This window comes from Lithobates pipiens, unplaced genomic scaffold (assembly GCF_037356315.1).
Source record: "Lithobates pipiens isolate NorthernLeopardFrog02 unplaced genomic scaffold, aLitPip1_a1.2 Scaffold_1, whole genome shotgun sequence".
Classification (NCBI taxonomy): domain Eukaryota; kingdom Metazoa; phylum Chordata; class Amphibia; order Anura; family Ranidae; genus Lithobates; species Lithobates pipiens.
The window spans coordinates 122,971,679-123,226,112 of record NW_027507685.1 but is presented as its reverse complement, the minus strand read 5'-3'; the positions used below and the strand labels follow the sequence as shown (position 1 = coordinate 123,226,112).

The 254,434-nt window shown below is 42.9% G+C and overlaps 2 protein-coding genes across 10 annotated transcripts in view; one reads left to right on the top strand and one right to left on the bottom strand.

Annotated features, from left to right (window-relative positions):
* Positions 1-11,035: 11,035 nt before the first annotated feature.
* Positions 11,036-157,816, bottom strand: GRIN1 (glutamate ionotropic receptor NMDA type subunit 1). 9 transcript variants are annotated; one of them, XM_077475690.1, is made up of 21 exons: positions 157,022-157,816; positions 140,032-140,166; positions 118,642-118,818; positions 98,853-98,915; positions 97,915-98,015; positions 82,466-82,587; positions 71,665-71,839; positions 68,946-69,090; positions 64,591-64,674; positions 63,096-63,231; positions 62,267-62,394; positions 57,578-57,742; positions 56,494-56,612; positions 50,794-50,906; positions 47,832-47,980; positions 46,217-46,374; positions 41,043-41,204; positions 32,891-33,000; positions 29,282-29,427; positions 22,390-22,500; positions 11,036-14,467 (listed from the first exon to the last, which is right to left on the bottom strand). In XM_077475690.1, the coding sequence occupies exons 1-21, from the start codon at positions 157,277-157,279 to the stop codon at positions 14,399-14,401; spliced, it is 2,826 nt and encodes a 941-aa protein (XP_077331816.1). In that variant the 5' UTR covers positions 157,280-157,816; the 3' UTR covers positions 11,036-14,398. The 9 variants fall into 9 exon arrangements, with proteins under 9 accessions (XP_077331816.1, XP_077331889.1, XP_077331838.1 ...); XM_077475701.1 differs by lacking the exon at positions 11,036-14,467 and adding an exon at positions 14,470-14,568; XM_077475763.1 differs by lacking the exon at positions 22,390-22,500 and having other exon boundaries at positions 29,247-29,427; positions 157,022-157,815.
* Positions 157,817-250,591: 92,775 nt separating this feature from the next.
* LOC143974379 (cholesterol 7-desaturase nvd-like) overlaps positions 250,592-254,434 on the top strand; it is a 55,255-nt gene continuing 51,412 nt past the window's right edge. The window contains exon 1 of the mRNA XM_077475679.1: positions 250,592-251,015. Coding sequence (XP_077331805.1) covers positions 250,622-251,015 — 394 coding nt within the window. The 5' untranslated portion in view covers positions 250,592-250,621. The remainder of the gene's footprint in view (positions 251,016-254,434) is intronic.

Here is a 254,434-nt window from a genome sequence, read left to right as displayed (position 1 = left end):
CTGGGAGACACACCAAACATGTGGAAGAAGGTGCTCTGGTCAGATGAAACCAAAATCGAACTTTTTGCCCACAATGCAAAACGATATGTTTGGCGTAAAAGCAACACAGCTCATCACCCTCAACACACCATCCCCACTGTCAAACATGGTGGTGGCAGCATCATGGTTTGGGCCTGCTTTTCTTCAGCAGGGACAGGGAAGATGGTTAAAATTGAGGGGAAGATGGATGCAGCCAAATACAGGACCATTCTGGATGAAAACCTGTTGGAGTCTGCAAAAGACCTGAAACTGGGATGGAAATGTATCTTCCAACAAGACAATGATCCCAAACATACAGCAAAATCTACAAAGGAATGGTTGACAAATAAACGTATCCAGGTGTTAGAATGGCCAAGTCAAAGTCCAGACCTGAATCCAATCGAGAATCTGTGGAAAGAGCTGAAAACTGCTGTTCACAACGCTCTCCATCCAACCTCACTGAGCTCGAGCTGTTTTGCAAGGAAGAATGGGCAAGAATTTCAGTCTCTCGATGTGCAAAACTGATAGAAACATACCCCAAGCGACTTGCAGCTGTAAATCATAAAAATTATATAGTATATAGCTCTCGTAAATCTATTGTCCAATATATACCATATTGACAGCGCTAAAACAACAAAACAATCAATCTTAAGAGGGTGATAGTCCCATGGTTATAAAAAGCACCACAGTAATGTCCTTAAAAAGTCCCACGCATCTAAGGATGGGATTTCAGTTGAAACAATCAAATGATGAGAAACAGAAAGAAAAGTCCATCGCCAAGATAAGATAACCAGTGCAAAAAGAGCTTGACAGCCGGTGACACCCCTTATGGTAACACACTCACCAGAACCCAAAGGGTTAACAGGCACTTCGTTATGAGTAATCTTTCTCTGGTGTTCCTCTGTAACAAATTCCTGTGTCCTCAACGATCAAAGAAGGTTCTCAACCTCAGATTCTTTAATATCGCATCAATAACAGGTATTTCAGGATTTTTTATACTTCACTCCTGTAAAAAAATGTAGAGTCCAGGAAAAGTGTTCTATTCTGAATGCATTCTTTCTTCAAGGAGACAATTTTCCCTTCGGGCATTAAGTTGTTGCTCTGGCCCATGTGTTTGCTCAAGCCATAGGTACCAGCATGCAGTTTGGCATTCTTCCAGTCCTTTGATATGGAGGCTTTATTTGTTTTCACTTTTAGGGCTCTCGAGCTTATTTTAATCTGAATACTTTTATCTTCACTTAAAGGTTAAAGCAGGCTTATCAATTCCAATTTAGAATGCCTCAATCACAGCAATGCTGCCTAAAAGGATTGGGAATTCCTCTGAACATGCAGTGCAGGCTTAGCTGACTCCATTGCAGTCTGTCCTCATGGAAAGGATGCAGTCTGTCCTCATGGAAAGGATAAAAGAGTTTTATCCTTTCCATGAGGACAGACTGCAATGGAGTCAGCTAAGCCTGCACTGCATGTTCAGAGGAATTCCCAATCCTTTTAGGCAGCATTGCTGTGATTGAGGCATTCTAAATTGGAATTGATAAGCCTGCTTTAACCTTTAAGTGAAGATAAAAGTATTCAGATTAAAATAAGCTCCAGAGCCCTAAAAGTGAAAACAAATAAAGCCTCCATATCAAAGGACTGGAAGAATGCCAAGCTGCATGCTGGTACCTATGGCTTGAGCAAACACATGGGCCAGAGCAACAACTTAATGCCCGAAGGGAAAATTGTCTCCTTGAAGAAAGAATGCATTCAGAATAGAACACTTTTCCTGGACTCTACATTTTTTTACAGGAGTGAAGTATAAAAAATCCTGAAATACCTGTTATTGATGCGATATTAAAGAATCTGAGGTTGAGAACCTTCTTTGATCGTTGAGGACACAGGAATTTGTTACAGAGGAACACCAGAGAAAGATTACTCATAACGAAGTGCCTGTTAACCCTTTGGGTTCTGGTGAGTGTGTTACCATAAGGGGTGTCACCGGCTGTCAAGCTCTTTTTGCACTGGTTATCTTATCTTGGCGATGGACTTTTCTTTCTGTTTCTCATCATTTGATTGTTTCAACTGAAATCCCATCCTTAGATGCGTGGGACTTTTTAAGGACATTACTGTGGTGCTTTTTATAACCATGGGACTATCACCCTCTTAAGATTGATTGTTTTGTTGTTTTAGCGCTGTCAATATGGTATATATTGGACAATAGATTTACGAGAGCTATATACTATATAATTTTTATGATTTATTTATCTTTTGTATGATAGCAGCTTGCAAATTATATCATCCTTGACTCTGTGGGCGCTGGGATCAGTGGGGAATATTCTTAACATTTTATGTTCAGGTTGTTTGCCAGTGATATTAGTACTTGTGACTTGCAGCTGTAATCGCAGCAAAAGGTGGCTCTACAAAGTATTAACGCAAGGGGGCCGAATAATTTTGCACGCCCCACTTTTCATTTTTTTATTAGTTAAAAAAGTTTAAAAAATCCAATAGATTTTGTTCCACTTCACAATTGTGTCCCACTTGTTGGTGATTCTTCACAAAAAATAAAATTTTTATATCTTTATGTTTGAAGCCTGAAATGTGGCAAAAGGTTGTAAAGTTCAAGGGGGCCGAATACTTTCGCAAGGCACTGTAGGTGAAGGCAGAGCTCTGGGAAGGGGCGGGGGTAGTAATGATATCAATGACCAAAATATGGCTATATTACATACTTGGGGATTCCTGACCAAGTATGCCAATGTGCCAGTGATAGCGGTCGTTGGTAGGGAGGCAGCGGGCACCTGCTTCTATATATGTTGCTCAACTGGGGGGGGGGGGGATGTGCCAAAAGTTTGAGTGTTTGAACACACAAACAGCCAAAGTTTGGTCTGAACCTAGACAACCATCAGCTTATCCCTACTCATAAGCAGGAAATTACATTTCCGAGGCTGTTCTGTGAACCAGGGGAGCACAGAATGCCAATAGGTTGCCATAGTTTACAGAAAATATCAGCAGTTGCAGAAGAAAAAGAAAAGCTATTTTTTTATAACTTTAAACTACAACATGGCTTGTGTAGCAGCAATTGTATATGCTACGTTGTTTTTATTTTTTACTTGCTTCTTTTTTCCACAAAAGTGGTGTTAACCTTTAAAGTTTGTAACAAAACGCAAAGTCCATTTATTAAGGTGTATGTAAACTCTAACATTGAACTGAAATATACAGTTAGAAGTGTTTTATGCCCACTTGATAAGTTAAAACAAATACCTGTTGATCTTGATCCAGAAATCTTGTGTGCTGATAACTTCCTGTGCTCTCTGCTTGTTCTGTTATTAGTTACTGTCCTCAGTTATCTAAAGACTACAGAACCATTCCCTTCTGTATTATAGAGAAAAAGAGATAGGCAGAGTTTTCTAGTCCTGTTTTGTTTCTGTTGTCTTTTTTTCCCCTGGTTTAATATTTTTTTAATGAATATTTCAATAAGGAATATAAGTGTTTTTTTTTTCTGCCAAAACGCTACTGCCCGGAGGAAAGGAGTCTTTCAGAAACGTATGAATTTTATGTTCTGTAGTAATATAAACAGATTAAAAGCCAGATAAGCACCCAGTCCACCCCCCTTTTGTATATTTTTTTTGTTTTTTACTTTTATTTTGTTTTTGCAACAATAATTGTCAGTGGATGCAATAATAACCCTCTGCATTGGCGTCAAGAGCAGCAAAAAAATAAAAAAAAAACCTGCACTGCTGCCAGTTTTTACAATAACAAACCCCATCACTGGTAACAATTTCTGTAACAATAACCCATACATCATTGTTGCCAATTTTTCACAGTAATAACTCCCATTGGTACTAGGTTACACAGAAATAACCCCCAGCATTGGTACCAGTGTATTCAATAATAACCCCAACATTAATGCTAGTGTACACAATAATAAACCATATTATTTGTGCCAGTTTATGCAGTAAAACCACGTAAACCTGGGCTAAACAAACACTTAAGTTGAAGGGCAATATATGTATAGTTCCCTTACCTGGGCAAAAAGTGTTATGATATTAATTTGGTTTTGGGGGCTGCTCGATGTAAAGGTGATTGATACCTTTGATTGTGAAAATTATTAAAAAACTGCGCACTACTAATAAGTGAAAACATATATCAGCATACAATTTTGTGCAATATCATAATCGACCACTAGATGTCTCTGATTGATTACAGTGAGGTAATTACCATAACTATACATGCACTCTAGTGCAATCTCATCAAGATTGTATACTCTAAAGTGCATACAAATACATATAACTGCCCCATGATACCTCTAGTGAGTTTCAAACTTTTAAAAGTGCCTAAAAGTGTCCAAAAAATCATATCAATTATATAAAAGTGCAATGTTCAAAAAATTTTGATTTCCGTAGTGTTGATCCAGCAATAGGATCTAGATGTTCCTCCACCAACACCTGTCACACAGCCTACTCACCAGATCTACATGACTCCCATTACAGGAGTCACATACAGCAGATGATCTCCCCATGGTCATTTGTAATGATTCAGCAAAGGAAGCTCCAACATCCACCTGGATCAAGTCACCAGATCTCCATTCGCAGGTGCGGCATTGAAAGAAACAGCCTCCCATAGTGAAATCCATATAGTTTATTTGTAAAATGCTGATATGTATTTTCACTTATTAGTAGGGAGCGCTGTTTATTATAATTTTGCTACTAATGCAACTTTGTACAAATAAATTATTACCCCTTAGGGTTTGCTAGCTAGTAATGAAAGGGGTTAATAATCACTGGCACTGGCCATTTAATATTGTCACTGGTCATTGAAGTATAAGTGGCCAGTGCCAGTATTTATTAACCCCCTTGCATTACTAGCTAGCAAACCCCAAGGGGTAATCATTTATTTGTACAAAGTTGCATTAGTGGCAATTGTAATTGCCATTAACCCCTTGCATTAATGGATAGTGACTATCTTAATTAAAGTGTTACTAAATCCAGCAGCCTGCATTCATTATAGCCGGTGTCCCACAGTACACAGAACATGGAAATGCAATAAGTTTAGTAAAAAAAAATTGCTAAATACCTTTTCACATCAGCAGTTAGAGCAGTCTTGTGACTTTTATTAGTGTCCAGTTAAAGCTTGTAGGAGTTTTCATTCCCCCCTGATAGTCCCATGAGGCTGTGGTACCCTTGACCCTCTGTCTGGACAGTGCTGATTGGCCCTGTGCTGATCACATGCACTCTCCCAAGAAAAAAAGAAAACTCTCTAGCAATACACACCAAACTAAGCTTGTGCAGTATGCCCCCAAGGCTTTTTTCTATCAGCAGATAGATTTGGGGCAGTGGAAGAAGGGGAGGATCAGAGAAGGCAGGATCAAACAGCCTTTTTACACAATGCAAAGGGTTAATCCATTGGGTTCAATGGGGAGTATAATAAGCATGCTTTACTGCATATACAGACTGATTTTACTGTTGTAGGTTTAGTAACACTTTAAGCCTATCGCTCCCCTCAAAAGGTTAATCATTTCTTTCTATTAAGCCCATGCTATCTTCAGCTACTGCAATCACACTTGTGTTAACTCCATGCTGCTTGGTACTCGCTCACTTCCTGCCCTGGATATGACATCATGTAAGGAGGACTAACTTTTCCCTGTCAGGCAGAGATAACTCCACCTGACAGTAGAGCTGTTTTTTTGTGCCAAGTGCAGGAGCAGAGAGAGGGCTCCAGTGATCGGCACTCTGCTGCCACTCTGCAAGGTGTCCCGATGTGACAGTCCTGATGTAAGAGATGCAGTGACAGGTGTGTGAAGCTGGAGAGGAGAGGGAGCACTGCACACCTCCTGCCTTTCTCCTGCCCTCCTGATTTGGCTTCTCTCATCCAGCGCTAAGCTGATAGGAGTAGTGATGCCACTGACACTACTCCTGTCAGCTTGTAATGGCAGAAACTATTCTCCCAGCACCCCTCCCACTTCACAAGTTACTGACACCCAGGGTAGCTTTCCCTTCTGCATCCCCCTTGTCTCGGCCCTGAGAACACTATAACTGTCTTCGTGCTCCAATTCCCATTCTGTTTTATTTCTTGTCATTTTTTTATTTATTCATAAATATTATTTGACTAATATTCTGTAAGCCCCAGTACCCGCATATGCATAATGTAAAAAAAATATATAAATAAACCTTTTTGCAAAAAAGTGTATATGACTGGACCATTTTCTTCCAAAAAAATGCATTTATTGATTTAAAAAAAATCTTTATTATGAAATGTTTTAAAATGTACGCTACATTTATGTGTCATTTACAGGAACCATCACTAGGAAACAGTAAAAACTGCACTCAAGGTTATAATTTTATACAAATTTGTAAAAACATAATAACAATATATATATTATTCTATATTTATATATGATATATACAATATAATAACTTAGTTCTCCTTTCCTAATAGAGATTCTGAGCTGGTATATTTGCCAGCTGTAGAGACGCCTAGTAGTTGCTAGAGTTTTGAACTTCCAGCATGCGTTGTTAACCACATTAGCAATGCATGCTGGGAATTCTAGCTTCTGAACATGTAGAAAATGTCAGCAAGCTAATGTAGTGACCATTCTTTTTAAACAAAGAGGACACTTTTCCTTTATTTTCAGACGTATATGTGTAAAATATTAACCAGATAGTTACTTTATAGCAATTAATAAAGAGTTGGCACTTTATCATGCAAAGAATAATATTTCCCTTAATTAATTTCCTATATGTAATAATCCATTTCTGTAAGATTGTTTATAGAATATATATAAAATTAAGCTACTGCAGATGAATTCAAACCATAAGCTTTCAATGAGCTATTAAACAAAACAGATAAAAAGGTCAGTCAGTAAAACCTAAGGGTCTGCTATGGGTGGAAGTTTGCTTGTTGAGTCACTTGCTGAATTCCTACAGAGGGTCTCCAGCAACACAATTCACCTGCAATTGCTCCTGAATCCAAATTCATACCCATAGTTAATATGAGAATAAAACGGGCTTGCACCGAGATCTATTTATTTCATATTGGTAGAGATGCCCTACATTGGCAGACAAAATATTTGGTCAACGATAAGGTATACGCAACCATGTGAGGGTCAGAGAATAACAACTACCAAGACTATGTACGATATGGAGCAGGAGTGTATATAACCAAGGCCCCTAGGACAGGCCAAGATTCCTAGTCTTATAGAAAATGATGTGACCACCTTGTAACATATTCCGAAATGGTGGCAGGGGAATTTTGCCACTGGAGGCTCAGAGAAATCAAAGGAGATGGTGGATAACTCAACTCACTAGCATCCATAGAAAAGTGAAAAATAAGCTTTGGATGGACCCACCCTTTAAAAATCTATCAACACAGGATACAACATAGAATAAATAGGATATATATATAATGTAATATAACAGTGTATCAACCATAGTAAATAACACACTTTAAATGATTAAAAGAAAGTAAAAGATTAATTTCTGCCAGTAATAGCTTAAATAAGGCATACAATGACCTATACAAAAATAGATCATTCTCGAAATTTATCTTTATAAACAGTGAGACAGAAAGTGATGTGACATATATATTAACTACAGTGATAGGTCTGTTAAAGCGGAGGTCCACCCTAAAATGGACCTCCGCTCATCTGATCCCTCCCCCCCTCCGGCGCCACAATCGGCACCTTTCAGGGGGGAGGGGGGTGCAGTTACCTGGATAATCCAGGTAACTGCACCCACTTCCGGGCTAGCTGTCTGCGGAACGAGCGTAGGTTACGCCCCCGTTCCGCAATGCCCCGCCCCCTTCAGCAAGTGCCCCGCTGCCTGCTGGGAAACACACAGCTCCCAGAGGCAGCGGGGACCGTCCGGATTGCGCCGCGCGGCTCGCGCATGCGCAGTAGGGAACCGGGAAATGAAGCCGAAAGGCTCCATTTCCTGATTCCCATACCCAAGATGGCGGCGGGACCCGGCAGCCGAGCGAGCGATCGGCTTCGGGTGCCGACATCGCGGGCGCGCTGGACAGGTAAGTGTCACTATTTAAAAGTCAGCAGCTGCAGTATTTGTAGCTGCTGGCTTTTAAAAAAAAAAAAAAAAAACGCGGAGTCCCGGTGGACTCCCGCTTTAACCTCTCTGGCGATATGATTATTTCTGATTTTAGGTGCTATAAGCGGTACAATTATTTTGCATGGAAATTTGGCGTTTTATATTGTAGGCCTGCAATTCTTAGGAATAACTCTCTTAAATCTGTTCAAACAAGAGTCTAGTAGACATCCCGGGTATGCTAAAGTTTATAATATAATAAATAATGATAATAAATAATAATAGAAATTATTCAATAATGTAATCAAATACAAAAACACAGAAATTTGCTCATTTGCAGAATTGTCGCTGTCATTAGATTTAGTGTTTGATGACGAATTTCCCCACAAATCGCTATCGCTCAATTCTGCAAGTGATTATAATTTATTATCGTTGTTTTCTAGTTGGTCTAAAATCACTTTTGACATAAAGGGACAGTTTTTGGTTGCTATGGGCAATCTCCAAATTCCAGGCAGAAAAAACAGTATTTATAATATAAAAGTGCGTACAGGGCACTGGACAGACCCCTAGGGACAAAGGGGATGTGTCATTTTTTTTATACAGTACTGTAATCTGTAAGGTGTGTGTTTTTACTTTTTTGAATTTGGTGCCGATCTCCGCTCTCGTGCGCCGTAATGTCGCAGGGAACGGAGCTCGGTGGCACTCGGGCACTGTGTGAATCAAGCGGAGGACAGCTCGATCACACAGCGTGGAGGACATCGCTGGATCCAGGGGACAAGGTAAGTAAGTCTCCCTGTATCCAGCGATGCGATCCCGAGTCTGGCTTGGGGTTACCGCTTATGGTACTGAAATCCCAGCCCGAGCCAGACTCGGGATTACCGCCAGGGAGGTTAAGGACGAAATGGAAGATAATGAGGTGTGTCAAATTGCAATGTTGACAGATTTTGATCTGCCTAGATGAGAAACTAAAATCTATGTCCAGCCAATTTCTGTCAAATGACTTAAAAACGGTATGCCTATGTGAGTGCTACAACCTAAATTGATTGTATTGTCCCTTTGACACGAAGCTTTGCTGATATGTACATAAAAATAAATGGTTGGAACTTTATGTTGTGTATGGAGGTGCTCTTTTTATTGTCTATGTTTTTGCATAGCAATAAAGAATATTATGGAAAAAAAATGGTTGGCGAGTTTAAATGTACATGTTTATACCACAATCACACTACAAAATGACCTTGTGTTGGTCAAATTCTAAAGGAGCACATAGAAAGTAGATGACAGTTTCCTGTTCCAACTGTCTTTGGCCTCATGACCATACATTAATGAGAAAACAATTGGACAACTTGGAAGGCCTTGCCCAATCCCTGTTGTTTCAACAGTGTGAAGCCAACATAATAACTGTTTTCAGCAAGTGTGGGTGCTCCATTTTTCGTAGATCAGGACCACCCAGGCAACCCCAGCACGTCTGTTTAATTATTCATGTAAATTAAATAGAGAGCAATATGCTTCCAGTAGTTATGCGCTACATTATATAAATGAGCTACATAAAACAGACAGATAGATAGATAGATAGATAGATAGATAGATAGATAGATAGATAGATAGATAGATAGATAGACTGGGGTTCATTTACTAAAGGTAAATAGACTGTGCTCTTTGCAAAGTGCAGTTGCGCTCCGCAAGTGCAGTCGCTCCAAAACTTAAGTAAATAAATAAGCAGAAGCTCTGCTGACTTCCATTCTCCTATCACGTGCAAGCAAAAATGCTGTGTTTTAAATTTTCCTTGCATGTGATTGGGTACTCTTTGCAAAGTGCAGCTTTACCTCATTTACTAAGCTCTGGAGGGCAACTGCACAGTCTATTTGCTGTTAGAAAATTTACCCCACTGACTCACTGTAGAGTAACATATTAAAGATTTCAGATATTTTAAAATATTTTTTTTTCTCAAAAGTGTTATATTTCCTGACAATTTATACAGTATATACCAAAATATTTATTTGCAGTGAAATAGTACAGCCACAGTATTGTATTTGAAACTGGTTGCTGTTTCTGGCTTATCGCCTTCACAGGAGACATAATATACTGTGATTTACATGTAGTTGTGTGAGCTCTATATCACAGCACTGTAAAGAAACACTTATGCAAGTTGTATTGGGGGGGCTAAAACGTAAATATGTATAAATCAAAATAACTTGTAAACTCTTAGTTTTGCTACTTGGAAAAAAAGACCACTTAGAACCTAAATAAGAATAATAATCATAAGATTCAGGTGTAGATGGCATAAACTTGGAAATGTGAGCTGCACACTACTAGCAAGGCACTGCTAAAAGATGTAACCTTCTCTATTCTATAGGAGAACTGCTGCCCTTTACTTTACATGGTTGTTCTAAGCGCAGCCATGATCAGACAAACCTTAGGGCAAGCTAGCACTGCAGATGGCTCAATCTCATTTGAGATGACTCAAGTTATTTAATTAGGGTACATTAAGGGCAATTGAGGCAGGTCTTCAAATCTGCTTGATTACTAGCTTTCCACCCAACCAACACCATCTTTGGGTATCTACAGATATAAGAGCATCAACTGATCAAGCCAATTGTCTTTCATGTATTTTAATACTTTACTATGGTGATGTGTAAAAGTGACTAACCTAAAATCAGATTTTACCAGGACACCCCAGCCCTCCAGAGAAATCTCCTTCAAGCAGTACACCTCTCTTGGGTATATTTTAAGCATTGCAAAGAAAATAAGAAGCAGCTTGTCTGAAATTTAGAGGCCAATAAAAACTGTAGGTATTAAAAAATCAGCTCCATCCAGCTGTATTGAAAAAGAAAATGATTCTGTAACTCTGCAGGCATATCCCATATAAGAATAAATAATCAAAGCTTGGCTCTAAATTATATAGGTTATATAAAGTGGGTGAGGGTGTGGTTTCAGTAGATCAGAGGAGATCTATGGTATAACATGGTCCACAAAGTCTATGTTCTTCAAAATATTGATAACTATGTTCTAAGTGAAATCAAAACACCTTTACATATTTTTTAATTATGATAAAAAGGACAAATTGCAAATACATAAAATATTTTACATTACTGTATCCAATAATCTATAAACTTTTTTTTATCAATTATTTCCAAACTGGTTGCAACCTGAGAGGAATACCTTAATGAAATAAGAATAAATGCATGTTAACAATTCATAAAAACAATTAATATAGTCTTATAGTGCAATTAAGAAGTATATTAAAATGGAAATCTACCCAAGTGGATCTCTCTTTTTCTGTGCTGCGGAACAATCCCTATGTCTTAAATGCTATCTGGAACCTTGTTGGAGAGAACTGCCCTCAATCCCAGCACAGCCGCGACAGGCTTGGAAATTTAGCTAGGTTACTTTTGCCAGGGGCCTAACTACTCCATATACTCCTAAGGAGGATCCACTAGACACTGCCGAACTAGGAACTCAGTAGCATCTGTTTTAATACACCACACTGTTGAGCCAATCTTCTCAGCCTCTGAACTTTGCCTAGGTTCTCTATATACTCCTATTACAAATTCACTAGAGAGCTCAAGTACAGTGCATGCTGTATCTAGTACTCCATAGTGGAACCTTCATAGAAATACAGGAAGAAGCCTGTTGTTTGCAGTAGCTCAGTTGAAATGCCAAGCTTGGCCTGTCACAATCATTCTGGGGATGAGGCAAGTTCTCTCCAAAAGACTCAATGTGGTCTCAAGTCTTTCCCAATCCACACATAAAAGAGAAATCCATTTGTGAACTTGCTCTTTATTTAAATCTAGGGTGTCTTAACCCTGAAGAGCAATAAAAAGTACATCTCTCAGGGTATACTGGAGTCGTTAAGTATTCCAGATTTAGCAGCAAGATAAAATTTTGGCTTTATTCCAGCATTTAAAAGTAATCCACACCAACAACTTTTCTCAGTGGCTGGTGTGTGTAGTTTTTAAAATACTGGAACAAAATGTTTAACCTATCTGCCCCCATGGTGAACCTGGCTGCTTACTGGCTTAAAGCCAAACACCCACCACATATTTTTTCATTGTTTTTGGATAAAATTGGGTTAGAGTTAGAACTACCTAGCTGTAAAAAAAAGGTGTAAAGTTGTGTACATATTTTAAAATCTGAAAGATGGACAAACCTAAAAAAGAGCATGCCATCAGTTCTGGTTTTATTCCTGGACATTCACAGATAAAACACTCCCATCATTAAGGCTACAATAACAAATTTTTCTGAGAACATTTTCTAAAGTTTTAAAAAAACAACAAATCAAAAAGTATAAAGTGGTATCTTAATAAACCTCAATTAAAAATTAAAAATAAAATAAATTTTAAGAGACCAAAAAGAAATCCACACATGTAAGAACATTAAGAAATGGAATGAAATAAAGTGCACTCAATGAAGAATTAAATGCATTAAATAATATACGGGGCCTGTTTGAAATACAGATTAAGGCTTACCTGTAGGTCTAAGAAATATCTCCTAAACCTACATGGTTTAGGAGATATTTGCCAAAAGACAGGCATCGCTGTCTGTGGCGCGCAGGCGCACTGAGCGCGCCACGGTCAATGGCGATATGCCACGAGTGGCGGCTCCTGTGCACATGTGTGGGAGTGAAGTCATCGCGGCTTCGCCGAATGACAGCGGCGGAGCAGCGAGACCCACCGAGAAGATGGATGCGCCGGACTACAGGGGACAGCGGTGACTTCGCTGGCTCCTGTGTCAGGTAAGTGACACATAATGGACTACTATGCGATGCATAGTAGTCCATTATGCTTTACCTTTGCAGGGAATGAAAGAGGAAGTAAACTCATCAGGGTTTTCATCCTCTTTAAAAGTTGATAGAGACAAATAAAAGATAAGAAAAGGCTACCTATGTGATAAAACAGCATAATGGGTTGAACATGAAAACAGGAAAGCAGAGCCTGGACAGTGACAAAGAAAAAGGGAAAACATTGAATAACTGGTACTGGCAACAGAACAGTGAACCTTAAAAGACCATGCCTGAGACCAAAATCATAAAGTGTTATATGATAAAGAACTAAACAGAGGATATATGACAAAAAGGTAGCAGGGGGCAAAATATGGGGTTGGTAGCTTAGCAGTATGGATATATTTTATTTGTCAATATGCAAATTAGAAACCAAACTGAAAGCATGATGCTCAATAACCAGTCCATCTTTCATATTTGGAATTAGTGTGAGTTCAGCTTCAAATCTTTTACGCTTTCATTCCAGTAGGACAAAATACTGCCCTTTCATATAGAATGATAAAGCATTCTTTACACCTCAAAGGATTTCTTCCTACCTATTGCCCTTTGGTTCTAAGTCTAGCATCATCCACATGTCAACATACATTTTTTTTTATTGCTGTTTGCGTCCCTACTGTATCTGTGCCTTCGTAAGTCAGAGGGCATTCATTCTAAGTAAATACAAACAGCAATTAACCCCCTTTTTGGAGACTATAGGAGGGTTAGAATTTAAGTCAGATTTGTATTGCTTTCTGGGTCTCCATTAACAAGATTTTCCTTTTTTTCCCAGTCCCACTGTCATACTCTGAGTCAGGAATAACACCAGGACAGGAAGAGAGGCTAAAATCTTCCCCATGGGGACACAGAGAGCAATATATATATATATATATATATATATATATATATATATATATATAAACCTGAAATGCTATACAGAACTTAAAAAAAAACAGCAAACATTTATGCTTTAAGCACACTTTAAGTGATTGCTACAAAAACATGTTCCGTCTAAGGCATGAGATGCACTAAAAGGAATATAAATTGATACACAATAAAAATAATAAAATAATGAAATGAAAACTCATTTGAGCATTACAGCTGAACCTCAGCTGACCCAAAGAGCTGTGCTGATGTAGAAATAAAAATAAGTGATTAAACAAGAGCAAAGTGTACAACAATGGCTCTTCAATAGCAGCAAAATCCACTAATCCATAATCCTTAATATACCAAATATTCAAATGTTGTTCTCTTTGTAAAAAAAAAAAAAAAAAAAATGTCAGGTTTCGAAATAAATAAATAAATAATAAATAAATATAAAATATAAATAAAAAAATGAAATTAAATTAGGTTAATATGGTGACGGCAAAGGCAAATTTCTTAAGTGGGAACAAAATTCCAGTACTTTCTCAAGCAAAATGTTGAAGGGTAAAATCCATTAATTCAGCTTGGTTTGGTGAGCAGAGGGAGAGGTTAAGTGGAAATAATACATGCAGTCCCAGAGTTCTTTATGTTTCTGACCTCCTCCTTACCAGTCCCGTAAATGTGAAACGCGCTGCCCTTAGGTCCATTTTATACCATCCACCAAGCCACAACAGTCCCATTGTCTCTCTTCTCTGCATTACACCACAGTGCTAACAGAAGGGTCGGATAGATTAAGCTGACCAGTGATGTCAGTGGGATGGTATTGCTGTAAAATACAAAATACACAGAGAGGAAAGGTGAGGATCGACTGGAGCCAAGGCTGGACTCTGCCTCTGCAGCTTCTGTTCATTCAGCAGATTTTAAAGTCTGGAAAAATGACAATACGTTGGGCCAGTTATATAGGCAGCTGGGTTACTGGCTGCTGTTTACTGTGAACATTTGGTACATTGATAACAATATACAGGACACACATTGGATCACACTGTGAGCCAACTAGAATATCTTCAACGACTTGAGACATATGTGTTGTGTGTCCTGCTCTATAGGCTGAGGAGTTTCAAACATTTGTTGGTGGTGTACCACCATGTGTCACCTGTATTTCACATCAACATTTCAGAGTTTTTGTAGGCTATAACACCTAAAAAGATGATGAGAGCTATATTTTTAAAACTGTACCTGTTACTACTTCAAACTAAACCTCTGTACAATCTTTCCTTCCTCACGTACACCTACCCTTTAAAAATCAGTTATAGATGTAGCCAAGGCACTGCATTCACCAAAATGAACAATGAAACAATCTAATCCATAGCTGATTCTCCCCACCTATCTAGTAGAAGGTATCTGGCAGTAAAGTGGACATGCAAAGAAAATAACTAGTGAGGTAGCTCCCATATAGTAGATGATGCACAAGTTTTTATTTTATGGATTTGGATATGCATAAATGTCCTCCTCTATAGGCTGCCTCCAGCCTACTTGGTGTCATTAATTCCTTTCAGTGCCAGGTAATTTTGGGTCACTCCCATAGAACCTCTTCTCTTTTATCTGATAGCCATTAAGTTTTTAATCAAGTAATTTAGAAGATTTTACCTTATTGCCTACTGTCCATAACTCTTCAACTAAGTTACTAATACAGTTTTAATCTATTTTTAAGTGAAAGTCATTACCAGCATGTATAAGTTTTACCATATCTTTCAGTTATTCTAAAAGAGCCCTGTAGCACTTCCCAGCTCTACCTACCTGCAGCAATTACAAGAGGGTTTCATTTCCCCACTGTTTTATTTGTTTTGGGAGATCTAATAGGCTGGAAGTGGCCAATTCAACTTTACACTAAGCATCGATCAATCAAAAATCCTTTCTGGCCCAACTGGACCTTATCTTCTGAAAAAAGTATGATGATAATGCTGGGGATGAAATTTACTGGTGAATTCATACTATAGAACTCCATAATGTCCTAATAAAGGCATATGTGATTGTGATGCTGCTGCACATATTCACCTATCTTTTGCTTCTTTTTGCTGCTCTATTTGGATGCCAGAAGGGAAGAGAGGACTCACTCTCATTCCCATGTGACAGCATGACTGAGCGGCCAAATCCAAGCACCAATGCTGTCACAAGGAAGAAAGATAAATGGATCATATGCTCTTCATATCTGGAAGTAATGGCGAGTACACACGACCAGACTTTTCGACGGACTAGGTCCGACAGTCTTCCCGACGGACTTTCGGCAGAGTTTCTTTCTGAATGAACGGACTTGGACACACACAATTGCACCAAAGTCCGACGGATTCTAACGTGATGACGTACAACCATACTAGAATAAGGAAGTTCATAGCCAGAAGCCAATAGCTGCCCTAGCGTGGGTTTTTGTCCGTCGGACTAGCATACACACGAACAGATTTCTTGGTCTGGCGGAGTTCCGGTGGAAAAATTTATTTCTAAAGTCCACTGGATTTTTGGCAAGCAAAGGTCTGATGCAGCGCACACACCATCAAATTGTGCGACGGACTCGTTCCGTCTGACCTTTGCTGTCAAAAAGTCTGGTCGTGTGTACACGGCATTACAGGTATTACAGGCAAATGGAGCCTTGGGGCAGGAAGGGAAGGTAGATGTGTGCTGCCGATGGGGCCACAATTAAAGTGACACTGTTGCCCAACATGAACAAACCACAGATTCACTTTAATGTCATCAATAAAATAAGAAGCACCCCATTGGCCCATTCACTTACTGACATTGAGGTCCTCTTGAGAAAAGGGTTTCTATACCCCAAAATGTCAGTTTCTATGGTCTAATTTGTCTGCCTGAATACTGTGCCCTTAATTTTACAATCGTGTTATGCTATTTATGTACTCTATTTTATCTGTTCACATGGATTGGACATATTAAATGCCGTTACATGTGTGTTGTACCTTACATGTATGATATGAGGTAAGTCATATCTAATGTAATTTTATGTTGACTTTTACTACATTTCAAATATAATCTACTTGTGCATCATGTTGTGGTGGGCGTGCTCACTTTTTATACAAAACATGTATCCGTGTCTTGTAGGGGAGGTGGAATGGCCCCCTGAGTTTAGTCGAGCACCTCTGTGCTTCTTACATACTACCTATATTTTTCCATAAAGGTGTGCACAATACAATTTTTAATTTGCTATTCACTGCAATGTCTTTATTATAATAGGCAACATCTTATTGGCCCATTCACTCCCTGATATGCAGGTAACAAGGGTGGGAAGTGGGTGGGGATTCTGTTGCATGTTCTGCAATAAGAAATGAGTAGGTAATGGTTCAAGGGGTTCCCTACATCAGCACATCAGTGCCCATGAACACAATAGATTTGCAGTCCAGGTAGAAAATACACTATATCACTGCGGGTTGCACAAATTGCTGAGGAACCAAGATTTGGGTATTTGTTCATCAATGCAATGATGCTGAAAAATGTTTAACAAAATAGGTGCTTAACTTTATTTTTTTATTTTACTTAGATTACACTATACTGTCAAAAGTATTGGGACATCTGACTTTACATACACATGAATTTAATGGCATCCCAGTCTTCATTTGTAAGGTTCAATACTTAGTTGGCCCAACCCTTTGCAGCTATGACAGCTTCAACTCTGGGAAGGCTGTCCACAAGGTATAGGAGTGTGTCTATGGGAATGTTTGACCATTCTTCCAGAAGCGCATTTGTGAGGTCAGGCACTGATGTTGGATGAGAAAGCCTGGCTTGCAGTCTCTGCTCTAATTCATCCCAAAGGTTTTCTATCGAGTTGAGGCCAGTCAAGCTCCTCCAGCCTAAACTTGCTCATCCATGCCTTTATGAACCTTGCGTTGTGCACTGGTCCAAATCATTTGGTGGAGGGGGGATTATGGTGTGGGGGTTGTTTTTCAGGTTTGGACTTGGCCCCTTAGTTCCAGTCAAGGGATTTTTTAAAGTATCAGCATAACAAGACATTTTGGACAATTTCATACTCCCAACTTTGTGGGAGCAGTTTGAAGACGGCTCCTTCCTGCTCCAACGTGAATGTGCACCAGTGCAAAAAGCAAGGTCTATAAAGACATGGATGAGCTAGTTTGGGGTGGAGGAACTTGACTGGCCTGCACAGAGTCCTGGCCTCAAGCTGATAGAACACCTTTGGGATGAATTAGAGCAGAGACCGTGAGCCAGACCTTTTCCTCCAACATCAGTGCCTGATCTCACAAATGCACTTCTGGAAGAATGGTCAAACATCCCCATAGATACAATCCTAAACCTTGTGGACAGCCTTCCCAGAAGAGTTGAAGCTGGTATAACTGCAAAGGGTGGGCCAACTTAATGTAGAACCCTACAAACTATGACTGGGATGCCATTAAAGTTCATGTGTTTGTAAAGGCAGGCCTCCCAATACTTTTGATAATATAGTGTATATTGGATGGGTGATAATAGGCTCCACTAACTGTATCAACTAAGCTCCATCTCCCAAGTCATTAATGCTTAGTTTAAGAATGTCAGATGTATTAAGGTTGGACTGTGAATCTATGACTCTTGACACAGCACTGTTTTGAGATAATAAATAGCAGGGGAGCCCACACCCCAGCCTGGTCTGCAAACTCACACCAAGACTCAGGTAGCTATTGTAGGCCTTCAGATGATAGTTCCATAATGCACTAAAATCTTTAGCTAATAGCAAATAGAGGGACCAAGTACTGCACTGAAATCTGGGTACAGGAGACCCCAAAGGATTAAACAAGTTGGTCAGTGATTCAACTTATCGGTATTAACCGAAAAGCAAAAATGACTGTTAGGAGAAGCCGTGCTTCCTTTAGTTATTCAAAGCTGCTATCTTTGTCTAGCGCTTTTGTCAGCTTTATAATGCAGCCGGTGTGCTGCTGAAGTGCCTACACGCTGGTATTTGGCACAGAGTTACAAGACAGAGAAAAAGGCAACATCCGTGGCAGCTTTCTTCTGGGAAGAGGTCACAGTGGGGAATTCTCTTCGCATAAAGGAACGAGAAATATCAGTGAGCTGAGAATAAAGGTTCATTGTCAGGGTCTCTGAACTCTGCATTTATAGTGTTGTCTGCTGTGTGTGAAACACAGCTCTGATATATGGAGGATGTTTAAAGAGGAAGTAAACCCTTCCAAACAACTTGGACCTACAGGTAAGCCTAGATTAAGGCTTACCTGTAGGTCCAAGCAATATCTCCTAAACCTATATGGTTTAGGAGATATTTGCCCGAAAATGGGCACCGCTGTCTACGGCGCATGCGCCGTAGACAGCGGCGTGCAGGCGCACTAAATGCGGCAAATCCATGAATGGATTTGCCTAATTTGTCGACTCCCGTGCGCATGCGCGGGAGTGACGGCTTCGCCGAGTGGCAGCGGCGGAGCTGCGAGACGCGACTCCCGTGCGCATGCGCGGGAGTGACGTCATCGCGGCTTCGCCGCTGTGATTCGTCGGAGCTGCGAGACGCCACCAGCAACATGGATGCGGCGGACTACAGGGATCAGCGGCGACTTCGCTGGCTCCTGTGTCAGGTAAGTGACACATAATGAGCTACTATGCGATGCATAGTAGTCCATTATGCTTTACCTTTGCAGGGAAAAAAAGAGGAAGTAAACCCATCAGGGTTTACTTCCTCTTTAAAGATGTATTTGCTGCTGTGTAACCAAACTACCCCACAGTTACTTTTAAGAGTATCCGAGCAAGATAGTCTAATTATTGAGTGTTCAATGAATTTGACTGTTCAGAACCATAAAATTCAGGTGACCTTTAATCCCTGATACTCAAGCTATGGTGTCAACTAGACATGTGCAATTAGTTTAGTTTCCAAATCCGTTTAACAAATTTAGACAAATCTGTTAATTCGGAAAAATCCAAATGAAAGAAAACCCATTTACCAAATTTTTTATGAATATTTGTTAATTAGAATATTTGAAAATTCGTAAATCTGCAAATTCATAAATTTGTAAATTCTAAAAAGATTGTAAATCTGTAAACCTGAAATTTTGAAAATTTGAAATAATAATTAACTAACTAATAATAACCTAACTAGTATTAACTATTAAATTATAGGTACTGGAATTTCCTTTCAAATTTAGTTGAATTAGTGAATGTAATGAATATGAATTTATCTGAAGTTAAGAATTATCTGAAATAACAAATGCCGTATATAAACGAATAGAACGTAACAAATTAATAATAATAAATAATAATGATAAAAAAGAATTATTATTAATATTTATTATTACTTTGTTCCATTCCATTTGTTTAGATGTAGCAGTCATTATTTTGGATAAATCGTAACTTTGGATAAATTCATTGCAATTTCAATTCATATTCATTACATTCACTAACAGCCAAATTTAAAAGGAAATTTCAATACCTATAATTTAATAGTTAGTTATTATTTGTTAATTAGTTATTCTTTCAGATTTCTTATTTTGGGATTTTCGAATTTACGGATTATGAAAATGAAAAAAAAACAAAAAAAAGCAAACCAAAATGAATACTTTTTTTGCGGCAGTGCACACGTCCAGGTGCATCAAAGCACATGTTGTGCAAAGACATTTAGTTTTCTTTCAAAAAGCTGTTTCAGCCTGGGTAGACCTCTGCAAATAGATCACTGCTTCCCCATGCAGCATGTTGGCAAAGGACATGCTGAAATGAAAACTGAACATTTAATGGGGATTTTAAGACTGAGTTACCTTATACTTGTGTAAAGTCCAGTCATAAGTGGCTTTCTTTAAAGGGATGCCATCAGTATTCCTGTTTAACTTCATTGTTTATATTTATATGTATCATATTTTTGGGGAAGATATGGGTGAATTCATATATCACAAAAGAATCCTGTATTAGCCTTCTCAGGTCAGTACTGTTACCATTGGTGAGCGCAGCCTATTGCATTCGGGTGTGCACCCCAGAGCGCAAACACACATTTGTGCATATCAGCAGAACAGTGGACAGTGTCAGTAGAGCAAAGATTGGTGTCAGTAGGGCAGTGAATGTAGGTTTTTTTATTTTTATTATTTTTAAATAATTTTTTACAATATTTTTGTTTTAATTTTGTATAAGCCCCATTATGCAATATCAAGGGTCTAAACAGATCCCAGATGTCTCAATTTTGAGACAGAGAAAGAAACTAAGGACAGAGATTCCCCAGTCCCTTTCTCTGCAGCCAAAAGTAAGCATAGTTTGCTATGCTTCAGTTAAGAATAAAGACACGAGTGATCGGTATAGATCACTCACTGTGTTCATTCAGAAAAGGAAGGCCGATTAATTAAATATTTACCAACCCCTTCCCCACTCCTGAGAGCAGGGGAGGGAAGCTGGTAGCACTGCAGGGGGCAGGCGGGAAGCAGGGGGAATCACCACCGCATGGGGTGATTAGGGTGTGCCCAGGCACACCTGGCACACCCTGTGCGCACGCCTATGACTGTTACACTAAGAGTGCTTTGATATAATATTTAGCTAATTATTTTAAAACAGGAAGAAATCTACATAACTTTTCAAAAATGATGCAGAACAGAGAACTAGCCAGTGTATGTCAATTTCACATATGTAAATTAAGATTTAAGCAACTATGCATTCAAACTATCAAGCTGCAATAACACTTCGGACAAGGTAAAGTGGCCTCTCAAGCAATATTATCACATGTGATAATACAAGCAGACACTTTTGTACTCCTTAAGGGCTATCATGATAGATTAGGACCATGGTCTTCATAAACTGGATAAAGTACAGCCTATGTCCATCCTCTGGGTAACCTGCTTATTTTGTGTCTAGCTCTGTTTTCTGATCATATAGATGTATGTGTGTTTATACATTACATTGTGACAGTATACAAACCTAGAACATGGTACATCCACATATATTTTTTCCACAGTTGTTCTAGAAACAAATCTAACCTTAACAAACTCACACATTGAAAAACAACAGTGGGAATCACTAACAAACAGTTTGACAGTCGATAATCATAGCTCTATATTGGTATTAGCATGTTTAAAAAATATTTTTTGTCAGGATATCAATAAAGCAAATTGTTGCATTTGGAATTGATGGAACATATCTTGTAGGGGTTGAGAGTTACGGGGAAATTGTGAGGGTGGGGAATGGGGGGTGGGGGTTCTCCTTAGCAAAATGCTGTCATCACAAACAAAAAAGTACACATACTTGTGACACAAACATGACTCTCAGTGATGTGGATCTTTGCCAAAATAAAATATAGTGTATCCAGAAGGCATACAACAACAAACAGGAAAAACACTCAAAAAAAACACAAAAAAAGTCTTCTCGTTAAAGATTGGCACCAATAAACGGTATTGAAAAAAAAGAAAGGATAACTTAATTTAGTGGCATCAGTTCTAACAAAAATAATTTAGAGATTGGCTCCGTGTTTGAGGCTGGAGTTCAGAAAGTTCAATTTGTTTACATTTGATGACTGACTGTTGACGAAACATGGGGCTGGGATGCACTGCATGTACAATGTTCAGCTTCTGAATGGGCGTTTGGCAACCAATGGAATGGCAGAAGAAAGTAGACTAAATAGAGGTAGAGAATGTAAGAAAAAGGGAAAGAAATAGCCAAGGGTGTAGAGGAGAAGAAAATGAGAGTAAGCAATAAAGAGAAAGAGCAAGCAAGAGAGAGACGGAGGAAAAGAGAAAGAAAGAGAGAGATAGAGAGAGAGAAAGCTCAATTCTTCTTCCTTACCGTGTCTTTGCAGGACCTACGTCTCTTGAAGCTGGAGGCCAGGGTGGAGGTGATGGACCTAAAAGAGGCTTTCTTTTTAGGGTCAGGTTCTGCTCTACCACTTTTTCTATCCTAAAATGAATATGTATAAGCAATTAGATACCTAATGTGCCTCTCCTTCAACTACTTCTAAACTGAATATAGTCCATAGTGACACGTGGTTTTGGTGGCGATATCTAATGAGGCTTCATCTAAGGATGGGTTATTGGGTTGGCTACAGGATAGGTAATGAGCCATACTAGTCACTCAGACCTTAATGAAGTGCTTCCATCTGTAGCCTCTCTTCTTGACATTTTGGTAGGGCCAAGTTGGGAATGGTCACCACAAGTTCAAAAATAATTCCACTTTATAGCTAGTTTCTAAAGACTTAAAAAATAAACTAAATATATCCATTCTAGAACTTGGGCACCTGCAAATCTAACTATACTATATTTACTAATTTGGGAAAACTACTGTTACTTTGTTTTCCCATAACAAATTGACAACTTGGTGAAGATCCTTTAATCTTAAATGTCATTGTTTTCGTTAGTCTTTAGAATGTGGTGACCTTTTAAGGCCAGAGTCAACTCTGGCCATTGCAAACAGGTGTATGTTTAGCCTATCTACTGGGCTTGAAAGGGCTATGTGGTCAGCTAGGGTCTGTAAGCTGGAGTCTATGTCACAAGAAAGATAGAAGACTGCATTAGAAAGCGGCCATTGTATGAATTTTCTGTAAAAAATGTATTCAAAAATTTTAATGGTGCATTGGCGCAAAGCGTATATTTTTTCAAAAGCAAAAAAAAAAAATATATATAAAATAAAAATAATTTAAAAAATAAACAGCAAATAAAATAAGAGAAGCATCTGCGTTTTTTGATATTGCATAAGAAAATGTTGTGAACTCATAAAAGGTGGGAGAAAAAAGAAAAGATGAGGATCGCTCTGTTATACCCAGTTAAGGATATAACAAAAATTTATTCCACTGGTGACGGGGCACCATAGATGGGATAAATTTTGGGATCTGTCATTTTCCTTATAAGTAGGCATGCACAAATGGGGGAGAAAGCGGGATGGATCAGCGTGGAATGTCTAGATTTTTGCTCCATGTATTATCCCAAATCCAAATTTTGCTTGAACAAATAGGTCTTTTCAACTTGCCTTCCTTCTAGTACCGAGACAGACTTTTGCCCTCTGTTGTTCCCACCTGTAGAGAGGTCTCAGATTGTAAGAGTGTTTTTCACAATAGAGTCGGCACAGAGTGATAGGCACACGTTACAAGTATGGAATGGTCCCTCTACATTAACACGGGGAGCAGGGGCTTTCTAGAAGGTTGGCAAGTGAAAATTGTGGTGCTCCCGAAGGTCTAGTGCTACTTGCCAGCAGACTTCTTTCCTTACTGAAGGAGAGAATTTACAAGAGACCAGACAATATTAACTAATTTTTGGATTTATTCTGTTACTTGCAGCAAAAGCCAAAATAATTTTTCTGGCCGAGGCTTATATCTGGATGTATTTCCCAATAACTTTTCCTTTTTTCCTTTATACAACATACTGTCGTCCCAAGTATGTTCAAGAGCTTAAAGCTCTTGAGAGATGCAGGGCTTGGTTTTTACTTATTAAGATAAGTACAGGCACAAATATTTAAAAATCGAGTTATGGAAAAATTTGGTAAAATCTAGGTCACCCATTATTATAGATGTCTTATTTAAAGATGGAGCTATTGTTCTGGCTGACCCTAAAAGTCCTAGAATAAATATTTAGCCATGCTGTTTTGTTAAAGAAAATGCATTTATAATTGTATTATTTTTATTGTGAAGTAGTATTCTTTTTCCTAATTGGCCTACGAAAACGTATGTAGACTTATTAAGAAATTAAGTAGGTTTTAGATTCCATGTAGGGGTTGTGTAATTTCAGCATGCTCCTTTGGTACTGCCTTTTATAGAGCTGTTAAACTTAAAACATGTACTCATCTATACATAAGAATTACCAAAAACATTTAAAGTACAACTAAACACAAAACTTTTTTTTTTATTTGGATAGAGTGGTAGAGGTTAGAACCTTTGTTGAATAGGATGGAAAAGGTCAGAACCTCTGTTACGTTTTTTTATTTGCTGTCTGTGTTTCCATTAGGGAGTAGACACTGTCATGATCACCATTGTCACAGAGAATGAACATAAATCCAAATTTTTGATAAATCCAAAATTTTGAGTTAACACCAAAACAGGAATAGATGGTAAATCTTCCAATGAAGGCAATTGTTTCTGTGACAACTTACATTGGAAATATATCCTCTCGATAGGAAATGAAGGGAAAAATCCCTAATGAGTCACAGATAAAAAAAAAAAACTGATAGAGGTTTTAACCCTCCTCTACTCTATTAAAAAAAAAAAAAAAAAACTTTTGTATTTAGATACACTTTAAATATAGATAGGTGAATGATCCTTAAGGACAAGCTAGGAGCTAGCAAAGCTTCAATCTGGTCAAATACTTTGGTGACCAAAGAGACATACATAGAATGAAAGGTCATTTCAATGGCCCTTACAACATATCTGACAGGTGCAATGGGTTGGGTTCCCACTTCCAGTTATTACACTCTCTTTCAGCCATCATTGGTAAAAACAATAGCTTTTACCCAAATGAACATTGAAAAACAAGTCAATTGACTCAAGTTCACAGTGTGAACGTACAAACCCATTAATGCTTTTAAAGAATGCTTTTCCAAGACAATTTGTGTTTTTTGAAAAAGGTGCCAATAAATCCTTTCACCTAGATCCAACGGTATGCAACTGTCTCGGTCTCCCAGGTCTGCAGGAACTCATAGAAGAGCACATGCACCACAATATTTGGGAATTATTCTTGATTATGTAGATTGTAACTGCACTTTTTTGTTTTGTTTTGTTTTTTTGTACAAACCTGAATTTTTATTTCAAAATTGCAACTGTTAGATAGTGAACATCTTTTTTTTCTGTTTTCAAACAATTAACTAATAGCAAAATGGCAACTAGTTACTGAAATTTTCCTCTACAGGAAAAACATGGGTTCGTTAGCCATTTGTCACCAAAATAACTGGAGCTACTCAGTTTATTTTACCACGATGACCTGTCCAGTTGTACACAGAGCCCTTATATCTTGGTGACGGAGAGATACATGGATGGAATGTCAGCCATGGTGAGGGGGCTGTATTTCAGTGTGGTACATGGATGTTGTATGGACATATGAAGTTGTATGACACGGTAAGGAACCCATGTGGATGCTGTAGACCCTCTGGAAAGTGCAGTCCAATGTTACATCTATGAAATGGATTCACTTGGTCACGACTCTGTGCTGCCCCGGCTGTAAAGGAAGGGTTAGTTTCACCATCACATTCAACAGAATATGAACTGCTGTATAAACACATTGATAAATATTATCACCTGAATGTACAAATGAGTAAAACTGCAGCATTACTAGACAACATAAAAAGCTAAATTTGTTTATCTAAGACATTGGGTCAAACATAGCAGTGTTACACACAATGACTATATGGAACACAGGAACCACAGTGCTGTTTTATTCCGCTTGACTTTCCAAATAAAGCTTTGGACATTTTGAAAAAAGCTATTGTGCCCCCTAAACAAATACAATGCCTACTGGTTTAATTTGAACTAAGGATATAAGTAAAATCTGGTCTCTAGTTCACTGGCTCATTTTTGAATATCAGTAAGAGAAAGAAATCGCAAGCCCGATATTCTGGATTAAATTTTTTGTCCAGGTTTAAAAATGACAGCTAGCTATGGCTCCAAGGAAACTGACCGGCTGCTTTCTTTGCGATCTCATGGTCTCTTTGTCATTCTCTTGGCTCCGTAGCCAAAAACATAGGTCTTGACTACAAAACGTGTGCAAAAACATATTTTGTAGGCTTGTAGACAGTGGGGGAGATTTATTAAAACTGGAGAATGCAAAATCTGTATAGCTCTAAATAGAAACGAATCAGCTTCCAGGTTTTATCGTCAAAGCTTTATTGAGCTTTATTTATCATCAGAGCTTTACTGAACAAGCTGAAGCTAAAAGGTAAATGGCTACCATGCACAGCCACACCATATTTTGAGTGCTCCAGTATTTGTAAATCCATATAAAAGAAGTATTCATTAGTGCGTATATGTGTGTATATATATATATATATATATATATATATATATATATATATATATATATATATATATAAATATATATATATATATATATATATATATATATATATATATATAAAACGTGCATGCCACGAGTGCCCCAGAATGCTTTTTCTGCTGGCATGAGATATAAGAATTTCTCCCATATGCAGAGTGGTGAAGGTAAGCATTGGTCAGACACAGCTTCATACATAGTACCTGCTCCTGTACTCTGCCCTGCATACTACTGACTCCTGTACTCTGTTCTACATACTATTAACCCTTGTTCTCTGCCCTACATACTACTACCTGTACTTGACTCTATAAACTACTAACCACTGTACTTTGCTCTACTTACTACTAACCCCTGCACTTTGCCCTACTTACTACTAACCCCTATGCTCTGCCCTCCACACTACTAAGTTCTGTACTCTGCCCTACACAGTACTGACCCCTGTACTCTACATACTACTAACTCCTGTACTCTACCAACATATTACTAAACCCTGTAAAATGCATTCATTACTCCTGACTCCTGCTCTCTGCAATAATTTCTCCCCACCCTTGAACTCTACATTACTTACTTCCAACCTCTGCAGTCTGCATTACTTAGTCTTGGGCCCTGTACTCTGCATTTTGCTTCCACTGATACCAGAGTAATTTCCCCGTAACATTGCACTATTTCTTTCCTCCCCCTGATCAATATCACCAGACATTTTCTCCTACTGACCAATGACACTGAGCATTTTTCACCCACTGAGCTATGACACAGGGCATTTTTCCCACTGACCAACAGCAGGCATTTTCCTCCCACTGACCACCAATAGTGGATCATTTCATTTTTGTTCCACTCATCTATGAAGTTGGGCATTTTTTCTCCCACTGGCCACCAACAGAGGGGCAATTTTTTTCTTCCACAAACCACCCTTGCTAGGGCATTTAACCAGCATTGTAAAGGGGAACTTCTACATAATTTTAACTGCTGCAATTTGTATGTTGTGTTGTATATTACATACTCCCAACCAAGGTGTATTTTGTTTCAATACAATAGTTTCTGGTTATTTAGTAACCTGGTAGTAGTACACAGACTACAGCAAACAGGTAAAGCGTCTAGTGTGAGTAGACTCTATTTAACTGTTCCCCTTTTAACAATGCCCAATATTCAGCCCTATAAGGCCACACAACATTATCCCTTAGCTAAGTTATCCCTCTATATGAAAGTCTAAAGTTGGGAGGTATGTTATTGTAATCACTGACAACAATGTCAGAGGTTATTATTGAATTCACTGACACCAACACTGGGGATTAATACTGCAACCACTGCCACCAATATTGAGAGTTATTATTATAAAATCTAAGTTTGTAGCACCACAATTTACTTCCTAAATATTCATTTTCTTGACTGAAAATGTGAAGCAGACATTTTGTTTTTTTTATATCTGGCACTCTCATTTACTTATAAACATTTTCAGCACACTACCCTCAAAAGGTTGTTTAAAGTGATATTAAAGTCTTGTGCTTAAAAATAACAAATATATTATACTTACCTGCTCCTTGCAGTGGTTTTACACAGAGCGGCCCAGATCCTCCTCCTCTCGGGACCCTCCCTCCTACCGAGTGCCCCCGCAGCAAGCAGCATGCTATGGCGGCACTCAAGAAGACGAGCCAGTGCTCTGTGAGTCCATTCAGACACACAGAGCCGTGGCTCTGACCCGTCCCCTTTCTCTACTCTACTCACTGGCTCACTGACTTTGATTGACAACAGCGAGTGCCTGTGTCAGCCAACCAGGAGGGAGAGTCCCGGGCAGCCAAGGTTCTCGTGCAACATCGCTGGATCAAGATGGAGCTCAGGTAAGTATTAAGGGGGGTGCTGCACACAGAAGGTTTTTCATCTTAATGCATAGAATGTATTAAAATAAAAATAAAAGTCTGCCTTTAGAATCACTTTAAACATGTACTAGAGGCACACCTAAAATCCATTTATGTAAAATAACATTTTTATTATTGTGTTGTACTGTAACTCTTCTAATAGTAATTGCTTTATAATTACATATGCAACACACATTTCAGCTGCAAGCTATAAGTTAACCTATATACAATTTTTTAAGAGCCAATAACAACGTGCAGCAGAGCAATTCCCAAGGAACAAATATCATCACCAAGGTCATCAATGAGGAACGCAAAGAAACCAATAATTTTTCAGCCCAGACAAATATCTGAAAGAGCCTCTGAATTCAATGACTGATGGGGCCCTAGATGAGAGCAACATCTTAATAGCCACTCTGATATAATAAGCTTGTGACATTAATGAGCTGTTTAGTTCAGGTACAAAATGCCCGCACTTCATTTTGAGACTAAAGTGTCCACTTTTGTGTTAGATGTTTACCCTTTTTGTATAATAATACTGCAGTTTTAGCTGCAATGTTGCACAGTGGTCAACAGATGTAATACTTCAGAATAACAATGAAATGAGATACACGAATGACCTCTTTATTGTCAGGATGGACAGACATTGCCCATCTTTTGACAAAAGCCAGGTCACAACAACACTGAAGTCAAAGGATGACAAAAACACAAAAAAGGGCCATTACACAATTACACTGGAGAATCACAATGAAATGGAGAAGACCACAATGGAGGTTGGACACAGACTCAGTCATGGCTGTTCTCAGACAGAAGAACAGGGACGCACCTGTTGTTTAAGTTCTCTAAAACGTTTTGTCATACCTGCAGGTTTTTCCTCCATACATTAACGGCGGCAAAGGCCAGCTGCATCTGTTTCCTGCGGGCATCTTTGTGCCGCTTGTATGCAATCTCAATAAATATCAGGAAGATTCCAGCAACAATACCACCAGCCACCAGCATGAAGACACCTAAAGGGAAACACATATGAGTCTTGTGGCAAGAAACCGATGATTTGCTATGCAAAGCCTGCACCATCAATTTAACACAATTACAATGTAGAATAAGGGCACCTTTGGGAAAATAATCAATATTAACAGTTACATTGCACCTCATAAAAAGGTTGAACAAAGGTCGGCATCCCTTATCATTCTTTATACACAGTACATACTTGCAAAGTAAACAATCTACAATATGGTATATGCTTGTAGGGGTGGAGAGGCAGACAAGAAAGGTTTTTCTGTGGTATATGAACAGGGATATTTATATATGATCTCTGGTAATAGTAAGCCAGCCATGAATATCTAAAAAAATGCTGGAATATATTCTTTGACTCTATACGCAGGGAGCCCTATGTCTGCAGATGATTTTATCACAAAGGGATTTTGTCTAAGAAGAGACCTCAAGTACTCAGGTACTCAAGTACAGCAAAGTTGGTAAACGTGCTTGTTTTGAATATAAAAAATTAGAGGATCTTTAAAAGGGTAATTGTTTAAAGTGATTGGGGAACTGCAACAAAGAAAATACCCATGTGAGCAGTGGTGGCTAGTGCTCAATAATTTGCTGGGACGGCCACCCCCCCCCCCCCCACGGATGACAGACGGGAAGGCGGCGATTCCCCCCCATGTGGGAGATGGATGGGAAGGCGGCAACCCCCCCTCACGGGAGGTGGACGGGAAGGCAGCAACCCCCCCCCCCCCGCAGAGACAGACGCAAAGGCAGCAATCAGAGGCAGATGGTGGGGCTGCTGCTACTTGAACCCGGGCCATTGCTTTTCCTCCCGGCCAAACAGGAAGTGGGTCCTAAGACCCGATTGGCTGGGAGACTTAAGACTCCATGGCCAATCGAGTCTCAGGACCCACTTCCTGATTGGCCGGGAGGAGAATCAGGAAGACAATAGCAAATATTAATTTGCTATTGTCACACAACTGGGTGGGCTTAGGGCGCAGTGCTCCGAGCCCAGAGGCCACCATTATTAGGGGGGGCGGTGGCCTGTATGGACGGGCCACCACTGCGTGTAAGAGTGACATTTTTGTATTTCACCTTTACAGAATCTGAGCTAGTATGCAGCTTAGGAGTCAGAGAATATCAGCATTCATCTGAGGCTTTTACACATGGGTATTTTGATTCCCATAATATTGCAAACTGGTGTAGCACCAACTCTCAGCATGAGGTCAGATCTCAGTAAATACAGTTCTGATTGCTTGTGGCAATCAGATTTCTGCATTTAATCATACGTTATTAGCCAGAAAACCATCTTCTGTGTGCCCCTCTCTATGCCCATTTCAGTGGTTACCTCCCTCTCCAACAAGGACACCCTTGAGCCAGCCACCAAGGTATACTAATTAGACAGATTTATGGCAACTGGCAGTCAAAAAAGTCAGGCTTCAGTAAGAAAAGTAAAGTGAACATCAAATGGATATAGAGAGAAGAGTTTTCTGTTTACTAAAGGTAATAGTGGATATACTGTAGTGGACATATGCAGTGCCTGCTCCTATACAGGGCAACAGGACTTTTGAAAGGTAAAACTGGATGAAGTAAAAGAAAATGTGTGGTTCATACTCTGAAAACATACACTTAGGGGTCTATTTATTAATGTTTTCTTACAACATTTACACAACTTTCTCCAAAGATCCATACATTTTTCTCTTTCAATACATTTTTATTGAAAAGATGTCACAGTGTGTGACTGTAATCGAATGTATAGGCAGAAGCATAGTATCGATGACTTACAAGTCAATAGCAGTCGTACATAAAATAGAGAAATTATAGCAAATGGCAAAATGCGATGTGTAACTGGCTGTTGGTGTGTAAGGCTGAACATGTTGGATCCATGGGGTCCATATTTTAAGTAATTTCTTGTGCATATTTAAAAGAATACTGGAGAGCTTCTCATTAATCAAAAAGAAATCGAAGCAATGGCAGACTTCTGTAAAGGGTATAAACTGTTTTAAAGCTCTCATATTGTTTGTTTTGCTGCCAGTAGTACATAGGTAAGGATTCAAACATTTTTCAAATTAAATAATGGGAAAATCAATGGTGGAGAAGGATCTTTATGTTCCGGCAGATCATAAACCTAATAATAGCATGCAATGCCAAGCAGTGGTTTCCAAAGCGGGCAAATCCTTTCTTGTATTAAGAGAGGTATGGACTCCAGAGACAGATATCATTTTACCCCTATACAAATCATTAGTAAGACCTCACCTGGAATATGCAGTTCAGTTTTGGGCACTAGTTCACAAAAAGGATATTGGAGAACTGGAGAAAGTGCAGAGGAGGGCAATCAAACTGATAAGAGACATGGAGGAGCTCAGCAATGAGGAAAGATTAGAGGGAATTAATTTATTCTCTCTTGAGAAGAGGAGATTTAAAATGGGATCTGATCATCATGTATAAATACATAAGTGGTCCTTATAGTGAACTTGGAGTTATTCACTTTAAGGTCATCACAGAGGACAAGGGGGCACTCTTTATGTCTAGAGGAAAAGAGATTTATTCTCCAAATATGGAAAGGTTTCTTCACAGTAAGAGCTGCGAAAATGTGGAACAGACACCCTCAAGAGGTGGCTCTGGCCAGCTCAAATTGCTTTAAAAGAGGACTGGATTCTTTCCTAAATGTACATAATATAACTGGATATTAACATTTATAGGTAAAGTTGGTCCAGGGAATATCCAATTGCCTCTTGGGATCAGTTTTTTTGTTTTTTGGAATGGTTAGAACTAATGTCATATTTTTGCTGCCTTCTGTGTCCCCACCAAGGACATTCACCCTCTCCATTTATTCCAGTGAGCATTGTCACTAGGAAGAAAGTTATTGTAAATCCAAAATTTTTCATCTGTCACAGGAACAGGAATATTGGAGAAATCTTCCAATAGGAACGAACTGTCTCACTTTAAAAACCTGAGGGGGTTTCTAAGGCCCCTTTCACACATGTGAACTGTTCGTTTGATCAGTTCAGGCACGTTTTTTCAAAGTAAGAACAGTTTATATCAGTTTTACATCTGTTTTTCATTGGTTTTTCATCCATGTTTTACATCTGCCAGCTAGAGTCCTCAATCACTTGAAGTCCTGGAGCCATTTTATCATACAAAAATTAACCATATGTCCATTTACATCTGTTTTTCGTCCAATTGTTTTTTTTTTCTTTATATGGACAAAAATAGGGATTTGATCCAAAAAACGTATGTTGACGGAAGCAGATGTAAACAGATGTAAATTGATGATCATCTATTTACATCTGTTTTTCCATAGAGATGCACTGATATCTGCTTTTCATTCGTCAATGGACGGATGAAAAACAGACAAACAGTCCAGATGTGTGAAAGGAGCCTAACACTTTCATCTTCTATTCAAAATGAAAGAAATGTTATGGTGAGTGATATACAAGAGTGATAACTGTAACTCTGGTGAACAGCCACAACCATAGTGCTCACCTGCCATATTCTCAAACGTAAGCGTAGCTGGGGCATTGCTGCGAGAATCACATTCCTGATATCTAACCCAGGTCTTATCAAGATCTTCCATGAATCCATTCTCATGGGATCTAGAGAATAAAAAATAAATAAATTCAAGGCATGTCAGATAGCATTACTGTAAAACCTTCAGGTCTTCATTCAGGCTGTACCATTCTAGAACATACATGAGATGAGATCAACTCTGTGAAAGAAATGTCAGCAAATAAACTTTTTGCAAATTTCCGATAACAGAAACATCCTAATAGGAAAAAATGTTTTAGGGATCAGACTATTAAACCATACTTCCTGATTAGGAAGAAAAGAACGGCGGCACACCACAGGAACGTTCCAACGGTTTTATTCTAAAAATAGCAATAAACAGCCAACAAAGACAGAATGGGGGTTATTTACTAAAGGAAAATCCACTTTGCGCTGAAAGTGCACTTGGAAGTAAAGTCGCTGTAGATCCGAGGGGGACATGCAAGGAAAATAAAATCAGCATTTTAGCTTCCACATGATTGGATGATAAAATCAGCAGAGCTTCCACTCATTTCACATCTACCCCTTAGATTTAGAGTGACTGCACTTCCAAGTGCATTTTCAGTGCAAAGTGGATTTTCCTTTCGTAAATAACCTCTAGTGTCCGAACCTAGGAGGTTTGTGCGTTTCACACTGATCTCGGTGCATTTTCAAACCTACAGTACAAATAAGACCCGGTTCACACTGAGGCGGCACGACTTGCAGCGCGACTGCCTCAGGCGCCCGGGACCCGACTTTAGCGGCGGCTTGCAAAATGACTTCTGTATAGAAGTCAATGCAAGTCGCCACAAAAGTCGTACAGGAACCTTTTTCTAAGTCAGAGCGACTTAAGTCCATTGCACAGAGCGGGGCGCGACTTGTCAGGCGGCTAAGTCGCCTGACAAGTCGCCCCTGTGTGAACCGGCTCTAAAGCACCTAGCATATAAAGGTTCCATCCCCCCACACCAGGTGCGGGATAATGCAATCAGCTGTGCCGAATGTCTGACAAAGCAATCCTAATACACCTGCATAACCATACCTCTGTGTTACCATATGACAACATGGCATAGCATGTAAACTTCATACAAAAAATATATATAATATTATAAAAAAATAATAACACCGCCAAAGATTGTTATAATAGTCATACAATATAAGTATAAATATGTCAGGGCCCCTATCACACAAGCGGACTGTTCAGATCTGCCTGTCAGTTTTTTCAGCAGGACCTGAATGGTCACTCCATATATCTCTATGGAGCGAACGGATGTCAGCGGTGACACGTCCCTATTTTCCATCCGCCTGGCAGATCGGATTGGGTGAAAACGGACAGGCAGTCCATAATCATCTAAACTACTATGTTAAAACCAATAAGACTAAAGGGCAAAATTTCCCTTGGCACATGACATGGTGACCTGGCCCCTACCTATAGCCATAGAAAAATACTCCACAAAAGACATCCCCTACGTACAAAACAAACAATGTCCAATGTGGGGGGACGGAGTCTTTATATGCTCTGTGCTTCAGTTGTGCTGTAGGTTTGAAGAAGCACTGAGGTCAGTTTGAAATGCACGCGTCACCTCCTGGGCTCGAACACTCTGGGGGTTATTTACTAAAGGAAAATCCACTTTGCACTGCGAGTACACTTGGAAGTAAAGTCGCTGTAGATCCGAGGGGGACATGCAAGGAAAATAAAAAACAGCATTTTAGCTTCCACATGACTGGATGATAAAATCAGCAGAGCTTCCCCTCATTTCAGATCTACCTCTTAGGCCGTGTACACACACGGGGACTGTTCGCTCAACTTTGTCCGCTGAACAGTGTTTCGGCGGACAGTCCGCTCGTGTGTGGGCTTTCAGCGGACAGTTTCAGCGGACAGTCTGACGAACAACGTTTTTCGGAAATTCCGAAAAACTGTCCGCTGAAACTTGGTTTGAGCGGACAGTCCGCCCGTGTGTAGGCTTGTTCGTCAAACTAAGTCTCGCGCATGCTCAGAAAGAATTTACACGCCGAAGGTTGCATTGCAGTGTATAGGACGTCGTTTTCTAGTCCCGTCGTACGTGCCGTTCACGTCATCGCGCACGGTTTCAGCGGACTGTTCGTTCGTCGTGTGTGGGCAAGTCCGTCCATGCTAATTTTGAGCGGACTGTCCGCTGAAACTGTTTGACGGACAAAGTTGAGCGAACAGTCCCCGCGTGTGTACGCGGCCTTAGATTTAGAGAGACTGCACTTCCAAGTGCACTTGCAGTGCAAAATGGATTTACCTTTTCATGAATAACCCCCTCTGTCTTTGTTCACTGTTTATTGCTATGTTTTTGGAATAAAATTGTTGGAACATTCCTGTGGTGTGCAGCCGTTCTTTTCTTCCTACTGATCATCAGTGGTGAGCCGTGGCCATGACTGATCACCTGGAGCGGCATCTTCCTTGTTTGATACTTCCTGATTAGTTAAAGCCTGACTAAAACATTGAATTTTGTTGTTGATAAATCATTGAAGGGTTCTAACCCTCTCTCAGATTCTAATGTTCGTTGGTGTCCTTGCTGGACAAATTCTGCCTCACTTCCTGCCAGTGACAACTACGCCCGTTTCTTGAAAGGGTGTCATACAGGTGTCACAGGGACAGGAAGCAGGAGAAAATCTCTCCAGGGGATCGCAGAAAAAAAAAAAAACACTGACAGAAATTGTAACTTCTCCTTTCTCCATCAAAAGCTAAAAACTGGAATTACTCTTAAAAACCTGATAGGGAAAACATGAACAAAGTAAGTTTCAATAGACAGTTTTACATTGACCACTTATGCACATATTCAAAATAGGTAGAGGACATCTCTGATTGGTTGCTACAAGGAAAACATTATCCAAGACAAGCCTCTGCTCACTCTGTGATATTTGAAGCTCATTGGTATTGCACAGACTAATATAATACAAATGTCTGTGTCATTCAGGGCCATTAGATTCATCTTTTCAAATACCAAGGACCAGTTAGGCCTCTTTCACGCGAACGATCTGTTCAGGTCCGCCTGTCAGTTTTTTTAAGGCGGACCCGAACGGATGCTCCATAGACCTCTATGGAGCATCGGATGTCAGCGGTGACATGTCCGCTGACATCCGATCCAAAAAAGTGTGACGGAGGAAAAACCTACTTTTCCATCCGTCTGCGTATCGGATCGGGTGATGGCAGACTCTGCGGTCCGTCGTCATCTGTTCTCCCATAGGGGAGAGCGGCGCTCTGACAGGTCCGTCCCTGCACAGTGTGCAGAGATGGACCTGTCATCTTCCTGCTCAGCGGGGATCGCTCCGTCGAGCAAGCGGATGTTCACGGGTTGGATCATCACGGCTCCGTCCCGTGTGAAAGAGGCCTTAGAATTTGATCTAAATCTGATTGGTTGATGTGGGCAAATGCCAACAGGTCTTAATTAATGGACCAGTGCATGGAAAGCCTTGAATAAGACCAAACATAGTGCACACCCAAAAGCAGCAAGCAGACCCTGCATATCTAATGAGTAAAATAGGACTTATAAATACAAACTATACCTAAAAGGCTTTTTTGAAACTTTAATATATATGGATCAGATGATTTTTATCAAGTTGATCCTTTTTAAAGCCGCGTACACACGGGCGGACTGTATGGCCTACTTAGTCCGTCGAAACACATTTCAGCGGACAGTCCGCTCATGTGTGGGCTTCAGCTGACTTTTTCAGCGTGCAGTCTGGCGTACTAAGTATTTCCGAATTTTCGAAATTCTGTCCGTCATACTTTGGTTTCAGCGGACAATCCGCTCGTCAGTAGGCTAGTTCGACGGACTAAGAATGGCGCATGCTCAGAAAGGATTTACACGGCGAAAGGTTGCATTGCTGTGTATTCGACTTCCTATTTCTAGTCCCGTCGTACGTGCTGTACACGTCATCGCGCAAGCTTTCGACGGACTGTTTGGTTATCCGTGTGTGGTCAAGTCCGTTCATTCGAAAGTAGGACGGACTGTCCGTCGGATTGTATGACGGACTAAGTAGGCCATACAGTCCGCCCCTGTGTACGCGGCTTTAGACTTTCCCCCCCAAAAAAAAAAATAGAAGATATTTTGGTATTTTGGCTGAAAGCTGGAAATGTATTTGAACATTATTTTTCACGTTTGCCCGGATGCCTGCTTTCTTGATTGTAGGTTTATTTCCAGTTTTGAAGAACAAACATAAGAGGCGCTCTAATACAACATAGCCAACAGTAATAAAGCTCTTTGGTTTATCTAAGAAACTGTGTATTACCAGTCAGTACCAATGACATTTTTTAATCATTAATCCAACTTCTATGGAGAGATAAAATCATCACATAGTTTCAATCTGCCTTTTACGTGACCTACAATACCTATTACATATGACACAGAATAACTGGAAATACAGAACATACAATTCCTTTGCACTACTTGAAGTTGAAATGTCATTGTTACATAATGCTATTGTATAGAAATGTGTAGCAGGAATGGAGTAGCTTTCATCGTTATTTTTACCCATTGTTTTCAGACGTTTAGCTCTGGGGCTTTTAGTTTTTCACAATACATCAGAAACTTGAAATTTGAAAATGTCTCAATGGTAAAAGTAAACCTGCTTTGTTAAATGGAGACAGCTATTTTGTCTTTTATACCTCAACACATGCGATAGTACCATCTTTTATACTTTCAATTGTATTTTAGCTATATACACTATATTACCAAAAGTATTGGGACACCTGCCTTTACACGCATGTGAACTTTAATGGCATCCCAGTCTTAGTCTGTAAGGTTCAATATTGGGTTGGCACACCCTTTGCAGCTATAACAGCTTCAACTCTACTGGGAAGGCTGTGCACAAGGTTTAGGAGTGTGTCTATGGGAATGTTTGACCATTCCTCCAGAAGCCCATTTGTGAGGTCAAACACTGATGCGGACCAGAAGGCCTGGCTCGCAGTCTACACTCTAATTCATCCCAAAAGGGGTTGAGGTCAGGACTCTCTGCAGACCAGTCAAGTTCCTCCACCCCAGACGTACTCATCCATGTATCTATGGACTTTAAACTAGGAAAAGTTATGGTCATTAAAATTAATTTGTGTGTAAAGGCAGGCATCCCAATACTTTTGGTAATATAGTGTATGTAAACAAGATAACCTTTATGTAAATCATTTTGTTATTTCTGTTTAAAAAAAAAAGCCAAAGGGGACAGCCAAATTTGATCAATACATACACAGGCTCCTCTTGGACAGATATCTGTTCACTTCCTGTCCTGTAGACTCAACAGGAAGTGAAAGAATATATTTCAACTGTGAGGGAAACAGTAGACAGTTTAAAGATTTCCCCTCCAGACCTTGCAAAAAAGATATGGGCCTGCTGGGTCGCCTTTAAGTATACACCTGCATATGCGGATATGGTATCCCAACCTGTGTAATGTGCTGTAGCCATGTTTTGTTTTGATGAGATATGACTATTCTGTTTTATTCTCTAATTATCAGTCTGGTGGTTGGGACCCCTCCCCTCCCCCCCCCCCCCGCTTTCTTCTTTCTATCTGAACTTTTCTTTTCTCTTTTTCCTCTTATAGTTAAAGCTGGAAGGAGTTATATGCACTTTTTGAGCTACTCATGTTGGAGTCCAAGTATTTCTCTGGGTTGTTGCTGCTGACTGTTTGTACCACTCCTCTGTTGTTTTGTCTGTGATGAGCTGTATGTGCTCCTTCTCTTTAATAAAAACTAATTAAAAAAAAAAAAAAAAAAAAGATTTCCCCTCCATTCCTATTCTGGTGGCCACTCAAAATTTTGGATTTACTCTCACTTTCATTCTGGTGACATGACAATCAGAGAAAGTGACTCTTAACTAATGTAGACCCAGGCAGCAATAAAAGCCTGACAGTGGTTCTATCTCCTCACCCAAATTTGAAACAAAAATACTTTAAACATTGCACTAATAGGTAAAAAAATATATATATTTTACCTTTTACCTTTGCAAAGCCTGCTATATATTTGTTATGTGTTCCCATTCACACAGCATACCTAACACAATTTTTAAAACTGAATGTAATTATCTCAATGAATGCAAGGTGCTCTCAGCCACCGCCTTGTCCGATGAGAGAACACTTTGCAGTCGCGAAGCAAAATGCAAAGCATTCAATGTGTCTGGCGACCCACGGTGTTCACTATGCAGCAGGGTATCTGCTCAACAAAGGACCCAGAAGACAATGACATTCACGGTAACGGGATCTGCCAGGTATTTCATATGTATACTTACACTGGTCCACGCAAGAGCAATGTAACTATGCAAAAAAATAAATAAATGCAATTCAGCTTAAAAAAATGTTTTTTTATCTTTCTAGTTGTTTCTTTCTTTTGAGCAAGCTTTTCAGCAGACTGCAAGCTACTCTGAACAATTTGAAAGTGAAAGTGGAGCAACGCTAGTGGCCAAGAAAGTGTTAAAAACCACCGCAAAGTATGCCGGTGTCCCAGCATATAAGGTCCCCCATCAGATAGCGTCCGCTGTGTACTGCGCATGCGCAGTACACAGCAACACAGATTCCGAAAATAGCCGAGGATGAACGGCGCCTGCGCCGTGAGTCCAGGTTCTAGCCCCACCATCCAAGTGGACATAGAGTAGGAATAAAAGAAAGCCGAGCGCAGCGAGGCCGAGCCCGAAGCGTGACGAGCGAAGCTCGCCCGCGAGGGGCCATCTAATTTTCTGGGCCCTATGTCCGCTTGGATGGTGGGGCTACCACCTCCACTCACGGCGCAGGCCGTTCAGCTTCGGAGATTTTCCGAAGCTTCTTCTGCCCCGTACTACACATGCGCAGTACGGGGCGGATGCTATATGATGGCAGGACACTATCTGCCAGAACACCGGCGGTATAGCCATGCTGCCCCATTGATTTCAATGGGTAGGAAGGGTGGAGTGGTGTATACACCGCTCCTTCACCACTCCAAAGATGCTGCTAGCAGGACTTTTTTGAGCGTCCTGCCAGTGCACTGCTCCAGTGTGAAAGCCCTCAGGGCTTTCACGTTGGAGAGACAGCAGCAGATATTTCAGGACACTTTGCAGGTGCTATTTTTAGCGCTGTAGCGACTGCAAAGCGCCCCAGTGTGAAAGGAGTCTAAATGTATGTTTTATCAATCTTTATATTAAAAAAAAACTCACTTTGCTCTCCCCAGCGAGCATGCTCACATCTTCAGTGTGGGCATCTAAAGCCCACTCGTTCCTCCTGCCGGGATACGGCGCTGCTGGCTACCCAGCATACACCTCCCGATCTCACGCATGCGCATATCGTGGAAAATGCCACAATCCTATAAAGGGGAGGATGCCCATTGACTCCTGGGATTAATGACACTCATATCCCAGGAGCCAATGCGCGGGCAGAAATGACGTACCTCGACGTGGCAAGGTACAGGAGAAGCAGAGAATTCATCTTCAAAATAAGGTACCTAGATTACAGGGAAAAAAACATGGGGATCACAAACACGGGGATGCAAAGTTTACAATGTGGGTGGAACTCCACATTATTATATGATGCAGAAACCAAGCTCTAAGATCTTTAACCCCTTGTTAAGCCAGATCTAATTTATAATTGATAATGATATCTGCCAGCACAGGATAGACAGGGTTAATTATCAAAATCATTAACTCCCCAGTTCCTTCCTTATCATTAAGATCCAACACCCCAATATACATTACATATGCACCTTTGTTGTGGTAAATCAATATTCAAACTGTGCAGGAAATTTCTGTAGTTTATAATTCAGTGGTCCCCAAACTAAGCTCTGGGGGGCCAAAGTGGCCCTTTATTTGCCTTTATCCGGCCCTTGGGGCACTATTCCTCGCACTAATACCAACAATTGGGCAGGGCATTTTCTACTCACACTAACCACAGTCTGGCCCTCTCAGAGTCTGAAGGGCAGTAAACTAGCCCTTTGTTTAGAGAGTTTGGAGACCCCTGTTCTATTTCATTTCTAATGATTGTAAATGGCTTACAGACAACAAGGATAGAGCAGTATTTCAGTAATGTCATAAACTTCCAGCAAACTGATTGGCTCAATAGTGCCACAAAATGGCTGCCTCCAAGACGTTTACATAATTTCTCCACTTTAAATGTAGAAATAGCAATGGCAACATACTTGAGAATGTTCAGTGACACATTTTGTTTCCACGGACTGTCCTTCCGCATACCAATGCCAAAACCAGAACGGAAAAATAATTCTCCTGTGGTAACCAAGTCACACTTCTGAGAGGCCTCAAATTCCAGCACTGCCGAGTCCCAGATGAACGCATGGAGTTTACTAAGATACAAAGAAAGGAGATCATTAATTATGCAATCACTGCAACGATCACAAAATTGACATTTATCTTCCTGGAATAGGTGTTCCCATGGAAGATTTCCCCCATTATTCCTGTTGCAGTGACACCTTTAAAAGTCTCATCACTTTCTGTCTTGGTGACAGTGGTCACAAGACAAACAAAATGGGAGAAGGCTTTTGCACGTTAACAGTAGACATACATTTTGTAAAACTTTTCCTTTTACGCTGAGCCATAAAACAGCCCATTGTGAGCAATATTTTTTTTTTACTGTTAAATTCAGACATTTGTTTTCATTGTGCATGCAGTGACACACATTCCAGTCACCTCAGTTCTTGCACTTTAATAACCCCACACAGCAATGCGGTTTGGTGACATACCAAAGCAGAGGATGGTTTGTTAGCCATGTCACGTTGTAATGGTAGGCTACATTTGCTGTGAGGGAAGACTGGGGCAGGGGTTAAAGATTCTGTAATCCATAGCAGCCATTTAACATGAACGTGATTTATACAAACTTCCTCATGGCTTAACAGGTCACTACACCCAAAACTGCTTTTTCGGTTTTCAGTAGATGCTGGAATGTTAAACAATCTGATAGCTTTTTCTATCTCTCAGGGACTCTATTATTGAGATCTATGTACTGTGTTCCCCACTCTACACATCTGCTGTGACCATTACAAGGGGTTCCCACCACCCCTGCTGGATTTTTATTGACTTTATATTATGAAATATGTAGCAAGAAGAGGCAAAACACACCGAGGTGGATGGGAATGCCCAAAACTTTGGGGAAAGGACCAGAGTTGGGAATTAAGGAAGGTGGATCTCACTATAGAATACCCAGGATACTGTATAAAACAAACAAATAATTAAAAAATTCATAAGGAAGGGCATAAACCATTATATATCTATAGCCTAATGAATTATATACCTTTATTTACAATGATAACATATAATAAAAAATCTTTGACATTTCATACATATATACACTATATCACCAAAAGTATTTGACACTATATATATATATATATATATATATATATATATATATATATATATATATATACACACACACACACACACAGTATCTCACAAAAGTGAGTACACCCCTCAAATTTTTGTAAATATTTTATAATTTTTTTATGTTTTATGTGACAACACTGAAGAAATTAGACTTTGCTACAATGTAAAGTAGTGAGTGTACAGCTTGTATAGCAGTGTACATTTGCTGTCCCCTCAAAACAACTCAACACACAGTCATTCATGTCTAAACTGCTGGCAACAAAAGTGATTACAAGTGAAAATGTCCAAATTGGGTCCAATTAGCCATTTTCCTTCCCCGCTGTCATGTAACTCGTTAGTGTTACAAGGTTTCAGGTGTGAATGGGGACCAGGTGTGTTACATTTGGTGTTATCGCTCTCACTCTCTCATACTGGTCACTGGAAGTTCAACATGGCACCTCATGACAAAGAACTCTCTGAGAATCTGAAAAAAAGAATTGTTGTTCTACATAAAGATGGCCTAGGCTAGAAGAAGATTGCCAAGACCCTGAAACTGAGCACAGTGGCCGAGACCATATAGCGGTTTAACAGGGCAGTTTCCACTCAGAATAGGCCTCACCATGGTCGACCAAAGAAGCACATGCTCAAGCGTCATATCCAGAGGTTGGGAAATAGACGCATGAATGCTGCCAGCATTGTTGCAGAGGTTAAAGGGGTGGGGTCCAGTCTGTCAGTGCTCAGACCATACGCCACACACTGCATCAAATTGGTCTGCATGGCTGTCATCCCAGAAGGAAGCATCTTCTAAAGATGATGCACAAGAAAGCCCGCAGTTTGCTGAAGACAAGCAGACTAAGGACATGCATTAATGGAGACATGTCCTGTGGTCTTATGAGACTAAGATAAACTTATTTGGTTCAGATGGTGTCAAATGTGTGTGGCGGCAACCAGGAGTACAAAGACAAGTATGCCTACAGTCAAGCATGGTGGTGGGAGTGTCATGGTCTGGGGCTGCATGAGTGCTGATGGAACCGGGGAGCTACAGTTCATTGAGGGAACCATGAATGCCAACGTGTACTGTGACATACTAAAGCAGTAGGTCAAAGTGTGTTGTAAGGGTTTACAACCACTTTAATGGCTGTGTGTTGAGTTATTTTGAGTGGAAAGCTGTACACTCACTACTTTACATTGTAGCAAAGTGTCATTTCTTCAGTGTTGTCACATGAAAAGATATAATAAAATATTTACAAAAATTGTGAGGGGTGTACTCACTTTTGTGAGATACTGTATATAGGGATAGGCCGAACGGACCCCTGTTCAGTTCGCACCAGAACTTTCAAACACCGCAGAAGTTTGGATCTGAATAACAAACCCTATTAAAGTCAATGGGACCCGAATGTCAAAAATGAAAAGTGCCAAGTTTGAAGGCTTATATGCAAGTAATTGGGCATACAATGGTTATAGGGGTCCGGGTCCTGCCCTGGGGGACATCAATATATATCAATAAAAAAAAGTTTGTGAAAAACTTCATTTTTAAATGAGCAGCAAGCTGCCTTTATTTTGCTCAGCAACAGCTGGGGAGCCAGCGTGTATGATGAGGCCACAATTTAGTGCACTGGGAACAAGATTAGAGATTTTTTGGATACATTCGGGTGTCACTTTAACTTTGTATAGAAGTAACAGGTGCAGATTGGTCTTTGGGTGTCGGTGGCGGCTTCCCACCATAACCCTAGGTAGGTGCTCTTGATGAAAGCAAAAATTGGCCTTGTGAATTGAACTTATGCTCGGGCCGAAGCGTTCGCCCATCACTAACTGCATATATAGTTACATGATTATGAATAAATTATATAATAAAGGTTAAATAGTTCACAATGCAAAGTTCATTTATGTGCCTATTAAGAAACTTTTATTTCAACCAGAAGTGTCAAAGCAAAACATCCCCAGGTGTTACCACCTAAAGGAAAGCAAGTCACCTTTTGTTGGACCCTAGCATTAAGGAAGGTCAAACAGCGCTCAGAGAATGACGCACCCTGGATCCGCTTCCACACATATTGAGGGATTGCTTTTATGTCTGATAGCAGTATACATACAGATATGGTTTTATTATGCTTTTTCTGCATTTGGATCTTATGAGTACATATCATTTTATTCAATAAAGAAAACATAGCAGTATTTCATTATTGTGAATTCATTTTATTCCTCTGGATGTACAGTATATGCAAGACTCTGGTCCACAAGACACGGTTTTGTCTCCAGTTGAGTTGTCTCTTATGGATGGATCATTTGAGCACTGTTTGACCTTCCTTAATCTAACAAAAGGGTGAGGCACTTCCCCTTTGATATACACATCAATGATCTTTTGGGACTTACCTTACCTTTGTTATACAATTTATTTACAATCATTTAACTATATATGCGTGAATTGTCAACGATTTTTATTATATGTAATCACTGTATTTTTATATAGAGGTATATCATCAGAATATAGATTTATAACGATTTAAGTGTTTCCTTATAAATTTTTGAATTGTCATTCGTTTGTGATTTTAAAAGCAGCACTTTTTTCTTTTCTTTACACACAACACATACAATTTGGATGCAGTGTAATATTAATAAATTAAAATATATAAAATATAATTTTAACTAAAATATCACTTTTGCATTAACTAATCCCTTAAAAAAGAACACTAATAAGAACTATTTACAGCTAAGTGGAACACATAATGTAATATCCTAATTGTAGAAACACATAATTGGACTCCTACTATTACCGCTATCAAACTTCACCCATATTTTAACAAAGCCACATTTTGTTTGATCATTTTAACCATCTGGGTTACTAAAACTGTGAATCCCCAGAAAAAGTATGTATGTGAATATTAATTGGTTGCCTTAAATTTGAACCAGTTGGCTGTAGACTAGGTATGTCAAACTCAAAAGAGTGTGCTGAACTCAATATAATTAATCTTTTACTAATCCACATTGTGTCAAACACGGGTCACACATAATTATAGAACAAAGATGATATCACTTTGGTACTTAGCTTTATAGCATCCTGTGCAAGGTTAAATATGTTTTCCCTGCAAAATGGGCCTTAACCCTATTACTAAAATCGATCTTCAAGATAATGTTCCCCCTGCTAAGAAGACAATAAATATTTACTCCTCCTGCTACTCACATCACTGATCCATGTAATAGTAAATTAAAGCACCCACTGAAGATATTGCAGAATCTGACACTTCTGCAAGTGGTAATCTCCTGGTTTGCCACCTAAGGATGTGGTAAGGATGTGATTTCTCCCACATTAATACAGGATACAGTTGTGTTGTAAAGGCAGCAGAACTACTGAGAACAGAAGGGGACATGGCATCCAGTACACCTGGACTGGTCAGATGCAGAAGATTTTTCAGACTGCATAGCTTTTTAATGAAAAACTAAAAGGGAAATGTATGCTTTTCTCCCATACCAGTTGGAGTTATTGGAGAGACTGTCTCCTGTTGAACATCTTGCAGAGTAGTTATTGCTATGCAATGCCCAAGTACTTGCATTTGAGTGCATTTCCTTTATTCCTTTACTGTTACCTATTCTTACAGTATTTTATACAACTACGCTTACCTAGCAGTGATTTCTCTCCTGCCTTTTTCCCTTTTTTACATGGTATTGGTGATTAAGTTTTCAGATCCTATTTGAATGAGAGACTGCTGATGCTGAAAAAGTGTAAATTCCTATACACATTCCTATAGGAACTCTGAATGCTCAACCTGGGCATTGAATGAAGGACTTTTTTTCCATTTGAGTTTTTAATTGTGATCCTCTATCTTTGACCTACTATACCAGGGATACTGGTTGTCTTTGCTTAGTAGGGTTCTATTTGGTGTATACTTTGTTTATTTTATATTCTGAAACCAACAAGGACCACAAAGAGGGATAGAAGGAACCACAAACGCTATTAAAACCACCATCTGGGCATGCCTAGTGTAGACAGTGAAAGGCTTACTTATCTCGCACCGCCTGAATGGCCTCAGCGGCACTCTCATAGTTGTGTTTCTCCATGTGCCGGTACATGGTGCTCAGCTCCACCTGTCTCCTGAAGTAGATGTCCACAGAACTCTGCTTGACTGTGGCGTAAATAAACTTGTCGCTGGGATTTCGCAGCTGTGGACACACGAAAATGGTCAGTAAGTTAGAAGTATAAAATACAATACAGCTATCACCCACCCTCAGCTACAGGGAAACCAACATTTTCAAGTTAGAGGAATTGCCGGTCTCCAAAGGTAACACTGAGCTATCAGACATCCGTTTGTTACCATGAGCCAATATTTGTTTGTGTCTAATGCTAGTATTTTTCTTAGGCTCTCACACAGCCTGGAAATAAACAGCTTGTTGTTGCATGGTTTTCACATGATGGGTCATTTACAGCAGTCATAAAAGTGATTGCAGGGTATCCCTGGCATGTTTAATCTGAATTACCCTTTCATTACATATAAACTGCTGGTATCTGGGTCCACCTCCTCTGGTAAGCGTACTCTCATTATCCATGGTGGTGGGATTGTCACGGTGACTGTAACTGTTTATAGATCATCACTTCAAGCACTCCTATGAAGTTTGATATCTCACATGCACATGATGGGTGGCCCTTAGTGGACATTCAGGTTATGGACTTTTCATTTTCACAACATTTTTGTGGCTTTTATAATTCTCTTGTATCGATTTTAGCATATGCATTTATGTATGGTCACTTAAAGAGGAAGTAAACCCTGATGGGTTTACTTCCTCTTTCATTCCCTGCAAAGGTAAAGCATAATGGACTACTATGCATCGCATAGTAGTCCATTATGTGTCACTTACCTGACACAGGAGCCAGCGAAGTCACCGCTGTCCCCTGTAGTCCAGCGCATCCATCTTCTCGGTGGGTCTCGCTGCTCCGCCACTGTCATTCAGCGAAGCCGCAATGACGTCACTCCCACGCATGCGCACGGGAGCCGCCACTCGCGGCATATCGCCGTTGACCGCGGCGCACTGAGTGCGCCTGCGCGCCGCTGTCTACGGCGCATGCACCGTAGACAGCAGTGCCTGTCTTTCGGCAAATATCTCCTAAACCGTGTAGGTTTAGGAGATATTTCTTGGACTTACAGGTAAGCCTTAATCTAGGCTTACCTGTAGGTCAAAGTTGGTTGTAAGGGTTTACAACCACTTTAATGTAGGATTGTTTAGCGCAGCACTTGATTTTTTAGGTTTACACAATATTTGTCAATTGTGGTGCTAGCAGCTTTTTACACACTATTAGCGATCTAATCCTCCCTCACCAATATCTTTCATATACTCTACTCTTCTTGCCCCCACCCATCATCTCAGTGACAAATAATGAGATCTTAGTTTACCTGTCTAAAATATAAAATGTGTATTATATTCTAAAGTGTGCAGCAGGAGTGAGATTTTATTTCGTGGAAAAAATCAGGCAAGAGCTTAGTTGTTAAAATTTAATCTAATGTAAAAGATATAATGACTTAGTGGGTCATTCAATATACCCCTGTTTGTCTTAACACTGAAATGTCAGGTTTCTGTAGAGTTACCTTTTAGGAAAAAGAAAATTCTATGGTCTTCATACTAACCCTGGGGTCATTGATTCCTGTTATCCTCTCCTCAGGCCTGTCCAACACCAGGAAGGCAGCCAGGTTGGCAGTGTAGGAAGCTACAATGATCATAGCGAATCCAGCCCAAACCATGCCAAGGATCCTAGCGGAAAAACTCCTTGGCGCCCCTGCAAAAGGTGAAGCAGTAAAATGTTAAGACTGTAAAAAAAAAAAAAATGTCCCTTCTTTTTTGTTTTTTTGTTTTTGATTCTTCTGGGTTTCACTTTTTGGGCCATCCTTTTGTCCACAGAAAACACTGTTTACCACAGTTTAGATGTTCTTGATGAACAGGTGGTAATGCATATTCATATTGATTTTATTTTTAGCTTAGTTTTGAAGTGCTACCATATTCTTGTTCTACTAATGTTATAATATATGGTATCATGTTGTCCCAGGCGTGTGTTTTCTGAATGTAACCTATGCAAAATAAGCAATACAATTTAATATAAAAAAAAAGACTGTGTAAAATAAGTTTTATGTATGCCACACTTGCCCACAGAAGCTCAGGGGCCCTTTGGTTTTCCCTAACCACTCTAAATGGAGCTTGCACTGTGCTTAGGAACAAGCCCTTCATGTAACACAGACCAGGCTGGCAACTGGCTGTTCAGGCGTGAAATGCTGCATCGTGGGAGGAGAATTCAGAGGGGGTGGTGGGCATTGAGCATTTAAATGAACCTGTTGTTATTCTGTGTGTGGGTAAAGCAAGATTTTATCCTAACAAAATTTCCCTGACCACTGACTTAACATAAAGCTTTACCAATGCCCTAACACTTAGCCAATCCTTATGCTCGCCTCTTCCTGCATTGGGAGCAGCTGTGCCAGATCCTCACCCTTGTGCTGACAGCTCAACACTTAAATTGCAACACCAAGAAGTAATTATCTGTCTTTCCAATACTTACAACTTTATCTGAAGTATCATCAATTACAATAACCCTCTAAACTTTTACATGTTTAAAACAAGTTTAAAATTTTTTTTTTTTACATATTTATGTTGGTAGCACTGTTGGGTGTAATCAAAGTTTCAATATGTGCTTTACGTAAGTAGGGCACCGAAAATTAAAAGCATATATAGACATTGCCAGCATTATGAAGAACACTGCTAGGTTTATTATTAATTCTGTGGCTTGCCATGCGCCTTGGGAAATTTAGCTTGACAGAAATTATTGTCTATTATAATGCCGTTGATTTTAAGGAGATTAAGGTAACGATCTTATATACACATGGCTAGAGATGCTTACTCTGCAATATTTTTTATTTTTTTCTACTGCAGTGGCTATACAATTAACCTTAGAGATCTTGGATAAGTCAGTTAGCAATGGATTTTTCAGCCACATGCTCCTAAAAGCAATACTGTTACAACAAAAAATGTAAAAAAGGACCCTGAAGTAGAAGCGTAGTATAATATGACCCACTGTCCATGCTTTAGATCTTCACTGTCTTGTAGAGCAAATTTTTCAGCATTCAGCACTCTAGGGTGTGTATCCTGTCACATGCTGTGAATGCAGGGAGGGGAATCCAAAGGACTGAATGCTGGCAATTCTTCACTTGACCATATCACTACAAGAGAGAGAAAATCCAAAGCATGGGCAGCAAGGCATGTATGTATTAGTACTTTTTTTGCAGGGTCCTTTTTGCTTACAATTGGTTTGGCAACAGGTTTACTTTAAAGGTAATAGTCACCCAAAACAGGTGTTTAAAATCTGCATGGTCGTGGACATCTAAAATTACATTTATGCTACTTATACCCTTTGGGTTTGCAATGGCAAGATATCCCCACCAGAATTCTCAGTTCTGCCCAAGTGCTTTTCATCACCAAGCACAATCATGAATTCACCTTCTTCTAATATAAATTCTACAACGTAGAAACAAATAATCAGGAAAGCCAGCTGTCACCGATCAACACATTTGTTATGTCTTTTGGGAAGGGGGGGACAGAACTCATTTGAAGGAAGCAAGGGGTCTAGATTGTCCGGACGCCAAAAGGTGGGACTATAATGCTATAGGGTTTGTATGTTATCCCATATTGTAATACCACTGGTTTAGTGAAAGCAACTAAAAGCTTGATCTCTAATGCCGCGTACACACGACCGGACTTTCTGGTAGACTAGGTCCGACGGTCTTTCCGACAGACTTTTGGCGGACTTCCGATGCACTTTCCGAACGAACGGACTTGGCCACACACAATCACACAAGTCCGATGGATTCGACCGTGATGACGTACGACCGGACTAGAATAAGGAAGTTCATAGCCAGTAGCCAATAGCTGCCCTAGCGTCTAAAGTCCATCTGATTTTTCGGCAGCAAAGGTCCGATGAAGCCCACACACGTTCGAATTGTCAGCTGGATTCGTTCCGTTGGACCTTTGCTGTCAAAAAGTCCAGCTGTGTGTACATGGCATAATTCTTTGAGTAGAGCTATAGATGGCATCACTTTACTGGGCAATTTTCTGACCACTAGAAGCAAGTGGCACTGGGTCTACAGCAACAGAGGTCAAGTTACTGAACTTCAAAATCATAAGGATGGACAAAAGTTCTGCAGCCAATTGTCTGTTCTTATGTAAGTCCTGTCAGAATATATACTGGATCTGGATGCTGTAGCTCCAGTGTGGCCACTTAATACATATCACAACTATGGAATCACAAAGTAATCAATATGAAGAGGCAACAAACCAATCCTGGTCCTTGTGCACCAAGTTCACTTGACAGATGCACAATTTGGTCTTCCAACATGGTAAGAGTTTCAGTTCCATATGTTTGCCATGGCATAACAATGTTTTGCAGCCACCTTGCTGTGCTTTAAAGGGTAGCTCCACTATGACATGCCTTGGTATGTAACATTTTATATGTGTGTCAGAGTGGGCCCTGTCCAATTAAAAAAAATACATGTTCATACATGATCTAAACTAACAAGGTATGGACAGTATAGGAACCATAGGTCTTACCTTCTCCAATACCAGAGTTCAGAAGGACACCCCAGGAGAACCACATGGCGGAAGAGAGCGTCAGCGCATCCTCCTCTTCTTCCTCTGTGTTCACTTTAAACCGGCCAAAAGGACTGCAAATACATGTTATATATATAGTGAAGCATGGTACAAAATCTTATGTAGAGTAATATAATCATGTATCATTTTAGATCTTATGCAATAAGGAGGAAGAATGTCTCACAATGCCCAAATCTCCTCTTGGTATTCGGGTGCAGCACGGGATCATTTGTTTTAAAGGTAACTTAATTAGTACAAATTGTACCATACAGAAAAGAACCTCTTCTACCTTTAGACACATCTCTTCTTTTTTTTACAGTAACCTTTGCTACAGAAGCCAAAAGATTTTACAATATTCAACGTGTTCCTATTACAAGCAAATTCCATAAATTAACATTAATTAGCAAAATAAAGTCGAGCTTGCACAGACTGGTATAGAGTGCATCTAAGGGTGATACACAGTCCTCCAGGTCTAAATTCCTGAATATACTGTTTAATTGGCTTAAAATGGTCCAGTGTTTTGCCCAGACATATGTATCTTGATGCATACACATGATTGAGGTCTATCTACCTGCCCCAGTGTGACAATTTATGATGCTTGAACAGTCAATCACCAAGCACTAGCACATTGGAGGAAAAGGCATGTGTAAATGCTCTGTATATATGGTAAGTAAATTTGATGCCATGGGTGAATGGAGCAGCGGGGAGTGAAGGGCAGGTAAGTATAACCAGCTGTTTTGCAATGCATGCATAAAGTATGGGTTCTCTTTAAAGGGAACCAATCATAACTGGGCTTACACAGCAGTCTGAATTAGTGATGGACGAACGTTTCGCCCGGCGGTCGTTTCGCGGCGAATTTCCGACTTTCGCCGTCCGCGGGTTCGAACGCCTTTTTCCGTCGTTCGCCCCGGCGGACTTACGTGTTTAATGTATACAAGAACTTTAACCTTTCGTGACACGTTTATCATGTGTTACAGGACAACCAATTGAGACATGACAGCTCATGGACACTTGGACATTCCCCCTAACCTATAAATACACCCGATCCGGTGGCCATTTTACATTCTTTCTTCTGTCACTGTAGGGAAAGGATCCTGTGTGGAGTAGGGACAGAGAAAACGCTAGCTATTTGGTACACAAAAGTTCTTTTCAGGACTGGTATAGGTGTTAGGTCAGCAGCCTGAGTTTCTTTTGTCAGTTTAGATAAAGGGACAGAGCGCTGTATGCTGCTATTTTAGGGACAGCTCAGCCAGATTAGTCTTTCTTCATCATCATCATCATCATCATCATTAGCTGTTACTATCAGGTCCACAAAAGAGCTGTTCCAGCTAATCGTTCCAGCCTACTCTTTTTTGCCAATTTGTATAGGGACAGGCAGGAAGCAGTGTGTCAGGCAGTGAGGATAATTTTAAAGACTTGCTGTTACTATTAGTTCCACAAAGGTTCTTTTCAGGACTGGTATCAGTGGTACGGTAATAGGCTTGTACACGTATAATATTCTTTCTTCCAAATATAGAAAGAATATTATACTTGACTGCTGCCCTTCTGCTGCAGTCTGCTAATCATTCACAACTCACTTGTTCCACAAAGCTCTTTATCAGGACTGGTAACTTGGTCTGTCTAGGGTGCTACGGTACATAGGCTTGGGTGCGGTACAGTCTGCTGTTCTGTAAGGACCGCTATCGGTCCACAATACATAGGGTTGCCGTGCACTACTGCTGACCGCTGCCCTATACTGCAGCAGTCCTTCAGCGGTATAGGGACTGACGCACAGTCTGCTAAACACTAATACACAACCTGCTTGGTCCACAAAAGTTCTTATAAGGACTGGTAACTTGGTATAGGGTGCTACGGTACATAGGCCTGAGTGCGTTACAGTCTGCTGTTCTGTAAGGACCGCTATCGGTCCACAATACATAGGGTTGACGTGCACCACTGCTGACCGCTGCCCTATACTGCAGCAGTCCTTCAGCGGTATAGGGACTGACGTACAGTCTGCTAAACACTAATACACAACCTGCTTGGTCCACAAAAGTTTTTATAAGGACTGGTAACTTGGTATAGGGTGCTACGGTACATAGGCCTGAGTGCAGTACAGTCTGCTGTTCTGTAAGGACTGCTATCGGTCCACAATACATAGGGTTGCCGTGCACTACTGCTGACCGCTGCCCTATACTGCAGCAGTCCTTCATTGGTATAGGGACTGACGTACAGTCTGCTAATCACTAACACACAACCTGCTTGGTCCACAAAAGTTCTTATAAGGACTGGTAACTTGGTATAGGGTGCTACGGTACATAGGCCTGAGTGCGTTACAGTCTGCTGTTCTGTAAGGACCGCTATCGGTCCACAATACATAGGGTTGCCGTGCACTACTGCTGACCGCTGCCCTATACTGCAGCAGTCCTTCAGCGGTATAGGGACTGACGCACAGTCTGCTAAACACTAACACACAACCTGCTTGGTCCACAAAAGTTTTTATAAGGACTGGTAACTTGGTATAGGGTGCTACGGTACATAGGCCTGAGTGCAGTACAGTCTGCTGTTCTGTAAGGACCGCTATCGGTCCACAATACATAGGGTTGACGTGCACTACTGCTGACCGCTGCCCTATACTGCAGCAGTCCTTCAGCGGTATAGGGACTAAGAGTTTTGTCACAGGGTGATTTAAAAAATGACAGGCAGAGGAAGAGGCAGGCCCTTCCGCAGGGGTGGTAGGGGTAGGGCAGGAGCAACAGCCTTGAGCCAAAGTGGGAAGTTGCAGAAGGTGCGTTCAATTACTTTAAAGGACGCACCAGACTTGGTTGAGTGGCTCACTCAGCCTTATTCTTCTGCACCCTCCTCATCCTCTCGATCTGCACCCTCTTCTTCACTCTCTGCTATGTGCACCCCCAAAGACACTACCACCAACAACACCACCACCACCACATACCTTCCGCTTGAGTGCAAATGGGGGCCTTCATGCTCCAGTGTTTTAATAGGGACCCCCGTATAAAAAGCATGAGGGTCAAGGACCAGTACTGGGTGGCAACGTACTTAGATCCCCGGTACAAACACAAAATGGCGGAAATGTTACCGCCGTCGCAGAGGGCTGTCAGAATGCAGCACTTCCAGGCCTTGCTTCGAGAAATGCTGCATTCTGCTTTTGCGTGCGCTGGCAGAGGAGCAATTCCCACTCCCAGAGAAGGATTTGCGGGTACCAATCCAACAGCGCCTGCAAGAAGAGGCCGGTTTGAAGATGTGTTGGTGACTTCGGATATGAGGTCATTCTTTCAGCCGACCCATCGACAGGTGTCATCCGGATCCAGCATCAGGGAACGCCTAGACCGTCAGGTGTCCGACTACATTGGGTTAACGGCCGATGTGGACGCTCTGAGGAGTGATGAACCCCTAGACTACTGGGTGGGCAGGCTTGACCTCTGGCCAGAGCTTGCCCAATTTGCAATCGAACTGTTGGCTTGCCCCTCATCCAGTGTCCTGTCCGAAAGGACGTTCAGCGCAGCAGGGGGGATTGTGACCGATAAGCGTACTCGCCTAGCTCACGACAGTGTTAACTACCTCACATTTCTAAAAATGAATGAGGCATGGATCTCGGAGGAATTCAACACATGTGATCAGTAGACCATGTATATGTCTATAAACAATTTTTGGAATCAAGCACACAGACCTTCTTAATTCATTTGGCTCACTTCCCTGACCCAAAAAAGCACACCGTACTATATGCCCCTACCCTCCTCTTTGAAGAGGTTGAGCGGTGTCATATTTCTACTGGGGCTGCTTATTATGAGGGGTTCCCACCATCCCTGTGCTGTGCTGACTTCCTCCTGGGTGTTCTTATTATGAGGGGCTCCCACCATCCCTGTGCTGTGCTGACTTCCTCCTGGGGGTTCTTATTATGAGGGGATCACACCATCCCTGTGCTGTGCTGACTTCCTCCTGGGGCTGCTTACGGTGCTGCTGTCAGCGCTGTATGTCACGGAGCTGCTGTCAGCGCTGTATGTCACGGAGCTGCTGTCAGCGCTGTATGTCACGGAGCTGCTGTCAGCGCTGTATGTCACGGAGCTGCTGTCAGCGCTGTATGTCACGGAGCTGCTGTCAGCGCTGTATGTCACGGAGCTGCTGTCAGCGCTGTATGTCACGGAGCTGCTGTCAGCGCTGTATGTCACGGAGCTGCTGTCAGCGCTGTATGTCACGGTGCTGCTGTCAGCGCTGTATGTCACGGAGCTGCTGTCAGCGCTGTATGTCACGGAGCTGCTGTCAGTGCTGTATGTCACGGAGCTGCTGTCAGCGCTGTATGTCACGGAGCTGCTGTCAGCGCTGTATGTCACGGAGCTGCTGTCAGCGCTGTATGTCACGGTGCTGCTGTCAGCGCTGTATGTCACGGAGCTGCTGTCAGCGCTGTATGTCACGGAGCTGCTGTCAGCGCTGTATGTCACGGAGCTGCTGTCAGCGCTGTATGTCACGGAGCTGCTGTCAGCGCTGTATGTCACGGAGCTGCTGTCAGCGCTGTATGTCACGGTGCTGATGTCAGTGCTCTGTATTACGGTGCTGCTGTCAGTGCTCTGTATCTCCTGCACCCTCTTGTTTGCCTACCCTGGTCCCTGACCTTCCCTCTCCTCCATTGCCTTCATTAGCTCCATAGTCCTGAATTGTCAGAACAATTTCCCAAATAAAAAAAAAATGCTTGTAGTTATCGATCCCAAATTCACCTCATACATGTATTATGCTATTGTCCAGGTGGTGGGACTACGTGCTACCCCCTAATAATTACCCCGTGGCCGCAAATTCGACCTAAAGGTTTGCGAAATTCGCCTCCCATTGAAGTCAATGGAGCCCGCGGCGAACGGTCGTTTTCGCGAACGTTTGTGTCCGTTCGCGTTTCGCGTTCGCGAAACGTCCCGTCGGAAGTTCGTCCATCACTAGTCTGAATATTCAGTCTTCGATTATTAAATTTCCCAAAATATACTATTGAAAACTGTATACTCCCTTCCCCCATAAGTTATGCTTGCTTTGCCAGAGCCTGGAGTGTCATTGAATAAAAGGTCACCTAAAGTCTGACCATTGCTGCCTTGTCAACTAAATGACCACACTGCACACTGAGAAGATGGGAGACAATTGTGTGTGGTATAGCCACCAAGGAGGGAGAAGAAAGAGACAGTTCAGAGAGACCTCTAAAATTGTATTATGTGTAGGGAGCTATTGCAACTGGACAAGGTCGTCAAACTATTCCAATTGATCTTACCCTTCTGGGATCAGTCGCTTGTGCTATAGATATAAGACAATGGTTCCAATTCAGCTCAAAACAGCCAGATTAAACCATTTCATGACAAAAGCCAGCTTTATCTATAGCTAATTTTTGCTTGAACCGTACAACTTTTACTGCATGTATAGTAAAGCTGTATCCTTCTCTGTCATGTGCTTGTGCTAGTTTTCCTCTGTAATTCACACCCCTTTACAACCAAATGGAGCTCTATATAGGTTATTAAAAAATGGTAATCATTTGTGTTATTATTTAGGGTTTTACTCTAACTCATTTTGGTTTGTTTCAGTTACTTAATAAATAAATGTACAAAACCAAATTTACTGTGACCATTGCTGATTTGGTGTATTTATGTATGTATGATATCTGATATACTGTATGTGTTTAGATTTTAAACTGACCTGAACCTGTCCAGTAGATACAACATTACCGCCACCACATGGACAGAGAGACCCACCAAGAGCCATAGGGTGCTCTGGAACGGTTGCATGAATGAATCCAAGGTGCTTCTAGGTATTTCCTATCAGCAAAGAGACAAAAGAACAGACAATACAGGAACACGATATACACAACTAATATGCCACGGATTAAGGTTCCACTAACAGAGCTGTATTTTTAGAGTCTGAAAAGGGCTGGACAATCTTGCTATACAAAGGAGAGATAAAATACTTTGGCAAATGTTAAAGTGTAAAACAAGCCAAAATAACTTTGTTTTCAAAGTGTTTAATGGGTTAGGTAAAGATTCAATCTTTTTCCTGGTTTTAATGGCTAGAAAGGTATAGCCTCAGTTCCTATCCTGCTAACAATGGTTTCACCAGACAAGAAGCAAGGAAAATCTGCACAGACAGCAAAAAAGAAAATGAGGCCTAACCTTCCTCTACTCTTAAAAGAAAAAAAAACATTTTTAATTCTTCCTGTGTTACTGTTGGAGAGTTTCTCTCATTTTCTGTCTGGTAGAACAAGGGTAGACCTATCTACCGGAGCTCAGGATAGCAGCAAAAAATGGTACAAGGATTCTAGCTCTCCCCACTCTACAGAAAACTACTAAAACAGTATGGCTGCCACAGTCTCCAGAAAGTGAGTCAGACTTCACAACTGAAAAACTCCCAACTGCTCCTAAATTGACATGAGGCCTTAAAAGTTTAGATTGGGATAGTGATAGACTCTGACTCTACTGGGGGGGGGTTTCATGTCCTGTGTAGTCACTGTGAAAGGACATGAGGGGAAATCCCTTAGATAAGAACTCAGATAGCAAGAAAAATACAGAAGGGTTACAACCTCTGTCAGGAATTGTTTGCTGTCTCTCTTTGGGAGATGTTGCTTTACTTTCACTGGCCAGAAAGAGAGCAGATATCCCCAACAATAAAAAGAGAGGTTCTCAGTCTTCCCCACTATAACCAAGGATTTGACTGGCGTCCCACCTTTATCCACCAGTTAAGAACATGGCATTTACCATATCATGGATGCACAATTCTCCACACAAACCTTTTTCACTAGGATGGTGAGCCCCTGATATTTAAATGGCTTTGAGAATTCAATATACTGAGCTCTTTCGTTGTTGATGGTCAGAGGTGCGACGATCATGTCCGCTTGTCCGCTCAGTAGCTCTCCCATCATTCCATTCCATTCCTTCTTATTGCTGTTATTAACCTGCAATGTCAGGATGGCTAGAGTTCAGGGTAGTTCAGTCGTTATGTATTTTACACTTTTATCAGATTAGGATAAGATGATTAAATGAGCAAGTTTGCAGCGTGGCTAACATCTGCAAAACCCGTTGCAAAGAGACACAGAAAGTTTATAAAGTATTATCCCAGATTAAAGCACCGGCAGCTGTCTGTAATCTGACAAGTGGATAGAAAATCTTCTTCTGTAGGCTTGCATGGATCAGTTATGTAAAAGCAAAAAAAGTAAGCCATAGCATATTTCCCAAGAGCTCTTATTGCAGAATGCACCTGATGGTATATTTCTTTTAAACAATCTAATTTTATTTTTTTGGCTGTGCCACATTGTTTTTCATATACAGATTTTTCTAAGCAACCTGTAGAGATCTTTATGTTACGAAACGTAATTAGTACCCTTGCCAAACAATTGCTATAAAATACTCAGCACATTCTCTAAGTGGGTATGTCCACTATTCTTCACTTCTTAGGGTTCATTCACATGGGTACATAGACCCCTACATCTTTGCAGAGGGCCGCTTTTATGTGACCAAGGAAGACAGCCTATAAAAATCAATGCAGCAGCTGTACAGATCTTCCTGAACATCCAAGAGTGTACATCTCTACAGAGAGGGATGCACAGCTCTGGGTGCAGATAGACTGCATTCAGAGTTTTGCATCTGTCCCTGTATGGATATACACATGGGGATGTGCAGCTGTCGTGTCTCTCAGCCTGTCATTGAGTTTTTAGTGGCTGATTGCCCTCTGCATGGATGTAGGGGGTCTATTGGCCTGTGTAAATTGTCTTTAACGTTGAATTCTAGTCAAATTCTAACTAAGCTTACATTTTCTCCCACCTCATTCTAAGATTCTACCTGTAAAATACTACTAGACCTCTCTGCAGCCTTTGATACTGTTGACCATCCCCTCCGTGTCAAAAAACGCCACTCTCTTGGCCCTCAAGAATTTGCTCTCTCCTGGTTCTCCTCCTACCTATCACAGTGTTTCAGTGTTACCTATAACTCTGTTTCCTCCTCTCCACTTCCTCTTTATGTAGGGGTACCCCAAGGTTCTGTCCTCGGACCTCTCCTCTTCTCCATTTATACCTCCTCCCTTGGTCAATTAATAAACTCTGATGGCTTCCAGTACCGTCCCTATGCTGATGACACACACACCTATCTCTCTACTCCTCACCTCAAGCCTTCCATCTCCTCTCACATTACTTACTTACTAATGGACATATCAGCATAGATGCAACACCACTTCCTCAAACTCAATCCTTCTAAAACTGAGCTCGTCATTTTTCCGACCCCCCCCCCCGACTTCTCCATCAAGATCAATAATACAACCATCCGTCCCACCCTTCATGCCAGGATGCTAGGTGTAATCCTGGACTCTGACCTGTCCTTTAAAGTGGAAGTAAACCCTTCTATTGTTTTCAGTCAAGGAAGCCGCCATCTTGGCCTATAATAATTCTTCAACTGCCATAAGGCTGCACATGTGATCAGTTATGACACCAGCCATTGGATGGTTTGAGAGCACAACCAATGTGAACGTTAGCAGTTCCGGCATGCCGGGAATGTAAGTGTTTTTTGAAACTGGGTTTACTCCCGCTTTAAGCCCCAAATCCAATCACTGTCCAAATCTTGCAGACTTTACCTCTGTAACATATGCCCCTTTCTAACCATTGACACCACTAAGCAACTTATTCCCTCCCTTGTTATCTCTCGCCTTGACTATTGTAACTCCCTCCTCATTGGCAAGCTATCCACTTTTCAGTCTATCACCAATGCCCCTGCCAGACTTATCCACCTGCCAATCCCTCGACTGGCTTCCCATTGCACAACGAATAAAATTCAAAACACTAACAATAACATAAAAAGCCATTTACAACTCTGTCCCAGGCTACATCACCAATCTTAGCTCCAACTATCACCCAAACCATCCTCTAATCCCAAGACCTCCTGCTCTCTATGTCCCTTGTCGCCTCCTCCCATGCTCATCTCTAGGACTTCTCCAGAGCCTCTCTGATCCTCTGAAACTTACTACACTAATCTGTCCTCTTGTCTTCTCGTATCTCTTCCGGAAGGCCTATCCTGTCTTTAGCTAATAACTGAATCTTCTACTTCCCTAATCAGTTCATCCCTCACAGGTGCTTTCTTTTTGTTTCACCAGCCTCTCCCTATTAGACTCTAGGCACACAGGAGCAGGGCCCTCCTAACCCCTTTGTATTGAATTGTATTGTTGCTATATTGTCTCCCTTTATATTGTAAAGCAATGCGTAAATCCTGTATTATAATAATACTAAAAGAAAAGATGTCTATACTTACCGTACCTATTCTGAACCCACTATGGGTCCCAGTGCCATTTTCAGTGTATAGGAGAAGCAGCGACAAGGGCTGCAGAGCATGGGTGAAGATGTCACCCATAGATTTACTATGGGGCAGCTGTTGTTGGCTGTCCCTCCTCTTTACTGAAGCTGGCTCTGAAACCCGATCATGTGACTGGACAGGAACAGCTTAGGATAAGTAAATATAGGCATCTTTTCTTTTACAGGGTAGATAAAATAGTATTAGAATGGGGTGGAAGTAGATTTAGACTTAGTTAAAACTTGACTGCAATTCCACTTTAAATCTGATCTCTGTGTAAAAAACGAAATACTTTGTAAACACGGCTTTACCTGCCAAGGAGTTTGTAATTGTGCAGCAGAAGCACTAGTAGTATGTGCACAACCACAGAGCCTGATTGGCTCCTTGTGCTGTCGCCACCTCTCTCAATCTGAGTTCTGCTGTATAGGGGGTCACAGGAAATGATCAATACATATTCAGGTACCTATGCCTCTAGCATTTAAAGCTGAACTCTGGAAACAAAAACTTTTATTCAAACATATTGCTCCAAAAGCCACAAATGATATAAATCTACTTTATGTGCACCAAATACATTTACCAATCTAGATAATACCTTGTAAATATAGCAATTACATCATCACTGTGCCGTGTATAGCTGTGCAGAGAGCAGAGTTGTGGGATGGACCCAGCAGGCCCCACCCACTACAGGCTGCCTGCAGAAAACTACAGGACTAGTCACCCTGCACAAGGAGAGAGAGCAGCAGTGACTGGTCTTTATTACAGGAAGCTCCTGCACAGAGATAAAGTTTCACACTGGATTACTGCATAGATCCCGAAGAAATGCACAAATCACACCACGATTCAAAAAGAGCACACGTGATTCTTGTATTTAGACAATATACACTATAGTTACAAAGTTGGGTTGAAAAAAGACACAAGCCCATCTAGTTCAACCAAAAAAAAATAAAAATAATAATAATACAATCCCATATAAACAAACCTATACCCACAGTACAGAGACAAAAGTATCAGGACGCCTGCCTTTACACGCACATGAACTTTAATAGCATCTCAGTCTGAGTCTGTTGGGTTCAATAAATATTACGTTGGCCCACCCTTTTCAGCTATAACAGCTTCAACTCTGCTGGGAAGGCAGTCCACAAGGTTTAGGAGTGTGACTATGGGAATGTTTGACCATTCTTTCAGAAGTGCATTTGTGAGGTCAGGCACTGATGTTGAATGAAAAGGCCTGGCTCGCAGTCTCCGCTCTAATTTATTCCAAAGGTGTTCTATCGGGTTGAGGTCAGGACTCTGTGGAGGCCAGTCAAGTTCCTCCACCCCAAACTTGCTCATCCATGTCTTTTCGGACCTTGCTTTTTGCACTGGTGTGCAGTCATGTTGAAACAGGAAGGAGCTAGCCCCAAACTGTTCCCACAAAATTGGGAGCATGAAATTGTCCAAAATGTCTTGGTATGTTGATGCCTAAAAATGTACTTTCATTGGAACTAAGGGGTCAAGCCCAACACCTGAAAAACAACCCACATCATAATGCCCCCCTCCACCAAATGATTTGGAGGGGTGGCCCAATACTTTTGGCAATATAGTGTGGGAGAGCGACTATGGGGTGGAGGAACTTGAGTGGCCTGCTCTGTGCAGGCCAATCAAGTTCCAGAAGTCCTGACCTCAACCCAATAGAACACCTTTGGGATGAATTTGAGCAGAGACTGCAAGCCAGGCCTCACAAATGCACTTCTGGAAGAAAGGTTAGACATTTCCATAGACATACTTATAAACCTTGTGGACAGGCTTGCCAGAATAGTTGAAGCTGTTATAGCTACAAAGGGTGGGCCAACTCAATATTGAAACCTACGGACTAAGACTGGGATACCATTAAAGTTCATGTGCGTGTAAAGGCAGGTGTCCCAGTACTTTTGGCTACATAGTGTATGTTTAGTCTGGAGTTCAGCTTTAAAAATAGTGTTTTTTGGAAATAATACTATATATGCCAAGAAAAAAATGTAGAAAATAGTTCCACCAGACAAAAAAACAAGACTTCATTGCACAAGTTGCAAAGATTTCCAAGCAGAAACCATAATTTTCTTTGGTGCAGTGGCAGATTAGTAGGAACCATGCACTTAATATTGGAGGAGAGTATGTAAATCACCTACCCGCTCCTGTGTACCAAACTTCCCATCAGCCACCAGGTGGAATTCATAGTTGAAATTCATTTCTTTGGCGAGTTTTAGCAACAGGTCAATGCAGAAGCCATAACAGCACTGGGGGATGGTGGGGCGACCTAGTGAGACACAGGGAGATGGAAAAATCTACAGTTGCAAATGAGATGATGGAAGTGTGGGAGATTGATGATATAAGATGGAACCAGGATAATTCCCCCATCTAAAATTAGAAGGACCTATAGTTTATATGGAGCTCAACAGAGGAGCTGTGCATTGGTCCCACCTATTCGTAGACTATGGCTTAAATGGCCTCTCTGGGCATCTGCAGAGAAAACCCCAACTGATGAGCCCCTGTACCAGCTGCTGCTGTACCAGTTCTCCTATTTTCTTTCTGCAAAGAAAGAGTTTCTCTGCTCTTCATGATAAAGCAGCTACGTTTGGGCATGCTAAGTGCATCAAAAAGAGAGTTCACCAAGAAGAAAGTTCATGGAAGTTGGGGCCCCATCTAAATTTTGCAATTGGGCTCTGTGATTTGTAGTCACGCCCCCAGTTAGAACCTTTTATTTTTACTGCCATCAATATTTCCTGTGGTGAGATTTCCCCTCACTTCCCATGTGGTCAGTGGAACAGGAAGTGTAGATAAATCTTCCCAAAAAGGGCACAGCAATTAAAGTTGGGCATAGATTCCAACCTTTCTTAACTCTGTCCAAAACGAAACAATCTATAACTTTAGCTGGAGCTCCACTTTATTAGAAAAGATGTATTATGTTTATATAATGCACAGCCTCTGAGTAGCCAAAAGTTACAACTCTGTACTTACCTGGGGTGGTCTCATTGGGCCCTTGGCATCGAACTTTTTTGATGAGCTCACCAGTTATACCATACTCTTCTTTACAAGAACCATCTGGTAATGCTGCCTTGACATAAACGAATGGTTCTTGGTGAATAGTCACTATCTGTGAATGAAATAGAAGATAACATACATTAAGCAAAGATTAAAGTGCAAGTACCCACAATCCAGGCTTATAGTACATTCTGCAAGCTTCTTTGTATTATATCTCAGACATGGCTGATAAAGCACAGAAGGAAGCTTACACAATAAAGAAATACTGTGGTTACACAGCAATAAGCCAATACATTTAATGTAGAAACCCCCTTTACTTTAGCAGAAAACTCCTTCAGAGCCCAACTTTAGTCAAAGCTTGACTTGTGAATTTTTATTTGCTGTCTGTGCCTCTGGGAGATTTCCCTTTTGTCAGTTGTCAGGCAGAAAAGGAAGCAAAATGAATTCTTACAACTTTCTCGCTATTTAATGGGTGTTAGAATCTTCCTACTTCCTGTTTATTTGGCTTATATCAGAAAGAATAGAAAATGAGAGGAAATTCCCATAACTTCCTACCTATTTAATAGGTGTCAGACAGAATCCCCTCACTTTCTATCCAACTGGTGTTTGACAGAAGTGAAACTGAGGGGAAATTCCCCTACAGGGACACAGACAGACATAAATGCACATTTTCTTGTACAGTGAGGGACATTTAGATCATTTGTCTTGATCGTGCTTTTAGTAGGGACTGGGTGCAAAAGAATGAAAGCACCGAAAGCACCAAAATGCTTTCACATCCCATCCCTACCTATCCATGAGCTATTGCAGTTGTGCCATACTCTTTCCATTTTCGGATGATGGATTGAACGGTGCTCTGAGAGATATTCAAAGCTCTGGATATTTTTTTATAACCTAACCCTGCTTTAAAATTCACCACAACTTTATCCCTGACCTATCTGGTGTGTTCCTTTGCCTTCATGATGTTGTTTGTTCACAAAGGTTCTCTAACAAACCTCTAAGGGCTTCTCAGAACAGCTGTATTTATACTCAGATTAACTTACACACAAGTGTATTTACTTAATGTATTTATTTATTTAATTTAAATAATTTTTTGTATTTATTTAAATGTATTTACTAGTTAGGTGACTTCTGAAGACAATTGGGTCCACTAGATTTTAATTAGAGGTATCAGAGTAAAGGGAGCTGAATACAAATGCATGCCACACTTTTCACATATTTATTTGTAAAAAAAATTGAAAACCATTTATCATTTTCCTTCCACTTCACAATTATGTGCTACTTTGTGTTGGTCTATCACAGAAAATCCCAATAAAATACATTTAAGTCTTTTGGTTGTAACATGACAAAATGTGGAAAATTTCAAGGGGTATGAATACTTTTTCAAGGCACTTTATGTCTACACATTTTATAGAGAATAGCATAATTCTGACACCGCAGGTGTGAAAAACACAAACTATAGTAAGGTTTATACCTTTAGATTGGTCGACATTTTGTACCCTTCAGGTTTTTCTGTTTCACCTCCTGGCCAAATAATCTTTCTGTCATTCTGTAAAATCTGCAAGATAAAAGAGCAATCAAAATAAAGGACTAATGACTAAAGTAAAGCTTTGTTTTGCTGACATAGTGTAAGTTACATATGTAGTGCTACCCCTGAAGGAGCTGCTGGTTGTATTACACTCTTCTGTTCTTGAGAGGATTCCTGTTCAACACAATACTGATGTAGTAGCTGCCCAGGCCACACATGTGGTACAGTGTGCTTGTTTCGTGGCTGTATACCATCTCTCCCCCCCCCCCCCCCCATGTGTCTCTGTCCTCCCTCTCTTTTTGAGACCCAAGAAGCACCACCTTCCTGGAAGTCCCTCCAACTGGGTTGGGAGGGCTATAAGAGCGCAGTGTACACCGATATTGTCTGTCGTAGGTACAATATCAACAGGGAGGCTTTTATGTCTCTCCCCAGTCATCTGCCATCAGGTAATTGACCTCCACAGTGCTTTCCTTATCTTTTGAGTGAGTGCATTTTGCAATTCACTTAATCTATTTTCTTTTTATTTCACAATTTTAAATGCCTGTCTCATTGGATTATTAAAATGTATTCATTCCTTTGCAAACTGCGAGTCTCATAATTCACAGCTGTGCATAGGTTTCTGCGGTGAAGAATTTAACAACATTTAGGTAATTATTATTTTTTGATAAATCTTTTTTGTGATACTGGTTTGCAATTGTCCTTATAAGGCCATTGTTTCAATTTGGCTTATTTCTATCCCTATAGGGGGCATACCAACTCTTTGTCCTCCTGTGGCCATATAGACCGGAGCTTTGGGGTGAAAAACTTTATTGATGCCTCCTCATCTTTGATGGTTATTATTATTATTTCAATCAAAATCCATATCAGAAATTTCTCGGCAACGTGGGTAAGATCCTGTATGGACTTCTAAAAAACCTTTTTTGCAATATACTTGTTTACCTAGCTAAAAAATATATATATATGAAATTGTATCTTTATTTGTTATGAAGTCTTATTCATATATTTCTATTGTTTCCAGCCTACCATACAATTTACCTAAACTCCTGAGGAAGCTCAGATGAGTGAAACATGTTGAGTGGTATATTGTGAGTGGTATCTTTTGCTTCAGTCAATTGTTTTGTCCTATACAAAATTTGATGTGGATAACTTTTTTTTATTGTATTGTATATTTCTTTGTAATAAAAACATTTTTATGGATATTTATCAAATATCTATCTATTTTGTTTCTGACACCTTAAAAGTCCTGGGGTTTGTTTACCTCACTGTCCTTTTCTCTGTTTTCATTCATTTGGGATGTGGTGTTTAGTTTGATGTTTCTGCCCTCATCATTGGAAGTTTCTTTCCGTTCTACCTTCTCTTGGTCATTCTTCAAATCTTTCTTCTTAAGTGTAGACAGACCTTTATCTTTTACTTGGGACATATTACAGTAGAGCTTGGTGACGCTAGCAGCAGTAACTCAAATGGATTCAGCCCCTGTCCCTCCTCTAATCTTGTGCTCAAGCCATTAACACAGGGCTTAAATCCCTTCAGACATCAGTCAGGTCCACTCTTCCTCAAAAGGTTCAATATTGTGCAGCCTTTTGGATGGGGTATCCGTTCTATAAAAATAGTCCCTCAACTTATCCACCACTGCTTATTTAAAGGCCAATAACTCTGAGATAGGATAGATCTTTATTAGCATGGATGAGGCACTGGTTCTTATATGTGATAGGTTGTAGATATCCATCATGTTCTTGATATAGCCACCCACCCAGTGCTTCTCTGCTGGCATCTGCATGGAGTTAGTAGGGCCGAGCTGGGCTAGCCGAGATATGCCAGTTCACGCTGGTAGGACTACTTGTCTTGTATTGGCTCTCAAGACATTCTGGCCCATTTTACTTGACAGGCCTGATCTGGCAGCTCTGAATTATCTTCTTCTTCATTTCTAAAGAAGCTTGCTGAAGAGAAGCATAGGGACTTCTAGACTCTCAGATGATCCCAGTCCTCTTTAACTCTGCCAGCTGTTCACTAAGGTTCTCTAATGCTGCGTACACACGTAGCAGACTATTCGGCGGACTTAGTCTGGCAGACTTTCCGCCGGACTGTCCGCCGGACTTTCCGAACGAGCTACTTGCCCACACACGGCACTTTTTCAGCGGACTAATACGGCGTACTAAGTCCTCCGGACTATCTGCCGTACTTTTGAAATGAACGGACTCGCCCACACACATGGAGGAAAGTCCGCTCATTTTGAGCGCGTCTCCAGGTAGCCGGGGCCAGCGAAGGAGGCGTCGCTGGCCCCGTCACCTGGTATGGACTTAAAGGGGAACCCCTATGCCGAAAAATCAGTGTAGGGGTCCCCCCTAGGTCCATATCAGACCCTTATCCGAGCACGCTACCCGGCCGGCCAGGATAGGGGGTGGGGACGAGCGAGCGGCCATCAATTTTAACTCAGATTCTTTTTCCCTATTCAGATCAGCTTCCAGTACAATTTAAGGACACAACTGTAGAACTTTCTCTGTCTTCTCCATCCTCTATAGCATTCAAACACTTTTTTTCTGGGCCTTCTGCTTTTGAACCAATTGTTGGTACCTCAACCGCTGCATGGAGAGCACATTCTCCAATGTAGAGTCTCTCTATGAGACAAGGGGCACAGGAGTTGCCTTACTAAGTCTGTATTCATCCCCATGATGACTAAGGAACTCTTGATGGACCCAGGGGGTCAAGGTCACTTGATGGAGAGCATGTCCAAGGTCCTTAGTTGTCTGATAACTAAGGGGTCCTACGCTAGCTTAACTGGGAGATATCCATCATATTGGAACTCAGTGTAACTTGTGCACCAAAACAAGGAAAACCTTCATGTTAGGTATATGCAATTTGTTTCATTACAAATCTAAATTTGGACAAATGTTTGGTTATTTGGAGATTCAGCTGTATCCCCCCCCCCCCCCCTTCCTGAACTGTACCAGGCCCTCAACATGTATAATTTCTGAGGCTGGTCCCCATAAAACAGACTTTCACCCTCTCTAACTACTTTAGTTAGTTTTACTCCTCCCCCCTTTAAAACAATTGGATATTCTAAATTTTTTCCCTTTTCTGTGAGCCCACTCTTCCAACTTTTCTCGCCAAGTGGAAATCCTTGTTTTAATGCTGCTTGACTCGTACTCAGAGGATTTCTAGTTGGCTTTCTTAGTTTGACTAAATGAGCTACAATGTTGTTGGTCAGTTGTAGGCTAACCCCCTGGAAACAGGCAAGAATGCCTCTCTTCCACTCCAACAAGGTGGATGTGGTCTGATCCATTCACTTGTCTAGAACGAACACTTGGCTGTCAGGTGCCAAGTCCACCACTGCCTGATAAATTTGCCCTTTCTCCCAGGAGGCCCCAGGAATGTTCATGATTACATTCAACACTAGTCTTCAAAGTTGCTCCTGGCCTTACTTGGGAGCAATGACACAGTTGACTCCCCTCCAAATACAGCCAACTGGTCCCAGGCTCACTGGAAGGTATAGACCCTCACTCTCTCCTGGAGCCTGTTAATGTAACAGCACAATTGAGAACAGCATATTCCTGGAATCACCGCAACACATATGCAGCAGTAATTCTTGTTCAACACAATACTTTTGCAGCAGCTAGCTGGGCCATAGCTGGGATAACACTACAAATGTAATAACTGTCATCACTGGAGTATTTTGTCTTCTTTCCTTCATGTATTGTAAGTATACAAAGTCACTGCTATGCTTACAAAAGCAAGCGATAGGAGGAAAAGGCAGCCATGATCGTTCAGCAGCTTTATCCTCCAGGGTAAGTGACTGTGGTGAAATGCATGAAAGCATGGTTGGACCAGTGATTTTTATGGACAAGTGACAGTTAAAGGGAACCTGTCAATAATGAGCTTTACAAATAACAGCACTGTTCATAAAAATGTAATTATATTAGTTGTACAAATAATTGCTTACTCCCTGACATCATTCTGCCACCCTACAGGATGCCATCTTTTCTGACCCTGTTGTGAGACTATTGTCGATTTTAACTGAGTTAGCCCAGAGTTCACTTACCATTTCTTGGAGCACTCTACCTCTCTCAGAAGAAACAGGGCTGTTACTCAAGATGGCATGGTACCATAGAGCAGCATGTGCAAAATGATCACAGAAAAGTAGCATAGATAATCATTATCAATATTTCCAACAATATCACTAGATGTAAACATCACTGGTGAAAGTTCTTATTTACACAGCTCTAGAGGTGCACTGGCCAGGTACAGTATGGGCAGAACAGTGGCAAACCTACTCAGTGCAAAGTCCAGATTGAACTGCTACTCACGTGGCTTCCATTGAATATCCCAACTTGGACGAGTTTTCGGTTTTGAAGGTTCATAATGCTGTAGTTGGCAAATTTTCTGTCTCCATCCTCATTGAATTCCACCCTTCCTGTGACACCTTCTGGGTATTTGGAGGACATTAGCACCCTGACATAACAGAACACAAATATGTACTTAAAGCAGAGTTCCACTCGTTTGCAAGTTTATTAAAAGTCAGCATCTGCAAAGAGTGTAGCTGCTGACTTTTAATAAACAGACACTCACCTGTCCCACGGTCCAGTAATGCAGTCGCCTGAAGCCTTGCTCTTCTCCCCCACCTCTCCGTGGTGCCAGCATTGCAAGTGGGGGCACCCGACTGTGACAGCTTGAGGCTTCACAGCCGGGTGCGCACTGCACATGTACAAGTTGCACTACGCTCTCTTGGTGGCCAGGCAATCTTCTATGACGTGCCCTAGAAGATTGTAGAGAGGGAGGGGGAGAGGAGGAGTCACCTAGAGGGAGAGGAGGAGTTATCCAGGCAGCAAGGCTATGTGGATATAAATCAATGATTTTTTTTAAAAAAATCTAAAAAATCAGATTTTTTTTATTTAATTCAAAAAAAATAATTTATATCGACTTTATTTTAATAAAATTATTTATTTTAATTAATGCTTTTGGAGTAAAAATCTATTTAAAGATAGTTTTATATTTAGGATACATTAATAATTTAGTTTATTCAGCATAAAATGGAACTTAGTTATGTAGCATGAGGCTGTATATTTGCCAATATTTGCATTTTTGGTAAACTCATTCAATGAGATAATATGCACTGCATTGATGCTTTCACACAATTTCACAGTAATCATGAGATAAAACAAAGTTCAGTAATATTCCTTTATCCACTTGTTTTGCAAATCTATGTACACTGCAAACTGTATGATTGAATCATAATGATTGAATTGATATTGGTGTTTTACTTACCTGACAGCTTATTGTTCTAAACAGGAAACCTTCATTTTGTTTATAAATATTAAACATTCTAACTACCAGCAAGAATAAGTCCTTACATTTAAAGAGCACCTGTCATTTTGGATCCATCATGGCAGCGCCTGTTACTGGGCATCCACTCACCTGCTGCCGCCACCTCCCTCACCTTGTTGTGTCACTGCCACATCACCAGCCGTGAATGGGACTGTCGGTGAGTCGACAGCGGGTCCGAGGAGGAGCCGCTGCAGACAGAGATGACAGTTGTTCTTTAAAAATTATGATTTAAATCAAGTTGATTTAAATAAAGCCTTTTTACTAGTGATTTAAATCCACTTGATTTAAATTAAATCCACCCTGAAGCAAGGTGACAAGAACAGGAAGTGGGAGCTGGGTACCTGTCAAAACTAGGTACCCACTCCCCCCCACAAAGACAAAATTACATGCCAAATGTGGCATGTAAGGGGGCAAGGAGTGCTTAAAGTAGAACGGTATCTATAAATTCGTGAAGCACTTCTGCAATGACGATGGTGATTATCAGACAGAGCTTAAAGTATTACTAAACCCAGGACCCTGAATTCAATATATCTGGTCTCCTACAGTACACAGAACATTGAAATGTTATAGTTTTAGTAAATATAATCTGCTAAATGCCCTTTCTCATCAGCCGTTAGAGCAGTCTTGTGACTTTCTATCAGTGTCTGGTTAAAGCTTGTAGGAGGAGTTTTCATTCTCCTCTGATTGTCCTATGAGGCTACAGGACCCCTGACCCTCTGTCTGGACAGTACTGATTGGTCCTGTGATGATCACATGCACTTTCCCAAGAAAAAAAAATCTCTCTAACAATACACACCAAACTGAGCATGTGCAGCTTACCCCCCAAGGCTCTGTTCTTTCAGGGGATGGTTTGGGGACAGTGGGAAAAGGGGGAATCAGAAAAGACAGGATCAAACAGCCTTTTTATACAATGCAGAGGATTAACCCCTCAGGGTCCATAGTGAGTATAACACGCGTGCTTTACTGCATATACAGACTCATTTTACTGTTATGAGTTTAGTCTCTTACAGGGAGATTTCCTCTCACTTCCTGTAGGGACAAGATATGAAGGCAAATCTGACCAACCGGGACAGAAAACAAAGTCTTTAGTTGAATGGGGAAGGGTTGGTACCAGTGACAATTGTTTGTACACATATTTTTTGGACAGGGGTCATACGAAAGAAAGTAAGAAAAGGTTTCCCAATGGAGTCACAGAAATAAATTCTGACAAAAATGTTAGCTTTTCTTCAATATAGCCTTAGGCCGGGTTCACGTATGTGCAGCTGCTGTTCCCAGCTTGGGGTCCGGTGTGTCCCTGTTCAACCATTCAGGTGTGAATTTTTGCTTGAATTTGCACCTGAACCAGACCCAAAGACCCTTTTGAAATGCAGACCAGACCTGTGTGAACCGGCTCCATTGAGAGCCGGGCACACTCGCATGTCATGCGAATTGGATGCGGGGAAACACACATCCTATTAGCACATATGTGAACCCAGCTTCAACTAAAACAAAAATTGGGCTGAAGAAAGGCTTTAGTGTATTACTCTTTAGGAGCCAGGAAAGATTTTTTTAGTTGGGCAAATTGGCAACACTTTATGCATCTGTTTTGCTTCTCTGCAGCTAAACTTGTTGAGTATATTATTTTAGAAGATGCCATGTGTGGTTGATGGAATGGTTGCTTCTGTTACTTTTAGGGTAACTACTATGCCAAGTTATAATAACCTTTTGAATAACGGCCCAGTTTTCCAGATGTTTGTATTTCCTACACACCCTCTTGGTGGGTCAGTAATGTTTTCTTTTTCAAAAAGATCATGAATTGCCTGAGCGGTAATAGCCACTGCATCACTGATGTGAGCGGATTCATTTTTTCCATTGATCAACTGGAGACCGATGACTCCTACAACAGAAAAATGTATAAATGATTATATCTGAGTATAGATAAGCAATTTTGAAAGCAGTAACATTATTTAAAGTGTAAGTGTAGGCAGTGGCAGACATCAAAAGACCCCTATTTAATCCAGTTAAATATTATCATGAAGCCTTGATTTTCTTGCACATCAGTAATTAGGCTAAAAGGGGGGGGGGGGGGGTTATGCGATTCTGCCACCTGTTATCACTCTCTCTGCATTCTTTGGGCGTCACCATTAATTACTCTTGTAAAATATTATTACTACTAATTATACACATATTCAATACCTTGTTCCCAGATATTTTGGTCTCAACAATTACAACACATCCCATTTTTGGTGATACTCTTCTATACTTTTGCATTTCCTTACTTTGCCCGATATCGCATCCATTTCCATGCTGCCTCAGTTCCCGTGGAGGGATTATGCTCCTGGCCCACCCTACGCCCACCGCCGCGCACTGCACTTGCCGTCCGGATTGGTGAGTGTGCTCTGGCTAACCATTTATATGCATTAAATCCTTATTAATTCATATTTTTGTCTATATGGTTAAGTATATTATACTTTTTACTCATATCCCATAGGAACTTTTTGGTCACATCAGCTCCTGATGAGTGGGGATACACCCACGAAACGCGTCGAGCTTTTGATTTGATGCCCCAGCTACATTTTATACAGATTGAAAAGAAAACACTGCGCTGTGATTTGTTATAAGTGAAGAATGGCCTCAACAGCCAGAAGAGCAGCCAACACCAAAAACAAACAAAGTTCGGCAAATAGGATAATAAAAACAGTGTAGCGCTTCAATGATAATAAACGTGATCAACATAAAAAATAATAATATGTCAAAAATCGCATAAATATAAATGCCTAGAGATGAAAGTCCAACATTGGGCGCTCATTCCACTATATAGCTGGCATGGGGGTGACCGAACCGTCACAGAGAAGGCAAGTAATACACTAGGCGAATGTGTTCATATGGATCTGCTTGACTGTAAACATCAGTAAAGAGTGGATAAATACTTCTTACCGGAACAGTTGGACTCACACAGTCATATGACGGTTGAGTCTAGAAGGCTTGAGGTCACAATCTGGGACCAAGGAGTATAAGGAGGGAGATCTGTTGAGCTGATGGTGGAGCTCCGGGCGGTTGTAGGCCCAATGGTGGATCCTTTCAGATGGAACGTCAAGATAGTCAAACTCAGACGCAGCCTGTTGTACCAATACTCCAATCTCCCCCGAATGGGGAGGGAAATGATGTGAAGGTTTAAACCAAAGAAACGGAAAAAAGAAAAAAGAAAAAAAGGCTCCACATGGTGCGGGTCAAACGGTATAAAAAATGTTGATTTATTGAAGTCAAAAGATAATTAATGACTTAGTGATCACATAAAAAATAAAATGAAATTAAAAGCAATGTGGGGTGCCAACAGCTCGAGCTATTGGTACAACAGGCTGCGTCTGAGTTTGACTATCTTGACGTTCCATCTGAAAGGATCCACCATTGGGCCTACAACCGCCCGGAGCTCCACCATCAGCTCAACAGATCTCCCTCCTTATACTCCTTGGTCCCAGATTGTGACCTCAAGCCTTCTAGACTCAACCGTCATATGACTGTGTGAGTCCAACTGTTCCGGTAAGAAGTATTTATCCACTCTTTACTGATGTTTACAGTCAAGCAGATCCATATGAACACATTCGCCTAGTGTATTACTTGCCTTCTCTGTGACGGTTCGGTCACCCCCATGCCAGCTATATAGTGGAATGAGCGCCCAATGTTGGACTTTCATCTCTAGGCATTTATATTTATGCGATTTTTGACATATTATTATTTTTTATGTTGATCACGTTTATTATCATTGAAGCGCTACACTGTTTTTATTATCACATTTTATACGGAACCATATTCATTTCATCATGAATTGATTTTTTAATTATATACAAAAAATTATTTTTGTTTTACATCTAGTGGATGCATACTTACCATGTGTGTATATCCGTCGATATTGGGTATGCTGTCATGGGCACCATTATTCTACAGTATTCCATTTTTTTTATTTTTTTATTATTACCATGTGCTGTTGTATGTATATATTATTTATCATGCTTCTACTGTATTGATGCCCTTACATATTCAGAATTTGATACTTTTTACGTTTTTTTACTTAATAATCAATAAACATTTCAACATGGTTAAAATCTACCTCCACTATCCAAGTGCTTCATTTTAAAGTCCCAAACTCCCTTCTATACACATCAGTAATTAGGCTGGGAGGGCACAGTGCTGCCAACCCAGCACAGGCAGCACAGTGGTGTAGTGGATAGCACTCGCACCTAGCATTAAAAAAAGTTGCTGGTTAGAATCCCAACCATGACACTATCTGCCTGGAGTGGGCATGTTCTCCCTGTGACCGCGTGGGTTTCCTCTGGGTACTCCGGTTTCCTCCCACACTCCAAAGACATGCTGGTAGGTTAATTGGGTTCTGTCCAAAAAAATGACTCTAGTATATGAATGTGTGCTGGGGACCTTTGATTTGATGTAAGTGTATGATGTGGCGCACTGCGTAAATTGACAGCGATACATGGGTACCTTAACTAAAATAATATAATAGATGAGCATCTTAATGAGACACAATGTACAGGGATAGGGACAATTGTAGACACTCACTCGGGTTGAACTGGATGGACTGGTGCCTTTATTCAACCTTACTTACTACTATCTATCCAACTAGGGAAAAACTCGCGTTTACTGGAAGCCTTTAATGGCATAATGTATCTAACGGAACCTGCTGATTGGAGGAGAGAGCACATGGATGACCATATCAGTCATATACTGCTCCTTCACTAATCATAGTCTTAAAGCGGTTGTAAAGGAATTATTATTTTTTTTTTAAATAACAAAAATGTTATACTTTCTTCCACTGTACAGCTCGTTTTGCACAGAGTGGCCCAGAACCTGCTCTTCTGGGGTCTCTCGGCGGCTGTCTCGGCTCCCTTCCGCAAGGACTCCACAACTTCACGCGAGCTCCCTCGCATGATATGGAGTGCTTGCGGGCACGCTCCCGTGATACAGCCGCACGGCGCGCCGCATCATTGGATGCAATTGACAGCAGCGAGAGCCAATGGATGCGCTGCTTTCAATCCATCCACTGTAACCAATCAGCGGCCAGGCTGATCGGCGAAGAGGATGTCAGGGACGAGCGTGGGGCTTTCGAGGGGTCAGGTAAGTATAACTGGGGGGCTGGGGGGGGGGCAGCATTGTCAGATGTTTTTTCACCTTAATACATAGAATGCATTAAGGTGAAAAAACGTTTACCTTTACAACCCCTTTAACCAAACAGCTGTATTGCTTTGACTACATTACCAAAGAGTTAAAGGGGTTGTAAACCCTCAAGGTTTTTCACATTAATGCATTCTATGCATTAGGATGAAAAACCTTCTGCAGACCAGAGCCCCCTTTTACTTACCTGAACTCCAGCGACGGGTATGAGCAAAACAGCTCCAGACGCTGTCTCAGAACCTCATTGGATAGATTGATAGCAGCGGGAGCCATTGTCACAAGTTTTGAGGGAGCGTGCAATTGGCATGATGACTGCAGGAATGTCTACCAGAGCTGTTTGCCTTGCATTTAATGTTAATTTCTTTACCATAAGCCATCTCCATAGGCATTTCAGAGAATTTGGCTGTACAACCAACCGGCCTCACAACCACAGACCACATGTAACCACACCAGCCCACAACATCCACATTTAGCATCTTCACCTCCAAGATCGTCTGACACCAGTCACCCGGACAGCTGCTGCAACAATCGGTTTGCATAACCAAAGAATTTATGCACAAACTGTCAGAAACCGTCTCAGGGAAGCTCATCTGCATGCTTGTCATCCTCATCGGGTCTCGACCTGACTGCAGTTCATCGTCATAACCGACTTGAGTGGGCAAATGCTCACATTCAATGGCGTCTGGCACTTTGGAGGTGTTCTCTTCCCGAATGAATCCCTGTTTTCACTGTACAGGGCAGATGACAGACAACGTGTATGGCGTCGTGTGGGTGAGCAGTTTGCTGTGGATCAAGTGGCCCATGGTGGCAGTGGTGTTATGGCATGGGCAGGCGTAGGCTATGGACAACAAACACAGGTGCATTTTATTGATGGCATTTTGAATGCACAGAGATACTGTGACCAGATCCTGAGGCCCATTGTTGTGCCATTCATCCACGACTATTACCTCATGTTGCAGCATGATAATGCATGGCCCCATGTTACAAGGATCTATAAACAATTCCTGGAAGCTGAAAACATCCCAGTTCTTGCATGGCCAGCATATTCACTGGACATGTCACCCATTGAGCATGTGTGGGATGCTCTGGATCGGCGTACACGACAGCGTGTTCCAGTTCCTGCCAATATCCAGTAACTTCATACAGCCATTGAAGAGCAATGGACCAACATTCCACAGGCCACAATCAACAATCTGATCAAATGGTGGTTACACCAGATACTGACTGGTTTTTGGACCCCCGTTCCCCCCCGTCCCCCAATACAGTAAAACTGAACATTTTAGAGTGGCCTTTTATTGTGGCCAGCCTAAGGCACATCTCTGCAATAATAATGTTGTCTAATCAGCATCTTAATATGCCACACCTGTGAGATGGATGGATTATCTCGGCAAAGGAGAAGTGCTCACTAACACAGATTTAGTATTAAATGCAAAATCAGTCAGCGCAAAACAAAAACCTTCTGTTTAAAGTATAAGTAACAGAGCAGCTGAACACTAAAGGTAAATATAACAAAAACCTCAAAGAAATATCATAAACAGAGCAGTGCAGCGCTGAAACAAACATTTTTTTCAGCGCTGCACTGCTCTGTTTATAACACAGATTTAGCCCTGGTTCACATTGGGATGATTTGACATGTCAAATCGCATATCAAATTCTGGGCAATTGCCGGCAAAGGCACCATCCTAATCGGTACGACACTGAATTTGTTTCTGTACTACATTAGTTTCCTGCTCTAACCTGCACCATATCGAGGCTTGGACTGCACGCCGACCCCGGGAGACGGAATGGCGCTTGCTAAATCCCAAAAGTATTGCTGGAAAGGCTCAGTGCCAGTCTATAGGCACCATACTTGTGAGTGGAAATGTTTTATTAATAATTAATAATTCTATATTACATTGGCTATATGTTTAGGATAGTTGTCAGTCACACGCCTCCCTGATGTCACGGTATTATGGATAAGTATCTGCCTGTATTTCTCAGCATTGAGGACGCATTGAAGATGCCACTGATCCTGACCAAATCTCCAACCCTATTTACATACCTGCAGCTAAAAACTTGCAAGGAACATCCACCATATTTCACTGTTGCCTGAAGACATTATTGTGCTCAATGTGAGTGTAAAAACTGCGCTATAACCATCTATCCCTAAGAAAATAAACAACAATTCCCTTGTGTAACACAGTCACAAAATAGTAAATAAAAAATAAATAAGAATTGCGCTAGATATTAAAATATAAAGTCCATATGAATTAAATTCATCTGATAAAAATGTGTCCGCAAGTAATGTGATAGTGGATCATCTATCACCAAAACCGCAGTGAATCCGCCACCAGGGGGAGAACCTCTGGGGAAATCTAGGAGGGAAAAGGACCTGGGGGTCCTAGTAGATGATAGGCTCAGCAATGGCATGCAGTGCCAAGCTGCTGCTAAAAAAGCAAACAGAATAATGGCATGCATTGAAAAAGGGATTAATTCCAGGGATAAAACGATAATTCTCCCGCTCTACAAGACTCTGGTCCGGCCGCGCCTGGAGTATGCTGTCCAGTTCACAGCACCGGTCCTCAGGAAGGATGTACTAGAAATGGGGGGAGTACAAAGAAGGGCAACAAAGCTAATAAAGGTTCTGGAGGATATTGAGGAAAGGTTGCGAGCACTGAACTTATTCTCTCTGGAGAAGAGACACTTGAGAGGGGATATGATTTCAATTTAATACTGTACTGGTGAACCCACAATAGGGATAAAAAAATTTGTGGAAGGGAGTTTAACCACTTCAGCTCCGGACCAATAAACACCTTAAGGACCAGAGGTCTTTTTGCAATTTCGCACTGCGCTGCTTTAACTGGTAATTGCGCGGTCATGCAATATTGCACCCAAACGAAATTTGCGTCCTTTTCTTCCCACAAATAGAGCTTTCTTTTTATGGTATTTGATTGCCTCTGCGATTTTTTTTTTTTGCGATATAAATGGAAAAAGAGCGAAAATTTTGAAAAAAAATGATATTTTCTTCTTTTTGTTATAAGAAAAATCTAATAAACTAAATTTTAGTCATACATTGAGGGCAAAATTTATTTAGCCACATGTCTTTAGTAAAAAAAATGTCAATAAGCGTATATTTTTTGGTTTGCGCAAAAGTTATAGCGTCTACAAACTAGAGTACATTTTCTGGAATTTACACAGCATTTAATTTATGACTGCCGATCTCATTTCTTGAGGTGCTAAAATGGCAGGGCAGTACAAATCCCCCCCAAATGACCCCATTTTGGAAAGTAGACACCCCAAGGAAATTGCTGATGGGTATGTTGAGCCCATTGAATATTTATTTTTTTTGTCCTAAAGGATTGAATAATGACAAAAAAAAAAAAAAAAAAAATTTTTTTACAAAAAGTTGTCACTAAATGATATATTGCTCACACATGCCATGGTTATATGTGGAATTGCACCCCAAAATATATTCCGCTACTTCTCCCGAGTATGGGGATACCACATGTGTGGGACTTTTTGGGAGTCTAGTCGCGCACGGCACCCCGAAAACCAATCACCACCTTCAGGATTTCTAAGGGTGCAAATTTTTCATTTAACTCCTCACTACCTATCACAGTTTCGAAGGCCATAAAATGCCAAAATAGCACAAAACCCCCCCAAATGACCCCATTTTGGAAAGTAGACACCCCAAGCTATTTACTGAGAGGCATGTTGAGTCCATGGAATATTTTATATTTTGCCAAAAGTTGCGGGAATATTACAAACTTTTTTTTTTTTTGCACAAAGTTGTCACTAAATGATATATTGCTCACACATGCTATGGGCAGAAGTCAAATTACACCCCAAAATAAATTCTGCTGCTTCTCCCGAGTACGGGGATACCACATGTGGGGGACTTTTTGGGAGCCTAGCCACGTACGGAACCCCGAAAACCAAGCACTGCCTTCCGGATTTAAATATAAAATGCTACCAAAAAACCTGTTAGCGATGGCAGGGATCAGGCCTGACTCTGCGATCGCTGCAGTTATGTGTTTAGTGTTTTGTAAGTGACAGTGATCGATCGATACTGCACTTGGGTGGGCTGGGCAGAGGGGCAAAACGCAGGTGCTAGCAGGTATCTGGGCTGATCCCGCTAACAATGCGTTTTTTTGGAACCCTAAACTGCTGGGGACGCTAGTATAGATCTGATCAGATCAGATATTGATCTGTTCAGATTCTATAGCACTACGGGAGGTGTATGCTTTGCGTGTGGGTGTTAGCGGTACTGGCACTAACCTAGCGCTGCCTGGGGCGACGCAGACCCTGACCCTAAAACCTAATTGATATCACCCGCCGGGTGATCAGGGGTTAAACCTTTATTGGGTAATAAATGGTGGGTGCCCTGATGCTATAAAAAACAAACTAACCAGAGTCACCCGTAACACTTATACGGTGATCAGTGGTGAAAGGGTTAACTAGGGGCAATCAGGGGGTTCAAATTTTTATTAGGTAGTATATGGGGGTCCCTGGCGCTATATAAAAACCTGACGGGGAACCTAAATAACTAACTGGCTAACCAGCGTCACCAGTGACACTTATACTGTGATCGCTGGTGAAAGGGGGTGAAAGGGTTAACTAGCAGCAATCAGGGGGTTAAAACCATTATTGGGTAATTGGGTAGTATATCGGGGTACCTAGCGCTATAAAAACCTGGCGGTGAACCTAAAAAAATAACTAGCTACCTAGCGACACATGCAGCGATCAGAAAAATGATCGCTTAGTGACACTGGCAAAAGGGTTAACTAGCGGCAATCAGGGGGTTAAAACCATTATTGGGTAGTATATTGGGGTACCTAGCGCTATAAAAACCTGGCGGTGAACCTAAAAAAATAACTAGCTACCTAGCGACACATGCAGCGATCAGAAAAATGATCGCTTAGTGACACTGGCAAAAGGGGGTGAAAGGGTTAACTAGCGGCAATCAGGGGGTTAAAACCATTATTGGGTAGTATATCGGGGTACCTAGCGCTATAAAAACCTGGCGGTGAACCTAAAAAAATAACTAGTTACCTAGCGACACATGCAGCGATCAGAAAAATTATCGCTTAGTGACACTGGCAAAAGGGGGTGAAAGGGTTAACTAGCGGCAATCAGGGGGTTAAAACCATTATTGGGTAGTATATCGGGGTACCTAGCGCTATAAAAACCTGGCGGTGAACCTAAAAAAATAACTAGCTACCTAGCGACTGTAGCGACACTAATGCAGCGATCAGAAAAACGATCGCTTAGTGACACTGGCAAAAGGGGGTGAAAGGGTTAACTAGCGGCAATCAGGGGGTTAAAACCATTATTGGGTAGTATATCGGGGTACCTAGCGATATAAAAACCTGGCGGTGAACCTAAAAAAATAACTAGCTACCTAGCGACACATGCAGCGATCAGAAAAATGATCGCTTAGTGACACTGGCAAAAGGGGGTGAAAGGGTTAACTCTAGGGGCAATCAGGGGGTTAAATCTTTATTGGGGGGTGATAGGGGGCTACCCTGGACCTAACACTAACTGTCCTGACAGTTTTTACTGTCACAACTGACACTGAATGCATTGATCAGTAAAGAAATGATCAATGCAATCAGTGACACTGTGACTGGGGGGGGAGGGGGGGGCGGGGGGGATCGGGGGGCGATCGGGGGGGATCGAGGGGGGGGTTTGTGTGCCTGTGTGTACCTACATGTCAGTGTAGTGTTGGTGCACACTTACTATTAGTCTTCTCCTCGTAGTCCGGTCAAAAAGACCGCCCCGAGGAGAATGACATCACTTCCTCCTTCCTGTGTAAACAATACACAGTGGGAGGAAGCTTCTCATTGGCCAGGAGCGATCCAGAGGGGGTGGCCGAAAACCAACGGCCATCCCCTCATCACGGAGCGCTCCTGGACCGAACCGGACCATCGTATCCAGCGGGAGGGGGTCCGATCGGACCCCCCACCCGCTGGAAGGCAGGCACGTACATCTACGTGATTGTGCCTGCCTGTGCCATTGTGTTGACGTACATTGGCAATACGGCGGTCCTGAAGTGGTTAACAAGACACGTAAAATTAGAAGAAAAGAGGCTTAACCTTAAACTACGTAGAGAGTTCTTTACTGTAAGAGCGGCAAGGAAAACCCAGCCGGGGCCTTTCTCCGCATCTCAGGGCTCCTCCACGCCTCCTCTCTCCGAGCATCAATCAATCATCAAAGCGAGGTGCACACAGTGCGAGACTCCCGCCACTGGAGCCTCGTAAGCGATTTCTACAACTGGTGGTGGATTCACTGAGGTTTTGTTGATGGATCATGGACACTGCTAATAAGGAGATTTTATCCACTGTCACATTACTTGCGGATACATTTTGCTCAGATAAATTTAATTCATATGGACTTTATATTTTAATATCTAGCGCAATTCTTATTTATTTTTTATTAACTCATCATTGTACCGCCCTCCAGCCCTCTGCGAACAAACTGCCTTTTGCTACAGCCAGATATTTCAAACTTTGACTTATCAGTTCCTAAGTTTTCATGCATAGTTGAGTTGCTTGGGCTTGTTTCCATGTCCTACAGAAAGTAGATACTTATCTATCATGCCATACCATCAGGGAGGCGTGTTATTGGTCCCAAATTTTTTCAAATTTATCCTGCAGCTGGACAACGACCCCAAACATACAGCCAGTGACCATTCCTTTTACTGTGTTCTAATTTTACCTTTTTTCTCCGATTTTGTTTTCTTAAAAAAAAAAAAACTACAATAAATAGGCTAATAATGTTTGTTTGTTTGTTTTTGCACAAAAACTGTTTAGAAGAATCTTCTGTATTACTCAGGCTATGTAGATCCCATTCCACCCTTAAAAAAAAATCTTTATTTTGAATTCTTTTTTTACATCAATGCATTTTTTCAAATATGCTGAAATTTTACCAATTCCTTCTGATTTTCGCAGTCTTGGAGGAGTGAAAATGCTCAGATTTTGCAACAATCTTTGCATGGCATATTTATAATATTTTTCCCATTAAGCAAGCTAGTGATACACAGAACATTGAACTTGCAAAAGGCTTTTGTTTCCATCTTAAATCTGCTAAATAGGAAAGCCTTCCATTTAAATGCACTTATAACTGGTAAGGTAGCCCAGCTTGCATATTTGCCATTTACAATCTTCCCACAAGCAGCCCCAAATCTACAATGCTTGGAATTTCTGGGTCATTAACGGTGTAACTTAGCTATGGTCACAGAATCCCATTGCTTTTCAAGTGCTACAGTGGCTTTGAAATAGCTTAAGACATAATTTTTTTTTTTTTGTAAAGGTGAGGTTGTATTGCATTGTGTTCTTTAAGTGTGATAGGGTCACATTACCATCAGGTGCATATCGTAAGGCACTTCCAGAAATTTCCCTTTCTCCAACCAACCACACATAGCCAGAGCCTGTCATGTCTAGCACAGCTGCTGTCTTGTACACGGTACTGGCGTCATCCTCACTGGAATAAAAAAATTAATAATTAGAAACTAAAACATTATATACACTATACTGTCAAAAGTATTGGGACACTTGCCTTTACACGCACATGAACTTTAACGGCACTCCAGTTATATTCTGTGGGGTTCAATATTGAGTTGGCCCACTCTTTGCAGATATAACAGCTTCAACTCTTCTGGGAAGGCTGTCCACAAGGTTTAGAAGTGTGTCTATGGGAACGTTTGGCTGTTCTTCCAGAAGGGCTTTTGTGAGGTCAGGCATTGATGTTGGACAAGAAAGCCAGACTCGAAGTCTGCTCTAATTCATCTCAAAGGTGTTCTATTGAGTTGAGGTCAATATTAGGACAGGAATTGGCAATGTGTGTGCCAATCCTGGTCCATCTAATCCAATATAGCATGTAAGAGAAAACCTAGTGCTCAAGCCACGGTGTGACCCCTCTGGATTTTAAAAGGTGGACCACCTATTCATGTAAAAAAATATATTTATTGAAATTACACAGTAAAATTGCATTAGCAAGAAGGGTATAATAATCTAGCATATATATGTTATACAATGTTAGTAGCAAAAAGATTGGATACAAACATTGGCATGGATCTCAGCTACCCTATGTGCGTTGATGGACTAGGGAGAGTACATGCTACCAAATGACCCCTGACATGTTTCTGACTGTGTAGTCCTTCCTCAGAGGCTTAATGTCATTTGGAGAAGCGGAAAATATTCTACATACATCTACATACATCTACATATAGATATAAGGAATATTAGTACAATTTAGTAAGGAACATACTATGTATTTAAAAATCTTTTCTCAAGAGTTCTTGCAGTGGTTTTCCAGGTGCCTGCTCTCCTGTTTTTTTGTTGCTACTCATGGGTCCGGTGTGTGACCGCATACCGTCCTCCCTTGATTGCACCCACTGGCTCGGGAATCCAGCCAACATTCATCTTTCCCTGGTTTTAATCAGCAAGTAGCTCGCCCATGTAAGTACAATTTATGATGCATAACCAATATAATCAATATATATATGCAAGCATGCAGCTTTTTTGCTAATAGCAAAATTATAAGAAAATATTTTTAAATACATAGTATGTTGCTTACTAAATTGTACTAATAATCCTTATATCTATATTGTAGCATGTACTCTCACTAGCCCATCAACGCACATAGGGTAACTGAGATCCATGCCAATGTTTGTATCCAATCTTTTTGCTACTAACATTGTATAAAGTATATATATCCTTAATTATTATACCCTTCTTGCTAATGCAATTCTACTGTGTGATTTCAATAAATATTTTTTTTTTTACATGAATACGTGGTCCGCCTTTTAAAATCCAGAGGGGTCACACCGTGCCTTGAGCACTAGGCTTTCTCTTGTATTGAGTTGAGGTAAAAAATTTGTGCAAGCCAGTCAAGTTCCTCCACCCCAAACTCTCTCATCCATGTCTTTATGGACCTTGCTTTGTGCACTGGTGTGCAGTCATGTTGGAACAGGAAGGGGCCATCCCAAAACTGTTCCCACAAAGTTGGGAGCATGAAATTGTCCAAAATGTCTTGGTATGCTGACGCCTTAAAAGTTCCCTTCACTGGAACTAAGGGGCCAAGCCCAAACCCTGAAAACAACCCCACACCATAACCCCCCCTCCACCAAATGATTTGGACCAGTGCACAAAGCAAGGTCCATAAAAGACATGGATAAGCAAGTTTGGGGTGGAGGAACTTGACTGGCCTGCACATCCACATCAGTGCCTGACATCACAAATGCGCTTCTGGAAGAATGGTCAAATATTCCCATAAACACACTCCTAAACCTTGTGGACAGCCTTCCCAGAAGAGTTGAAGCTGTTCTAGCTGCAGAGGTGGGGCCAACCCAATATTGAACCCTACGAACTAAGACTGGGATGCCATTAAAGTTCATGTGTGTGTAAAGGCAGGTGTCCCAATACCTTTGACAATATAGTGTGTGTGCGTGTATGTATATATATATATATATTATATATATTTTATTTATATATATATATATATATATATATATATATATATATATATATATATATATATATATTTATATTTATCAAACTAAGATAAATGGAAAGAAGGAGGGTAAGCGTTGCATTCTTAATGTTATTAACAAAGAGAATTAAGAATAAGATTGATAAATATAATCCTTTTATGATTCTATGAATTATACTAATATGCACTTTTAACAGACTATGGGCTCCATTCACGAAGCGGTATTTTTAATTTTAAAATTTGCTGTAAAATAGCTCATAGCGTTTTTCAAAACATTTTTTTGCAATTCACAAAAAAATGCTAACAAAATACCACATGTGACTCTTGGATTGAGTTCAGGCTCTAACATTCTGAGATCCTTTATATGAAAAGCTTGTATTTTGAGTTTTGACAAAAAATGGTTGTTTGGAGGGATCTTCCTAGATCAGTAAAAAGCGCCCCATATGTTTTTGTTTTTTTCTTGGGAAATGCTGGTAAGAACATTAAATATGCTCATGCACATTCATATTAAATTTATGTTTAGCTTGTAAGAACTGTTTTAAAGGATTGCCATTATTCTATTATATTAATGCAATGATATATGAAATCATGTTGTCCCAGGCTATGTGCTTTCTGAGTGCAACCTTTTCAAAATGTTCAATAAAATCTAATATTAAAAAAAAAAAATTACTGCATGCGGTATTTCATCAAAATATGCGGTATTTATCTCATGAAACCATTCAGTATTTTATCTCATGCAGTATCCAGTGGGGTGGATACGGTAGAGAAGAATTAGAACCCCTGTCAGTTTTTATTGCTAATAAAATGGTTTAAAACATAGAAATATGCCAATTCACTAAGTCAGTGTGGTCCCTGCAGCATATGTATTAATACAAAAGGAAAAAGGTGACTAGAATACCAGTCAAAGGGAAGCTGCTTTCACAGGACACATGTGGTGTATAAAAAACAACTAAGTTCAATTAAGTAAATAGAAAATATCTTTAAAAGTGTCAAATATTAAATGAAAACAGTATAAAAAATATTCACACATACATAAATACCCTTTCTTCACTTCCTGTCCCATGGCCAAAACAACAAGTTAAGCCTCATGCACACGAGACGCAGTTAAACGCGCGTTCAGATGCAGTTGGACAGTTTTTTCAACAGCACCTGAACTCATTCAATGTTATCCTATGTGTCCATGCACACAGTCTCGTTTTTTTCCGTTTATATGCAGTTGCGTTTAATCTCGTTTTTCCAGAAGCAAAAAAATGCGTTCAGAAACAAAAATTTCTGCGTTTCAGACGCAAAACGCGGCAAAACGCGGTAAAACGCGGCAAAACGCCGCTACCGCGTTTTGCCGCGTTTGCGTTTATATGCGTTTTTAAAGGTGACCTTTTTTTTTACATTAAAAATCTCAAAAATGATTGCAAATGATGAAAAACCATTAGAAAAATATTTTAAACAATTGCAATTGCAAGTGGACAATCCACAACTTGTGGCAAGTGACGTGGCAAGTGGACAATCCACAACTTGTGGCAAGTGACATGGCAGGTGGCAAGTGATGTGGCAAGTGGACAATCCACAACTTGTGGCAAGTGACGTGGCAGATGAAGTGGCAAGTGACGTGGAAAGTGGACAATAGACAACTTGTGGCAGGTGACGTGGCAAGTGACCTGGCAGGTGACGCGGCAAGTGACTTGGCAGGTGACGTGGCAAGTGGAAAATCAACAACTTGTGGCAGGTGACTGGCATGTGACGTGGCAAGTGGACAATAGACAACTTGTGGCAGGTGACGTGGCAAGTGACCTGGCAGGTGACGCGGCAAGTGACTTGGCAGGTGACGTGGCAAGTGGAAAATCAACAACTTGTGGCAGGTGACTGGCATGTGACGTGGCAAGTGGACAATCCATAACTTGTGGCAGGTGACGTGGCAAGTGACGTGGCAAGTGGACAATCCACTTGTGGCAGGGGACGTGGCAAGTGACGTGGCAAGTGGACAATCCACTTGTGGAAGGTGATGTGGCAAGTGACGTGGCGAGTGGACAATCCACAACTTGTGTCAGGTGACGTGGCAAGTGGACAATCCACAACTTGTGGCAGGTGATGGGGCAAGTGATGTGGCAAGTGGACAATCCACTTGTGGCAGGGGATGTGGCAAGTGACGTGGCGAGTGGACAATCCACAACTTGTGTCAGGTGACGTGGCAAGTGGACAATCCACAACTTGTGGCAGGTGATGTGGCAAGTGATGTGGCAAGTGATGTGGCAAGTGGACAATCCACTTGTGGCAGGTGACGTGGCAAGGGACGTGGCAAGTGGACAATCCACAACTTGTGGCAGGTGATGTGGCTGGTGACGTGGCAAGTGGACAATCCACATCTTGTGGCAGGTGACGTGGCAGGTGACGTGGAAAGTGGTGTGGCAAGTGGACAATCCACAACTTGTGGCAGGTGATGTGGCTGGTGACGTGGTAAGTGGACAATCCACAACTTGTGGCAGATGGCATGGCAGGTGACGTGGAAAGTGGACAATCCACATCTTGTGGCAAGTGACGTGGCAGGTGATGTGGCAAGTGACGTGGCAAGTGGACAATCCACAACTTGTGGCAGGTGATGTGGCAAGTGATGTGGCAGGTGATGTGACAAGTGGACAATCCACATCTTGTGGCAAGTGACGTGGCAGGTGACGTGGCAAGTGACGTGGCAGGTGACGTGGCAAGTGACATGGCAAGTGGACAATCCACATCTCGTGGCAAGTGACGTGGCAGGTGATGTGGCAAGTGACGTGGCAAGTGGACAATCCACAACTTGTGGCAGGTGACGTGGCAGGTGATGTGGCAAGTGACGTGGCAAGTGGACAATCCAAAACTTGTGGCAGGTGACGTGGCAAGTGACGTGGCAGGTGACGTGGCAAGTGACGTGGCAAGTGATGTGGCAAGTGGACAATCCACAGCTTGTGGCAAGTGACGTGGCAAGTGGACAATCCACAACTTGTGGCAGGTGACGTGGCAGGTGACGTGGCAAGTGAACAATCCACAACTTGTGGCAGGTGACGTGGCAAGTGACGTGGCAGGTGAAGTGGCAAGTGACGCGGCAAGTAGACAATCCACAACTTGTGGCAGGTGATGTGGCAAGTGACGTGGCAGGTGATGTGGCAAGTCACGTGGCAAGTGGACAATCCACAACTTGTGGCAGGTGATGTGGCTGGTGACGTGTCAAGTGGACAATCCACAGCTTGTGGCAGGTGGCATGGCAGATGACGTGGAAAGTGGACAATCCACATCTCGTGGCAAGTGACGTGGCAGCTGACGTGGCAAGTGACGTGGCAAGTGGACAATCCAAAACTTGTGGCAGGTGACGTGGCAAGTGATGTGGCAGGTGACGTGGCAAGTGATGTGGCAAGTGGACAATCCACAGCTTGTGGCAAGTGACGTGGCAAGTGGACAATCCACAACTTGTGGCAGGTGACGTGGCAGGTGACGTGGCAAGTGAACAATCCACAACTTGTGGCAGGTGACGTGGCAAGTGACGTGGCAGGTGATGTGGCAAGTGACGCGGCAAGTAGACAATCCACAACTTGTGGCAGGTGATGTGGCTGGTGACGTGGCAAGTGGACAATCCACAGCTTGTGGCAGGTGGCATGGCAGATGACGTGGAAAGTGGACAATCCACATCTCGTGGCAAGTGACGTGGCAGGTGATGTGGCAAGTGACGTGGCAAGTGGACAATCCACAATTTGTGGCAGGTGACGTGGCAGGTGATGTGGCAAGTGGACAATCCCCAACTTGTGGCAAGTGACGTGGCAAGTGGACAATCCACAACTTGTGGCAGGTGCCGTGGCAAGTGACACGGCAAATGCAAGTGTACAACTGCTCTCTATGCTGCTGCTGCTCACTCTGATCAAAATAGCAGAAATAGTTAAAAAAAATGCTTTGAGAGCTTGGGGAGGGTCTACATGATGTTATCTTTATAAACGCGTCTAAACGCAAACGCGTCTAAACGCGTCTAAACGCGTCTAAACGCGACATGCAAACGCGGCAAAACGCGCGTTTCTAAACGCGCGTTTCAGCTTTTGTTTCATCTGCGTCTCGTGTGCATGAGGCCTTAGAGGAAATCCCTGTAAATTAGGAGAATCCCTAGGGGACACCCAGATCAACAGAACTAGTGTCCCTATTGGAAGATTTCCCTTCTATTACTTTCTGGGGGAACCCAAAATTTGTGATAATGGTAAACAGGACACATATAGAGAGGGTGAATCTCCCTAATGGGGGCACAGACAATAATAAAAACTTCACAGGTGTTCTAACTCCTCTCCACTCCACCCAAAACTAAAAAAAAAAGTTTTATACTTTAGACAAATCAGCCCCAATGATCTCCATATTTCCATACTTAGGTTTCTATGCATTACTGTTGACAGAGCTGATCCAAAAAGGCAGAGACTACTCAAAATTGGCTATTATATTTTTTCATTCCTTAAATACCATATACCTGGCTCACTACTTAATTACCGCATCATCCACATGCATTTAATTACTTATTTCCTTCTGTGAATTGACTTTAACCCCTCTTCATGCAGTATTTACTGACAGTTTCAAGCATTTTGTGGTAAATACCGCAAAACTGTATAGTGAATTGACAGTTGCAGGATCGCATGCATTATTTAGGGAAAATGTGTCCAGACACCTACAGTACATACTGAATGCAATCTGTGGTTCTGTGAATAGAGCCCAATATCTTTATTTCAATGTCTTGTACTGTTCTAGAAAGGAACATTTCTTAATATTTAATGATAAAATCTTATACCATAAGTATTACCAAAGAAGCAAAAAATAAACTTAACTGTTTAATTCAATTGTTTTGCCTACTTTAAAAGGAAAATTGTTGTTTTTTTAAATTAAAGAAATAGTAATATTCTAAAATATGTATTTTTGAAGAAAAAAACATTGCATACCTGATTCTTGCATTTTTAAAATGAAAACAAAAAGTGTAATTTTTAAATAGTTTTGTGCGGAGCAGAGGGAACAAGAGAAGGGACAAAAAGAATGATGGCATAGTGCAAACATTTTGTTATTAGGTTAAGAACATTTCTAGTAAGTACAGTATTTTTCAAAGTCTGTGAAGATGCACAGTATGTATATTAATCCATAATGGCAAAGAGTATTGGGGAATGTAGCATTTCTTGGACAGTGTTAGCAGCACAAAATGTTATATTTGTCCAAATGATGGTTTAGTTAGTCTACCTGGAGAATACAGCAGGCAATTTAGAGGTCTAAGGTTTATTTATAGAGGTTACATGGCTACATAGTTTATTTATAGAGGTTACATAGTTAAATAGTAAGTCAGGTTGAAAAAAGACACAAGTCCATCTAGTACAACCATAAAAATAAATAAATAAATAAAATATAATATCAAAAAACCCCATATACCCAATCCTATAACCGTTGATACGGGGTTATACACTACATATTAGTGATGAGGGTAGCTTATTTTCTAGATATGCTTGCAACCTTTGATGGAGACCATCTAGTCTTGCATGATGTTGGGATAAGTGGGAACAAGGCTTTAAAGAGGAAGTAAACCCTGCTGGCTTTACTTCCTCTTCGATTCCCTGCATAGGTAAAGCATAATGGACTACTATGCATCACATAGTAATCCATTATGTGTCACTTACCTGACACAGGAGCCAGCGAAGTCACCGCTGTCCCTTGTAGTCCGGAGCCTCCATCTTCTTGGTGGGTCTCACTGCTCCAGCGCTGTCATTCGTCGGAGCCGCGATGACGTCACTTCCGCGCATGCGCAAGGGAGCCGCCACTCGCAGCATATCGCCGTTAACTGCGGCGCGCTTAGTGCGCCGTAGACAGAGGTGCCTGTCTTTCGGCAAATATCTCCTAAACCGTGTAGGTTTAGGAGATATTTCTTGGACCTACAGGTAAGCCTTAATCTAGGCTTACCTGTAGGTCAAAGTGGTTTGTAAGGGTTTACAACCACTTTAAAGTGCGTGTTAACTCAAACAGTGAATCTCTCTTATTTGCTACTATTTGGTCTTGTAAATATACTGAGATTGTCTTCCCCTGAAGCTGGAAAAAATATCTGTTGAACATGTCAGGCCTGTTCTGTGTCCTGTTCACATTTTCCCAAGGAGTATAATTAGCCACCCCAGTTCTTATTTTGAGATTTGGCGTTTGGTGGATGGTGGAGTTTGAGTAGTGTAGTAAAAGAAAACTGGGTAGGGCTGACACCCCCAATCCACAAAAATGCTGTGTGTGTGCAGCCGACAACAGGACCTAGGAGCACAGTGCGTTTCTGATCAACAAGTATTCTTCTGTAGTTGCAAGGTCTTTTAGAGGATACAACATAAGGAAATGCTGATGTATTGCAGAGAATTACTACATATGTGTGTGTGTGTGTGTGTGTGTGTATGTTTTTCTTTTTTTGCCCTTACATTGAATGAATGGAATGAAGGTGCCTGGTCCTCTGCTGGTTTTGGTGGAGCCTGAAGGGCATTCTGTATGTGAAACCCAAGGAGAAACTGTGGAAAGTTATGGCACTACTATAAACAAATCCCAACCATTACAAACTAACTAAACTGGACTTTAGGCTCCATTTACACCTAGGCGTTTTAATTTGTGGGCCGAATCGCAGAAATTCTACCAGCGATTCCAAATCGCGGCAAAACACAGGACGCATTTGCAATGCCATTTCTTATTAATGGCATCCCCAATCGTGGTGTGATTGTGCCACAATTGTCACACAATAAATCATGCTGTGTTGCAGCAAATGACAACGTGTGATGCTGTCTCCCAAAAGAAGCTTCTGCTCCTTTTTGAGCAACAAGCTTTGCACGTTATGATTTTGTTGCGATTACAGTGTGATTTATCATGGAAAATCGCACTGCAATTGGGGTGTTATTACAGTGGATGATATTACAGTGGATGATACACAGATGATACACAGAGATGAAACAAATCTCCCTAAATAAGTTTTACATGTATTTCTTCAGCTTTGTATACTGTTTAGTAAGTTCAGATTGTGTTAGAAGATTTTCTCTTCCTGTTCAACACTGCAGTGAAGTCTGGGCATACAGCCAAGACAGCTGATTGGAGGAAAGGAACACCCCCCCCCCCTCATAGGTAGAGACTTTCAGCTCCGTTTGTTGAATAGTTCAGGGCTCTGCTAATCTATTTATAGCATCCTCCCCAACACAAAATTCGAGCTGCTTTTATCATATGTGATGGAGAACTTGTCAGAAGCTATCCAGCTGATAACAGAAGAACAGAGCAGGAGACAGCTATAGGACATAGTGCTTTGAAGAGAGATAGCAAAACACTGCAGACATATGTGCCACTTTAACCCTTGCGCCGCCAGGTCCGTACGTTGAACAGCAGGGGGTATTACAGCAGCCACCGGGTATTAATGCAGCCACCGGGCTTAAACTGACAGGCAGACTGAGACTGCCTGTCAGGTGAGAGCATTCGGGCAGCACCGCTGCCGCCCGATCGCTCTCACACACCCCGGTAATGCTGCCTTCCCTTCCCCGCCATGCTTACCAGGCTCCACTTGCCCATCGGCAGGCCTGGAATCTCCATGGCAGGTGCAGGGCACACACACACTCTCCTCCCCTTCTTCTTGTGACCCGGAAAGTGACGTCTCTGACATCACTTCCGGGTTAAGTTCTCTGTGTCCCCCCGACTCGCTTGGCCAAGAAGGGATGTTTTGCAATGCGATCTGCATTGGAAAACATTCACTTGAGTACAGCGGAGACATGCAGGGTCTTTTAGACTCTGCATATCCTAATAAAGAGAACCTGTCACCCTATGTTATGAAAAAAAAAGTTAAGCACTAAAATAAACTTTTAAGAGACTTCAGCCCAGGCAAAGTAAGTAAACAAACAGTATCCTTTACTTAGGTAGTTGCAGATGACAGTTCTCAAGACAGTTTCCATACATCCCTGTACAGAGTTATTCTAAGTGGCCCATAAAGTGTGAGTGTGAGTACCTTAGACAAAAGGCAAAGTCCACTTAGCCAATACATCCACAAGAGGTATTACCAGTCTTTAGAGTCCATAATTGGCAGTAATCCACAAAGGCAATAGATCCATGATTAGTAGCTAAAGTCTATGGGGGGGGTTCCAGGGTCAAGACCCCCACTAGAAACCCCAACTAGGCTCCCATTACCCCCTAAAGGGAGTGATCACTCCAGCAGAGTAACAGGCTACATTTTGGCAGTATCCTGGAAGGCTCCTTACACCCTGGGGCTTGGAGTGAGTCCCTTTTATATGGTATGACCTGTAGGTGTGGCAACCTTGCTAAAAATAGTGGGGAAAATGTTAATTCTTGCAGTTTGGTTGCCTCTAGCTCACAGGTCAACCAGAGGACACAGTGCAACATCAAGATATTGTAAAATGTTTCATCTGGCTGGCTCAATTAACATGAGGGCACAGGCACAGACAGGATAAAGTAGAACCATAACAGTGACACATAAAAGGTACATGAGGTACATAAATGGCCTACACCTAAAGAAAGGGCATTATTCATCTCCAGTCAAACCTGCACAGTTTGTAGCTCTCTACATATGTCCCTTATCTTCATAGGCAGCTTTTTAGTACAGGTAAACTAACTCTTTAATGTTTTACCTGGACCACCGGAACTCGACAGAGCTTAGACCCGCCACACATCTAAATTATACATTCGTCCTTATTGGACCCCCTCAGATGGGCCAGTGTTTCAGGTGAAGCATGAATTGCTTTCTGTTCCAGCCCAATTCAACTTCATACAAATATTGGCCATTTTACATCTTTTTTTGTCTTTGATTTAGTTAATAATGACAGGTAGGCATAGTAGTAGTCATAAATGCAATGGTGGTATTACTACAAATACTAAACATGACAACCTCACGCTCAGGGTCATGAATCTATCCCATCTGCCCCCCACCCCCACACCCACCCCTACCCCCACCCACCATTCTTGGTTTTTAGGGTGTTGGTTGCTGCACAGTCATTAGTTGTTATGGTGCATCACAACAACCAATGACACTGCAAAAAAAAAAAAAAACATGCAATTTTCCCTAAAATGTATATCAGACCCTTATCCTAGATAGGGTCTGGTGTGGAATTTAGGAGGAAACCCCATGCAAAAAAGGCCTGGGATCCATCCCAAAACCCAAACCAGGCCCTTATGTTTAGTATTTAAGTTTGAATATTAGCTGCACATCAAAGCATGAATGTGCAGGTTTTCTTTGTTGGGAACCTCAGGGGATCTGATAAGTATTAATGGGAGAGAATGATTGAACTATTGTCCAGACAACAACTGAAGTTTGTTTGTTTTACTCTGAGTACGTCTCCGTGATACGCTTGTTACGTGCTAAAACTCTCTCACCCAGTTTCTATCTGGTTACAAGGTTACAAACTAATATTTATTAGTAACCAGCAATTAACCTTTGTGTGAATTATTTGTCCATTTGATATTAGCTGTGCACTCCATTGTGGCAAGCAATGCCATGTGATGAAAGTCTATATATTTTACCTAGCCTTATAACCGCCAAGTCTTTTAGTGGTAATTGCAACAATATATCCTATCCTGGCTCAACTTCCACTGCTAGAACCTGTAGGCACACAAATGCTGGCACCCTAAACTATTCCACTCATCTAGGATTACCTATGTTATACATAATATTTTTTTTAAATATGTTTTATTATTTTAATATTATTGTAGCGATGACACTTTGGACAAAGTGTCTGTCATGTACAAATTTAGTTTTTGCCTCAGAACAGTAAAGGGGTTCTGGGGGTTAATTGTGTAGGTTTAACTTTGACATCAGTTTGGCTGGGCTGTGTAAAGCCGCGTACACACGGGCGGATTGTATGGCCTACTTAGTCCGCCGAAACACATTTCAGCGGACAGTCCGCTCGTGTGTGGGCTTCAGCGGACTTTTTCAGCGTGCAGTCTGGCGTACTAAGTATTTCGGAATTTCCGTAATATTGTCCGTCATACTTTGGTTTCAGCGGACAATCCGCTCATGAGTAGGCTAGTTCGACGGACTAAGAATAGCGCATGCTCAGAAAGGATTTACACGGCGGAAGGTTGCATTGCTGTGTATTGGACTTCCTATTTCTAGTCCCGTCGTACGTGCTGTACACGTCATCGCGCAAGCTTTCAACTGACTGTTTGGCTATCCGTGTGTGGTCAAGTCCGTTCATTCGAAAGTATGACGGACTGTCCGTCGGATTGTATGACGGACTAAGTAGGCCATACAATCCGCCCGTGTGTACGCGGCCTTAGAGTTCTGCCTGGTCATGTGTACAGTTAGGTGCACATGACAGGCTCATAACCAGGCCTGGTTGGACGTTTAGGTATCAGCTAATCAGTGGGTGCGCCTGGCCCCGCTGAGGAGTCTGGGGAAGGGTACCTAAGATGTTGAAGTCATGTGTTCTAGGTTTGTTCCTGAGGCCCTAGCGATCTGTTCCTGATTCTGGACCGGGGTAGCTCTGCAAGGGGTCCCAGTCACGGGAGCGTTCGTCGCCCCGCAACATACTTTGGTTGGCTAACCCCAATAGACCCGCCTGGTCTGGGGTAGGGATCCGTCTGTTCCTGAGTCTCGGAACCGGCTGGTCCGAGGTGCAGTAACTGAAGGAGGATTCAAGGCATCCGGGTGTGCTCTCGGCTTGGAGGCAGCTCGTGGAAGCGATCAGGGGAGGACTCTTCGGAGGAGGGCCAACAAGCTGGCATCCTGAGAAATGCCTGGTTGCTGAGTTGTGAAGGACACTGACGAATTCACGTTTTTTCCAGTACTGCCAAGGAGACAGAGAACGTTCCAGGTACTGAGGAAAAAGGTTCCTGTTTACTTTTGTTACCAGTTACTCAAGATCAAAGATTTCACAAGTTTTGGATCAAAGTGCTGACTGCCATAATCTCTGGCTAGGGATTTGTTCAGCCTTGAAACGCCCAGCTGCAAGTGGCTACTCTCTGGGTGGTATTAGAGACTTTCTGATAGTAGCAGTTCAAGGTGCCTGAGTTTCTTCACCCTTGCCCTCTGTTCCCATACGAGACTGTGTTGTTGGATGTTACCCCTGCAAATAAAAACCTTTTCTAAAGGACTTTTATGGTGTCAGCGTCCACAGTTGTTGGGTACTAACTCTGGGAACCCCTAGACGTGGAAGAACCAGCCCAGCGGAGGTAACCGGTAAGCCCAAAAGTTAAGGCCGCCCTGCCAAGGGTTATGGCCGCTACATTATTATTATTATTTTTTGGACAATGCATAAATAATCTTATATGAGATCACTGTAGTTCTGCTAATCATGGGAAAAAATGTGGGGCTGCTAATGATACTTGGAAAAGCCGTTTCTTTCCCTCTTCCACCGATAACCACCAGGATTCTGTGCCAACTGGTAAACCCAGCTTTTATTAGGATACACCCCTCCCCCATTCTACCCATTAACAATTTTTGGTTTGACCCATTTTCTTGTTAGACATTTTTATAGCTTGGATGAAGCAGAGCACCAGTGGCAGGCTAAACATTCACAATAATCCATTATACAAATAGGGTAATTTTTTGGTTATTGCTATAACTTAAAGCATAACTCCACTTTTGTTCAGAAAAAAACATTCCCCTCTGGGTAATCGATGTACATTGCAAGGATTTTAACAAACTTTGTTGTGGAATCCTACCTTTGGTATTCTGAAGAAATCACTGTTTGTTCCTCTGTGCCCCTGTGCCGAGTGAGTCTAATGGGAGTGGTTTTGAAATTATCAACCAGCTGCTGCAAATGTAGGGCTCTAATGAGGAAAATTGCTGGGTCGTCATTCCCTTCAGATGTGATTTCCTAGTATCTTACCAAAAATGAATTTTGTCTAACTTGTTGCAGAGGATGCCAAAAATTTGACGTGTAGACTTCTGGGAAAATCAGTGAGCCCATCACACAAGCAGGAAATTATGTTTCTAGGGGGTGTTTTTTACACAATCTGTGTAGAGAACACCTCCAGGTAGCCATATTTTATTGCATTTTATAGAAAATTACAGAGCTGCTGAGTGAAAAAGAAAAGTAATTTTTAATAACATTAAATTGCAATATGACTTGTTGTAATTGTCGCAATTGTATATGCTTGAATATTTTTTTTTATTTGCTATTTTTTTTTTCTATGCAAGTGGAGTTATCCTTTAAGGTGAAAAAGTGAACTGCTATTTTTTTATTGGCTCCCACTTCTGAAAAAAGTTATGCTTCTTAAACTGAAAATACAATTTCAATGAACTAGAACACAGCTTATTGAAAGTTTGTATTTTCTGAAAAATAAATCAGGCTATGTTTTGCAATAGGTGTGATTTATGATGGTATTTGGTGGGGTTGATTTACCAAAGGAATAGAGTATGTTCATTTTTAACTTGAATTTTTACTTTGTATCTTGACTTTTCGTTTACCTTAGTGAATGAGATGAAACAAGGCAAACATTCTCTTTGAAATAAGTTCCCAATTTTGTGCAAGGAAATAAAAAAATAAAAAATAACAGGATTTTTACGTGCAAATATTTGGATGACTGAAGTCAGCAGAACTTTCCCTCGATCACTAAACTACATTAATTATCTCTTTGCAGAGTAATTTCCACTTATCTTTGTAAAGGAGGTGAAGTTGTGCTAACCTTTTGTCCTTTTATTTCATTTTACCTTTCACATAATTTGATATCCAATGCATATAGATGTTTCACCTTATTTATAAAGATGAGTGAAAATTAACTTTGAGAGTGAAAATGCTCTACATCTTTAGTAAATCAGGGTCACTAGATCTGGGTCATGTGTTGATGTGGTGTTAGTGGTTTGAACATGTATATTTTACAATGCACTATCCCATTATGGAACTTACACAAATTTTAATGTATTTTCTAGACAGTAAGCAGCATACCCTAAGTATACATCTCCATGTATCAAGAATTAAAATGTCTAGCAATCAAAATTAACAAAGCATTACAAAAATCAGCATCTGAGTAGTTCTAGTAATAAAGGAGAAAAGTAAAATTAACACGTGGAAATAAATACTTGGCAAGTAAATCATTTTTTCATTAAATTGTACAGAAAAAAAAACAGTTTGATCTTTTTGGGTAATGCATGTCAATATATAAATACAGTTAGAAAATAAGCAAAAATGACATAAGCATAATATAAAATACAAGCATGCAAACATGTTCATTTTTTTACTAGTTCATACTTTTATTTTATTTATTTTGTAAAAATGGATGCCCACCTTACAGTTTGCACCTAAAAAGTAGACAAAATCCGAAAAACGTGAACAATTTCTTTGGTGAACTTAAAATTAACAGAAATTGACATGACTTTCTGTAGCAGGGACCCACCTTGCAGAGAGGATGATCACTCTAGCTTCTAGGCCTTTTGCTTCAGTCAGTAGAGCAGTCACATTTTTGGTTCCAGGCTCAAAGTGAAGAACTTTTTCTGCCTGTGATTAGTGTGAGCAAATGGAGTTAGGCATCAAATACCTCGCAGAGAGAGAGAGAGAGAGAGAGACAGAGCCATGCTATCTAGAAAAAAAGGTTAAATAGTCTTTGCACAAATAAATTAGACTTAATCTATGTCCAATATTTTCTTTCAATTACTTTTCCTTTTTTTTTTCTTTTTTTTTTCCTTCGCTTTGATTTTGCACTCTGCATGCAAACTGAAGTCCGCCAAGACCCAAAAAGAAAAAGAAAATATAAAAAGAAGGACGTGCATTTTAAAAGAGAGTAGAAAAAAAAAAGTCTGGAAATGCAATTTTTAAAAAAATCCAATGAGTGTCCTCTTCCCAAAATCAAAAAACCAAAAGGAAAAGATCAGAAATGAAAAAAAAGAGATAAAAAATGCATTTGTAAACACAGGAATTGACCTTTGAAGAATAAGTGTTTATACTGCAAAATTAATCTTCTTAAAAAAAAAATTACAATTAGAAAAAAAAAAAACTTGCAGGTTAAATTTACTGGTTCACATGCATTTCTAACAAACTTTAACTGCTGGAGGTGCCCACAATTTAAAAGATATTGCTGTAATTATTTTTTGCTGGCCCCTCCAGCATCAAAGGATCAACAAGACTTACTGTAGGGGCAGGCTGAGCACTTACATGTTATCCATTCTCTTGTCCAATCCACTACTGGATTGCACAAAAATAGCAGACAGTCACGGACCACCTAATTTAGGTGGGGGAGGGGGGGGGGTAAAATTTAGATTGTATTGTTTTTGGTTTTGGGGTGTCTGTGACTTAGTTAGAACCGGTGGGCTACGTGCATTTTCCATGCATATATACCTTGGGTCCACGCTTGTTGTCATAGGAAAGTTGTTCGAGGTTTTCATAGTTCCTTTTTTTACTCTGATGAATAATGTGCACAGAGAAAATATGTAGACACAGAAGAATATTATAAACAGTTGAATATGGTGTGTAGTAAAGCAATCCAACAACCACCTCATCTCTCCACCTCTGCTAAAGGGTAATAATAACACTGGAGCTTGCAAAACAATCATATGACATGTCAGTGAATGTGTATTTGGTGGCTTTTACTACTATCAGGATGCATAAATACAAACTATGGCAATTTATATTTATGGCTGAAATGCAGAATGTGCTTATTTGGTGTTTGGAATGCCAAAATGGAAGCTGTATTATGACTTTAACTTTAAATATTGGCTGCATATTATTGATCTAAGGTTTATTATTATTGTAAAGATTAGAATTATTTGGGTATGTTTTTTTTTATATAATTGCCAAATTACAAATACCTATTTAAATGTTTTAATGGTGTATATATATATATATATATATATATATATATATATATATATATATATATATATATATAGATATATATATAGATATATAGATATATAGATATATAGATATATATATATATATATATATATATATATTATTGGTATAAAAGCATTTTATACAGGGTACTGTATTACAGAGCCTGGTGGGCCATCTAATAAGAAGGCCTAGTACTAGCTGTTTACTCTTTCTGCCTAATTGCAAAACCACTGTGTTAGTATCAGCTTGGGTCAAGAGAGTGGGCATTTCCCTCATTTAGCTGTGTATGTTTATTTGGATCTCCTGCTGGTCAGGCCAGTTTATAACCTAGTCTGCGCCACACAGCAGTAGGTCTGCATGGAATTTATGTGTGTATATATATATATATATATATATATATATATATATATATATATATATACACATATACACATACACACACACACTATATTACCAAAAGTATTGGGATGCCAGCCTTTACACGCATGAACTGCCATCCCAGTCTTACTCTGTAGGGTTCAGTATTAAGTTGGCCCACCCTTTGCAGCTATAACAGCTTCAACTCTTCTGGGAAGGCAGTCCACAAGGTTTAGGAGTGTGTCTATGGGAATGTTTGACCATTCTTCCAGAAGCACATTTGTGAGGTCAGGCACTGATATGGACAAGAAGGCCTGACTCGCAGTCTCCACTCTAATTCATTGAGGTCAGGACTCTTTGCAGGCCAGTCAAGTTACTCCACCCTAAACTCGTTCATCCATGTCTTTATGGACCTTACTATGTGCTCTGGTGCACAGTCATGTTGGACAGGAAGGGGCCATCCCCAAACTGTTCCCCAACAGTTGGGAAGCACAAAATTGAGTTCCCTTCACTGGAACTAAAGGGCCAAGGCCAACCCCTGAAAAACAACCCCACATCATAATCCCCCCTCCACCAAATGATTTGGACCTTTGCACAAAGCGAGGTCCATAAAGACACGGATGAGTGAGTTTGGGTGGAGGAACTTGACTTCAACCCAAAAAAAATGTATATATGGACTGTCATTGTTTACCTGACTGTGCTACCTAGTCCTAGTCCTTGTTTTATCCTAGGATGCTTACTCTGCAAATAATAGCTGGTCACGTGAAAAGAAACATAAAAAATTAAAAGTATCTTTGCTTGCACATGATTGAATGATGGAAGTCATCAGAGCTTCACCTCATTCACTAAGCTAAGGGAAAATTCACTTGAAAAGTTAAAATTCGCTTTGCTAAGTGAAAAGTTTATCTGCATTTCCATAAATCAACCCCAATATGTCACCAACTGGGGTTGATTTAAGATCATTGACCTGCACCTATTACCTTTCCAGATGCATCAGAATATTTTTGTGTCACATTTTGCCCCTTCGACTTGAACAGAACTGAAGGGTTTGTCAAGATAAATAATATCTTCACTTACTGTGAGATATTGAGCAATCATGGTCTTGTTTAATCTGAAAACAAATGAACACTTAATATACTTTCTGATTAATGAGCAATGTCAAGCCTATTACTCTATCATCAGAACTGTATTTATAATAGGAATACAATAAGAGTCAGCAAAAGTAAATGTTTGCTTTTTAATATTCCAAAGTCCTTTGTATTCACATATCTTATTCAGTCTTTATTTATGAATGTTTTATACCATTATTCTCGAATATTTCAATCAGAAATCTAAGTTATTATACATTTTGCCCTGAAAGTCACAGTCATTATTTCAAGACTAACTATTTTTATTGTTTATTTTATTTCTTCAAATTTGGTGTAATATATATAATCCTGGTACTTCAGATTTTTTGTGTACCTTGTCTATTTTCAATAATTTAAAAATATTTATTTGTTTTTAATAAAAGGATTAACCTGCTTTAGGGTCTGCACTTCCTTTTTCATGTTTTTGCTCTTTTTCAGTTATATACCATGGAAATCATCTAATGTAATTGAAAAAAAAACGTGTTTGGTTAAAAAGTTACAAAAAAGAAGCAAAAGTAATAAAGAAATCTCTGGAGTTATATTTATTGTCATAAAAAAATTATGACATGAGCAGCACAGTGGTATTTACCGCCATGACCTTACAGCTCTGTGGTTTTAGGTTTAACTCAAGGCATGCCATTTTTACTTTCTCCCTTAATTGTGTCGTTTTTTTCATGGACGCTGGTTTCTTGTGACAACACAAAAAAACATACCCAAGAGTAATAGGTTTCTACTTAAAGAGGGATTCCACCAAAAAAAAAAAATATTAAAAGCCAGCAGCTATAAATACTACAGCTGCTGACTTTTAATATGGACACTCACCTGTCCCGGGTTCCAGCGATGCCGGCAGCCGAGGCCGATCGATCGCTCGGCTCTCGGCTGCTGCCGCCACCATTCTAGGTGAGGGAATCAGGAAGTGAAGCGAATCGGCTTCACTTCCCGGTTCCCTACTGCGCATGCGCGAGTCGCGCAGCGCAATAGGAAATCTCCGCGCTGTCACTGGGAACCGTGTGTGTCCCAGCAGACAGCGCGGCAGGGCAGGAAATGGCGTAGACTCCCACGGGAGTCTATGCCCGGAAGTGGGTGTAAATACCTGTCTTTGACAGGTATCTCCACCCCCCTCCCCCCTGAAAGGTGTCAATTGTGACACCGGAGGGGGGAGGGATCTGATCAGCGGAGGTTCCACTTTAGGGTGGAATCCCGCTTTAAAATCGTCCATTTACAAAAATTAACATAATTCTAAACTCCTAGGGTAACTCAGGAGCCCCTCAAATGGTAGTTTGAAATGTTTCTTAGCACACAGATAATGCCATCCTTTAGCATGGCACATGTCATGTTTTAATATTAACGGTTCTGTGTTGTCTATAAACAGCTGCAGAATTTGTTGGCGATACATGACTAAATAATAAAAAAAAATGTATATGTTGTACTAAATCTTCTAAATACATATATTTAAATACAGATTTACTTTACATTCTAGGCTACATGAGCATTAGCTTTAATACAGGCATACCCCACTTTTAAGTACACAATTGGGTTTATTTACTAAAGCTGGAAAGTGCAAAATCAGGCTTACTTCTGCATTGAAACCAATCAGCTTCCAGGTTTTATTACCAAATCTTAATTAAACAAGCTGGGGTTAGAAGCTCATTGGTTTCTATGCAGAAATGAGCTTGCTTTTGCACTTTCTAGCTTTAGTAAATTAACCCCATTGCACACTTAAAAGTGGGGTATGGCTGTAGGTCGTAAGCATTGGCTTAGCAATAGTGAAACAAACACCAAAATTCTGAGATTTTTTTTCTTTTCATTGCCTCCAGGTAAACTCAATAGATTGAATAGGCATGAACAGGGACCATGATTAACATAGCATCCAAACACTTGGTCCCTAACAACCATTACTAGGTGATGCTAAGAAGCAGTTGAACTTGTTTGTGTCTGGATTTTCCTGACAAACACAAAGGTTCTGTTGACCATGTTATCAATGCAGTTTATGTATTATGTAGTGTGGACTGGGAAACTGGAATTCAAAAAATGTAGGTTAAAAATATTATGTAATGGCTTATTATATAATCTTTAAGAATGATCTTTAATTTCAATTTGATATATTTGGGTAGATTCATGAAAATAGAAGACAAGAAATTGTACACAAAATTAAAGACCAATCAAAATATTTCTATATTTTTCAATAATATAAAATACAAAATCTTGATTGGTTCCTTTTGGCAAAAACTCAAATCAAATTTCCATTCTCCGAGAATTATCCCCATCACACCACCTTACATATTTTTCTTGTTATGCTACTATTTATTTTACCATCTGTCAGGGCTGAGCTCAGCCCTTGCCTCCCTCACCTTCTATGCCTCCTGGTACCGAGTCGGTCAGTGAAGGTGAAGATGAACCCATGTACTTGGGCTTCACACGTCTCTCTGCAGATGAGAGAACGCTTAGGAGAAGGAAGAGATTGTGCCTTTATTGTGGCCAGGCAGGTCAGTTTTTGAAGTCTTGTCCTACCTGTCCAGGGAACACCCGAACCTTGGGGTCCTGTCATGGGCAGACCTTAGGTGGTGTTGTTTCATCCCCAGTTATCCAGAAGGATAAGCCCCTGGTTTCGGTAACCCTTTCTTGGGCTGAGTCATCCGTTGAGATACAGGCTCTAATCGACTCTGGGGCTGCAGACCTGTTCATTTATGCTGCCTTTGTTTCGAAGCACTCGATTCCACTGCAGCTGCACTCCACTGGCCATTGAGGCTCTTGATGGGAGACCTCTACAGCCTGCCCATGTGACTCATGAGACTGTTCCGTTGTCCATAGCCATAGGGGCTCTTCACCATGAGAAAATTCAATTCCAAGTTATTTCCTCACCTAAGTTTCCACTGGTTATTGGTTATCATTGGTTACAGAGGCACAACCCTCTTTTGATTGGCTCCGTGCTGAGGTTCTCTCCTGCCACGACAATGCAGTAAGACATGCTTCAAGAAGGTAGCCAAGGTGCTGTGCACTTCTTCTCTTTCCTCCCTTCTAGAGGATTCCCACGATTTTAGCTATGTCTTTGACAAAGGTGAAGCCAGTAGTTTGTCTCCACACCAGTCATATGATTGTGCAATTGACCTTCAACCTGGTGCCATACTCCTTCGTGGTCGGGTTTACCCTTTGTCGATCTTGGAGGATAAGACCATGGAAGAATATGTTGCAGACGCACTTTCTCGAGGTTTCATCCGCAAATGCTGGTGCTGGTTTCTTCTTTGGGAAGAAGAAGAATGGTGAACTGAGACCTTGTATTGATTATAGGTGCTCAATCGTTTCACGATTAAGAATGCCTATCCGATTCCATTGATTACGGAGTTATTTGACCGCCTCAAGGGAGCAACGATTTTCACAAAGCTTGATTTGAGCGGGGCATACAATCTTTTGAGGATTAAGGAGGGCGACAAGTGGAAAACTGCATTTAATACCAGAACAGGCCATTATGAGTACCTCGTAATGCCTTTTGGCCTTTGTAATGCCCTGGCAGTTTTCCAGGAATTTATTAACGATGTCCTCCGAGATTTGTTGCAGTTATGCGTGGTGGTTTATTTCGATGATATCCTCAAATTTTTCAAGTCCCTGGAGAGCCACCACACAGATGTCTGTCGTGTGCTTCAGAAACTAAGAGAGAACAATCTCTATTGTAAATTTGAGAAGTGCGAATTCCATTGTGAACAGGTTCAATTCCTGGGTTATGTCATTTCCACTAAACTAAAAAAGTCCACTTTTTATGTATAGCAGCGCATGCACACTTTTTTCAGAATATGCGTAAGAGTTCAGTTCGGTGTTCAGAAGATAGGGTGCTTTATTCAGTCGACCTGCGTTTGTGATTGAAACCCAGCTTCCACCATACAAATCACCACTTGTGGTACCAAGGCCGACCCCCTATGGGAAAGCACTCACCAAACGTATGAAACCAATAAGCCTTCAGAATGCCATTGCAGCTCTCTCCTTTTACCACCAGTTATCTCCTTTGTGGGAAACGGCTTTTTGGATGATCTGTATAAGACGGTTACATGATAAACTGCACAGCTTCTCCAGTGGTGATTTGTATGGTGGAAGCTGGGTTTCAATCACAAACGCAGGTCGACTGAATAAAGCACCCTATCTTCTGAACACCGAACTGAACTCTTACGCATATTCTGAAAAAAGTGTGCATGCGCTGCTATACATAAAAAGTGGACTTTTTTAGTTTTCTGTTTCATGCTTTATGTATTTATGATATATTCTTGTCTTTTAAAGCAGCAGCTGTTTGAAAGATGACACATTAAGTTAAGTTAATATTGTAATTAAACACCCAGGAGCGCAGAGCAGTGTGCTATAGGGGTCGGCGAGAATTTGTGTTTTTAGCACTACATTTTTTTATATGTCATTTCCACTGCTGGTTTTTCGATGGACCCAGAGAAACTTTCAGCAGTCCTGCAGTGGCCCCGACCCGTGGGTTTATGTTCTCTGCAGCATTTTCTTGGCTTTGTCAACTATTATTGGAAGTTTATTCGTAACTTCTTGTCTCTTGTCAAGCCCCTGACTGATATGAACAGAAAGGACGGTAACCCACAGTGTTGGTCTTCGGAGTCCATTAAGGCCTGTGAGAGTCTCAAGGCTGCCTTTGTTTCAGCTCTGTGTTGGCATATCCTGATCCTACGATACCTATTATCCTTGAGGTTGATGCTTCTAAGACGGGAATTGGCGCCCTTCTGTCTCAATGTCCTACCTATGAGAGCGCTATGCTTCCTTGTGGCTACTTTTCCAAGAAATTGTCACCTGCAAAGTGCAATTACGAGATTGGTGACAGAGAGCCCCTCGTTTTAGCCCTGACAGAATGGAGACATCTCCTCAAACATACCACTGTGCCGGTTCTCATTCTTACTGACCATAAGAATGTCACATTCTTGTCTGAGGCTAAATGCCTCTCTCCCAGAAGGGTGCAATGGACTCTTTTCTTGTCTAGTTTCAATTACATTGTCTCATTCTGATCCAGTACTAAGAATGTAAGGGCTGACGCTTTGTCATGACAATTTTCCTCCACTTTAAAGATAGAGTTGGTTCCAGTTCCTGTGATTCCTACTGATCGTATTCTGGCTACGGTTCGCACCAGTCTCACTTCTCCTTTGGGTGAAAAAATTCTTGCTGCCCAGGTTCATGCTCCTCCTGAGAGACCGTGTGACCACTGCTTTGTCCCAGAGAGTCTCCGTACTGCCGTGCTCCAGACTTACCATTCTCCCAAGGCTGCTGGCCATCCTGGGAAGAATTAACTCTTTTGGGCCATTTCCCAACAATTCTGGTTGCCTATTCTACGTGCTGATGTAACTGCCTTCGTAGCTGCCTGTTCCGTGTGTGCTCAGAGTAATGCCCTGTACACACGGTCAAACTTTCCGATGGAAAATGTGCGTTTGGATTGTGTTGTCGGAAAATCTGATCGCGTGTGGGCTCCATTGGACTTTTTCCATCTGAATTTCCGACACACAATGTTTGAGAGCTGGATCTAAAATTTTCCGAATAAGAAAATCCGATCGTTTCAATTCCGATCGTGTGTACAATTCCAACGGACGAAGTGCCACGCATGCTCAGAATAAATTACGAGACGAAAGCTATTGGCTACTGGCCCTTTTATAGTCCAGTCGGACGCGTTCTACGTCACCTCGTTCTGAACAATCGGATTTTCCGACAACTTTGTGCGACCGTGTGTATGTAAGAAAAGTTTGAGCCAAAATTAGTCAGAAAAAATCAGATGGATTTTGTCATCGGAATGTCCGACCGTGTGTACAGGGCATTAGACTCCACAACACCTTACAGTGCACCTCCTACAACCCATACCCAATGGAGAGAGGCCCTGGACCCACCTGTCTATGGATTTCATTGTGGAGTTACCCAACTCCCAGGGCAACACAGTTATTCTAATGGTGGTTGACTGGCTCTTGAAAATGTCTCATTGTACTCCACTTAAGAAATTGCCCGCTGCTAAGGAACTGGCTTCCATTTTTGCTCGGGAGATTTTTCACTTACATGGGCTACCCAAGGTGATTGTCTTGGACAGGGGAAGTCGGTTTGTGTCCAGGTTCTGGCGAGTCTTTTGTGCACAGCTGGGAATTCAGCTTGATTTCACCTCTGCGTATCACCCGCAGTCTGATGGGGCCACAGAATGAGCCAATCAGTCCTTGGAGCAATTCCTACTTTGCTATATTTCTGACCATCCTAACAACTGGTCAGACCTCTTACCGTGGGAGGAGTTTGAGCACAATAGTGCCTTGAATTCCGCTTCCCGAGTGCCACGCATGCTCAGAATAAATTACGAGACGAAAGCTATTGGCTACTGGCCCTTTTATAGTCCAGTCGGACGCTTTCTACGTCACCTCGTTCTGAACAATCGGATTTTCCGACAACTTTGTGCGACCGTGTGTATGTAAGAAAAGTTTGAGCCAAAATTAGTCAGAAAAATCAAAAGGATTTTGTCATTGGAATGTCCGACCGTGTGTACAGGGCATTAGACTCCCCAACACCTTACAGTGCACCTCCTACAATCCATACCTAATGGAGAGAGGCCCTGGACCCACCTGTCTATGGATTTCATTGTGGAGTTACCCAACTCCCAGGGCAACACAGTTATCCTAATGGTGGTTGACCGGCTCTCGAAAATGTCTCATTGTACTCCACTTAAGAAATTGCCCACTGCTAAGGAACTGGCTTCCATTTTTGCTCGGGAGATCTTTCACTTACATGGGCTACCCAAGGTGATTGTCTCAGACAGGGGAAGTCGGTTTGTGTCCCGGTTCTGGCGAGCCTTTTGTGCACAGCTGGAAATACAGCTTGCTTTCACCTCTGCGTATCACCCGCAGTCTGATGGGGCCACAGAATGAGCCAATCAGTCCTTGGAGCAATTACTACTTTGCTATATTTCTGACCATCCTAACAAATGGTCAGACCTCTTACCACGGGCGGAGTTTGAGCACAACAGTGCCTTGAATTCCGCTTCCCGATTGTCCTCATTTATGGTGAACTATGGTTTCCAACCTTCCATGTTGCCTGACTCATTTGTTCCTGCAGAGTATTCTTGTGTTAGAGGAGCATCTCCGTGGTCTTTCGTTCCACTTGGGCAAAAGTCCAGGAGGCTTTGCAACATGCTAATGATAGGTACAGAATCCATGCTGACCGCAGATGCCTGCCTGTGCCTTCCTACCAGGTTGGGGACAGGGTCTCGCTGTCATCTCGCAACCTCCGACTTCATTTTCCCTCTCTGAAGTTCGCACCTCGATTTATTGGCCCTTTCTGTATTCTCCGTAGGATTAACCCAGTGGCTTACACATTAGACCTTCCTTCTAATATGCGTATGTCTAATGTATTTCACGTCTCCTTATTAAAACCTTGGTCTGCAACGGCTTTACCACCTCGGTGCCTCATCCTCACTCTGTACAGGTTGAGAACCATGAGGAGTATGAAGTACAGTCCATTGTTGACTCCCATAGGTTCCGTAGGTGTGTACACTACCTGGTGCATTGGAAAGGGTGTGGTCCAGAGGAACGCTCTTGGGTCTTATCCTCGGATGTACATGTCCCTGCCCTCCTCCATGATTTCCATAGACGTTTTCCCCTCATGTCTGAAGGACCTCCGAGGGGGAGGGGTCATTGAGGTGGGGGTACTGTCAGGGCATGACTCAGCCCTTCCTTCTCTGAGCTGGCCGCTCAGCTGTCGGCTAATTGCCAGCTCCTATCTCTCCACAGTGACTCACCTGTTGATGATATCCTGCTCATCAGTCCTGCCTACTTAAATCATCTAGCCCAGATGATCTCTGCCTTCGACTTGGTTACATCTCTAGAGAAGCTCTCCTGTGTTCCTGTTAAAGAGTTGCTTGGTTGACATTCCTTCTGGCTCCAGATCCTGCTTGCTGTTCTACTATGCTCATCTCTGGCTCCCTAATGTTTTGGCTTGTCTGACTAACCGTTCCAGTTCCTGAACTCTGGCTATGTTTTTACTAGGTTCACTCTGTTTACCTTTTTTCTATTATTATTAAAAAAGTGAGATTTAACTGTACTTCTATCTCAGTCTGATTCATGGTTTCTGACACCATCTCCTCTTGATCCTGTATGACGTGTTGTTACCTCTCATTTTTCTAACAGTATAGGTTATTGGACATTTGTTAACATACAACATACAACTGTATTAGGAGAATATAGAAGCTGCCATATCTGGCAACTCTCCTGAAAAACAAAATGCCTGGATATCATGAAGATCAAATGGCTTTTATATGTTCTGAGGCCTGGACGTGGAAAAAGCATACAGATCATGAAAGTTTAAGGTTTACCAATTTAAAAAAGCCATTGGGCCAGCATGACAGCCAAACAGCTAACATTTTCAGAAGGAGAAGTCGACAATGCTAGCCTCTATATTTTTCTTTTAAAATATATTCTTTAAATGTTCTCTTTTAAACCCATGGGTCTAAAAAAAACAAAGAGGAGAATTACTGAAAGAATTATAAAGTTATATTAAGGTTATGGGTCTTGTGATGGAGTTAAAGGTACATTTCTTTAATTTATTGCTTTACTGTATAATATATATTTAAAGTCTTTGCAGATATTATACCTGGATTATATTTCGCTAATGTTTTTTGCTTCTGAAATTATTAGAGTGTATGTTATAACACAAACAGGACAGAACAGAACATAGTGTTTGTATTGTTAGTGTTCCTAATTAAATATATTATTATATTATTCCAAACTTAATCCTGATTTCATTAACCACTTCCCGACCAGCGCACGACGATGTACGTCGACAGAATGGCACGGGCAGGCATATTGGCGTACATGTACGTCCAATATTCGTTGCCGCCGTGCCATCGGGAGCGCGCCGCCGGCGGCGCGCTCCCGCGCTGGTCGGGACCCCGTGAGTCCGGTCGCGGGACCCGCGGACTCGATCGCCGCGGGCATCCCCGCGATCGTCTCACGGAGCGGCCGAATGGAGGAAATGCTGTATAGACAACATTTTTCCATTCTGCCTAGCAACTAGTGACGCTGATCTCTGCTTCATGTGATTGGAGCAGAGATCAGTGTACACTAAATGAAAGCCCAACCCCCCCACAGTTAGTAACACACCCCTAGGAACACTTAACCCCTACACTGCCACCCACTGGTTAACCCTTTCACTGCCAGTGTCATTTACACAGGAATCACTGCATTTATATAGCAGTGATTACTGTATAAATGACAATGGTCCCAAAAATGTGTCAAAAATGTCCGATGGGTCCCCCACAATGTCGCAGTCACAATAAAAATCGCAGATCGCCGCCATTACTAGTAAAAAAAAAAATAATAAAAAATTATTAATAAAAATGCTATAAAACTATCCCTATTTTGTAAACGCTATAACTTTTGCGCAAACCAATCAATAATCGCTTATTGCGATTTTTTTACCAAAAATATGTAGAAGAATACGTATCGGCCTAAACTGAGGGAAAAAAATGTTTTTTATATATTTTTGGGGGATATTTATTATTACAAAAAGTAAAAAATAATGCGTTTTTTTCAAAATTATCGCTCTATTTTTGTTTATAGCGCAAAAAATAAAAACCGCAGGGGTGATCAAATACCACCAAAAGAAAGCTCTATTTGTGGGAAAAAAAGGACGTAATTTTGTTTGGGAGCCACGTCGCACGACCGCGCAATTGTCAGTTAAAGCGACGCAGTGCCGAATCGCAAAAAGTGGTCTGGTCTTTGACCAGCAAATTGGTCCGGTCTGAAAGTGGTTAAGAGGGCAAAGAACAGATAATTCAAGCCATAAACAATCTTCTATAACCATTGACAATAATTTAATTAATAATATCAACAATACTGATAACAAGAAAATCTAAAATTTGCCAATTCAGCTCCCAGACCAAATGATACTAACTTATACAATTTAGAAATACCAAAAGGAAAATGTACAAGTAACGAGCCTCCGAAATTATATTTAACAATTTCTAATCAAGCTTTTTTTCAGCAAAATTTGGTGAAAAAGGTACAAAAAAATTTACATAAATATAAAAAAGTACAAATATAGAAATGAAAATAAACTCTTTAAACTCTTTATTCATGTCTAATGTGATTTTTTACAAAAGTTGTAAGGATCAGCTCTGGTTTTTATAGTAAGAAATAGGTCATCCAAATCCTTTGTACAATACTCTGTCCTGCAATTAAAATTGAGTCGATGTGAGCAGCAGTTTGCTGCTTTAAATAGATTTACCGTATGCTAGAATGTAAAGCAATTGTGTGCCTCCCCCACCTTTTTGAATTGTGCTCTGAGGCTGCTGAACTACCTGCCCTCACATAGTATTTGATGTTAATATACTAAAAGAGTAAAGAGTATTTACTTGATAAAATAAAGTGACGGGTTAATTTCCATGAATCAATCATTTTCTAGAAAATTCAGCTTTTCCCTTGCATATAATTGGATATACTGAGTAAACCTGAATAATCTTATAAATATGCCAACATTTACTGCTCTGTTATGCAAACAGCTTCTAATATGTTATTACATCAACCCCACTAAAAATAAATAGGTATTTAAGGCGAGTCTATTTGTGCCAAAAATGGCAAGCAGCTCCAGGCACAATGCACTGAAATGTTGCACTTTTATAGAAATCCAGCTTAAGGCACCTATAGACATTAGATGTACTGTAATTCTAGAGGTACATATGATCTATTAGTGTCCACCATGCATCATACAAAGCAAATCTTTAGATATTCATTCTGAATAATGCTGGAGAGCGTACACATTGCAACTTTAGAGGCTCCTCCTCCAAACTTGGTTACCATGAATATGTACATGGGCAGGAGTACAGGAGTAAAGAACGGCTTAACCTTTTGCCTACTAGGTAATTTTTTAATATCTATGTTAAAATCAGCAAAAAAAAATTGCTAGAAAATTAGTTAACATTTTTTCATGCTTTTTTTCAATCCAGTTTAATATTATCACAAGGGTGAACAAGCCTCTTGCAGTGACAGGTACTCTATAGAGACATCAGGGATCTATTACAGTGCCTTAAAAAAAGTATTCATACCCCTTGAAAATTTCTACATGTTGTCATGTTACAACCAAAAACGTAAAAACATTTATTGGGATTTTATGCGATAGACCATCACAAAATGTAACATAATTGGAAGGAAAAGGATAAATGGTTTTCAATATTTTTTTTACAAATAAATATGTGAAAAGTGTGGCTTGCATGTGTATTCAGCCACCCTGAGTCAATACTTTGTAGAACCACCTTTCGCTGCAATTACGGCTGCAAGTCTTTTTGAGGATGTCTCTACCAGCTTTGCACATCTAGAGAGTGACATTTTTGCCCATTCTTCCTTACAAAACAGATCAGGCTCTGCCAGATTGAATGGAGAGCATGTGTGAACAGCAATTTTCAAGTCTTGCCACAGATTCTGAATTGGATTTAGGTCTGGACTTTGACTGGGCCATTCTAACACATGAATATGCTTTGATCTTAACCATTCCATTGTAGCTCTGGTTGTATGTTTAGGGTCATTGTCCTGCTGGAACCTCCATCCCAGTCTCAAGTTTTTGCAGAACCGAACAGATTTTCTTCTAAGATTACCCTGTATTTGGCTCCATCCATCTTCCCATCAACTCTGACCAACTTTCCTGTCCTTGCTGAAGAAAAGCATCCCCACAACATGATGCTGCCACCACCATGTTTCAAGGTGGGGATGGTGTGTTCAGGCTGATGTGCAGTGTTAGTTTTCCGCCACACATTGCATTTTGCTTTTAGGCCAAAATGTTCAATTTTGGTCTCATCTGACCAGACACCTTCTTTCACATGTTAGCTGTTTCCCCCACATAGCTTCTCTCATACTGCAAAAGGGACTTCTTATAGCTTTCCTTCAACAATGACTTTCTTCTTGCTACTCTTTCATATAGGTCGGATTTGTGAAGTGCATGGCTAATAGTTGTTCTGTAGACAGATTCTCCCACCGGAGCTATGGATTTCTGCAGCTCCTCCAGAGTTACCATGGACCTCTTGGCTGCTTCTCTAAATGCTCTCCTTGCCTGGCCTGTCAGTTTACGTAGACGGCCATGTCTTGTTAGGTTTGCAGTTGTGCCATACTCTTTCCATTTTCGGATAAAAGATTGAACAGTGCTTCGTCAGATGTTCAAAGCTTGGGATATTTTTTTATATCCTAACCCTGATTTAAACTTCTCCACAACTTTATCCCTGACCTATCTGGTGTGTTCCTTGGCCTTCATGATGCTGTTTGTTCACTAAGGTTCTCTAACAAACCTCTGAGGGCTCCCCAGAACAGCTGTATTTATACTGAAATGAAATTACACACAGGTGGACACTATTTACTAATTAGGTGACTTCTGAAGGCAATTGGTTCCATTAGATTTTAGTTAGGGGTATCAGAGTAAAGATGCTGAATACAAATGCACGCTGCACTTTTCACATATTTATTTGTAAAAACAATTGAAAAGCATTTATAATTTTCCTCCCATTTCACAATTATGTGCCATTTTGTGTTGGTCTATCACATACAATCACAATAAAATAAAGTTTTTGATTGTAACATAAGAAAATGTAGAAAATGTCAAGGGGTGTGAATACTTTTTGAAGGCACTGTAGACCCCTAGTGCCTTGTTGCCATTAAAAGCACCTAATCAAACACAGAATTCGTTGTTCAGAAACTTCCAAGGCTGTAATGGTCAGGAAAACAGCACTGAAACCAGAAGTGACTAAATCCTTGTTGCTTCCAGCTTCATTAGTCACAAAGGATTCAGGGAATGAATGTTCCTCCATCTCCTCTGTGTGCTGCCGACCCAACTGCCTACAGTGGTCTTTAGCTTCCCAGTGGAATGGGAGAGCTTTGCAGCGGCATTTAGGGCCTTTCCGAGTTCTGTAAAAGTGATAGAGCAGCTGTAAAGCCACTCAATCACTATTACTGGAAAGCTGATTGCCAGCTGGCGAAAACAGTACCAAGATCAATGTTGCCATGATACTCATATGACTGCTTGCTGCTGAGGCCATATATATGGCCGCTGGGAAACAAGTGGTTAAGAAGTAATTGGAGCTTCACCTAAATCAAGGGGTACTCAGTACAGACAGACTGGAGCTCGTTTGGCTGTACTTCTCATATGGATCACATGAGTGCAGTTCATTCTGCACTCCTGTGACTGAAACCCACTGCCAGCTGATGTCACAGAGCCTTGACCGGCATCTGGCTCAGCCTCTCAGTGAGCCGCTCAGAGCCTGAGCCAACTGCTTCTGCCCCCTCCACAGCCCAGCGCTCCTATGAGTAAGGAGGGGGCAGAGCAGACCGGTGGCTGACAGTCACCAGCTCTCTGCTCAAGGAGCCCTGAGAACCGAGTGATTGGCGGTGTTTGATTGCTCGGTTCTCAGTGTTAGAGCAGATGGGGAGCTAGGTAAGTATGAATCTGCAAAAAAAAATCCCATACATCTCTTTTAAGCAATGATCCCACTGTAAGTAAATGTGTCTGTCTGTTCTGCCAAGTGCACTACAAAGCAATACAGTAGGGCCTTATTCTGTTGGGTTTGTTTGAATCAGACTTGGCAAAACTACCAAGCACAGCCTCCCCCAGTGGGAGTTAAGATCATCTCTATTTACATTGTGTTGTTCCTAGATAATACACTCAATGGTATAAAACAATACTATTACCTAACGATTGTTTAATATTTACCACTAGACCCAGTACCACCAGGTCAATTTTCAATTATACTAACTAGTAGAATACTGTTATTCTTGTTTTGTTATATTGCCCAAATGTTGAGGCGACCGCCATTATCAAAAAAAATAAAATGTTCCTAGATAAATACACCTGCTTTCCAGGACAATAGGTGAATGATGAGCTAAATTCAAACAATTAGAACCAGACTCCATTGAGACATTAGCTGACTATCACTTCTCTCTGACTTCTCTCTGACCATTTAATTTCTCTTTTCTCACTTAGTTTTGTCACTTTTTTGTATCTGTGCTGAGTAAATTTTTGAGTAATAATAGCATTCCGTGTTTTTTAATTAATAATAGCATTCCATGCACAATGGTCCACAACTGACAACCACCTAAATTGTGAATTCTTAATATTTTTTTATATTAATTTTATAATATTATTATATTCTTAATGTTATCATTATTATTCTTATTACTTTATTATTATTAATATTATTACTATTATAATTATCATGATTCTCTTGTTCATTTAGACCAAGGTCTTATTTCTTTACTGAAGTAGTTGATGATAATTTTATTGTATTAATGATATATTAACTTTTTGGGGATATGACTACCGGGTGAGTTTTTTTCCAACCAGAGGCATCTTTACATATGTGTTTACACGTGTACAATGCAGACCAGTGCATTTTTTCCTCTTTTTTTTATTTTAGAGAGTAAGCGGCCTCACAAAATGCAGTCAATTATATAATGAAAATTACCATATGTACCATCATCCGAATTAGATAGAATAGAGATTTGGGAGTCTGGTGGGTCTTGGTTGGGGTCCAGACTCCCAAATCTCTACTCTTTTTTTATTTTGACACTTCAAAAATCTTTAATTTCATTAGTGCAGGTCGCGTCTGTGAGTCGCGCTGCAAGTCGTGTCGCCCCTGTGTGAACGGGCACTTAGAACAAAGTGCATTTCAGTCTGGTGTGTTTACTCGCATTTTGATACATTTTGGCCAAAACAAAATGTTTTTTGCAAGCCCCGAAACTGGCCACACTGATGTAAACTAGGGCCACTGGAATACATGCCACACACAGTGCATGCAGTTTGTACATGGTTTTAAAAAAGGACTGGAAAACGTCTTTTGTGAACCAGCCCTTAATGTCTTTTACTGTATGTTTGGGAATGAATTTGAAAATAGTTTCTAAGTTGTGTGTTATTCAATGCTAATATATCTTTTGTTAAGTTTGTTCTTGTTGTTAGAGTCATATGGTAAACTAAAGCCAACATCATATAATGTATTTTGAATTTTAAAAAAAATGTCTAGATTTTTTTTAATTTTTTTATACGTTTTTTATATTAGAGTGACATTTATGACGCACTTTTTGGTATTATTTGGTAATTATATGTTTTATTATTACATTACAGAATAAGTGGCTTATGTCACAAAGCTACACCACACCTAGAAGTACCAGGTATTTCTCTGAGCTCTCAGGGGGCCAAGAAGAGCTGCAAAGAAACAAAAGGAAGGTGAGTAGGAGCAGCTAGGGAAAGATGAAGTTAAATAGACCTGCTGCTTTTGCGTGATAGTGTTTGCAAAACAATTGTGTATGAAATTAAAGTGAACCTGTATTCCATTTTAGACTTTAAAAAAGTTCAGATGTCTGCTATGAACTTTTTTGTGCCCTCTCTGATTAGTTTCACTTTCTTATTAGGGACTGATTTTCCTTAGCTAGGCCTCACCCACTACAGTCAATGTGTCCAATGAAAATGGCTTGTACTGGCCATTGAGGCACTGGACAGAGAGATGGAAGGTGGTACGGCTTAGCCATCAAGTCAGAGAAATGAAGGCCCCAGTAATCAATGAAACTAAAATGAAGCGGCACAAAAGAAGTTATATTATAAAGGTTATATTGTAAATGTTATAACGGTAACAAGAGTCAATTTAGACCTGTTTTAACCAATTCATCTCTCACACCTGTACACTTCTATGAACCAAAAACATTTTTACATTTAATATGGGCCTGTTTTTTTAGCAAAAATGTTGTTGTTACTTTAGATAACATATATAATTATTAGGAAAAATAAGTATTTCTTGCAAAAATTACTTTATTTTTTAAACAATTCACAGACATGAAAAGGATTGTTACAGTAGATAAAAATGATATAGTTTATTGTATAATTTGTCCTAAAACTAGGTTTCTGGTAAAAAGCATTGCAAAAAATTTTTTTTTTTTTTTTAAATGTGACACAAGAAAAAAAATAATGAACTAAATTAATAAAAACAAAACAAAATTCAAATATTACTGATTAGAAAAATAGAAATAAAGAAAAAAAATAATCAGAAAGTAAATGTTAAAGAGATAAGTTAATTAGGGCTGATCAGGGTTATTAACAGTTTGAATTGGGATAAATTTTATCTAAAAACCTTGTCAGGTTGCTTTAACTGACATCATATTATCATATAGTGAAGCTCATCCCTTGGTCTGCTAATTAATGAAACAGTGTAGATACAAATGTAGCAATGGGGTTAATTACTAAAAATGGAGAGTGCAAAATCTGGTGCAGCTGTGCATAGAAATCAATCAAATCAATCAGTTTCCAGTTTTTTTTTTTTTTGTCAAAGCTTAATCGAACAAGCTAAAGTTAGAAGCTGATTGGCTACCATGCACAGCTGAACCAGATTTTGCACTCTACAGTTTTAGTAAATGAACCCCAATGTTTCTCTCTGTCTGAACATTGTTTATAAACCCTGCATCAGGCAGTCTGTTTTTTTTGTTTTGTTTTTTTACAGCAGCAGCTTTGTATTGTTGCAACAACACCTCTATCATGTAAATGTGGACGGGAATCCACAGCAAGGTAGAAGGACAGAGCATTTTACACACACTCTGTTTTCTTCAATCAAGTTTTTTGGCCATGTGTAGCAAGCCCAGTGTCCACAACTGATTAATCATCTAAAATGAAGTAAAGGTCCACTTTACCAACATATACATAGATGTGTCATTTTCCTGTTCACAATAATATTTGACAGTTTTCAAACTTCATTTTTAATTTATATTTACTTTATTAATCTTTTACCATTTAAATTTTGTGCATGCTCTAGCAACTACTTCTTCGTTTAATCTGGCAAAAGACCAGATTTATTTTTTTTAATGTAAAAGAGTTAACTATAATATATATAATATTGCCCTTAGCAACCAATTTCCTTTTTGTTTTTCATTTTTCCAGGTGATAATTAGTCATCTTAGGAGCCATAGACAAGAACAAACAAAACATAAAAGGCTAAAAAATCTACCAATTATAAAAGTTAAGGTACCTTGGCTACTTGGCTCCTGAGATTTTCCAAGACTATAATTTTAGCCATGCTGGAAAAATTACAGCTGCAGTTGAATTGGTTGGTATGGCCAATGCCTTCACGGTGCCTCTTCTAATGTTTATAGATGCAGTCAGACCTCTAGTTCATAAAGTTTGTGTTTGGGTTCTGCAATGTTCACATAATGTACGGCAGCAGCTTGCTAAGCAGTGCAAACATCTCTACAAATTTTGGTCTGTCCCTAGTTTAGTACATTGCATCTTCTCCAGGAGCTGAGCAGCCAGCGGGGTATCAATCTATCGCATGAGCCATGTCAGCAAAGCGGTGCTTAGCATGTGTCAGATGGAGATGTGGGCGGATGATGTTGATGTCAGCGGTGGGAGCTCGCGGTGAAGCTGCATTGTACAGATACTGGCAGAAAGACTCTAATATTCATCGTTAGCCAATTCAACTAAGCTGCTGGTCCGTCAGGGTGCCTACCGTTTAATATACCCTTTATACATCTATTTTTTTTTCTTGTTTATTATTGTGTTATCATTAGATTTGCAAAGCTCCAGGCTATTCCCTTTTTATTGATTGATTTAAGGAGATTTTGGCCCTCGGCAAAGCATGTGAGATGAAACTAGTACAAAGGTTTGTCAGGTGCTAGTGAGACAGTCTAGATGTTTCAGCATTATGTTTGTCATGTTACGATGAAAAGAGAAATATGTTTCAACGTACAAGAATCTACATACATTGAACAATCTGAGGAGAACTGGTTATCACAAAGAAGAAATATAAAACAACATACATTTCATTGTGATGTCCACATACTGACCTTGGATTCTCTCTCTTCTAGGAGGGTCTCTAACTTCTTCTGGGCTGCCCGGCCCTCGTGGTCTTCACTCACAATGAGAATGACGTGATTCCAGCCAAAGATACGCATCATCTCAAACCAGACTAGAGCCTGGTGCGAGTATGGTGGGACAGTGCGCAGGAAGGACAGATGGATGCTCTGGAATCAAAAAAATTTATGTTTTAGACTATATTCATGAAAAACAATAGAATAAACTAGAGGAAAACTATGATGTATTCTGAGAGGTTCACATTCGAGATATACACCAATAGACATAAAATTATGATCACTGACAGGTAACGTCAATAACATTGACTACCTTGTTACGATGGCATCTGAAAGCGAGTGGGATATAGGAGACAGCAAGTAAATATGTTGTCCCTGAAGCTGATGTGTTGAAAGTGGAAAAAATAGGCAAGTGTGAAGATTTGAGTGACTTTGACAAGGGCCAAATTGTAATGGCTAGACGACTGGGTCAGAGCAACTCCAAAACTGCATTTCTTGTGGGATATTACCGGTCTGCAGTGGTCAGGACCTACCAGAAGTGATTGAAGGATTGAATACCGGTGAACCATCAAAGGGTCATGGGCGGCCAAGGCTTACTGATGCATGGAATAATTATGTCTCTATCAGCCTAAATACCTCCTAAGCACTATACAAATCAATACAAATACAGTGTGTTGCTAACTATAACACTCTAAGGCAGTGATGGCGAACCTATGGCACGCGTGCCACAGCCGACACACCAAGCCCTCTCTGTGGGCACGTGAGAAAATCCTGTATGGAGGTGTATTTCATGCACAGCTCCCCTCCCCATAGAACTAAATTTCCCACAAGTCTCTGGGGCAGGGGTGATGTGTCTAGGATGGGCGTGGATGAGATGAAGGGTTGCTCTGGGTTGGATGGCAGGTGGAACATGTGGTGGGGATTGAGCCAATGGGGGGCTGTGTCTAGGATGGGCGTGGACTGGATGAAGAGTCGCTCTGGGTTGGATGGCAGGTAGAATATGTGGTGGGGAAGATGCCCAATCACAGGCCGTTCTTGAGCCCGGGAACTGAGTCAGCTTCTTTTTTTTTTTTTTCTTGTTCCCAAGATTGCCACAAAATAAGGAAGGGTATGATCAGAATAATGTTGTGTATATGCTGTCTGTGTTACGCTCTATCAAAGCTGTTGGAAGCATTTTCTGTAGGATATGAGCTTTGATGATACTTTGTGTTGGCTATTCAGGTTTATCTGGCTGGGAAAGCCTGCTAGATTTAGCAAAGACCACTGCAGTACAGTGAGATGTAAATACATATCGTTTTTGTCCCTGCCATTCCCCTGTATTTTATGACACAAGTCACATGACAGACAGTCCAGAATCACTGGCATTATACAGGGTAGAAGTGTAGAGCTGCTGGGAGTTTGCATTTGACATGCAATGAACTGCACAGCATTGTGGAGTGAACTGCATTGGTAAAGCATTATTGCTACAGTTGTCAACATACCTTGGCAACCAAACAGTGCATAATGTGTGCCAGCAGGGCATGGGGGGACTGGAAGTTCTGCTGCAGCTGGAGAGTTGCTGGTTGCATGTCACCCCTGTAACAGGATTTCTTTATCATCCAGCCGGTGCTTCTACTGAACAACTAGTCATTTAAAGTGCACCTGCCATGCAACTTGACTGTATTGAATATTAATATATAGTTAGTAGAATAGTGATCCTGGAATTTGATTGCACAATGCTAGCACAACTTCCAAAAAATTTAACTTTTGTCAAAATGTGTTCTAGTTTAGATCTTCTTGTACAAAACACTATGACTACATAGTGAATGCACAACGGTTTCTGATGTGTCCCATGTATACCCCCGGACATCACAGCACACGCTCATCAAGTTCTGTATATGTTGGCACTTTGAAATGAATACGTTGGTTTTGTGTTGCAGTTTGGGCACTCGGGCTCAAAAAGGTTCGCCATCACTGCTCTAAGGTGATCCCACCACACCCTCTTCCACAGAAATAAATAAACAAAAATAAGGGATATACTATCAATGGCTAATTGCCAGCTCTCATCTCTCTCCACAGTTACCAGCTGTTCCTGATCATGCTCGTCTGACCTGCCTACTTAAAGCTGTCCAGCTCACTTCACCTCTGCCTTCGCCTTGGTCACATCACAAGAAACCATCTCCTGCGGTTCTGTTTAAAGACTGGCTTGCTGACATCCCTTCTGGCTCCTTATCCTGCTTGCTGTTGCTCTACTTGGATCCCTGACTCTGGCCTGGCTGATTACCCGATCTGGTAATTGAACTCTGGCCTGGCTGACTATTCTATCCGGTTACTGGACTCTGGATATGCTTTAACTGCGCTTTTTCTATTTACCTTTTTATTTTTATTTAATAAACAAGTGTGATTTAATTGTACTTCTGTCTCTGATTCATGGTTTCTGACAAAAAAAGGCTCATCTGTATCTTCCAAATGGCAAACTAGGCAAAAACATACACGCTCTCCATTTCTAAAAGGTTTATTAAAACCCAGCCAATATAAAACACTCACAGGATAAAAGTGACAGATGTGCTTTGTAAATGTATTTGTCACCTTGCTCACCACTACACACACAAATGGGGGTGGCGGGATGTCACAGGCTCTGCTCCTCTTGTGTTGCGCCCTCTGATTGGGCTTCTTCAGTAGATTTTACACACTTACACACGGTCTCACTTTGGTACCAGTAAAGTCTGAAACATAAGGGTTTTTTCTGTAGATGGTAAAATAAAAGGATGAGGTCCCCCCCCCCCCCAGTTAGTCGATTACTATTCGTTATAGGATTCACGTTGGCTTAAATATCTTGCAAAATTGCCCTCCTCCTATCAACGCAAGAAAATGGCTACAAAGTGCTCACTAAATGGTACAGAGTACTGACCATAATACACAAGTTTGCTCCATCCATATCCAACTTATGCTGTAGATGCAAATCAGAACCAGGCTCGCTCCTCCACATTTGGTGGTCATGCCCCATCATCCAGAAATTCTGGCACGAAGTCCACAACATAATATCCAAGGTAACTACTTTCACATTAGATTTCACTCCCTCACAATTCCTTCTACACCATTCCACTATACCCAGATGCTCTTACTTCAAATCTCTTACCATGCACATGCTAAACGCTGCTAAGAGATGTATTCCAATCTTATGGGGCAAAACCCACGCACCGTCAATCAAAGAATGGTTCCAGAAAATTGACATAACTGCAAAATGGAAGAACTCATAGCCATCTCACATGATAACATCTCCAAACACACAACAATCTGGTCTTGTTGGTCCCTCTTCAGAACCACCTCAGATTACATTCAAATCATGAACTCCAACCCTTATTGAAGAATAAAACCTCTCGGAGCATGTCCCTGACAGCCCGGGGAACGATCTGGGCTGGATGGACTGTATTCAGGGTCAGACAGGAGGCACAGACCCCCCCCCCCCCCCCGTCCCGGTCCATTCCACTCACATACTCCACCTCTTCTACACATCTCATCACCTGCACCTTTTCACCCCCCAACCACCTCCAACACTTCCCCTACCCTCCATGGTCCCCCCTACCTCTCCTATCACACATTACATGCACTCTCTTTCAACGAATACACTTAAATCTGGTTGCCAGCTGGTCTGTCAAGCAGGGAAATCCCCTGAACCCATATTACACCTGACCCAGGTAATCTACCACACCGAAAATTATGCTCACTCATCTCTATACGGAGATCCCTCTACCCGATCGCAATTACTTCATGTAACCAATACCCCTTACAGGTTTGCTCTTCCGAAAATGTAGGACCTCTCAGGCCCCTGAACCACAGATTGCCCACATTCCCCATACCACCTACACCACTCCACTGGTTTTTCCCAAGTGCACCATATCTCCTGTATACCTCCTTTTATCATTATAATAAGAATGTATACTGTTATTCTGTTTTGGTTTTGACTTATTTGTATTTCCTTAGGCCTAGAGGCCCTTGTAAAGCCTAGTATTGTATACACATCTGTCTATGTATATATACCTGGAACATTTTCAATAAAACGTTATGAAAGCGAAAATTGACCCCCTCCAGTGGTTATTCACCTTCTCAAGTCCCCAACATTTTAAGCTCCTGGAATCCCTATTGTGGACATTTCAAAAATACCTAGATTTGCTATGTTTCATTGGGGTCAATTCACTAATGTTTACCTCATGCGATAAGGGTATCATGTTATTTATTTGCGTAAATTATGGCATGCGGCAAATTAAGTCCAATTTACAAAAAAATAATAAATTGCGGTACTTACCAAAAAAAAGTGCCATTAAATACCGCATAAAAAAACAACGACATTGCACCAGCATGCACCAGTCCGTGATGTCATAAGGGTGCGGGACCACCAGGTGACATAGCCAGGTGGCCTGCCCCTTAACTATATAATGAAATGTCAGATGTCGAAGCCTGCAGTAGGCAGCCAGCCTTCACAGCTTGCCCCTTAATTATATAAGAAAATGTCAGATGGTGAAGCCTGCAGTAGGCAGCCAGGCTTCACAGAAGATGGGAACTTCTTTTTTTCTTTTTCGGGGGACCGGTGGGCAATGGGCGGCGTGATTGATGGTGGATTTACATCATGGGACACTATTTTTTTATTGTTTTAATAAAAGAATTATCAAAAACTGTTTGTGTTTTTATTACCTTGTGAAACTTTTTTGGTGAATGGGTAGGGGTACGGTGTACCTGATACTCATTCACATGGGGGGAAAAGGGACGGGATCTGGGGGCCCCCTTCTTAAAGAGGTCATCCAGATTCTGATTAGTCCCCTGCCCACAGACCACCACAACCACTGGCCACGGTTGTGGGGATGAGGCTTTTGTCCCCATCAACATGGGGACAAGGTGCTTTGGAGCTCAACGTAGTAAATTCAACATAGTAAATTATATTAACTAATGTGGTAACACATATATATTACTGTATATACATGTGTATGCCCACCCAAGCATATGACTTTCTTTAGTACGCTGCTATGGGCTCTAGCCCCAGATCTTTTGTAGACCTAGCAACGCCCCTGTTAACCACCATATTTTTAAAAACCTCCACATATTTATTGTCTAAATCGAGAGATTAAAAGTCAACTTATTCCTTAAACTAGTGTGATTACCTTGTTCCATAACTGCAGACCTTGCCACAGGATTAGATCAAAAATATTTTTTGATATTCAAAGTCTACTACCTCCTCTCCTCTTACTTTCTCCATCAGGTTCCCCCAAGGTTCTGTTCTTGGACCTCTTCCTTTCTCAATCTACTCCTCCTCCCTGGGTCAGTTCATTGCCTCCAATGGCTTTCAATATAATTTCTATGTGGATGACACCTAAATCTATCTCTCTATCCCCCAGCTCACTCCATCAGTCTCCTCACGCATCACCAACTTACTAACAGACATATCAGCCTGGATGTCACATCACTTCCTCAAACTCAACTATCCAAAACCAAGCTCATGATATTTCCTCCCCCACGTGCCTCTTCCCCTGATTTCTCTGTCAAAATCATTGGCTCAACTATCAACCCATCCTCCAATGCCAAGGTCCTAGGTGTAATCTTGGACTATCCTTTCAGCCCCACATCCAATCGCTGTTCAAAGCTTGCCACCAAAACCTACACATCATCCTCAAGATAAGCTCCTTCCTAACCAATGACTACTGCAACTCCCTCCTCATTGGCTTACCTTTAAATTGGCTATCCCCCTTCAGTCTATCATGAACGCTGTTGCCAGGCTCATCCACCTTACAAACCGCTCTGCACCTTCTACCCCTCTCTGCTAATCCCTCCATTGGCTGACACTCAACAAACTTAACAAATTAAATTCCAGATACTAACAATAACTTACAAAGCCATCCAAAAGTTGGCCCCCAGCTACATCACTAACCTGGTCTAAAAATACCACCCAAATCGTTCTCTTCTTTCCTCCCAAGACCTCCTGCTCTCTAGCTTCCTTGTCACCTCATCCCATGCTCGCCTCCAGGACTTCTCCCATCCTCTGGAATGCTCTACCTCAATCTGTCCAACTATTTCCTACTTTGTCCACTTTCAGACGATTGCTGAAAACTCTTTTCAGAGAAGCCTATCCTGCCCCCACCTAACAACTGTATATTTATTTTCTCCATCAGCACATCCCCCACAGTTACTACCTCTTGTATTTATTGACCCTCCCTTCTAGATTTTAAGCTTTAATGAGCAGGGCTCTCTAAATCCTACTGTATTTTTTTTTAACAGAAAAGAATAGAAATCCTACAGTATTAAAGTGTATTGTAGTTGTATTGTCTACTAGGGCTCGGTGAATAGTTCAGCCCAAGCATAAGTTCAGGCGGAACTTTGGTTGTTCGGATGTTCTGCGAACACCGAACAATGTGCGGTGTTCGGGGCAAATTCGAAAGATGCCGGAACACCGTTAAAGTCTATGGGACACTAACATGGAAAAAAGTTCTCATTGTAAAGGCTCATATGCAAGTTATTGTCATAAAAAGTGTTTGGGGACCTGGGTCCTGCCCCAGGGGAAATGTATCAATGCAAAAAGTTTTTTTAAAAACATCAGTTTTTTTGGGAGCAGTGATTTTTTTTTAATGCTTAAAGTGAAATAAAAACTAAATATTCCTTTAAATATCATGCCTGAGGGGGCCAAAGGAAGCCTATAAAGTGTCGCAATTTTCCCCTGCTTAGAACAGTTCACCGGGGTGAACTTATGGCTTTTGTCCAAGACCTTAAGCTCATCAAAACTAGGGGTCCCCATTAGTTAGTTAGGGATACTGTGATGCTTCCAGGGTAAAGAGGAAGCAGTTTTCACTGAACACGCCACTTCCGGTTCCTGCGAGAGGAGTGTGTATAGTGTAACCATGATGATGCGAATTATGGCTATTTAAGGGCTTGGGTAAATCGGCTCCTGAAGAAGCCCAATAGGAGGGCGCAACATGTCTGGGAGTGAGGAGCCATGCCCATAATGTCATGCCGCTGCCGTTTGTGTGTGTGGTAGTGAGCAAGGTGATGAATACATTTACAAAGCACATCTGTCATTTTTATCTTGTGAGTGTTTTATATTGGCTGGGATTTTATGAAATCTTTTAGAAGTGGAGAGCGCTTTGTTTTTGCCTTTTTGTTCTATATGATTAATGTTGGACTGCAGGGCATATCCATCTAGAGTATGAGAAATACCGTGGAGGGACTGTCATTTTTTTCACCTGGTTGCTGGAGGTGCACAAGCCACGTGAAAAACTGAAGACAGTTAGTCACCAATTTCACTTGTTGGGGTTCTGGACTGTTTATTTCTGTTTACTGTTATTTTTTTTATTTTTTTGGGCTATTTTGTATGGACTAGGAATTTAGTATTGTATTTTATATATATTGAGTTTGATGTACACACGGATAGTATATCACATTTGAGTGTTGGCTACACTTATTTTTGTATATTTATCACTGAAGCATGTAGCAAGTAGGGATGAGCCGAACACCCCCCGGTTCGGTTCGCACCAGAACTTTCGAACGGACCCCAAATTCATACGAACGTTAGAACCCCATTGAAGTCTATGGGACTCGAACGTTCGAATTTAAAAGTGCTAATTTTAACTGCTAATATGCAAGATACTGTCCTAAAAAGGGTTTGGGAACCTGGCTCCTGCCCCAGGGGACATGGGTCAATGCCAAAAAAAGTTTTAAAAACAGCCATTTTGGCGGGAGCCCTGATTTTAATGACGATTCAAGTGAAAAAAAAGTAATTTTTTAAATATCGTGCCTGGGGGGTGTCTACAGTATGCCTGTGAAGTGCCACGTGTTTCCCGTGTTTAAAACAGTTCCTGCACAAAATGACATTTAACGGAAATAACGTCATTTAAAACTGCTTGCGGTTTAAATGTTATATCTGGTTCCTGCAATATGGTTGAAAATCATTGAGAAAAATGGCATGGGTAGCCCTCCCTGCCCATTACCAGCCCCTTTGGGTCTTGTACGGATAATAAGGGGAACCCCGTACCCATATTAAAAAAAGGAAATATGTGTGGCCCCCAGGCCCTATATACTCAGAACAGCAGTATACAGGCGGTGCAAACAAGACAGGGACTGTGTAGATTTGTTGTGTTAAGTTGAATCTGTTTGTAATTTTCAACTGATACATTTTTAAAGTGTAGCTCCAGTCAAAAAAACTATTTTTAAGCTTTTTGGAAAACATAGGGAAGGGTTATCACCCCTGTATAATTTGTTTTGCCGTCCGTCTTTTTTCATCTCACTTCCTGTTGTCTCCTTCCGTTTGCAAGTAGGAGATGTTTGTAAGTTGGATGTTTGAAAGTAGGGGCCTGCCCTATGTGCTCTGCAGAAATGGCGGAACAAGGTGTTGGTTTTGCCACAACATTGTAAGCCCTCAAAGTGACTCTTGGTGGGCGCTGGAGCGCCCTGCTGTGAACTATTATATCAAGAATTGTAATTACATGCCATTGTTGAACAGTGGTAGAAAAATTGACCTTTGGTGGTTGTGGTGCTGGTGCCACAACACTATAAGTCCTCACAGTTACTCTGGGTGGGCACAGGAACTGGCCCTCCTGTGAAATATTATATCAAGAATTGTAATTACATGTCCCTGTTAAACAGGGGCTGAAAAATTGGGCTGCTGGCACTGGTGCTGGTGCCACGACACTGCAACCTCTCCCATATACTCTAGTTGTAGTGCAGGAATGAGCCCTGCTGCAAAGCATTGCATCAAAAAATTTTATTAAATGCCCCTGTTAAACAGGGGCAGAAAAATTGGGCCTTAGGCACTGGTGCTGTTGCCACGACACTGCAACCTCTCCCATATACTCTAGTTTTAGTGCAGGAATTAGCCCTGCCACAAAGCATTGCATCAAAAATTGTAATTAAAGCCCCTGTTAAACAGGGGCAGAAAAATTGGGCCTTAGGCACTGGTGCTGGTGCCACGACACTGCAACCTCTCCCATATACTCTAGTTTTAGTGCAGGAATTAGCCCTGCTGCAAAGCATTGCATCAGACAGCACGCACAATCTCCTACCACTGACTGCAAGCTCTATTTAAAACGAGCAAGATAGCTAGCTATATAGATGGATATAGCGGTGTATACTGGGTTCAGAGCACGCAGACAGCTCGCACAATCTCCTACCACTGACTGCAAGTTCTATTTAAAACGAACAAGATAGCTAGCTATATAGATGGATAAAGCGGTGTATACTGGGTTCAGAGCACGCAGACAGCACGCACAATCTCCTACCACTGACTGCAAGCTCTATTTAAAATGAGCAAGATAGCTAGCTATATAGATGGATATAGCGGTGTATACTGGGTTCAGAGCATGCAGACAGCACGCACAATCTCCTACCACTGACTGCAAGCTCTAATTTTTAACGAGCAAGATAGCTAGCTATATAGATGGATATAGCGGTGTATATTGGGTTCAGGGCACGCAGACAGCATGCACAATCTCCTACCACTGACTGCAAGCTCTATTAAAAAAGAGAAATATAGCTAGCTATATAGGTGGATATAGCGGTGTATACTGCGGTCAGGGCATGCAGACAACAACCACTACAGAAGAGCAAGAAGGAAAAATCGGCCGATAACGATCGGTGTATACTGTGTTGAAGGTACACAGAACACCCACTAACTCCTACAGACGCCAACACACTACACAAGGCCGCCGTGCTGGCAGACTTATATAGTGTGGGGCGTGTACTACACAGCCTGAGCTATGATTGGCCACAGGCATCCTGCCTGTGGCCAATCATGGCTCTTCTCGCTGCCGGCGCTGTGATTGGCCAAGCATGCGGGGTCACAGTGCATGCTTGGCCAATCATGAGCCAGCAATTCACTGCGATGGAGCAGTGCATTGTGGGCCATGAGCGCCACACGAATTTGGCGCGAACGGCCCATAACGCTTGGAATTCGCCGAACGTGCGAACAGCCGATGTTCGAGTCGAACGTATGTTCGACTCGAACACGAAGCTCATCCCTAGTAGCAAGCAAAGGCTGGCTTCCGTAGTGTGATACAATAGAAGAGCTACTGTAGCTCAAATTGCTGAAAAGGTTAAATCTGTTGCCGAAAGAAAAGTATTAAAACACACAATGCATCACAGTTTGTTATATATGGGTCTGCATAACTGCAGACTGGTCAGGATTCCACAGCCAAAAACGCAATGGGTACATAAGGATTAGAATTGGACCACAAAGCAATGAAGAAGGTGACTTGGTCTTATAAACTCAAGAATGGTTTGAGAAACATAACAATAAGTTTAAGGTGTTGACTCAAAATTCTCAAGAGCTCAATCCTAAAGAGCATCTATGAAATGTACTGGAAAAACAAGTCCCCACCTCACAACTTACCGGACTTAAAGAATCTGCTACTGATGGCTTGCAGCATACTTTCAGAGGTCTAGTGGAGTCCATGCCTCATCAGGTAATGGTGGATGGTCATTATATTATGGATGATTGGTGTATGCTTTAACAGGCGGTTTTAGTTGCTTAGCTGTACTAATAAAATTGCTGGAGGCTAGGAGTAGACATTGTTCACTAAATTGATGGAAGCAATAGTGGCCTGTAAAGTAAGCTACACAAATTGCATTTTGTATGACCATTCGCAAATGACTGGAGTACAGCGTGATCATGTAACATTGATCAATACAAAATGCTAATATGAGTTAGCCCATAGAAAGGCCATTGTTTCATATCTTTAGTCATTATTTGTTACTTCTAGCAATTTCAGTAGAGGGGACCAAACTGCTAAAATGCTCATGTGTAGTCACTGCTTAATGGGGTGACTGTCAGCAAATGGTTATATTTCTCAGCAGCAAAGAGATTACAATAAATCATGTAAACATAGCCCTTAAACAGATTTAGTTTATTCTTCCCTAATTATTGCTAAGTTATCACTAATTATCACTAAGTAAATGGGGAACCAAACTAGGCATGGGGGAGCTCAGCTATGAGGAAATGAAAAAAGAAATATAGTCCTTAAGCGGTAAAAAAGGCAGTCATAAAAAAACATTATCATGTCATAATCGATATGTAAAATTGTCTGGACCCCAGTGCAGCTGTTAACCTCTGGAGAAAGGTAGACATCAAAATTACCGTACACAAAAAAAACAGCACTCGATGGGACCAGAAAATAAAAGAGCTTTTGGATGCACACTAAAAATAAAATTAAAAGTCACAACAGTCAGATGAAAAGATAAGATACAAAAATAGAACTTAAAGCGGGAGTCCGCCGGGACTCCGCGTTTTTTTTTTTTTAAAAGCCAGCAGCTACAAATACTGCAGCTGCTGACTTTTAAAATAGTGACACTTACCTGTCCAGCGCGCCCGCGATGTCGGCACCCGAAGCCGATCTGTAGATCGTTTCTAGGGTGCTGCCGCCGCCATCTTGGGTATGGGAATCAGGAAATGGAGCCTTTCGGCTTCATTTCCCGGTTCCCTACTGCGCATGCGCGAGCCGCGCTGCGCAATAAGGATGGTCCCCGCTGCCTCTGGGATCTGTGTGTTTTCCCAGCAGGCAGCGGGGCACTTGCGGAAAGGGGCGGGACTTGCGGAAAGGGGCGTAATATACGCCCCTTTCCGCAGAGAGCTATCCCGGAAGTGGGTGCAGATACCTGTACTGTACAGGTATCTGTACCCCCCTCCCCCCTGAAAGGTGCCAATTGTGGCGCCGGAGGGGGGGAGGGTTCCGATGAGCGGAAGGTCCACTTTAGGGTGGACCTCCGCTTTAATAGGCAAAATTAATTTTCATCGTTGCTCTTTATGTCTGGAGGAAAAGAGATTTCATCTTCAGATACTGAAAGGCTTCTTCACAGTAAGCTGTGAAAATGTGGAATAGACTTCCTCAACAGCTGGTTCTGTCCAGCTCAGTAGACCTGGATTCTTTCCTAAATGTACATAATATAACATTTATAGGTAAAGTTGATCAAGGGAATATCCAATTGCCTCTTGGGGGATTAGGAAGGATTTTTTCCCCTGCTGGAGCAAATCCCTTTGCTGGGGTTTTTTGCCTTCCTCTAGATCAACTGTTGGTATAGGATTGTTAGAGAATTGTAAAATTGTTAGGATTGTATATTTTTCCCCCTTTTATTGGTTAAACTAGATGGACTCATGTCTTTTTGCAACCAGACTAACTTCAACCAAACATATTCTGAGTCTTACCTTTGTGCTCTGAGTTTTCACTGCTGCTCTTCCTAAAGTAAAAATAAAAGACTTAACCTTCACGAATAAGAGTAGTTTGTGAAAGTTTTTTTCCCAAGGCCAAGTGGTGAAAGATAAGGTTCAATCCATCATTAATGTACACATACACAGTGACGTAGCTTTCTGCACCATGTGCAACACAGCGCATGGAAGGGGATGGGGAGGTGGACCAAGAATCCTTTATGTTAAAAACCATACCCAATCCCAACTGTTTTTTTTTTTTTATTCAGTGGCTGAAGATATTCCATCCCCAATGTCATTAATCCATAATAAGAAAAGCTGGCAACTCTGTGATCTGTTTGTTGCAAATTCTTTATTGGTTACATATCAAAGGACACAGTGTACAGCTGCTAATGCATTTTGGCCACAATGGTCTTCCTCACAGCATAATCATCACACTATGAGGAAAGCTGTTGTGATCGAAACGCATTAGCAGCTTTTTTATTGCCTACATATCTTTTGATATGTAGACAATAAAAAATTTACAACAGAGAGATCACTGAGTTTCCGGCTTTCCTTTTTATGTAAGAATCATTTATATCCAGGACATGTACATAAAACTGGGGCCATTAGTGATTACACGTGGAAGACCCAGCAGGGGTTCCCAGCAATTAGTTCCATGAAGCAGCCACATTGAAAGTAATGGAAGGATGATAGCTCATTCAGTGTCAGAAACTATGAATCAGACTGAGACAGAAGTACAGTTAAATGTCACTTGTTTAATAATAATAATAATAATAAATGGTCAACAGAGTAAACATAGTCAAAACATAGCCAGAGTTCAGGAACTGGAACAGATAGTCAGACAAGCCAAAACGTCAGGGAGCCAGAGATGAGCTTAGTAGAACAGCAAGCAGGATCTGGAGCCAGAAGGAATGTTAGCAAAGCAAGTCTTTAACAGGAACACAGGAAAGCATCTCTAGAGATGTGACCAAGGCGAAGGCAGAGATCATCTGGACTGGACGGCTTTAGTAGGCAGGACTGATGAGCAGGATATCAACAGGTGAGTCACTGTGGAGAGATAGGAGCTGGCAATTAGCCAACAGATGAGAGGCCAGATCAGAAAAGGAAGGGCTGAGCGCAGCCCTGACAGTACCCCCTTCTCAATGACCCCTTCCCATAGGAGGATCAACAGGCTTGAGGGGAAAACGTCTATGGAAATCACGGAGGAGGACAGGGGCATATACGTCCGAGGATAAGACCCAAGAGCGTTCCTCCGGACCCTACCCTTTCCAATGCAATGTATGTGCCCACAGAACCTAAGGGAGTCAACAATGGACTGTACTTCATACTCCTCATGGTTCTCAACCTGTACAGGGTGAGGATGAGGCACCAAGGTGGTAAAGTGGTTGCAGACCAAAGGTTTTAATAAGGAGACATGAAATACATTAAAAATACACATATTAGAAGGAAGGTCTAATGTGTAAGCCACTGGGTTAATCCTGCAAAGAATATGGAAAGGCCCAATAAACCGAGGTGCAAACTTCAGAGAGGGGACTCGAAGTTAGAGGTTGCGAGATGACAGCCAGACCCTGTCCCCAACCTGGTAGAAAGGCGCAGGCAGATGTCTGCTGTCAGCATGGAGTCTGTACCTATAATTAGCATGTTGCAAAGCCTCCTGGACTTGTGCCCAAGTGGAACGAAGACCACGGAGATTCTCCTCTAACGCAGGAATATTCTGTGGAACAAATGAGTCAGGCAACATGGAAAGTTGGAAACCATGGTTTGCAATAAATGGGGAAAATCAGGAAACAGAATTCAAGGCACTATTGTGAGCAAACTCCGCCCACGGTAAGAGCTCTGACCAGTTGTTATGATGGTCAGAAATATAGCAACATAGGAATTGCTTCAAGGACTGATTGGCTTGTTCTGTGGCCCCATTAGACTGTGGGTGATACGCAGAGAAGAAAGCAAGCTGATTTCCCAATTGTGAACAAAAGGCTTGCCAGAACGGGACACAAACTGACTACCCCTGTCCAAGACAATCACCTTGGGTAGCCCATGTAAGCGAAAGATCTCCTAAGCAAAAATGGAAGCCAGTTCCTTAAAAGTGGGCAACTTCTTAATAAGAATACAATGGAACATTTTCAAGAAACGGTCAACCACCATAAGCTTAACTGTGTTGCCCTGGGAGTTGGGTAACTCCACAATGAAATCAATAAAACAGGTGGGTCCAGGGCCTGTCTCCATTGGGTATGGGTTGTAGGAGGCCCACTGGAAGATGTAGTGGAGTCTTACTTTGAGCACACATGGAACAGGCAGCTACTAAGGCGGTTACATCAGCACGTAGACTAGGCCACCAGAATTTTTGGGAAATGGCCCTTCTTCCCAGGGTGGCCAGCAGCCTTGGGAGAATGGTAAGTCTGGAGCATGGCAGTACAGACACTCTGGGACAAAGAAGCAGTCACAAGTTTCTCAGGAGGAGTATGGACCTGAGCGACAAGGATTTTGTCACCCAAAGGAGAAGTGAGACTGGTGTGAACCGTAGCCAGAATACGATCAGGAGGAATCACAGGAAACAGAACTGACTACATCTTGGAAGTGAAGGAAAATTGTGGTGACAAAGCGTCAGCCCTTACATTCTTAGTACTGGGTAAGAATGAGACAATGTAATTGAAACTAGACAAGAAAAGAGTCCATCGCTCCTTTCTGGGAGAGAGGCGTTAAGCCTCAGACAAGAATGTGAGATTCTTATGGTCAGTAAGAATGAGAACCGGCACAGTGGTACCTTTGAGGAAATGTCTTGATTCTTTCAGGGCTAAAATGATCACCAACAGCTTTCTGTCACCAATCTCGGAATTGCACTCCATAGGAGACAATTTCTTGGAAAAGTAGCCACAAGGATGCATAGTGCTCTCAGAAGTAGGACGTTGAGACAGAAGAGCATCAACTCCAGTCTCAGAAGCATCAACCTCAATGATAAAAGGTAATGTAGGATCAGGATGTGCCAACACAGGAACAGAAACTCTCTTGAGACTCTCCTTTCGCTTGACCAGAGACGAAAAGTTATGAATAAACTTCCAATAATAGTTGACAAAGCCAAGAAAATGCTGCAGAGGATGTGAACCCACAAGTCGGGGCCACTGTATTACTGCTGAAACCAGCAGTGGAAATTACATAACTCAGGAATTTAACCTGTTAATGATGGAATTCACATTTCTCCAATTTACAATAGAAATTGCTCTCTCTTCATTTCTGAACCACAGGACAGACATCTGTGTGGTGGCTTTCCAGGGACTTGGAAAATATGAGGATATCGTCAAGATAAACCACCACACATAACTGCAACAAATCTTGGAGGACATCATTAATAAATTCCTGGAAAACTGCTGGGGCATTACAAAGGCCAAAAGGCATTACCAGGTACTCATAATGGCCTGTGCTAGTATTAAACACAGTTTTACACTCATTTCCCTCCTTAATCCTCACGAGATTGTATGCCCCTCTCAAATCAAGCTTTGTGAAAACCGTTGCTCCCTTGAGGCGGTCAAATAACTCCATAAATAATGGAATTGGATAGGCATTCGTAATTGTCAAACCGTTGAGACCCCTATAATCAATACAAGGTCTCAGTTCACCATTGTTCTTCTTCACAAAGAAGAAACCAGCACTAGCAGGAGATGGGGATTTGCGGATGAAACCTCGAGAAAGTGTGTCTGCAACATACTCCTCTATGGCCTTATCCTCGAAGACTAACAAAGGGTAAACCACGATGGGGGACGGGGCACGGGGTATGGCACCAGGTTGAAGGTCAATTGTACAATAATAAGACCGGTGTGGAGGCAAACTACCAGCTTGACCTTTGTCAAAGACATCGCTAAGATTGCAGTACTTCTCTGGCAGGGAGGAGAGTGAAGAGGTGCACAGGACCCTGGCTACCTTCTGGAAGCATATCTTACTGCATTGTGGCGACCAGGAGAGAACCTCAGCACAGAGCCAATCAAAAGAGGGGTTGTGCCTCTGTAACCAAGGATAACCAGCGGAAACTTAGGTGAGGAAATAACTTGGAATTGGATTATCTCATGGTGAATAGCCCCTATGGCCATGAACAACGGAATAGTCTCATGAGTCACATGGGCAGGCTGTAGAGGTCTTCTGTCAAGAGCCTCAATGGCAAGTGGAATGTCACGCAGCTGCAGCGGAATCGAGTGCTTCAGTACCAAGGCAGCATCAATGAACAGGCCTGCAGCCCCATAGTCAATTAGAGCCTGTATATCGTTGGACAACTCAGCCCAAGAAAAGATAACCAAAACCAGGGACTTATCCTTCTGGATAACTGTGGATAAAACAACGCCACCTAAGGTCTGTCTGTGACAGGACCTCAAGGTTCGGGTGTTCCCTGGATGGGTAGGACAAGAATTCAAAAAGTGACTGCCTGGCCACAATAAAGGCACAATCTCTCCCTCCTCCTAAGGGTTCTCTCATCCGCAAAGAGACGCGTGAAGCCCAAGTGCATGAGTTCATCTTCACAGACCGACTCGGTACCAGAAGGCATGGGAGGTGAGGGAGGCAAGGATGGGACTGCAAAGTTCAGAGACAAATGTACAGGAGGCTTCCGCAAGCGCTCTTTAAGCCCTTGTACACACGGTCGGACATTTCGACAACAAAATCCGTTGGATTTTGTCCGAAACTGGTGTTGTATACACACGGTCGGACAAAGTTGTTTTGGAAAATCCAATCATTCGGAACATGATGATGTTATTTAGTTACGACGGGACTACGTTCAGGATAGTAGCCAATAGCTTTGGTCTAGGAATTTGATCTGAGCATGCGTGGCTCTTTCTCCGATCGGAATTCTCTACAAACAACAAAGTCCGATCGGATCATGTTGTCGGAAAATTTTATAGCCCAGCTCTAAAACTTTGTCGGTCGGATATTCCGATGGAAACAGTCTGATGAAGCCCACACACGGTCGGATTATCTGACAACACGGTCCGATCGGACATTTTCCGTCGGAATGTCCGACCGTGTGTACAAGGGCTAAAGTCTTAGTGTAGAGTTTTTCTCTGAGTCTGAAGTCAATGAGGATGGCAAATGTGATCAACCTCTCATGCTCAGTGGGTATATCTCGGGCTGCTATCTCATCCTTGATGGTATCCAAGAGACCATGAGCAAAAGAAGCCATGAGGACCTCATTGTTCCAAGCAACCTCTGCTGCCAGAGTACGGAATTCAATCGCGTAATCGGCAACAGTTCTCGTACTCTGTTTAATGGACATGAGGCACTTTGCAGGAGAAGCAGAGCTTGCAGGAATGTCAAATACCCTTTTAAAAGAAGTGTCAAACTCAGGGTAACTCAAGACAACGGGTTTTTGCGTCTCCCATAGAGGGTTTGCCCAGGCCAAGGCTCTCTCAGAAAGCAAAGATATTATGAAACCTACTTTGCTTCTGGGAAGTGGAGCAGAACCAGACATACCTCTTATAGAGCTAATACTCGAGGAGGGTGCCTGCACAGAGACTGGAGCAGCAGCAGGGATGGCCTGCAACACAGGTTGTACCGGAGAAGCACAGTGGGAGATTCCAAGTGAGCCGTGCGACTCAGGGGCGTATGTAACACCATGGAAAACTGATCCATGCAGTGATCCTGTTCATCCATTCTGTAAAAAATATTACCAACAAGTGGATTCACTGCATCCTCTGAATTCATGGCCTTTGTCTACTGTCAGAACCCATGAATCAGACTGAAGCTGAAGTACAGTTAAAGGTAAACAGAGTAAATGTAGTCAAAACATAGCCAGATTCAGGACCCGGAATGGATAGTCAGACAAGCCAAAACATCAGGGAGCCAGAGATGAGCATAGTGGAACAGCAAGCAGGATCTGGGGATAGAAGGAATGTCAGCTAAGCAAGTCTTTAACAGGAAAACAGGAGAGTGTCTCTAGAGATGTGACCAAGGCGAAGGCAGAGATCACCTGGATTGGACAGCTTAAATAGGTAGGACTGACGAGCAGGATATCATCAACATTTGAGTCACTGTGGAGAGATAGTAGCTGGCAAGTAGTCAACAGCTGAGCGGCCAGCTTTGAGAAGGAAGGGCTGAGCCCAGCTCTGATATTCAGTTAATCATGGCTGCAAATGATTTGCTCTGGATGCTGACAGTGGCCACAATTGGCTGCGGGAGCTGCTGGGTCTCACACAATTAATCAATAACAGGCCTATTCACAATTGTGAATGGGACCTTAATGAACCCTATAAAACAAAAGACCCTATAAGTGTAGACCTTATAAAATAACAATAAAACAGAAAACTACCATTATCAGATTAGCTACCCTTTCTGGTCTTGGGGAGTGGTCTGCACTCTGATCCCAAAGGATTAACCCCTACATTTCCATGGTGAGCCACATATTTCTTTAAGAGGAGAGTGTTTTATACAGTGTATGAAACAGAAAGCTATTAATATTAGCTACAGTTTCTGGCATTGCTGAGTGATTTATAATCTGATCCCAGGTAATACCCCTACACTTCTATGGTTTTCTTATATAAGATTATGTTGCAGGATTAGTCCATTGGGTTTGAAATGAGATACTTGTTGAATGAAATTATTGTGCTGATCTGTTCATACTATATAGGCAACAGAGATGAGCCAAATGTTTCTGGGTTTGGTTGAAGGTGAGTAGTACAGTGTTAACTCATTTTCTTTGGTTTACTATATCATAATTAATGTCTTTCTTACTGCTTGTTGCAGATATGCAACCAGTAATATGCAGGTACGAGGGGTACATAAGGTTGGTCGTCTTGCCGTAGGATGTAAAGTCCTGTTCTTTGAATGGAAGAAATGTCAGATATATTAGGAGAGAGGATACATTTGTTCTCTAAGCACTGAGAGGCTACCGTGTGAGTTTGAAGTGGGGTTGCTCCTTCCTGACATGGTTCTGAAGGGCACCACAAACATTACAAGTTGACGGTACAATCCTCATGCAGGTCCTCCAGTAGTGTAAGAACTTTCCTAATTTGATACAGATCGATTGGACATTTCTAGGTAGGTTAATTTATGGCAAATCTAATATCAATGGTAAAGAGATTGTGCAGTCTGATTGTAACATGTATACTGAGAACTAAGATATGTTGCCTGAAGGATTCCTAGCATCCAGAGAGAAAGAGAGACTATAAGAGATTGTAGGAAGAATTGTTGCAAGACTAGAAGGCCTGAACTGACCAGAGACCAACAACATTATTATTCTTCAAGAATGTACCTGATTCACTAATCATAGATAGATGGTTAGTGACTAGATATAACATTATGAAGAGAAGTTTTAGTAAAGTTCTAAACAGACCTATAACTGTGAGGTATATGAGTGGGAAATGAAGAAAGAAAATGATTATGGGGATGAAGGTTTGCCAAAATGACAGTATCATTGTCACCAAAGAATGACTATACCAGGAGAGGGTGGTGTCCCATAGCTGTGGTGAGGTGCAATGTTGCTTGAGTTGTAAGAAGAAAATACTGGGTGTGGTGATTTCCCCCTTACTTTGTAAATGGCCCTATGAGACACTATGTCCCCAAATCTGAAGAAGACATGTACATAAATGCAAGGCTTTTTTTTCATTGTGAACGTGGGGGAACACAGTTCAGCACCTTCAGCACTGAATTTATATAATGCCAAGAGGTGCTGGGTTGTGCTGGAGGGTCCATTGATGCTTGCTGCTGGAGGTATCTATTGTTGCTGGGGAGGACTATTGCTGCTTGTGGGGGGATCTATTGTTTATGGGAGAGATCTACTGTTGAGGGAGGGATCTATTATTGCTGGCTGCTGGACAGTCTATTGATGCTAACTACTAGAGCTATTGTTTCTGGTGGGGGGCGGGGCCTATTGTTGCTGGGATGGATCTATTGTTGTTGGGGGTGTTTTGTTGCAGGGGGGTCTATTGTTATGGGAGAATCTATTATTGGGATATATTATTGCTGGGGGAATCATAGTTACTGGGAGGGATATATTGTTGCTGAGGGGATCAATTGTTGTTGGAGACCTATTGTTGCTGAGGGAGCTCTATTGCTGCTTGTGGGGGTCCGTTGTTGCTGGGGTGAATCTATTGTTGCTAGCAGTATTTCGTTGTGGGGCGGTATATTGTTGTTGGGGGATCTATTGTTGCTGACTGCAAGGGAACTATTTTACTGCTTTTCATGAGCAAATTCCATACAAACTACAGCGCCAAAAAATGATACTTGGTCCTGTATTCCCTAGGTAGGGGGTGAACCAAGGGACGGTGCTCGGAGGTGGGTAGGGTGCAGAGACTTGGAAGCGGGAAGTGCCTGCACCTATTCCATGAGAAAAAAAGCCCTGCATAAACGTGTACTGTGTGCTCATGGAAGTTTGTGCAGAAATGTGCACACAACTGTTACCATGCATACAAATATATTCACGGTTTGATTACTGTATCTAGCCTATCCAAACACAGAATATGCGCTGTACACTTCTTTATTTGCTATTGCTGTCTTCATGGCTTATGGCCAAAACAGGAAGTGAGAGGAAATCCCTCCAAAGCGAGGGAATTAAATTGGAACTAGTGTCCCCACTAGAAGATTTGCCCTGTAATCCTTTTCTGGGGACAACCCAAAGTTTGGATTTTTCTTTTACTCTCACTTTCAGTGATAATAGTAAACAGGACAAACAGAAAGGGTGAATTTCCCTAAAGGGGACACTGGCAGTGATAAAAACTGACAGGTATTCTAATCCCTCTCTACTCTATCTGAAACTAAAAAAAAAGTTTTGCCTTTAGTTATAGTCACTAAAAACTGATTCATTTCTTCTCTTTTATAGCTCCTATCATAACAGTAAGCCTTCCATTTTGGCTCCCTGTAGGCCAGTGTTTCTCAACTCCAGTCCTCAAGGCACCCCAACAGGTCACGTTTTCAGGATTTCCCTCAGATGAAATGGCTGTGGTAATTACTGAGGCAATTGAAACTGATCAAGTCACCTCTGGAAAGTAATGGGAAGCCTGAAAACGTGACCTGTTAGGGTGCCTTGAGGACTGGAGTTGAGAAACACTGCTGTAGACAGATTTCTAAAAGGCCATAATCAGTGATCTCTAATCTGGGGACTGGAGTGTAATTTAGGATGAATGACAACAAGAAAACCAGCATTGTATGCCATTCTCAACCATCATCAGTGGACATGAGCAAAGTTAAATCTAAAATCTGCAGTTATCATTAATACCACTGCACGGTATACATACCTTATCAGAATATATTGACATTCTGGTCGTTAGCCCGATGACCGGTATTCGATAGAATCCAGCTGTATAAGAGACTGGCGTTGGAGTCAGGTGATCTGTTGGGGCTGGTGGATGACTGACCAATATGGCGTAAACCTGGAAGCAGTAAATTTAGGTAAGCATCAATCTTAAGAATTGCAATGTTATGTAACCATCAACATTTATAAGGCCACCTATGGCAAAATAGCAACTTAACTGAACACAACTCAATATTAACATTTAAAGGTAAAGGTACTACCTAGGAGCAAATGCCACAAAATACCAGCTTTATTCATCAGAAAAGCTTCTACTGTGGTGAGCCCTTTTAATTTAGTTTCACCCATTACCCAGACTTGACTTTCCTTGACTTGATGACTAAGCTCCACCGACTGCCACTGCTTGTACAATTATTGTGCCCTTACTGGCCATCAAGGCATTCTTATTGGGCACTGAAATGGCAGCTGTTAGGGACAAAAATTCACAGGAAGACAGTTTGTGAAACTAAATCATAGACCAGCACACAAAAAAAAGCTTTTTTGACTAATACAGTGAGGGAAAAAAGTATTTGAAACCCTGCAGATTTTGTACATTTGCCCACTGACAAAGAACTGATCGGTCTATAATTTTAATGGTATGTTTATTTTAACAGTGAGAGACAGAATAACAACAAAAATATCTAGAAAAACACATTTCAAAAAATATAAATTGATTTGCATTTTAATGAATGAAATACGTATTTGATCCCCTATCAATCAGCGAGATTTCTGGCTGCCAGATGCCTTTTATACAGGTAATGAGCTGAGATTAGGAGCACTCTCTTAATCACTTGTAGGCCGCTCGCTGTCATACGTCGGTACTTTGACGTCCAATACCGGGGGGGTTACGACAGCAGATAGCTGCCATAACCTCAGTATCTTCTTCAGCGGCAGACGCCGGTCCTCTTTCAGATAAAAGTGGTCTCGGTGGGAGATTTGCCACAAGATCACTTTTATCGGGGGTGGGAAAGGGCCCGCTCCCACCGCACTTCAGTCGTCTTCGCCACTTACCAGAGCACTCAGTGGCGGCGCAGACGTCCTTTTCCCCTGTGAGGCTGGATGCCGAGTGAGGGAAAGGTGGCCCCCGCTCGGCTCCATACTATTGGATGACGGAAGCGATGTCAAACGTTACTTCTGCCCAATTATCTTAAAGGGGAAAAAAAAATTTAGCAAAAAAAAAATACATTTATTTTTATTTTTTATTGCATTTAAATGTAAATGTTAGATCTGAGGTCTTTTTGTCCTGTTATGATTTTTTCTATTACAAGGGATGTTTACATTTCTTGAAATAGGAATAAAAGTGACCACATTTTTTTTTAAAAGGACAGTGTAAAAAATTAAAAATAAATAAGATTTTTTTTTTTTAAAGTGCCCCATGCAGAGAACACGTATGAAAACGGTGTTCAAACTACACATGTGAGGTATCGCCACGCTCGTTAGAGTGAGAGCAATAATTCTAGCCTTAGAACTCCTCTGTAACTTAAAAACTAGTAACCTGTAGACATTTTTATACATCGCTATGGAGATTTTTAAGGGTCGAAGTTTGTCGCCATTCCACGAGCAGGAGCAATGTTGAAGCATGACATGTTGGGTATCAATTTACTCAGCATAACATTATCTTTCACAATATAAAAAAAATTGGGCTAACTTTACTGTTGTCTTATTTTTTAATTCAAATTTTTTTTATATTTATTGTGTATATTTTTTTCAAAAAAATTGCGCTTGTAAGATCGTTGCACAAATACAGTGTGACATAAAGTATTGCAATGACCACCATTTTATTCTCTATGGTGTCTGAATAAAAAATATATAATGATTGAGGGTTCTAAGTAATTTTCTAGGCCTGTAAGCACCAAGTCTGAAAAGTAGGCTCAGTCCATAACTAGTTAAAGGGAGTGCTCCTATTCTCAGCTTGTTACCTGTATAAAACAGACCTGTCCACAGAAGCAATCAATCAGATTCCAATCTCTCCACCATGGTCAGGACCAAAGAGCTGCCCAAGGATGTCAGGGACAAGATTCTAGAAATACACAAGGCTGGAATGGGCTACATGACCATCGCCAAGCAGCTTGGTGAGAGGGTGACAACAGTTGATGCGGTTATTCGCAAATTGAGGAAACACAAAATAACTGTAAGGCCGCGTACACACGGGCGGACTGTCTGTCCAACTTAGTCCGCTGAAACGTGTTTCAGCGGACAATCCGCTCGTGTGTGGGCTTCAGCTGACTTTTTCAGCGGACAGTCTGGCGGACTAAGGCCGCGTACACACGGGTGGATTGTCTGGCCAACTAAGTTCGTCAGACAATCTGACAGACAGTCCGTCCTACTTTTGAATGAACGGACTTGACCACACACGATGAACAGACAGTCCGCTGAAAGCTTGCGCGATGACGTGTACAGCACGTACGACGGGACTAGAAATACGACGTCCAATACACTGCAATGCAACCTTCGGTCGTGTAAATCCCTTCTGAGCATGCGCCATACTTAGTCCGTCCAACTTGCCTACTCACGAGCGGACTGTCCGCTGAAACCAAGTTTGGACGGACTGTATTACGGAAATTCCAAAAGACTTAGTCCGCCAGACTGTCCACTGAAAAAGTCCGCTGAAGCCCACACACGGGCGGATTGTCCGCTGAAACACGTTTGAGCGGACTAAGTTGGACAGACAGTCCGCCCGTGTGTACGCGGCCTAAGTCTTTCGGAATTTCCGTAATACAGTCCGTCCAAACTTGGTTTCAGCGGACAGTCCGCTCGTGAGTAGGCAAGTTGGACGGACTAAGTATGGCGCATGCTCAGAAAGGATTTACACGGCTGAAGGTTGCATTGCAGTGTATTGGACGTCGTATTTCTAGTCCCGTCGTACGTGCTGTACACGTCATCGCACAAGCTTTCAGCGGACTGTCTGTTCATCGTGTGTGGTCAAGTCCGTTCATTCAAAAATAGGACGGACTGTCTGTCGGATTGTCTGACGAACTTAGTTGGCCAGACAATCCGCCCGTGTGTACGCGGCCTAAATCTCCCTCAGTCTGGGACTCCACGCAAGATCTCACCTTGTGGAATTTTAATGATCATGAGAATGGTAAGGAATCAGCCCAGAACTACACAGGAGAATCTTGCCAATGATCTCAAGGCAGCTGGGGCCATAGTCACCAAGAAATAATTGGTAACACACTACACCGTGAAAAACTGAAATCCTGCAGCACCCGCAAGGTCCCCCTGCTCAAGAAAACACAGGCACAGGCCCGTCTGAAGTTTTCTAATGAACATCTATATGATTCAGAGGAGAACTGGGTGAAAGTGTTGCGGTCACATGAGACCAAAATCAAGCTCGTTGGCATCAACTCAACTCTCCATGTTTGGAGGAGGAGGGATGCTGCCTATGAGCCTAAGAACACCATCCCCACTGTCAAACATGGAGGTGGAAACATTATGCTTTTGGGGGAAGTTTTCTGCTAAGGGGACAGGACAAATTCACTGCATCAAAGGGACAATGGACAGGGCCATGTACTGTCAAATCTTAGGTGAGAACCTCCTTCCCTCAGCCAAGGCATTGAAAATGGGTCGTGGATGGGTATTCCAGCATGACAAAGATTCAAAACACACGGCCAAGGTAACAAAGGAGTTGCTCAAGAAGAAGCAAATTAAGATTATGGCCTAGCCAGACCCTAGACCTTAATCCCATAGAAAATATATGGAGAGAGCTGAAACATCAGCCCTGAAACCTTAATGACTTGGAGAGGATCTGCAAAGAGAAGTGGGACAAAATCCCTCCTGGGATGTGTACAAACCTGGTGGCCAACTACAAGAAAGGTCTGACCTGTGATTGCCAATAAGGGTTTTGCCACCAAGTTCTAAGTCACGTTTTGTGAAGGGGTCAGATACTTATTTTATTCATTCACTCATGCAAATCAATTCATAACTTTTTTGAAATATGTTTTTCTGAATATTTTTTTGTTATTCTGTCTCTCACTGTTAAAATAAACCTACCATTAAAATTATAGACTGATCATTTCTTTGTCAGTGGGCAAATGTACAAATCAGCAGGGGATCAAATACTTTTTTCCTCACTGCACATTTAATAACTGGCATTTTGTGGTGTTTGCTCTTAGGTACCTTTTGGGCCCACTTCTACTGCAGGCACAAGGTTTCAATTTTTCTGACTACCATATGTGCCTGACTGGCCCTACCCACATTTTGCTGCAGATAAGGCTTATATGTCTAAGGCTGGATTCACACCTATGCATTTTTAGTGCTTTTTACAGATTTGCAATACAGAACATGTTCCATAGGAAACAATGTTAAATGGACTGTAGTGCAAATCTGCAAAATGCAAAAAGCACTAAAAATGCAGTTATTAATCCAGCCTAACTGAGATTTTACCTTCCCCTTGGTTCATACATTTTTATAATTAAGAAAAGGCTCTTTAGATATGGTCAGCCTTAGTTGGTTGGTACTTAGGCCTGGTTCACAACTATGCATTTTTTTAGTGCATTTTCAGTTTTGCAGAAACACGCTACAGTCCATTTAACATGTTTTCCTATGGGTCATGTTCACATCTGTGCATTTTATAGAAAGGGTCAGGGACTTTTTTCTGGTTTCATAGAATTCAAAGGATCAAAAACATGCATTGAAAAATACAAATAGCACCTGGAATATGCAAGATGCAACCTGCATAGGTTTTAACCAAGCCTTATGCCACGTACACACGACCGGACTTTTCAACATCAAAGGTCCGACGGAACAATTCCGGCAGACCATTCGATCGTGTGTGGGCTGCAGCGGACTTTTGATTTGCAAAAATCCGACAGACTTTAGAAATGGAACATGTTTCAAATTTTTCCGTCGGAACTCCGCCGGACCCATTCCTACCGAGAAATCCGCTCGTGTGTATGCTAGTCTGACGGACTAAAACCGACGCGAGGTCAGCTATTGGCTACTGGCTATGAACTTCCTTATTCTAGTCCGGTCGTACGTCATCACGTTCGAATCCGTCGGACTTTGGTGTGATTGTGTGTGGCCAAGTCCGTTCATTCGGAAAGTCCGTCGGAACTCTGTCAGAACTCTGTCAGAACTCCGTCGAAAGTCTGTCGGACCTAGTCCCTCGAAAAGTCCGGTCGTGTGTACGCGGCATAAGTAGAAATAATTATATTTGACAATATTTTTCTACAAGCTGAGGACTTCATGTCAACTGATCCCAAAGAAGAAAATTTTCAAGATACATTTTAACCACTTAAGGACCGCCGCATGGCAATGTACGTCGGCGCAATGGCACCGACAGGCACAAGCACGTACATGTACGTGCTTGCCTTCCAGCGGGTGGGGGGTCCGATCGGACCCCCTCCCGCTGGATGCGGCGGTCCGTTTAGCTTCAGGAGCGATCCGGGATGAGGGGATGGCCATTGGTTTCTGGCCATCCCCTCTCGATCGCTCCTGGTGAATGAGAAGCTTCCCCCGCTGTGTATTGTAAACACAGGCAGGAAAGAAGTGATGTCATTCTCCTCGGGGCGTTTTTTTTGACCGGACTGCGAGGAGAACACAGAGTAAGTGCACCAAACACTACACTGACATGTAGGTACACATAGACACACAAATCACCCCCCGATCACCCCCCCCTCCCAGTCACAGTGTCATTGATTGCAGTGATCATTTATTTACTGATCACTGCATTTAGTGTCAGTTGTGACAGTAAAAACTGTCAGGTTTAACCCCCTGATTGCCCCTAGAGTTAACCCTTTCACCCCCTTTTGCCAGTGTCACTAAGCAATCGTTTTTCTGATCGCTGCATTAGTGTCACTAGTGCCGCTAGGTAGCTAGTTATTTTTTTAGGTTCACCGCCAGGTTTTTATAGTGCTAGGTACCCCCATATACTACCCAATAATGGTTTTAACCCCCCGATTGCCCCTAGTTAACCCTTTCACCCCCTTTTGCCAGTGTCACTAAGCAATCGTTTTTCTGATCGCTGCATTAGTGTCACTGGTGCCGCTAGGTAGCTAGTTATTTTTTAGGTTCACCGCCAGGGTTTTATAGCGCTAGGTACCCCCATATACTACCCAATAATGGTTTTAACCCCCTGATTGCCCCTATAGTTAACCCTTTCACCCCCTTTTGCCAGTGTCACTAAGCGATAATTTTTCTGATCGCTGCATTAGTGTCACTGGTGCCGCTAGGTAGCTAGTTATTTTTTTAGGTTCACCGCCAGGTTTTTATAGCGCTAGGTACCCCCATATACTACCCAATAATGGTTTTAACCCCCTGATTGCCCCTAGTTAACCCTTTCACCAGCGATCACCGTATAGGTGCCACTGGTGACGCTGGTTAGCCAGTTAGTTATTTAGGTTCCCCTTCAGGTTTTTATATAGCGCCAGGGACCCCCATATACTACCTAATAAAGATTTTAACCCCTGATTGCACTTAGTTAACCCTTTTACCAGTGATCACCGTATAAGTGTTACGGGTGACTCTGGTTAGTTAGTTTGCTTTTTATAGCATCAAGGCACCCACCATTTATTACCCAATAAAGGTTTAACCCCCTGATCACCCGGCGGGTGATATCAATTAGGTTTTAGGGTCAGGATCTGTGTCGCCCCAGGCATCGCTAGGTTAGTGCCAGTACCGCTAACACCCACGCGCAAAGCATACACCTCCCGTAGTGGTATAGAATCTGAACAGATCAATATCTGATCTGATCAGATCTATACCAGCGTCCTCAGCAGTTTAGGGTTCCAAAAAAACGCATTGTTAGCGGGATCAGCCCAGATACCTGCTAGCACCTGCGTTTTGTCCCTCCGCCCAGCCCAGCCAAGTGCAGTATTGATCGATCACTGTCACTTACAACACTAAACACATAACTGCAGCGTTTGCAGAGTCAGGCCTGATCCCTGCGATCGCTAACAGTTTTTTTTGGTAGCGTTTTATATTTAAATCCTGAAGGCGGTGCTTCGTTTTCGGGGTCCCGTACGTGGCTAGGCTCAAAAAGTCCCCCACATGTGGTATTTCCGTACTCGGGAGAAGCAGCAGAATTTATTTTGGGGTGTAATTTCACTTATGCCCATAGCATGTGTGAGCAATATATCATTTAGTGACAACTTTATGCAAAAAAAAATAATAAATTGTAATATTCCTGCAACTTGTGGCAAAATATAAAATATTTCATGGACTCAACATGCCTCTCAGTAAATAGCTTGGGGTGTCTACTTTCCAAAATTGGGTCATTTGGGGGTGTTTTGTGCTATTTTGGCATTTTATGGCCTTCGAAACTGTGATAGGAAGTGAGGAGTGAAATCAAAAATTTGCACCCTTAGAAATCCTGAAGGCAGTGATTGGTTTTCGGGGTCCCGTACGCGGCTAGACTCCCAAAAAGTCCCACATATGTGGTATCCCCGTACTCAGGAGAAGCAGCAGAGTATATTTTGGGGTGCAATTCCAAATATAACTATGGCATGTGTGAGCAATATATCATTTAGTGACAACTTTTTGTAAACTTTTTTTTTTTTGTGTCATTATTCAATCACTTGGGACAAAAATTTTTTCTTCAATGGGCTCAACATGCCCCTCAGCAATTTCCTTGGGGTGTCTACTTTCCAAAATGGGGTAATTTGGGGGAGGGGGGGTTTGTACTGCCCTGCCATTTTAGCACCTCAAGAAATGAGATAGGCAGTCATAAATTAAAAGCTGTGTAAATTCCAGAAAATGTACTCTAGTTTGTAGACGCTATAACTTTTGCGCAAACCAATAAATATACGCTTATTGACATTTTTTTACTAAAGACATGTGGCTGAATAAATGTTGCCCTAAATGTATGACTGAAATTGAGTTTATTCGATTTTTCTTATAACAAAAATATAACAAAAATTAGAAAAAATCTTTTTTTCTCAAAATTTTCGGCCTTTTTCCATTTATATTGCAAAAAAAAAAATCGCAGAGGCAATCAAATACCATCAAAAGAAAACTCTATTTGTGGGAAGAAAAGAACACAAATTTAGTTTGGGTACAACATTGCATGACCACGCAATTACCAGTTAAAGCAATGCAGTGCAAAATTGTAAAAAGACCTCTGGTCCTTAGGCTGACAATTGGTCCGGGGCTGAAGTGGTTAATAAACCTTTTTAAAAAAAAACTACATTTTGAACCTGGACTCCAGGCAAGTGGCCTAAGACCTGATTCACACCTATGCATTTTTAGTGCTTTTTGTATTTTGCAGATTTGCACTACAGAACGTGTTCCATAGGAAACCATGGTAAATGGATTGTAGTGTAAATCTGCGAAATGCAAAAAGCATGTGTGAATCCTAGGGCTTGATTCACACTAATTCATTTTTTATGCTTTTTACATTTTGCAGAAAAGCAGGGAATTTTTTTAACATGGGTTTCTATGAAACACGTTTACATCAATGCATTTTTGTGCCTCTGCATTTTTTTCATGTGTGATTTTACCTCAATTTTGCTTCGATTTGCATTTTGCGATTTGTGCCTCTCTTTTTTTTACATTCACTGTATATAGCTGGTTGCTAAGGAGCAGGTCAGAAGCTGGACACCGCGTCCTTAGCAACAGATGAGTCATCAGCTGACAGCGGGCTTCCCTGCTGAATGTAAAAAAAAAATGCCGGCTAAAAACATTCACGAAAAAAAACAGCGTTGGGTCCCCCCAGTCCATACCAGGCCCTTCAGCCTGGTATGGTTTTGGGGGGGACACCCCCATGCCAACATTTTTTTTTAAATGGCGTGGGCTCCCTCCAAAATACATACCAGACCTTTATCAGACCTTTATCCGAGCATGTAGCCTGGCAGGTCAGGAAAGGGAGGGAAGGACCGAGCGCCCCCCCCCCCCCTGAACCATACCAGATCACATGCCCTCAACATGGGGGGGGGTGGGTGCTTTTGGGGCGGGGGGCTTTCGCCCCCCCCAAACCCAAAGCACCTTGCTTCCGTGTTAATGGGGACAAGGGCCTCTTCCCGACAACTGGCCAGTGGTTGTAGGGGTCTATGGGCGGGGGGCTTTTCAGAATCTGGAACAGGGGGACCACCAGATCCCGTCCCCTTATGTGACTGGGTATCGGTACATCGTACCCCTACCCATTCACCAAAAAAAGCAGTGAAATGTAAAAAAAACAAGATCCGGTTTTCCACTTTGCTGTCTTCCTCTTTGCCATCATTGTCTTCTTCCTCGCCAATGGTTACCCGCTAAAAACTAAAAAGTCCACTCTTATCCTGATGCTGTCTTCCTCTGTTGTTACGTCCCCCCGCTGTCTGACATCTACTATGTAGCCATGGGGCGTGGCCATATGATGACATCACCCGGGGAGCCTGCCCTCTTGTGACATCAGTTTTATTCAAGAACTGTCAGATGAAGGAGTGGGCAGACGGTGGTTAGCCTTTGAGGAGTGCAGATATTTTTTTCCGGGTCCATCTGTGCAGCAGGCTCTGTGATTGAGGATGAATCTACATAGGGGGACATTGTTTTTTTATTTTTAAGGAATTGTCAAAAACTGTATTTGTGGTTTTTATCCTTATTGGCAGTTTTTTTTTGGTAAATGAGTAGGGGTACTTATTCACATGGGTGGCAGGATCTTTGAGATTCCGATAAGCCCCTCGCATGCAGACCCCCACAGCCACAGCCCAGGGTTGTGGAGAAGAGGCCCTTGTCTCCATCAACATGGGGACAAGGTGCTCCGGGGTCGGGGGGGGGGGGCAGAGCATGCAGCCTGGTATGGTTCAGGAGGAGGGGTGCTCATTAGTCCCCTCCCTTTTCTGACCTGCCGGGCTGCATGCTCGGGTAAGGGTCTGGTATGGATTTGGCATGGAGTTCCCCTCCAAATCCATATCAGACCCAAAGGGCCTGGTATGGATTTGGGGGGGGACCCCACGCCGTTTTTCTCTCAATTATTTTTTTTGCCAGAAATTCATTTTTTTACATTCAGCTGACGACTCATCGGTTGTTAAGGAAGCAGCAGCCAGCTTCCCAGCCTGCTCCTTAGAAACCAGCTATTCTCAGTGTGTTAAAGAGTTACTAAACCCAGCACAATGCAGTCACTATTTCTGGTTTCCCACAGTACACAGAACATGAAAATGCAATTATTTTAGTAAATTTTAAATATAAACAAATATAAACATATAAAAATATAAACTACTAAATACCTTTTCTCATCAGCAGTATACAGCAGTCTTGTGACTTCTATCAGTGTCTGGGTAAAGCTTGTAGGAGTTTTCATTTTGCCCTGATTGACCTATGAGGCTGTAGGACCCCTGACCCTTTGTCTGGATAGTGCTGATCCGCCCTGTGCTGATCACATATACTCTCCCAGGTGCAGTTTGTCCCCTAATGCTCTGTTCTATCAGGAAATGGACTGGAGTCAGTGAAAGAAGGAGAGGATCAGAGAGACAGGATCACACAGCCTTTATACACAATGGATTAACCCCTTAAGTTCCACAGTGAGTATAACAAGAATGCTTTACTGCATATAAAGACTGATTTTACTGTTGTGGGTTTAGTAACACTTTAAAGATAAAAAAAAAAAAAACATGCAAAACGCAACACTTGCGTTTTTGGTGCAACTTCATTAAAGTCTATTACATGCAAAACACAATCTGCTGTGGGAAAAAAATACCTAACCCTTTCCGCAAAATGCACAGATGTGAACTACATCCATATGAAACCATGTTAAATGGAGTGCAAAACGCGCTAAAAAACGCATAGGTGTGAATGTGGAGTAAGGTAAAGAAAAAAAACACAACACAGTATACTCTCATATACTCTCATTCAACAGTCCGCAGAGAAGTCAATTAGGCACAAGATTGGCCAAAGAAATTGACTTTGCTATCGGCAGGTAACAGTTCCCATATACTGTAGGTATTTCACCTGTGCATTTTGCTTTTTGTCTCCTGTTCAGAGAATGTGTGAAATGTGAGACAAGAATACAAACTGGAATTGTGTAGAAATATAGAAATGTATGCTGCTATTGTCAGGTAACCATCGGTGGTTGTCATGCTTTTCAATGAAATCTCTCTTGCAGAAAGTAGCCTGTCAATTACCTAGAATCTCTATGGATTTGGGGGGAGGACGATGCTGCTAGAGGTAGCCAACATGGCAGCTTGGGGCTGAATATACTATTTTATAGTAACATTTTTACATTTTGACACTGACAGACCAGGAAAAAATGTTATCTGTATATGTAGTGAAATGTTGCAATCTAACATTCATAGGCATTGGGTTCTCATTAAACCCAAGTAATTATCACTTTATACATCAGCAATGTATTCCATCATCACTGTCTGGCATGTAGAGGATCCTACTGATAATGATTTCTCTGTGGCATGGATATCTTGCCATCGTCTTATATTGCACAGAGGCGGAAGACAGGAAAACCCCTAAAACGAACAATTCATTTATTCACACACTAGACAATCAGCAGTAAATGTCTCCCGAGGCCTGTTATCAAGAATCTAATGGACTACTGGGAGTCAGGAAAAAACATGCAGTGGCTACAATCACTGGCGCCATTCATTATACTGAGCTCACCTGTCAGCACATTTACTGACACTCAGTACAACATAACATTCTGACATCTACAATCAGGAAAAGGTCAGGACCATTCAAATTCTTTCTAATTCTAAACCCAAACATTTCCCCATACTTACATTTCCTCACTTCCTGAACTTTTTATTTATTAAGTTGATACTCATTGATATAGACAGCTAGATAGATAGATAGATAGATAGATAGATAGATAGATAGATAGATAGATAGATAGATAGATAGATAGATAGATAGATAGATATGACATAGATGATAAATTAAATAAATGCATACATATAAAAATGTGACATACATATTACACTGTACATACCTACATAGACAGATGGCTAGAAAGAAAGAAAGTTAGATAGATAGATACATACATTCATACATACATACATACATAGATATATACATATGATGATATGGATCTGTAAATTATATATATAGATGCATACATACAATGAAAATAGAAAAAGAGAGATAGATAGATAGATAGATAGATAGATAGATAGATAGATAGATAGATAGATAGATAGATAGATAGATAGATAGATAGGATGTAGAAGCATATACATCAATATATGATATAGAAACATGCATACATATGATGTAGATAGAAATGTGATGGATACATAAATTGATACATAGTTAGATGGCTAGAAAGAAAGATAGATAGATAGATAGATAGATAGATAGATAGATAGATAGATAGATAGATAGATTGATTGATACATACATACATACATATATACATATGATGATATGGATCTGTAAATTATATATATAGATGTATACATACAATGAAAATAGAAAAAGAGAGATAGGTAGATAGATAGATAGATAGATAGATAGATAGATAGATAGATAGATAGATAGATAGATAGATAGATAGATACATACATACATACATGCATACATACATACATACATATGATGATATGGATGCATACACATCTGTAAATGATATATACAGATGAATACATACAATGAAAATAGAAAAAGAGATAGGTACACAGATAGATAGATAGATAGATTGATAGATAGATAGATAGATAGATAGATAGATAGATAGATAGATAGATAGATAGATTGATAGATGTGGTGACCTACAACAGCTACAACATACATATGACATGCATAGATAGATAGAGGTAAGTATATTTGCACAATGAAGGGTGGCAGGCTTCTAAACCTAATTTTGAACAATACAATACTGTATATACAATCTTCATTATACTGTATATTCCAACATACAAGGCTTTGCCATTCTGTAGGCAGAGCTGTAATTATCACAATGTTTATTATATACAGTTCCATGTTGGTGAAGCACAGCCTATATTACATCCATGTACCATATGAATGGTATTCTTAGTACTGTATGTCTGATGTGCTCTGTTGCTGGTTTAATCATTTGGTGAGCAGAGTAAGGGGAAGGCTGCAATGCGGACAGATGAGACTTCATTGGAATGCATGGAGGCAGCTGAGACACAGGGAGGAGGGAATGGGATATAAAATATCTGTACACCCTGCACACAAGATGGAGCCTGACTTGTATGCCAGCCATAGGAATAATATATATATATATATATATATATATATATATATATGTAGCTCCTTAGAGGATATATAGCTAGCTATATGTGTTGTGCATATCAAACTGTACAATATAATATGGTAAAACACTAACCTCTTCCATTTAATATAGGAGAATAACACAACAAGACACATTGCATGATATACAGTACATACCCAGCATACCATGTACATATTATGTATCGCACATACAGCACACACAACATGTACATGCTAGATGACACGTGCACATGGAAATATGCACTAAATGACCCATGAACATTCTAGATGACTGTCAAACTCATGTAATTGTATCACACCCCCCCCCCCCCCCCCAAAAAAAAAAATACACACAAGACAAGGTGACTAACACAAAATCAAACACAGATATAGCATGCACACATTAGCTGACTGACATACAAACACCCAAAAATATAGACTTACATACATGAATAATATAAATAGGTACAAAATATAGCACAGTGACAGGAGACATTGGATAACACACACACACACACACACACACACACACACACACACAGAAGAAGCAAAACAGTAGCTTGCACACAGTAGGTGACACTTGCAGAATTATTTACATATAGAGAACAAAAATAGCATGGTAGCATTGAGACACCGGGTAACACACACATAACACACATATATATATAGCCTACAAAAGTGCCCAACGCACATTAAATGACACACACATAGATGACAGATATAATGAGCCAATATACTAGATGACATGCACACAGAAATAAGAAACACACTTACTAGATGACTAACATAAAGACACACGAAAATAGCACACACAGTAGATGGGACACTGGATAAAACACACACTGGATAATGTAAACACTAACATGTATACATATTAGATGATACACAACTCAACATCACATAGAAGCACACAACAAATAACTAACACACACATATATCAAATAACACATGCACTAACACACAAACCATATACATACAGGCAAGAATAATGCACACAAAATACATAATAAGATGATGGATCACACATATACACTAGGGGTGCCACACTCAAAAGAAATCACACACACACACACACACACACACACAAACACACACACACACACACACACACACACCAATATGAGTGGCATACTCAAAAGAAATGACACACACATACAGTGAAGGTAGATTACAAATACACACACACACCCACACTAGATGTTATTCTGGATAACATACATGTGCATACACTGGAAGGGTGCTACACTCAAATGTGATCACACACACAGTAATAAATGCAAAAGAAACACACACATTCAACGATGAACACAAATAACACTTTACATTACAAACACACACAACTGATACTGGATAAGATACATATGCATACACTAGAAAAGTGCCACACTCAGAAGAGGTGACACACACACACACACAATACACACTGTTATACTCATAAGAAATCAAACACCCAGTGATGAAATGAAACACAGGGTTACAAACACAAACAATAGAAGGGATGCTGGGTACCATGTAAATGCATACACTGGACAGGGGCACACTCACAAGAAAGGTATACAGTATATACAGAGTGGGTTCATATACTCTCCCCTGTGAGTATACACAGTGTATATCCATAGATAGGGGTCAGATGGATGGGGAGGGGGAGTCATATAGAGTTATATAACAGCCTCATAATACATTGCTCTACATGATACCAGTGTGTAATACACTCACCCTGAACGTCATATTATTTCATCTAACCTATGCCTAGCACACAGATTTGCGCCCAGGGTTTCCCCACATCACACGTCTGAGCTCTAATCCACACTGATAGTGTCCATCCAGTTACCAGCTTCCCTTTACTGGAATATAAATGAGTTTAATAATCTCCACATTGGCAGCAGTGCCCATCCTGCCTGGGTTGTACATCATGGCATCGTTCTCACTGTGCAATGTAGGCATTGTTTTACACGAAGCTGTGCCCATTATATGCCAACATATTATTGCACGCGATACCCATCTGCATCTCCATGTCGTGTCATTTTATATACGTTTCATGCTCCAATTAACTGGACTGCCGCCTATTATTGGCACTATGACCGTTTGGTTTGTCTTCATAAGAAATGTTAACCCATCAGGAGAACCTCTATAGAATAACAGGGATTGCTCTGTGCATCACTCCCTATGATGCCTCAATACCATGCATTTGCCGCCTTTCTGGGTATGGTACTATGGCACATTTTGTCCTCTCTCCGATCTCAAGGCTCCAATGATTAGAGATTAGGACGTGTACCCGATATGACAATGTGAGAGATGGATTGCGCCCATTCAATGCCCGTGTTTATGTTGCTGGGGATGGCATGGTGCCCAAAATGTCCCTGCATTCACTCCTTCTATCCAGAGTAATAGCCTGCAGATCGGATTGTATTACAAAAAGCATTAATAATGTCAAAGAAGCCTGAATGCCCATTATATACCAAGGAACTGTGCTAAGATTGTACCCATATTTATTTGGAAGATAACTGTTCTTAATAAGAACGTGACTTGCTTGCACTGAGAATGCTTCAAATGGGGATATGCTCAGTGCCCATATATACCTTTTATAATATCTCCTTCGTAACCATACATGAGTTTTAAACATGACAATTCGGTGAATGGAGACTGCAGTATGTACCCACATAGCGCATGATCTAGAAATGCCACACCTGTAGGTGCCCATGATACCTTCACAGACTATTCTCTATATGTTCCAGGCTAGCTGAACAGCATATCCACACGCAGCATTTAGACTATGCTGATTTGCCTAATCTAATGCCCACCTCGCTGTAGATATCATTGTGCCCATGTTACAAATCTGGCCCTATGCACAGTATGTAGAATAAGCAAGCATACCCATGGAATGCCATCCTTGTTATATCCTTTATCAAACTGTGCCCTATATGAACCAGGCTAGCTAAATGGGGCACCTACCCATACCATGCTGGCTCTGATAGGTTGCCCAACCAAAGCCACCCTTTACATGTCTGTAGTGTAGGTATCATCGTAGCCATTTTATATAGACAACCTGTGCCATGTATGAGCTGGGCTAGCTAAACAATGTACCCACACTATGTAGACGACAGTTTGCCACCCTGTTACCTAGACAATCTGTGCCATATATGAGCCATTATAGCTGCACAGGATACTCACTCAAACCATATAGACTAAGCCAGTTTGCCACCCTTTTCTTATCTATAGGTGTCATTCTGCTCCATGTTCTTGTCACAACATGCCCTCTATATTGGCCAGCATAGCAGTACCCACCCACACCAAATAGACTACACTAGTTTGCCCATCCAATGCCACCATGTTCGTATCTGCATGTATCATTGTGGTCCATTATACAAATATAGACAATATGTGCCTTATATAAGCCAGGATAACTGCACAGTATAACCACTTACAGCAAATACTGTAGACTATGCCAGGTTGCTCATTCAATGACACACTTTTACTATCTGTAGGTGTCATTGTGGTCCATATTACCCAGACAATATGTGCCCTATATGAGTCAGAGCAGCTGCACAGTATACCCACTCACTGCAAATAGAGTATGCCAGGTTGTCCATTTAATGCCACTCTATTCTTATCTATAGGGGTCATTTTGGTCCATGCTACCTAGAAAATGTTTGCCCTATATGAGCCAGCATGCCTGCACAGTATACCCACGCACAGCAAATAGACGACACCAGTTTGCCAATCCAATGCCACCACCTTTACCAGTCAGTTTGTGTCATTATATTCCATGTTACGCTATATAAGCCAGACTAGCTGATCATGGCACCTATCATCACCATACAGCTTGTCCACCCAATGCCCCCGTTTACCTGGCTGGAGATGAGGTCCTCGCAGACGGACAGAGCCATCTGGATGGCATTGGGCCTGTGGGTGACAGAGGTGGCATTGAGTTGGATCTTCCAGGTGCCATGCCTCTTGTTGGCTTGGTTGACAGCATCCCTGAAGAGCACTTCGTGTTTTTTGGTGCTCAGGACCGCCCCGATGTTCACGATTTTGGGGTCACATCCAGCCCGGGCAAACGAGAACAAGAAGAGCACTGCCAGCAAGAACAGGCGCATCCTGTCCATGGACTTGGCACACCCCGGCTGAGCCAACGTCCTGCTTTTGGGGGGGCTCCCCAGCTCCAGACAGGGTGAAACTGAGATGCCAGAGACTGAGGCTTATGTTGGGGGATGGGGGAGGGAGGTGGGTGGGTGGGCTGGAGGAGGAGGTGGAGGTAGCACAATCAATGATCTTAGGTAGGTCTCAAGAGATCCAAAGCCAATTCCTCCTACTGGTGCCTGGGTGAGGGGGGGGGGGGGGCTTGGGGTTCAGAATACCCAGTGAATGTGATGACTTAGATAGAGATGATTGGTGGTGGGGGGAGAAGTGACAAGGTGTTAGGATGGGATCATGATCGATGGCATTGATTGGGGGTGAATATATGATGATGGGGGTAGATGTGAAGAGGGGGGGGTGTTAGATGAGGGGTGCTGTGTGCATGGCTCAGGTTCTGGGTGCCCACTATTCCGTACAGGCAGAGTGGGCTGACTGCCTGCTTGCTTGCCTGCTTGCCTGCTGCTGTCCTTGGTGCTGAAATGAGCCTCGGAGCTGACAGCCCCCTTCTAGCTGGAGCCGTGTCCTCCGCAGTGTCACCGTCTCCACCAATAGAGATTAGGGACTCTTCTCCCAAATAAGGAGCCCACCCACAGTCCCCTACGATACTTAACCCCCCCTGTGCCGGACTGCTCTCAGCCTTCACTAATTCTCGGCTCCTTTTTTTTTTGCACATCAGTAATAATTAATTGAAGATGATTCAGGTCAATAGGTAATTAGCTCAAGTGCTGTTCGTGCACACATACCCTATAGGGATTCTTAGAATTTGGCAATTTTTGGAGATTTTTCATTCAAATGATCCCTTGTAGGTGGTGTCTATGTATCATACATATAATCATTCTCTTATGTCTTTGCAGCCATTGCTGGCCATACAGTATCACCACCATCATTATTATAGCAAACAATTGTCTCCATGGTCAATTGGCATCCAGCACCAAAAATTCTAAATACAATCCCAGCTTTTGATTTATCGTGTAAGATTTGTAGGAGGACAGAAGGAATCAGATGACAGTGGATATTCCTGATTGCTTTTAAGCTGGTTGTGTGGTGTATATGGCAATCTGTAGTTTCAGAAAAAAAATGTATTTATTTTCTTACTTTTATTTTTTGGATACAGGTAGGTGAAATTACCTTTGATGTTGCACTAAAGCGGTGATTCTCAACCAGGGTTCCATGGAATCCTAGGGTTCCTCCAGAGGTTGCTAGGGATTCCTTCAGCATTGGGAAATTTCTGCCTCTCAGATAAGTTCCCACTCACACCAGTGATCTTTTTAGCTATCTGTAAGGAGGTAATTTATCCCAATGACCACACTAATGTATCATGAGTTGTAGATTTACATTTTTTAGCAGGGGTTCCCTAAGACCAAAGAACAATTTCAAGGGTTCCTCTGTGTTGAGAAAGGCTGCATTAAAAGATCATTTCCAGCATCAGAGGGATTACAATGATTGGACAGTTGACTGCATGAAATAAAAATGCCAAAATTGGCTAAAAAACATTCCAGGTGCATTAAAACAAAATGGGGTTGATTTGCTAAAACTGTAGAGTGAAAAATCAGCTGCAGCTGTGCATGGTAGCCAATAAGCTTCTAACTTCAGCTATTTCAACCACTTCAGCTCCAGAAAATGTTACCCCCCTTCATGACCAGGGCATTTTTTGCTATTCAGCACTGTGCTATTTTAACTGCTTCACACCCTCCCGTATAGTGAAATGATAAACATGCGGGAGCGCTCTTGTTCTGGTAGGACATCATATGATGTTCTCCCATTCTATTTGCGCATGCCTGACCGTGGTGGTGTGCAGTGCAGTGATCGGCGGTGTTCTGTGTCTCTGGGACACAGCACATCACTGATTGCAGTAAAGATCCTATGGTTATAGGCTCTTTACCATGTGATCAGCTGTGTCCAATCACTGATTACAGTGAAAACCGGAAATGCATGTTATCAGAATTCCTCTCCTCACGCTGACAGCTGAAGAGGAGAGCCATTAAGCTGCATGCTTCAGAGGAGACAATGTCCTGATTATCAGTGCAGTCCCAACAGTGCCCATCTGTACTGTCAATCAGTGCCCGCAAGTGCTGCCAATCAATGCCCACTAGAGCTCACCAGTGCTTCCAATCAGTGCCCCCAAGTTCTGCCTCTCAGTGCCCATCAGTGATGATCATCAGTGCCCATCAGTGCCTCGTCATCAGTGTCAACTATCAATGTCACTTATCAGTGCCCAGCAGTGCCGTCTATCAGTGCCTATCAGTCCCTATCATTTCTGCCTATTTGTGCCGCCTGTCAGTGCCTATTATCGCCATCAATCAGTGCCGTCTATCAGTGCCCATCGATGCTGTATATCAGTGCTGGCTACCAGTGCCCATCAGTGTCACCTAATCAGTGCCCATCAGTGCAGCCTTATCATTGCTCATTAGTGCAGTCTATCATTGCCTGTCAATGCATTCTCATCAGCGCACATCAGTGAAGGAGAAAAATTACTTATTTGCAAAATTTTAAAACAGAAACAAAGAAAAATGTATTTTATCGATTGTGTAGCAAAAAATCTAAATCAAAGTGTTGATTAAATACCATCAAAAGAAAGCATCAGCTTTGATAAGCTGTTTGTGATGGTAACCCGGAAGCTATGACCTGACATCACTTCCAGTTTGTCCAGATGTCAACTGTGCCATTTAAAAAAAATTGAAGGCATTCAAAAACACAGATCTTGGTGTTTTTAATGCTTTCAAGGGCAGAGGAGGGATTTGGGGGTCTTATAGACCACTGATCCCTCCATAAAGAGTACCTGGCAAGTGCCTATTGCTGTCACAAAGGATGTTTACATTCCTTGTCACAGCAATACATGTGATCAAAAGAAAAAAAATGAAAGCAACAGTGTAAAAAAAAAAAAATTATTAATAATTTTTTTTTTTTTAAAGTGTCCCCATCCCCCCATGCTAGCACACAAAGGTGAACGCACGCATAGGCCCCACATGCACATAAACAGTGATTGCTCCATCGCGGTGAATTTCAGATCATGGGCAGTAATTCTAGCACTTGATCTCCTCTGTAAATCTAAAGTGGTAACCTGTAAGGGCTTTTAACCACTTGCCATCCAGGCTAATTCTGACATTTCTCTACTACTGTAAAAATCATAATTTTTTTGCTAGAAAATTACATAGAACCCCCAAATACTATATATGTTTTTTTAGCAAAGACCCTAGAGAATACAATGGTGGTTGCAACTTTTTATCTCGCACAGTATTTGCGCAGCAATTTTTCGTGTTTTTATTTTTTATTTTTGGGGAAAGAAACAGTTTTGTACTTTAAAAAACAAAAAAACAGTAAAGTTAGCCCAATGATTTCGCATATTCTGAAAGATGAAGTTACGCTGAGTAAATAGATACCTGTCACGCTTCAAAATTGCACACGCTCGTGGAATGGCGCCAAAGTTCGGTACTTAAAAATCCCCATAGGCAACGCTTGAATTTTTTTTTACTGGTTACATGTTTTGAGTTACAGAGGAGGTCTAGGGACAGAATTATTGCTCTCACTCCAACGTTCGCGTCGATACCTCACATGTATGGTTTGAACAACGTTTTCATATGTGGGCTGGACTTACGTATGCTTTGCTTCTGCATGCGAGCACATGAGGACAGGGGTGCTTTAAAAAAAAAGAATGTTATTGTTAATTATATTTTCTTTTTTTTATTTTGACACTTTTTTGAAAAAAACTTTTTTGATCACTTTTATTCCTATTACAAGGAATGTAAACATCCCTTGTAATAGGAATATGACATGACAGGTCCTCTTTATAGTGAGATATGGGGTCAATAAGACCCCACATCTTACCATTAGGCTGGGAACCCTGAAATCCCAAAAAATAAAAATAAACCGATCACCGCTTCCCAGCCGAAGCGGTGCTGTTTTTTTAATGCAGAGGCCGGGAGTGACGTCATAACATCGCGCCTGGGCTCTCTATGATCAACATCCGGGGCCAGCGGATCCTCTGTCCGACTCACCGATCATATCGATGAGCCAGTAGAAACACCAGAGGGCGGCGGGAGGGAACGTCCCCGCTTGCCTCCCGTAAGAACGATCAAGCGGCGGAACAGCCACTATGATCATTCTTATGGTGTAGGGAATCTCCGGCTGAAAATGGCAATATCTGAATGAGTCTGATATGACGAAACATGTCGGGGGCGTGGCTATCTGGTGAACATTGAGCTGACATACACGGAGCTGGGAAGGAGGTACAGGACTAAGTGGACTGAATCATCTGATCTGAAGGCGCCTTTTTCGAACGGACCTGCTGTGTGGGACCAGGCGGGACGCACGAGGAGGGGTGAGATTAAGTGATCCAGTACCGTATCTAATAAGTCCGCTGTGACCACCAATGCCCCGACGTATTCAGAATGCTGTTGTGGAGTGGATTTGTGAAGCAAGTTTCTTTATCCTTTTGAAGTGATTTTACCCTTTTAAGTTCATGTGAGTGCATAAAGAGTGCGATTTTTTACATTAAAGAGTGATTGCAGTATTACACTATTGGGGTCTCCCTCTGTGATTTTTCTTTGAGGTATTTATATATACACATTGAAGTACGCAATTGGAGAAGATAAAATCGGATGTGCTGATATCTGAATTACATCTTGAGAGATCTGTTGCAAGCCCTTTTGCCTCACACGAGAGTGTAAGGCTTAGCATTTGGTGAGTTTTTTCACGAAGGGGGGCCATTAAGCACGGATGGTGTGGTGAAGGAGTCACGTGTATAAGGAGATTTAAACACTGGAGATTTGTTCACGCTTCTATAAAAAGACTCTTTATTATTTGGATATTATATATTTTTTTTGTTTTATTTTTATATATAATTTTTTTATATTCTAGATTTTTTTTTGTATTCGGTGGATGGACTATACTCACGTTTGCTTATTTATGTCACTGTATACTTAATCTAAATGTAAATTTGGGTATTTACTTAAGTGTTTACTAATTATCACATTTTGTATGATGTGGGATAGGATTTTTTAGAAGATTAGGGAGTGTTGACTGAAAGGCACACAGGTAACAGCGCCACGTGCAACCAATTAGTTAATTGTATTTTTAGCACTAATTTGTATGCACCTTTATATATTTTAATATCTGAATGATGTCTGTAGCTACAGGCATCATTCAGATATACCCGCTCACTCAAAGTCCGTCACATCATATGACGGTGGGCGGGGGTGGGGCGGGTCAAAGCATTGCTTATGGATAATAAAATTTACATAGTTTTCCGCCATTGAACAGGCATGCACAATTTTAAAGCGTGATATGTTTGGTATCTATTTACTTAGCATAACATCATCTTTTATATTTAACAAAAAATTGGGTTATGTATTGTGTTTATTTGCATTACAATTCAAAAAAGTATTTCTAAGAGAAATCTTGCACGCAATTAAGTGTGTGTTCACCAATTAGTAAAACTATTTAAAAGTATTACAGACCAGCTGCTAGCACTAATCACATACCCATAATCATATGCAAATTGGTTACAATAATGTTACAAGGTGCCACGCTATGTCAATATTCATAAAATAAATCAATGCTAGTTCATTTGCACAGATCAATATTAAAACAAATATATTAACATATACATTAATCCCATACAATATTAAAGTGCTCAAAGCTCATTTACTGTATAAGTGCAGTGCAGATCTCCCATATGTGACTTGATGACTGAATGGATTACACCAGATGATATGAATGTGTTCCACCACCGTTGGCTCACCTCACACGTGCTCCCCTCCAATGGATGTAGGCTCACCTTAACTAGGCTGGGTCAAAAATAGGGATGAGCTTGTTCGCAAAGCTACTGACGTTTTTATAATGTTATTTTAACGTCAAGTGTGCATGAGGCTTGAAATTTCCTTGGTGTGGGCCTTTTTCGACATATGTGCAGCAGATCGCACCGTTGCTGTTTGCAACCTGTGCCTGAAGTGGCTCAAGCGTGGCCAGAACAGCAGACGCTTGGGCACCACATGCTTGACCAGACATGTGACCATATGTCACATGACATATGATATGATCACATTGGCAACAGCGCTTGAAAGACCCACAGAGCTCCAACCCTACTATACTCCCAGTTCTCTCACAAAACTGCACTGAGAGGAATGAAGGTATAGCAATAGGTGTCCAAGTACTTGCAGCCAATCTGCTATTAGTATACCACCATCTGATTTTAGCAGGCAAATTTCCTTACACTAGTTGCTGAACTGTAAAAAGAAATTCGGTCCCAGCCGAATTCATGGGGCTGCTTGCGTAGCTCATTGAATGCTTACAGAGCAACGCTGGTTCAGAGGACAAATCTGCAGATGTGACCATAGAGAAAGAAGAATAGGAGGGGGTGGAGGAGAGAGCTGTGGCAGAATCACCACTAGCATTTTGGAAGCGTGGTGGCGGAACAAGCTCCGATAACACTGAATCCTGTCCTGCATCCTTCCCAGCTCCCAGCAGAATTACCCAGTGGGCCATGAAGTAAAGTTAATGTCCCTGCCCATGCCTGCTGGACCATGAGTCAGCAGTAATATCAACCTTGCTGCTGACTGCCCTGTCCAACGAGGCCAAAACATTGCCTTCCACATGCCGGTAGAGAGCCGGAATAGCCTTCTGTGAAAAGAAATGACGTTTTGGAACCTGCCACTGAGGTACAGCACATTCCACAAATTCACAAAAGGGGGCAGAGTCTACCAGCTGAAAAGGCAGCAGTTGCAGTGCTAACAATTTGGCCAAGCTAGAATTTAGACGCTGAGCATGTGGATGGCTGGGACCAAATTTCTTTTTATGGTTCTGCAACTGGGGAAGGGAAATTTTCCTGCGAAAATCAGATGGTTGTGTACTGCTAGCAGATTGGCTGCAAGTACTTGGGACATCTATTGCTAAACCTTCATTCGTCTCAGTGCAGGTTTTTGAGAGGACTGGAGGTATAGTAAGTTTGGAGATCCCAGATGAGGAGCAAGTGGAAGTCCGCCTTTTTCTTTAATGTGGGTCTTTCAAGTGCTGACTGCATGGAAGGTCTTCATATGTCTGGTCAAGCATGTGTTGCCCAAGAAGCTTCTCTTCTGACCATGCTTGATCTGCTTCAGACATAGGTTGCAAACAGCAACGGTGCGATCTGCAGTATACGTGTCAAAAAAGGCCCACACCAAGGAACTTTTAAAAGTTAGCGGGGAGTCAGCAGCGCCCTGCACCTGCGGAGCTCTGCGGTGTGATGCAATAGGGTGGCTGCCCTTAAGCTGCCCCCTAGAGGATATCCTGCCTCGTTGGAGTTGTGCCTCCTCCTCCTTCTGCTCCTCTCTTCTCTCAGGCACCCAAGTACAGTCAGTGACCTCATCATCCCCTCCCTCCTTATCACTGGAGCAACTTGGTAATATGCTGCAGCTGAGGGAACATGACTGCCAGTTTTTTGCCCTTTTTGGGCACCCCCTCTCTCTAGGCTCACATTACTCTCTTCCTCAACCAGGAAACCAACATCAGAGCCTTCAAATTGCTGCTCATCCTCCAGCAGCATGTAACCAACACTGTGGTCAAATAATTTGTGTATGATGGTGGGGCTACTGAAGGAGTGACTGTGGACAAGGATCCGGTGGAATAGGTCACTTTGGCAGCTGCGTTGGAAGCCAAAATACCCTGAGCCTGGGTGACAGAGGATGAGGAGGATGAGGAGGGCTTTCTTATCCACTCCACCAAATCTTCTGCATGTTCTGGCTCAATAACACAGCCAGCAGCAGAAAAAAAGGACAAGCATGCCCCATGGCCAGCTGCAGAGGATGCACCATGTCCACGACCAGCACTGTTGACACAGAGGCTGCTTGCCCTCTTTTTGTGGCCTATGAGCGCCTGCTGCCTTGCAGACATAATGTATTCTTTTGTTTCGCAACACCACACTACACTGTATTAGATACTGTGTACACCGCCTGAAGTGTATTAGAAACTGTACACACTGTATTAAATACTGTGAACACGACCTGCACTGTAGTAGCAACTGTACAATGGCTGCACTGTATTGTATACTGTGTACACCACCAGAAGTGTAGTAGAAACTGTACACACTGTATTAGATACTGTGTACACCACCTGCACTTTATTAGAAACTGTACTACAGCTGCACTGTATTGTGTACTGTGTACACCACCAGAAGTGTAGTAGAAACTGTACACACTGTATTAGATACTGTGTACACCATGTGAAAAACGTCATTTTTAAATGAGCAGTGATTTTTTGATTTTTAAAGTGAAAGCATAAAAATGAAACATTCCTTCCAATATAGTGTTGGGGGGTCCCCTTAGGCCGCGTACACACGCGGGGACTGTTCGCCCAACTTTGTCTGTCAAACAGTTTCAGCAAACAGTCCGCTCAAAATGAGCATGGACGGACATGGCCACACACGACGGACGAACAGTTTGCTGAAACCGTGCGCGATGACGTGAACGGCACGTACGACGGGACGAAAAATACGACGTCCTATACACTGCATTATAACTTTCGGCGTGTAAATCCTTTCTGAGCATGCGCGGAACTTAGTTTGACAAACAAGCCTACACACGAGGGGACTGTTCGCTGAAACTTTGTTTCAGCGGACAGTTTTTCGGAATTTCCGAAAAACCTTGTTCAGCGGACTGTTCGCTGAAACTGTCCGCTGAAAGCCCACACACGAGCGGACTGTTTGCCGAAACACTGTTCAGCGGACAAAGTTGGGCGAACAGTCCCCGCGTGTGTACGCGGCCTTAGGCTACCTGTAAAGTGGCAGATCTATGCCATGTCTAGAATCTGCTGCAGCAATAATTGCATTTATAAAGCCCCAAAAAAATGCATTTTCCCTGCAACCTGCCTTTATTTTGCTCAGCAACAGCTGGGGGGGGGGGGGGCAGTATGTATGATGAGGCCACAATGTAGTACACTGAGAACAAGATTAGAGATTTTTTGGATACATTCTGGTGTCACTTTGGATAAAAGTAACAAGTGTTTGCATGCATGGAGAGAGAGGCGCTTAGACGTAGGCAATGTGAGGATCCTCAGCGGTGTCATCCCATCGTTCCGCCCCTCTCCCTTTGACACTCCCATCTATCCTTATTCTACGTGATACGTTGGCGGTCTCCACCCATGCCATACACATTTGAACTTCCTGCCTGTTTCTCTCTGGACTATATAAGGAGGAACTATTATTCCTCCCATCTGCCTCCACCCACACTGCAGGGAACACGTTTGTTTGTTTTGGACCTGGTCGTACATCTTTTTTGCCTACAAAAGGTCAGTTTGGAGTCCATATTTGATGTATCGTTGTCACTTCTGGGATTGGTCTGCACTGTTGGATTCTAGCGATTTGGCTTGTATACATTGTTTTACTTGGTCATTTACAAATAGGCTTATATTCCATACCGGTTATCTATAAATGTAAAATATTAATTATATATATATAGATTATGCTTTTCAATTTTTATCATTGCATTTGGTCTTCATATACCTCCCTCTTTTTGCAAAAATGTATTATTCAAAAGTAGCTAATCTGTCACAGTAGTGAATCTATCCTTTAATAACCATATGTAAGACCATGCCTTTACAAAAAAACCTGCTGTTTTTACAGAAACATTTCTGTTCCTTGGGCATTTGTCAACATCACTAATGCCGCGTACACACGACCGGAATTTCCGATGGGAGCTTTTCATCGGATTTTCCGTGTGTATGCCCATCGTCCTTTTTCTGTCTGCATTTCCGACGGACTTTAGATTGAGAGCCTGTTCTTAATTTTTCCAACAGGAAACCTTTCTATCGGATTTTCCGATCATGTTTATGCAATTCCGACGCGCAAAATTACGACGCATGGTCCGAAACAATTCGACACATGCTCAGAAGCATTAAACTTCCCTTTTATAGTGCCGTCAAATGTGTTGTATGTCGCAGTGTTATTGACCATCAGAATTTGGTGTGACTGTGTGTAGGCAAGACAGTTTGAGCTAAATTCCATTGGAATTCCGACGGGAAAACCATCAGAGCTTTTTCCAACGAGAATTACGATCGTGTGTACGCGACATCACAATCAGCAACATCATCTAAACCTGTTCTGTGGATAAATATTTTTCTACCTATTCAAACCTATCTGATGTTCGCAAACACTTCAACTAACATGATTACTCTTCCAGGTCCCATACTCACCCAGGTTTCCCTACAGCAACCTAGCCTGTCTCCATATTTGGCTCCGTATCAGGTTGTACCTTATCGCAGATCTTATACTTGACTGGTATGTTTTTTGGACTTGGCTTCAACAATGCTAATTTCTCTGTCCCTGATGTTGATTTTGATGTGTGATTTTGTCCCATTATAGAATATTGTATAGCAGTATTACATCGCATGGAATGCCCCTGAAGAAAGGACACCTGAAACGCATCAGGCCCAATGCTGAAGGAACTGCACTTACATGATATAATTCTGCATTTGTTTTATGTATTGTATTATGGTGATGTATGCACCACAAATTGTATATCAACAATAGATTTCTATTTTCTAATATTTTGTTATTTGATCAGTTGCCCTTAAAGTCCCATAGCATTTCCATGAGGGGTTCTTCCTCTATATGATTACAGTGCCAAGGGAACATCTGCCTCTCCTTGTTGTCCTCCCAGACATTATTGAGAGGGAGGGGGCAGTGCTTATAAGCAAATTTAAAGAAGAAATGGAAATCTGTGTGTAGATGCACGTTAATCTATGTAAAGCGGTGTTTGGTGCACTTTAATTTGAGTCACACTCACACTACACAGACACACTCCATGGATACACTATAAAATACTGCAATAGAATACGCCAAACGTACAGTGACGCACAGAACTATATGGCATTAAACTGGCAGTAACACACAAAATGATATGGTGTTAAACTGGCAATAACGCACACAGAAGTAAATGACGTTAAACTGACAGTAACACAATCAAATAGACGACGTTCAAAGATCACTACACTGACGCAATCTGAACTGTCCATACTCTAGCTATACACTAATGTCAAGATTACTGACATGTCTCACTACACTACACTGAAACTATATGAGCTGTCCCTACTCTACACTAATGTATGTATGAATGACACGGTCTCACTACACTACAGTGGAACTATCTGAGCTGTCCCTAATCTAGCTGCACACTATGCAAAGCTGAATGATGGTCCTCCTCACTACACTCACACTATCCCTAGACTGACACTAAACTAATATTATATACTGACAATTGAAGCAAAATAGCACAGTATAGCAACACTAACTAACTAATAGCACTGAACAGAACCCCGTTTTATCTCTCTCCACGCCAAAATCACACTGAAAATGCCTACCATTGAAAGAATACTTTTATACTGTGGGGCGGGAATGAGCTATCATTGGATAAAGTCACAATGACAGTGTCTATTCATGACTCTGACAGTGCTCTGTGCCCTGATTGGCTGAAGCTTTCACTGCTTCAGTCAATCAAGGCTTGCAATGCACTGTTCAGCGCCGCAATTCACTGTCCGTCAATTGTTGGCTGTTCGTCAAAAGTCCGAACAGTGAAAGTTCGACCCTCAGTTATGCTCAGGCCGAACCGTTCGCCCATCCCTAGTAGATACTGTACTACGGCTGCACTGTATTATCTACTGTGTACACCACCAGAAGAGTAGTAGAAAATGTACACACTGTAATAGATACTGTGTACACCGCTTGCACTTTATTAGCAACTGTACTACGACTGCACTGTATTGTGTACTGTGTACACCACCAGAAGTGTAGTAGAAACTGTACACACTGTATTAGATACTGTGTACACCGCCTGAAGTGTGGTAGAAACAGTACACCACCGAATGCATTGAAGATATAGGCTACACTGGATGCAGAGTATATATATATATATACAAGACTGTATACAGTGGTGTGAAAAAGTGTTTGCCCCCTTCCTCATTTCCTGTTCCTTTGCATGTTTGTCACACTTAAGTGTTTCGGAACATCAAACCAATTTAAACAATAGTCAAGGACAACACAAGTAAACACAAAATGCAATTTGTAAATGAAGGTGTTTATTATTAAAGGTGAAAAAAAATCAAAACCATCATGGCCCTGTGTGAAAAAGTGATTGCCCCCCTTGTTAAAACATACTATAACTGTGGTTGTCCACACCTGAGTTCAATTTCTCTAGCCACACCCAGGCCTGATTATTGCCACACCTGTTCACAATCAAGGCATCACTTAAATAGGAGCTGCTTGACACAGTAAGGTCCACCAGAAGATCCTTAAAAGCTACACATCATGCCGAGACCCAAAGAAATTCAGGAACAATTGAGAAAGAAAGTAATTGAGATCTATCAGTCTGGAAAGGGTTATAAAGCCATTTCCAAAGCTTTGGGAATCCAGCGAACCACAGTGAGAGCCATTATCCACCAATGGCGAAGACATGGAACAGTGGTGAACCTTCCCAGGAGTGGCCGGCCGCCCAAAATTACCCCAAGAGCGCAGCGACGACTCATCCAAGAGGTCACAAAAGACCCCACAACAACGTCCAAGGAACTGCAGGCCTCACTTGCCTCAGTTAAGGTCAGCGTTCATGCCTCCACCATCAGGAAAAGACTGGGCAAAAATGGCCTGCATGGCAGAGTTCCAAGGAGAAAACCACTGCTGAGCAAAAAGAACATCAAAGCTCGTCTCAATTTCTCCACAACACATCTTGATGATCCCCAAGACTTTTGGGACAACATTCTGTGGACCGATGAGACAAAAGTGGAACTCTTTGGAAGGTGTGTGTCCAAGTATATCTGGCGTAGAAGGAACACTGCATTTCATAAAAAGAACATTATACCAACAGTAAAATATGGTGGTGGTAGTGTGATGGTCTGGGGCTGTTTTGCTGCTTCAGGACCTGGAAGACTTGCCGTGATAAAAGGAACTATGAATTCTGCTGTCTACCAAGAGATCCTGAAGGAGAATGTCCGACCATCTGTTCGTGTACTCAAGCTGAAACGAACTTGGGTTCTGCAGCAGGACAATGATCCTAAACACACCAGCAAGTCCACCACCGAATGGCTGAAGAAAAACAAAATGAAGACTTTGGAGTGGCCTAGCCAAAGTCCTGACCTGAATCCTATTGAGATGTTGTGGTATGACCTTAAAAAGGCCGTTCATGCTCGAAAACCCTCTAATGTAACTGAATTAGGACAATTCTGCAAAGATGAGTGGGCCAAAATTCCTCCAGGACGCTGTAAAAGCCTCATTGCACGTTATCGCAAACGCTTGGTTGCAGTTGTTGCTGCTAAGGGTGGCCCAACCAGTTATTAGGTTTAGGGGGCAATCACTTTTTCACACAGGGCCATGATGGTTTGGATTTTTTTTCACCTTTAATAATAAACACCTTCATTTACAAATTGCATTTTGTGTTTACTTGTGTTGTCCTTGACTATTGTTTAAATTGGTTTGATGTTCCGAAACACTTAAGTGTGACAAACATGCAAAGGAACAGGAAATGAGGAAGGGGGCAAACACTTTTTCACACCACTGTATATATATATATATATATATATATATATATATATATATGGTTAGAGCCCTATGGCCGATACGGATATGGATAACATTCAGAGTTAAAATAAAACTTACCACATGAAATGGACCTGAAAGTGTGCCTTGGTCTAACGTACGGTATAACAAAATAAGGGGGCATACCCTAGATAAGAAATGAGGAATGAAATGAAATAAAATATGAAATGAGATAAAATTAGTAATCTCTGAGGAGTATGAATACTTTGCGAAATGCCCTAAAAAGGGGATGGGAGGGTGGGTATCATGCACAGGATACCGACAAAGACCACAGGCGAACATGCTCGGGCTCCTCCCACAAATTCAGACCACCATACTGGCCTTCTTTTATATATATATATATATATATTAATACACCACATGAAGTGTATTAGAAACAGTACACTGCGGAATGCATTGTAGATATAGGCTACACTGGATGCAGTGTGTATATATAATATATATATATATATATATATATATATATATATATATATATATATATATATACGAGACTGTATGACTGTATGTACACCCTTTGCCATTTTTCGTGTTTTGTTGCCTCACAAACTGGAATTAACATGAATTGTTTGAGAATTTGCGTCATTCAATTTACAGAATATGCCCACAACTTTGAAGATTTTTTTTTATTTTGAAGCAAACAACAAATAGGACAAAATAACAGAAAAAGTGTGTGCATAACTAGTCATCCCTCTAAAGTCAATACTTTGTAGAGCCACCTTTTGCAGCTATCACAGCTCCAAGTCTCTTTGGATAAGACTCTGAGTTTGTCACATCTTACCACTGGGATTTTTGCCCATTCCTCCTTGCAAAACTGTTCCAGCTCCTTCAAGGTGGATGGTTTGCGCTGGTGAACAGCAATCTTTAAGTCTGACCACATATTTTCTATTGGATTGAGGTCTGGGCTTTGACTAGGCCATTCCAACACATTTACACATTTCCCCTTAAACCACTCAAGTTTTGCTTTAGCAGAATATCCCTCTACTTGGCACCATCCAACTTTCCATCAACTCTGACCAGTTTCCCAGTCTGACTGCTGAAAAACATGATGGTGTTCTTCAGGTGATGTGATGTGTTGGGTTTGCGCCAGGCCCTTTGTTTTCTTTGATGACCAAAAAGTAAAATTTTAGTCTCATCAGACCAGAGCACTTTCCTCCATACATTTTGGGAGTCTCCCACATGCCTTTTCGCAAACTCTATGGAGCATATGGCTTATTGTCATCCTATGGACAGATACTCCAGTCTCTGCTGTGGAACTCTGCAGCTCCTCCATGGTTACCTTAGGTCTCTGTGCTGCATCTCTGATTAATCCCCTCCTTGCCCGGTCTGTGAGTTTTGGTGTGCGGCCGTCTCTTGGCAGGTTTGCTGTTGTGCCATGTTCTTTCTATTTGGTTATGATAGATCTGATGGTGCTCCTAGGGATCATCAAAGATTTGGATATTTTTTTGTAACCTAACCCTGACTTGTACTTCTCAACAACATTGTCCCTTACTTGTTTGGAGAGTTCCTTGGTCTTCTGTTGCAGTGTTTGGTTAGTGGTGCCTCTTGCTTAGTGTCATGGTTATGCAATAGAGTTTGTCTGCTTACCTGTCTTCATGTGTTCATCTCTAGAGACCAGCCGACCCTCACCTGGCTGCTTTTGTAATCCATCCTCTGGCATGGCTCCACCCTAGCTCCTATCAGAGAACTCTATATTAACCTGTGCACTGCAGGCCAACCCTGCTGATCAACCTTTGTGTGTTTGGCTTCCTGTTACCTGCCGTGTGCTCTTCTATTGTTCTGTTACCGACTTTGGCGTGTCCTTGACTATCCCTTTTGCCTGTTATCCTGACCTTTTGGCGTGTTTCTGACTATTCCTGTCTGCTTGTGGCCCCGACCTTGGCTTTATTCCTCACTATCCCCATCCTCCTGTTGCCTACTGTGGGTTTGAGCTGGGTGACCCTGGGGGTCGCGACCTGGAGCCAGTTGCAGCCCAGTCCATCCTCACCACTAGAGGCTCTGGTGAACACCTGCTGGCTCTTAGACTCTGCACCCCAGGCAATGTCTTGGTGTTCTGGCGGTCCTGCCTTCCTTATCACCTTGACTCCCGTCCGCAGCAGTCAGCCGTAAGGTCCACAACCTTGCGGTACACTCCTGATCCCTAAGGTATGCATCTGTCATCTGGCCTCAAGGTGACCTGACACTTAGATGTTGCAGCCTCTGGGGCCTTTCAAAAAGGTGCGTATGTAATGACAGATCATGTGACACTTAGATTGCACACAGGTGGACATCATTTCACTAATTATGTGACTTCTGAAGGTAATTGGTTGCACCAGAGCTTTTTATGGGCTTCATAACAAAGGGGGTGAATACATACGCACATGCCAATTATCATTTTTTTTATTTCTAAAAAATGTATTTATGTATATATTTTTCTAATTTTACTTTACCAACTTAGACTATTGTGTTCTGATCCATCGCATATAATTCAGGCTGTAATGTAACAAAATAGGTAAAAAGCCAAGGAGGGTAAATACTGTGTTACTGTATTAATTCACTACCTGCACTGACTGAATATTGAGTAAACACTGAATATATAGTCTATGCTAAATGCAGAGTATATATATTTTTATATATATATATATATATATATATATATATATATATATATATATATATATACACTAGACTGTGTAACCTGCCTGCTTAATCTAAATCTTAATCTTAATCTGTCCACGCCAACAACACTACACACAGCTGCCGTTTAAGAAGCCTTATATAGTGTGGGGCGTGGACTTAGTCCCCCTGAGCCATGATTGGCCAAAGGCACCCTGCCTTTGGCCCGTTATAGCTCTCTTATAAGAGCGCGCTTTGATTGGCCAAAGCATGCAGGTCAGGTGCATGCTTTGACCAATCATCATACAGCAATGCACTCTCGATCTCACGGTACATTATGGTGCGTCCTGCGGAAATCAAATTTGCAGCGAACGCCCCATAATGTTCACTCTTCGGCGAACCGGCAAACACCCAATGTTCGAGTGGAACTTACCGCTTCCTGACCAGCCACCGCAGTTATACTGTGGCAGGTTGGCTCCCCTGCTCGATCCGTCGTAGCTATATGTTGGCTTGCGGGGTCGGGATAGCACGCACCCGCTGCACAACAGGGCTGCCGATGCTTGTGGCTGACAGTCGTGATGACCACCGCGATTGTGAGCTGGAGACACAGAAAAGGGAGTGCTCTGTTCTGAGAGTAGTGACAGATCGTGTGTGTGTGTTCCTATTAGCTATGAACCATGATCCGTCACTTCCTCTAGTCAGCCCCCTTCCCCTACAGTTAGAATCACCTCCCAGAGAACACAGTTAACCCCTTGATCGCCCCCTAGGGTTAACCCCTTCACTGCCAGTGACATTTTTGCAGTAATCAATGCATTTTTATAGCATTGCTGTATTAATGCCAATGGTCCCAAAAATTTATCAGAATTGTCTGATGTGTCCGCCATAATGTCGCAGTCACAATAAAATAAAAATGCTATAAATCTATCCCCTATTTTGTAGACGCTTTAACTTTTGTGCAAATCAATAAATAAATATATTACAAAACACATTGCTTCATCAGTTTAGGATGATATGTATTTTTCTACATATTTTTGGTTAAAAAAAGTCTTATTTTATTGCCATTATGTTTGATAATCTAATATTCAGGAGTAAATCTGTAAAATAAAAAAGTTCTTCCGAATCATAGGAGAATCGTGATCTTTTTTCTAAGCAGAAAAAAATTGTGATTCTCATTTTTTCCAGAACTGTGCGGCTTTAGAATTTGATGGTATTTTGCCCCATCCTATCTTCTTCTATCTTGACAAGTGCTTAAGTCTCTGCTGCAGAGAAACACTGGAAGAAGGTTTAACTTCCACATGACAATGACCCAAAGCACATAGCAAAAATGACCACACAGTGGTTGAAGGAGAAAAAGGTGAATGTCCTTGCATGGCCTAGTCAGAGCCCAGACTTACACCCCTTTGACAATCGGTGGAATGACTTGAAGACTGCAGTCCACAAATGGTCACCATCAAATTTAACTGAACTGGAGCATTTCTGCAAAGAAGTGTGGGCAAATATTGTCTAGATGTGCAAAGTTAGTAGTTAGCATTGCTGTGCACGCAGACTCACCTGATCAACAATCCAGCACCACTTCTTTTGGCCCGATAGACAATTCCGGGCCTGAAGTTGGACTTTAAGCAGTGCATCCTTAAATCCAGTTGTCTGTGTTATTGGGCAATGCAGACTGTTCTAACTTTAGAAATCTTGACAAAATACAATCTTTGCTCTTTTATTTCCCTGTTTCTGTTTTCACAAATGAGCTTCATTCAAACCTGGTGTCCCATGATCCTGCTCCATCTTATGTTACAGGAAGCCATTTTGTGTGGGAAGCCAATATCACAGCAAATTAGCCAATTTACACAGCAGAACTTTAACTATCTCTTTGGTACTGTGTAAGTGGCTGAAATAAGGTACATGCTAAATGCATTTTCCGCAATGGTGGTTGCTTGCTCTCATTTGTTACAATCTTGTTCTTTGCAATAACTAAGATCTAGGCCAGGAGCATCCCAAGACACCTCTGTTATATTTTAATTCGCCAGTTTACCAGACAGTACATAACATAGGAAGTCCTTTCTCCGGGGCTGTAATTAATCTCTCACATAGTAACAGAGCCTACGTTATTTTCTCAATTGAAATTTCTAGTCAGAGTTGCCATGGAAACCAGCAGCCAGAAGCCATTCTTAGAACACTCAATGCATTTTAAACCAGAAATTAAAGAAAGTGCTTGATTATATTTGTGAAAGGTGCCATTAAGATAAACACTACTGATGCTATTTATTATGAATATCAGACCCCTTACACACTGGGGCGGTTTTCAGGCACTTTAGCGCTAGAAATAGCCTCTGCTAAGCGCCTGAAAACCGCTTCTCATTCATTACAGTGTGCCTTTTCACACTAGGGTGATGCGCTTGCGGGACCCCTTTTTTGGGGTTCAAAGCACCCCTCTAGTGGCCGAAAAGCACCCCTTAAACAGCGGTAAAGTGCCGCTAAAACGAGCGGTGCTGTACCTTGAATGTGGCCGGGGTCCCAGTGTGAAAGGTGTCTTAAGAAAAAACAATGAATTCTGCTGCACTCATCCACTGTCTGTAGATCTTCGCCACTAACTTTGCAACTTAGGCCGCGTACACACGGGCGGATTGTCTGCCCAACTAAGTTCGTCAGACAATCCGACAGACAGTCCATTCAAATTTTGAATGAACGGACTTGACCACACACGATGAACAGACAGTCCGCTGAAAACTTGCGCGATGACGTGTACAGCACGTACGACGGGACTAGAAAAACGTCCAATACACTGCAATGCAACCTTCGGCCATGTAAATCCTTTCTGAGCATGCGCCATACTTAGTCCGTCCAACTTGCCTACACACGAGCGGACTGTCCGCTGAAACCAAGTTTGGACGGACAAAACCAAGTTTGGACGGACAAAATTACGGAAATTCCGAAAGACTAAGTCCGTCAGATTGTCCGCTGAAAAAGTCCGCTGAAGCCCACACACGAGCGGATTGTCCGCTGAAACACGGTTCAGCGGACTAAGTTGGGCAGACAATCCGCCCGTGTGTACGCGGCCTTAGTATGAGGTCTTTGTTCATTTTTGCAATGTCACATCATGTACTCCCCCAATGTCTCTAGAACAAGACATGGTCTTTGCCCCAGCACCTTTATCAAGGTTCCTAACATTTTATGTACACAGTTGATAGGACTACACCTAATTTGCTACCCAAAGTCCAATCATTTTCCACATGAAAGCTTGATTTCTTCAAAATCCCATGATTCCACAGGTCCCCAAGCCAATATCTCTCACTTTTTTCTCTGCTCATTGGTTCACCCTTGGATCTTTAGTGGGATCATGAATAATTTGCAGCTGATGCACTAGAACAATTGGGAACTTGAACATGAGCTATACATAGCGTCCTTATGCACTGTCACAACACCATGTATTAGAAAAAGCAGAGCAGGTTCGAAACGTTGATACTGATTGTATCCTAGTAGTATTCGTTTCTTGAGTTGCAGGCTGTTTCAGGTTCCATGAAAATGCCCAGAGGAGCAACTGTCCGATATCTGTGTGAATTTGTGCTGAACTAATAGAAGTGAGAATTGGTTCTGATGGATATTCAGTAAAGTCCAACTTCCTTCAAAGAAGAAGATCTATAATGAAAGTATAGTGAATGTGGACCTTATTCCAGCCTTAAGCTGCTACATCTCAGATGGCGACAAAAGAAATGCTCAGCAGACAGATGATAAACTCTTGGATGTGTCATTGGTGTGTGCAGTCTATGGCATTAGGGTGTGCACCCCAAAGCTCAAACACACATTCATGCATGTGTATGTGCATATATATATATACAGTGCCTTGCGAAAGTATTCGGCCCCCTTGAACTTTTCAACCTTTTCCCACATTTCAGGCTTCAAACATAAAGATATAAAAAATTTATTTTTTGTGAAGAATCACCAACAAGTGGGACACAATTGTGAAGTGGAACGAAATCTATAGGATTTTTGAAACTTTTTTAACTACCAGTAATAAAAAAATGAAAAGTGGGGCGTGTAAAATTATTCGGCCCCCTTGGGTTAATACTTTGTAGAGCCACCTTTTGCTGCTATTACAGCTGCAAGTCGCTTGGGGTATGTCTCTATCAGTTTTGCACATCGAGAGACTGAAATTCTTGCCCATTCTTCCTTGCAAAACAGCTCGAGCTCAGTGAGGTTGGATGGAAAGCGTTTGTGAACAGCAGTTTTCAGCTCTTTCCACAGATTCTCAATTGGATTCAGGTCTGGACTTTGACTTGGCCATTCTAACACCTGGATACGTTTATTTGTGAACCATTCCTTTGTAGATTTTGCTGTATGTTTGGGATCATTGTCTTGTTTGAAGATAAATCTCCTTCCTAGTTTCAGGTCTTTTGCAGACTCCAACAGGTTTTCATCCAGAATGGTCCTGTATTTGGCTGCATCCATCTTCCCCTCAATTTTAACCATCTTCCCTGTCCCTGCTGAAGAAAAGCAGGCCCAAACCATGATGCTGCCACCACCATGTTTAACAGTGAGGATGGTGTGTTGAGGGTGATGAGCTGTGTTGCTTTTACGCCAAACATATCGTTTTGCATTGTGGGCAAAAAGTTCGATTTTGGTTTCATCTGACCAGAGCACCTTCTTCCACATGTTTGGTGTGTCTCCCAGGTGGCTTGTGGCAAACTTTAGACGAGACTTTTTATGGATATCTTTGAGAAATGGCTTTCTTCTTGCAACTCTTCCATAAAGGCCAGATTTGTGCAGTGTATGACTGATTGTTGTCCTATGGACAGACTCTCCCACCTCAGCTGTAGTTCTCTGCAGTTCATCCAGAGTGATCATGGGCCTCTTGGCTGCATCTCTGATCAGTATTCAAGTTTAGAGGGACGGCCAGGTCTTGGTAGATTTGCAGTGGTCTGATACTCCTTCCATTTCAAAATGATCGCTTGCACAGTGCTCCTTGGGATGTTTAAAGCTTGGGAAATCTTTTTGTATCCAAATCCGGCTTTAAACTTCTCCACAACAGTATTACGGACCTGCCTGGTGTGTTGCTTGGTCTTCATGATGCTCTCTGCGCTTTCAACAGAACCCTGAGACTATCACAGAGCAGGTGCATTTATACAGAGACTTGATTACACACAGGTGGATTCTATTTATCACCATCAGTCATTTAGGACAACATTGGATCATTCAGAGATCCTCGCTGAACTTCTGGAGTGAGTTTGCTGCACTGAAAGTAAAGGGGCCGAATAATTTTGCACGCACCACTTTTCAGTTTTTTATTTGCTAAAAAAGTTTAAATTATCCAATAGATTTCGTTCCACTTCACAATTGTGTCCCACTTGTTGATTCTTCACAAAAAATTTTAATTTTATATCTTTATGTTTGAAGCCTGAAATGTGGCAAAAGGTTGAAAAGTTCAAGGGGGCCGAATATTTTCGCAAGGCACTGTACACACACATATACACACACATATACACACACACAGATGCACTCTTAGAAATAAATGTAAACAGACATTTTAAAATGTATGTAAGACATGTACGATGTCAGTAGGGCACTAGATATTGTCAGTAGAGCACTAGATATTGTCAGTAGAGCAGTGGATGGTGTCAGGACTCGGAGGGCAGACGTTGGTGTCAGTAGGACAGTGGATGGTATCGGTCAGTAGAACAGTGGTCGGTGTTAGTGGGGCAGTGGACTTTGTCAATAGGGAAGAGAACGGCATGAGTACAGCAGAAGATGGTGTCAGTAGGGCAGAAGGTGGATGTGGTCCATTCTCAGGCAGGGAACATTTTCCTCTGTTTAGTGATGCTGTCCGTGCCATCCAGCCACAGCATGCAGATGAGATGGTGAACTGGCTTACTAAATCATCTTCATCCTCCTTGTCCTCGGTCACCCAAGCTGAGACTAGTGCACAGTTCACCACAGCTGCCAGAGTGGCTTATTCTGCCTCCTAGTCCACAGCCACCCCTGCCATAGCCCCAGCATCATGCATGGAGGAGTCAGCTGAATTATTTGAACACAGCATCAGCCACTTGCTTCTTGATGATACACAGGCATTACTTGATTCTAATGTTAGTTCTGAGGTTGTGGAAGGGAGTAACATGAGCCTACAGAGAGGGGAGAACACGGATAAACAACACATTGGCAGCTATGTTCCCCCAGCTGCAGCGAATTGCCAAGTTGGCTCCAGTGATGATGAGGATACAGGGGATGATGATGATGGGGTCACTGGTGTGACTTGGGTGCCAGATAGAGCAGAGGAAGAAAGTGAGAGGAAGGCACAATCCTAACGAGGCAGGATTTCCTCCAGAGAAAGCCATCATGGAGCAGTAGAGAGCTGCCCCCCTAGTCTATCAGATTGTATAGCTGTTAACTCCCAGCCCACTTCCTACAGCTCAGCTGTGTGGGCCTTTTTTAGCACATGAGCAGCTGATCACACTGTTGCAATTTGCAATCTCTGCCGCAAGCAGATCAAGCTAGACAAAAACACAAGTCATTTGGGTACCACATGCTTGCAAAGGCATTTAAACTCCCACCACCCAGCCTGTTGGAAAGAGCACCTGAAAGCTACACAAAAGAGTCACAATTCTTCTCCTCCTCACTCCTCACCTTTCATGTATACCCCCACTATATCTAATGACCTCTCAGCAGCCTCCACTGACAGAGATGATGGTATAGCAAAGGGTGTCACAGGTATTTGCAACAGGTCTGCCAGCAGCACACCACCAGCTGTAGAGTATAGCTGGCAAATTTCTCTGCTACAGCTGCTGCAGTAAAAAAAAATACACTCCCTGCTAACCACATGCCCAGCACCCAAATTCCAACTTGTCCAAATTGCTGACTTTACAACTTCTGCCTTTCTGTCTGGTGGATTCTGCCCCCTTCCATGAATATGCAGAATGTGCTGTACCACAATGGCAGGTTCCCAGTAGCTATCTATTTGCAAGTAAGTCCATTCCAGCTTTATACCATCACGCATAGGGCAATGTTTTGGCATCAATGGGCAAGGCAGTCAGCAGCAAGGCCCACCTTACTGCTGACACATGGTACAATATGCATGGTTAGGGATGATATATTTAATTCACAACACACTGGGTAACTCTGCTTGCAACTAGGAAGGATGCAGCACAGGGCTCAGTTCTGGAGCTTGTTTTGCCACCATGTCTCCATAAAGCTGGTGGATGTGACGCCAGATCTGTCAGTTCCACCCCCTCCACCTCCTCCATTCCCTCCTCTGCTGAATTGTCCTATGAACCACCAGGCCCCATGAAAACTTGAGTCGGCAATGGTGATGCATGATAGTGGCACCAATCTTCTGTCTGCCCTTCAACAGGGAAAGTTGACACAAGTGCCATGCCTGGCAAATGTCTTCAATTTGGTGGTGCAGCATTTCTTAAACAAGTGTAGCAACCTCTAGTCGGGTAGGTGCTAGAGTGAGGATTTTTCTAGCAGAGTAGGAAAATTTAGGCAGGCCAGCTGGTGGCTAGGCTTGTTTGTTTTCATTCTGGGCTGGGAGTGTTTCAGAGCAGGGCTGGGTGACTCACAAGTAGCATCACTGTCACATCCCTCTTCTTTCTAGAAGGTGATCGAAAGAGAGGAGGAGAGGTGGAGCTGCATGTGATATATTAAGAAGCCTTGACCAATCCTCAACTTGGATTGGCAGGGGCAGGCCTCCTTAAATACCCAAGGTTAGCCCAGCTGGGGAGGAGTTGTCAGGTGGAAGAGCTGGAATGAGAGAGGTGGGGTGACTCTGGGTCAGGGCTCAGGTGCATCCAGGAGGAGTGAAGAGATCCTGGAAGGAGAGGCACATGAGAGAGCAAGCAGAGGACAGCAGGCAGGAGAGAACACTGCTAAGAGATGCCAGGGTGGATAACTGGATGCACCTGAGAGGGCTGGTGAGTGTCACACAGGACTGGGGAGGACTGGGGAGGCACACCTGAGAGAACTGGGGATTGCAGTTTGAGATGGGTGCAGTGCTGGGCACTGATGACGTGGCACTTATGGTCACTGATGGGGCAACACCTATGGGCACTGATTAGGTGGCACTGATGAGGAAGCATGAATATGCCGCACTTCTGGGCACTGATAGGTGGCACTGATATGTGGCACTGATGAGCACTGATAGACGGCACTGAAGGGGGGCACTGGTGGGCACAGATAGGCAGCATGGATAAGTGGCACTGATGGGCACTGATGAGCATTGATGGGTGGCACTGATGAGCAGCAGTGATGAGCATTGATGGGCAATAGGGATTGGCATTGATGCAGCACTGATAGCCAGCACTGACTGACATTACTAATGGCCACTGATTGCTGGCACTTGTGGGCACAGATTGATGGAAATTGTGGGCACTGGTTGGCACTGATTGCTGGCATTGGTGGACAATCATTGGTGGCACTGGTGGGCACTTAATTGTAATCAGGACACTGATGATCAGTGCCCTGATAACATACCTAGCTGTCCTCTGTGAGGAGATGCTGCTGATCGGCTCTCCTCTCCTCAAACCCTGTCAGTGTGAGGCGAGGAGCGGCGATTACCAGCATCTCCATGTTTACATGTGACTGGCTGGGATTGGACACAGCCGATCACATGGTTAAAGAGCCGTGTCTGTGGTTCTTTACACAGATTGGGGTTGTTCCATGTCCTAGCAACACAGCGTGGCCTCGATTGCAATGCTGCATGGCCCCGGGGGCGCGTGAGAGCGTTCGTTCTGGGAGGCCATCATATCACTTACACCCAGAACAAGAGCTGCACCGCCCAGCGGCAAGTGGTTAATAGGGTTTGCGGATTGGGTCTGAACTTTTGCAATGTTCCAGAGTTCTGGCACGAACCGAATCAGGGGATTTTTGGCCCAACTCTATATCTAAGCCAATGACAGCTGAACAATTGTGAATTGAGGAACAGACAACTAAGAAAAAACAGGCTGAGATTATGTATATATGTAAATGAGATAGTGTGCATAGACACAAAATGTTTGCGGGTGTCAGGTCCTACATTATTAGCCTCTCTTTCAAAGCAATAAAAGTGGTTAAAGCGTAACTCCACTTTTGTTGAGAAAAAAACATTCCCCTCTGGGTGATCTATGTACATTGCAAGAATTATAACAAAATTTGATGCAGATTCCTACCTCCTACCCTGTTATTCTGAAGAAATCCATGTGTGTTTGTCTGTGCCTCTGTTCTGAGTGAGTGTAATGGGAGTGGTTTCATAATTAACTGTTTGGTGTGGAGCTGAAGGGCACTAATGAGAAAATCTGTTGGGCCTGCATCCCTTTAGACGTGTTCCTATTGAAAGTATCTTTCAAAAAATGAATTTTTTGTTGCAAGGGATCCCTGAAATTTGATTTGTATCTTATGTCGCGTACACGCGACCGCACTTTTCGAGAGACTAGTTCCGACGGTCTTTCCGACGGACTTTCGGCGGAGTTCCGATGGACTTTCCAAATGAACAGACTTGGCCACACACAATCACACCAAAGTCCGACAGATTCGAACGTGATGACATACGACTAGACTAGAATAAGTCTTTTTTTGTCCGTCGGACTAGCATACACACGAACAGATTTCTCAGTCCGGCGGAGTTCCGGTGGAACAATTTAAAACATGTTCTATTTCTAAAGTCCGCTGGATTTTTGGCAAGCAAAGGTCCGATGGAGCCCACACAAGATCGAATTGTCCAACGGACTCGTTCCGTCGGACCTTTGCTGTCAAAAAGTCCGGTCCTGTGTACGCGGCATAAGGCAGACTTCTGGGAAAATTGGTGAGCCAATTACACAAGCAGGAAATTATGTTTCTGAGTGGTCAGTACATGCTCTGTGTATAAAACAGCTCCAGGTAGCCATATTGCAATGCATTCTCAGAAAATTACATTGACTGTAGATTGAAAAGGAAAGGTAATTTTTAATAACATTCAATTACAATATAGTTAGTGTTGCAATTATATGCGTTATATTTTTTTTTCTTATTTGCTATTTTTTTCCCCTCGATAGTGGAGTTACCCTTTAACCGGTTCCCGATCGGCGCACGCACGGACAGGCAAATGGACATACAGGTATGTCCCTTTAAATTCGCATTTGTGTGCCGCCGGCTGGGACCTCCATGAGTCGGGTCGCGGGTCTCGCGGACTCGATCGCTGCAGGGATACCCGCGATCATCTCACGGGGAGGAAGAACGGGGGGGAGATGCTAATGTAAACAAGCATCTCCCCGTTCTGCCTAATGACAGTGTCACTGATCTCAGCTCTCTGTGATCGGGAGCAGAGATCAGTGACCTGTCACACTTTGCCATGCCCCCCCCACAGTTAGAAACACGCCCCAGGACACACTTAACCCTTAGCCTGCCCCCTAGTGGTTAACCCCTTCACTGCCAGTGTAATTTACAAAGGAATCAGTGCTTTTGTATAGCACCGATTGCTGTATAAATGACAATGGCCCCAAAAATGTGTCAAAAATGTCTGACGTGTCCGCCATAATGTCGCAGTCACGATAAAAATCGCAGATCGCTGCCATTACTAGTAAAAAAAAAATATTAATAAAAATGCCATAAAACTATCCCCTATTTTGTAAATGCTATAACTTTTCCGCAAACCAATCAATAAACACTTATTGCGATTTTTTTTCCAAAAATAATACGTAATATGTATCGGCCTAAACTGCGGGGAAAAAAAAGTTATATATTTTTGGGGGATATTTATTATAGCAAAATGTAAAAAATAATGCTTTTTTTTTTTTTCAAAATTTACGCTCTTTTTTTGTTTATAGTGCAAAAAATAAAAACCACAGAGGTGATCAAACACCACCAAAAGAAAGCTCTATTTGTGGGAAAAAAAGGATGTCAATTTTGTTTGGAAGCCACGTCGCACGACCGCGCAATTGTCAGTTAAAGCGAAGCAGTGCCGAATCGCAAAAAGTGCTCTGGTCAGGAAGGGGGTAAAATCTTCCGGGGCTGAAGCGGTTAAAGGATTTATCACATTTAGTGTTATTGTCAGTAAAAACTATATCTTTTTAAATAAGACCAGAGTTCTTTAATTCAGTTTGTGAAGTGATTTGTAACGCCTATTTATTCCTAACCGTTTCGAGGCAGTTGATTGTCCACCAGTCTTAAGCTCCTCGTGTTTTAGTAACCTGAGAAGCAACCGAGTTTGTTGACGTTGAGTCAAGTTCATGAAAATCCAATAACATTGCTAAAACTTAGAGCGTGAATTAATGCTGATGTCACCTGAGCCTACAGAGTGAAAAGCCAGATATGACACCTGACCTAAATCACATAGAGCATTGCTATGCCGTGCTTCTACTACTTGGATGCATACCTGGGAGGCTTTGTATAAGCCCTTGTACACACGGTCGGAGAATCCGTCGGAATGTGTCCTATCGGACCGTGTTGTCGGATAATCCGACTGTGTGTGTTATGCATCGGACTGATTCCGTCAGAATATCCGTCGGACCCAATTTTCCAACTTGTTGGAAATATTTCCTGACCAACTGGGCCGATCGGACATACTCCGATCATGTGTAGCCTACTCCAACGGATAAGGTGCCACGCATGCTTACATTCAAATTCCGACACGGAAGCGCTCGTTCAGGTAAAACTACTGCTCGTAAGCGATATAGCACATTCGTCACGCTGCAATGTTAAAAATTCATTCATCAAGCGCATTCTCTTGTTCTTTACAATGCTGCAAGAACAAACTTCTTTTGATGCTCATAGTCACACACACTTCTCCCGAACGGATTTCATTACTCTTTTTTAACCATTTCAGCAATACAATCTTAGTTTGCGTCACATCTACACAATTTTAGATTTGTTTTATTCTTTTTTGGATGCTTTTTTTTTTTAATTCCTAAAAATCTCCTTTAAAGACAGTTTGCTCATTTCTCCTTTTTTTGGGGTGTTTTTTGTGTGTAAACTTACCACAACAACATGATTTTATTTTTTATCTTTGATTTTTCTTTTTTAATCTACAGGAGGTTGTTTAGTGTTGGTACCCCTTGTTATTCATTTCACTTTGTATTTTTGAAATGTACCTGCCTGCTCAGAAATAAACTGGCCTTTTGGAAGGAAAACACATACACAAGTATTTCATCAAACAAAAAAAAACCTTTATTTTGGTCGCTATAAAATAAAAATAGGAACACAGCACTGGAGAAACTTCTTAACTTTGGTGCAGCCTTTGGCCCCCAGGGCAGACATGAACAAATTCTAATAGAAAAAATTGGTGGCCTGAGGAATAGATATCTCAGGGAGAGAAGTCTGGTCCCGAAGTCCTAGAGAACAGGAAATTGAGATGCCATTTCTGTCCCCAGGATGTGGATATTCAAGAGGCTGCATCTTCTGGCAGACCAGACTGAACCCAGGCCATCACTCTCTCGTCTTCCTTGGGCACTTCCCACCAGGCATCCTTCCAGGCTGTGGCTCGGCTCCTGTAGTTGGGGCAGGAGGAGAAGGAGGGCGCTGTTCGACCTCCTAGCTGCCACTTGCCACAGCCTCCCCCCGACTGAGGTCTTCCTGTGTATGAAAAGGGGACATAGTTTTAGTTTTTTGATCATCAATTACACTATTTTGTGCTCCTGGCTTTTGCTAATTGAATGTTACCAAATAGAACAGACTATCATTCTGAGACCAGCATTTTTCTTTCACGTCCCAATCATTTTTGGTCACTACTGTCTATTGAGATGTAAACCACTTTGTTAAATCACAACTTACTGATCAGTAAGAACATCTAGTTAACATAATTAAATGTAACACAAGAAATATGTTCAACAATGCAATACCTGTCTCAAGCTGGGCCCCACCACATGTTGCTGCCTGGAAGGCCCAGGTTGGACATCAGAAGCCTCAGCTGGGGGTGAAGGATGCCTTGAAGGAAGACTGGAGAGTGGTGGCCTGAGTGGTGGCCTGGGTACCCCTTGGTCTACCAGAAAATGCAGCCTTTCAAAGTGAACCATCCTGGGGGAATAAACGGCATCTGGATCTCCTGCTCTCAAGGACTCCAGGTGCTTCTTTCTCTCCCTGAAATATGTAAGCTTCATGGCCACAATTTTCCGATTCAGATAGTCCATGTCTGCCGTGGGAACCATGATCCACACCAAAGAAAGCAGTTTCTCCAGTGCTGCGTTCCTCTTTGTTCTGTCGGCATAAAACTTGTTGTGGAACTGCCACAGGCAGGGCATCTCCATGTACAGTTCTATGAATAGCCCCATAAAGTTTGCATTTTTGAAAGGATCCATATTGTCTGCAAGACACAACACAAGACAAACCCTCAAATACTAATAATGCCATTAAAAACCCTCCTAATCTTGTCCCAACATCGGCCTAGATAGAAGCAGTCTAGTCTAGTGAAGCACCAACTTAAAAATGTTACCTTAGTTTCCACGTTCGTCACGTCCGCGCCTCACTCTCTTCCCAGATCGTACGGACGATACACGCGTGTTGCGTTTTATATACAGTGCACATGCGTGAAACTCCGCCCGCCCCTGACGTTCTTTCCAGACTATTCCCTGCCCCTTCGCTTCTGGCGCAGTGGGGAGAGCACATGGCGGAGAGAACACAGGTGCGCACTAATAATAGTTCCACTAACGAGGAGGAGGGTGAGGAAAGCCCAAAGCCTGAAACGTCCCGATCCAGGAAGACAAGATTTAAGGCCTCAAATATGTCTTTTGGAGAGATGTTGGAGATGGTCGACAAATTGAACAGGACCAACTATGATGGGAAGTATGGACCTTATCCAAACCCAAATATCAGAAAGGCCAAGATCATGAATAAAGTTGTGAAGAGTCTTCAGAAGAATTTTGGTGTACACCGATCCAAGGATCAACTGAGAAAACGCTGGTCAGACCTAAAACTGAGGGAGCACGGGCAGTGCTCCTAAGGATCAAGCATGTTCTTAAAAAAAGTAAGTAGTTGTCGTGTGTTCATATGATTATTCTTGCTTGCATACTGCTCCATGTGCTTTGATTTCATGTTGTGCATTTTAAAATGGCCACTTTCAAGTTAATGTTTTCGTTCGTTCGTATGAAACATTGTTCTGCAGGGAAGTATTCCAGCTTAACAAAGTGTACTCAATAATGTTGTCACATTGTAACTCGGCCCAAAAACACAATTGTACAACACTTCCAAGCAATGTTTCAGATTCCTATTTCTGCCCTCTGTGTGCTAATTATTCTTTGTTTACATTCTCATAGGGGAGAGAAGACTCGGCAAGTATGAGGACACCAGGGACCACAACCCTCCCAAAGAAGGGCAACTTCCAAAAGCAGAAACAGAGGAGCAGGAGGAGGAGGAGGAAGGAGAGATCATGGAGGTTGGACAAATTGTCACCACAACAGGTGAGTGTCGGAGAGCACAGCTTCCGGTAAGCTCATCAGTGTATATCACCATATTTGGATTACATGGTGTGTTTGTTTGCTTTGTTTTGTAGGTGATGTGGAAGAAGATTCCCGTTTTACCAGTGAAAGTGCCCAGATCTTGATCGGGGAGATAATGGGGTGCAATCGGGATTTGGAAATTATCCAACAAAACATCAATGATGTTAAAAATAAAATGAAGAACATCATTGATGTTTTGGGGAAAAAACAAAAACTAGATAGGGTTTTATTTTTGCTATTTTAAAAACAAAATGTTGTATTTATCGAAATTCCAAATTTGGAAGATGCACAGAGTGTGTAAACATGCGCTATCTCCCATCATGGGGGATCAATGTACATGTTTTGTGGAAAGTGTCTGAGAGGAAGGGGTTGCAGCCACAAAGCATGTACATTGATCCCCCATGATGGGAGATAGCACATGTTGACACACTGTGTGCATCTTCCAAATTAGTTTTTTTCAGGGGTGACACCCCATGTGATGAAGGCAATATCAGCCCAGTTTGTACATACTCATGTCTGATATTGTCTTCACTTATCAAAGTTGAACTTTGTAAGTTCCTGTGTTCTGTATTTTACGGTTTGATACATGCCTGTTTACACAAAAATAACAAGGAAACAAAATTCTGATTAAACTCTGTTTTGGATACACAAAATCTCTTGGTTTGTTGTAAAAACCTTTTCGAAACGCACATGTGAATGTGCTTGTATTAAAAAGTTGAATTCAATGTGTGGCTTCCTTTTTCATTGCGCATAAAATGTATTTGTAGTCAAATTTGAGTTTGTGCTGAGAAGGAGTGTGATTTACTAAAGGCAACTCCACTTTGCACTCCAAGTGCAGTTTCAGGTGTACTTTTTCAGTGCACTTGTAGTGCATAGTGGATGTGCCTTTAGTAAAAAAAACACCCAGAGTGAGGTGTAAATTTGGACAATCATGCCATTTTCCTGCCATGGTGCTGAAAATGAGCACGATTTTGGTCAGTAATTCACTACATACATTAGTTAACAAAAACAAGGTGTGTGTGTAGCAGACCCACAACATAATAAGATTATCTGAAGAAGAGACTGTCCCCTCATCTCTCTCTGAACTTGGGTTTGCACTGTTGGTGAAAAAGGCACAACTTAAAAAAAAATGGCAAAGTGGGAGGCCACAGTCTGCCATTCCTGTGGCGTTAAAGGACACTGTGTAGTGAAACAAGAACAAAAATTAGTAATTTGACAAATCAACATTGCAAGCAGATTAGACACCCACATTTTTGGTCAAAATTTGTATAACATTTTGGGAACTGAGTATTTAAAGCCTAAAGTATAAGATCCCCTTATGAGAGTCATCACCCCCCCCCCCCCCCCCATATGATGGGCCCTTGCTAAAAAATTGGGAAGCCCCTCCTTAGTTACACTATTGGCAGCCCACCGGACAGGTAAGAAGTGTCATAATAACAAAATGGAAGCACATTTTGACATTCTGCTATTACATAGCAAGAAAATTAATGTGTTAAAAAAATAAAAATAGCATTTAAAATTATTGAGGCAGGCCCTTACACTACATGCTTTGGTGAATTCGTCCATAAATGTGATCATGAAAAAGGTAGGTATAGTGTGTATTGGGTTTGGTCAAGTCATCAGATAGAAGATTGCTATCAGCTGAGCTAGCAGTTGGGGAGAGGGGGGTTACTAATGAGTTTGGCACAACTCCAAAAATAAAAAAAAGGTCACTTTGCATTAATTGAAGCACACACATCACATTTGTAGACATTTTAGGGGGTGTTTAGTGGAAAGCAATACTATGGAGCTGCCAAAAGACATTGTTAAGTGACTAGACCAGTGGCGGCCCGCCCATAGGGGGCGCCCGGGCGCCGCCCCCCCCCCCCCCCCTAGGTGTAAAAAGAAAAAAGTAAAAATAAATAAATAAAAAAAAAGTAAAAAAAAAAGGAAAAAAAAAAAAAAAAAAAGGGCCCTTTAAGACATAAAAAAAAAAAAAAAGTCATTTAACAATTTAACATAGTGTACTGTGGCGCCGGTCACAGTGCACTATGAGAAGCGCCACGTCGATGCAATCACAAGATTGCATCCATGGCGCTTCATTTGCGGGTTAAAAACCCGCCTTGCGGCGCACTGCAGAACGCCGACTAGCTTCCGCCCGTAAAATCACTGTGATTCTACGGGCGGGAGCATTGTCAATCTTAGACAGGCAGGTCACTTCCAGCTTTCGGCTGCTTCACGAAGTGACGTCGGCAGCTCCGTTCCTCAGCCCGAGCGGAGCTGCAAGACAGTGAGGCAGGAGGTGAGTCACCGCATAAAGGCTTTCTAGTTTCTACTTTGTTGAGAATGTTCATGCATTTAGCTGAATGAATGGAAAAAAAGCTTTCACAGCCAGAAAGCTTTCCCCAGGCCAGGCGACTTTTGCCGTGGCCAATCAGAGAATGAGCTCTGAAGGGGGAACTCCACGCCAAATTTCTGAAAAAAAATTTGACGTGGGTCCCCCCTCCGAGAGCATACCAGGCCCTTAGGTCTGGTATGGATTCCCCTACGCCAAAAAAACGGCGTGGGGATCCCCCCCAGATCCACACCAGACCCTTATCCGAGCACGCTACCCGGCCGGCCAGGAAAGGGGGTGGGGACGAGCGGGCGGCCCCCCCTCCTGAGCCGTACAAGGCCGCGTGCCCTCAACATGGGGGGGTGCCTTGGGGGAGGGGGGCGGGCGGCCCCCCCACCCCAAAGCACCTTGTCCCCATGTTGATGAGGACAAGGGCCTCTTCCCGACAACCCTGGCCGTTGGTTGTCGGGGTCTGCGGGCGGGGGGCTTTAATAAGGGGGCCCCGGATACCGGCCCCCCACCCTATGTGAATGAGTATGGGGTACAATGTACCCCTACCCATTCACCTGTGAAAAAAAGTACAAAAAAACACAACACAGGGTTAAAATATTTTATTGCACAGCTCCGGGGTCTTCCGTCTTCGGGGGTCTTCTCGCCGGACTCCTCCGCTATCTTCTTGTAGCTCTTTTGCTAGCGGAGGAGCCCGGCTTTCTTCCTCGCCGCCGGCCTCTTCTTCCGACTTCGGGGGTCTTGTCCCCCTCTTCGGTTCTTCTGCCGGGCCACCGCGCCTTCTTATAGCTCTTTTACAGGCGGTGGCCCGGTCTTCTGTCGCCGCCGCCGCCGCCCGTTCTTCTTCTTCTCCAGGAGATGTTGACTCGACGATCTCTCCGGCCGGAATGCCAGGGACGTGCTGCGCTGCCACTTATATAGGGACAATGGGGCGGTGTCACATGGGTTGATGTCACATGGGTTGATGTCACATCATGACCCCGCCCCCGTACGATGTCACAGTCCCAGAGGATGCTGGGACTGTCACCATGTGACATCAACCCATGTGACCAACCCATGTGACATCAACCCATGTGACACCGCCCCATTGTCCCTATATAAGTGGCAGCGCAGCACGTCCTTGGCATTCCGGCCGGAGAGATCGTCGAGTCAACATCTCCTGGAGAAGAAGAAGAAGAACGGGCGGCGGCGGCGGCGACAGAAGACCGGGCCACCGCCTGTAAAAGAGCTATAAGAAGGCGCGGTGGCCCGGCAGAAGAACCGAAGAGGGGGACAAGACCCCCGAAGTCGGAAGAAGAGGCCGGCGGCGAGGAAGAAAGCCGGGCTCCTCCGCTAGCAAAAGAGCAACAAGAAGATAGCGGAGGAGTCCGGCGAGAAGACCCCCGAAGACGGAAGACCCCCGGAGCTGTGCAATAAAATATTTTAACCCTGTGTTGTGTTTTTTTTGTACTTTTTTTCACAGGTGAATGGGTAGGGGTACATTGTACCCCATACTCATTCACATAGGGTGGGGGGCCGGTATCCGGGGCCCCCATTATTAAAGATTTAAAATTTTTGCGCTATAAACAAAAAAAGAGCGACAATTTTGAAAAAAACTATATTTTTTACTTTTTTTTAATAAAAAAATGTCTTCATCAGTTTAGGCCAATATGTATTCTGCTACATATTTTTGGTAAAATCCCCCGAATAAGCGCATATATTGATTGGTTTGCACAAAAGTTATAGCGTCTACAAAATAGAAGATAGTTTTACAACATTTTTTTTTTTTTTTACTAGCAATGGCCGCGATCAGTTATTTTTAGCGGGACTGCATCACTGCAGCTAACAGATCGGACACCTGACAATTTTGACACTTTTTTGGAGACCAGTGACACCAATACAGTGATCAGTGCTAAAAATATGCACTGTCACTGTGCTAATGACTGGGAAGGGGTTAACATCAGGGGTGAGAAAAGGGTTAACTGTATCACTAGGGGGTGTTTGCTAACTGTGTGGGGGGATGGATTCACTACTGGATGAACAGAGTGATCTGTGTTCCTAGTTAGCAGGAACACAAGATCACTCTGTTCCTCTCTGGCAGAATGGCGCTCTGCCTTGTTTACATCTGCAGACCGCTGTTCTATCTCTGAGGGGAGCGATCGTGGGTGGCCGGCAGACATCTCTGTCTACCAGTCCCACTGATTGGCTCCCCCTCTGGCCAATCAGCGCACGTGCCTACACCTATCCTGTCTGTTTGTAATGTAATAATGTAATCTAGAATGATAAATGTGCCCCCTGTTAAGGTTTGGACTGTATGACACGTTAAATACAGTTCTGTAAGCAACACCTTATTTTTCACCAGTGCCCTTCCCAAGACTAGACTCTGGATCCGCCCCTGATGTAGCATTGGAGCGATGCTGTATCCTCCTAGGTAAGTATGATTAAAAAAAAAAATTCCCATACAGTACTTCTCATTTAACGAATATGTAAAGCCACTGCTCTGACTCTTTGACCTGTTTGTGTGTAAATTTCTGCTTAAGCTATTGCGTTCTGTTAACAACAAGCTTTTTACAACAAAGAAGCCAAGAAGGCAGAGGAAAACATGGCAGTGAGCCGAAAGCTCCAACTGCTGGCTGGATAGAAGAACATTTGTTCAAAATTGCTTTACATTCCCTTTAAGGCTGGGTTCACACTGGTAAGATGTTAGACATCGCATGTGATTCGCATTACACTGCTGTGCAGATCACATGTGATTGTATGGCTGAATTTGTATCGAATTGGCACCAAAATGGTGCAGGATCCTTTTTTTGGACCACACTGGAATCGGATCACATGGGTGTTCACACCCATGGGTTCCAATTCCTGCACCGTTTGGCAGTTCGCACTGTAATATGCTGGCAGGTGACATGCGATGTGGGAACCCTTACTGGAATCGCACTGGGTCCCACATCGCATATATGTGAACTGTGACTAAAGTGATTGTAAATGTTCACCTTGCAAAACTACCTATTCAATTTAAAATATACATGAAAGGCAAGACATTTGTGTATTAACCACTTTAAGACCGGACCATTTTGCTGGTAAATGACCAGAGGTCTTTTTACACTTTGGCACTGCGCTGCTTTAACTGGTAATTGCGCGGTCATGCAATGTTGTACCCAAACAAAATTTGCGTCCTTTTCTTCCCACAAATAGAGCTTTCTTTTGATGGTATTTGATTGCCTCTGCGATTTTTATTTTTTGCGATATAAACGTAAAAAGACCGCAAATTTTGAAAAAAAATGATATTTTCTACTTTTTGTTATTAGAAAAATCCAATAAACTCAATTTTAGTCATACATTTAGGCCAAAATGTATTCAGCCACATGTCTTTGGTAAAAAAAAAGTCAATAATTGTATATTTATTGGTTTGCGCAAAAGTTGTCACATCTACAAACTAAGGTACGTTTTCTGGAATTTACGCAGCTTTTAGTTTACGACTGCCTATCTCATTTCTTGAGGTGCTAAAATGGCAGGGCAGTACAAAACCCCCCCAAATGACCCCATTTTGGAAAGTAGACCCCCTAAGGAAATTGATAAGAGGCATGTTGAGCCCATTGAATATTTTATTTTTTTGCCTCAAGCGATTGAATAATGACAAAAAAAAAATTTTTTTTTTTTTTTTACACAAAGTTGTCACTAAATGATATATTGCTCACACATGCTATGGGCGTATGTGAAATGACACCCCAAAATAAATTCTGCTGCTTCTCCTGAGTACGGGGATACCACATATGTGGGACTTTTTGGGAGCCTAGCCGCGTACGGGGCCCCGAAAACCAAGCACCGCCTTCAGGCTTTCTAAGGGCGTAAATTTTTGAGTTCACTTCTCACTACCTATTACAGTTTTGAAGGCCATAAAATGCCAAGATGGCACAAAACCCCCACAAATGACCCCATTTTAGAAAGTAGACACCCCAAGCTATTTGCTGAGAGGCATGTTGAGTTCATGGAATATTTTATATTTTGCCACAAGTTGCGGGAAAATTACAAACTTTTTTTTTTTTTTTTTTTTTTTCACAAAGTTGTCACTAAATGATATATTGCTCACACATGCCATGGGCATATGTGAAATGACACCCCAAAATAAATTCTGCTGCTTCTCCTGAGTACGGGGATACCACATATGTGGGACTTTTTGGGAGCCTAGCCGCGTACGGGGCCCCGAAAACCAAGCACCGCCTTCAGGCTTTCTAAGGGCGTAAATATTTGACTTCACTCCTCACTACCTATTACAGTTTTGAAGGCCATAAAATGCCAAGATGGCACAAAACCCCCACAAATGACCCCATTTTAGAAAGTAGACACCCCAAGCTATTTGCTGAGAGGCATGTTGAGTCCATGGAATATTTTATATTTTGCCACAAGTTGCGGGAAAATTACAAACTTTTTTTTTTTTTTTTTTTTTTTCACAAAGTTGTCACTAAATGATATATTGCTCACGCATGCCATGGGCATATGTGAAATGACACCCCAAAATAAATTCTGCTGCTTCTCCTGAGTACGGGGATACCACATATGTGGGACTTTTTGGGAGCCTAGCCGCGTACGGGGCCCCGAAAACCAAGCACCGCCTTCAGGCTTTCTAAGGGCGTTACAGTTTTGAAGGCCATAAAATGCCAAGATGGCACAAACCCCCCCCCAAATGACCCCATTTTGGAAAGTAGACACCCCTAAATTTAGGGGTACACTAGTGAGACTAGGTAATAAATGGCGGGTGCCCTGAAACTATAAAAAAATAACTAACCAACCAGCGTCACCTGTAACAGTTATATGGTGATCACTGGTGAAAGGGTTAACTAGGGGGCAATCAGGGGGCTTTATGCGGTAGTATATGGGGGTCCCTGGCGCTATAAAAAGCTGCGGCGAACCTAAATACCTACTTGCCTAACTAGCGTCACCTGTGACACTAATACAGCGATCAGAAAAACGATCGCTTATTAGGCTGGGTTCACACTGGAGCGATGCGGGAACGCCACGAATGCGCGGCGGGTTCCCGCATCGCATGCCTCCCGGCGGCAGTTCACACTGCCCTATGCGAACTGCTGGGAGTGTCAGTGAAATGTTACTGACACCCCCAGATCAGTTCGCATATCGCAGTGCGATCTGAAAACTCGGATCGCATGGTGTGAACACCCATGCGATCCGATTCTGCTGCGGGCCAAAAAAAGGGTCCCGTGCGAATTTGCGGCGGGTGCGGCGAATGGCTGAACTCGAATCGCACAGAGATCGGATGTGATTTGCACTGCAGTGCGGTGCGAATCACATCCGTTCTCAAACCGCTGCAATCTGAACCCAGCCTTAGTGACACTGGCGACGGGGGGTGATCACGGGGTTAAACCTTTATTGGGGGGGTTAGGGGGGTACCTTAGAACTAAAGGGGGCTAACCCTAACTGCCCTAACAGTTATTAGTCACAAATGACACCCGCCGGGTGATCAGGGGGTTAAACCTTTATTAGGTAATAAATGGCGGGTGCCCTGAAACTATAAAAAAATAACTAACCAACCAGCGTCACCTGTAACAGTTATATGGTGATCACTGGTGAAAGGGTTAACTAGGGGGCAATCAGGGGGCTTTATGCGGTAGTATATGGGGGTCCCTGGCGCTATAAAAAGCTGCGGCGAACCTAAATACCTACCTGCCTAACTAGCGTCACCTGTGACACTAATACGGCGATCAGAAAAATGATCGCTTATTAGGCTGGGTTCACACTGGAGCGATGCGGAAACGCCGCGAATCCGCGGCGGGTTCCCGCATCGCATGCCTCCCGGCGGCAGTTCACACTGCCCTATGCGAACTGCTGGGAGTGTCAGTGAAATGTTACTGACACCCCCAGATCAGTTCGCATATCGCAGTGCGATCTGCAAACTCGGATCGCATGGTGTGAACACCCATGCGATCCGATTCTGCTGCGGGCCAAAAAAAGGGTCCCGTGCGAATTTGCGGCGGGTGCGGCGGGTGTGGCGGGTGCGGCGAATGGCTGAACTCGAATCGCACAGAGATCGGATGTGATTTGCACTGCAGTGCGGTGCGAATCACATTCGTTCTCATAAACCGCTGCAATGTGAACCCAGCCTTAGTGACACTGGCGACGGGGGGTGATCACGGGGTTAAACCTTTATTGGGGGGGTTAGGGGGGTACATTAGAACTAAAGGGGGCTAACTCTAACTGCCCTAACAGTTATTACAGTCACAAATGACACCAATGCAAAAAAAAAAAAAAAAAAAAAAAATGACATTGGTGTCACTGTGACTGGGGGGCAGGGGTAATTGGGGGGGTGATCGGGGGGTAAAGGGGGGGTGTGAGTGTGCCTGGCATGTTCTACTGTGTAGTGTCGTGTTGGTGCAACTCACCGATCCGCTCTCCTCCGTGTCGGAACGGAAAATACCGACACGGAGGAGAGAATACATCACTTCCTCTCCTGTGTTTACATTACAGGAGAGGAAGTGATGTCACGGGGGATTTCCATTCGTCGAGAGCGATCGCGAGGGGGTGGCCATGAATGAATGGCCGTCCCCTCATCCCTGATCTCTCCCGAACGAATGCCGACCGCCGCAGGCACCGGGGGGGGGCCCGATCGGGCCCCCCACCCGCGGGCAGGCATGGACTTATATATACGCCAATATGCCTGCCCGTGCCATTCTGCCGACGTATATCGTCGTGCGGCGGTCGGCAAGTGGTTAAAAAAAAAAAAAAAAAAAATATATATATATATATATATATATATATATATATACCTTTTTTTCACCCTTTTTTTTATAAGTGATTACATTCCCTCTGTTCCTTCTGTTCTCAGCTGCATACGGGGCTGGGGGTGGAGATGCAACAGCACACTGATCTTCCCAGTAAAAGGTTGTGCGGGGGGGGTCAGGACAAGTCTGATCATTGGTGGAGAGCACACTAAGTTCCCAGCACAGCTAGATAGAACTGACCATGGTGTGTTTGCCTGCTTAGTGTGGTCAGTTTTAAACAGGAAAGCCGAAAGGTCTGGCAAGAACACCAGAGATTTCACACAGATAAATCAATACAAAGAGAACAGGATACTTTCTCGTACAAGTTCATGGTACGGCAGGCACATATCAGGAATATGAAGTGTAACAAAGTGTAACAAACACTTGAGAACATGCATAGTGGATCAAATAAAATTTTATGGAATTTAGATTTTTATGGATTTCCAACGAGATTTGTGATTGAAGCAAAAAAACAAAAACAAATAGTAAATCAAATACAAAAAAAAGCAAAGAGGGATGTGGCACTAATAAATATTCCCCCCAAATACAATCTTGCTTAATGAGTAAATCTAAATTTGATGCCAGATTGATGCATGTATGGATAACATTAGAGGAAATTTGTAGTATCTTGGTGAAATGGGCCTTATGTATGTTTTCTGGTCATTGCACTGAGTATAGCTTCCTTGAACAGATGTTAGAAGCAGGTCTGATCTGCCCTCCCTGTTGCATGGAAACAGAATGAAGTCTGCTGCGGTGTATTCTGTTCGCTTCTATAGTCTCCCGCAGGGTTGAGCTTGTTTGACACGAGGTGCACGGCTACACAGAAAAGACACACAGGTTACAAGGGTGCATCTGCTACGGGAAGCCTTTGTGTATGCGCAAGGTCTGAGATTTAATGACTAGATGTACTGCAGGGCTAGCAGTTGCCATGTGAAGTTTCTGCAACAAATACAAGCTTACTGAATGAAAAGCATTCAGGGGTGCCCTACACTTGTTTACAATACAAGCATTACTGGCTTGTTACAAAGGCTTGCAAGGTATGCTGGGACTTGGGGTTCCTCCACAGCTGGAGGGCAGAAGGTTGACCATAGTCAACCCTTTTTCCAAATAAAACCTTTATCAAAAGTGTATGCCGAAGGGGAGAAACACACTTAAAGTGGAACTAAACCCTCCAATCCTTTACAGCCAAGGAAGCTGCCATCTTTAACTCTGTTTGGACTGCAGTTTCCATGATACTGAACATGCGATCCGTTTTGGCACCAGCCATTTTATGGCTGGACAGTTCAGTTGAGAGCACAAGCAACCGTGGGATCATAGGCAGAACTCATAAATATTAATAAATACTCACACTTGACTCAAACCTGTGGATTGAATATGCCATGGTCCTTTATTATAGGTATTAATGAACTATTTGTCTTATCAACAAATAATATGTATATAGTTATTAAATAATTCATGAAATAACCATCATAACATAAATATTACAACATTATACATAACCATATATAGCTTAGCTATTAAAATCCAAGCTAACAATTTCATTAAGCTAAACAACCCCTTTCAGAGAAAGGAACAAACCTCATAAAAATAACCACAACAGGGGTATGGTGGGGGGAGGGGGGGGGGGGCATGTGCTTTCTTCTCACCGCCAACTGCCCTTCTAATGACGCATCCTCTTTTCTTTTCTAGGATAGCTCCTGACTGTTTTTGGACAACTGTCACCATCAACTAAGCGCTGGTAAGTATTTACATTTATTTTATTTTTAAAAGCTCCTATAAGCTTCCTTAGTCTGCCCCCCACGTTTCATTCATGGCATTCCTTGAATATACAGTAACTGCTTTGGGAAACAGGACCTGTTCACAGAGGGCATATCAATGCATATCCCATGCAAGGGCCATGTTTATCTGTACATGGATGCACAGGTTTTCCAGGGCAGACGGTTTTATTGATCTCTATTGGGACACAGCCGCTACTCCAAATTTGACATACATACAGATATGTGGCCCCAAACGCAGACATTAGGAGCAGCAACTGTGTCCATGCAGCCATTGTATCCAAATAGACAGCAATGGGACTGCCTGCACGACGATGCATGGAACATGTGGGTAAACGGCCCTTACATGGGGTAAACAATAACCCTTTCATGACTAAGCCTATTTTTGGAATTTGGTGTTTACAAGTTAAAATCCATATTTTTTGCTAGAAAATTACTTGGAACCCCCAAACATTATATATATTTTTTTAGCAGAGGCTCTAGAGAATAAAACGGCGATTGTTGCAATATTTTATGTCACACGGTATTTGCGCAGTGGTGTTTTAAACGCAACTTTTTGGGAAAAGGGACACTTTCATGAATAAAAAAAAAACAAAACAGTAAAATTAGCCCAATTTTTTTGCGAAATGTGAAAGATAATGTTACGCCGAGTAAATAGATACCAAACATGTCACACTTTATAATTGCGCGCACTTGTAGATTGACGACAAAGTACGGTACCTAAAAATCTCAATAGGCGACGCTTTAAACATTTTTTACGGTTACCAGGTTAGCGTTACAGAGGAGGTCTACTGCTAGAATTATTGCTCTCGCTCTGACGATCGCGGCGATACCTCACATGTGTGACTTGAACACCGTTTACGTACGCGGGCGCGACTTCCGCATGCGTTTTCTTTGCTTCGCGAGCTCGCGGGGACGGCGGGCGCTTTGAAAATTTTTTTTTTATTTTTTTATTTATTTTATTTATTTTTAAATGACTAAATTGTTTAAAAAAAAAAATAATAATTTGATCACTTTTATTGCTGTCACAAGGAATGTAAACATCCCTTGTGACAGTAATAGGCGGTGACAGGTACTCTTTATGGAGGGATCGGGGGTCTAAAAGACCCCCCACCCCTCCTTTACACTTCAGTGTATTCAGATCGCCGAAAACGGCGATTCTGAATACCGGATATTTTTTTAAAACCGGCGCCATTGGCAGCCGAGTAAACGGGAAGTGACGTCATGACGTCGCTTCCGTGTTTACGATGAGGAGACTGGAACGAAGCCGATTACGGCTTCGTTCCAGTTCCTCCCCAGCAGCCAGAGCCGACGGATCTTTAATCGGTGCTCCCGATCGAGCGGGAGCACCGGTAACAGCGGCGAGAGGCGGCGAGAGGGGGGGGCGTCCCCTCCCGCTCCTCCGGCATAAGCATCGGTTGTTATGCCTGGATAGCCAATCGCCTGCTGTAAAAATCGGTACCGGGATGATGCCTGCAGGTGCGGGCATCATCCCGGTATAACCCCCGGAAGCCGAGTACGCAGATGTGCGTACGCTCGGCGGGAAAGGGATAATATGTCCCATGTGAACAAGCTCTTAAATCAATGGGTTTAATTCCACTTTAAATATAGATGTTGATTGGTCAGTTCTGCCTCAACATAAAACCACATGACCAATGCCTATGCACCAATCCTTGCTGAAGGGGAAGAACAGCGTTCAGACACATTTACTGAGTGATTGGTTAACTTTGCCTGAGTAATCTCCAGACCATGTGACCAATGTCTGGGGAGGGTACTAGATGTGATTCTAATTTTTGACATTAGAACAGTAAGGGTCCTTTCACACGGGGCGGATCAGTTCTGATCCGCCCCGTGGATGTCCGTTTGCTCAGCGGGGATCACTCCGCCGATCCCCGCTGAGCAGGGAGATGACAGGTCTGTCTCTGCACACTGCGCAGGGACGGACCTGTCACAGCGCCGCTCTCCCCTATGGGAGATCGGATGACGACGGACCGCAGTGCCCGTCGTCATCCGATCCGATCCGCAGACGGATGGAAAAATAGCTTTTTCCTCCGTCACACTTTTTCGGATCGGAGCGGGTCGGATGTCAGCGGACATGTCACCGCTGACATCCGACGCTCCATAGAGCTCTATGGAGCACCCGTTCAGGTCCGCCTGAAAAACTGACAGGCGGGCCTGAACGGGACGTTAGTGTGAAAGGGGCCTAAGAGGGGTAAAATAACATATTGTTACTTTTAAATGATTGGCTCACTTTAAAGCAAATATTCACCTTTAATTTATTTCCTGTACATTCTGCAGTTCTCCAGGTGCAACTTTAGAAAGAACTACAGATAATACACCAAGTGGTTTTCAAAAAAATGTAAGAAGTGAAGAACCTTGGGGTGGAGGAGTAAATATCTACCAAGTAGGGATGAGCCGAACACCCCCCGGTTCGGTTCGCACCAGAACTTGCGAACGACCCCCGCGTTCGGTACGAACGTTAGAACCCCATTGAAGTCTATGGGACTCGAACGTTCGAATTGGAAAGTGCTCATTTTAACGGCTAATATGCAAGATAGTGTCCTAAAAAGGGTTTGGCGACCTGCCTCCTGCCTCAGGGGACATGGGTCACTGCAAAAAAAAGTTTTAAAAACTACCGTTTTGGCGGGAGCACTGATTTTAATGACGATTAAAGTGAAAAAAAAAAGTGAAATATTCCTTTAAATATGGTGCCTGCGGGGTGTCTGTAGTATGCCTGTGAAGTGCCACGTGTTTCCCGTGTTTAGAACAGTCCCTGCACAAAATGACATTAAACGGAAATAACACCATTTAAAACTGCTTGCGGTTTTAATGTTATATCTGGTTCCTGCAATATGGTTGAAAATCATTGAGAAACATGGCATGGGTAGCCCTCCCTGCCCATTACCAGCCTATTTGGGTCTTGTACGCATATTAAGGGGAACCCCGTACCCATATTAAAAAAAGGAAATGCGTGTGGCCCCCAGGCCCTATATACTCAGAACAGCAGTATACAGGCGGTGCAAACAAGACAGGGACTGTGTAGGTTTGTTGTGTTAAGTTGAATCTGTTTGTCATTTTTAACCGGTACATTTTTAAAGTGTAGCTCCAGTCAAAAAAACTATCTTTAAGCTTTTTGGAAAACATAGGGAAGGGTTATCACCCCTGTATAATTTGTTTTGTCGTCCATCTTTTTTCATCTCACTTGCTGCTGTCTCCTTGCGTTTGCAAGTAGGAGATGTTTGTAAGTTGGATGTTTGAAAGTAGGGGCCTGCCCTATATTATAGCGGTATGTACTGGGTACAGAGCACGCAGACAGCACGCACTATCTCCTAACACTACTGACTGCAAGCTCTATTATTAACCACTTGTTAGCCCAATGTTTGCATAAAGTGAAAGATGAAGTTATGCTGAGTAAATAGATATCAAACATGTCACTCTTCAAAATTGCACATGCCCGTGGAATGGCGCCAAACGTCGCTACTTAAAAAATCCCCATAGGCGACGCTTTAAATATTTTTTTACTGGTTACATGTTTTGAGTTGCAGAGGAGGTCTAGGACTAGAATTATTGCTCTCGCTCTAACATTCTCGGCGATACCTCACATGTGTGGCACATGCGAGCACATGGGGACATGGGCGCTTTAATTTTTATTTTATTTTTTTATTGTTCATTTTACTTTATTTATTTTAGTTTGACATTTTTTTTCCCAAAAATATATTTTTGATCACTTTTATTCCTATTACAAGAAATGTAAACATCCCTTGTAATAGGAATATGGGGTGACAGGTCCTCTTTACAGTGAAATCTGGGGGGTCAATATGACCCCACATCTCACCTCTAGGCTGGGAAGCCTGAAATAAAAAATAAAAAAAAGATTCTGGCTTTGATCGTACTGGCGAGTTGGTAGAAGCACCGGAGGGCGGTGAGGGGTGGGGGGCGTCTATGGCTGGGTATTTCAGGGTATCACCGAGTATGGCTGGGTATCTCTGAGTATGGCTGGGTATGGCAATTTATGGCAGGGTATTACAGAGTATTGGCGGGGTATTGGCGGGGTACTACAGAGTAATAGCAGGGTACTGCACTGCAGAGTAATGGCAGGGTACTGCACTGCAGAGTAATGGCGGGGTACTGCACTGCAGAGTAATGGCGGGGTACTGCACTGCAGAGTAATGGCGGGGTACTGCAGAGTAATGGCGGGGTACTGCACTGCAGAGTAATGGCGGGGTACTGCACTGCAGAGTAATGGCGGGGTACTGCACTGCAGAGTAATGGCGGGGTACTGCAGAGTAATGGCGGGGTACTGCACTGCAGAGTAATGGCAGGGTACTGCACTGCAGAGTAATGGCGGGGTACTGCACTGCAGAGTAATGGCGGGGTACTACAGAGTAATGGCAGGGTACTGCACTGCAGAGTAATGGCAGGGTACTGCACTGCAGAGTAATGGCGGGGTACTGCACTGCAGAGTAATGGCGGGGTACTGCAGAGTAATGGCGGGGTACTGCAGAGTAATGGCAGGGTACTGCAGAGTATGCACTGGTATTGCAGAGTATTGGCAGGGAATTGAGGGGTTAAATTCGGTGAGCAGCGATGTGGGCACTGCAGATGCAGCCCACATCGCTGCTGACACCGATCTCTTTCCCCTCCGCTGTACCGATCGGTACAGAAAGGGGAGGGGGGAACAGGCGTCATAACATGACGCCGGTTTGTTTCCAAGTGATCACTCCGTCATTTGACGGAGCAATCACGTGGTAAACGGCCGCTATGAGCGGCCGTTTACCGTGATGCGCCTCACGGATGCTCTCGAGTGCGCACGCGAGAGCAGAATTCTGGGAGGCCGTTAATTAACGGCCTCTCTGAGTTAAACAACCGCCCTGAAGCCGTTAATCGGCAATGGGCAGTTGTTAAGTGGTTAAAGCTAGATCACTAGCTATATAGGTGAGGTGAATATAGTGGTGTATACTGCAGTCAGGGCACAGACAACAACCACTACACAGCAGCAAGATAGGAAATCAGCCAAAAACGATTGGTGTGTACTGTGTTGAAGGTACACAGAACACCCACTGCTTCAGATGCAAAGTAACACACTACAGGAGGCCGCCTTAAAGGCGGCCTTATATAGTGTGGGGCGTGCACTACACAGCCTGAGCTATGATTGGCCACAGGCAGGATGCCTGTGGCCAATCATGGCTCTCCTCGCTGCCGGCGCTGCGATTGGCCAAGCATGCGGGGTCACAGTGCATGCTTGGCCAATCATCGGGCAGCAATGCACTGCGCCAACGCAGTGCATTGTGGTCCGCGCGCGCGTCACTCGAATTTTGACGCGAACGGCCAAAACGTTCGGAATTCGCCGAACGGCCGAACGGCCAATGTTCGAGTCGAACGTACGTTCGACTCGAACACGAAGCTCATCCCTACTACCAAGACCACAAACATCTGGACAATGACTCACATTGAGTGCTGCAATAGTTCCTTAGCACAAAGAATAATACGCTTCTGAGACCTTTTCCCATGGGTCCTCGACGGAGCAATCAAAGTAACCATAACTGATTTCATGAGCCATTTGTAAACTCCATCTTTTAATAAATTGTAGCAAAATAGCTACTCTGCTTCACACAAAACCCTTCTAGTTCTGTACAGCTGCCAAAGCCTGGTAAGTCCTGGTGTTTTAGTAACCCTTGAAATGCTTTATCTATACCATCTGGCGTCATTTCATATAAGGACAAATAAAATATTAGATCTTTGGAATCTACTACTCTGGTGTGTCACTCACTTTGGTTTTTATAAATTTGCTCCCTGAAGCCCTCTGGTGTACGTAAACTGCTTTAGCAAGAACATCAAACTTCATGAATCACACCTTGTCCCATGGTAATGTACTAGAATAGCCTTTGATCCAGCACTTCAACTCCCTACCCTTCGAATGTGAACATCTGAGAAATCAGCATTCATTAATTGGCATATAATAGGTAAGAACAGTAATAAGACCAGCCAAGCTTAAAGTTACTGCATGGCTATAAAGCAAATTTGCAAAATAGGTTCCTCCTTCTGCTGCTGACGCTGCTGAATGCAGCTTTATAGAAAATAACTAGTCACATCAAGACTTCAGAAACTGACACTTCCGGGAGTGTCAGTCTCCTGGACTGCCGCTGTGTTTTGAGGCTTACACCCACCAACCTGCATTAGCAGGGCAGGACTTGGTGGTGGGGGCCCCTGGGCTTGAGTCATTTTCGGGCCCTACCTTCTATACATTATCGGATTTATCAGCGTTTAACATGCAGCGGCGTATAACACACACCCCAAGTTTAGGAGGGAATTTTAAGGAAAAAAACTTACATTTAAATGCCCATCAATGCACCCTGATCAGTGTCCATCTGCAGCCTTGCCCATCCATCTGCAGCCTTGTCCAGTGTCATTGCAGCCTTGTCAGTGTAGCCTTGTCATTTGCAGCCTTGTCATTTGTAGCCTTGTCATTGCAGTCTTGAAGTTTCAAAATGGCGTAGCCGAGATACATCTCGGCAGCTCTCGGGTCCTCTTGGCGGCTCTTGGGTCCTGTCGCAGTCCCGAGAGGAGCAGAGAGTATCCGAGTGTACTCGGCTTGGCTCACGTTCACGCCCAGTTCCTGTGTTATGTCCATCATAGGGCAGGACTGGGCATGACTGTGAGCGGTACACTCGGCTATGTATCTCAGCGGGGCCCCCTATTTGGCAGGGCCCATGGGCTTGAGCCCAGTCAAGCCCAATGGTAAGTCCTGCCCTGTCCATTAGTACTGTGTTCTGAATAATGATATGAACAGACTGATGAGTGTTCTTCAGCTAGTTCCTGAGTTACCTGTGTCTTGAGCTTTGCCTTCTTCTGCATGACCTGGCTTGCCTTTGACCTGTCTTTGAATACCTGTTTACTTCTTGTGACTTCAGTTTTTGTTTAAACTTTGTATCCTGCCTCCTGATTTGGTAACTCGCTACCAGGCTGTGATTGACCCTCATCTTGTATTCTGACTATGCTTTAGGTTGCACCGTTCCTGTACCTCACTGTCCAACTGTTGATGACCTTTGGTTTGTGGCCTGGCTTTGCTCCTGCCTTCTGTTTGAGGGCCACTGTGTTCAAACCTCTGGTCCTTGTTATCTAGTATCTTGCAACCAACAGCTGACACTGCCTGCTACATAAGTCCTTGTGCCACTCTGTGCCCTAACATCTCCTGTCACCATAACCAGGGGTTTTGAACAAGAGGTGCAAGAGAAGCCCCCTCTTCAGCTTGATCTCCAGCAGGTATGTGACAATTGACTGCATGTGTGAACAAGCCCTAATACTGCGTATACACGATCGGAAATTCGGCCAGCAAAAGACTGAGGCCGCGTACACACGGGCGGACGGTTCGCCCAACTTTGTTTGTCAAACAGTTTCGGCAAACAGTCCGCTCAAAATTAGCATGGACGGACATGACCACACACGGCACTTTTTGAGCGGACTGTTTCAGCGAACTGTTTGACAAACAGTTCGCTCAACTTTTGAAATGAACGGACTCGCCCACGTAAGGCGGAGGCAAATCCGCCCATTTCGAGCGCGTGTACAGGTAGGCGGGGCCCGCGAAGGAGACGTTGCGGGCTCCGCCGCCTGGAATGGACTTAAAGGGGAACCCCAACGCCGAAAAAAATCGGCGTGGGGGTTCCCCCAAAGTCCACAACAGACCCTTGTCCGAGCACGCTACCCGGCCGGCCAGGAAAGGGGGGCGAGCGAGCGCGCCCCCCCCTCCTGAGCCGTACCAGGCCGCGTGCCCTCAACATGGGGGGGTGCCTTGGGGAAGGGGGGGCCGCGCGGCCCCCCCACCCCAAAGCACCTTGTCCCCATGTTGATGAGGACAAGGGCCTCTTCCCGACAACCCTGGCCGTTGGTTGTCGGGGTCTGCGGGCGGGGGGCTTATCGGAATCCGGGAGCCCCCTTTAAGAAGGGGGCCCCCGGATACCGGCCCCCCACCCTATGTGAATGAGTATGGGGTACAATGTACCCCTACCCATTCACCTGTGAAATAAAGTACAAAAAAAAACACAACACAGAGAAAAAATATTTTATTGCACAGCTCCGGGGGTCTTCTCGCCGGACTCCTCCGCTATCTTCGTGTAGCTCTTTTACTAGCGGAGGAGCCCGGCTTTCTTCCTCCCCGCCGCCGGCCTCTTCTCCCGACTTCGGGGGTCTTGTCCCCCTCTTCGGTTCTTCTGCCGGGCCACCGCGCCTTCTTGTAGCTCTTTTACAGGCGGTGGCCCGGTCTTCTGTCGCCGCCTTCGGTTCTTCTGCCGGGCCACCGCGCCTTCTTGTAGCTCTTTTACAGGCGGTGGCCCGGTCTTCTGTCGCCGCTGTCGCTGTCGCCGCTGTCGCCGTCGCCGCCTTCCGTTCTTGTTCTTCTTCTTGTTCTTCTTCTTCTTCCCCAGGAGATGTTGACACGTCGCTCTCTCCGGCCGGAATGCCAGAGCCGCGCTGTGCGGTCACTTATATAGTGACAATGGGGCGGTGTCACATGGTATATGTCACATGGGTTGGTCACATGGTGACCCCGCCCCCTTACGATGTCATAGTCCCCATGTGACATCAACCCATGTGACCAACCCATGTGACATATACCATGTGACACCGCCCCATTGTCACTATATAAGTGACCGCACAGCGCGGCTCTGGCATTCCGGCCGGAGAGAGCGACGTGTCAACATCTCCTGGGGAAGAAGAAGAACAAGAAGAAGAACAAGAACCGAAGGCGGCGACAGAAGAACGGAAGGCAGCGGCGACAGAAGACCGGGCCACCGCCTGTAAAAGAGCTATAAGAAGGCGCGGTGGCCCGGCAGAAGAACCGAAGAGGGGGACAAGACCCCCGAAGTCGGGAGAAGAGGCCGGCGGCGGGGAGGAAGAAAGCCGGGCTCCTCCGCTAGTAAAAGAGCTACACGAAGATAGCGGAGGAGTCCGGCGAGAAGACCCCCGGAGCTGTGCAATAAAATATTTTTTCTCTGTGTTGTGTTTTTTTTTGTACTTTATTTCACAGGTGAATGGGTAGGGGTACATTGTACCCCATACTCATTCACATAGGGTGGGGGGCCGGTATCCGGGGGCCCCCTTCTTAAAGGGGGCTCCCGGATTCCGATAAGCTCCCCGCCCGCAGACCCCGACAACCAACGGCCAGGGTTGTCGGGAAGAGGCCCTTGTCCTCATCAACATGGGGACAAGGTGCTTTGGGGTGGGGGGGCCGCGCGGCCCCCCCTTCCCCAAGGCACCCCCCCATGTTGAGGGCACGCGGCCTGGTACGGCTCAGGAGGGGGGGCGCGCTCGCTCGCCCCCCTTTCCTGGCCGGCCGGGTAGCGTGCTCGGACAAGGGTCTGTTGTGGACTTTGGGGGAACCCCCACGCCGATTTTTTTCGGCGTTGGGGTTCCCCTTTAAGTCCATTCCAGGCGGCGGAGCCCGCGACGTCTCCGTCGCGGGCCCCGCCTACCTTCACACGCGCTCGAAATGAGCAGACTTCCCTCCGAGCGGGAACAGTTTGCTCATTTCGAAAGTAGCCTACACACGGGCGGACTGTTCGCTCAAACACAGTTTCAGCGGACAGTTTTTCGGAATTTCCGAAAGACTTTGTCCGTCAAACTGTCCGCTGAAACTGTCCGCTGAAAGCCCACACACGAGCGGACTGTCCGCCCAAACACTGTTCAGCGGACAAGGTTGGGCGAACAGTCCGCCCGTGTGTACGCGGCCTCATGAGAGCTTTTCATCGGAAAATGCGACCATGTGTATGCTCCATCGGAATTTTGCTGGCCAAATTCCCGGCAGCAAAAATTTGAGAGCAGGTTCTCAATTTTTTAGATGGAAAAAGTTTTAATCGGAAATCCCGATCGTCTGTAGCAATTCCGACACCCAAAATTCCTACGTATGCTCGGAAACAATTCGACACATGCACAGAAGCTTTGAACTTCATTTTCTCGGCTCATTGTAGGGTTATACGTCACCACGTTCTTGACGGTTGAAAGCTCAGCGAACTTTTGTGTGACCGCGTATATGCAAGCCAAGTTTCAGCAGAATTCCGTCGGAAAAACCATCATAGCTTTTTCCGACGAGAATTCCGATTGTGTGTACGTGGCAGAGTAACAGCACAGGCCTCGATAAACACACTCCCAGTGACCCGGTGATGTACTCATAGTTACATACAGTGGTGTGAAAAAGTGTTTGCCCCCTTCCTCATTTCCTGTTCCTTTGCATGTTTGTCACACTTAAGTGTTTCGGAACATCAAACCAATTTAAACAATAGTCAAGGACAACACAAGTAAACACAAAATGCAATTTGTAAATGAAGGTGTTTATTATTAAAGGTGAAAAAAAATCCAAACCATCATGGCCCTGTGTGAAAAAGTGATTGCCCCCCTTGTTAAAAAATACTATAACTGTGGTTGTCCACACCTGAGTTCAATTTCTCTAGCCACACCCAGGCCTGATTATTGCCACACCTGTTCACAATCAAGGCATCACTTAAATAGGAGCTGCTTGACACAGTAAGGTCCACCAGAAGATCCTTAAAAGCTACACATCATGCCGAGACCCAAAGAAATTCAGGAACAATTGAGAAAGAAAGTAATTGAGATCTATCAGTCTGGAAAGGGTTATAAAGCCATTTCCAAAGCTTTGGGAATCCAGCGAACCACAGTGAGAGCCATTATCCACAAATGGCGAAGACATGGAACAGTGGTGAACCTTCCCAGGAGTGGCCGGCCGCCCAAAATTACCCCAAGAGCACAGCGACGACTCATCCAAGAGGTCACAAAAGACCCCACAACGTCCAAGGAACTGCAGGCCTCACTTCCCTTAGTTAAGGTCAGCGTTCATGCCTCCACCATCAGGAAAAGACTGGGCAAAAATGGCCTGCATGGCAGAGTTCCAAGGAGAAAACCACTGCTGAGCAAAAAGAACATCAAAGCTTGTCTCAATTTCTCCACAACACATCTTGATTATCCCCAAGACTTTTGGGACAACATTCTGTGGACCGATGAGACAAAAGTGGAACTCTTTGGAAGGTGTGTGTCCAAGTATATCTGGCGTAGAAGGAACACTGCATTTCATAAAAAGAACATTATACCAACAGTAAAATATGGTGGTGGTAGTGTGATGGTCTGGGGCTGTTTTGCTGCTTCAGGACCTGGAAGACTTGCCGTGATAAAAGGAACTATGAATTCTGCTGTCTACCAAGAGATCCTGAAGGAGAATGTCCGACCATCTGTTCGTGTACTCAAGCTGAAACGAACTTGGGTTCTGGAGCAGGACAATGATCCTAAACACACCAGCAAGTCCACCACCGAATGGCTGAAGAAAAACAAAATGAAGACTTTGGAGTGGCCTAGCCAAAGTCCTGACCTGAATCCTATTGATATGTTGTGGTATGACCTTAAAAAGGCCGTTCATGCTCGAAAACCCTCTAATGCAACTGAATTAGGACAATTCTGCAAAGATGAGTGGGCCAAAATTCCTCCAGGACGCTGTAAAAGCCTCATTGCACGTTATCGCAAATGCTTGGTTGCAGTTGTTGCTGCTAAGGGTGGCCCAACCAGTTATTAGGTTTAGGGGGCAATCACTTTTTCACACAGGGCCATGATGGTTTGGATTTTTTTTCACCTTTAATAATAAACACCTTCATTTACAAATTGCATTTTGTGTTTACTTGTGTTGTCCTTGACTATTGTTTAAATTGGTTTGATGTTCCGAAACACTTAAGTGTGACAAACATGCAAAGGAACAGGAAATGAGGAAGGGGACAAACACTTTTTCACACCACTGTAGATATGTGATTGGTAAGGTTGAATAAAGACACCCTTCAACTCAGTCCATTTTCCATATCCCTGTACACAGTGTTCACTAAGAAACACATGTAAACTTTTGAATTGATCTACTCTCTCTGCTGATACCACCAACTGTTCAATGGAGTTCCACATCTTTCCTGCTATAACATTAAAGAGGGGCGGAGATCCCCCTCTGACGTCAGCCGGGAGATCACATGACCGCTGTGCTGTTCGCTCAGCCCCTCCTGCTGTAACCCTTAGATCGGGGGAGGAGAGCGCAACAAAAAACATGGATGATATTGGTGATGTATTCCCATATAATGTCCAGGGGGCCCTACGCGTTTCAGGACAGAATACGTCCCTTCATCAGGGCAATTGTCAGGAAAGGATCACACTACACAATAAAAGTCAAATAGGTTAATGAGTAACAGTATAAATAGTAATTCTTAGTCAGTTGCTTCAAACATAGGACATACAGCATAGTAATTGCATAACATAGAACATACTCAAAACAGTCATCATGAGAGCCTCCTACTGGATCGGCGGCAGCACTAGTATCGCAAAAAGATACCACCAAAGGACAGAATTGTACCAGGTGGGTCACTGCTCACCCACACAAGTCCCACACAATGGCACCGACAGAGAGCATATCGCCCCTCCATTTTCCGTAAGTGTTACCTTACTATGTGATTTGATGCAGAGATAGGGAAGGTATTGATTACTTCCTAAATTATTTCATGTCTGAGGGGTTAATCCTCTATGCAAACATAGATTAATAAAAAAGAGCAGGGTACAATAAGTGTGCGTGCAATTATAACCTACCTCTATAGACTCCAGTTCAAGTATATAAATAGAGACAACTGCGGCCCAGAGTATGTGCAGAGACGTCACCCCTTGAGCTTACTCCTACTTCATGTTAGACAGTAATCTATATAGAGACAGAGAGGCAACTAATAGTTGACCTTTTGTTATCTTGTTTTGCTTTTGTTTTGCATTTGTTGATTGTGCCCTCCTGTTTGCACTGGAGTATTCATATTTGTTATACTGGGGTGAAACACTGAATATAAGTTGGCCTATTGAATTTTTTTACAGAACCCCTTTATGATAAATAACTGCATGCATTCAGACAATTTTAGGAATGTTTTTATTATTACAATTATGTGCATGTTTATGGCACAATTCTATATATCTATGACATATTCTGCTAAGTTATTTCAGCTATGTAAATACCCCTGTTATGTTTTTTCTGCAGTAAAAGAAGCTGTATACTCACTACTTTACATTGTAGCAAAGTGTCATTTCTTCAGTGTTGTTACATGAAAAGATATAATAAAATATTTCCACAAATGAGAGGGGTGTACTCACTTTTGTGAGACATTGTATGATATAAATATTGGAAGTGTAAAGAATTGGAAGAGTAAAATAAGCATTTCATCCCCAAGAAAAACATGACTTGATTACTTTGTGGAGAAACCCTTGTTGACAAGCACAGAGGTAAGTGGTTTCTTTTAGTTGGTGACCAGGTTTGCACACATCTCAGGAGGAATTTTGGTCCACGTTCTTTACAGATCTTCTCTGAATCCTTAAAGGGGTTGTAAACCCTTGCTGTTTGCCGTTTTTTCACCTTAATGCATTCTATGCATTAAGGTGAAAAACCTCCTGTGCTGCAGCAGCCCCCTCAGCCCCCCTTATACTTACCTGAGCCCCGTAATATCCACGATGAGAACGAGCACACAAGCTCCGGCAGGTGTCCCATGTCCTGATTCGATAGATTAATAGCAGCACAGCCATTGGCTCCCACTGCTGTCAATCAATTCCAATGAGGCGGAGCCGAGTCCTGTTGTCTGTGTCTATGGACGCAGCAGTAGGATATGGGAGCACGCCTGCACGGGCATCCTGTCGGAGAGCGTTTCTCCGGCGGGACACTCCAGAAGAGGAGGAGCCAGGAGCGCTATGGAGGGACCCCAGAAGAGGAGGATCGTGGCCACTCTGTGCAAAACCAACTGCACATCGGAGGTAATTATGACATGTTTGTTTTTTTGTTTTTTTTTTAAACTGAACCTTTACAACCCCTTTAAGGTTTCTAGGCTGTCTCTTGGCAAGCCAAAGTTTCAGCTCCCTATAATTTTCTATAGGATTAAGGTCTAGAGACTGGCAAGGCCCCTCCATGACCTTAATGTGCTTCTTCTTGAGCCGCTCCTTTGTTGCCTTGGCGGTATGTTTTGGCTCATTGTCATGATGGAAGACCCATTCACGACCCATCTTCAGTGTTTCTGGGAAAAAAGGTTCTCATCCAAGATTATAAAATACATGGCCCCATCCATTGGCCCCTCAATGGAGAAAGTTGGCATGCACCTTTAGCAGAGAAACAGCCCCAAAGCAACATGTTTCCATAAAGAAGCACATTAAGGGCATGGAGTGACCTAGCCAGTCTCCAGACCTTAATCCTATAGAAAATGTATGGAGGTAGCTGAAACTTCGAGTTGCCAAGCGACAGCCAAGAAACCTTAAGGATTTAGAGAAGATCTGTAAAGAAGAGTGGACCAAAATCCCTCCTGAGATGTGTGCAAAACTTGGTCACTAAAAACAAGAAACGTCTTACCTCTGTACTTGCCAACAAGGGTTTCCCCACCAAGTACTAAGTCGTATTTTGCTTGGGGCTCAAATAGTTATTTTACTCCCTGAACTGCAGCTTAATTTATTTAACAATTTATAACATTTGTATCATGTGTGTTTTTTCTGGATTTTTTGGTTGATATTCTGTCTCTATCATTTAAAATGCACCTATGATAAAAATTATAGACCCTTCATTTCTTTGTAAGTGGGTAAACTTACAAAATCAGCAGGGGATCAAATAATGATTTTTCCCACTGTAAAACACACCAAGATTCATGGAAGAATACGCATGACTCTTATATTTAGAAAATATTTGACTATCACTTTTAAAGCTCTTATATGTATACACTATATTGTCAAAAGTATTGGGACAACCGCCTTTACGCACACATGAACTTTACTGGCATCCCAGTCTTGGTCTGTAGGGTTTAATATTAAGTTGACCCACCCTTTGCAGCTATAACAGCTTCATCTGTTCTGGGAAAGCTGTTCATGAGGTTTAGGAGTGTGTCTATGGGAATGTCAGGGCATTCTTCCAGAAGTGCATTTGTGAGCTCAGGCTCTGATGTTGTAGAGAAGGCCTTGCTCGCAGTCTCCGCTCTAATTCATCCTAAAGGTGTTCTATCGGGGTTGAGGTCAGGACACTGTGCAGGACAGTCAAGTTCCTCCACCCCAATCTCGCTCATCCATGTCTTTATGGATCTTGCTTTGTGCAGACTAAGACTGGGATAGCATTAAAGGGGTTGTAAAGGATTGTTTTTTATTTTCTAAATAGGTTCCTTTAAGCTAGTGCATTGTTGGTTCACTTACCTTTTGCTTTGATTTTCCTTCTAAATGTTTTTTTTTTCTTTGTCTGAATTTTTCACTTCCTGTAAGTCTGCCCCCATCATCCGAGCCATTCTGGCTGGGGTTTAGCCCCCTCTCTTGGGACTACATCCCTGGGGGAAGACGCTGTGAAAGTTCAGGGATGTAGTCCCACAGAGTCCCAAGGGAGGGGGCTGACTAACCCCCAGCCAGAATGGCTCAGATGATGGGGGCAAACTTACAGGAAGTGAGAAATTCAGACAAAGAAAAAAAACATTTAGAAGGGAAATCAAAGGAAAAGGTAAGTGAACCAACAATGCACTAGCTGAAAGGAACCTATTTAGAAAATAAAAAACAAACCTTTACAACCCCTTTAAGGTTCATATGTGTGTAAAGGTGGGTGTGCTAATACTTTTGACAATATAATGTGTATACTTTTTTTTTTTGATTGCCTGGAGTTCTACCCTAGATTTTATTTTTATTTTTTTGCACAAAGGCTCCATATTGATTTTCATTGTGCTCAACAGGAAAGGTGTCTCTTTCCCTGTATTTGGGCAAATTTGGGCATGTCCGAATAATGATCAAAACAAGAATAACTCTAAATAATTAATAAATAAAATAAATTGACATGAGTTCAGGTTATATTCACCCGTAAAGAAAACATTTAAAACATATTCATGAATATATGTTATTGCAGAGTGATGCTGTGACATAATAGCATACTCAAAACAGGACTGATTTGCTATTTTTCTTCTACATGTAGAATGTTTACACTAGTAGATCTATAGAAGAAGAAACTTCTATACTTCAGCCTATTTCAACAAACATATATAAGCTATATTGGACAATTTGAATGTTTGATGAAAAATGACACCATTTCAGTTATTTTGGGGATCTTCCTAATCTGATGGATGACATCCAGGCTTTGAAGTGATGCAGTTGCTAAGGAGATGAGAGTCAGTTGCTAGGGAACAGGACCATCTAGTCGGTTTATAGAATAAAGCCACTGTAGAAACAATCTAATATATAAAAATATGGTTAAATGCTAGTAGAAAGAACTGCATACTGTTCCCAAGTAGCAATGAATACAGTAAAGGAAATAAGCATCCATTTTTTTGAATGGAGCTGCTGCAACTGAAACCAAGACAATATTTAGCTGGTTTATTTATAGCAAAATGATGATATGCCTGAGGACTGTTATCAGTTACTGGGTGGTGCAATTGATAGTATGAAAAATAATCAATACTAGATTAGCCTTTACCCTACGTTCACACCTATGTGTTTTTTTGTTTTTTTTTGTGTGCATTTTGCAGTTTGCAGAAACACACTACAGTCCATTTAACATGGTTTCCTATGGTACTAATTCACATCTATGCGTTTTGTGGTGGACGCATTTTTGTAAAGGGTTGGGAAAAAAATTTCCCGCGATTTGTGGCTAATAGATTTCAATGGCGCTGCACCAGAAACGCAAGTGGCACATTTGTGAAGCAATTTTTTTAATGTGTTTTGCGTTTATTTTACCACTGTATATAGCTGATTGCTAAGCAGGGGGCCGGGAAGCCAGCCGCCGAGTTCTTAGCAACCGATGAGTCATCAGCTGTCAGCGGGGTTCCCCACTGAAAGCTGAATGTAAAAAAAAAAAATTATTTGCCAGGAAACCTTCGGGTCTAGTATGGATTCTGAGGGGACCCCTACACTAAAAAAAGTAGGCCCCACCCACAATCCATACCAGACCCTTATTTGAGCATGCCTCCCGGCAGGTCAGGAAGGGGAGAGGGTTAAGACCTAGACCTCAGTAACTATTTATCGATGCCGCTGAAAGGGTTTGCCTTATATCGCTATGGGGTAAGGGAATCACTTGTGCTGCCCTGTCCCTCTGAAACCGGATTGACTGCGGCTAGGAGAGATGGAGTAACCAGCTCTCCTAGCTGCAATCAATCCAGGTTGAGCGAGTTATAGACCTGTTCCCCCAGTGCCATTGGGATGAACCTGTGCATGGGGAGCTCATGGTTGCAGAGCAGGAGGAGTCATCGGCTCTGTTGATTTTATGAAGGAGCTGGTTCTGGGTGGATCAGCTGGAGAGGATGTTGTGGCGTTTGGTGCTTTCCCGGGGCTGGAAGACCTAATTCCAGAGAAGCAGTTAAGAGGTACTGTGGGTCACAGCCAGGGCAGGACTTAGGGTGGTGGGGGCCCCTGGGCTTGAGTCACTTTCGGGCCCTACCTTCTATACATTACCGTATTTATGGGCATATAACATGCACCCCAAGTTTAGGAGGGAAGTTTAAGGGAAAAAAAATTACATTTAAACGCCCATCAATGCAGCCTTGTCCAGTGTCATTTGCAGTCTTGAAGTTTAAAAATTGCGCCGCCAAGATACAGAGTCCTGTGTATCCTGGCGGCTCTCCTGTCCTCTTGGCAGCTCTCGGGTCCTTTTGGCGGCTCTCGGGTCCTCTTGGCGGCTCTCGGGTCCTCTCACAGTCCCGAGCGGAGCCGAGAGTAGCCGAGTGTACTCGGCTCGGCTCACAGTTACGCCCATTCCCTTTGTTATGTCCATCATAGGGTGGGACTGGACGTGACTGTGAGCGGAGCCAAGTACACTCTGCTATGTATCTCGGCGGGGCACCCTATTAGGCGAGGCCCATGGGCTTGAGCCCAGTCAAGCCCAATGGTAAGTCCTGCCCTGGTCACAGCAGAGAAGTGTTTCCCTGCTGTTTGTGTCATTGTCAGGGATGGAGCTACAGTTTGAGGCCGCCTTGGAGCTAGGAGATGCTATGGGGGTTTTTGGGAGAGCCCCCTTTGACTCAGGAGGGTGAAAAACATCATCTTTAGTTCCCAACCAGCTTGTGTGACCTGGTAATGGTAGTGAAGAAGCACGATAATGATGAGAAGCTGGTGAGAGCTATGATAGTAGGACAGGCACTTCATTCTTACTTGCCTCCCAGTTGGGGGCGTGGGTGCCTATCACAGTTCCACACTGGTATTTGATTGTATGAGAACTGGGGAATGGAGGGACTTTCCTGACCCCAGCTATTATATGTAAAACCCCTCTGACTGGTTGATAAGGAGCTGTAGCGTTTGATACTATATAGTGTATGTGTTTTTGTATTATGTTGTTTGTAACTGTTCAAGTACTCAGCTAGGTATTTTTCCTGTATATGGAAAATGTTTACTCTCTTTATGATGCATATATTTTGTATTAAAATATTACAATTTCTGTACTTCCAGCATTGTGGTATATTTGGCACTGGGACATGCCAATGTTAACAGTGGGGTACTGTAACCACGGGATAGTGCCATTTTTAGGGAAAACCCTCCCCTGCATAAAAGTAGTGGGTGGGGCTATCTTAGTCCATTATAATCTAAAGCTTGGGTCAGAGAGTGATGGGAAAAGGCTACCCCTAGTCAGTGGCGTAACTAGAACCTTCAGGGCTCTGATGCAAGAAACCATGACGGGCCTCTCTGAACCCCAGTCGGGGCCCTTCCCTCTGAGTCCGGTGGTGGAACTCCAGGCCCCGGTCAGAGGTATGACCTTTGTGATCCCTGTAGATCTGGTATTAGTCGTTTTTTTTTTTTAAATGTGGGAGCCCAGTTGGGGGCTATGATGTTCCACCTTTGAGACAAAGAGGAAGTATGAGCCCCCAATCTTTTTCTCTGCAGCCTCAGCTACATAGACTGAAGGGACAGCAATTGGTACAGATCACTGACTCTCAATTCAGAAAAAGAAAGGACCAGTAAATTACACATTTACCAGCCAATTTCCCACTCTCCGTCATGACAGATCCCCAGCAGCAGTCAGGAGGATAGGGGATGGGGGAACCTTGCAGAGCCAACAAGGGGGTCTGGGAAAGAGCATACAGAGACTGGAGCGCACACATTGCTGGTACTGCTGTACCCACCCCCATCTCCAGTGACTGCACACTGGTACTAATGTACCCCCCCATCCTCCAACCACCCCACACTGGTACTGCTAGAGCCCCGTCTGTCCTTCAGCTCCCCACGCTGCTACTGCTGTATCTCCCCCTCCCCCCTGGTGTCCAGTGACCCCTGCTGGTACACTCCCCAAATGGCTGGGGATTCAGATTTCCTCTGTGTGTTCTGCCCCCTCCTCCATACTGGCACCCTAGGGTGGCTGACACCAGCCCTACCAGCCAGCATGGTCTGTAGATGGGGTCCCTGTTCTTAGGGGAGGTGGGGTCCTGGTCCCCAGGGAAGATGGGGTCCCTAGGAAATATGGAGTCCCCATTGCCAGGGGATATGGGGTTCCTGTCCCTAGGCAGGATGGTGCTTCAGTCCCCAGGAGAGATGGGGTCCTTTTCCCCAGGGCAGATGGAGTTCCTGCACCTAGGTGAGATGGAGTCCTTGTCCCCAGGTGAGAAGGGGACCCTGTCCCCATGGGCGATGAGGTCCCTGTCCTTAGGGGAGATGGGATCCCTTTCCCCAGGGGATAAGGGGTCCTTGTCCCTATGCTGCTGCCAGCCATATGTAAAGGGGGCTGCATGGGCCCCCTGCAGCACAGGGCCCAGTCGCGGTCACCCTCTATAGTTATGCCCCTGCCCCTAATATACAGTATATGTAAGCTTGTAGCCTTAGGAACTGAAAGGGGTTGTAAAGGCTGAATATTTTATACCTTCATCCATTCTATTGCACATGTCTAAAGATAGATACATACATAGATAGCAGTAACCTCTTATGCCGCGTACACGCGATCAAACAATCGGGTGGAAAAGTCCGGCAAACTCAAGTCCGCCGGACAATCCCCCCGTGTGTAGCCTCCGGCAGACTTTTTTAACCCGAAAGTACGGCGGACTTAGAAAGTAGTTTTGCACTCCAATCTTCCCGCCGGACTCGCATTTCAGCGGACAATCCGGCCGTGCGTATGCCAGTCCGCCCTACTTTTGAAATGAACCGACTTTTCCCGCCCGGAGAAAAGTCCACTCATTTAGAGCGGGTCTCCAGGTAGGCGGGGCCCGCGAAGGAGACGTCGCTGGCCCCACCACCTGGTATGGACTTAAAGGGGATCCCCAACGCCAAAAAATTTGGCGTGGAGGTTCCCCGCAGGTCCACATCAGACCCTTGTCTGAGCACGCTACCCGGCCGGCCAGGAAAGGGGGGGACGAGCGAGCAGCCCCCCTCCTGAGCCGTACCAGGTCGCGTGCCCTCAACATGGGGGGTGCCTTGGGGAAGGGGGGGCCGCGCGGGGGGCTTATCGGAACCCGGGAGCCCCCTTTAATAAGGGGGCCCCCGGATACCGGCCCCCCACTCTATGTGAATGAGTATGGGGTACAATGTACCCCTACCCATTCACCTGTAAAAAAAAAGCACAAAAAAAACACATCACAGGGTAAAAATAGTTTATTGCACAACTCCGGGGGTCTTCCGTCTTCGGGGGTCTTCTCGCCGGACTCCTCCACTATCTTCTGCTAGCTCTTTTGCTAGCGGAGGAGCCCGGCTTTCTTCCTCGCCTCCGGGCTCTTCCAACTTCGGAGGTCTTGTCCCCCTCTTCGGTTCTTCTGCCAGGCCACCGCGCCTTCTTATAGCTCTTTTACAGGCGATGGCCCGGTCTTCTGTCACCGCTGTCGTCGTCGCCGCCTTCTGTTCTTTTCTTCTCTTCTTCTCTTCAGATGTTGACTCGTCGCTCCCTCCGCTCACAATGACAGGGACCGGGCGCGCGGCAACTCATATAGGGACATCACCAGATGATGTCCCCGCCTATTATGATGTCACAGTCCCAGCATCCTCTGGGACTGTGACACCATAATGGGCGGGGACATCATCCGGTGATGTCCCTATATAAGTCGCCGCGCATCGTGTCGGAGCCATTGTGAGCAGAGGATGCGACGAGTCAACATCTGGAGAGAAGAACAGAAGAACAGAAGGCGGCGGTGACGACGACAGCGGCGACAGAAGACCGGGCCACCGCCTGTAAAAGAGCTATAAGAAGGGGCGGTGGCCCGGCAGAAGAACCGAAAAGGGGGACAAGACCCACGAAGAGGGGAACAAGACCCCCGAAGTCGGAAGAAGAGGCCGGCGGCGAGGAAGAAAGCCGGGCTCCTCCGCTAGCTAAAGAGCTAGCAGAAGATAGCGGAGGAGTCCGACGAGAAGACCCCCAAAGACAGAAGACCCCCGGAGCTGGGCAATAAACAATTTTTACCCTGTGTTGTGTTTTTTTTGTACTTTTTTTCACAGGTGAATGGGTAGGGGTACATTGTACCCCATACTCATTCACATAGGGTGGGGGGCCGGTATCCGGGGGCCCCCTTATTAAAGGGGGCTCCCGGGTTCCGATAAGCCCCCCGCAGACCCCGACAACCAACGGCCAGGGTTGTCGGGAAGAGGCCCTTGTCCATATCAACATGGGGACAAGGTGCTTTGGGGTGGGGGGCCGCGCGGCCCCCCTTCCCCAAGGCACCCCCCATGTTGAGGGCATGCGGCCTGGTACGGCTCAGGAGGGGGGGCGCTCGCTCGTCCCCCCCTTTCCTGGCCGGCCGGGTAGCGTGCTCAGACAAGGGTCTGATGTGGACCTGGGGGGAACCCCCACGACGATTTTTTTCATTGTTGGGGTTCCCCTTTAAGTCCATACCAGGTGACGGGGCCAGCGACGTCTCCTTCGTGGGCCCCGCCTACCTGGAGACCCGCTCTAAATGAGCGGACTTTCCTCCGCGTGTGTGGGCGAGTCCGTTCATTTCAAAAGTAGAGCGGATAGTACGGGGGACTTAATACGCCGTATTAGTCCGCTGAAAAAGTGCCGTGTGTGGGTAAGTAGCGGGTTCGGAAAGTCGGACAAACAGTCTGGCGGGAAGTCCGCCAGACTAAGTCCGGCGGATAGTCCGCTACGTGTGTACACGGCATTAGGAACCATTGAGTATTCTGGGTTCACTACTGAGTACTAAGCCCTTACCAGAGTGTTGTCCTGCTGACACCACAGAAATACCTTGGCCAGGTGACTCCCTGGCTGTCACAAGGGATAAACATGTACATACTGATGAGATAAATGTTTAACTTGTATTAATGTCATGGAAATTGCAAAATGAGCAAAAGAAACAGTTGGCACAGTCTTGCAAATGGGAAAACATCAACAAGAAAAAGGCAACATAGCACAGCACAGTACCACTTTAGGCCACTCCCACCCATCCTGCACAACTGAAGATTTAAATGCAAGCTCCCAAACCGAGTAGCTGGGCTAGCTCACTTGCAGGTTCTCAGTGAGGAGAGTCAGGGTTTAACTCTCAGGATTTTGGGCAAGTACATTTTCCAACAGATACCCCAAACAGATGAAGAACTCTTCTGCCAGCTAGTCGGGGCCCTTATGTTGGTACACAATAGGGATGTAGTCTCTTTGAGAAAAAGACGTTGCCCAAGGGATGGTAAAGTAGTGACAGAGTTGCTTGGAAGAAAAAGGGGGGGGGGGGGAATGCAAACCAGCACTTAAAAAGCTAATTTCTTTCTTAGATAACTTGAGTCTAAAGTAGTGTTTGTAGAATTCCTGTGTAGCAGGAAGGCAAAGGGTGTGAATCCTGGTACCTTGCAGGCAGTGTTGATAAAGGTGGTGAGGATGTTAGACTGCAGCACTGGATGGGTTGTAGCGTCTGTGCCTAAAGATATAGACCTGTACTCTAAACTGTTCTAGACTCTAGCAACTGAATGCAACAACAGGTTTGAAGGCAATGGCAACATTGAGTGGGTTAAGAACCCTCTCACCCAGTCTCACAGCACAACAGGGCCAAATGATGGCCTCCCATTTGGAGGGGGTCCCATTTGCCAGTCCTCTTGCATGACTGTGTAGATGGCGATGACCCAGTTCGCCTGCCCATAGGTTTTGCTAACCTGCCTGCTCAGGATGATCATCTCTCTCACCGAGCGGCATGCCCAGACAGGTTCTTCAAGTATCAGAGGGCCTGCACACTTCAGTACAGCTAACAAGGGGCTATAGCCACGCGTGCAGGAAGAGGTCTGCTTATCAGTTATGCAGGCACCAGTCTATCTGGAAGCTTGGAGGGTGGAGCTTTCCCCCGGAGGAAATCCAGTGTACCCTGCTTGTGTGTATCCAGCGCTAAACTGGTTGCCTGATCTGCAGGAGTGGACACTGGTGTCTGGTTTGAGCATCGCGGGGGATTTACCCTCAGGATGATCGAGGGGACGGAGCGACAATGCCTGCTGTGCCCTGAATGTCGAATACCGACTGCAGTGGTCAGTGCCTGGATCCACTTACCCGGCTAGTTTCCAGGGAGCAGGGACTAAAGTACTACTGTGTGGATCTGCAATTGGAACTGTGCCAATTACAGTCGCAGAAGTCCTGGAAGGCTGGAGTGGGGCCTTGGAACGTCCGAGCAAGTTGGGTTTGAGTCAGAGCCTGGTGACTCTCCTGTAAAAACCAGTGACATTGGTGAAGAAGAATGAAGATCTGCCGTGGCCTGCAGCTTGGTCAGGGACCTGATAACCATAAGTACTGCCCAGCAGAAACCAGATAATGTCCCTGAAATGCCGGCTGCCCTTATGTGCTCTGCTGACCCCATCTGGAAGGAGCCAGTGCAGGGGGGAGATGTGCCCTCAGGTGAGCCAGAAGGGGAAAGCGGAGACAGGGCCATACACTGGGGTACCCCCAGACTGTAGGCAGAATTAGTGTCCCTGGATGATGAGATAGCGTATTGGTCGTCACACTGTAGCTCGGAGGAGGAATAGGAGATGGGAGGCTCCCTGGTCCAGGAAGAGATCCAGTCTGAGGTGTTAGATGTACCAGATCCTGCTGTGGGAACCCAGAGGAGACACAGGAACCCCTGCCAGTGCAAGAAAGCCCTTTTACAGCGGAACTTTCACCACCCAGAGCAGGGGAATTCAAACAGTGAGTCAAGAGGTCCCCCAATGCTTGTGTCCTGCAAGGAAAAGGGAAGCTAAGAGAGCTGCCCAGGTTACATAGTTACATAGCTAGTCAGGTTGAAAAAAGACACAAGTCCATCTAGTTCAACCACAAAAAATAAAAATAAAAAAAATAATAAAAGAAAAAAAGGTTTCAGAGGGAAGTTCAGCGTAAAACAGCTCTGGGGTGGGGTCTGGACTACCCCTGACATCATGGACATCATTGAGAACTCCTGGAGAGAGTGGGAGGATTACCTGGTGTGAGAGTATATGCACATCCCTAAGCCTCTGTGGGTGCCAGATTGTGAAGAGACCTGGGCCCGGTTCTAAGACATTCAGAAGGAATGGAGGCTGGGGAGAGCAATTCACAAAGACAGAAGGGTGGTCGTGAAAGCATGACAGGCTGCTAGGAGCCACTCTGTCTCTATCAGAAAAGCTGATGGCAGTAGAAGACTGCCTGATCTCTACGCCTGAAGGACTGCTGGAGTGTGCACCTCACAAGTGGAGACTGTGGCATAGACAGCTGGGAGATAGCTGCCTGTGTTGCTTTTCTATTTGTTTCTTTTCAGACTAGGCTAGTCTGCCACCCTGACAGGGGCGTATCAAGGAGTTGGTGAGACCGGTGCCCACCAGGGGCGCGGGGGTGCAAATTGGCAGTGTTCTACACCCTCCGCCACCCTTTCACCCACTTCCAGCCCCACACAGATGTGCAATGCAGCACGTGTACTCCCTCCTCCTCCCCCAGGCCCACCAAACCTCCCCGTCGCCGCTTTAAGGTCTCATGGTTTGGCAGTGCTGGCTGGACGGGGCCCCGGTGTTCTGCCATATAGTGTCCGGCCATCATATAGTGTCCGCCCCATACTGCACATGCGCAGTACGGAGCAGACGAAGCTTTGGAAAATCTTCGAAGCTGAACGGCGCCTGCGCAGTGAGTGGAGGTGGTAGCCCCACCATCCAAGCGAACATAGGGTTGTGAATATTAGAGGGCCCCTCGCGGGCGAGCTTTGCTCGCCACGCTTGGGGCTCGGCCTTCCTACTCTATGTCCACTTGGATAGTGGGGATAGAACCTGGACTCATGGCGCAGGCGCCGTTCATCCTCGGCAATTTTCGGAATCTGTGTTGCTGTGTACTGCGCATGCGCAGTACGCAGCGGACACTATCGGATGGAGGACCTTATATGATAGGACACCGGCTCTTCTTGTTCTCCCGGGCACAGGCCGGCTCTGCCCCTAACCCTTGGACTGTGCAGCGTGCCTGGATCCGGAGAGAGAGGAAGAGCCTGGGGGGGGGGGGGATGCGGTGGGTGTCTCGTTGATATTAGTACTTCGGGGGCCTGGCCTCCTGTGGGGCGGCCTGCTAGACATGCTGAAGGTGAGAAGGAGAGCCAGGCTGTGTGTGCGGTATGGAGGAGGAGCCAGAGGAGATGACCTACAACACATGTGTGTCTGTGTGTGACATCATACATATGGTCAGTGTGTAGTGTAGTGGTCAGTGTGTAGTGTACTGGTCAGTGTGTAGTGTAGTGTGCAATGCAGTGGTCAGTGTGTAGTGTAGTGTGCAGTGTAGTGGTCAGTGTATAGTGTAGTGGTCAGTGTGTAGTGTAGTGTGCAGTGTAGTGGTCAGTGTGCAGTGTAGTGGTCAGTGTATAGTGTAGTGTAGTGGTCAGTGTTTAGTGCAGTGTAGTGCTCAGTGTGCAGTGTAGTGGTCAGTGGTCAGTGTGTAGTGTAGTGGTCAGTGTGTAGTGTAGTGTAGTGGTCAGTGTGTAGTGCAGTGTAGTGGTCAGTATGTAGTGCAGTGTAGTGGTCAGTGTGTAATGTAGTGGTCAGTGTGTAGTGTAGTGGTCAGTGTGTAGTGGTCAGTGTGCAGTGTAGTGGTCAGTGTGCAGTGTACTGGTCAGTGCAGTGGTTAGTGTGTATTGGTCAGTGTGTAATGTAGTGTAATGGTCAGTGTGTAGTGCACTGTAGTGGTCAGTGTGTAGTGGCCGGTGTGTAATGTAGTGTAGTGGTCGGTGTGTAGTGTAGTGTAGTGGTCGGTGTGTAGTGCAGTGTAGTGGTCAGTGTCTAGTGTAGTGGACATTGTGTAGTGGTCAGTGTGTAATGTCGTGTAGTGGTCGGTGTGTAGTGCAGTGCAGTGGTCAGTGTGTAGTGCAGTGCAGTGGTCAGTGTGTAGTGCAGTGTAGTGGTCAGAGTGTAGTGCAACGTAGTGGTCAGTGTGTAGTGTAGTGGTCAGTGTGTAGTGGTCGGTGAGTAATGTAGTGTAGTGGTCGGTGTGTAGTGCAGTGTAATGGTCAGTGTAGTGGTCAGTGTCTAGTGTAGTGGTCAGTGTGTAGTGGTTGGTCTTTAATGTAGTGTAGTGGTCAGTGTGTAGTGTAGTGGTCAGTGTGTAGTGCAGTGTAGTGGTCAGTGTAGTGGTCGGTGTGTAATGTAGTGTAGTGGTCAGTGTGTAGTGCAGTGTAGTGGTCAGTATAGTGGTCGGTGTGTAATGTAGTGTAGTGGTCAGTGTGTAGTGTAGTGGTCAGTGTGTAGTGGTCGGTGAGTAATGTAGTGTAGTGTGCAGTGCAGTGTAGTGTCAGTGTAGTGGTCAGTGTCTAGTGTAGTGGTCAGTGTGTAGTGGTCTGTGTGTAATGTAGTGTAGTGGTCGGTGTGTAGTGCAGTGTAGTGGTCAGTGTAGTGGTTGGTGTGTAATATAGTGTAGTGGTTGGTGTGTAGTGCAGTGTAGTGGTCAGTGTGTAGTGCAGTGTAGTGGTCAATGTGTAGTATGTGTGTAGTGGTCAGTGTAGTGGTCAGTGTCTAGTGTATTGGTCAGTGTGTAGTGGTTGGTGTGTAATGTAGTGTAGTGGTCGGTGTGTAGTGGAGTGTAGTGGTCAGTGTGTAGTGTAGTGGTGGGTGTGTAGTGCAGTGTAGTGGTGGGTGTGTAATGTAGTGTAGTGGTCGGTGTGTAGTGCAGTGTAGTGGTCAGTGTGTAGTGTAGTGGTCAGTGTGTAGTGCAGTGTAGCGGTCAGTGTAGTGGTGGGTGTGTAATGTAGTGTAGTGGTTGGTGTGTAGTGCAGTGTAGTGGTCAGTGTAGTGGTCAGTGTCTAGTGTAGTGGTCAGTGTGTAGTGGTCATTGTGTAATGTAGTGTAGTGGTCGGTGTGTAATGTAGTGGTCAGTGTGTAGTGGTTGGTGAGTAATGTAGTGTAGTGGGCAGTGTGTAGTGCAGTGTAGTGGTCAGTGTAGTGATCAGTGTCTAGTGGTCTGTGTGTAATGTAGTGTAGTGGTCGGTGTGTAGTGCAGTGTAGTGGTCAGTGTGTAGTGCAGGGTAGTGGTCAGTGTGTAGTGGTCTGTGTGTAATGTAGTGTAGTGGTCGGTATGTAGTGCAGTGTAGTGGTCAGTGTAGTGGTCGGTGTGTAATGTAGTGTAGTGGTCGGTGTGTAGTGCAGTGTAGTGGTCGGTGTGTAATGTAGTGTAGTGGTCGGTGTGTAGTGCAGTGTAGTGGTCAGTGTAGTGGTTGGTGTGTAATGTAGTGTAGTGGTCGGTATGTAGTGCAGTGTAGTGGTCAGTCTAGTGGTCAGTGTGTAGTGCAGTTTAGTGGTCAGTGTAGTGGTTGGTGTGTAATGTAGTGTAGTGGTCGGTATGTAGTGCAGTGTAGTGGTCAGTGTAGTGGTCGGTGTGTAGTGCAGTGTAGTGGTCAGTGTAGTGGTCGGTGTGTAGTGCAGTATAGTGGTCAGTGTAGTGGTCGGTGTGTAATGTAGTGTAGTGGTCGGTGTGTAGTGCAGTGTAGGGGTCAGTGTAGTGGTCAGTGTGTAGTGTAGTAGTCAGTGAAATGGCCAATGTAGGAATCGGGTAGGTCAGTACTATTGTAGGAAGGGAAGGAACCACTACACTATACACTGCCGTGAAGTTAGGTAGGTAGGTCACAACTGGACTGACAATTGTATTTGAATTAATACCTTTGTAACAGTGAGATTCTGGTAGAAACATCAAATGTAAAAAAAAAACATGTAATGATGCATAAACTAATGTACACTTAGGGCAGGCTCACATATAGGCGATGCCTGAAATTGCATGTGATTTGCACCACACTGCAGTGCAAATCACATGCGATGCCTGTGCAATGCGAATTCAGCCATACAGATTGTATGGCTGAATTAGCATTGCATTGGGTCCCCCTTTGATGAACTCAGTGAAGCCTAGGTTTGGATACTTACCATTTCTTCTTTTTTGCCAAGAGCCTGATGACTAAGGAGGGGCTCCCCTTAACAGAGACTCTAAGGGCCGGTTCACACTGGGGGCGATGCGAGGCGACACGATTTGCCTCGCTGCGGTCTGACAAGTCGCCCCCGTTCTGTACATGGAACCGTTCTGAGAGGAGCGACTCAAGTCGCTCCGACTCAGAAAAAAGGTTCCTGTACTACTTTTGGGCGACCTCGGGGCGACTTGCATTGACTTCTATACAGAAGTCATTTGCAAGTCGCCGCTGAGGTCGCGGCAGGTCGCGGCGAGGCAAGTCGGTGTCGCCTCGCATCGCCCCCTGTGTGAACCGGCCCTAAGGGGAAAATAAAATTAATGTTGTTTCTGACAGCTAATTCTATAACCCCCTACTGCCAGAAATATAAAAAATGGGTGTTTATTTGTTTATTTTCTGTCAGTGGGATTATAACCCCTTGCTGACAGAAAATTTGTTAGTGCTAGTATTTTGTACTTTGTGTTCTCTCTGTTTGCTCGTTGTGAGCGGACGCTTACCCTGCCATCATTGGACAACATTTTCCAACGGTCAGAGAGCTTCACTTGAGGGGGGGGGCTCTGGCCCTTTGTGTATAGTTTGTGTGATACTGTATGTGTTAGCTGCAGGGACCTGTATTTAGGATGTATATAATGTGGTATAAATATATGGCTTTCACACAATGTATATTTTTCTACTGCTAACTTAGTTGTACCTGAGCTCCGCCCCAATTTGTTCCCTTTTTCACCTTCCAAAACTGTTTTTTTAGGCTGGACCTTGGCCGGGGGGGGGGGGGGGGGGGGGGAGAGTAGCACCCCCTAGCATGGCTAGTGGGCTAAGTGATAGGGTATTTTGTTAGGTTGTGTAAAATGTCAGGTTTGGTTGGCAGCCAAGCCTGTGTGTTTTTGTGGGTCAGGGTTTGAGTGACTCAGGTAGGCTGGATGATTCAGCAGCAGCTTCTCTGGTGACTCCTCCCTGCTTGCTGGAAACTTGGAGAAGGTTCCAGAAGCTGTTAGGAGGAGTCTAGCTGGAGCTAGCTGGAGTGTCCTGAAGGCCCTGACTAATCCCCAACAGAAGGGTTGGCAAGGGGCAGGCCCCATCAAATAATCTGGGTTAGCCCGGCTGGGGCAGTGGAGTTTGGGTGGAAGATGGAGATGGAGTGTTAGGCTGTTGGGGCCTTTGAGAGTAGCTCCCCAGTAGGGATGAGCTTCGTGTTCGAGTCGAACATACATTCGACTCGACATCGGCTGTTCGCCCGTTCGACGAATTCCGAACGTTATGGGCCATTCACGCCAAATTCGTGTGGCGCTCACGGCCCACAATGCACTGCGATGGCGCAGTGCATTGCTGGCTCATGATTGGCCAAGCATGCTCTGTGACCCCGCATGCTTGGCCAATCACAGCGCCAGCAGCGAGGAGAGCCATGATTGGCCACAGGCAGGATGCCTGTGGCCAATCATAGCTCAGGCTGTGTAGTACACGCCCCACACTATATAAGGCCGCCAGCGCGGCGGCCTTGTGTAGTGTGTTGGCGTCTGAAGCAGTTAGTGGGTGTTCTCTGTGTACCTTCAACACAGTACACACCGATCTTCTCTATTTGAGACCACTTGCCATCTGCAGGAGTTATTGGAAGTTGTGTGTGCCTCCAGCACAGCACAGTATACATCTGTATATACCCCTTTATCTCTGGTGTTCTATAATAAAGGCATCTGCAGGAGTTAGTGGGTGTTGTGTGCCTCCAGCACAATATACACTACCCAACTGCTGTTTTATCCAACTCCCTTCAGGCCATTACCATGTCTGGAAGGCCAGCAAGGAGAGGCAGACAGGCGCGAGCCGATAAAAGAGGGCAAGCAGGCTCTGTGTCTAGAGACAACAGTGCTGGTCGTGGACGCGGAGCATTGTCATCAGCACGTGGCCATGGGACACGCTTGTCCTTCTTTTCGGCAGCTGGACATGTTGAACCGCAACATGCCAATGACTTGGTAGAGTGGATGACCAAGCCCTCTTCATCCTCCTCATCCTCTCTCACCCAGTCTCAGGGTACTAGCAAAGCAGCTGCCAAGGCATCGTCTTCCCTCCTCTCAATGTCATCATCAGTGACTCCTTCCCTAGACCCACCACGTCCTCCGGAGGAGTCTCCTGAACTCTTTGAGCACAGTGTTGGGTACATGCTCCAGGAGGATGCCCAGTGTTTTGTAGCCTCTGATGATGACACTCAGCTAGAGGAAGGCAGTAGCGTGAATGCAGAGAGAGTGGATGCTCAAGAAGGACAGCAATCTGGCAGTCATGTTCCACAAGCTGCAGCATACTGCCAGGTTTGCTACAGCGATGAAGAGGGAGGGGATGATGAGGGCACTGACTCCACGTGGGTGCCTGGTAGCAGGGCCGCTGATAGGCCAGTACAACTGGCCCTGCTGTACCGGGCCTGACCAGCAGGGGGGGCCCGGGCAACCTGAACTGCAAAATTAATATATAAAAAAAAAAAAAAGATTCTCCTCCACCGATCATCGTCCGCACAACCCCACCCCCGTTCGGTAAGGTTTTTTTTTTATTAGATGCGATTAGTCTGTTCTGTATGAGGCTGCAGGGGAGGGACTATTTGTTGTATTTCGGGCGCGGAAGAATACGCCTTCTGCGCCCGCTCCTCCTGCTCCGCACACCGCACAAGTCCCGGCCAGCATACCCTATGGTGCTGCGGAGTGATATTCCTCTCTCTCTCTCTCCGCGTGAGAAGAAGTAGCAGAGTGAGAGGAGCAGAGAGTGCCGGGGCCGGGCGATCAAGCTATTGTGGACACTCAAGAAGAGGGAGGAAGTGATCTCTGCTGCCCTGCTAGAGCTAACAATTACACAGGTGAGGTGTATGCTTGAAGTTCAACATCTACTACTACTCTGAAAATACTCTGCAATACATACTCTGCAATACATACTCTGCAATACTCTGCAATACATACTCTGCAATACTCTGCAATACCTACTCTGCAATACATACTCTGCAATACTCTGCAATACCTACTTTGCAATACATACTCTGCAATACATACCCTGCCAATACTCTGCAATACATACTCTGCCAATACTCTGCAATACTTTATACTTACCCTGCCAATACTCTGCAATACTTACCCTGCCAATACTCTGCCAATGCTCTGCAATACTTACTCTGCCAATACCCTGCCAATACACTGCAATACTTACCCTGCCAATACTCTGCAATACATACTCCGCCAATACTCTGCAATACTTACCCCGCCAATACCCCGCCAATACCCCGCCAATATCCCGCCAATACCCTGGCAATACCCTGACAATACTCTGCAATACTTACCCTGCCAATACTCTGCAATACATACCCCGCCAATACTCTGCAATACATACCCCACCAATACCCCGCCAATACCCTGGCAATACCCTTTCAATACTCTGCAATACTTACCCTGCCAATACTCTGCAATAAATACCCTGCCAATACTCTCCAAAATACCATTTTATTTATTAATTAATGGTTTGTATTACATATAGATATTAAAGAGGTATGTTATCATCTGAAAACAGTATTTCTTTTGGATAATCAAACCTATAACTGACTGGAGAAAAACAAATATCACTTGTAGACAAACCTACACTTTGTTTCAAGGCGGGGTCTGGGGTGAGGCCAGGGGTGGGGCTAAAGGAGGGACCAGGGGCGGGGCCAGGGTGGAGCTGAAGGGGGCCCCGTCAGGTAGGCTGTATGGGGCCCCATGATTTCTATCAGCGGCCCTGCCTGGTAGGAGAGAGGAGGAGGAGGAGGAGGAGGCACATGTTCTGTGACAGAAGTCAATGTAAGTTGCCTGAAGACATCAGTGAAGGACTTTCATCCTCTCTGGGCAGGCTGCCAAGAAAAGAACAAAATGATACAATGTTTCTTCTTCAATGGGCTGAACTCCATGTGTAGAAGTTCTCCGTTTAACCAAAGACTAAATCTTTTTTGACACTTGTTGCTTACAAGTAAAAATGCAGTCTTTTCTGCTAGAAAATCACTCAGAAGCCCCAAAAATTATATATATTTTTTTAGCAGAGACCCTAGGGAATAAAATAGCGGTTGCAGGTGTCATTGCTGTATGTCACGCTGCTAATGTCAGTGCTTTCTAGAGGTCGACCGAAAAAAAAGGGCTAACTTGCGTTTGAAAGACCTCTGCGCAAATACCGCGTCACATAAAATATTGCAACAATTGCTATTTTATTCCCTAGGGTCTCTGCTAAAAAATATATATATAATTTTTGGGGCTTCTGAGTGATTTTCTAGCAGAAAATACTGGATTTTTACTTGTAAGCAACAAGTGTCAAAAAAGATTTAGTCTTTAAATGGTTAAACTGAGAACTTCTACACAGGAGTTCAGCCCATTGAAGAGGAAACATTGTATCATTTTGTTCTTTTCTTGGCAGCCTGCCCAGAGAGGATGAATGTGCTTCACCTATGTCTTCAGGCAACTTACATTGACTTCTATCACAGAAGTCTTCTGCAAGTCATAATAAGCATAATGAGCAATGTTTTTGCCTTTAAATTCATGGTAAAGAACGTTCGTACGAAAATTCGTATTTCGTACGAAACAGAACGGAATTTCAGACACGAAATACTAATTAATTTTATTACGAAACGGAACAGAACGAAACAAATTTTTTGACGGCGCCCATGACTAGCAAGTGACAGGCTGAATCTGGTGGCATGTGACACACTCTGGGCTCCCACTGATTCTTTATTATGATTAGTTGAACTAAGACCACACCTACAGACACAAAAGTGGCCATATACATTTTTTGATAATGTTGGCAACTATGTGAAAGGCATGCCTGAAGGGACTGGATGCAAGCAGTCTGGGAAGGATGCAGAGTTAGTCTGGGAGAACTGTGGAGAAGTAGCCAAGAGGGCTAGTGAAAGAGGCAGCTGCAGCCAGGTGGGCTGGCAGTGCCGGAAGAGGTGGCACTGGGAGCAATAGCCACAGAAGAGGATACCTAGCACTAAAGACCTCTATTTTTGCTGCACTACCATAGGGGTCTGCGGTCCCTGCCTGCAAAAGGCATTCACTTGGATATAACTGAGATTTTGTTAGATCAAACAGTCAGTGCTAGCTGGTCCTGGGAGTTGTAGTTCTACAAGCAAGCCAGTGCTGGAGGTAGAAGAAGAGGAGTGTGTATATAAAGAGATTACAAGAAACCAACAGATAGATTTTTCCGTGGACAGGAACCTTTTACACAGTTTGTCAAGAGTTTTATAAATGTAATTTACTATGATTGCAGGAAGCAGAGTTATCTATAAAAAATTGCACCAATAAAGATTCCCTATGTGTAAGGACAGTGTATTATAAAATGTGTTTCCTTCAGTTGGCTTTCATATATTTTTGAAGGTAAAAGCAGTCTGTAAGAAATATCACATATTTACATAGTTACATACAGTGGTGTGAAAAAGTGTTTTCCCCCTTCCTCATTTCCTGTTCCTTTGCATGTTTGTCACACTTAAGTGTTTCGGAACATCAAACCAATTTAAACAATAGTCAAGGACAACACAAGTAAACACAAAATGCAATTTGTAAATGAAGGTGTTTATTATTAAAGGTGAAAAAAAATCCAAACCATCATGGCCCTGTGTGAAAAAGTGATTGCCCCCTAAACCTAATAACTGGTTGGGCCACCCTTAGCAGCAACAACTGCAACCAAGCGTTTGCAATAACGTGCAATGAGGCTTTTACAGCGTCCTGGAGGAATTTTGGCCCACTCATCTTTGCAGAATTGTCCTAATTCAGTTACATTAGAGGGTTTTCGAGCATGAACGGCCTTTTTAAGGTCATACCACAACATCTCAATAGGATTCAGGTCAGGACTTTGGCTAGGCCACTCCAAAGTCTTCATTTTGTTTTTCTTCAGCCATTCAGTGGTGGACTTGCTGGTGTGTTTAGGATCATTGTCCTGCTGCAGAACCCAAGTTCGTTTCAGCTTGAGTACACGAACAGATGGTCGGACATTCTCCTTCAGGATCTCTTGGTAGACAGCAGAATTCATAGTTCCTTTTATCACGGCAAGTCTTCCAGGTCCTGAAGCAGCAAAACAGCCCCAGACCATCACACTACCACCACCATATTTTACTGTTGGTATAATGTTCTTTTTATGAAATGCAGTGTTCCTTCTACGCCAGATATACTTGGACACACACCTTCCAAAGAGTTCCACTTTTGTCTCATCGGTCCACAGAATGTTGTCCCAAAAGTCTTGGGGATCATCAAGATGTGTTATGGAGAAATTGAGATGAGCTTTGATGTTCTTTTTGCTCAGCAGTGGTTTTCTCCTTGGAACTCTGCCATGCAGGCCATTTTTGCCCAGTCTTTTCCTGATGGTGGAGGCATGAACGCTGACCTTAACTGAGGCGAGTGATGCCTGCAGTTCCTTGGACGTTGTTGTGGGGTCTTTTGTGACCTCTTGGATGAGTCGTCGCTGTGCTCTTGGGGTAATTTTAGGCGGCCGGCCACTCCTGGGAAGGTTCACCACTGTTCCATGTCTTCGCCATTTGTGGATAATGGCTCTCACTGTGGTTCGCTGGATTCCCAAAGCTTTGGAAATGGCTTTATAACCCTTTCCAGACTGATAGATCTCAATTACTTTCTTTCTCAATTGTTCCTGAATTTCTTTGGGTCTCGGCATGATGTGTAGCTTTTAAGGATCTTCTGGTGGACCTTACTGTGTCAAGCAGCTCCTATTTAAGTGATGCCTTGATTGTGAACAGGTGTGGCAATAATCAGGCCTGGGTGTGGCTAGAGAAATTGAACTCAGGTGTGGACAACCACAGTTATAGTATGTTTTAACAAGGGGGGCAATCACTTTTTCACACAGGGCCATGATGGTTTGGATTTTTTTTCACCTTTAATAATAAACACCTTCATTTACAAATTGCATTTTGTGTTTACTTGTGTTGTCCTTGACTATTGTTTAAATTGGTTTGATGTTCCGAAACACTTAAGTGTGACAAACATGCAAAGGAACAGGAAATGAGGAAGGGGGCAAACACTTTTTCACACCACTGTAGTAGGCAAGGCTGAAAAAAGACACAAGTCCATCAAGTCCAACCTATGTGTGTGATTATATGTCAGCAATACATTGTATATCTCTGTATGTTGCAGTCCTTCAGGTGCTTATCTAATCATTTTTTTTTTTTAAATTATCGATGCTCCCCACTGAAACCACAGCTTGTGGAAGAGAATTCCAAATTCTTACCGCTCTTACAGTAAAGAACCCTCTACGTAGTTTAAGGTTAAACCGCATCTCTTCTAATTTTAATGAGTAGTCCTGCGTCTTTTTAATTTCCCTTTCGCTGAAATGTTTTATCCCTATTGTGGGGTCACTAGTACGGTATTTGTACATTGAAATCATATCCCCTCTCAAGCATCTCCGTGTACACACCAAGTTTTAAAATATTGAAATCAGCTTTTGCAAACCCAAAATGTAAACCCCAATTCAGTTTTCTTTATAAATGGCACCATCCCTCACTGTATGAACTTTTTTTAAGCAAATCATCTTTTTGTGAATCTGTTGCAATGTTTTTTTATCTGGAGATCCTGCCAGTTACATCACTTCCTGATTCAGGCTACCGCCAACCTGCTGTCTTAGGCCGCGTACACACGGGCGGACTGTCTGACGGACTTGGTCCGCTGAAACGTGTTTCAGCGGACTGTCCGCTGAAACCAAGTTTGGACGGACAATATTACGGAAATTCCGAAAGACTTAGTCCGCCAGACTGTCCGCTGTCCGCTGAAAAAGTCCGCTGAAGCCCACACACGAGCGGATTGCCTGCTGAAACACGTTTCAGCGGACTAAGTTGGACGGACAATCCTCTCGTGTGTACGCGGCCTAAGTCTTTCGGAATTTCCGTAATATTGTCCGTCCAACTTTGGTTTCAGCGGACAGTCCGCTCGTGTGTAGGCAAGTTAGACGGACTAAGTATGGCGCATGCTCAGAAAGGATTTACACGGCCGAAGGTTGCATTGCAGTGTATTGGACGTCGTATTTCTAGTCCCGTCGTACGTGCTGTACACGTCATCGCGCAAGCTTTCAGCGGACTGTCTGTTCATCGTGTGTGGTCAAGTCCGTTCATTCAAAAGTAGGACGGACTGTCTGTCGGATTGTCTGACGGACTTAGTTGGCCAGACAGTCCGCCCGTGTGTACGCGGCCTTACACTAATTTCTAGCACACACTAGGGCAGTGATGGGGAACCTTGGCATCTCAGATGTTTTGGAACTGCATTTCCCATGATGCTCCACTACACTGCAGAGTGCATGAGCATCATGGGAAATGTAGTTCCAGAACCTCTGGGGTGCCAAGGTTCACCATCACTAGTGTATTAGGGGGTTCTACATTATGAAAAAAATACAACAGCCTACATTTGTAAATTAATTTGCAAACACAAACACATGTACAAAATGTTATATGTTGGGATAACATACACTTTAATATTGACCCCCTGGGTTCTGTGTTACTTTCTACTGACCTCTAAATGCTAAATTACTCCTGATCCCTCTACTCTGTGCTACTTACTACTGACATCTGAACTCTGGGTTACCTACTACTGACCCCTGAACTAATCACCATGCCCACTAGGGGAGGCAATACATTTTGCATTTTATGCAGGAATGACGTTTTCTGGATATTTACTTAAACCACTTCCCTACCCACCCATAGTAATATCACGCCCGCAGATGGGATCTCCCATCCTGGGCGGGCGTCATATGACATCTTCCCATTCCCGGTGTCATGTCAAATAGTGTCCCCCGTCGGATAGTGTCTGCTGTGTACTGCGCATGTGCAGTACACAGGACAAGCAGATTCCAAAAATATCCAAAGATGTCCAGGTTTCAAGCCCCACCATCCAAGTGGACATAGAGTTAGAATAAAAAGAGCCGAGCAAAGCGAGGCTGACCCCGAAGCGTGGCGAGCTAATATCTAATATGTGCAGCCCTATGTCCACTTGGATGGTGGGGCTTGCACCTGGACTCACGGCGCAGGCGCCGTTCATCTTTGGAGATTTTCCTAATCTCCTTATGCTCCATACTGCGCAAGCGCTGCACCTGCGCAATACACAGCAGACACTATTCAATAGGCGGACATTTTTGGACAGAACACCGGCCGTCTAGGGGGCGCGCTCGCGTGCACGCAGCTCCGCTCGGGATCCGGTGCTCGTGCCCGGCGGCCGGGATGTCCGCTGGACACCTGTGATTGCCCGGGAACACAGCACGCCCATGAATCTGTGTATGTAAACACACAGATCCACATCCTGTCAGAGGAGAGGAGACCGATGGTGCGTTCCCAGTACAGAGGAACACCGATCTGTCTCCTCCCACAGTTAGAATCACTCCCAGGGAACATAATTAACCCCTGCAGCGCCCCCTGGTGTTAACCCCTTCCCTGCCAGTCACATTTACACATTTTATAGCACCGATCGCTGTGTAAATGTGAATGGTCCCAAAAATGTGTCAAAAGTGTCCGATATGTCCGTCACAATGTCGCAGTCATGAAAAAAATCTCAGATCGCCGCCATTACTAGTAAAAAAAAAATGCCATAAATCTATCCCCTATTTTGTAGACGCTTTAACTTTTGCGCAAACCAATCAATATACGCTTATTGCGATTTTTTTTAACAAAAATATGTAGAAGAATACGTATCGGCCTAAACTGAGGGAAAAAAAATTGGATATTTATTATAGCAAAAAGTAAAAAAATATTGTATTTTTTTTTCAAAATTGTCGCTCTTCTTTTGTTTATAGCGCAAAAAATAAAAACCGCAGAGGTGATCAAATACCACCAAAAGAAAGCTCTATTTGTGGGAAAAAAATCACGTCAATTTTGTTTGGGTGCAACGTTGCATGACTGCGCAATTGTCAGTTAAAGCGACGCAATGCCGAATCGCAAAAAGTGCTCTGGTAAGGAAGGGGGTAAAATCGTCCGGGGATGAAGTGGTTAAATGCCAAAAAGCCAGCAGGTTTAAACTTTGATTGAGATATTTCCCTTTTTTTTTTTTTTTTGTAATGTTGGTATTCTTTACTTTGCCTATATGCCATTTATCAACTATTACTGCTCATTCTTGAATATTTAAATCCAAGCTGTGTTTATTTATTTATTTATCTATTTATTCATCTTGTTTGATCTTTGTTTTGGTTAAGGCATTTTTCCCAAATTTTTTTCTCTTCTTTTTATGCAATATATGGTCCTATTTTTACTGCAGACATGCTCAATAAGATAAAGACTGTATGATTTAATTATTGAATTCAATAATTTAATGCAATTATACTACATTGCCTTTATTATTACAATTATAAGTGTTTTTTTGCAGTCTGTGGTATTGGAAAACACAAATCCAATAACACATTATTTTGTGTACAATTATGTTTTATTATGTATGTAATGTTATTTATACATGTGTGTTAATTCAGAGTCTATCCGTCCAGCCATTTTTTCTTGATTGTCTGCCCCCTGAACTATATGTTCCTATTGACCACTAAACTTTTCAAACCTTTCTCACATTTTAATGAGTCCATCAGTGGCGGTGCATCCATAGAGGGCGCAGGAGCGCGGCGCCCTCTCTCCTGTATCCGTCAATCTCCAATAGATAGATTCATGCAATACATGAATCTATCTATTGTTGCCGCTGCTGCTCCCTATTCAGGTGTCTGGCCCCTTGTCAGGCACCGGGCATCTGAATTACAGCAGCGGGAATGTTTTTGGAAGGGCCATGGGCTCTAATAGGCTTCCAAATTGGTAAACAGCACTGCTGTGCATTCGCTGTTTACACTGTGTTGTGTTAGGGAATCAAATAAATCGCTTCCCTAATGCCTTGTACGCACGGTTGGAAATTCTGACAGAAAAGGTCAGATTGAATTATATTGTCGGAAAATCCAATTGTATGTGCGGTCTATCAGACTTTTTCCGTTGGAAATTCCGTGATCTCAAATCTCAAAGCAGGATCTCAAATTTTCAGACAAAAAATTTGATCGCACTTTTTCCGATCGTTTCTAGAGAATTCGGTTCGGATAAAGTGCCACGCATGCTGAGATTAAATTACCAGACCAAAGCTATTGGCTAGTAGCCTCAACATAGTCCCGTTGTAACGAACAAACGTCATCACGTTCCGAACGATCGGATTTTCCGACAACTTTGTCTGACCGTGTGTATGCAACACCAGTTTAGGACAAGATCCGTCTGAAAAAATCTGACGGATTTTGTTGTCGGAATGTCCGATCTTGTGTACAAGGCATAACACTAACCCGTCTCTCAGCCAATCAGGTGCACTGGATCTGTTTACCTATCACCTGATTGGCTGAAGCGATAGGCACTATGATTGGACGCGTATCAGGCATCCAATCATAGTAGAAGAGGATGGGAGAAGACATCAAGGACAGTGGATGACAGTGCTGACCCGAGACAGGTAAGTGCCGGGCGGGGGGGGGAGCAGCATTTGATGGGGCAAACTGGCGGCAATTGATGGGGCACACCTGTGGCAATTGATGGGGCACACTGGCGGCAATTGATGGGGCACACCTGTGGCAATTGATGGGGCACACTGGCGGCAATTGATGGGGCACACTGGCAGCAATTGATGGTTACAGTAGCTGCGTTTGGCACAATGGCGGCAATTTATGGGCACAGTGGCTGCGTTAAATGGGCACAGTGGCTGTGTTTGATGGTACAGGGGTTGCATTTGATGGGCACAGTGGCTGCGTTTGATGGGCACAGTGGTGGCAATTGTTGAGTACGGCAGTTGCGTTTGATGAGCACAGTGAGGCTGCAATTGATGGGGGTTTTTTTTAGTTTGTTTGCGACCCCCAAAAATGTTGAGAACTAGCTGCCACTGGAGTCCATGCTAGATTATTTCCTTAAAGTTGATTTTTGATCACTTCCATGTTTGTTCTGGTAGATCGCCTCTCCAGGGTTGGTTACCCCTGCCCTACTCTATTCAAAAGTAAACAAAAAAATCACTTTATATACACTTTAACTACTACACCCTTTACAGTCATCTCCAGAGTAACTTGTTATATAAAAAGCAGGGAAGGACACCTTGCTGGCCGGTTATGACTGAGAATGCCGATTCCTGGTTAAAGATTACCTGTCCATGTGATGACATAGCTCAGAATTGTGACAGTTCATCATCACTCACTTCCTCCATTGTATTAGACAGTTGTATTACACACCTACCTCAAGACACGTCCGCTTGTCTAGTGCATGTGAATGGAGTGTGGCTCATGTTCCAGACTAGCACGAAACGCCTGAGTAACTAAACACAACAACACAGAGGAAAGTAATAGAGAAAATAAACACAAAACCACACAGTTAAAAAGAAGATCGATGGCTGGTGCCTTACTCAGGTGTGCTCTAAAGCCCCGTACACACGAGAGGACTTATGTCCGACAGACTTCCGAAGGAGTTCTGCCGGAGTTCCGACAGAGTTCTGATGGACTTTTCGGCTGAGCGGACTTGGCCACACACAATTACACTAAACTCCGACGGATTCGAACGTGATGACGTACGACTGGATTCGAATAAGGAAGTTCATAGCCAGTAGCCAATAGCTGCCCTAGCGTCGGTTTTAGTCCGTCAGAATAGCATACACACGAGCGAATTTTTCGAAGGGACCGGGTCCGGCGGAGTTCCGTCGGAAAAATTTGAAGCATGTTCCATATTCTAAAGTCCGTCAGACTTTGGTGAATCAAAAGTCCGTTGCAGCCCACACACGATCGAATAGTCTGACGGAAACAGTCCGTCGGACTTTGGATGTTGAAAAGTCCGCTCGTGTGTACGGGGAATAAGAAGCTTATGTAACGCTGCTGAAAACTGTCATTGAGGGGCATTTGGAAAATATAGAATGAATTGGTATGTGATTTTGTGTTATCAGCTACTAGTTACATTTGAAAAATTCAATAAGATAGACCTATCAATTATATAACACAGACACAACAATTCTATAAACAGACCTGGGAAATCTACACCTTCGACAAAACGATTCTATAGTCTAGATCTGTACCATACCAAGATGAGGTGAGATCACGGTCTGCATTGACTGTACAGATGTCGGGGTGTCATGGATAGACATGTCAGGTGTAGTGTGAATGTCAATGCAGGCAGTGGGTATCAGTACTTCAGTGAATAGTAGAAATGCCAGGTGTAGTCAGTGTAAGTACTGTAAGGGCAGCGGGATTTGTCAGTAGTACAGTGAGGGGTGTCAGAACAGGCAGTAAGATGTCAGTGTATACTGAGGGGTGTCAATACAGGCAGTGTGAACTAATGCTGGCCATACACTATATGAAAAATCGGCCAAACCCATTTTAAAAAAACTAACATTCTGCCGTGAGCGCAAACGATAGTGCCATCATGTTATGACTGATAAATTGTTCAGTGGACATAAATTAATGGATTTTTTGTTTGTTTTTTTACATATACCTAGTGCAGACAGTTCAGACGGGAAACACATTAACCTTTCAATTTATCGTTCATTCGGCAGAAATTTTACAAACTTGTCCTTAATTTTTTCAGCTCAAAAACGTCCCAAAGATGATCAATTTTGTGCCCATTAACTGTCCGAAAAACGAACAAATGGTCTAAATGACCGAATTAAGTCCGATTTTTCGTATAGTGTATGGCCAGTGTAAGAAATGTCAGTACAGGTAATACGATGTCAGTGTAAAGTGCGGGGTTTCAGTACAAGCAGTGGGGTGTCAGTGTAATGTGTGGGGTGTCAGTACAAGCAGTGGGGTGTCAGTGTAAAGTGAGGGATGTCAGTGTAATGTGAGGGGTGTCAGTAAAAGCAGTGGGGTGTCAGTGTAAAGTGAGGGATGTCAGTGTAATGCGAGGGGTGTCAGTACAGGCAGTGGGGTGTCAGTGTACACTAAGGAGTGTCAGTACAGGCAGTAAGATGTCAGTGTATACTGAGGGGTGTCCATAGAAGCAGTGGGGTGTTAGTGTATGATGGGGGTGTCATTACAGGCAGTGGGATGTCAGCGTACACTAAGAAGTGTCAGTACAGGTAGTAGGATGTCAGTGTACAGTGAGGGAGTCAGTGTAGGTAGTAGGGTGTCATTGTACACTGAGGGGTGTCAGTACAGGCAGTGAGATGTCAGTGTACAGTGAGGGGTGTCAGTCCTAGCTGGACACATCCTAATCACCCAGTGCGGTGCAGTTTCCCCCTGCTGCTGGGCTCCCCCCCCCCTCCTCTTCTCTGTTGGGCCCCCTGATACGTTACAAAAGACCCCCAACGGGGTTCCAAAAAAATAAAATAATTGAAAAAAAAAAAAAAAAATACAAATAAATTCACTGCCCTACTGACTGACACCATCCCTTGTCCTACTGACACCACCCACTACTCTACTGACACCATCCACTGCTCTACTGACACCGCCCGCTACTCAAATGACACTATCCACTGCCCTACTGACACGGCCCACTACTCTACTGACACCATCCACTACTCTACTGACACCGCCCTCTACTCTACTGACACCAACCACTACTCTACTGATACCATCCACTACTCTACTGACATCGCCCACTACTCTAGGGATTTTTCGGCGTAGGGGTTCCCCTTTAAGTCCATACCAGGTGAAAAGTCCGCTCATTTTGAGCGCATCTCCAGGTAGCCGGGGCCAGCGAAGGAGGCATCGCTGGCCCCGGCTACCTGGAGATGCGCTCAAAATGAGCGGACTTTTCTCCGGGCGGGAAAAGTCCATTAATTTCAAAAGTGCGGACTCGCATTTCGGCGGACAATCCGGCCGTGTGTGCGCCAGTGCGGCGGACAGATGGGAGTGAAAAAATACTTTCTTAGTCCGCTGGACTTTTGGGTAAAAAAAAGTCCTTCGGAGCCCACACACGGTGGGATTATCCGCCAGACTTCCATCTGCTGACACTTTGCTATTACTTCTTGTGAGTGTTCCCAGTCAGGTTGCCTTCCTGCTTGTTTTGTATTGCTGGACTTCTGTTATAATATATTCCTGTTTCTGCACGCTGCACTGACTCACAAGCACAGCAACAAGACAGAAGGTAGTTATATGGCATCGGCAAGGTTTCCCCCAGGCAAAGACTTCAAAGCAGACTGAGGTTTTAAGATGTGCTGTTCAAGCTCTTTTGAAGAAGCACAAAGAAATGGGCATCATTGAGGGCCGTAGACACAGTGGTCGGCCAAGGAGGGACACTGGCAGCATTTGATGGACACACTGGCAGCATATGATGGGGGCAGACTGGCAGCATATAATGGGAAAACTGGCAGCATATGATGGGCAGACTGGCAGAATTTGATGGGCACACTGACAGCATATGATGGGCAGACTGGCAGAATTTGATGGGCACATTGGCAGCATATGATGGGCACACTGGCATAATTTGATGGCACACTGTCAGCATATGATGGCACGCTGGCAGCATTTGATGGCACAGTGGCAGCGTTTGATGGCATAGTGGCAGCATTTAATGGGCATAGTGGCAGCATTTGATGGCACAGTAGCTGCAATTGATGGCACAGGGCAGCATTTGATGGGCACAGTGGCTACACTTGATGGGCACATTGGCTGCGTTTGATGGCACAGTGGCAGAATTTGATGGCACAGTGGCAGCGTTTGATGGGCACAGTGGCAGCGTTTGATGGCACAGTAGCATCATTTAATGGTCACAGTGGCAGCGTTTGATGGCACAGTGGCAGTGTTTGATGGCACAGTGGCAGCATTTAATGGGCATAGTGGCAGCATTTGATGATTTTTTTCAAAATTAGCCCACCCCCCAAAAAAAAAATTTTGAGCACCAGCGGCCACTGTATCAGGTATACTGAAATGTGGGAATCAGATTAAAGGAACCATACTCACAGAGATGCAGGAGGCTGAATACCAAAGTCGCATTGGTACCAGAGACGTCTGGCTCGGGAGCTGGAAGTATAGGATCTAAAATGAGCCGGCAGAGCAAAACAGGACAGATGAAAAAATGGCCAAACAGAACCATCCAGCAGGCCTGCCAGGGTGGTGGCTAGAAAAGAAGAGTGTATATGCATGGTGATGTGCACTAATGTGTTAGGAAAAAGATGAAAAAATAAATAATTTTAAAGTTGGTGAGAAAATAATAAAATAATGATTAAATGGCCAAGAACAACTACATGGTACAATTGGGAATGGTAAAGGTGACCTGCACAACTGAATAGAATGAGAGTCCACATGTGAAACTAAGTAGATGTGTTATATGAGGGAAGGGAAGGGTTAGTACCTACCAGGATCAAGATAATGCTTACCAAAGATAATGTGTCCAACCACCTGGGAGGCATTGTATAGACTGAGTCCTGCTATTTATAGCCCTGCAGGCCCATTACAGGATCCCCCCCCCCCCAACGCCGGGTGGACAATGTCTTGCTAGAAGTGGCCTTCATGGACGAATTGTGGCCAAAAAGCCATACCTCCAATGTGGAAACAAGGCTAACCGACCCAACTATGCACAAAAACATTGGAACTGGGGTGCAGAAAAATGCGTGCAGGGGCTCTGGACTAATATGTGAAATATTTGGCTGTAGCAGGAGGCAGTTTGTTAATTTAAAAAATTCTGTATATAGCCCTACTGAACAGACAATCCACATGGGCTTTGCTGCGTAACTGCAGACAGAAAAAAGAAACTTTATTATACAGATACTCCTCGTTTAACACCTTACCTGTTTGACCATTCGGACTTACGACCAGCTCTCTCTACCCAAACAACGTGCTATACATCATTCTATTGTACAGTACAGTACAGAAATGTAGTTTGTGTTCTGTACTTATGCAAATTAAAACAACGTCATTGAGCTGGAGTTTTGTGTTCAGACCTTTTTTAACAATATATATAGTACAGTACAGTAGTTAAGAATTCTTACAATATTGATTACTTGTGGCTCCTCGTCTAACAACCAATTTTTTTAATGACCTGGTCATTGGAACGGAACCTGGTCAATAATTGAAAAGTACCTGTACTGAGAAAAGACATAGAGTTTAATCATAGATGCAGCTAAAAACTTATAAACACTGACACCTGCTGGGTGATGTTGCACAAAATACATGAACAATGTATTCCAAAACCCCCACCCAACAACTACTCCTTATATTAGTTCCATTTCAGACATCAGTTCTATAAATCTGTTTCTTGTAAGCAGTTACGTCAAAGCATCTGATTCACTTTTTTGTTTCTTATGAGTTGGAAGTCTTTGTATCTCATCCCATGAGTCTTGCTCTGGTTATAATGCTACATGAGAAATAAAGGACAGACGTTTGGCTGGGATGCCTCTATTGCTTCTAGGTGGATTTCCCGATTGAAGCCTCTTGTGGCCTGGTCTCTTCTTTTACAGTGTTTAGATTGTCTGCGTTCATTTCAATTTCTGTGTTACTTTGTGGCTTATCCTTGTGACACTGAAGTGGAATTTCCCTCAGTTTGAAGTGTTTGTGTTAGTTCATTAAATTTTGAACACACTGGCGTTTCATCGAAAATTACAGTTCTACTGATGGTTACCTTGTTTGTATCTTGGTGTAGAATTCTGTATCCCTTTTGAGATTCACTGCACCCCACAAGTACACCTCACTTTGCCCAAGCATCTCATTTTGTATGTTTTTTTTTGGGGATGTACACATAGGCTTTGCTTCAAACATGTTTTAGATGTTCCAAATTTGGGGCTTTGACCAATCCCCAGTTCATATGAAGTTTTCTCAGTTGATTTTCCTGGTATTACTCAAAAAGGGGGAAGCAGATGGGATTTTAGCAGATACCAAATTGACTAATAAAAGAAAATGTAAAATATACACTTTATTGACAAAGATTAAAAATTACCATACATTAAGAGTATATTACAACCAATGCATCAGTAAAGCTCTGCATCATATGAAGTTCCATCCATTAAGGTGTCATTCAGATGGCAACAAGAGAACCTCAATGTGTTTCAACTCATAAAGAGTCTTTATCAGGAGGAAAATTATATATTACATACTTCAAGATTCATTAATAAAAACAATAGAGGAATGCATGTCCAAGTGAGAGACCCCAGATAGGAAACCAGATAGAGAGACTCAAAGGCACAACCGACTCCTCAATAATGGCAAGGAATAAAGACCTTATACAAATTGGTGACAGAGTCCAGGGCTCCAAGAATTGCTTCGATAGTAGGACCAGATCCAATACAGGGACAGCAGTGCATCATGAAGTATGTACTATATCATTTTCCTCCTGATGTAGACTCTTTATGAGTTGAAACGTGTTGAGGTTCTCTTGTTGCCATCTAATGACACCTTAATGGATGGAACTTCAGATGATGTAGAGCTTTACTGATGCATTCCCTGATGCTGTCCCATCCGGTTCCCCCTTTTTGAGTAATTACAGTCCAATAGGGATGAGGTGCCATTTATGACATAGATTGGGATTTAGCAAGCATTTGATTTTCTTGGTAGTCAATGTTGGAAATAGCATGTGGTCATAAGTGCCTGCCCCCCAGTATGTGGTTGGCATACCTGCATAAACAGCATTTGGTTCTTCCATTCTCATATAGAATAGTGTACAGTTCATTCTTCCTGCAACCCTGTTTTGTTCTAGGCTGTATGGTACAGTAGTTTGAAATATTATACCATGCTTTCTGAATCGCCTTTGTGTTATCACCTCCATTCAGTTCCATTGTCTGTGTGCAATACACTCAGCATTTTGCCAATTTTTTTGCTTACTTACTGTTCATGTTTCTCTGGTACTTCACTTTTGTTGTGTAACAGATAAAGTGTAGTATACCTGGACTGGGAGTAATCCTCTATAAAAGAAAGAAGATACCTCTTCTATCCTGGAGTCAATTTTTCAATCGTACCACAAAATTCTGAATGAATTAAGCCCAGAGGTTTCTTAGCTCTGCCTTTTATACAGTTGGTGCATTTCATTGTTTGAGTCATTCTCAGTTAATTTTTTCTTATGTCAAAACTTTTGTGCACAAGTCATCTGTGCCATGTGTGAATGCAGTTTGAATGTTTTTCCTCCTTGGCAGAATTTACCACCTCATTGCAGTTCAGCTGATACAGTTCATCTGTAATTTTAGCCTTGGCAAGTAAGATAGCCCCTTGTGTGATGTCATCTTGGAAGGCCACTGCATTGCCTTATTTTGTGAGCTTCTTCACTAACAAAAGATTAGTTTCAAGAGCAGGGACAAAGAGGACATATTACATAGGTATATTTCTGGAGACACTCTGGGAAATAGGACAGTAAAGAAAAACATCCTGTATGCCTACTAATTCCATTATTTTTCCATTAATTGTGGTGACTTTTTTCTGTTTTACTCTGGTCAAGGTGAATAAAGAAATTATTTCTGTTATTTTCTCATGTGACACTCAGCTCCTGAATAAACACATCATGCCTGCAAAGATGAAGTGCGACTTTTGGATTGAAAAACATATTCATTATCTGAAGCAAAATTCGTTTCTTCCTTCACATTTTGGACTTTTAAAGTTTAGTTTGTTTTTGTATTATAGCTTTCCAGATTTTGCAGTCTGCTTTTAAATAAATAATGTTTCTTGCACGCAAAACATTCACCTGTTTCTTGTTGCATGTTTTTATTCCTATTTTTTGTCTTTAGAGCAGATTCTGTGACAGAAGCACTGTCACTATTAATGTTTTCTGTTTTACACTTATTTTAATCCACAAGCTTGCCCTTAACATATTCCAATGTCAGTTCATCATCTGGACATGCAAGTGCTGTGACAAGTGTTTCATAACTTTGTGGTAAACCACTTAGTAATAGTGCTGCGACATGAACATCTTTTATTTGTTCTCCTATACCTCTCAGGCATTAAACCATTTCCAAGGTGTGGCTTATGTAATCCTGTGTATCCTGGCCTTTCATCAGCTTGGTCTTGTATAGCTTTCTAATCAAATACAGTTTATTGCTGAGATTACCTCTTTCATGCATCTTTTGTAATCCTTTCCACATTTCTTTAGCAGTTTCACACTTACATATACAGTATGTATGATTTTATCATTTTCTGTGCTAAGAATGATTGTGCTCTGAGTTTCTTGGTCGTTATCCATTCATCTGAAGGGTGTTCTGGCCTGACATCATTAATACATTTCTACATACCTTCTCTTATTAGCAGCATTATCATTTTGAATTTTTAAGATTGGTACTTCTGGTTTGTCAGATTTGTAAATTAATGCTTTATTGCGGCTTTGTCACTTGACATTTTTTTTATTCTTTTGCAGTCTTCTTTCTGTTACTGTTAATCTGATAGCTGGCTGTGATTGGGCTTCTGGGTGGGTGTCTGGGCCTGTAATCTGTAATAAATTCTGCATATAACCCTACAGGACAGACAGTGCACTGTCCACATGGGCTTTGCTGCTTAACTGCAGATGGGAAAAAGTTACTTTATTATACAGAGAAAAGACATAGAGTTTAACCATAGATGCAAGTAAAAACTTATAAACACTGCCATCTACTGGTTGATGAAGTTGTTGCTCAAAATACCTGAAAAACCTATTCTAACCGTTCGCAGGGGGCTGGAGAGTGGAATAATAATGAGTAGTGAAGGGAAGAATGCACCAAACTGGCATAGTGTAGCACCATAGGCATGCAGAGGGGATGTGCCAGGTGCACACCCAAAACACTATGTGAGGTGCCCCCCCCCCTTGATGGCCCCGTGCCCTGCAGTGCTGCTAGCTTCCCTCCTCTCCTCTTCCCCCGGCTGCTGTGAGGGATGTTTCAAGATGGAGGGCAGGGGAAGGGGCTAGTAAATATGCAATTTACCAGCACCTTTTCTAAATGAACACTGTGAACACACTCGCTCGTTGTGTCCATTCGAAACGGAATCATAGTAAACTGTGTTTACTATAGTTTTTGAATGAACAGGAAGCTGCTCAGCAAAGACCAAGTTATTCACTGCCCTATGCAGCTGAGTCTGCAGAGAAAGGCATGTGTGTTTGAGCTTTGGGGTGCACAACCTAACACAGCTATGTGTAGCACAATTTACCATTGTGCTACACATATGTAAAGCAAATAGAACTCACAAGCGGGTGAGTGGGAGAGTCCGCACTGGATTGTAATGAGTTGGGAGCTGTGTGGTAGTCCTTGATTTGGATTTCTGTCCATTTACTTTCAATTTTGGTAATTGATAAAAATAAACTATTAACACTTCTATTTCTGAAAGCATTCTAAATGTATAGAATTTTTTTCACACCTGATTAAAACGTTTGCACAGTTTTATATATATATATATATATATATATATATATACACACACACTCACCGGATACTTTATTAGGTAGACCTTGCTAGTACCGGGTTGGACCCCCTTTTGCCTTAATTTTTCATGGCATAGATTCATAGATTCAACAAGGTGTTGGAAACATTCCTCAGATTTTAACATATTGACATGATAGCATCACGCATTTGCTGCAGATTTCTCAGCTGCACATCTATGATGTGAATCTCCCTTTCCACCACATCCCAAAGGTGCTCTATTGGATGAGATCTGGTGACTGTGGAGGGCATTTCTAGTACAGTGACCTCATTGTCATGTTCAAGAAACCAGTGATGAGGTGATTTAAGCTTTGTGACATGGTGCATTATCCTGCTGGAAGGAGCCATCAGAAGATGGGTACACTGTCGTCATAAAGGGATGGACACGGTCAGCAACAATTCTCTTAAATGATACTCAGTAGGTACTGAGGGGCTCAAAGTGTGCCAAGAAAATATCCCCCGCACTATTACACCACTACCAGCCTGAACCGTTGATACAAGGCAGGATGGATCCATGCTTTCATGTTGTTTATGCCAAATTCTGACCCTCCCATCTGAATGTTGCAGCTGAAATAGAGGAATCAAACCAGGCAATGTTTTTCCAATCTTCAATTGTCCGATTTTGGTGAGCCTGTGTGAATTGTAGCCTCAGTTTCTTGTTCTTAACTCAGTGGCACCCAGTGTGGACTTCTGCTGCTGTAGCCCATCTGGTTCAAGGTTTGATGTGTTGTGCATTCAGAGACGGTATTCTGCATATGTTGGTTGTAACAAGTGGTTATTTGAGTTTCTGTTGCCTTTCTATCATCTCCAACCAGTCTGCCCCATTCTTTTCTGACCTCTGACATCAACAAGCCATTTTCATCCACTCAACTGCCGCTCACTGGATATTTTCTCTTTTTCGGACCATTCTGTGTAAACCTGAGATATAGTTGTGTGTGAAAATCCCAGTAGATCATCAGTTTTTGAAATACTCAGAACAGCCATCTGGCACCAACAACCATGTGATGTTCAAAGTCACTTAAATCCCCTTTCTTCCCCATTGTGATGCTCGGTTTGAACTTCAGCAAGTCGTCTTCACCAATCTAGATTATGTTAATTTCAAAGTTATTCTCGCGTGATGAAATAATATGTGAATCCAGGGAGGGGGGATTGAAAGGGGAGAGGTAATAAGAGGAAAGGGAGGAAAAGGAGAGGATAAGGGTAGTAAAGGTGAAGCTGCAGCAAACACCTGTGTGGGTCAAATACATTGAGATATATGTAGCAATATCTAGCACTGTATCAGAAGGAGACTTGCACATCTTATATTCCTGTTTATGATATTATTACATTGGCTTTGTTTTGCACAGAGCACTTTAATATCACTAGTTAGATATAAGGATTATTGCCTATAGTATTCATTCACTTCAAGATTGAAGATTATCACCATCAGTTATCTTAAATTTTCTAATTGTTGTTGGTTTGTACACTTTTGGCTTTACACATTTTTATGGCAGATTTATTTATGGTTTATTTACATAAGATAAATTGCATATTACTGTTTTTTAGTAGATCTATCTCCTCAGCGCAACACCATTCTCTGCTATAATCTAGATTATGTATTGAATATAATTGGCTGATTAGCAATTTGTGTTACCAAGCAGTTGAACAGGTGTACCTAATAAAGTGGCCAGTGAGTGTATATATACATGTTTGAGCTTTAGGGTGCCCACCTATGGTGTCAGTACAGGCTGTAGGGTGTCAGTATACAGTGATGGGTGTCAGTGAGGGGTGTCATTATACAGTGATGGGTGTCAGAGAGGGGTGTCAGTATACAGTGATGGGTGTCAGTGAGGGGTGTCAGTATACAGTGAGGGGTGTGTCAGTATACAATCATAGTCAGTGTACAGTGATCATTATACAATGAGGGGTGTCAGTATACAGTGAGGGGTGTCATTATACAGTGAGGGGTGTCAGTATACAATCATAGTCAGTGTACAGTGATCATTATACAGTGAGGGGTGTCATTATACAGTGAGGGGTGTCAGTATACAATCATAGTCAGTGTACAGTGATCATTATACAGTGAGGGGTGTCAGTATACAGTGAGGGGTGTCAGTGAGGGGTGTCAGTATACAGTGAGGGGTGTCAGTATACAGTGAGGGGTGTCAGTATACAATCATAGTCAGTGTACAGTGATCATTATACAGTGAGGTGTGTCAGTATACAGTGAGGGGTGTCAGTATACAGTGAGGGGTGTCAGTATACAATCATAGTCAGTGTACAGTGATCATTATACAGTGAGGTGTGGGCGTGTCGGCCCGTACAGGTGAGGCGAAGTGGGCGGGGAGAGTCGGTAGAGCGGCAGACGGTTGCTATGGAGACAGGTGATAAGAGGGGGGCGGAGGGCGTGGCCCGGTCAGTGTTTGGCAGGTGGCGGTAGGATGAAGTCAGTGCCGCGCTCCGTATTGGCGGTGCTGTGTGTTCTCGGTGCCGTGCTGTTTGCCAGTGCCGGCAGTGGGTTCCTCGGTGGCAGGCTTTTGCCCCGCTCTGTCCCGGAGCCGTCTCCCCGGAGTCTCGGCTCCCTCCTCTTCCTCTCCCTCTTAGTAGTGGGGGTTTGGGCATGGTGGCAGCTCTCCCGGCCAGTGGAGCTGATCCGGGGCTCCGAGGAGGTGGGCTACATCCCTGAGCGGGGCCGGGACAAAGCCCACACCGCCAATCAAGTGCGGAGGAGGAGGAAGAGGGGCGACCTACCCCCGGTCTACCCCAATGGCTGGTACCAATTGCTGGACTCCCACCGACTGGAGAGAGCCACCGTCCACAACCTCACCGTCTGCGGTATGTACCATGAGGACTACAACTCCCAGTATGGCATTGGGTTTAGGATACTGAGCCTGAGGGGGACTGCAGTGTCCAGCATGCCCTGTGCAATGAGCCTGAGGGGGACTGCAGTGCCCAGCATGCCCTGTGCAGCGAGCCTGAGGGGGGGGGGCTGCAGTGCCCAGCATGCCCTGTGCAGCGAGCCTGAGGGGAGGGGGGCTGCAGTGCCCAGCATGCCCTGTGCAGCGAGCCGGAGGGGAGGGGGGCTGCAGTGCCCAGCATGCCCTGTGCAGCGAGCCTGAGGGGGGGGGGGGTGGGCTGCAGTGCCCAGCATGCCCTGTGCAGCGAGCCTGAGGGGGGGCTGGGCTGCAGTGCCCAGCATGCCCTGTGCAGCGAGCCTGAGGGGGGGCTGGGCTGCAGTGCCCAGCATGCCCTGTGCAGCGAGCCTGAGGGGGGGTATGTACCATGAGGACTACAACTCCCAGTATGGCATTGGGTTTAGGATACTGAGCCTGAGGGGGACTGCAGTGTCCAGCATGCCCAGCATGCCCTGTGCAGCGAGCCTGAGGGGGGGCTGGGCTGCAGTGCCCAGCATGCCCTGTGCAGCGAGCCTGAGGGGGGGCTGGGCTGCAGTGCCCAGCATGCCCTGTGCAGCGAGCCTGAGGGGGGGGGGGGCTGCAGTGCCCAGCATGCCCTGTGCAGCGAGCCTGGGGGGGGGGGGGGCTGCAGTGCCCAGCATGCCCTGTGCAGCGAGCCTGGGGGGGGGGGGGGGGCTGCAGTGCCCAGCATGCCCTGTGCAGCGAAAAATCAATTCTCTATGGAGATGGGTCACATCTCCTCGTCACCCGAAGCTCAAAGTTCTGAGCTTTTCTGTAGCTCAAATTGGGCAGATTTGCACATTTTTGTTGCGTGTTTATTCCCATAGAATTGCGTAGCAATGTGTAATTTGCTCATTTGTGCATGATTTTCTTCTCGCATGCAAATAAAAGTAAAAAAAAAGTAATGCACAAATAACAAAATGATCATCAACATTATGTAATAATGAACCCCTAACCTTAAAATAAACCTAGTAATAATAAAAATATACACCCAAATAAAATTTATAAATATTACTATTTTACTGCTTGTTTTTTATTTATTTATTTTTATTGAGGGAAAGGTTAGGGGTCGTTTAATATTATAGTATTCACCTATTGTATTTATGATTTTTATTTTGTATTTTAAATTTGTTCTATTATAATAAAAATGATAAACAATTATCACTATAATTCTAACTACAACTGCTGAACCTAATCTTAACCCTTTTTACCCTAACAAAAGTGAATAAAAGAAAAAAAGAAAAGCTGAAAAACCTAGAAACCATCTTTTACTCTATTGGCTAAATAACCACTTTATGCCCGCACTATAGTTGAAAGATCATTACAGTGCGTCCTTCCAGTGCCGGAAGGGTGCCAAGAGACGTTCTCCCCTGCTCACGCAGCCAGCGCACTTTGTGATCGTCGAGTCCCCTACATACTTGGCAGATCGCAGAACGGTATAAAGGGCCAATCATAGCGAACTTTTAACATGTGATCAGCTGTGATTAGCTGACAGCTGATCATGGAAGTAAACAGGAGCCAATTATCGGCTTGTTTTTCCTCTTCACAATCAGTGCGGAGAATAGGAGACAGCCGGTAACCAGCTTCTGTTACAGGGACATGGGCCCAATCAGTGACCAGTCAGGGAGAAAATTACCAATTTCCAAAAATTTTTTTAAACCAGGAAAACCTTTTGGGGGGAAATTTATTTTTTTGTTTAGCAAAAAATAAACCCAGTGGTGATTAAATACCACCAAGAGAGCTCTTATTTGTGTGAAAAAAATTCTAATTTGGCTTGGGTACAGTACATGACATTGTAATTTGAAAACTGAAAATTGGCCTGGGCAGGAAGGGGGTGTAAGTGCCCAGTAAGTGGATAAAGATGGTGGTTTACAGGAACCTGGAAATTCCAGGAATAGGTTTCCCCTGGTCAGTAAATGCACACCAGGTAATCTAAATCTAGGCCAGCTGCTATGAACCCTTGTGAACATCTCAAGTTCCAACCTATTGTTTCCGCTTTACACTGCTGTATCTTCCTACCAACTTCCGACCTCGTTTCATTCAGTAAACAATGGTTGCTTACTGTATACCAATGACATTCACTGGTATAAGCAGTCATAAAGTGTGTGTGTGTAAAAGTCCTCATCTCTTCCCCATAGTTAGGGATGAGCCAAACACCATACCCCCCCCCCCCCCCCCTGGTTTGGTTTGCGGCAGAACATGCAAACGGACCGAAAGTTTGCGTGAACATTCAAACACTATTGGTCTATGGGACCGAACGTGAAAAATCAAAAGTGCGAATTTTAACGGCTAATATGCAGGTTATTGTCCTAAAAAGTGTTTGGGGGCCCAGGTCCTGCCCCAGGGGACATGTATCAATGCAATTTTTTTTTTTAAACTGACATTTTGCAGGAGCAGTGGTTTTAATAATGTTTAAAGTGAAAAAAATAAGAAATATTGCTCTAAATATCGTACAGGGGGGGGGCGGGTTGGGTGTCTATAGTATGCCTGTAAAGTGGTGCATGTTTCCTGTGTTTATAACAGTCCCTGCAGAAAATGACGTTTCTACAAGAATGTCATTTAAAACTGCTTGTGGCTGTAATGTTATGTCGGGTCCTGGCAATATGGATGAAAATTGAGAAAAACAGCATGGGTATCCCGCCAATTACCAGGCCCTCTGGGTCTTGTATGGATATTAAGGGTAACCCTGCACCCAAATAAAAAAAAAGAAAAGTCGTGGGGCCCCCAGACCCTATATACTCCAAACAGCAGTTTATAGGTGGTCCAAACAAGACAGAGACTGTAGGTTTAAGTTGAATCTGTTTGTAATTTGGAACAGGTACATTTTGTAAGTCTAGCTCAAGCCAAAAAAAACAATTTTTAAGCTTTTTGGATAACCTAGGGAAGGGTTATCACCCCTGTAACATTTGTTTTGCTGTCTGTGCCCCTGTTTAGAAGATTTCACCTCACTTTCTGTCCCAATGACGATTGGATTTTGAAAATTTGGGTTTTTTAGGGAAATGAGGATTGGTGATAAAGCATCAGTGGAGATACCTTTTTCCCAAATTAATGCTTACAGGAGAAAATTTCCCTTCCTAGGGGTAGATTTCCACTCCCTTCCTGTTGTCTCCCTCCATTTGTAAGTATGAGTTTGTAAGTCGGATGTATGAAAATGGGGGACCGCCTGTATATACTATACAGCCTGCCCTATATACTCTGCAGAAAATTGGGCCTTAGGTGTTGGTACCACTGTAAGCCCTCAGTTACTCTTGGTGGGCGCTGGAACGGGCCCTGCTGTGAAATATTATATATTATAAGAATTGTAATTGCATGCCCCTGTTGAACAGGAGCAGAAAAATT

Bases quoted from the DNA above. Each gene is read 5' to 3' on its own strand.
- GRIN1 (XM_077475690.1), bottom strand. From the start codon at position 157,279: ATGGACAGGATGCGCCTGTTCTTGCTGGCAGTGCTCTTCTTGTTCTCG. The intron at 98,916-118,641 runs GTCAGTATGTGG...ATTATTCATCAG, and splicing joins TAGAAGAGAGAGAATCCAAG to AGTAAAAAAAGGAACTATGA. The intron at 57,743-62,266 runs GTAGGTGATTTA...CTGACATTGCAG, and splicing joins AGTTTGGTACACAGGAGCGG to GTTAATAACAGCAATAAGAA.